This window comes from Saccoglossus kowalevskii, chromosome 8 (genome assembly GCF_978046115.1).
Source record: "Saccoglossus kowalevskii chromosome 8, keSacKowa6.1, whole genome shotgun sequence".
NCBI lineage: Eukaryota > Metazoa > Hemichordata > Enteropneusta > Harrimaniidae > Saccoglossus > Saccoglossus kowalevskii.
In genome coordinates this window covers 15,063,683-15,343,161 of record NC_140648.1, presented here as the reverse complement: position 1 = coordinate 15,343,161, position 279,479 = coordinate 15,063,683, and the positions used below count along the sequence as shown (strand labels likewise).

The following is a 279,479-nucleotide window of genomic DNA, read 5'->3' as shown; positions in this document are numbered from 1 at the left end:
TGAGTCTCTTATGGTATGCTACAATCGGAACTTTTTAGCGCCTAACAATATATGTAACCACTATATCAAAGTACATTATTATTATTATTATTATTATTAATTTCTCGAAACACAAACTATATAATCTCGCACCATAAACCTAATTTATCGCAACACATTTCCAGTTTCTCACAGTATTACTTTGATTTTTGACAAGTTTTAGAATCGTTGTTTTGATTGACAATATCTTACAGTATATCCAATACAGTAACTGTTTAATACCACAGAGATGTTCTTGAAGTACAGTAGTACAGCATATGTATAAACTCAGGGTTGGAAATGTACAACACTGTAACTGAGTACATTCAGGAAAAAAAAAACATCTTGAATAAAAATACTGACAAAATTGAAATCGAAATCATTAATCATTTTGTGAACCTCTATAATAATTGTAAATTTCATGTAACTTACAAACCTACACTGTTTTCAAGCATGATACGTGGATGTATATCATTTATACAAAACGTTTGATCTACATATTCAACAGACCGGGAAAATTGAGCAACGAATCGCGAAAAGCAAAATTGGATGTTCTAACGGTCAAATAGTAAACATTTACACAACTGAATTCCATTCAATACGGTATAATACACATGCAATCTTTTGATATGCCACTGTAGAGGCTTTTGTCAGCGTACATGCGTGTTTGCCAGACTGGAGTGAAGTGAAGGGAAAGTTATAGTAGTAGCAAAATGTCCGTTGTCCGTCGTCGTCATGTTGTCCGTTGTCCGTCGTCGTCACGTTGTTGTTGTCGTCGACTTTGTTAACTTTCCTTTTGTACGCGATAACAATAATATTTAGCCGATAATATATAGTTAATTTGTACACATAGATGACCTGTGTGGTTTTGGTATTATGATGATTTTTTTATTGTCTCTACATTATTAATAATATTTGCACTGGTACATTAGAGTTGGTACTGCAGGTTAATAGGTATCTGATTCCAATAGCTGGGTCACAGTGCATCACTGAGCTGAAATGTCAATTATTAAATATTTGCCATGCTGAACAATTATGTTTGTACAATTATAATCATCACCTCTCCATTAAAACAAACATTTTTATTTCAGCTTTTGTCAGTTTTCCCATATCCCTTGCAATAATTTTCCACAAAAAACCCAGAGTGGATCGAAACCGAAAAATATTGCTACCGCTAAAACAATAGAACACCGCGAATACTACATTTGATCATATGATAATGCTGTTCATTTACTTAGCACTGATTTACTGTGTTGTGGGGAAAACTAGGTCTTCTTGGTCACCTCGGTTATTGAGTACACATCAAAAATTAAAACTTGATTGTTTCTGAGGTGCTCTGTCTTGAACGTTTTGTTTTTTGCCAGGGCGCCCTTTCGGGCAACATTTAATCTATTCATGATGTGAACATTGATCTGATCTAAAAGATGATGCCCCAGCAACCAGTAAGCGACGATTTTCATAATTTTTAGTTGGATGTTCAACACACCTTGCATAAGACTATAGGAACATAAACTATCCTAGAAATGGGATACCTATCTGTTCCACACGATCTAATTACCAATTTTAAGTGGCTCAACCTAAGGAGAAGGTGTATGTTTATCGTTTCATTCTCAGAACATACCACCAACATTTATATAGTGTATATGATAAGGTTAGATTTAGAGACGCACCTATCTCTGCTTGACTCTCTAGTGCAGTCATTGCTCCCCTAGATAGAGATCTGCACAGCAATGCCAACATTGGAGTTACCATTTGGTATTCTTTCCAGTTTCAGGGGAAAAATCGAATGCTTCCCCTACTACTCAGCCTGGGGTAGACTATCTCGGGTTATTTAATGAGACTCATGAAATGATATAGCTGAGGAAATATAGGCTTTATGTCAATCTTAGATGCTTCCTCATCAGTAAACTACTCACTGTTGAATGGAAGAAAAAAAATACTGCCAATCCAACTAGAGCTTTACAAAATGATGGACGCGCCATTCTTGCGGGTTTTAGGAAAATTGCAGCCCAGAAAAAATGCCAAGAGTTAATGGTCTGTCAGTTTTGCTGCACAGTTGTATCTCATAACTCAGTAATCAAGCAATCTACCTGACTTAGTGATATTTCGCAGACAGCATCATATGTTTTAATTATCAGGGGCCCACTTGTTGCATCTTGATGAGATTTACTTTGTTGCAGCATTTGATTTTTGACAGTTGACCCAGCTACCTGGCTTATGGGAAATTGAGACGTGTTTCTCACTTGTTACATGATAGATGTTGAACATATTGCAGGTCTTTACCTACTAATTTACCCACTGATTTTGAAAGTCGAAATCTAGCACAATGTTTGGACCAATCTTGTCAAATTTGTAAGTTTGTTGAGGGGATGTAGAGTTTGTAGTGAAGTTTGTAGTTTGTAGTATGTACTGAATGTAGGGCTCCTACCAATAATTGAAACTCCATAGACTGCAATGTTAACATATGAGGAGATTGCTATATAAAAATGAAAACAAAGTTGCAAATATGGTTCAAAAATGGGAAATCAACATGCCAGTGATCAACCACATGAAAAAACTAACATGTTGGTCAGCTCAAACAAGACACACCTACTGTATTTGGATTGCACCTAGAGAAATCACTGGAAAAACATCCAAATACACACAGAATAAACTCACAGGTGCACAGCCGCTAAGTAATAAACAAATGACCACATGTTAGTCTCACTTTTGACCCAGATGCACGCTCTCAAAAAGGGCGCACCTGAGCAAAAATATTTTAAAAATGTTATTGGTTCTGCAAGACATTTAAATTGAACGGTGATTGGTTGATTAGTGGCATGGGACCTGTACTCCAGCTAAACAGAGAACTTATTGTCGCCCCAAGAGGTGTCAATGTCCATATCTGCTATCATCCCATATCTGTTATCATCCCATATCTGTTATCATCCCATATCTGCTACAATCAAATATCCCATTTCTGCTACAATCAAATATCCCATTTCTGCTACAATCCCGTATCCCATATCTGCTATCATCCCATATCTGCTACAATCCCATATATGCTACAATCCCATATTTGCTATCATCCCATATCTGCTACAATCCCATATCTGCTATCATCCCATATCTGCTATCATCCCATATCTGCTATCATCCCATGTCCCATATCTGCTATCATCCCATATCTGCTACAATCCAATATCCCATACCTGCTACAATCCCGTATCCCATATCTGCTATCATCCCATATCTGCTACAACCACATATCTGCTATCATCCCATATCCCATATCTGCTACAATCCCATATCCCATATCTGCTATCCTATCATCCCATATTCCATATCTGCTATCATCCCATATTCCATATCTGCTATCATCCCATATCCCATATCTGCTATCGTCCCATATTCCATATCTGCTATCATCCCAAATCCCATAATTGCTATAATCCCATATCCCATATCTGCTATCATCCCATACCCAATAAATGCTATCATCCCATATCTCATATCTGCTTGACGATATTAACTTCAAACTATAAGCTATCAGTTTCATTTGATGAAAATGCTAACTAATTGTATGCACACAAACTCAGTGTTCAGGGTCTGGAGTAAAGACTACTAGTATACCGTGATTTCTACTTTTATTGTTGTAAGTATTTGTATTTGTATTTATTTATTTACTTGTACAGGTTGTACAAAGAATTTAAAACATACGACAAGTAAGAGAGAGAGAGAGTACATTGCGATACAATAAATATTAAAAAAAATAATTTAAATAAAATGAGCAACTGATCCATGGCTGGGGTAACAGAAGATAGCAATCGTAATGCTAGACAAGTCTGTTCCCCTGTATACAATTATTTCAATGAGAAAAAATACAAGGGCGTAGTATTCACCTAACACAATTGATTATTACAAAAAATGTTACAAAGACCAGTTATAACAGAAAATAAATCATTTAACCAATCAAGCAATTAACCAGCCAACCGATTAACTAACCAATCAACCAACCAACCAACCAACTAATTAACTAGTCAACCAATTATCAAATCAATCAACCAATTAACCATCCAACCAATCAATCAATTACCCAACTAAGTAACCAACCACCCAACCAATTAATCAACTAATTAAGCAGCTAATCAACCAACCATTTAATCAATCAATCAATCAACCAATCAATTACCCAATATGCCAATCAACCAACCGACTAAAAAACAAATTGATCAATCAATCACTAACCAATTAATCAATCATTTAACCAACCAACAATTGCAAACTTATAATACATTTTGAGTTCATTTTTGAACTTTGCACGGCTGTTAATGAGTTTCAAATGACTGGGTAGAGCATTCCATAATTTTGAACTATTATAATCAATTGAATATTGACCTTTATTTGTTCTCTTTTTAGGAAGGGAAAAGTCAGAATTTGTTACACATGGAGTGGTATAGTTGTGGGAATGAAACGAAAAATAGTCTAAAAGATTACGAGGGAATTTTTGATGCCGAAGGTCATGAATAAAAGTGCATAGCTGATATTTGAATAAATCATAAATATTAAGAATTCCTAAAGAATAGAACAGAGGTTTGCTGTGAGTATATTGGTCTTTGAATAGAATAATGCGTGTTAATATCTTCTGTTGTTTATAAATTGGAGTAATTGTTGAGGGAAATGTATTTCCCCAGACTTCAAGGCCATATGAGAGATGCGGACGAATAAGGGCATTATACAACATAATGAGCACACATTTTGGGAGATAGTGACGAAGCTTGCTGATTAATCCGATGATAGGGGATATTTTGTTAACAACATGCTTAACATGTGGTTTCCAAGTGAGGTATCTATCCAGAACAACGCCAAGATACGTTGTTTCATCAACTTTGTTTAGAATGGTATCATTCATATGGATAGGCTGATTGTCATGATTTACTCTTTTATGTGACGAGGAAAAGAACATGTAACTAGTTTTGTTTGAGTTGACAGATAATTTGTTATGGAATGGAATGTGATGTTAGTGTGTGAAACAAGTTAGAGTCGTCAGCAATTAATTTAAATTGGAAGAAAGATGAGGATTTAGTAATATCATTTATATATAAAAGAAAAAGTATAGGACCTAAGACAGATCCTTGAGGAACTCCATAATTGATAGGTAGGGTCGAGGAATGATAACCATCTACATGGACATATTGTCAACGATTAGATAGATAATCTTTAAACCAATTTAGAGGAGTACCCTGGATGCCATAATTGAGTAACTTGGATAGTAAGATTTCATGATTGATTGTATCAAAGGCTTTAGTTAGATCGAGATATACACCAACAACTATGTTGCCGTCGTCAATTGTTCTAACAAGGTCAAAGATTATGTCAATTAGTGCAAGCTTGGTAATATATTTTTTTCGGAAGCCATACTGATATTTGTTAATGATTTTATGTTTGTCAAGAAATAAAATTAATTGCTTGTTAATAGTTTTTTCAATAATTTTGCTGATGATTGGCAATATAAAAATTGGTATATAGTTACTTACTAAATAGGGAGAACCTTTCTTGTAAATTGGTGAAACAGTAGCGAGTTTAAGTTGGTCTGGAAAGATACATGCAGTGAGAGAGAGATTGATAATGTGACATAATGGTTGTTTGATGTAGAGAGCAGCATCTTTTAGGAGGCGGGGAGAGAGGAGATCATGACCACTGGATTTATTTGGGTTCAAACTATTAAGCTCTAACTCTATATCATTTTCACAAACTGGGTGGAGGAAGAATGAATTTGGCTTGGGACAACTTGAATACTTCAAAGAATCATTGGTCTGATTAATCTTATTTGCAAGGTCTTTGCCAATATTAGCAAAAAAGGCATTAAGCTTGTCACTGATTTTCGTTGGGTCAGTAATTACCTCATTTGTCTCCGATTTTAATACCATGGGCTGCTTCTCACCTTTGCCAGTAACTTTTCCAGTAACATCATGTATAGTCTTCCAAAGTGTTGATAGATTATTTTTATGTTTGTTCACTTGCCCACAGAAATAATTCTTGCGTGCTTTACGGAGGATAGAAGTTAAAATATTTTTATAAAGTTTAAAATAGGAAAGTCGATTTGGGTCATAAGTTTGACAAATAGTTTGTGTTTGTTATTAATTGACTTAAGGATACCCCGGGTATCAAGTCAAAAACGTGGTACTATCAATTGTTAGCATTGTACGTCTTTCATTAAACAAATAACACACATGAATACATAATATGTACAAGTATACATTTAAAGTGAATGCAACAGATAACTACCTACTCTAGTAAGTTCGACGCAATTTTGCAGTTGCTGTGAAATGTTTATTTATACCAGAAGATTTTTCAATGTTACTGACCAAACATAAGCGTTTGTGCCAACATAAGATCTCCGAGAAAAAATGTGCGAGAGTACAAATGCCCAAACTCGAACTGTTATAGTTGTCTTACATGCCTATCGCCCGATAGACATATAGTTTACGAACCAAAACATTCACATACAACATGTAACGTCACCACCTTCGTCGAGTGTTTCCTGTATAATAACCGTCCGTGCGAGTGACAACGGCCGACACAAGCTTCAATGATTAGTAAATAAGCTAAAGCATATAGCCACGATATACGGGACAGAAAAGGTATACACAAGTAATTACATTTAATGAAAATTAATAAGAACACATTTTAATAAATATTTTTGTCGTTGTTGTTGAATAATATATTAACCAAACTAAATACGTTGATGAATGTTATTACTGAAAACTATGAAAATATCTTTCGGAAGGTCATTTCAGCCAGGGAAAACCAATATTGACATAGACATCAATTGAACATGTAGATATAAGGTGTAACATTAATTAAATTCTTTATTTCTATTTTAATATATTGATTGCTAATTAATTTTCATATCTTCTTTAAAATCTTCTCTAATTTGTTTCATGATGTCTTCCCCTTTATATAGAACCTCCAGCGCCGTATACGCCATGACCTTGGCGTTGGTCAATGTTGGTTCCTGGGCTTCAGGTGCACCTGTAACGAATATAAAATATGTAGCAATGTAGAGCGTGGGTTGCGTCAATATTTATTGGCGTCGTAATACGTATATGATTAGGTGTAGCATTTAAATCTCAGTTACCGGCAGCTTTCATGAATCCCTGCGAGTGATTAACACTATCAGTAGCCAGTCCATAAATTGGGTGAATACCTGGTACTTCATACGTCACATTTCCCATGTCGGTCGAAGCACCCGCATTTTCATCTGCTATATACTTAACCCCAAGTGATTCTCCGTGCGACTGAAATATTTTAGCCAGAGTCTTGTTTGAAATGGTGTTGTTGTACTGTGTATGGAAATTGTATTCTACCTTGAATGAGAAGCAAAACATAACAAATATACAAATGGCTGCCAAAATCTCGTTGACAAAAAACACAAAAGTTGTTCATTTTCTGTCTTTATCGCGCGTCCACTGACCCCCCTTGACTATTTAGTCGTGGCATTTGGAACGTGATGATGCGAGAGAATTACATACTATTTTAGGCCTGAAACAGGTCATGACAAACGTCGTTTCGATGAACTGCACTGCTCAGTATTGCACCATATCTGAATCGGGGTGTACACAAATCTATTATTTAGAATGGCATTGTGAAAGAATCATTTCAAATTTCATATAAATTTACAAATGTTGGGGAAAAAGACTCAACAGAGTTTTGCTGCCCGTGATGTTATATTACGTGACATGTTTAAAACACATATTTGTCTATTTCACATATTTGTCAATTTGATTCTATGCTACATTTGTGTTTGTAATCTATAGGCAGTGATATGTTATGTCATGTGACCTAATACATTGTTCAATTTTACATTTTCAAGTTAAAACCTAGTATATATATGAAAATCAATTGGCCGGTTAGCGGATAATAAAATTGGAGATGAATCACCTTGTCCGAAAGAAACTCAACGACCGACCAGTGCGAATGTGTTGTTATGCTATGGTCATTTGCCTGTATACTTACAATTGTCAAATGTCATGCAATTGATTTAACAAAAGCTATATACATTACATCCTGTTGACATTGCAGCCCCCTCAGCACATGCTTTGGCCTTCTCTCGTAATATTCGCAGCTCTGATGCCATTGGCGCTCGAAGACGGTATTCAACTTTTGACCTCTCTGTTATGATGCTTGGTTTGACATAACCGCATCTAATCACGCCTTTGAGAAATAAACATATTTGGCTAAACATGCATGTATTCAGTGTATAATTCGTAGACTATATGATAAAATAGTGGTCTAACACATTGAAATACACAAATTTTGACCACATTTATGAAAATAAACACAGGATGGTCTAATAGAGTCTACTCTCAAATTACCAACGAGTTTATGTTGAGAGAGCCACATGATTTGATTTCGCTTCTCATATAGTATTCATTTCCCTTAACCTATGTAACCATGGTAATTTGGAATTGTGTACGAGATTACAGAAGGAAAAGAGCTATTGTTTGAGGGCAAACAAGTGGCTTTTTCGTCTTCACAGAGCCTTAGACGGCCATTTGCAAATGAGGTTGAATTTATATTCTAAATGTGCTCCAAAGGAGTTACATATTTAGTTACACATGATTCTAAAAGTGTATTAGCTTATAGTCGAACTGAATCAATGTTTCAATATTAAATGATGTCGTATCACCATTTTCCACGTATCATGCTCCATATACTCCTAATAAAGAACACAAACTAGTATACTTCTCACCGTGAGTTCTCCATGTTGGTTTCATCTGTTGTCTCATGACAGCGGCATCCAGAGCGTTGATGCCTTGCCAGGGTGCATAGGCTGCGTGGGCAGCTTTACCGATAAAATCGACGTCAAATCTAAAAATCATAGTTGATGTCAATCATCCAGCGATATAATGTATACTGTACTCTTATTTATGAAGATACCATCACAAACACATCTGGTCGAACAACGATTCAAGTTTCTCAAATGTTTATGTTATGCAATGTGCCATAATTTTGCGGTATTTTACAGGCTATTTTCTGTCTACCATATTAGGAAATGTGAATTCCAAATTGGGAATGATTACGTGCGTAAGCGGCCCCTAATAATAAAAACAAACATGGCTGCCACCAGGGTTTGGCCGGACTCCACACAAATAAGTTTGCTGATTATACAGTACACTTTAGCATCCACTTCCGCTGCGCGTCGGTCGATACTTCCGCTGTACTGTCATCGTGCATACATTGAGGTATCCTCGTAATAACCTCATATTATTAATCTAAATATCTATTTTAGGGATTACTTTGAATGATCAAGCAGTATGTCAATTTCACAAGTGCTACTATACTATATCCTTTATACAGTCACAATCTCTAGCACATCCTGATGCCCTATTACCATCGTTTTGCACACAACACTCAATATATAAAGTGATATATATTTTAACTCAAATTTAGAGATACAGAGATACTGTTTTATTGTGTCAGAATTTGAACACTGTCAACACTGTACGCAGTGTATTTTTTGAAGTCCAATCTTAATAAAGGGAAAAATCAAATGATTACGTTTCTACATATTTTGCCAACATACTAGGAAATAAAATGTTAATACAGAAAACATACTTACGACACTGCAGACAAAGCGTTGGAATACACGGTATTTTTTCTGTTCGCAGGATGAACCATCATAGCAATGTCAATGTCATTAAACACGCCAGCTTCTATCAGCTTAATTTTACCGCCACCAGCTTCTTCACCGGTGTTCCCAATATAGTCAACTGTCAATGAAGTGCCGTTCTCTGTTAAACACTAACTGAGACTCAACACCAAATAACGAGAAGAGCATATTGCATTATTCATAATTAACAGATGCTTATGACGCGGATTTGTACGACCACTTGAATGCATAATCAAAGAATGAACAGTATTGGTAAGATATTATATATTATTATACATCTGTCACCATAATGCCATAATATTTGCGGTATTGCACCGGGTATTTTCATCCTACCGTAATTTCGGCGTTCCAATTAAGTATTCCTTGGAGGAAAAGATGTGTAATAATAAGTTTATGACGAGGATACTGCAAAGTATGCACTCAGACATTACGCGATCGCTATCTTTCGCATATTTTCCTAATTTTCTGACCCAACTATTACTCCTGACTTTATGCTCAATGAGAAATCTTCACCTTGTATCACACACAAGATCGTTCTGGAGAAGAGGATCAATTTAAAAACCACTTTCTTTCTAAATGTTCGGTAAAAGTATTTGGTCAAGTGACTTGCTATTATGATATGCTGTACTTCTAATTTATACATATGCATCTTCATCTTCATATGCAATATAAGGCTCATGTATGAAGGAATCAAGCAAGCCACAGGGTCAGTCACAAAAAAATCAGCTCCCCTCAAGGCCAAAGATGGACAGACAATCTCCGATCGCTCCAAGCATATGGAAAGATGGGTGGAGCACTACCTAGAGCTCTACTTAACCGAAAATAAAGTATCTGAAGACCCATCAACAGTATTCCCGAGCTCCCAAGTATGAGTCACCTCGATGCCGAACCCACCATGGAAGAACTTGAAAAAGCTATCAATGCATTAGCCAGTGGTAAAGCACCAGGAAATGATGCCATTCCCCTAGAGGTAATAAAAAAGGTAAATCAGGCCTACTGCCACATCTTCATGGGCTACTCTGTTTGTGTTGGAAAGAAGGTGAAGTGCCCCAGGATATGAGGAACTCAAAGACAGTGACTCTATACAAGAACAAAGGTGACCGCTCTGACTGCAACAACTACCGTGGAATATCCCTCCTCAGCATCGTAGGCATGGTGTTCGCGCATGTTATCCTTACAAGACTGCAGGCCTTTGCAGAATCACAATGAATCACAATGTGGTTTTACATCAGGTCGCTCCACCATAGACATGATCTTCTCCAGGAAAAGTGCAGGGAAATGTGACAACCTCTAAACTTGGCCTTCGTTGACCTTACCAAGGCCTTCGACCTGGTAAGCCGCAGTGGCTTATTCAGTCTTCTCCAGCGCATAAGCTGCCCTCCAAAGCTTCTAAGCCTCATCAAGTCTTTCCATACATGCATGAAAGGCACTGTCAGCTTCAACGGGGATTCATCTGAACCATTCGACATTTGCAGCAGTGTTAAGCAAGGATGCTTGCTCGCCCCACACACTTCGGCATCTTCTTTCTCTCTCCTTCTGTACTATGCCTTCAACTCTTCATCTGATGGTGTCTACATTCACACCAGGCATGACGGCAAACTCTTCAACTTGGCTCGGCTCTGGGCTAAGTCCAAGATCACACGTGTTCTTTTCAGAAAAATGTTGTTTGCTGACGATGCTGCTCTAGCGAGTCACACCCATCTTCAACGACTTATGGACCACTTCTCTAAAGCCTGCAAAGAGTTCGCTCTCACAATCAGCATTAAGAAGACGGAAGTAATGGCACATGACCCTCCAATACCACCCTCCATCACAATCGATGACTCACAGTTGGCTGTGGTCGACAACTTCAGATACTTGGGCTCAAACATCTCTCAGAAACTGTCCCTTGATGCAGAGATAAATGCTCGCATTGGAAAAGCCACAGGAGTGATGTCCAAGCTGACAAAGAGAGTCTGGGAGAACAAAAACCTGACTCTTAGCACAAAGTTGAAAGTCTAGCACGCATGTGTTTTCAGCACCCTTCTATACAGTAATGAAACATGGGCAACTTACACAAGTCAGGAGACTAAACTAAACGCCTACCACATGAGGTGCCTACGTCGACTATTAGGGATCACCTGGGAGGACAAGATCACCAATCATGAAGCTCTCAGCAAGGCCAAGACAACATCAATCTTCGCCATGCTGAGTCAAAGACGACTGCGCTGGCTGGGTCATATTAGCCGTATGGACAAGGGACGTCTTCCAAAGGACTGTAAAGCTGTACGATCAACTAGAGGAAGGAGCACGCCCAGTTGGTCGGCCACGCCTGAGGTTCTCTGACGTCTGTAAAAGAGACCTCAAGGCTACTCATATAGACACACAGTCATGGGAGATTACAGCTGATGACCGCTCAGCATGGAGACAAGCAGTCAGCAAAGGCATCCAGGGCGCAGAGGAGAACAGACATGAAAGACAGCGACAGAAGCGACTGTGGAGAAAAGCATCTACCAGCTCACTCGACAACTCAGTTTTCATCTGCGGGGACTGTGACATGGACTGTCACTCAAGGATTGGGCTCTACAGCCACCACAGATGCTGCTCAAGTTCAACTACATCATGGCGCAACCCATTGTCTTCCTAGACGAACGGAGGCCGACTTCTAATTTATACATATCAGTATACACAATTCGAGAAAAATAGGTTATTTTTATTTTGCGCTATGGCTGGAAAAATAGCAGAACTTGAACAATGGGCTGTCAGAAAGCTATACTTGCTGCACACCTAATAATAATCAGGACACAAGCAAAAGATATATGGGCGGCACAAGCATTGTGTATATAGAAATCTTCAACTAATCCCGCCACTGTATATTACTAAACACGCACCTATACAATAAATTGGAGAAAAGATACTGCTACATTTTGCAACTGCCTTTACATAAAGATGCACAGGGAATCATATATACAATGGTGAAACACTAATTGGTTCAATGTTGATGTGTACTTGCACTAAGTGTAACAGTTCTAAATAATATGACTTAAATTAGGATTGCGACTTTTTTCTTTAAACTAGAAGTAAACAAAACAGTTCGTTTTGTCTATTATGATCTCATTGTGATTTATTCAAACTGTGGAAAATTAAATTAAATGATATTAATGAAAAGATCTTATAACGTGTACGTATATACCTTTCCCATTGGTTTCCCAGCTGCTTCCATGGCTGCCTTGATTCCCAATCCAGCACCAGCTCCACATTCCGCTATTAAATTATGACCACATGCATGTCCAATTTCAGGTAATGCATCATATTCACATATCACGCATACATTCAAACCATCTTCATTACCATAAGTAGCTCAGAATGCTGTGTTCAGGTGATAATTTCTTTCCACATTAAAGCCATGATCCTCCAAGAAGTCAGTTAACACTTCATGCGCATGGTGCTCTTTAAAACTGATTTCTGGATTTTTCCAAATGTCTTGACTCAAATTATTGAGGTCATCAGCAGATTTATTAATAGTTTTCGACGCTATTTGTAATAAGACCTCAAATGTTGACATGCTTACTTACAAACTGACTGTGATCTGTATGAAGACAAATAATGAATGATCTAAAGTTAGTGAGTTACATTATGATTATATTATAATACATTAGATAATAGATGTATATCGTTCTTCACGGTGTTGAAATATTGACGCAAAAATATAATAAATGCATTCATGTTGTGCCATGTTTAAATTCATAATAACAGAAGCAGAAATGTATTATCATTTATAAAAACAGTATAATTTTTATTCTGGGAAACAATGAAAAACTAATACTACAAAAGACCTGCTAACAATTTCACTACGACCCATGTCTATGTTTAGTTTATCATGAGAGTTGTATTTTTAATTAATCCAAAATTTGTATATAAATTAAATAAAACGTACAACCGAACAAATTGCCCTCGTTGAATGTTTTGCCCACATAAATTACCATATCAGTTCAGCCTGATGCAACCAAATACGCCTATTATTGATAGCGGATCCATTTTAAGAGGCAATTGGCTTAGCAAATTAAGTTTACTTTAGTAAAATTAGGTTAATTTATTTAATTTGCTGGAGGTGTAAATGTAGGTTTGTGGACACTCAAAGAATCCGTGGCAAAAGACGGTCATTATCAATTCAACAACGACCTACCATACTACCTTTTTAAAAAGGTTTCAATTGCCAACAAGTGCAAACAATATACACTGCGATATCGTCCTTTGTCACTAAATACTGATTGAGACTAGATTTGCAAAAATTGTAATATTAATGTGAATGGGATTCTATTTATTGTATTCATAATTATCTACTCCTACAATGTGTCATATATCTTGTACCTTACCCTGAACCATACACTATTCTTATGACATACTGCTAACCAATAAAGAGAAGACCCGCCTTAAAAGGTATAGTACGACCTAATATGATCTGAACATTTCTGAAATGTGTCAAGTTCACTGATCCTAGCTAATAACCATTCCATTGAATGTCTCAAAGTTTAACTAAGTTATTATAAACAGTGAACCTAACTTGTATTACATTACATATGTTCTATAGCTGAACCTTTGTCCTAACCTGTTTATTGTGCTTTTGATTTCGCTCTTAGTGTGGCATCACTCCAATGTGTTAGCGCCATCAACGTAGGATGTGGTTTCAAAATATAAATATGAATCTTGGTATATTCATATTCATTTATATTTATAAACTCGAAAAGTTGATGGCCGTTAATCGCGATAATATTCCATAAACACTATTCTAACAGAATTTGTAGATAATTTGAAATATTGACATTGCTAACAAAGACAAAACATTGGTGAATACCTATTTTCAAATCTCTATTGATTTCTTGTAATTGTAACTATATTTTAATTTGGGTTTGACGGTTCTCAACTGTATTTTATTGTTTTATTGGTATTTAGGGAGGCTGTACAAAGTAATGACGTATAATTTAATAAACGTGTAATTAGTATAACATATATATTATACTATGAATTACTCTCGTCATTTATTTATCTTCACACAAAGAAAGCCAGATTTAGTTCATCTCTGATAAATTACTCTAATTTCTTAAAGAAATATAATTTGATATAATTTTTGAGATGTGAGTGCGTCTGCTTAAACCATGTGCTTTCTCGTGGTCGAGAGTTCGAATCTAATGCGATTTTATTGTAAGTGTTTTTTCAATTTGAAATGTAAATGTCGGATTTCATAATTTGGCAAGCCGTAAACATACCCACAAATATCTTGGCAGCGGCATTTTGCAACATATGTTAGATTTATAATTAACCGCGCACCGACGAATAACAATTGCCATAATATGTAACAGTTGCTGATGCTTGTGTTTGTGAAACGAATAAGCCTACCTTTTAACTATAGTAAGCGAACCAATTCAAGGTGATAAATACATTCAATTACTTGTGAAATGTTGAATATCAGTCCGACTTCAGAATAAATTCTCTTACAGGTCTATCGTGACGATGTGTTGAGTGGCATATGCGAATATTACAGTGTGATGTAAATACGCTTATTTCAATTTTAAGAAATCTAATCTCCAATATGAAATATGATAAAACTGATTAGCATGGTTTCTTTTAGACCCATTATGTTTATTCAATATTTAAAATATGATAAAAATCTCAAATGAAATCCAGTGCTCGATCATTAATAAATTCAATAAAATCAAAAGAATAGTATAGGAAACTTCATTTAACAGTAACTGAAATGAAATGATGGAATGGAGTATTTCATCGGGCAATGTGTATTTTCACCTACATACAGATATGCTTTCTGTATGAGTAAATCTTACAATAAAATAACGACATTTTAAAATGAATTATTCCATGATGGTATTACAGATTCGAATTCTGCAATAAAATTCATTTCATTTGAATGAGTGAAATAGTTATACATATATTACGTAATTTGGTATCAAATAACAAATACAGTATACAATCATATATCATTCGCCTCGAAATTATGATGAAACCAGCAAAATCTTTATCATGTGAAGAAATTAATTATTATTATTATTATACTAAGATATGCGAGGGAAATCATATTTTGTAACATTTAATGTTAATTGTATATAACATGAGAATGTACGTGTAAGACTCGATACGCCTACTTAGAGCTTTATAGTAATTTATCCTATCTCGATGACAACTAGACAGATCAAGAAATGTGTAAAGCTTCATACACAAGCATAGTTCACATATATATGTACCATAATATTGTTAGTACTGAAATGTCAAATTAATCTCATCCTTAAAGCTAGAAATCGTAATAATTTCATATTTAAGACCATATTTCGTTGCCATGCTTAAGAGCATGTCACCAACACTAGTTACTAGTTTTATGTACTAATGTTTTGCAAGTTTGTCATTTATTTAGCTTCCACAAAAGCATATGCATTAAGCATATTCGTAAGTTGGAGAATGGCGACACTTGTTGAGTATAGTATGTTCTTCATCTACTTGTTGTTCTTGCGGGATATTTAACGTAGGATTGCAGGCATATCCGCAGTCCACTACAATGTTTTGTTTTATATGAAACGTTTTCCCATCAGAAATAACGTAATGCTAGAGAATATTTTTGTATCAGGTAAAATGGTAGACCTCACCCACAGATCGCATAGGTAATTTAGAGTGAAACAAGTAATTGTCAGTCTAGTCATGTGGAGAGCGAGACCATATATATGCTTCACAGTTACAAGGCTTAGGTAGAGAGTTTAATGCCGACAAATGTTTAACATATAGATAGCAGTGTAGCAGATAGAGAAGTTAAAATGTCGCTGAACACCTCGGCAAATATGATGTTATTCATACATCTTCATATTTTTCATATCAGTTTCAAAATCTTGTTTGATCTGATTCATCACGTCTTGCCCTCCAAATAGAACGTCTAATGCTGTGTAGGCCAATGCATTAGCATTGATTAAAGTTGGTTCTTGAGCTTCAGCTGCACCTACATTGAAACAAATAGATGTTGTCATTCCCATGGTATCATCTTTCTATCCACAAAATCTAACAAAAAAAATCATCCTTATTTTCATGAATGCGTAACAATATCATTTTACCTGTAGCTTCAGTGAATCCCTGTGAGTGATTAACACTATCAGTAGCCAGTCCGTACATTGGATGAATACCTGGTACTTCGTATGTCACATTTCCCATGTCAGTTGATGCTGATGACATTTTTGATATTTCTTCTTCTGACGGGTATTTTAGTCCAAGGTTCTCCCCATTTGCACGAAATAGTTTGGTCAGGCTCTTGTTTGAGATAATATCCTTGTACAGCGTGTCAAATGTACACTCAACCTGAAGAAAATTAAACATGCATTTTGTTTGAACATCGCCCTTAATCTTATCCTTAGATATAGATCTTCCTTATCGCAAAAGTACTACACTATATATCAGTGAATGTAAGTTGTGTTCGGAATACGAATTTCACCAGAGCTATTAGTTTGATTGTCAAATACGTAGACTTACTATGATATTCAACAGCTCAATAGCACGAATCGATGGACATCCGTTTTTTCAATATTTAATATACAAATGGTAATCTCGAGGTGGTGTGTGCAGCATTGCGGGTGTCACATGTGGAGCAGGATATTTTCAAAATGCAACACACCTCCTGATTGTGTGGACATTTAGTCATTTTTCTCTCGGTTAAGATATATGTTTCTATGGCGTAATCTTAGTCATCCTCAAGCCTTTAAAACGTCTTATGCACATGCTAAGAATGCCAATGTGTAATCAAATGGTTACTTTCATACTAGCGAAATTAATGTGATCAAGATCAAACCTTGCAGCCTGTTGACTTGGCCGCCCCTTCTGCACAAGCTGCGGCTTTCTCTTTTAAAACATTCAATTCTTGGAGTGTCGGTGTTCGAAGGTTGTAAAGAACTTGTGACTTCTCAGGTATGATGTTAGGTTTAGCACCCCCATTAGAGATAACACCTGGATAACAAAATGGATTCCACGTTTCTGACTGCATTATACACCGATCAAATCTACAATAATGCAAAACAACTACAATGATGCATACCGTGAGTTCTCCATGACGGTTTTAATTGTTGTCTCATGACGGACATGTTCTGGTAGAACAAAACAGCGGCATCCAGGGCGTTGATGCCTTCCCAAGGTGCATAGGCTGCGTGGGCGGCTTTACCGATAAAATCGACTGTCATGCTGTAGTAAAATATGAAATATAGTGATTCAATTTCAAATCGACATAAAATTTAGATTCGAATTTAATGCAGCTGTAAATTTATAATAAAATCATCAATCAGTACCCAATACGAAATGTGTAACACGCACGTTTTAAATTGATATACAGTTACACATGAGTGATTTGGTTGCAAAATGCAATATAAACTCCACACTTACGTCACTCTGGCTAATGCTGGGAAGTAATGCATGTTGACCCGATTCACCGGATGGGCCATCATAGCAATGTCAATATCTTTAAACGCACCAGCCTCTATTAGCTCAATTTTACCGCCACCACCTTCTTCAGCTGGTGTCCCTAATACAGTCAACTGAATGACAAAAATACAATGCCACTTATTTTAAATAATTCTAAAACTCACAAAGACATGCGGATGATTGGATGGCCATCACATATAACAGAAACAGTTATTGACATACACGCCTGTTGTGTAATGTTAGTTATTGAAACAGTAAATTTGAATTTATATAATTGGCGAATCTCTGAAATATTCAAATTATATATTGAAATAAAAATATTTATGTGTTACCAATTCAGCTTAATCCATGCTGCGGGGAATTTACAGTAAACAGAGAAAGTTGGCATTAACAGTATAGCGCAATTTATTCTAAACAAACGAGAATAAGAAATCATATGGAAAACAACTTGCCTTTCCCACTGGTTTCCCAGCTGCTTCCATGGCTGCTTTGATTCCTAACCCAGCACCAGCTCCACATTCCGCTATTAAATTATGACCACATGCATGTCCAATTTCAGGTAATGCATCATATTCACATATCACGCATACATTCAAACCATCTTCATTACCATAAGTAGCTCGGAATGCGGTGTCCAGGTGATAATTTCTCTCCACATTAAAGCCGTGTCTTTCCAAGAAGTCAGTTAACACTTTGTGCGCATTATACTCTTGAAAATTGAGTTCTGGATTCTTCCAAATTGCTTGACTCAGATTATTGAGGTCAACAGAAGCCTTATCAATCATGTCAGACGCTGTCTGCTTTAATCTTTCCAAAGTTGACATTTTTGTTTATCTAAAGGTGTAGCAAAGTTTGACATGTATTTGGACATCGAAATAATGCATTCAAAAATGTACCTAGAATATGGTGGTAGGAGGAGTACATACTATCGTGACGACAGATTCACGTGCTTTGTACACACATATATATAGTAATTGTAAGCAGAATATGACAAATCTGGAGTTGCAAACCTCCAATTAGTGTTGGTCTAATGCAAAGCACTCGTCGCGAACGTCGCGAAGATTGCGAGACCCATACATAATGGCCGCCTTCTGTGCAAGAGATTACATGGGTCACTGAGACGGTGTACAGTGTAGCGAATATGTACAATCAAACGAATACACTGATCCGCTTTATTCAGGGGATCATTGTTATTAAGTCAAAAAGTCGATTATTGATACAAACCAACACCAACTTACCAAAGTGCGGAGAACACTTACTGTGTGTACGGCCTAGGTTCGGAAATTTATGTTCGTATGACGAGGAAAATGGCGTGAGTTCAAAAGGGTACTCTTATCTGAACCTTAGTATGTCAATACTTGGGGTCAAACTTTATGTAGATCAATTTGCTGTGCGAAAAAAAAAACGCTGTCTTCTACATGCACCATAAATGATTGCACATACTATTTATGTTCGCAGGGTAGCACTCTAAAACTAACACATAACACATAAAACTAATTACCATATAACACATAACACATAAAACTAACTACCATATAACACATAACATATAAAACTAACTACCATATAACAAGCAAGGTATCGAGTTGCTTATAAAAGATAATACCCTTTGTATTTGATTAGATTCCAGGGACACTTTGCCCAATAATTCATGCTTCGCATCGATTCAGATCCCATCGACACCAATTATAAATTATACCAATAATATCAGCAATAAACTCGTAGCGAAAATAGTTTACTTTGTTGCGCCTTTGAATATATAATGCAAATGAGCAAACGTTTAGTTGTTCATGTAGTATTCCGGGGTTATCATCTATTAGCAGTAACGTATATTAATGGTGTTAATCCACTGATTTGACTGGTCCAAACACAAAATTTGCATATGCAATCAATGGTATATTGGCTGATAAGGCACACTTACGCTAAACAAATTGGCCCTGGAACATGAATTGGCTACAGGTTTAATGCGGAAATTCATAAAACCGGTGCTATTTGATTTTTAGAGAAATATAGAGGTTGAATTTTGGAAAAATATTGGAAAAATTTCCGAATTAAAAACATCTGAAAAAAATTATATAACCATTATATTGCAAATTGTGAGCGTCGGCCGTTATGTGTCGGCGTTCGCCACACAAACCTAAACGAAGGCCAGAACGCTGTGTTTGCTGGTGTTTTCTAAGGTCTATGGTAAAACATGTCTTGTCCTCCGTTTTGTGACTTTGAATTTGTAAGTTTAACTGGTCACCAACTAGATGAGATTGAGGGGTTGAATGACAAAAAAATACGCAAGCAAACTAGGGGCGTTCGAATTCTACATGACAAAATTGCATCCGGGTAATTGCCATCTGTTTCAAAGACCACAGGATAACGCATAATTCAACGACGATATATGGTATTGTAATTCCCCACTAGGGGTAAATTAATTAGGGGAGATGACGGTAATTTCGAAAGCTGCAGATTTGAGTCCCGAGTGTACACCAACAACTGTATTTAATAGAGCCACAGCGTGCATAGTCCTTGATTCAGCCAGAGTGGGCAAGGCATATCATGAACGCGTCATGTCACAAAATCGAGGCGAGCATCCGATCTTACACCAGCAAACTTACCCCAGAACAACGGCAAAACTTGTCAGGCATACTGTCACAAAACCTTGGTTATTCAAAAGATGTATCCAGGTCAGATTTTGTGTCTGAGGTCGCCGTGCCGGTCATCGAACTCCGTGAACCGTAAAAGGGGGGGGGGGTATTTATCAGATAAACGAATGAAATACTCCACAACCACGAATGCATTTTTGCTGAATTAATTCAATATAACAGAAATTGAACACAGTCTACTAAACTGTGAATAAAAAGTCATTTAAACCAGTCGTTCATTTTACTATTAGATGAAGGTGTCCACGGTGAAAGAAACGCTGTCAGACATTGGTCACCATAAAAACAGCGCATAGATTGTGCTAAAAAAACATGCATGACTATTTATGTTTTAAAATAGAAAATATTCAAATCAGTTTACCTGGATATTTAAAAATGTAAAAGCGGACTAAATTTACATCAGAATGACATGTGTCAAATAATAGGCATGATCACAGGAAACAGCCACGTCATACAAGACATTGTTTTGAATATTCAGTTAGCAAAATCTGCCATATTCTAATGAATAAAACTGTGACATTTAAATGGTCAACATCCGGGCGTTTTATGAAGCCATTCGTAATATATAAGATTATATGCATTGGAAATTTATTCCGTGGGTCACTATTACTGTACAGTTACAGATCGCCGCAAATTTCCGTGCCTGGGAAGCAGTCTGGGATAACAACTGTGGTGTTAATGCGACAACAAAATCATGCCCTACAGATTGAGGCTTAAGAATACTTTTTTCTTGTTTTTACATTTGAGAGTTTTGTAAATTGTGTTGCAGAAAAGGCAGACGAACTCATATTTGGTACGAGACTTGGCGACTGAATTTGGCTATCGCTGCTCTAAAATATAATCAATTTCAATGCAATCGTCGAACGCTACAAAATCTTCACGAGATGACATTGCGGAAGAAGAAAGAAAGGTCTCATTATACCATTAAATGAAACTCCATAGACGACAATGTTAACACATGACACGATTGCTATATGAAAATGATAAACAAAGTTGAAAACATGGCTCAAAAATGGGAAATCAACATGCCAGTAATCAACCACATAAAAAAAAAAAAACTAAGATGTTGGCCAGCTCAAACTCTTGCAAATCTCAGCTAAAAAAGACATACCTATGTATTTGGATTGCACCTAGAGAAATCACTGAAAAAAAACCAAGATTAGAACATCCAAATACACACAGAATAAACCCACAGGTACACAGCCGCTAGGTAGTAAACAAAAGACCACATGTTGGTCTCACCTTTGATCCAGGTGATCACGCCCTCAAACAGGGAGCACCTGAGGAAAAAAAATATTTAACAAATTTTATTGGTTCTTGCAAGGCATTTAAATTGTCATTCGTTGATGTGACATTTACTTCCGTAAACATGGGACCGTAGAGGCTTGTGAGAAAATTTTTCATAATTTTTGCTTACTTCCTGTTCGCATCAATATATGCAAATTTATGTATTTGTGGTGACTACCGCATTATTCTAATCCGACGAGTAGATCGTCAGAGTTTCTTAGTTTTAGCTGTTTACCGAAACAAGAACACTAACAAAAAACTAGGGATCGTTTCTTAACAGTCAATTATAGTAACCATATTTTGACATACCTCTCTTCATTTTTTCAGACGCCCTCTATAGTTGATTTTAGCACAGACTCAGCACGTACGCGTCACTCTTCACACGTCTTCCCACTAATTCGTCAAAATGGAGTCTTTTCACCCGGCTTATTATATGCCTAGGACGTTTTATAACGCACCATACTCGTATACTTGGAACCAATATGTTGTATAGCATTCCCAGAAAAGGCAAGCATTTACCTTTATCTGATTTCATGGCGACGAGAAGGTGAAATGTATGTTGTGCGCTGTAAGATACCTGTAATATGATATTACTTTCATTTGGCACGATTAATTGTATACCATATGGAAATATTGTTCTCCACAACATGACGTTTGGGGTATAGTGAAAATGTTGAAACAGTATTCCCTGTTTCCGGCGCCATCAAAGGGGTCAATCGTAATAGGATCGCAATCCGATATTTATCATTTATACTTGACGTACCGCCTCCATTCGACAGCTGATTGCTTACTTGAACGCTCTCACCTCGCCAGTGGATTACATGATTTCTGGGTCAATAAACAGTGTTGTACTGGCGATTCTAACCGTAAAATGTAGTTCAGATTAATACTATTTATGTCCGGTAAAGAATGTCATTCTTGGTTGTATTGAATCAGCCTTTTTTACGTTAACTATTTACAATTGAACGGTGTACAAAATGGCGGCAACAACAACGGCCCATGAAACGTGCATTGAATATTAATTAATATACAAGAATCTGAACTTATAGCAAACATGGGTCTTTGCGATTTATTTCAATATGCTGAGTCTGACATGTCTTAGATACCACATTTTTTTTTCAGATGAACACTCTGAGCGGACCAAACGAAAAAGCGGATGTTTATTTTTGTCACCATGACAACCCGGGTGACCAACATCAAGTTGAGAGACTTACAGTACAGTTAGAGAAACGAGGTTTAAAATGTTTGCATTCCGCTAGAGATTTTCTTGGTGGTGTGCCGAAAGTCACAAACCACTTGAATTGCCATGAACAATCCAAATGGACGGTTCTCGTGTTATCTGAATCTTTTTGGAATTGCAAGCAATGTGAATTCAAAATGCACCAAGTAATATATAATGGTGGACAGAAGATTATTCCAGTGGTTTTGGATGATTGTGCCATTCCGATTGAAATCAGCCACATCACCCCTTTATATGTCAGACATGAAGAATTTCTTGATCGGTTTATCTTGACAATCTTTTCAGGTAATAAATAAATGTGCATTAGTTCGAATTGCTTGATATAACGATTCTTCGCATTTGAGATTTTGAAATCCAAATCAGTATGTTAAGAAACACTCTCTGTTATAAACTTATTCTAGTTATTTTCTTTTATATTTTTGTTTAACAATGTAATAACAACAGCATTCTTATTCATCTAGAATAGAATTCCGAGGATTCATAATTAAATCTATTTATTGTGAATTTTCTTCCAATTACGGCATTCTTTAGATTCGGGAGATAATGGCAAAACCGTTGTATCAAGGATTTGTAAAGATACCAGTGTGAAACATTCTAAAAGAAAGAAATTCAATTGTAAGTACATAGTTACTTTATATTTTTTAGTTACACCTGCATATTATATATCCACAATAGATAACATTACATTAAGATAACACTTCTATCACTTGTTATAGTATAATATTATGCCAAAGTTGCAGATACTAAACTTGTTGCAAAAGATCCATTTCATTCGAATATGTTAGGGGTTTACTAACATAAACCAACTGACATTGGTGATACACGACCTATGGCCTGACAAATCGTCCTATCACAAATCGTTACGTTCAGGTATTACGTTTACATGTGCTAACTTGTCATAAATTAGCCCAATTTCGTCATTTCATTCAGTAAATATTACTTAGTGTTATATCGAGATTGCATAAAGATAATTTTTATGAACTCAGAAACGTATTTTCTAATATCTCTGCGCTATGGCTATTCACACTGAATACAGAGACGTTTGCACTGACTAATTAATGCGAACTGTCACTGGTTCGCATTCAAGTGGTGTCATCAGTCATTGATATTCCATTGTTGTTTGCATTACTAGGTGTTCACAGTAGAAATATGCTTCATATGTGTGGCCACTCACTACAAGGTCCCGTTTTACAGCCAGCTGCCTTCACAAAGTTGACAGGTAAATATCTATTTATATGTTTGTTGATGTTTATTTATTTGATTATTTGGTTGTTTTTTATATATAATTTCACGACAATTAAATGATGGCGTATCATGTTTTCATGCAGGAATTTTGAAGACAGAGGAGGCCATTTCACAATTCCGTTTGTTAAATCATCTCACACAATTCGGTAAGGAAACAACACATCATATAGACTTAAATTTAAAAAATACATATTACTAAAGGTTTTAAACAAAAGAACTTGAAGAAGTCACAAACTTTATGTTAAAATCAATAGTGATATATTGCGTTTTTAAACCATCAGGAATGTGGTCCCAACTAAACGAAATGTACAAGGCGCTTTTTAAACAGAAAATTACTAAGTATACCGATGTTGTAATTGAGGAGATCGTGTTAGTAAGTAATCGCCTTATTTAAATAATGCACTACGTATATGCTATGTAATATGTTGGTATATTACAAACTTACAAAAACATGGTTCACAATACACAATATTTAAAAGCAAATTATCATGACGCTGAGTTGACAGTTTTAAAAAAGAAGAAAACATTCACAATTTTAATGCGACATGGTACGATCTATTAAGTACGTGTTTCATTTCAGCATGCTATTGCTGCATGTATGCGAATGGACTTTCGTATGGCCGAGAGACTACTATTACGGGGTCGATGTCTTCTGCCAAAGGCAGAGAATAGAGAACTGTTGGAAGCACGATTATATTACCTAGAAGCATACAAGTACAGAAAACAGAATGAACGTATCATTTCAATGGAATTGTTTAAAAAGGCATACAACGTAAGTAACATTCGACTTTTTTTAATATAACCTTAACATATGTTAAGGAAATGCATATGTTTTGGAAAGGGATGGAAATTTAATAATTGCATTTCTGTATGTTCATTCCAGATGATGATAACAACAGAGCCATGTATGATACTAGGCGTTTTAGTATTTCACATGGCAAGCCTTCGACATGAAATGTTCCTTAATGGCCAACTTGATAGTGCTGATAATGACTGTGATATCCAGGTATACATTTTATGTATGTATTTTATAATGTATTTGTATTAAGACGTATGCTACTTGTAATAGAATGGCCTCCTTTGACTACACCTATCTATCATCTCATATTGATACTTTGGTAATCTTTGTCCTGGGAATTGTTATCTTATCACTGCGATACCGGGAGTATTGACTATTGCTCTACAAAGCAATACAAGGTTACTGGATCTATGAGACGTAGCTCACTGTTAACAAAATAAAAAACTTACCATCATGAAACACTTACGTCTCAATTCGTGTTCATCGCGATGTCAATATGCTGCCTAAATTATAATCTGTCAAACTTTACAAATTTGAGAAAAAGCGTTCAAATCCTCTACCGTTAGTAGACAAATTATTCCCTTGTGTTATTAAATTATATAATGCGTTTATGCATCTGTGGCTTAAACTTGTTAAGGTATGTTTTGATGTTACCAGGTCGAGACATTTCTACTAATGTATAGGCGACATTGTCTTCCTTAATATCTGTATACCATTTTAGGACATTGCAGTTCAGTTCAACGATGCCATCGAGATCATGAAAAACGAAGATCCCAGACTCACACAGAATTTGAAAGAATGTGCAATTACACGACTTGCAAGTTTTGCAGTGGACTACAGCTATGCTTGCGATAAGAAGTTAAACACCCCAGAAGAGCAGGTTGATGAAGCCCACAACATACTCCAAAAATTGAAAGAATGTGGTCCACGTTCTGTTTCTAAATTTGCGGAATGTTGTCGTCTGCTTGTGGAAGCTAAATGCTATCACAAACTTGGTCAACATACAACCGATGTCCTTCTTGCAAAATACTATTACACGCAGTCAGTGTTAACTGCAAGTGATGCAATAAGCATGGCAAACAAATACGGGTTCAGATATAAAATGAGTATGATTACAGGTTTTATGTCTGATGTCAGCAAAAGTTTGAAAATGCTTGAGCTTAGAGTAGTGGCATAGTAAGGAACCACCTGCTTACAATATGGCAAGGTGTCTTAAAGCGCAGTGGTCGTCGCGCAGCGCGTGTTCGAATTTCATGTAAATAAACAATGTATTTTACACGCGTTGTACACGTCGCTATGAGTCCCATATCGAACAGGACGCGGCACGACGACTACCGCCCTTTAACCTTTTTGCTTATATGTTAATAATGTGTCTATACTTTATATGAAATACATCTTTAACTATTATCATTTATTTGTATTATGTTATTACTGTAAACATTGCAAAATGCTTGATTGATAATGTTTTTTGATACGATTACTTCATAAGCTAAATCGTCGTGGTATTGGCCAAAATATTTGTGTGTTTGTGTTTGAGTTTGTAATGGTTTTGAAATTTCATGATGCAACGCTACATCTTGAGTTTATTCCAGGATCTAATCTTAATCTTAATATCATCTGCGGGTCGCAGATGTTTGCCAGCCCTTTTCCTAAGGTTTTCCACTCCAACTATGATAAAAAAGAATGGACATTTATTCCTATTCATTGTATTATTGGAGGAAGGGTATTAAGGATGCGTTTGAAAATAGTTAATTATTGTATTATATTCATTTATTTTCAAGTAGTTGTACTATTTTTTGTTTTATTTTATAAACGTACCTGCAAGTGCTGTGCTGGCTTCCCAAACAACCGCTATGAAAACATTATTTTACTCCACATTTTCTGCAATATTTCAATAACTCTTCAGACGATTTGCGCCAATATTGATTTTAAATACTAATTTAATCCAAGCTATGACACTCGACCGTTCCAACTATAATTTGTGGTCAGAGCAGCAGTTGTGTGGAATCATCTGTATTTCGGAATGCTCCGATTGGATGGAAGTTTGAGCCTAGCAAGGTGTGATAAAATTTGATTCAAATAAGCATGAACCACTAATTTGACAGGGAAGTGATAATTATAATGCAGCAAGCTGTTTTAATTGCAGTTGTGATAGTTTTTATATTACCCTGTCAAATGCATTTATTGGTCCATTGAAAAACCAAAATAATGTTTCCCTGTAACTTACTCTTATTGATCAAGGCATTTTTAAAATCATGGATGTTAACTTCATTATTAAAATAAAGATGGCGGAATATAGCGTTGATTCATCTCGTTCTACTCTGGAGCAAATAAAGATCCTAGAAAGTTTGTATTTATAGACCTGTGTGTTGTTTTTTTCACTGTCTTTGACTTTTCCAATATGTTTGTTGCTACAATTCAGTCCTTTGCAATGCTTCAGTCAATGTTTTTTTTTTTTTTTTTGACTACCCATCTCCTCGTCTGGGCCTATGTGGCTGGTGTGGCATATTTAAGGTGGGTTTAATCTACCAAATAAGCACATGGAGTCGCATTTAGTACTCCAAGAAAATAATCTCTGTTCATGTGTAGTTATATATTACGTAGATACAGTTTCTTTTGCTTGAATCAAATTCAATGGCTTCGTACATACAGGTATACCGGTTCACCTGTTTTAATTGAAATTCAGCCAATCTTATTACCCAATTGGGGATCCATCAAACTAAACTACAGGTGTCAATATTACTAACAATATTGTACTTCAATTCATATATATCACTTCTGCTGGTAGTCAAAAAAATACTGTTCATCACTGTATATTGCAAATATCCTATCATATATTTCAAAACAATAGTCACTTCATCTCTCGACCCCATGTACTTTTCAACAGGATCTCATGGTTTGGAACCATCGGCTACGCTTTAAAACTTTACAGACAGCCCCATGGTTTAGCGTCACAGATTTATTTCAAGGTAACTCAACATTCATGGTGTTTTAAACATAATTATTAATTTTGACCGCACCCCGACTATCTGCAAAATTTGTTTCTTGAATTGTTTGCTTCTCGCATATCGTCAAATTCTTTATTTTTTCAGTGTCTTATCCCTTCATCGGAAAGTTTTGAAACCCTCATATTTTAGCCATATATTGTAGCAGGTTGAATTGAAGTTTAAAGCATAGATTATAGATAGATAATCAGATTTATATACATGCAATTGTATTTTAATGCCAGTTGGAGAGCGCCCTCTATGGCTGTCGTATTCTTGTTTAATTGTGCCTTAGAGGGGGCAGCAACATTGATCCACCTCTTTTGAACTGCATCGTCGACTTGCCGGCTTGCAGTTTGTTTCTTCTACAATTTTAGTCGTATTTTCGACAATTTTAAGGCAAGTTCTGGTTTACCTGGGGTTATAGTTCCGCCGTTGAGGTTTAAGTCATCATGAAGCCTAAAGTTTTAATTTTGGGTCATTCTTTTGTTGCACGATTGAGTACGTCCAAGTCAAGTGGACGCAACGCACGCGCTTTGCCGCTTTCGTTCAATTTGAGTAATTCGGCAGAAATGAAACTACATGGTGTCGGAGGGCGTACGGTGGAAAAGATACGGCGTTTCGATTTACACGTCGTTCAGGATTTCAACCCAGACGTGGTTATTTTACAGTCGGGTACAAATGATTTAGCATCACTTTCTGCATCTAATGTAGGGTCACGATTAATTAACTTGGTGCGTCATTTGCATGATCGCATGAACGTCAAGGTCATTATCGTGTGTCAGGTTTTCCCTCGCGTCACAGCAGCTCGAAGTAACTTGAACGAACATGTGGCACAGTTAAACAATATCTTAGAGGTGGAGTTAGAGGGCGTGGCTTACGGACACTTCTGGAAGCACAGGCGTGTTTTCAGCAACACGGCAACAATTTTCTGCCCCGATGGCATTCACTTTAACGGCATCGGTGAGGTCAGATATTATAGAAGCTTACGTGGTGCAATACTTAAATCCTTACAATTAATTTGATTATCCAAATATCTATATATATATGCAATTTGTTTGTTGTTTACGGATTATATGTAGTACTTCTGTCCATGCATATTTATTTTATTTACTTGACCCAGTGGTGGTTTTACTTTGAGTACAGCATGATTAGTGCAATATTCCTACTCGGTAACCGTGTTGGTGGCCATTTGCACTAGTGCTGTTTTTGTAGCCTTTCCCAATGACATACCTTGTTATGGCAGAGTGGTTTTACCAATTTTATTGGTTGTATGTACCTTCTGTTTGAAACTGGAAGGTTATTGTCTTTAGTTAGCATGCATTTTGTTTTGTTAAACATTTATTATTATTTAATTGTCTGTACAAAATTAATTCTGTTTATTCATAATTACGTGCATGTAAGTTTTATCGGTATCCTTTCACTTCTGTTGTTGCTATTACCATTGATATTATCATGCGATAGAACACTGATATTTAGGAGTTTATTTTCTGTCAATAATTTATTTTGTCAACAGTATGCCACCAAAGCGTTCAGCACCAGTCACCAGGGCAGCTACAGCAAAGCGTAAGGCAGCGACAACCACATTTTCTGATCCAGTGGAAATATCAAGTAATCCTTCTGCGGTGCTGCAAGTTCCCACTAGAATCAATCAAGGTGAACAGCGAGCTGCTGCAGTCACAACACTTAATAACGCTGCAGCGCAACACTTGGATCCAGAAGGGTTAGCGGCCTCTATCTCACGTGCAGTCGTTCAAGGTTTGAAGGATGCTGGTCTTTGCAACGTTGCAAGCCCAGCAGCAGCTACTGTATCACAAGTTGTCTAACCAGTTGTCAGTGACATTATGGGTAATAGACAGGGGTTTCAGGCTGCTAGACAGCTACTGGATCAGAGAAGTGATTTGTCTGTAATTCAGGTTACACAGCAACCTATAATTCAGGGTTTAGAGAAAGAGCTGCAGCCAACCACACTGTTCACTAGCCAGTCTGTACCTTTGGTAGCAAGGGTGTCAGATAAGGTTAAATCTAAAATCTGGGCAGGTGATTATATTGATTTCGCTACTCTGCTTAGTAATCCCTCCCTGCGGGATGATAGGTACACCGTTGCATTACTGCTAGTACTAAGAAAATTATGTCAATTGAGCAGTGGATTTCTGCATTTAACATCTTTGTAGCAGTGTATACTCTAAAGAAGCCTGAGGATATTTCAGGTCTTATAAAATATGGAGAGGTGGTGCGTGACCCGGCAGCCAAAACGGCTGGCTGGATGTTTTATGATGAGCAATTTCGCTTTCTGAAGCAGTCAACCCCACTACCCTGGGACCAGATACACTGGGAATTGTGGTTACAAGCATTACATTTGGGGGAAAATGTCAATGTTGGTCGAAGCTTTTCGACTTCTGACAAATCGGAGTTTGCTAATTCATTTCAGTCCTTTCCGAAAGGGTTCTGTTGGCGTTTTCATGAGGGAAAGTTCTTCCCTGGGTGCCGTTTCACCAAAAGTGCTTCACGTGTGGGGCAACTCATCCAATTTTCAAATGTGGTTCCCGCAGTTCTACTAGTCAAATCAATGGGGGATTGCCACAGCAAGCTAACACCAGAAAAAGAGAGAGCCCCACTATACTCCCCGGGGTCCTGTTGGCTCCAAACCCCCAACTGCTGCCTTTAGTGGTAACCCCAGTAAAAGTGCCCATTCTGAGTAGATTACTGACGGGTTTTGATGTGGGGAAGGCGTTGTATTTGTTGGATGGTTTTTCAAAAAGGTTTTCTTTAAAATATGTAGGACCGAGAGTTAGAGGGTCATCTCCTAATTTGAAATCTGCATTGAATAATCCAGACATTGTTTGGGATATGCTTCAAACTAAGTTTCGCCTAATCCACCACTTATCTTGTCCATCAGGTTAATCATTAAATGATGGTATTCCAGCCGAGTTGGCAATATTGATGATGCAGTTAAGATTATTAGGGATCTGGATCTAGGCTGTTTCTTGGCTAAAACTGACATCAAATCAGCATTTAGAATTATTCCAGTAGCTCCACATGACCATTGTTTGTTGGGTTTCAGGTGGGATGATCATTTCTTTTTCGATAGATGTCTTCCAATGGGGTGCTCAACATCATGCCGCATTTTTGACCATTTTAGTTCAGCTTTAGAGTGGATTTTGCTTAAAGTTGTGGGTGTTGAGGCAACTATCCACATTTTGGATGATTTCTTATTTCTGGCACGAACTAGGGAGCGCTGTTTTTTTGGATTTGCAGGCTTTTTTTGGATTTGTGTGCTGACTTTGGGGTTCCAATTGCACAGGAAAAGACTATGGGACCCAACACTTCCATGGTGTTTGCAAGTATTGAGTTAGACACAGTTCAAGGCGAGTGTCGACTGCCACAGGATAAACTGTTGCGTTGCCGCAGCTTGATTGATACTTTCTTAGTAAGGAAAAAGGTGATGCTCAAGGAAATTCAGTCTTTGGTGGGGACCTTACATTTTGCATGCATTGTGGTGGTTCCAAACCGGGCATTTTTGCGTAGGTTAATTGATTTGACAAAAAGGATAAAGAAACCAATTTTTTATATCCGGTTGACCAAAGAGGTTAAAGCAGACCTTCGTGTGTGGAAGCAGTTTTTGGATAGTTATAATGGGAAGACAATTTTTATTGATGCTATCTGGCATTCGTCCGAATCTCTTTGTTTGTTCACAGATGCAGCTGGGTTACTGGGGTATGGTTGTATTTTTAGTTCTAATTGTTTTTTTGGGTAGTGGCCAGCTGACTGGAAAGTTCTTAATATTGCAGTCTTGGAGTTATTTCCAATCATGCTGGCTCCTGAAGTGTGGGGGCATTATCTCAGTAACAAGCAGGTGTTGTTCATCGTACTGACAATGAGGCCCTGGTGTCAATCTTGAATAAGCAGTCGGCAAAGGATAAGGACCTGGTGGTTTTAGTTCGTCAGATCGTGCGCATTGGCCTTCAGTTTAACATTCGTTTCTGTCTATCAGAGCAAAACATATTCCAGGCAGGCATAACATTTTGGCCGACTGTCTTTCTCGTTTGCAGGTGGATCAGTTCAGATCAATGGATTATGGCATGGATTCCAATCCAACCCCAATTCCTTCACATTTGCTACCAGTCAATTGGAAATGGAAGTAGGCAGACTTTTACAGCAGGCTATTTGCAGCTCCTCTAGGACAACATATCAGCGTCCATGGCGGGTTTTTGCCCAATTTTTGTATAGCCAGTTGGGGTATATTGTCCATCATTACCACTTCCGGAAACAACCATTGCTTTGTTTATTGGCTACCTTTCTAGGCAGCACCTGGCACCATCCACTGTTTCAACTTACTTGTCAGCCATTAGCTATGTTCATAAAATTGCAGGTTTTTCAGACCCAACCAAGTCTTTTATGGTACACAAATTGGTGCAGTCATATCGAAAGTTAAAACTTCAACTGGATGACCGTCTTCCTATCACTCGTGATATTTTGCATTGTCTAGTTCAGGCTATTCCACACGTTGTTTCATCTGCTTATCAAGGGTGTTTATTTAGACCAATGTTTTTAACAGCATTCTATGGGTTCCTCATGATGTGGGTGGGGCCATTCTTTTCAATCAGTTTATTGGAACCATGGGTAAACCTCAGTCAATGACATTAACCTTATCCAAATTTAAGCTTTGCAAACCAGGCACAGCATTTGTTTTTTTTTTCATTTTGTAGGAGGGAGGTGACTGACCTTTGCCCTGTGTAGGCAATGTGTGATTTTTGCCAGTTACGGGGAGTAGATGCGGACCCACTTTTTTGCCTGCCTGGAGCATTGGACATTGGAAGGGGTGATCTCACAGCAATTTAGTTAGTGTTCACTTAAGTAATGTACTTTCATAAGGATTTACCTCTGCTTCTGGTCATTCTGGGTGGGGCGGCCACACACTAGTGTGGCTTGTGGCGTTTCTGGGGCCCACACCTTTGTGGGAGATTAATTTGTGCTTAATTTTCACTGATTTATTATTTTGAAAGTTTTCCTCGCCAGTTGACCTGTGACCTCCTTGAAGGTTTTTCTGTTGTAATCTTTCAGTTTGAGGAAACTGGCGAGGGACTTTTTAGGTTTACAAGCCTCTCATTTTTCAATAAATGTCAAGAATACTTGGCCTTTCATTCCATGTCATTTGTGTTATTGACGTCTATCTCCCACAAACAGAGCAACATGACTAGAAGTGGTTCAGTTTAAGTGCAGGGATATAAAATTAATTTATATGTTTTGGGCTATAAATCCGTTTCTTTGCTTAGGCTGTAAACTGAGTGTGTTATGGACAACATCCCTGATTATAACTACATACATTACTATGGGCATTCGAATTTGTTGATATAGCGCCCTCTATAATTCGTTGGGAAACATTTTTATTTGGGATTCTCTGATTGGATGGAAGTTTAACTCTAGCAAACTCTAGCATTGGTCTTTTCAAATTGGATTAAAAAAACACGAACTGCTTTAGTGTCAGGGGAGTAATACTGAGTTTTAAGTTATTCCTGTCAAATGTATTTATTGGTCCTCGGTGGAAAATCTAAATAATGTCACCTTGTAATTTATACTGTCTCGTATTTTTATTAAATTATTTGTATTAACTCCCCTCAAGTTATGACCTGTGTTCCCTCCATAAGATAATGGCTGCATCCAATTTTAAAATATAGCGTTGATCAGTGGGTGTTTTATGTCGCAACATTTATTTTTAAGTACCACACATAGGGGAACCAAGTCTGACATTGACTGAGACATAAGTATATATGGAAATTATCACTGTGGAAAGCACACTTGGTGGTCGAACAATAATACAAAATAAGAGCCTCTAGTCTCCCGCTCACCTCACCCAAGGCTATAAGGCAACTTTTGATAGTTTCATGCTTCTGATGAATCACAATTTTAACTTACCCACTAATAGGAAGTCTATCATACTCGAGCTCACTGATAAGTGTCAATTGTACTAAAATAAAATTGTACTTTTTTATCCCTCTTGTATTATGACAGATTCCCCCCCCCCCCAATCAATTGATAACAGCATCATTCGAATATGAAATATTATGGTTATTGAATAAATATCGTGAGTGAACAACGCTGTACTATTATGGTAACGTATTATGGTATTTCATATCTTTTTCAAAATCTTCTCTAATTTGTTTCATGATGTCTTCCCCTTTATATAGAACCTCTAGCGCCGTATATGCCATGATCTTGGCGTTGGTCAATGTTGGTTCTTGGGCTTCAGGTGCACCTGTATTTAACAAGTATGATAATTATTGTTGTGCGAGTGTCATTAGATGTATCGTACATTAAACTCTAGTTATTCTTTAAAGTTATTTTTAAAAGGGCTTTTACAATAAACTATTTTCGCGAGTAAGGTCCATGTCAAGATTATGATGTTCACTTTGTTTTCACAGATATCTGTGTAGTAGTAACGTGCAATCCGACTCACATATTTCGATCAATGAGTGAAGCAAATGATAAGACCATCAAAAACAAGAACTATAGCTGTTCAATATTTACACATGAGTTGCATTATATATATATATATATTTAGATTGAAGATATATAGATATACAAAATACATCGCGAATATACAGGTGTATATTTAAATTTTACCTGCAGCCTCTGTGAATCCGCGTGAGTGATTAACACTGTCAGTGGCCAGTCCATAAAATGGGTGAATACCAGGTACTTCATACGTCACATTTCCCATGTCGGTTGAACCACCTGTTTGCTCATTTGGCATATAGTTAACGCCCAGACCTTTACCATGTGATTGAAATATATTTTCCAGTGTTTTGTTTGAAATAACGTTCTTGTATTCTTTACCGAATCTGTATTGGATCTAGAACAAGAAATACATATACAATATTCCACTCCCATTACAAAGAAAAAATACATTCATAATTCTGCAGCAAATCCTAATTTGGTTTATTACCGCACACCCCGTCGCCGTTGCAGCCCCCTGAGCGCATGATTTGGTCTTTTCTTGTAATACTCGCAGCTCTAAACTTGTTGGCGCTCGAAGACTGTATACAACCCTTGACTTTTCCACTATCATGCCTGACTTGATACCACCATTTACAATCACGCCTATAAAAGTACAGTATGTAATATTAAACTATGATGTAAATGTGGTATACAAACTATATTAGTCTACAAAATATTAGTATTCAGAAACAGCAAAACGTGAGTAAAACTCCAGTAGAAACAACTACATTTATTTTCATCGAAGTCAAACAAGCTAAAAAGCTTCCCCGAACAACATCAAAAGCTATGACTATTGTTAACCGGGTATGTCAGTCATTCAAAAAAACATTCAAATTATCTTCCGAATAACTGTATGACAGGCATTTTTTTTATTTGAAATACCGCGTGATTCAGAAAAGTTTAATTCGTTTGGTTTGATTATGTTTGTTTGTACGAAGCAGTTATTATTATGCGACACGAGGCAGCTTTGAAAGAGCCACCGAGTTACTGACGTAATCGAACATAAATACAAGAACTCATCAAATGGTAGATTTTCACTCACGCGAGAGTGAAGAATGTCTGTTGAAACTTAAATATAATATTCATATGGCATATTCCTTATTTACATAATGCGTGTGATATGCAGATGGTATTTTCAACAACTAGCACTTCATCAAAAGTTTGTTTTTATAAAATAATAGTTCAACCTGGAAATATTTAAATTTAGATAATTTTCTGAAAATATTGAAACATACGACTCATTCGCCACCGAAAATCCTATTTATAGTGTTGGAGGCCTTACAGTTTGGTGTAAGTTGAGTTATAAACTTAATACTGAGACATACTACGGTGGTGCAATTGGCGATTAGAAATTTAAAACTATGTTAAATAATCAGAATTTTAAAATTTTTACAGCGTATTTACAGTTATTACATTAGCATGATTTAATGAACCGATCATTTGATGATATGTATGCATGTGATAACATAAACATAGCTCCACAATTAAGTGAAATATGTACCATTAGTTTCTGGGAACATGACATGTAATCCTAACCGTGGATTACGTCAGCAATAAAACACGTAAATTATCAAAAATATGACCAAACTGAGAAATATATACAGAAAAAAACAGGGATTTATTCCTAACTGTTCATGAAGCAATTGATAAATGCTACAGCGCAGAGCAGTTTTCTAAATATCATAGTAATTCAGGTAAAATATTGGGAATTGTCAACGACTTGATTGGTAAAGAGTATGTCACTCCAGACAAGCTAAAAGTTAACGTTGGTGGCATATATGGGGTTAATGTATAGGCTACAACGTGGAGCATAAGAAATACAACTACTACGAACGAGAAAGGCAGCACCAAACAATTATGAAACGTGAAACTAGTTTCTGCGATTTTCACTAAATCTGGGGTAACTGTTGCTGAAGAATCTCCATCCATGACGAAATGCGTTGATGAAGTAAGGTCAATTCGCATGTGCTATGGACACTGATACTTTGCTAGAACAACAGTTTCGTTACCAACTTAAACGATATCTCTTCCATCCCAACTTTGAATTGTACCAGTGAGATTTGAATGGCCCACCCATCTATTGCTGTGAACGCCAACCTAACATAACATATCACGTACACCATTGTCTACCTTGAATGGGTGTATTTTAGGTTTAAATTAACACTTGATTTGAATAAACCATTAATTGACAGTCACTTAAAATCGTTTGTTTGAAACCGGTCTTCTCAACAACTTTTATACTAAAATTACGCCGTAAATCAAGTAAGCTAATGTCACAGTCGTATTCTACAAATATGCATGGTTGTATGAAAGTAAAGTATGTTATGCATTTTGATTACCAACGATAACATGCAGAGAACACATATAGATCCTAATTCTCACCATGGGTTCTCCATGTTGGTTTCAATTGTTGTCTCATTACGGACATATTCTGATAAAACATCACAGCAGCATCAAGAGCGTTGATGCCTTCCCAGGGTACATAGGCTGCATGTGCAGCTTTTCCCAAAAAATTAACATAAAATCTAAGAACGAAAAAAAATATCATATGCAATAGCAATCCAGTTTATGAATATAAAATCCACAAAATTCTATTCTAGAGAATAGTGTAAATAACATTTCACTAATGAGTTAGGTGTGGTATTAAATTGGTATATTGTCATGGCCAATTTGGAATATAGAACACTTTATGCATTTTAATCCCGAGTGTAACTCGAAACAATCCGCAAGTACATCCCTTCATCAGAACTGAAAACTGTTGACTTAACAAGTCGTATGGCGACGAATAATGATTGAAAACATTCCTTTTATCATGGCAACAATATCCGACTTCTAAAATATTTCATGAACATTCACTATAAGCTACATCAAGCGAATAGCCGTTACATATCCGTTACTTCATTATATATTGTATTTCTCAAATATCGTACTTAAAAATGGTACTTACGGCACAGCACATGACGTTCGCTTTTGAATGATATTTTTTCTGTTCATGGGATGAACCATCATAGCAATGTCAACATCTTTAAACACACCAGCTTTTATGAGACCCAATTTACCGCCACCACCTTCTTCACCTGGAGTTCCCAGAACAGTCACCTGTGAATACGAGGCATTTTAGCGAACCACTTTTTCGGTTAAAACAGATATAACCCCCAACAAATAGGGTACTATATCAAACTACAATCACACTATTAGACGTTAGTGGGAGTAATATGTTCTTGATCAAATGCTGACAACTTTAAATTGTACATACTAACAAATGCCTGACCTCAATATCAATACAATTTGGTTATTTGCAGAGAAGTCGTCTTGATATATTCTACACTGCTATACTAGTAATATAAATCACGGTCGTGTGGTGATATGTAGACATCCAGTTATATTATTTAAAAAGAACATACCTTTCCCATTGGTTTCCCAGCTGCTTCCATGGCTGCTTTGATTCCTAATCCAGCACCAGCTCCGCATTCCGCTATTAAATTATGACCACATGCATGTCCAATTTCAGGTAATGCATCATATTCACATATCACGCATACATTCAAACCATCTTCATTACCATAAGTAGCTCGGAATGCGGTGTCCCGTGTATACTTTCTCTCCACTGTAAAGCCATGTTTTTCTAGGAAGTCAGTCAGTACCTTATGGGCATGGTGCTCCTTAAAACGGAGCTCGGGATTTTTCCAAATTTCTTGACTCAGATTATTGAGCTCGTCGGCTGCCTTGTCAATAGTATCGGATGCTGTTTGCTGTAAGCATTCTAAATTCGACATGGTTACTGATAACATTTACCTGTATAGATGAATCATATTATGACTATATTTCGACACTATTTTGCTTTGTACTTTGACTGTGGCTGGTAGAGTGTGGCAGAACGATTATGATTAAATGATCATAGATGGTAAACAAACTACAACGCATGAATTTGTGGTTAGTGGTTAGTTGCGCAAACAATGCTTTCAAAAAACCATGCATGGCACAGTCCATGTTAGTTATCAAATTTAAGATAAATAGTTTTGTCTATTAATATAGTTGATGCTTAATTTTTTTATCATTAAAATGTTTCTGATTCGTTAAACGAGTACATATTGAGAAATATTGTTCTGGAACAGCATTAATTAAAACAAATTGGTCATATGTCGGCCATTTTGAATCAATCAAATTTGATAGTCAAATCAATACATATGTATATATATATATATGACATGATGTATAGTAAATATATAAAATTTGAATATATTCAGTCAAAGCATGGCACTAGAACCGCATTCATTAAAACAAAATGGCCGCCTGTTGGTCATTTTGAATCCCATCTGAAAACACAACGTCGTGCATCAAGGTCTCATAATGCCCTATATATGTACCAAGTTTCAACAAAATCTATATGTAAATGCCGGAATGCCAGAAATGCTTGATTTTGATGATTTTTCAGCACAGGAATGGCTGCCATTCGGCCATTTTAAATCAGATTGTGATACAAATTGATGTGCATATTTATATTATTATGTATGTTGTTTGTATGAATTGTAATGTAATCAGTCCGGGCATGTCTAAGAAATAGGTTCGGACGCACGCACGGATGCACGGATCAATCAAAAAGTCCCCGTTTTCGGATTGCGTACAGACGGAGTTTAAACATGGCGATGATTAAACAATTGCGCCATGTTGTAATGGCACTGTACTACTGCACTGTTATCTATATTCTTCCATGGAACATTGTGTAAGGTGAAGAATCATTTGTTATAGTATAGCGCCACCAACGACTATAAGACACAGCATACTGAAAAGGACGTTAATGCAAGACTTGCGTTTCGAGCAGCCAGTCAAAGTGTTTTTATTTGCTGTCACCCATGCTAACTAGATGTTTTTTGACAAAAAAGTTTTCAGACTATAATTGTATTGTTCATTCACTGATATCTTGATTATTTTATGTATAATAGCCAGATTGATTTTGAACATGGGTTTCAATGTAGAGGCGGCCATTTTGACCGCTGCGGCATTTTAGTTATCAAGCATTTGAGTTTGAAAAACATTAATCCATGTGATCTAGATTATGATATGATATTTTATGATGGAAGAGTTTGATTATGAAATATCACTGTTAGATTTGCGTATTTGAGTGAATTGTTGACCTCATGCTGATTTGCACATGATCTCATGTATACGTAGTACACTGACGGTGGTCTGAATTAATAGTTTCATTTTGTTCTGAATTGTTATTAAGATTTCAACTAGGATTTTAAGTGGTCAGAAAATTATTGTTCCATGATGTGTATTTTGATTTTAATTGTTTATGTAGTGTATTTCTATTGTATGATTTTGCATTAAATAATGTCATTTATTATTTCGATACGACGATGTATATGAATGCTTTCTGAACTGTAACTGGCTAACCGGAATTGTGTTTATACACGGCAAAGTAGTAAATTTCATTTCAATTTCATATGTAGGATCCGATTTTGAGTGAAGTGTGTTTATAAATGAAAACTGTATTTATTAAGGAAGTAATTATTATGTAATTATTATTTAACTGAAGTTCATCGTCATTTGTATTTGTTATGAATTTGAAGTTTGTCTTTCAAGTCAGTCATGTACATGTATGTTTATGATTCTATATTTATTTGTCATTTTAGAATTGAATGAGACATAATAAATTCATCTCGAACTCAACCGTGGTATAACACTACCACCAACGTCTAATAATTCGAACTTTTAATGCATAATTAACACCAATTAACATCACAATCCACCAACCAGTTACGGGGTTTATGAAACCTACAAATTAATATGTTTATTTGCCTAAATAAAACAATGCCCTTAGGTCTCGCACACAATCCAGTACCAGAATGAACAAAATATACCACTACCTTCAACGGCTTCCAAAAAATTTTAAATTACGAAAGGGGAGAAAGCAAATAATTACTGTATCAATTTGTGTGCGACGAATGTTAATCCTGGTTCCTAAATTATTCCAAAAAAAAAATCAATATTCATTCATATACACAAAAGTTGCCACAATATATGTCTTATTTTTCAGGTTACTTATATAATTAGTTACAAATTAATAACTGTGACAACGTGCAAAATAGATACCTTATAGGCGCATCTGAATCTAGAGTATGCTTCTTCTTCAAAGGTCTGGTAGGCTATATTCGACGCCGCTAAATAATCCGTGTATTTTTATTGATCGTGCCAGTAGAAGTCAGAAAATGTGGGCATTCAACAGTAAACACAATCCCGGATGTGTGACCTCTTGTACACAATAAACGAATACATTTTATTTTTCTAATTCTGTATATTAGAAATATTATCGCTTTGAAGCACTATTTGATTCTTCTGGTCATATGAACTCTCACTAGGCTATGATTTATTTATTGGTATTTGTTATTAGTTGAACCCCGGGAATATATTATTTTTAGCAGACCGGTCACTGATAGCTTAGTGGTCGTCGCATCAGATTCGTGAATGGGTTAGCCAATTCTACAGGCCGAGATTAATTCACTAACGAATGCGACTTTCGGGGAACCTTGGTTAAGGTCTGCAGGTGCTACTGTTCGACCGAGTATGGTTGCCATTTGATATAGAGATGGCCGCACAGCTCAAACATGACTTCTGTGGCAAAATGTGTCAGCACTAGCACTTGCAATTTGCACATACCAAAAAAAAATCGGGAGAGACAACAGTGACAACTGTCGCCTGGCCCAAACAATTGCTTCACACGGTTCACAAGTGGAATTAATGCATTTTGCAATGCCTTGAAATGGTCAAGATGTGACACTATACCACTTTTATGTGTACCATCATATGCACCAGCCTGCACACCATCGCTGGATAGCAATCATACATTAGTACCAATTACATACAGTGGCTTGGTGAAGGCTACAATTGCAACCTCACTTTTTGTTTGGCTTCCCTAATCTCATTCAAAGGTTCGTCATTGGTGTGTGCCTCATACAACATAGTCAAACTCCCCCTTTTGACAAGGATCACCTGAGAAAAAACCTTGGTTCTGATGTACATACATCAGCACACTGTCCAATCATGTTCCCGTATATCGTTATCATAATATGCAGTTGGTGTACAGCTAGATAGCTCTAGGAGCCCACTAATGAGAGTGTACAATATAACTGATTTGCGGGTTGGTGTTTTAATTTCAGCAGGTAAAAGAAAATGTTTAGCAAAATAGACAGAAATCTGGAACTACAAATATCACAATATCTGGTAGTATTGCTCGAATAAATGTTCAACAATCTCTCAACACTAATTTCACCAACACTACATGATGTGGCAACACACAGTAAGCATTGTTGGTATAAGCTTCACAAATCGACTAATGGTTATAGCTATAGCGGAATTGTCCTGACACACGGATACACATACCGAGGTACCTGTGCTCAAACAAAGCTCTAACCAGTAGCAACAATGGCCATACACACACGGCAGAGTGCCCACAGACCATATTCCCTTGATTATAAAGACTATATCCACATAATTTCTATGGTTTTGCTTGGTTTCAATAATATATATATATATATATGTTATAACACCCAGATGCAATACACACTAGCAAGACAATAATTACAATACCACACTGGAAAGAATAACAGATGTCAGCTGAAATGCTTGGGATATATGAATAATTGAAGCCTGTTGATACTCACAGCAAAGTACTCACGGTCTATCAAAGTTCAATGAGACAGAGATTTATTCTTGGAGAGTGTTTCAGTATCAGTGTGTTCGTCAGGCACATAAACAATTCATTCGGAGAATTCCCTTGAACGCTACTCAGTCCGTATTTGGTCAGATGCGTGGAATTTTGCTGGTCCTTGTTGACGTGTTTCTCTTATCTGAATATATTTTCAGTCTTGTGCCTTAGTACTTTGATCTGGGATTATTATGCGAACCAATCACAGGGCGTACATTATGTCTTTTTGCAGCGGCCTGATACGCTTCCTTACTTTACCTTCAGCACGAGTTTCAACTCTCGTAATGTGAATATTTCTATATACTGTAGGTGCGACAACTACATTTAATTTTCAATTTCAAGCAAAAGAGTGTAGACTAAATCGTTGGTTCTTATCGTGTTTTGCATTTGTTTTTCCAAACATTGTGTTACTATAGTTTGGTAAATTAAATAAATTATGAAAAAACATTGCTATGTAACTTCACATGGGAATTATAAATATAGATATCATTTAATATATAATCAATTGTGTTTGTGTTCGGGAACAGTTATGGATGATTTTATTCTGTAAGTGGGTTCTTGTAATATTAGGCACACACGTTTGATGGGACAACATAAAATGAAACGACAGTAAATATGTCCGACGGGAGAATACCTCATGTTATGTTGAAAATGTACACAATGAAACAATGTGCGATGTAAAATGAACTGTTTCTATATTTAAAACTAATCCTCCGCATATTAGAACTAATCTAAGAACTAAAGTGTTATTTCCTGGGAATAATGTACATGTTCACTAATTATTGGCCTGATATAATACTCTGATATTGTCTGAATCATCATTTTGTTTCACTATTGTTTTAAATTGTTGATTTCCGTGATATTTGTTACCTGCATGTTGATCAATTGCATTGTTCATGTGTATAGAATTCATACATCATGTAAATAGTGATATTTATTATACTTGCTTATGACCACTCTTGTGAATCATTATTCAGGCCATACGTTTATTTTGGGTAATTCACCCTTTGAGTGCATATTATTGTATTCAATATTCTTTTTTTTTAACTATTGCCAAAGTGTACAAATGGTTGGGTCAGGTGAAGAGTTGTGATGGGTGCAGCGTTTGCAGAATTTTAGCTATTTTTGATTGCTAAATTATTAATGGTTAATTTAACTTTTTCTGTGAATTCATTGCATTCATTTAAGAACATAGTCAGGGTTGGTAAGAAAACGTTTTTCGAGTGTTAACAATATACACTTTGCGATATTTGTTTTCAAAATAAACTTTCAGTCAATATGAGATACTATCATTGAACACACACAATACTTTCAGTGTACACACACACTGATGACGTCCAAGTTTAGCGTAAAACATCAGTGACATTTTAAACTAAACGTCTCTAATGTGAATGTTATACACCGTGGTCGTATAATAGGACCAAGACCCAAGAGCAAACATTTTAACTGATAACTCATCATACATTTAATTATTATAAACAACGTTCATCATTAAGCACTTAATTATGTGATATATAAAGACCGTTTTCAAAGCAATATTGACTGAGCCTTCAGCACTATTGTGGCACCAATCAAACTGTACATATATTAACTTTGATAAAGACAATCGATATGTACAGTATATAAACTGTTATCGTCTATGTAGATATATATTCATTCTTTGTATATTTTCATATCTCCTTTAAAATCTTCTCTAATTTGTTTCATGATGTCTTCCCCTCTATATAGAACCTCTAGGGCCGTATACGCCATGATCTTTGCGTTGGTCAAGGTTGGTTCTTGGGCTTCAGGTGCACCTGTATCATGAAATAGAATTGATTGTGGTATAAACAAATATAGGTAATAATAACACATGCTATATTCAATAATCCCTCATTTAAGTCACAAATAAACGTAAACATGTGAATGGCCATGTTCTCAAAAACCAATAATTTTTGTAATGAGTTAAAAAAAATGTTTCATTCCAACACTATATATTTATAAAGACATTGGCAACATATTACATTAGACCAACTATTATTACATACATCGAATAACATATATTTCTTGCATACTGTAAAAACAAATATTTTTTTGGAAAATAATTCAGTTTGAAGATAAACATATATCATACATAACTTTGAGGGTGTTGTGAGTGTGGATTAAATGTAAGTTACCTGTAGCTTCTGTGAATCCCTGTGAATGATTAACATCATCAGTAGCCAGTCCGTACATTGGATGAATACCTGGTACTTCGTACGTCACATTTCCCATGTCGGTTGAACCAACTGCTATATTACCTGCAATATACTTCACCCCGAGAGCTTCACCATGTGATTGAAATATATTAGCCAGTGTCCTATTCGAGACGATGTTATTGTATTGTGTATGGAATTTGCATTCCACCTAGATCAGAGAGCAAAAATATTAATCTACTTATATCTTCCTTTTGCAATTAGGCAATTATTAGTAATTAAAATGTTTCACTTATAGTTGGAAATATGATTCGTATAATATATAACATTAAAAATATAAAATATAAAGAAGGATACTGATATGAAGACGATCGTGGAGCTGCGTACTCTGGAATTCAAATGTCATATAAGGTATATGCAGGAAAATATTACCGTGCATCCTGTTGACAGTGCAGCCCCCTCCGCACATCTTTTGGCTTTCCCTTGTAATACTTGCAGTTCAGACACAGTTGGTGTACGTAGATAGTATTCAACTCTTGTCTTCTCAGGTATGATGTTGGGCTTGACACCACCATTTGTAATCACCCCTACAATGATAACAGTTTATTTCTATTAATGTGTTATTATTTGATGTTGGAAGTAATTTCATGCAAAAGGGGTAATCAAAACGATGAATGATATCAATTGTTTCTGAGTGTGTTTTTATCAGTTTTATTATGGTGTTTAGATATTTACAGAATAAACGTGTAGAGGTTATACAAATTATATAATGTTCACGCATCATTAATTATACAATATTCACGTCAAAGTCTCGTTAATTCAGGCTAAATGTCCTATTATCACATAATTCCTTCGGAGTGTCACTGTTAAATATTAACCTGACTGATTGTATGTGTAAATTGCAAATGAAAGACCATATTCCATGTTTGAGACTAAATAACAGGGCTGTTATGGCTATCTTCCTATCAAAATTCCATTTAAAGCATTATACCGTTCGCTACCTGGCAGAGATCGATCACATTGAGACCTTAACCATGGTTTCAAAAAGTCGCATTCAATAGTAGTTTTGATACCCCCAACAAGTACTAGTATGTGGCAAACTTGGCCGGTTTTGGTGTTGAATTCCACCGATCACCAGTCTGATCCAACAACTGCTATTGCAACCGAGAGGTATTAACATGCTCCAGTAGAAGCCCACAATTCTCACCATGAGTTCTCCAAGTCGTTTTCATTTGTTGTCTCATGACTGACATGTTCTGGTAAAACAACACAGCGGCGTCCAAAGCATTGATGCCTTCCCATGGTGCGTACGCTGCATGGGCAGCTTTACCAATGAAATCCGCACTCATTCTGTCGCGAAACAAAAAACAAAACTAAATTATAGAAACTACTCCACCATAAATCTTTGATTTATTACAGTCTCATTCATGATAGGATCACATCTGCCTAACGGCGATCAACATTTTGCGCAATTTATCAATATTATTTTATAACAGTTCAATCTAAAAAGTCTAAACACACGCATGTAACACACTTTTATTCCTTAAATATGTATGTTACCCCACCCCACCTGTACATTAGCTACAATACTACCACCCGATTACATTGTGTCATGCACGCAAAATAAAAAGTGATAGAGGAAGGAAATGTTCAGCAAATGATTGCAAGTGAACTTTGCACTCGAAAAATGCACATTCATCATGACTACATGGTATTATGTTACAATGATGCAGAGGACTGTTTCTGTTACTATGTGCACCATTGTTAGAACTACAAATGTATTAAGATCGATATCAACTCATAGTAAGTGTGACGGGCATATATTTTGTCTTTGTATTAAATTTTAAATTGATTCATTCTAATGTGTAACCAATGCTAGACATCAGTGCTGTATATTTAGAAAATAAAATCATATACTTACTGTATTATTGACAACGCAATAGGGCGAACAGTATTTGTTCTGTTCACAGGATGAACCATCATGGCAATGTCAATATCTTTAAACACACCAGCTTCAATCAGATTAAGTTTACCGCCACCACCTTCTTCAGCCGGTGTTCCCAACACAGTCAACTGTGAATAAAAAAATGTTTTAGTTATTAAACAATTAATGGGTTTGTTTTTCACGATTGCAATAACGTATACAATATAAATTATATAAAAAACATAAAAGCATTCGAACAATGTGTAACTGCTTACCACTTTTTTTTAAAATGCAAATTATATTTCCAATATGTAAAAAATGAAGGATATCTTTTATCACAAATTGTGCATTATAATCCTTGATCCTGTACCCATACAAACTGCACGTGTTCAGAAATAAGGAAATAAAAATTGCTTCTTAGGTGAATCCATTTGTTAAAAATATAATAAGATTAAGTACATACCTTTCCCATTGGTTTCCCAGCAGCTTCCATGGCTGCCTTGATTCCTAATCCAGCACCAGCTCCACATTCTGCTATTAAATTATGACCACATGCATGTCCAATTTCAGGTAATGCATCATATTCGCATATCACGCATACATTCAAACCATCTTCATTACCATAAGTAGCTCGGAATGCAGTGTCCAGATGATAATGTCTTTCCACATTAAAGCCGTGTTTCTCTAAGAAGTCGCTCAATACTTGGTGAGCATGATATTCTTTGAAATTGAGTTCTGGTTTCTTCCAAATTTCTTGGCTCAGATTATTGAGCTCAGTAGCAGCTTTATCAATACTGTCAGACGCTGCCTGAGTTAAACTTTCTAAAGTAGACATACTTTGAGAGATGACGTCAAGGGTGTCCTGTGATAAGACAATAGCAACTAAATCACGGTATTATACTAAAATAATGCCACGACTCGTGATAATATTAAAATTAAAAACTCGTGATATAACGCGATATTTTCTAGTTGGGGCCGAATAACATGTATATACATGTTCACGGCTATAACAATAGAAATCAGCGGATAACACACTCGCATGTATGATTTCACACCCAATTACGGAACCGGTGGCGTGTTGAAGGAATATTTAATAATTTTAACCCAGGCGAACAAGATGAAGTAGTTCAAATAGTTCGTCGAATCGAGCATCAAGATTGCAGCTGATATGCACATGATAAATCTTGTCCTTTTCTCACAATCACCATTGAACAACAGCGAAAATCAGTGCAGTTCAGCAATGGGATAATGACATCGTTTGTATGTTTGATTAAATGAACAAATTTAAATGAAATAGTGTGTAGAGGCAAGGCAAAGTGACTAAATGATAGTCAGAGACAATGTACCGGATGATCACTACAAACATGCTTGAAGTAGATTACTCTAAATTAAATGCAATAAGACACACTAGTCGTCAGTGTACGCGCAACTAGTCTGCCTTGTTGTTCCGTTGTTGGAAATAGTTAATCATGTACGGATGTGACCGTATTGACACTTGCCTACGCTCATTCTGACTACAGTGTAAGGAAACAGTTGTTAAATTTTTAGATTAGTATGATAGAAAGCGTACGTGTACATATATGAAAGTATTCATAAGATATGTCTACGTCATAACCTCGGTAAAGGTCATTAGCATATTGTGTGTTCGCAGTGCGCATGCTTCGGCCCATTTTTCAGTATTCCACAACCAATGGGTCATCACAGTGAGATCAATTGCAATTGTAAGTGATGTTCAGCACCGTCAATGAGGTTTCTCGGTCAAACCTCATTGATGGTGCTGGCCGTTGTGTTTGTATTCCGTCGAAGCCCACACATGAGCGATGCTATCAAGCTAACAAGCCACGCCAACCCAGCGACTGCTTGCTCAGCAAAAGATTTGTACACACTCCATCCATGTCATACTCTGTAATATGCAATTACAATACTGGTTCCCCAATAATATGATTTATAACGTCTCCACGTTACCGGATCTCACCCAATCAACTTGGATATGAGAGACGACAAGATTAATTCTATTTCACCAACGTGTCACGCCTATAAATGCACGAATGTGATTGAACGAGAGGTAGTTTTAATTTATGCAAGCCGGTCTAAAAATACTACCTGATATACCAGGGCTTTCTAGTAGACCCAAGCATGAATAACGCACAATAAAGTTAAATTATTCAGTAAACTGAAATCGACAAAATACTATTTTCAACTATAGATACAGCTCTTGATGAAAAGTATTGCGACTATCGGGTATTTTGGGTTTCAGAAAAAAGAACGAGAATTTTTTTTACAGAATTACGCAAACGAGGTCTGCAGTGGATCGCTGTGAAGCCGGGGGTTCTATCGCTTCTCGCAGTCGGGTGTACGACGCTGACCGGCATCGATATCTGTATAATTATATATATTTTTAAATTATGTGGATTGCGACGTTTTTACAACTGATTTTAAATGTATAATCCCGCTAACAAACACAAATAGACCTCACAACGCCGAAATACGGGTGTGAATGTGGGTCACCGTTCGTGTATAGTGGTACTAGTATACTCGCCTCTGGGGGGTTATTACATTACCCACTGAGACTTGTTTAACCAACTACCGATATGTGATCGTAAATTATATTTTCTTGCGTATGTGTTTATTCTTTTGAGCGTTTCTTGCATGACCAAAATATTGGTTATGGTTCGTATTTCTTTTTCAATCACTGAATAATATTGAATAGTTCGGATACCCCGCCGTAAAATGAAAGCTGGGAATCCAAATAATTCAATTACATATAGTACAATGCTTATTGTTACTTTGTTTCGATTGTTCTACCCAAAAAATTATGAAACAAGTAATCCATGAAATCCATGCATGGCATCAGAAAATATAATTCACAACCGCACGAACTGTCGTGGGAGAATATTTTGAAAAAAAATCTCAGAGATGATATAATTACTAAACCCCACGACAGTCATGGATGGAAACATTAGTGATGACGTTATACTTCCACGACCGTGAAATCAATGCATGACATCGGATGATAAAAGCAGTCGCGGGAAAAAAAACAACAACAACAACAAAACTAGTGGTGACGTAAATTCAACTCAATCACAAATTAGTAAATCAACTTTTTTACAGTGTGTGTGACACTTTGCATAAAACAAAATATATTGCGCTGTATCCTCACTCTGCGCCTTATTTGGGTATAATTAGTTTAATTCACACTCATATATCTGGTATAGATGATAACAGTTTAGTACTTTTTAATACCGAACCAACTTCCGTCATGGTATATAATCAAATTACTAGAGGAGCCCCGGAAAAATGTTGCAATCCTTCTGAAACGCTATTTTCTGCATTCTGAGGGGCAAATTTTGCTGACACAAAGGGTTTCAGATTGATTTTTAAGAGGGCGACCCCCAAAAAACTGTTTTGAGGGGTCGACCTCCTGGTCCCCCCGTGCCACCGCTACTGAAAATGGCTGAAGATTGTTGTATATTCTCAATAAGATTGGACGTTCCTTAGCGCGAGTTAACTAGTTTCCACCCGTGCGTCACGTGTACGCAATTCGGTCTATCCGGTATTTCCACTATTAACAAGTGGTTAAATTGTGACAATAAATGTGTGGACAAATATTTGAGATTAATTTTGGTTTAGACAACTCGTTTAATTATTTTACACCATTACAAGTTGTTAAATTGAGAGAATAAGTGTGCAGACAAATATTTTAGACTTATTTTGGTGTAGACAGCTCTCGTTTGATTAATTCCCACAATTACAAGTTGTTAAATTGAGAGAATAAGTGTGCAGACAAATATTTTAGACTTATTTTGGTGTAGACAGCTCTCGTTTGATTAATTCCCACAATTACAAGTTGTTAAATTGAGAGAATGAATGTGCGGACAAATATTTAATACTTATTTTGGTGTAGACAGCTCTCGTTTAATTATTTTACACCATTACAAGTTGTTAAATTGAGAGAATAAGTGTGCGGACAAATATTTTAGACTTATTTTGGTGTAGACAGCTCTCGTTTGATTAATTCCCACAATTACAAGTTGTTAAATTGAGAGAATGAATGTGCGGACAAATATTTAATACTTATTTTGGTGTAGACAGCTCTCGTTTAATTATTTTACACCATTACAAGTTGTTAAATAGAGAGAATAAGTGTGCGGACAAATATTTAATACTTATTTTGGTGTAGACAGCTCTTGTTTGATTAATTCCCACAATTACAAGTTGTTAAATTGAGAGAATAAGTGTGCAGACAAATATTTTAGACTTATTTTGGTGTAGACAGCTCTCGTTTGATTAATTCCCACAATTACAAGTTGTTAAATTGAGAGAATGAATGTGCGGACAAATATTTAATACTTATTTTGGTGTAGACAGCTCTCGTTTAATTATTTTACACCATTACAAGTTGTTAAATTGAGAGAATAAATGTATGGACTAATATTTGAGTCTTATTTTGGTGTAAACAACTCGCGTTTGATTAATTCCCACAAATACAAGTTGTTAAATTGAGAGAATAAATGTGTGGACAAATATTTTAGACTTATTTTGGTGTAGACAGCTCTCGTTTAATTATTTTACACCATTACAAGTTGTTAAATTGAGAGAATAAGTGTGCGGACAAATATTTTAGACTTATTTTGGTGTAGACAGCTCTCGTTTGATTAATTCCCACAATTACAAGTTGTTAAATTGAGAGAATGAATGTGCGGACAAATATTTAATACTTATTTTGGTGTAGACAGCTCTCGTTTAATTATTTTACACCATTACAAGTTGTTAAATTGAGAGAATAAGTGTGCGGACAAATATTTTAGACTTATTTTGGTGTAGACAGCTCTCGTTTGATTAATTCCCACAATTACAAGTTGTTAAATTGAGAGAATGAATGTGCGGACAAATATTTAATACTTATTTTGGTGTAGACAGCTCTCGTTTAATTATTTTACACCATTACAAGTTGTTAAATAGAGAGAATAAGTGTGCGGACAAATATTTAATACTTATTTTGGTGTAGACAGCTCTTGTTTGATTAATTCCCACAATTACAAGTTGTTAAATTGAGAGAATAAGTGTGCGGACAAATATTTTAGACTTATTATGGTGTAGACAGCTCTCGTTTAATTATTTTACACCATTACAAGTTGTTAAATTGAGAGAATAAATGTGCGGACAAATATTTTAGACTTATTTTGGTGTAGACAGCTCTCGTTTAATTATTTTACACCATTACAAGTTGTTAAATTAAGAGAATAAATGTATGGACTAATATTTGAGTCTTATTTTGGTGTAAACAACTCGCGTTTGATTAATTCCCACAAACACAAGTTGTTAAATTGAGAGAATAAATGTGTGGACAAATATTTTAGACTTATTTTGGTGTAAACAACTCGCGTTTGATTAATTCCCACAAATACAAGTTGTTAAATTGAGAGAATAAATGTATGGACAAGCATTTGAAACTTATTTTGGTGTAGAGAATTCTCATTTGATTAATTCCAACAATTACAAGTTCTTAAATTGACAGAATGAATGTATGGACAAATATTGACCATTATATTTGTGAGTAAATACCTGTTGTTTAATTAATTTCCACCTCTACAAGGTTGTTAAATTGAGAGAATAAATGTGTGGATAAAAATTTGATGCTTATTTAGGTGTAAGAACTCGTGTTTGACCAACTTCCACCATTGCAAGTTGTTAAAATAATGAAATAAATATACTGGTATCATTGGATATTTGATTTAATTGTGAAACTTTCTAACAAAATGTTAACTGCTGGCTTCGAACCCTCAATCAACAATTCCGCAGACACAGTATAAATTCCACAACACCACAGAAGATATTCGTCTGTTGCCTGAATTGTTTTCGTAATATAGGGAACGCCATCGACACTTTAACAAAACTTACCTTGACTTGGGTCTTGTTTATCTCTTGTCACAATCTGGAAACTGTTGAACAAATTGCTCGTCGTCCAGTTTAAGACGTAAGTTATTTTATTATTCATTCAGTTTTGTATGGTGGAGTTTTGTGAGGTTTATTATTTTGTCGCGACGTTCTTTGCTTACTTGTTTACGGTTTGAGAGATTTCAGTTTATTTGATTTACGTTTTTACGGTAGCTCTGAGCGGGACTCGAACCCACTGTCTTTTTAAGCTAATTTTGTTTTATTTTGATGGCACGCTTGTGTACCACGCCACGACGTTGGTCGTTAAGTGGTGTTCATTTTTCTAACTACTCCAGTGTTCCGATGAGTTGAACGGAAAAGCCAAAACGATTGCTCGTTTCTGATTGCTTCGGTTCTGGTGAGTGTGTATCTCGTGTGATTCGAACCCATGTCGTTTGTATTGAACGTTTTTTTATTTCCCGTGTTGGCTACGCCGTAATATGCAACCACTTCCCCGTTTTATTGTGATTTTGAGAGTGTTTAATGATGTCTTCCTCGCCCGTCACGCCATGACCCAGTTTCAACCACACGGCCATTTTGCAACAAGTGCGTGACCCTCGGCGTCACCCGACTGACTATATGATTGTTCTGTTCAACTGTTAAGCTAGGATTTATTACCGTTATTATCATTATATTGTCACATGATTTGTTTTACCTTATGTGTAATGTCTTAAGTATCTTTATTGTAATTTGTATATACCAATTCGTATATACCGAGGAAACGACCCCGATTGAAGGTCATGTATTTTGTGGCGTCACCAATTTGTGTGTAGGTACGGCTTCTAGATCTGTGCCCTTCTCTGCGATTTACGCTCCGTAATTTTAAAGCGAAGTTTGCCCCCCCCCCCAATACATTTTGCTGGATCCGCCACTAACTACGCGCATGGTACACAACAATCACGACGTGTCAGGACAAGTACCATGTGTCATTCAAAATACTAGTAAATGTAGTGCGCCCATGTCCAAAGTAAATACATTCTAATTTACAAGCCAAACATTACATTCACTCACCAAGAAAACAGATCCTCCTGAAGCAGATCAGCTGACTACACCGTGACTAGTAACGTGACAGCTCTCGGGGCCCACTTCCTACTAGTAAATAACAATTATTTTATTAAATATCAGTAAAAGAATCTATTTCGATTTTCTGACTATCTGATCCGTAAAGAATGCTAAGCGAATTTATCTTAAAGATAGTGTAATCGCATTCCATACCGCTTTGCTCGGGACAGCGAGCAGAATTACAAAATTACAAGTGTCACACCCCCTTTCCTGTGCAACATTTGACCTCGATTGCGTGGTGACCCCTAGATTGAATGACTCTTCTTTCCAGCCCAGCTATTCACCAGTGACCTTCAAGAGCTGCGCATCTTGACAGACAACCCGTAGTTAACCTCTAACTCAACTTTGGTTAATTTTATCTTCTCATCTGTACACGGCGTGCAACATACATGGAACATAATCATTAAATTTTCGTGACCTCTGGCCATAATAAGAGCCCCCAGCTTATATGCGTGCTATAGATGACTTCAGGAAAAGCAATGACAAACCCTCAGACAAATAAAACATAGCTTTTGAATTTTACACGATGTATCTAATATGTTATATACTAATTTTGTTTCGAAATATTGTATACGGAAACACATAAAAACATGCGCATTTGGAAGCAAAACAAACTTTGGCATAAAAATATTGAGAAGCTTAGAGGGTCTTCCCGCCACACGCCAGCACTGTCCGGCTGCTGTCTAATAAGATTGGAAGTGCTAAAAAGGGCTACGTGTATTGGATCCAGCAGGGATGATCTCGTTTACGGTGAGCTACACGTGTCCAGTTTTGTGACGCAAATGATGTGTCAATCATGCACGCACCATATTATATCACATAGTTATTCACCAGTGTACCCATCGGGGTCACCCCTCCAAAATCAAGCTGAAACCTTTTGTGTCAGCAATATTTGCCCCTCAAAATGCAGTAAATAGCGTTTCAGAGGGTCTAGATTTCAAAATGTTTAAAGGGCGACATTTGTGTTGATAAACATTGATTTTCCCACAATTCAATGCACTCTTCTAATGGAAATCACAAGAATGAGGTTTGACCTGGGCGCGAGTTGCACAAATTACCGCCAGTGACTCCTCTGATACCCTCCAATCGCCTAAAAATACCTAATTAAAGCACGGTAATGTTTTAGTTTGTACTTATTGATCTGTGCAAAAGTCAAAGTTGCCATCTTTATTTATACGAGACCCATATATCTCGTGTATGCGTGGCGCGATGACTACGGCCCTTTAAGGGGGAGCTTCACCGGCCTCGAACCCCCTAGTAAGGTTGCGTGGTTGGTGAGCAGATCACGCCCCACCATGTAAAATCTCGTGCTGCCACCTCTGCCTTACTCTATCTCTAAACCCAACCCACACACCAGCTATGGCAGATAAAATTTCTGATTACATCCTCTATCACTATCAGGTCCCAGGATTGGTTTGGTGTGGAGGAGGCATTGAGGGATTGGTACATGTACATTAATGTCCTGTACATTAATGTACATGTCCTGTTCGGTATGGGACTCGTACCGAATACACATAGCGTGTACAATACATTGTTTATTTACATGAAATTCGAACACGCGCTGCACGACGACCACTGCGCTTTGATCAATAGTATCGTTTATATACTATATGTTTCTTTTGTCTTGCAGAAATGTATATATGTAATATACATATCTTTTTGATAATTAAATCTGGAGATGTTCATTGAGGAAACCGTCCTGTAAAATAAAATGGCCAATAGACTAAGACTGCTTCGATTTTTAAATAGGACTAATCAGCCAATCAGTAACCTACAAATCGCACATTGCCGAAATAGTGCGTTTTTGAGAAAAGTGCATACCATACGATCTGCTGCTTGTCACAGAAATCAACAGCCTCTTCCAGGAGCGTTTTCATTAAGGACATTGTTTCCATGGCAACACCAATCATCAGGTAATATTCAGCAGAAGAGGTGCTTCCTCACGGCCATCTCATCCACAGGATTTAATGATTACGAGCTTGGTCGAAAAGATTTTCGTTTGGATGTGCCAGAATATTTTAACTTTGCCAGTGACGTATTAGATGAGTGGGCTGAACGAGAGAAGGTATAGTTTTATTTCACTTATTATCTTTCAAGTTTTTTTTAAGTTTTTTTGTTATCATCTGATAAAAACTGATCTATTACATTCTACTGATCCTCTAAAAGGTGGTTGAAATCAGTCGCACACAAAATATTTCAATTTAATTGATTGCTCAATAACTAGTTTACAAGTTCTCATTTTTCTCTTGACCTTCAGAATGGAAAAAGACGAGGACGCCACCCAGCATTATGGTGGGTTGATGATGACGGCAACCAACTTAAATGGACGTTCCAAGATCTACAAAATAAATCTAAAAAGTAAGGCGAGAAACTAACCGATAAGTTTAAGCAAACTGAAACTGTTTCAGCTCCTATTCAACCTAAGGCCATGAAAAGAAAAAGAAATATGTTTCCAATAACCCAATATACACATATTTTCGGTGGAACTAAAACTTTTATTTGATGCAAATTACTCTATTTTTATTATTATTAACTCAGACATGTCCCACCCAAAGGAAAGATGACTAACTTGGTCTGTGTTAAATACATGATTCTGTGTCAAAGATAACTTTTAAAAGATAGTTCCTACCTGCCTACCCTATATATTACTGGTATTAGCCCGTTACTGGAAAAATGAAATTTGTTTTCCTCGGTCTAAATAACCATTGGCAGCCATGATTGATACACCTATGTGTTTGTATACACTCTGGAGCTAAGACTACAACTGTGTTTAAACTGTTGATGATTTTCTTGTGTTCTACTTATGTGTTATTCCTTGAATAATTGGATTTATAAGATGAGGATATGTAACTATGCTACTAATCATTAAAATCTGATGTAGGTATATTCTTTAATTTTTTTTGTATTTCAGACGAGATATGATCAAAAAAAAATAATAACGAGAGGTAAAACCAAAATAAATAGTTATAATTAAAAAAAAATTACAATCCAAAAAATTGCAAAAAAACACATTGGGACCTATACCTACAAGAAATTTTAATCAGATAAGTTCCGATGATAATTTGCACAAATTAAGGAAGTCACATGAATTGCTAATTACAAAATCACACAAAAAGACATAAATACCTAGAAATCAAAATACAAATGAGTGAATGTCTGCCAGCGTTCTTGGTAATTCATGTATTATGTGCATTTTCCATATAATAGGGAATTGATTCTGATTGTGCAATAATCTTGGTCATTTCTAAGTGTCTACCGCTTTCTGTGATGCATTAGGTAAATATGTTTCATTGATAAGCGCATGGAACTCATTAGATCTAGTCTTATAAATTCTTACAATAACCAATTAATATAACAAGTAACCTGTAGAATACTGTGTGGGTAATATTTTTTATATGATTTTTGTTGCATTTGCAGCAAATAGTTACCAAACAATGAGAAATCTATAGGGTTGAATATACCCCACAGCTGGCTTCACATGCATTGTTCATTGTTCATATGGTGCTTACACCAGGATTTAATTACAGCACCTAGGCGGTATGTGGTTACAGCTTAATGTTCGAGTAATCGCAAGAAATTGACATGACAATAGAAATTCATTAAAGACTGCCACTCCCATGCAATTAACAGCGAGTGAAATTCCTGGGATTGAAACATATATTTTGAAGTCACTGGTGTAGGCAACGAATAACTGCAAGTTGACATAAAGACGAGGTAGTTTATTTAATCAGTGGTCAACTAGAGGCTGAAATTATAATTAATTTGTTTATTTCAATTTCTCCTGACGTCAAATAGAATACACTGGTGAAACATGGTAGTAACTGTGGGTGAAAGGATGTTTTGGGGTGTAGTTTCCATTGTATATAGAGTGGTAGGGTCGGGTGTAATGTGTTCATTTCCAACTATTATGAAGTCACGTAGAATTTCACTTAATTTATTTTTTCTGACATGTTTTCAAGCATTACACGTGAATCCAATTTTCACTGCGCTGTGTCTCAATAGAGTATGAGGGAAATGGCATATTCACTGGAATTTATGTCAGGGGAAAAATGTTTTCAGTGATAATGAAGTATTATGACAGATACCCTCCCCGTGGCTTTCATTGCGTATGGAAGTTATTTTCACGAGTGATGCGGTGTATCCTGCTGCCGTACTTTCACGAGCGAAGCCACGGGGAGGGTGTGGGGTTCTGTTATTATACACATGTCCCATATTTGATTATTTCATATTAAAAAAAGAACGTGCAACAAACCGGGATAGAAATTTAGATCGGGGAACCCAATTGCCCATTAATATGCTCCAAGACAGTGCTGCGACCTAGCAACGCTTGTCAGTGTAGAACGCGTGTCGCTGTACGTGTGAAAATAAAATAATCAGACGTCTAATTTAAGTCATTGTCCGAATAAATAACTCGTGGATGTTTAAGCGCGGTGGTCGTAGCACAGCGCGTGTTCGAATTTCATGTAAATAAACAATGTATTTTACACGCGTTGTATACGTCGCTATGAGTCCCATATCGAACAGGACGCGACACGACGACTGTCGCCCTTTAGTTGGGACCACGACAGAACCAGAACTTAAACTGGGCGACTACGATACACGGTTGATGTTGAAGTTAAAAGTTCCTCCACAGATCTGTGCATTGGCAAACATGCCGTGCAACTGCAGTACTTCACTGACGGAATGACTTTCGTTGAAATCGGTCGTCGCTGACTCGTGAGCTGCACACTACAACCTCGTTTGTGATGTTGCTTGCTTGTCGTGGATGGACTGAGTCTTGGTTACCGGTTAAATTTTGCTAATTTGGCGTTGGTAATCTTTATTTGGAACTGAGTAACGCCGCAACGTCGCCAACAGAAACCTCATGGTATATCGATGTTGATGGTTGCGGCTCCATATTAATCGGAGATTTTACTGCGGGTCCAGGCAGCGGGTGGATTTTCCGAGAGCCCTTCAAGATTTATAAAACTCAGATTCCAGGTGGTCAACAAACATTAAGTTCTCCCAATCCTAGTATTCTATGTGATGTACATCTAACATGCCAAAAATGCTGGTGAACGATTTGAACCTGACAAAAATACTTGAAATAGATACCAGGAAGGGGAGAGGGGTAAAAGAAAAGTTATATAACATTTTATTATTCAATAATTTATTAAAATACATAAGTTTGTCCAACTCCCTGTGATACAACACCTCGGACATAGCTCATTGTACTCGGCTGGAGTGTGGGCAAAAAGTTACTATTTGAATTTTTGATATCTTTTTTCATTAATGAGAAAGTTGACCCCGAAGTTAGAGTAACTGTTCAGCAGGAATGGCTTTTTAACTCTTCTGTGATTTTTTTTGGCTTGGCTGATTTTGTCACGGTTCATACTTGACAGGCAGGTTGTACCATCACTAATTGGAAAAACAATCCTGACCCACCGCTACCATGGCAACAGCCAAAGTCTTGTAATAGCAGTGCCCAAATGATCATGCCTTTTATTGTGGCTACGTTGCGCACTGGTAAGAGATCACCGGCGCCGACATTGTTACCACTGTCAACGGAATCCCAACGCAGCTTTGAACTTTGAATAAAATGTAAATGCTGCCTCCAATCTAGAAAATACTATCGCAAAACGGTTGGAAATAATACATTTAACGGCTGAATACGTCCTAACAATAAAATAAAGTGACTTCTAATGACTGCCATGTTATTTTGCGAACCTCGTATAAGGTGCCCGGTTTTAGTTATAAACAGACGTTAGCTTCACGTTCATGTCCCTTCCATGATAACAGCCGAAAACATATTGCTTGTTTTTTACCGGTTTTCATTGGCAACCGAAGTATTTTTATTTTGTAAACAAATTTTCGTCTGCTATTTTTATTCAGTTCAAATCGTTCAGCAACATTTTTGGCATATTAGGTGTACATCACATGGAATACTACGATTGAGAGAACTTGATGTATGTTGACTGATTTTTATCATAGTACGAAGTACCAGGAAGTTACTCAGTTCCAAATAAAGATTACCAACGTCAAATGAGCAACATTTGACTGGTAATCAAGATTCATGTAATCCATGGCTAACAAGCAACATCACAAGCGAAGTTGTAGCATGCAGTACCAGTAAGTCATCCCGTCAGTGCAGTACTGCAGTAACACGGCATGTTTGCCATCAGCATTGTATTCAAACGAATCACGTGGTGTGCCGTTCTCGTTCAAACCCGGGATTCGATCAATGGGGGAGTCCCATTAAAAAAACACATTGCAAATCATGCAAGTTCAACATTTTCAAACCAATATACTAAAACAGAAATGCTCAGAGATGCAAATGAAGGATAGATATTACTTTTCACTATACACATCTCTGTTGATACTATCCCTCACATATTCTACTCCCAATTACTCCTGCGTAAAATGGACTAGCCTCTTCATGTTGACATTCAGACTAAAATCACGTGACAGGCTGTTAAAATTGGCTGTTGTATACTCTTTCGCCGGTCTGGAAAATGTGTTTAATTAACTCACATTCAAGCAACAATGCAGATTTCCCAGTGGGAGTGAGACTATTCGACTCTGCCACTAAAAAAATAGGGGTGTTTTCAGCAAAAAACGAATAACCCTGGAATACACACAATATACTGAATTTCGGAACAAATCGTGCATTACTTACAGCAGCAGAATACCACAGAAATATCAGACGAAACATGAAAACACTATATATTGTATTTCAGCTTGAACCCTCTATATTGCAATTCAAGGAATTAACCCCATATGTGCATCCATTTCCCACCTTGGTATCACCCACCCCTGAAAACAAACTCTTAATACCACGCTGAAGCGTTTGATAATAAAAAAAATAAAACTGGGAATTTATCTTCTACACATTTATCATTTATTTTTATTTTTGATTCAGAGTTGCCAATATCTTAACACACGGCTGTCAGCTCAAGAGACTACAGAGAGTAATTGTTATTTTACCCAGAGTTCCAGAGTGGTGGCTATTCAATATTGCATGTTTGCGAACCGGTAAGAAAATTATTTTTAGCTCCGCTGTCGACTTTGTCGAGCGGAGCTTATCATGTTAGTGATTGTCCATCGCTGTCGCCATCGCCTGTGTCAATGTTTTACTTTTTCGACTTCTTCTTGAAAACTACAAGCCTGAATGCTTTGATACTTCATGTATATGTACCTTGCGTAGGCCTCTCTTAGGTTTGTTCATTTCATCATGATATCTTCAATTCTCTAATTTTGGTGAATATTTTTGGTAAAAAGTGATATTTTCGACTTCTTGTTAAAAACTGCAAGTCCAATTGCTTTGATATTACATATATAATTACTACATGTGGACCTCTCTCAGATTTGTTCATTTTGTAATGATATCTTTAATTCTCTAATTTTGGTGAATATTTTTGTAATTTTTGGTAAAAAGTGATATTTTTGACTTCTTGTTAAAAACAGCAAGTCCAATTGCTTTTATGTTACATATGTAGGTACTACATGTGGACCTCTCTCAGATTTGTTCATTTTGTGATGATATCTTTAATTCTCTAATTTTGGTGAATATTTTAGTCATTTTTTGGTGAAAAGTGATATTTTTGAATTCTTGTTGAAAACAGCAAGTCCCATTGCTTTGATACCATACATATTGTTCATTTTCTAATGATATCTTCTGTTATTTTATTGAAATGTGCATTGCTAAAAGCGGAGCTATCTCGGCCGACAGGCTGCTTGTTTAATTTTTGTTTCATTAATAATAACCAAAATTTTTTCTAGTAGAAAATAGAAAAACCATTCTTATATAATCATATCAGTATGAATCATACTTATATCATAACCCTGAACCTTTAAAAGCTATAACTTTTCCCGGCAAAATTTTGGTGGAACATTTTCCACATTTCTTTTTCCATATTTTTTTTGTTATTTTGAAACAAATTGACCTTGAACTTCTATGGCTATGTGTTGCTCAAAATTTTGAAAAAAGATATGAAAATATCATACTAGTACCGTAAAATCTGTATTAGAAGCTGCATCCCTAATAGAAGCCGCACCCATTCTTTTTGAACAATTGAGAACCAAACATTCACCATTTCTCATATGTGTAGATGCTCTATTAAAAGCCACATCCCCTCTGTTGCATTGTACCATTTTAATAGAAGCCGCGGCTTTTAATACAGGTTTTACAGTACTTGATTTGTGTATCAAATAGTTAATCTCGTGCAAAAATCAAATCTGAAAGTTACAGTGTTCAGGAGTTGTACTGTTCGAAACCTGGCACATTGCACCATTTATCAATGGAGTTACTGTGAAATACTTTATTTTAGTTGTAATAAATTTTCGCTGATTTCTGACGAGTTGAATGCAAATTATAGGAAAAAAGTTATATTCGCTGGATTTTATTTTCACTGAATCATTCTTTCAGCGAAAATAACGAAAATTAATTCCAAGCGAAAATAACACAACTAACCTACACGTAAGAAGTACCGAGGTACATTATGTCCTATAATTTCCAAAGGGAGGGACCTAATGGCTGTAGAGGAAACAGATCAAAAGTATGGTATGCATCGCAGACTAGTCATGATAAAAATGTTTCATATAAAATACGTTTACAGCATTTATCATATATCTTTGATCTCTGAACATGACTCCCGTTGCGATTCAATGATATCCGTGGATGCTGTAAACTCAGTCAGGACTAAATCAACTAAGCTGCTCTGTAATGTTTGACGTTTACTAACAAATTTTGATGCTCATATCTCACAAAATACTGTAATTGTGCCATTTATTATATTATGCAGGTATAACTCCAAATTCGTCAAACAAAATTTAATTAAAAATTTAATTGCACAGAAACACATAGACTTGTAGATATAATGTGCATAGTAGCGGAATAATCAAGAGCGGTTACATTAATATTTTTGGGTTTATCACTTAGCTACCATCTTAAGTCCTGGCACAATCCAACTGACAGCTCAAGATATAAGAAAGCGATTACAGGCGTCTGATGCAGCATGTATTGTCACTGACGAAAGCTGTGCTGATTCCGTAGATCAGGTCAGTGTGTGTAAGAATGGGATCACAGAATTTGCAGGTTTCGTATCCATGTAATATTTTATTCAGCTAGATTGAAATTTGCATACAAGCAATCTGATTAAAATGTGATGTAGAGTGCAGATTCCATAGTACAATGTACTAGTATATTTATCTTATTGTTATTATAAAATAATCCAGACATTTATTGAGGCTCATCCTTTGGATCCCTATGTGAAACCTCCTCAATCATAGTCCACATCTGGTTTCATCTTAATCATCTGCTTGTCAACGTAGATGAGAATAATTATGGTGTTAGAATTTTAAGTCAGCAAAAAATTGGTACCACAAAATTAAAATATGTGTTTTCCTCAATATTCACAGGTCTCCAGTGATTGCCCAAAACTGAAAACAAAATTGCTTGTATCTCAGAATGGTAAAACAAGGTATATATATATATGAATATACATTTATACTGGATTCTGTTGTAAATTGGCTCATCCAAAAAATCGCCCTGGAAGATATCATGGCTGGTTAAAAATTTCAAAAAATAATCATCAGATATTTTTTGGGGGCTTCTATTTTAATTGAAAAATCCACCTATGCCGACTTTCAATGAAACTATTGCAGAAGCTAATCTAAATTTTTTTTCTTGCTGAATTAAAAAGTATACCACCTAAAATTTCATTACCCAGTGTCATCTTTCTCCAAAAAAAAAATCACATTAACAAAACTGATACGCCAAATACAATTATTTTTTTTAAAATTTTATTGGTAACAAAAGTATATTCTAAAAGAAGTTTCAAATGAAAATGAACATAACTGCATTGCTGAATAGCAAATGATCGTGGTAGCCCAATCCAGTCATGCTGCGTTTCACAAATGTTGATTATTACTTAGTAGTGATTATAATAACGTACAAAAAATAAATTCATTGAATTGTTATGAAATGCAAATAAATTTCAACTTTGTTTCATCGTAAGCGAATGATCCCGGTCGAATGGTTAAACACTCGATGCTGTAGAATATCCGCCATGTTTTGACCTGGGACGGTGTACTTTGACGTGGTAGGTCAAATCGCTAATTAATCAACCAAAATATGATGATGTCAACGTGTTCAAATTACCATAGCTCATTTAAATATTTTAATGTTATTGAATGCAACACGAAAAAGATTTGCCGATGTTGGCTTTTGGCTTGGATTTTGATGAGAAAATGGCATATATTTTTTTTAAATAAAAAAAAATAGTTGTTTTCAAAAGATAAACTGAGCATTTGAAAAATAATTTAACATTATTTACAGCGATAACAGCTCATTGTCGAAACGAAGCTTACCCATTATTGCTAATCACAATAAACATCATACTTTTGAATAGGTGACAATGACTACAGTAAAACTTAAGGTAGAAGCCTACTCACAATTTTTGAGAAAGTTGGTCGTAAATCGCATGTCAATGTTCATTGGTTTATTATGTAAAATCATGGAGCTATTGTCTCGTGGCAATATAAAATAACATTCTTGTGTGTGTAATATTGGCGTATTTTGAGAAACTCGCTATTTTTAGAGCAATTCCATAGAGCGCAACGTTAAATTGCATTTTTCAACACTTTTTAAAACCCAGATTTTTGAAAAAATTCAGAAGTACCCCATCATTAACAATATATTATTTTTTCAGCCTATGTCACCAGCCTACAATTTGAGATATGGCATAATATCTGTGCCATACAAACCTATGGTAAAAGCACTATAATACTGCCAAAATGGCCACTATCCACTAAAAAACAACCATGATTACATTTGTATCTCGAAAATTCACCTGGTGCCCCCCAACTTTTTTTAAGTCAATCATGAGGCGAGATGCCCGTTCAAACACTGTCGGTAACGGTACTGACATCCGCGGGAAAAAACCGCGTTTAGGGATTAACTGTACCAGACTGATCAGTTGAGCTATCACTTAAATAAACAGATGGTACTTAACCAATCATCCCAGTCCTCGCAAACAACTGTCAATCAAGGCGTACGACAAAGAACCACAATGTGTGCTTTCACATTCAACAATTCACACCTCAGGGTGAATGACAGCTAGTAGGTCTATACTGTTGAAGGAGAAAATACTCGCCCGGTTTTAATTTTGAATTTTTGGAGTCACCGCGAAACTACACAAAAATGTTTTGTTTCAAATGAGCTGGTATCACCGTAAATAATGTTAAATTATTCTTCAGATGCTCAGTTTAACTTTCGAAAACAACTAATTTCCTGATTTAAAAAGAATCATGCCGTTTTCACTCCAAAATCAAAGCCAACATTATCGTACTGGAACATCGGCAAATCTTTTCCGTGTTGCGTTCATTAACATTAACGTACATTTAAATGAGCTATTGTAATTTGTGCACGTTGGTATCGTACGGCAGTTTGATTAGCGATTTGACCTCGTCAATTCAGGAGTGAACTCGTCAGGAGAGAGAACATGGCGGATACCCTACATCATCGAGCGTTTGCACGCGGAAGGAAATATTCGCTTACAATGAAACTGAGTTGAATTTTACTTGCATTTCATAACAACTCATCCAATTTACGTATATACATTACTATAATATCTACTAAATAGTGATCAACAGTTGCAAACAGCAACATGACCGGATTGCGCTACCGTGACCGTGATCATTTGCTCTAAGCAACGTAATCGTGTTTTTTTCTTTATTTAAAACTATACCTCAGTTTCGTTATCATAAAATAAAAAAATAAATGCATATTACAATGCAATGGGTTTTTTGATCGTCATGTGTTATTATTATTTTTTTTTGATGAAGCACGAACCGATTTGTATAGTAAAACGTTATTGTTTATAAGGAAATTTTTCCTTTGACGATCGTACGGCAAGCTGTGAAAACACATAGGTTTTCTGATGAATATTTTCTATAACTTTCTAGACTGTCTGGAAACACGTCAGTGATTTACTATTTGAAATTAATTAAGACCAAGTGTCAGACTGTAATGAGCTGTAAATAGTTGTTGTGTATTAATTGTACGCGTGCGGGAAATGTCCGTTCTCAATGTCGGAAGTTGCACGTGTCGGAAATCAACAAGACATTGACTGACTGCTGTGACCCTTTGTTTTGCTTTCCGACAATCCACGAAATAAAATGTTTATACAGCACCTCAAAAAAAGATCACGTTTCTTGGAAATTAAATGAAAACTTAAAAAACAAAAAGAGAATAATAATGTATCTCAGTGTAGGTTATACGCTTTTCCAGAGAAAACTAAAACGGAGATGTAATATTAAAATAATTATATTGAACGAGGATGTTAGTGAAAAAAACATTTGCATACTTACAGGCGTTACATCATCAATTCGTCGCAACGTTGGAGCTACGTAACTATCCCCCAAATGTTGCCTGGACCAATCACAAACAAGAATGGACAATGATCTTTTCGGATTAACACCTCTGCCCCCACGCTGACCAACTTCCCCCAAGGTAACGAAAACAACTTTTGCCCTCTACTAACTTTTGCTCACGTCCGTCTTTGAGAATAGCGAGCGAAGGTTTTGTCCCATTCGAAGTAAAATTTAAAAAGTTTAATAGATTTTTAGCTTTATTTCGTATTCGTGACAAAAGGTATTTTCTCAATAATTTTCACATAATTCTTGATAGTAATATGTAACAGTTTGAACAACCATGTATTATTTCCACATAAAAAATATTCCTTCCACTGTCAGGTAAAACACCGTTATTTTACGTGACTTACAAAATCCGTATATTTTTACCCCATCTCAATCGAAAGGCAGGCTCCGCCCCTGACAGTCTGTGTTAATATTTGATGTTTGCTTGAGGTATTAAGTAACTTCTCCCCTTAAACGGCTTATAACAGAAGTGTAAACAGTAGTTGTCAGTTATCTAGTCTATGTAAATAAATTTCTACCTACAAGCTTTGAACCAGCATATCTTGGCATGATATTCTTATAACAATTTAAACATATCTTACAATCAAAAGATAAAGATACTATTATAGCCCTCTATGTGTACTTGAGTAACAGTAAATGAACAAACAAAAGAATACACTCAGTAACACTTATTTAACTTTTTATTTACTCAACTTTCGCCTACTTACTTTTTTGTTATTCATTATTAACTTTATTAGCTCCGCTGTCGACTTTGTCGAGCGGAGCTTATCATATGAGTGATTGTCCGTCGTCGTCGTCCGTCGTCGTCGTCCGTGTCAATGTTTTACTTTTTCGACTTCTTCTTGAAAACTACAAGCCTAAATGCTTTGATACTTGGTGTATATGTACCTTGGGTAGACCTCTCTTAGGTTTGTTCATTTCATGTTGATATCTTTAATTCTCTAATTTTGGTGAATATTTTTGTCATTTTTGGTAAAAACTGATATTTTCGACTTCTTGTTAAAAACCGCAAGTGCAATTGCTTTGATATTACATATATAGGTACTACATGTGGACCTCTCTCAGATTTGTTCATTTCGTGATGATATCTTCAATTCTCTAATTTTGGTGAATATTTTTGTCATTTTTGGTAAAAACTGATATTTTCGACTTCTTGTTAAAAACCGCAAGTGCAATTGCTTTGATATTACATATATAGGTACTACATGTGGACCTCTCTCAGATTTGTTCATTTTGTAATGATATCTTTAATTCTCTAATTTTGGTGAATATTTTTGTCATTTTTGGGTGAAAAGTGATATTTTCGACTTCTTGTTAAAAACCGCAAGTCCAATTGCTTTGATACTACATATATAGGTACTACATGTGGACCTCTCTCAGATTTGTTTATTTCGTGATGATATCTTCAATTCTCTAATTTTGGTGAATATTTTTGTCATTTTTGGTAAAAAGTGATATTTTCGACTTCTTGTTAAAAACCACAAGTGCAATTGCTTTGATATTACATATATAGGTACTACATGTGGACCTCTCTCAGATTTGTTCATTTTGTGATGATATCTTCAATTCTCTAATTTTGGTGAATATTTTTGTCATTTTTGGTAAAAAGTGATATTTTCGACTTCTTGTTGAAAACTGTAAGTCCGATTGCTTTGATATTACATATATAGGTACTACATGTGGACCTCTCTCAGATTTGTTCGTTTTGTGATGATGTCTTCAATTCTCTAATTAATTTATTTTGGTGAATATTTTTGTAATTTTTGGTAAAAAGTGATATTTTCGACTTCTTGTTAAAAACTGTAAGTCCGATTGCTTTGATACTATTCATATTGTTCATTTTCTAATGATGTCTTCAGTTCTTTAATTGAAATGTGCATTGCTAACAGCGGAGCTATCTCAGCCGATAGGCTGCTTGTTACATTTTAAACACCAAATTAGAAATGTAAAATTTTCTACACGGTTGTAATAAAGCTGTTATCTATCTATATTGCCCGGATCTACAATTTATTAGAAAATGAATAAATTCTGGGTATTTGAAATCATGAGTAGGCTTCTACCTTAAATTAGACTCTATTTTTCTATTTTAGGCGTCAGGAAAGATTGAAATGTCCGAAAAATGATGCCAAAATATTAAAAAAATGCATCTTAAAAAAATACTGAAAAATCGCCCTTGGTGATTGGTCCCATTTTATTTTTATTATTTATTTTTATAAACACCCAAACTGCTGTTTAACGGCCCAGGGCGAATTTACGGCAGAATCTGGTATTATTTTAATGTCATTATTTTACATTCATGTTTTTTAACAACTTCATTGCGCATAATAAGTGTTCATTGCAAAAAATGGATTTGCACAATTTGTGTAGTGTCACACAATATGTAAAAACTTTGATTTCTCTTTGTCATTATAGATCAGGATGGATGGATTTTAAGTCTTTGTATGAGAAAGCTTCAGAAAAACATGAGGTATTTATATATATATATATTCTGTAATGCTATGCTCCTAAATATACTATATTAGTGGAACATGCACTATTATAGAGTTGTATCTATGGTTTATGAATTGTAAATGCAAACAGACAAATATTACTACATGAAACATAGGATTCAAACTCACGATCACAGCAATCGCCTCACCACTGCAGGAAGACACCACACTCGCTGCTTTAAAAAACACAGTTCAAAATGACGTATAGTAAACCCCGCCCACAACAGCTAGATAGTAATGCACAAGTCCATCTCGGACTGTGGATGAATGCGTGTTCCACTATATATGTTTCATACTGCACATGTCAGATTGAATTTCATGTCCATGTGAAGTAGGAGAGTTGATGTAATTTTTGATGCGATCTTCTTCATATGTCACCATGCTTGATGTTGTACATTTTATTGTGGTTGTTTCCTTGTTCACAGTGTGTAAAGACACATAGTGATGAACCGATGACTGTATACTTCACCAGTGGTACAACAGATGAACCTAAGATGTGTGAACATACTCACGGTAGCTATGGACTGGCACACGTTATCACTGGAAAGTAAGTAGTCAATATTATTAACATAAAGTTTTTAAACTTTTATACTCACTTAACCAAAATCTTTGTTGCCGATATATACAGTATATTACAGTGAGTTACTATATCAGTTATCTGAATGGCAATTTTACTTATCTTAAGATATAGGACTGCCTTTGTGTCAAGCACTGAACATCAGTGAATGATAGAGCTGTTGACAGTAAAGTGTGCAGGTTGAATAATATGTTGCGAATCTCCACACAGGACATATTTACTCAATTGGACTCATGTTGCAATTGTAAATTTGTTGCAATTCAACTTGTTTGTAGCCAGTTGCCGGGCAACAAGCTACTGCAAAATGGGCACCGATGAGAGTCACCGATACAAAAATACAAGCTACCATGAAATCTCATTGGGTGCATGTGTTTAAGCATTGGTACATTAATTGGACCTATTTTTCTGTCCCAGGAAAAGGCAACAGGCTAATTATTACAGTAACTGTAATTAATTAAAAAAATAGGGAGGCTGAACTGCTGTGATGAGATGATGATTATACAAGCAAATAACGTTCTTTCTGTTTTCAAATGTTATAATTCACTACACATGCCAAAAATGTCACACAGCGTATGTTCAAATTTTAGGCTTACAGAAAAAAGGTTTTGCTTCTTGTCCCAGGAAAATGGATTTATTTTTGTTATTTTTAATATTTGCAATATCACAACAACAAAATTTCCATACATTCAACATTTATTGAATAATGATTTTCAAATAAATGCAATAAAGGTTGAGAAAACATTCTCTGAGACAGATAACTTGTATTTCCTCATTCTATCATAAATGGTGCATTTGTGAGGTGCAGGTTTCAAACTGATGAACATGACGATAACCAAAGCTATGTTTCCTTTTGCGTTTAATACAGTGCTGTATTGAACATGCAAACGGAAGACATATACATAGACATATACAGCAAATATAATGATGCAAGTTGGGTAGTTTGATGGAACAGCCATTATTAACATAAATGCTTACTGCATGCCCTTCCAGGTACTGGTTAGATCTTAACCCCACTGATGTGCATTGGAATATGTCTGACACTGGATGGGCTAAGTCAGCCTGGAGTAACTTTTTTGCCCCCTGGACCCAAGGTGCATGTGTATTTGTACATCATACACTTAGGTTTGACCCCGTCAAATCGTTACAGGTAGGCATATTTAAAATTTTTTTTTTTAGCATTCCAGTTCTGATGGCTCTCTCCATTTTTGTAATCTATGCAAATCTTTAGATATAGAGATGAGTACTGCTGGCAACCCAGAGATTCAAAGCATGCACACATTTTGCAAGTTGTATAATAGCAATATTTGTAATGAAAATCAATCTATCTTGGCAATCCATCTATTGACAATGAATTCTATGAACTGATTGAATATGGAAATAATAAATTATATACATAATAAATTAGCATTTCCAATTCCTAAATGTTATTTCTAGATACGATGGGGATATTTCTTCCTTCTCAGTTAAAGCAGAAATTGCATCATAATCTGCTAAGTACAAATGATATTTACATTGTCAACAAGCTGGGCAATTTTGTTAATGACATTTTAAATATTAACAAATTATAAATTTAGTATTATTATTCACTATCATGACCAAAAAACCTGATTTCCTCAATTTTGATAAATATTTATAAATTTCAGTGGCAGTTGAAACCATTCAGCCAAGTGCAGTGTGTAATGATGTCATTTGAAAATGTTATTTCATCAACCAATCAAAACCTTTTGTTACAATTGTGAAATTTGTAAACATGTACAGATGAAGGAATTGGGTTTGTGGTCATGATGGTTTAGGTCTATTTTTGCTGATGATATAGTACTTATTGCACCTAATGAAAGTCAACTAAGGACAATGCTAAGCATTACCAACAAATTTTGTAATTTATGGAAAATGACAGTTAATGAAGACATGTCTAATGTTATAATCACAAACAAAGGAGTTGACAAACATAGAGAGTGGTAAAAGAAGCTGCTGAGTACAATTATTTAGGCTACTGGTTTACACATAACCTTTCCGATCACATCCACTGTACAAAAATAATAAAAATATTTAATGCCTTATTTAATACTTTGTGGTCATGTAGTAGACTATGGTTTGTCACTATAAAACCAGGTATTAAGGCCTACTTTAGAGTATGCTGGGGAAATCCTGATACTTAGTGGGACAAATATGGAGAGATTAGAAAAAATACAGCTTATGGCAGTGAATTTATTCTGGGTGCATGCAGAAATACTGCAAATGAGGCTGTCCTTGGTGATTTGGGGTTGTTCACAATGAGATGTAGACTAGATATCATGAAACTAAAATATTATCTAACACTTTATTTTTAATGTTTTGAATGATCAAAATGGAACTGGTCAAAATGTATTCATGATATTATAAAAAGTGTAGATCTAGGTGAACATCAAATTGTACAGTCACCAGAAAATTGAAAAAGCTCTGAAAAAATGTGATGAAGATAAGTGGAGCAAAAACATGGCAAATAAATCAAGTCTGATCCAATACATGAAATTTAAAATTAAGATCAAGCATTGTGAAAAATAATTAAAGTCATAGTGATTGTACATGTCCATGCTGCAAAAAAGGTGATGAAACTCTAGAACACTTTGTTCTAGAGTGTGAAAGCTACAAAGAACATAGGGATATTATGATGAAAAATATTTGTCATATCCTATGTTAAAATGGTGAAACTAATCTTTACGAAGATATTACGAAGGGTAAAGCATTATTATGTTTCCTTTTAGGCGATAGCACCAAGTATTTCAATCATGAGATATGTGAAGAAATTGATATAGTTGTAAAAAGATTTCTTATTGATGCCGTGGATTATAGAAAAGATTATGTAGATTAGATTCATTTTTTGTATTTTCTTTAAGTTTTAATATTTCCAGTAATTTTATTGCAGCTCCTAATTACTTATTAGTGAGCCGCTGATGTAAAAGGGTAGCAACAAATAAATAAAATAGTATTTTTATATATTTGCATGTTTCAATATGATTGTGATTCTGTTAAGTAGATCATATAAAATGTGATTTCGGGTCAAATAAAATACTGGCATTAAAAAAGACAGTAGCCATTAACTACATGTATCTGATGTGATCAGATTATCTATTTCTTAAACATACACTTTTTTTTTTCTAGATACTGAATAATTACCCAATTACAACATTTTGTACAGCACCTACTGTGTATCGTCTGTTTGTACAAGAGGATCTGTCGTTGTATAACCTACAGTCATTACGTCATACTCTCAGTGCTGGTGAACCTCTGGTAGGATGTTTTTAAATTGATATGCTTAAAGGGCGGTGGTCATCGCGCAGGACGTGTTCGAATTTCATGTAAATAAACAACGCATTTTACATGCGTTGTATACCTCACTATGAGTCCTATATCGAACAGGACACGGCGCGACGACCACCGTCCTTAAATATTGGCTATACTAAGGTTAATTGATAGTTTCCTTGAAGTCTTTGAAAATTGGTGATACTTAGTGAATAGATTTCTATTAGATATATAAAATTATAGAAGAAAAATAACATGCCAGATTTTGGAGACAAGCTTGATATTATTTTATGTGGATAATAAAGTTAATATGTGGGACTCTATTGGAAAGAGTAAACAGTCACCTAGGGAAATTTCTGACCAATTTTATTGAAAATCAAAACAATGAAACAATGTGTTGGGGACATTTTTTTTTTAAATTAAAATTAAAAAAAAAGCATACGTGTATTTTTAACGATACCACATTTTCAGTAGTTTATACTATGATACACCACGAGGATAAAACTTATTGTGAGTCAATGCAAAGCTTTTTACAAAATTGTGATTGGTTACCCAACCCTAACACCTAACCTTTTAAACCAATCAGAAAGCAGCCTATTTGTTGACAGGTTTTTTCGTCTTATAAAATTCTATCTTGTATATATGCTTCAACTTGAAAACTTCAGTGTATCCACTTAAATCTTATATATGCTGTATTTGCTGTATTATAGTAGTGCATGTCCGTACATAATTGACTTTGGTGTGTTTATGGTTGAAATAAGTCTTTATTTTGAATGATCAAGTATACGATAAATTCAATTATTGATTTATATGCTCCACAATTAGAAATAAGATTCTAAGATGATCCCACTAAAACAAACTTTTGTTTGTTCCCATGGATGTGGTAGCATATTCAATATTAGAACAAATAGGGTACTTGTACAATTTAATTTATACAATTGAATGTACAGATAGCTCAACTCCCAGCTAATCAACACAAATACATACTTAACACACCATCTACGTGGACACTCACACACACACACACACACACACACACCCACACACACCTTTACGTCGTACGTCATGTGATGACACACATTGGATAAAATGCACAATTATATTATTATTAGTATAAATTAAACCATACTATGCAAGCTTGACTTTAATTCGATTAAATATTAATATAAATCATGAAAATAGTGAGGGTCGTCACAATGTTGGTCCAGTCTTCACAAGTCGATGTAAAGTTAAATTGAAGTCGTCACAACGTTGGTACCACACACGCACGCACACACACACACGCACACGCACACGCACACGCACACGCACGCACACACACACACACACACACACACACACACACACAGACACAGACACACTCGCACTATTATCTCCTGCTTCTCCAGCTATTAAAATAAATATAATTGTAGCAATTGCTGTTTGTCAACAATTGTTTTCATTTGTTTCTTATCATTGTAGAATCCAGAAGTTATTGATGAATGGAGAGAAGCTACAGGTCAGGTGATCAGAGAGGGATATGGACAGACAGAAACAGTATGTACACAAAACAAACTTTAACATTTTGAATGGCAATGTCACTTTTTGCCACCGTTCACAAAATAAACCTGTATAGTTGTTTCCATCTAGTTGCCAACAAATTTGGTTCAAACCTGTAGTCAATGGGAAATTATGTCTTATAAATATGGCATTCAATTATCTGGTACCCTCTAGAGGCCCTTCTCTTGTTTTTAATGTTTCGTCTCTTATGTGTAGTCCATGATGTACATTGCACACTGTTATCTCTGCGCATGATGAACAATTTTGGTTTCACTCACCCACGTCACAGCAGCACTTTTTCATGATTTATTAATAAAGCATGACCATGTATGCATCTTTAATTACTAAGTGTGTATATTTTGGGTTATTTTTATTAGTAAGTTAATTAATTACAGGTTCTTCTTTGTGGTTCATTTCGATGTTTACAACCAAGACCCGGATCCATGGGTAAACCAGCTCCTGGTTACGATGTTCGAATAACTGATGACGAAGGGAGTGAGGTGGAGGATGGAACTGAAGGCAATATTGCCATCAAAGTCAAACCAGTCAGACCTGTTGGATTATTTACTAGATACGTGGTGAGTGTTGTATTCATAGCTGCTAGTACTTATGACTACCCAGGATATTATGATAGAGCAATTTATTATGCCATAGTTACCAGACGAGCACCACCTATAGTTCCCCAAATTGGTTGTTTGTTACATCTACATGGGTCTCATTAGTATAGGAAAATTCTCTGCTTGTATACATTTCCTAAGATAATAATTATAGCAATCCATGACCACATATACCTTCCTCTCTCACCTCAAAAACATAGGTTTGTCATTGGTTGTCATCCTAGTAATCTAATAAACCAATTAGCACTTGTGTTACAGACTGCATGCCAAAGCTTCACAAATGAGAAGAGCTCATATATTCATAATTATTGACCTCTAGGATGATGACAATCTGACCAAGTCGGCTTTCAAAGGTGATTATTATTTTACTGGTGATCGCGCTGTAAAAGATGATGATGGATTTTTCTGGTTTGTTGGAAGGAATGATGATGTCATACTGTCAGCTGGGTAAGGAGATTCAAAGTGATACTCTGTGAAAAGATCACCAAGTTTTAAATTATAACCAGGGATTTTTTTAAACAAGGGAACAGGGGCGCAGCACCCTCATGCCATGGCCATGCGCCCCCTTACCCTGGGGAGCAGATCCTCTGGCAACCATAAAATTCTGAATGACCAGGGATCACATGTGGCCACAGTCTTCAACTGTGACCTGTCTGATAGTAATTTTGGCCCCAAGGAAGCCATAGAATGCTCCATTTTAACTTAGAATTATCAAAACCTCCACATCCTGGTAGGGAGAACCCTATCTCCCTCACTTGGTGGCGCCGCTGAATTGCAGTGCTCCCTCTTGCATTTTTTTTCTAGAAAAACCTGTGATAACCATCTGAATTTTGCAGATAGGGACAATTAATTATTAGTGTGTTAACTTTTTTAGAACCTAGACTGCTGGATACAGAGCCTAGTCTGTGCTAGAAACTTTTTACTTACCTTTGTGTCTGGCGCAAATTTATTTTAAAAATAAATGAGAAAATTTATTTTAAAACAGAAATGAATTTTCATCAATGATAACACTTGTACAGGACATGGCACGTACCCATCATTTCTCGCCTATATTCTTGGTTACAGCTTGGTAACTATATGGAGATGAAATGATGTGTTTGTATAGCCATACAGTACATGTATACATATCAAATTTCTTTTTGTGTCTTGCTTTCAATCAGCTATCGTATTGGTCCATTTGAAGTTGAGAGTGCATTGATAGAACATGATGCTGTAGCTGAATCTGCCGTTGTCAGTAGTCCCGACCAGATCAGGGGCGAGGTCTGTATACTGATATCAATTTGAAAACGATATATTAAAATAGAAATTTGCACAGTGTATACATTTCCCAGTCTGTAGATTAGAGTGTCCCTGTTACATATGCATTTCTGGATTCATTTATATATTGGTATAGTCATCTATTCAGAAATGCTTCTTTTTTGATAATCTGTGAGGTATTCCTCTATTAGAAAGTGCATCTCAAATGGAAGTGTACTTAAACCAAAAATTGTATTTCTTGTTTTCTGGATCATGAAAATATAGCTTAGTTTGTCAATGAAAACATCTCTGTTATTTCTGTAACTGCATAGTAATAAGAGTAAATATATGGAGATCTACTAATGGAAGTGCGAACATTCAAATATGTGTACATTGATGGTCAGGTCAAATAATGAAATATATAATGATTATTATCATTTTGTAGGTTGTGAAAGCATTTGTTGTGATTTCCAAAGACTATGAAGTGAAAGATGAAGACAATTTAATCAAAGAATTACAGAATCATGTGAAAAAGACTACAGCACCATACAAATACCCTAGAAAGGTGGGTTTCCTGGTCTAAGGTGCAAGGGTTATTAATTGTCTTGAAAGCTACCATTGCTTGTTGTTGTACGTTTCATTTCCGCGTTATAAAATGTGCAACTTACACATTTGTTATTTAAGCACCAACCCCCCATGACAAGTGTATACCAAGAGATATAATACAATTTATGTCATACATGCGTGAATCACAAATGAGGACACATATATAGTTAATTCTGTAATATTCGTATATGTTATTGTTATTATAGTATATCAACATTATTTGCCCATATTTTTTAGCCATGTAGTAGTAGTCCAGAGTTTTAAATCCGGTTTGGTCCCCGAAGACGAGGGTGGCCGGATTCACCTTAAACTCGTGGCAATTGCTCTTACCCCCTCCCTCCACTTTGCACGATTTAAAGCATCCCTCATCCTCATCCCAACCTTCCCACTCTACTCCTCCACTTGCATCTTCCACGTCTTCTTTGGCCTTCCCCTTTTCCTTGGACCGCTCACCTCTAAATCAAGGGCCCTTCTTAATACATACCCATCCTCCCTCCTCAGCACATGCCCATACCAACGTACCCCATTTGCCTTCGCCAACCGATCTACCGCTTCCTTCAAACCCAACATCTGCATCAAGTCCTTAGTTTTCTTTCTGTCCATCAACTTCACCCCACACATCACTCTCACCATCGCTCTCTCTGTCCTCCTTAAAATCCCCAACTCATTTTCACTCAAACACCATGTCTCGCTCTCATACAGCAATGCTGATCTCACACAACTCTTATAAACTATTCCTTTCATCTCCAAGGGAAATCTCTTCCCATATAGTAGCTCTCCACATTCCCTAAACTTCACCCAAGCAAACCTTGCTCTAGCTGTCACAGCCGCCTCACACCCACCACCCACACTTACCTTGTCCCCCAGGTATGTAAACTCCTTCACTGTCTCAACCTTATCACACAACTTTTCTTCCTGTTCCACCACCCTTTCAACTCCGTTCTTACATCTTCCACATGCAAATCTTGCCAATCTTTGGGTCACCCTCTTTATCTTTGCACATCTCCCATGTATCCACTTCCCACATTTCACACACCGCACTGAATTTACCTTTACCCTCTTTCCACACATGCCACATGGGTCAACCTTACTCACCAAAGCTTTCTCCTCCGTCCCACTCACCATCACTTTTGTCTTTCCCAGATTTACCTTCAAACCCTTACTCTCAAATGCTTTTTTCCATTTTACAAACTTCTCCCTCAATCCCTCCATTGTGTCATCCATCAAGACCAAGTCATCAGCATACAACATCTCTCTCATCAATCCTTCTCTTGCACTCTCTGTAACTACATCAATGACAACTGCAAATATCAATGGTGATAGTACCGCGCCTTGATGCACACCCACCTTCACCTCAAACTCCTCTGACAACTCCGATCCTACTCTAACTCTTGTCTTTGCTCCTTCATACAAACTCATCACTGCTCTTACCATTGCCTCTGGTATACCTCTTTTCCGCATTGCCCACTCCATCACCTTCCTCGGGACTCTATCAAAAGCCTTCTCCAAATCCACAAAACACATATACAGTTTCTTCCCTTTTGCACGATATTCCTCTTGCATCCTCCTCAGAATAAACACTGCATCAATTGTTCCTTTCCCTGGCATAAAACCAAACTGCATCTCATCCACTTCCACTAATTTCCGGATTCTATTCACTATCACCCTCTCCACAATTTTCATTGCATGCTCTAATAGTTTCACACCCCTATACGCACCACAACTCTTTGCATCCCCTTTTCCTTTAAAAATTGGTACTACCACACTCACCTCCCACTCCACAGGCATTCCTCTTCCATCTGACACTCCCTGGCATAACTCCATTATCACACCAATCCCTATGTCTCCACTTGCACAAATCATCTCCGCGCTCACTTCCGAGATGATTTGTGCAAGTGGAGACATAGGGATTGGTGTGATAATGGAGTTATGCCAGGGAGTGTCAGATGGAAGAGGAATGCCTGTGGAGTGGGAGGTGAGTGTGGTAGTACCAATTTTTAAGGGAAAAGGGGATGCAAAAAGTTGTGGTGCGTATAGGGGTGTGAAACTATTAGAGCATGCAATGAAAATTGAAATAACAATAAATTGATCAAAATAAGGAAACAAAATCAAACTTCAATAGTATGTTCTGAACACATCCATAGTATAATATAATGAAACTAAACTAGCATTTTATCATTTGATGTACACCGACTGGAAGCATAAATTCATGCTGCAATTAAAATTAAGTTCATTTCCAAATTGATTTTTGATAGATTTGATATCAACATAATAAACCTATTTTTTACTGAACAGAATCCAACATGCTTGGTTAGTTTGTTGATGCAGACTATTATACTGGTTTTGCGTACTGTTTTTTAATCTATTTCAATATCCAAAAAGACATTTGTGGTAAAATTTAAATCCACATTCAGGTAAAATATTTTTGGATATTCAAGCTACACAGCTATTCAACCAGTATCTATACAGCTTTTATTTTAAATATATCGGTATGCCATATCACATGCACACTTTCAGTACCACAAATTTTGTTCAAACATTACATGCTTTAAAAAAATGAATTCCCGTAAACTTTTTAGGCAGGGTTTTATCTTAAATTAATTTTAATAATTTTATTATTGTTGGCTCACACTGACTCTGTTCTGCAAATCATTCTGCCTAATATGTTATGTATTAATTTTCACTTATTTTTGTTTATTTTTTTTTTTTTACAGATTGAGTTTGTGGAGCAACTGCCAAAAACAGTGAGTGGTAAGATCAGGCGAGTGGAGCTGAGAAACAAAGAGTGGGTAAAACAGAATAGGTCGCAAAACTTGCAATAATACATCATTAATTATTTCAAAGAACAAAGTATGTACTTTAAAAATGAAAAAAAAAGTCTATGAATATATAAATTAGGACAATTTAATATATCACAGATACGTTGACAGTTCTCACAGATTTACAGTTAGTACCAGTAGTTTTATCAACAGCATATGTTTTAATATTGAATCATGATACCATATAAGCCTAAATTTTGTGATTGAAAGAATTATTAAAGCGGGGGAGTCGTCACCTGCGCATGGCGTCAGATGGCCTTAGCATGTCATTGTTTACAAACAAACGTCTACCCATGAGCCTTTGCGTTTTAGCGTGCGTTGTTAGCGTCGCTTGGGACTCAATTCCCGCACATGCACAGGGGATGACTCTCCTGCTTTAATTGTTATCAACAATTAACCCAAATATAAAAGATACATGAACATAACATTCCACCACATGTTACACATTTTTAATAACCCTGCAAATAAAGATATATCTTCCTATCTATTTTCAATGTTAGGTGTGTCAATTTACTTTGTAGTGTGCAAATGTCTATTGATGGTTTCTGGGTAATTTGAGTGGACTGAAATCTCTAGAAACACTAAATTTAGTCAACTAAAACCTTTAATCTTAAATTGATTTTAGTAAATATTTTTGTCATTTTAGGTGAAAATGCTATTTTTGACTTCTTCTTGGAAACCTTTACTCCAATTGCTTTTTGACTGTTTGCGAATAACACAATGGGAGTTTTTGCAGTTAGTGTGTCTCTTTGTATGTGTGTGTGTCTGTTCCACTGATATCTCAATGATATGAAACTTAATCCATAGATGCTCTGGGCTAAGGCTGCAGATTTGATTAGATTTTGGTAGAAATCCATGCATCCATGCACCTAATTTGATTCGATTAGTTTTGGGTACAAATCTGTGCATGTTAATTACTTAATTTGCATAACGATTACTAAATTTGTAGCTTTCCCACTGAAATATATCTCAAGTTCTAATCACATTTAAATGAAACTTGGTACATAGATGTTCTAGGAAAATGCACAGACCTGATTAGTTTTGGGTTATAATCTGTGCATATTAACTACCTAGTTCGCATAATCAACCAATTTTCAGCTTTCACACTGATATCCCAAGTACTAATTATTCCACTTCAATGAACAATGTACAGTCTTGATTAGTTTTGGGTAAAATTTGTTCATATTAATATCCTAATTAGCATAAGAATTGATATTTTGTTGGTTCTAATCACATTGAAAGTTGATACAAAGATGGTCTGTGACATTTCACAGACCTTATTAATTTTACACTCAAATCTGTGCATATTAATTACCTGATTTGCATAATTAGTCATTTTTCAGCTTTTCCATCAATATCTCAAGTACAAGTAATTTTGAATTAATTTTTAATGTGTTTCTAATACTCTCAGCACATAGTAGTTCTGCCTAAGCTTACTGTGATTGATACTTGATATATGTGTACCTTGGATGGACCTCTAATAAATTAGTTCACAGACATATTTCACTAATTCACAGACGTATCCTTTAACGGGAGTTGGTGAATCTACTGCTTTGGTACAAATAAATATCAGATGTGATGAGACACTTAAAATAGTATGTGAACAAAGCCAGGGTCATTTGTTTTCCTGATATGATGTTTATGTAACTATGCATGGCTTTATTATTGCATGGCACTGCTGAAAACGAGGAGCCATTTCGACCATTAAATCATTTGTTAGAGTAAACATGAAGGGAACAGTTAGTCTAACTCTCCTTACAGCATTGGCATGTACACATATATATGCTAGGCACATTTGAAATGAAATTTCTCAAACTGGTGCTTAACACTGCGGGTATGATGCAGTGAGGAGTGAGAAAATCACCAGCAGTGGTTGGTGGAATGACTGATTACTGATTTGGGACACGTCTGTAGAATGTTTGGAGATAGACTTCCAAAAGTATGTTTTCAATCAAGAGTGAGTGAATGAATGGTAATGGGGAATGGGAAGGTCAGCAACGAAGAGTCCGCACCCAGAGTGGGGATTATTTTCCCGCAAGAAGACGGTCAGGTTGCAATTAACAGATAAAAACATTGTGGAAGAAAGATATGTCCGAAAATGCCCGCTGTTAAGTAGTACTGGTATGCGTGTTAAATGTGAATTGTTGTTTTAGTCGTATTACAATGGGGGTATAAACGTTACTGTTCCGTGTGGCTGATAATGCTGTACTGAACTAAGGTGTTATCTTCCTTAAATTAAATTAAATGCCTAAATCGTTATCCATCTGATCTGCTGCTTTTGAATTATAGATGAAAAGCTCTCATTAATAAGGGGGTGTTGCATCAAGATAAATGTTGTACATGTACATTATTACGTAAAGTTATTTCAGATTTCCTGAATAGTCGGCGTCTTGTTTGTGGTTAATTTCAGTATGCACATCAATGCCCCCACGTTCTCTGCTAAGCATATTTTGAGTGGCAAACAGACCATGACAGTTCATTCCTCTTTGCGACTTTGCTCTTATCGAAAAGATAAATATATTACTTTTTCTTCCATGTCATCGAGCTCGTATGAACTCGTAATGATTCAAGCATGACGAACAATCTTGAATTAGGCCCCAAACTCCTTCATGAAATGACACGTAAAAGTCAAACTTGTGGAACCACGATTAATAATTTTTAGTAGCCGTGGTGAAGCTGTTTTTTTTTGTTTTTTTTTACAGTTTTCGTGTCACCTGACCATTCGTAAAACTGCATCAAATCTGACCCTTGCGTTTACGACGAGACTGTGAGTGAGCAGCGCCACCAACGCCCAGGTACTGTTTAAAAACGTTCTGTATTGCAATTCGAACATGTCGGCATATAGTAAATGTTGAGTCTTAGTCAAAATACCAGTATATTATATAGAAACAACATAATGACAATATTCTGAATGAAATTGGGTGATTACTTAAACAAAAATTCGCACATTTAAAAGGTACTATATCTATAACACCCGTAATTCAATAATTACACGAGTGTAACTGGTGAATTTCTACTGACCCAGTTTTCAATAGCACCATGATAATTGCAGTTACCATGGCATCGTGCATGAATTGATGTCTAACGAAATTGTAGCATGTAAGATATGCAAACAACTAATCGCCAACACTATCGCCATTAGAAAATAAATAAGAGTTGTTGAATTTGACCCTTGATCATAATTAACGAGGATGAATACATTCACGACAATAGACACGTTCACTCAACATACTTGTAGTTTACGTTCAAGGTGGGGAGTAGCTCATTGTATTGTGACACGACAAAGGCCATTGTCATGCTACTGGACTAACTCTAAAATTATATTGTCACATGTCGTTATTACAGTGGTGCAATAGACCAAGAATCATTGTTGTTCTAAATTAAGTCTAGGAACAGTATTCGAGTAAAACATCACTGCAAAACCAGACTCTCCGCGAATATTTATCTACAATCCACGCTATATCAATTTCTATGAATTCAGTCTTCATCCTTATAAATGACATCATTTGAATAAATAATTAATAGGTAAAAAAAATCAAACCGGTAGTACATGTACTTGCAATCAATGATGAGATGAGCGACTTCCATATTAATACTAAATCAGCACAGCTGAAAATGACGCGCAAGGAGTACGGTCTCACAATGACTAAATGGAATTTATAATACACAAGCTGAGCGTCAAACAATATTTAGTAAATAATTACATACATAAAGCCATGTATTCATGGTTCAATACGAATTGTCCTCTCTGAAAATACTACTCACCAGCGGTTAAATATAATTATTATATTAGAAATACTCTATGAAAGCGCTATTATAATAACTATATAATTCAGTGATAATAATGTATTCAATGTGTATTTTATTTATAAATACGGCATGTACTAATAGAATTGATGTCGAATCATCACTGGATATAGTGCGATGCGTGATAGGTAAATACAGCACGGACAGTGACTTTAATGATTTTATATTTACTGATTATAATTAAGAAATACAGTGGATCCAGGAATAGACTGAATAAAACTCGATTTCCTCTTCAAATGTTTGTCATCGCAAATACAATATTTGCCCGATCGACCATTTGCGCGGTTATTAAGCTGTTGAAATCACGTGCATGCAACGATATGTTGTATACTTGAATCTTGAAATAGTGTATGTTCGTGACCATGCATGTATTTTAAATACAGTCAATGCTGTGTTAAGATTCCTTGACCACCTGTCCAATGTACCAGTGATTGCCCTTTTATGTTTGATGAAATTAATTCGGGTAAAGGATGGAAGATATTTGTACTTGTCTTTAATTGACATTTTTAATTAACCAAGACAAATCAGAATATATATACACTTTTCATTGACACAAATTGTCTCCGACAAACGCTTGTCGTGATTTTATTCACAATTAGAAGTTTGACAAAATAAAACAGATGGAACATTAATTATATTTACAAGATTTTGCATTTTCATGTCACGCGTGCATGAACGATGACAACGCATGTATTTTTTATTTCCTTTGCACCCACGGCCAAAACATGACAGAGAGTGTAGCGTCCGTATTAGATGCAGTAATTTCGACTGTGAAGATGGACTCCGCATAACAATAAGTACGTGTAACTTATACAATTTAAAGGTTTATAGTAATATAACCGCATTTCGATAAACCCCATTTTCACATGAAAACTACTAAAGGAATAACACGTGCACTCAGTGTCTTCTGGCAACGCTGTACATATGTTGGACCATTTAACCACCTGTAACAATTACTAGCAGTATACTTGCATCCTCTTGTAATGTAGCATGGAGCTTCCTATGTGCATGAATACCGGTCTAAAGGACTTGTACATATACATCCAAGTCCTATAGTGTTGCGCCTGCCCTTTCAAGCTTTGACTGACTCTTAGGCCGTTTATTCGGCGATTAGTCTTACGTATGTTAACATTCATCTGATACAGAACGAAACTAGTGTTAGATTCCAGCACACCGTGTCGACAAGGTCACAATACTGCAACCACCAAACTCCAAGTCGACCATGCAACCCGCACATACTTCACGTAGTCATAAATCCAGGCGAACAATTCACACCTTAATCAGAATCCCATCCTATTGTCATCTACAAATGGTCTACAATGCCGGCGGACGCATCTTGCATGGCCTTGAGATTCGTTGTACACAGTAAAATGGGTACGTCCACATGGTGGTTTTAAGGTGCGTTTAGCCAAGTATATACGAATCTCCGTTTAATATCTCCAACTCAATAGAACCACGTACGAGATCATTTTATCGATACGTGTAACTCCACGAACACCTCGTTGTGAACTCTTGTGCCGATGTCACGGATACTGGTCAGGGGTTCTTTTCAATTTGTTTAAAAGTATTTATTGCGGTGTCGTAAATTTCAGTTCTGCGATTGTAGTCGCAATTTTCATCGCGTGTAAGACGAGAAACCATTTGAATATGAAATATACGACCTTAGTCCTTATTGATTTATTGTCTGTTTCGCGTTTTTTTTTCATTTTACATGTGCGTCGCTGAATGTTTTGCTAATATATTTCAGGTAACTGAATTGGATAAAAGTATGTACATATATACTATTATCAGATGTCGGTATTAGTGTGATATTTGGGTCGAGTGTGTACTTGCGCGCGATGTGGTCTGATTCACCGATACCCATCAGTTCGTTTCTTACCGACGACTTTCCTCTCATTCATTAAAAAATCACTATGTCTATTGATATGCATGCGATGCCTGAATGGACAGCGAAGCCCATTTAAAAGAAGTAGGCGTCCTATACGAATCACCGCCCGTTTGTGTGTACACACACAGGGCCAATAGAAACAACAAATACAGGTAGGTTCTCAGTAGTACGTCGGCGCTGGCCACTGAAGCTTGTAGTAACAGAGGGGGTCATAATGGCGATCGCCGCGTTAGTATTTACGGGGCTCCTCCTTTTTTTCCTTGCTTTTAATACGGACGACAGTTTTGCCTTTCCGACCGGTGCTCCACAATCAGCGTGCGTGAGCATGACACCGGGGCATATTGGAATATCGCCGCAGGATAGCAATCCACCGTTCACAATACACGTCTCACCAATCGAGTACTCGTCGAGTTCAATTGCATACGGTAAGTAACAAGTGCGATGACACACCTTGAAAAATGTACCCCAAACACTCAGGCTGTAGACTATTCCACGGACCAGCGATTCTATGAAGTTGTACAAACATAAATGCGCCCTAACATTACATTTGATTGCTCACAAATTATCCACGCGCACTTAATTCAACTTTCCGTTTTAGATTACGCTAGCTCCGCAATCAACTTCGAAACTTTTAGAAATCAGAGAAAGTGACATCCCCGGTCGCCCATGGCGTGACCGCAAGGTCAGCACAGCCTCACATGAACACATAGCTAAAGATCACTATAAGTACAAAACTTTTCAAATCGGAGTAACTGAGCTTAGACTGTTTTTCAACGTCTAATGTTATGTCACTATTGATGATTCCCGCCCAGCCTTATACCAAATGTATCCTTGACAGTTACGCAAACGATCATACGCGTTGCTCACTTGGCCTGTTACGCGAGTGCAATCCTAGCAATTAGCATGCTGTGAATTGCTAGGAAGACACTGCATTTGATGCAAAAAAAGCCGCTGATCACAATAGTCAGTGATTGATGTGCACAATTCGAACAGCTTTCACATACCAGTATATGTGCACAACTGTACAGTGTAAGCATATGGTTTTGCGATCAACAAGTTTCAATCGCTAGCTTGATGTTCACGTACACGAATTAAAGGCGTTTCATCTCGCGGTTAGTACTCATCGCGACGGAAACACAATCTGTTACGAACTGTCGCGATGTATTCGATCTTCTTGACCCGATTAATTATCGTTTCGCAGCATGTCAAAGGTAGTTAAAAAAAATAGTTCATGGTCTTTGACATGTTTTCTGACTGTCACTTACCAATTGTTGAGCAAAGAAAAGCGAATGATCACAATAAACTGAACCACCCTTCTTTTTAACTTCTATATTTTCGTTTTTGTTTCTGCATACACATGCGCTGTTTAACTTTTACCGTTCTCTTCGCCTGTGCACACTGCTCTTTTATACTTATTCAATGTCCACGACGCACTGAGGGTCAACGAGATATATCGCATTTTCAATTACTTCTCACTTGTATGCCCAGTGAATACCCTAATTCTTCAGATGCTTTTCTCTGATTGTGTTTGCTTACGTTTTTTTTTTCATAAAGACCGTTCTTCGTAAACACACAGAGACAGAACCACGATTCAATTACCACTTAATAGAGCACACCTTCTCCGTATAAAAAATGTTTAGTTTAGCTTTTGTTTGTTCCTCTTACCGAGTTCGGACATAATCATTCGTGTTGACTCGGTGAAAACCGACACCCGTTACCCGAGGGAGATTGACATGATCTTGACCTCACGCTATAGTATAGTGACCTCGGCACCGCGATATCTTACACAGTGATCCACAATTAGACTAGAAGTCTCTTACCTGGTTACCTTCCTCCTTCAGCGCAACCTTTAACGGCACAGGATTAAGTGTGTGGGTGGGGACGGGGGAGATGGTCAACATTATCTACACAGACGCCATTGACATAACCATAAGATTTACCACCAATCGATATGTGTGGAAATTGATTATCGCCGAGAAATATTCCTCGGAATCATACATACTTTACAATAATACAACGTGTAGTGTTGTGTTTCAGGTATCAAACCAGTAATACAAATATAATCTTTCTATATTATGGCAATATTAGCGGATTTATTTGATTACCCTTAGCTCTTGGTGATGTGTAGTAGGTGGAGTACGGGAGTATTTGTCGGGGGATATTTGTCGAATTCACAAAATTCGATAAATCGCAGACAACTAATGAATAATTATTAGTTTTCTGAGGGTAAATGTATTAGTTTGATACTTTGATAACGGTCTATGATCAGTGTCTTATTATGACTTATTTTTATTTCCTGTAGTAATGCAATTTACAGTTTCAAACAGACTCCACCATCGACAGATGGGCATTATCGCTAGACGAAAACAGTTTAATACAACAGCGAAATAACGAAATCAATTTCTAAGACCACTAACTGTGCTGGCATGTGTATTGTTTTCTTTGTTCAAAATTATACAAGAGAACGTCAAACGTAAAACGCAACGCATTCACATTAAGACGCGCTGTCTCCGATACATAGAAGAATATCAACTCAACTGGGTTCTTTCCTGCTGTTGTAGACTTTGTGCGACGTGCTTTAGTACGAGATAAAAAAGTTTGTTTTGAATCATATGATATATGGGTTTGATTTCCAGTAAGTCCTTTCCACAGATACGGGGAAAGTTTGCTGCTATTAAACAAACAAACATACACTTGTTACACTCATAAGTATACTAGTATTATGGAGCTTTTGTATTTATTCGAATTTCAGTATAAGTTCTTATTTTACAAAAGCCATATTCGAAATTGCGTTATCATTGTTGTGTAGCGAGTCCCAATGAGTTACTGAATTTACAATATATGATTTGTATTTTTTTACGCAATGGGATTTCTCCTTTAATATTGGGGTCCGGTAGGAATATAGGTTTAACACAACTATAGGGAAGAATTTCATGAGTACAAATGCTGTGGATATACGTAGACACATATATGCACCATACTGGACGTTCCAATGCACACGCACGAGGTGATGCATTCAACGTCCGATTACATATCATGAACCAATCGCCTCGCTAATTATTTGTGCGAAGTTCAGAAACATGCGTTACGCATTTTTCTACTTTTAATTTGTGATATAGGTTTTGCAAAACATGATTTCTTGTGTTGGAAAAACAACTGACAGTAGTGGCGTAACCGGTGGCCGATGCAACTTTTTTGGTTCATGGGTTTGGGATGGTATAGGGACCTGACCTGACATGACCTGACTATGCTATAGGAAAATACACAATACGTTAAGTTATGTTATTTTTTCTTTCTGTAAGTATGTTTAGTAGGCCGCGTGTTCGGTAGACGATCAACAGTTATACGTTTTTGAGAGACAGTAATAAATAAGATCTCTCGACGTCACTTTATAACAATTGTCTTGCCAATGCCTGCTGGCAGGTCCTATAATATAAAGTATATCTAAATATTATTTAAAGTATTTAAACAAAGATAATAACAGACGCGGGAGATTTTTTCTGGATATTAAATTTATCGCATCTATTCATCCTGTATATGCATATGTAATAAGACATGTAACACAGGTTCCTATACCGACCAATAAACTATTACAGCTAGGAAGTCTATTGTTATCGTATTTCACCACACCATGGTGTCAGTCTATACGCCGACACACCTCGATGTTATGTGACTCGAGATTACATTTTTATACACTGTATCTGAAATACTTTGAAACGTACAATTACCACCAAATGTTACGATGGGCACCTGTGTTCGGTTTATATTGGTACGATTTCACTGTGATCTCAGCGGTGACTTAGGCATTATAGTTTGGAATCTTGAGCGATGGAGTTCCATATAGTTTACTCATTTTACTATTAATTTGTTATTTGGAACCCGGGAAATAGTGACCGAAGACGAAATTTTGACATACTTGTACCACTATTAATTAAAATCTAAACTTATTTTCTGTTTTAACGAACCTTGCTTATAAACAATTGTTACCCGACCTAGTGATGTTACAGAATAATTGTAATGTCCATCCTCCAAATACTATTTAGAGCATACCTCTCAACGAAAAGCACCGTGACTGTGCCAATGAGAGAAACTAACTGACCTTCCAAAGATACCCGGGATTATTTCTTTGCTATATGTTGTCATCTCAGAACAACTCCCTGAATGTGAGCCACGTTACGTTAGAAAACATTCTTAAACAATGAGCAAATTTTTGAAGAAGAAAAAAAAATCGGTATAAATGTCTTCGCACGATAGACTCCCTCTTCCACACCCTCCAAAAGTGAAAACGCTTCACAGAGTTCATGTGGGCATGCGTCCTTAGCATTCCGGAGTCTTACCAACGTAACAGTGGACTAGTTTTACCTGACCTGTCGAATCTACGATGGAACAATAGCAAACACCTGACAATACAATGTAGGCGATGAAACAACAAAACGCTTTATATAAACGGCTAGCCTTCGGGGGTCAATTCCTGATCCCAATTAATCAAGGACATTTCAAGAATAAGTACAAGGATTCGCATTTATTGCGGGAAACGTAATAATAGTCCCACGAGAATGCTATATTTCACTTGCATACTTGTCAGTGATACGTCACCAACTATGTGGTCAGGTCGCTTCGCCGGGAATCATGTCCATCGACGACGTAATGCCGCACGGTATTTAGTTTAGCCACGCTCAATTTGATGTGTACTGACTTAACATAAATGGTAATTTCAATAGCCACAGCACGTCTGTCATACTGTCATGTCATTATCTTGTAATGGAAACATTGTCCACGTATGACGGCTAGTTGAAATGGCGAAATGTCTTTAGATTACGTATAAGAAACAGCTCAAATTGTCGGTATGTTGCTCAGTTAGCAAATGACCATCCCATTGTATTATGACGTGTACTCCCGTATGAAAGGGCATTTATGTACATATGGACTCCCATTATAGCAGCGTTGCAAGCTTGTTCCTCACACTAGTTTCATTCACTAAAACCGCAATGGCCTCCTAACCACGCAGTATGTTCGCAGTCGGTTTTGGAAGCGGGAGCATGTGAAAGCATAGACCATAGAAAGAGATCTTTCTAAGGTCTAGAGTTGAAGATGGACAGTCGGCTAGTAAGTTGTACTTAATAAACGTGACACAATAGAAAAAGGCAACTTGAATTTCTCCGAGTACGTAATATGTGACCACGACCGACATTATGGTGACATATTTTTCTTCCAAAGACGGAGAAAAACAAATATTTTCAGGATACACAGTGAAATTGATCTGGTCAAGATGAATACTGCAAATACATCAAGATGGGTGGAACGAATTTCTCAACAAACAAGACGATAGCTGAAATTATATTGGTTTTTCAAATATTTTGGTCAACCCTGTCCATATGAGGAGATTCTCAATTTGTATGCGTAGGTGAAAAGAAAATTCAACACTTATACAAAAACTTGAGTTCAAAGTTTATTTCCTACGACCAAAGACTGGGAAGACTTACATTTTCTTCCCATAATGCTCCATACCTTATTTTGTTCTATGAATAAAGGTTTAATACATGTAAAGGGGGCGTTATTTTTCGAAGATATTGTTCACATAAAATAGTAAGATAAAGCATACAAATAAGAATACCAATCACTAAACCGTTTTTGTCACGTTTGCCTTTAAGGGCGGTTCTGACATTTTGGCACACAAAACATTTTGGAAGTAAATGGGGGCCTACATTCCATAATATTCCATGTGTCAGTGCGCCAATCCTAAATTAAATTATTTCCTAAACACTAACATTTTAATCACGTGACACCTCAAGAATCTAATCATTCAGTGACATTATAACAATGAAGGTACTGGCTGACGTCAAATCATTCTTTACTATGTGTAAGTCACGTCGCAAACAATTATAGTTTTGAAAAAAACGGTTACCTCACATCATCAAGTGGTTTGAATGTTATTGCAAAGTGGCACAATTAATTTTAAAAAGATATTTGAAACTCGATGCAATGTGTATTTCATGTTCAATACCTGCAACACTACGCCCAGTTCGCAAAGATTTCGTAGGTTTCCGATGTTGTATTTCAAATTTGACTTGTGAATTTCTCAAAATATATAATGGCTGTTGGAAGAGTATCTCGGAGTCCTCTGTACTATATTGTGTTATTACTATTTGTGGCTTAAGGGTGTTGAAGTAGTATATCAAATGACAATTTAATTGAACAGCGTAGTCGAACACCATGAAGTATAATATTGTTTTGCTGTGAACGATTATCATTCTTGTCGAGTATTTTACTTTTAATCCAGAACGTTAATCTCCAAACCTTCCATCAGCACGTCGATTGGTGCTGACGTGTTGATGCATGTAATTCAATGTTTCGGTGTTCAGTCTTTACAATGAGCTCCGTTTCTAAGCTGACTTTGTTACGTGAAATTACCATCATAAATACAGTACGTCTACCGAGGCGCTCTCATTCTGTCTAAAACTTGATTGCAGCCATGATTGACTGCACAGGTCGTGATCCATCCTTTTCAACGCTTGAAAAGAAATACACGTGTTAACTTTGGGTAAACAACTTCGCCAGATCACGACTTGTGTTGGTCTTTTCACATTAATGACTGAGTACACTACGATGTTTTATTGACACGCGTGTTAAAAATACTACATATCACACATGCCTATTGGCGTGATTTCTACTAACACAAATACAGTTTATCAAACTAACTATATGATTCCCGTTACACATGATTGAACATTTTGCGAGTGTTGAGAGAGTAAGATAAGGTTCATATATGTTGTGTATTGCGATCTCGAAGACATATAGGAATAAAAGCACAATAAGGAGGACAAATAATGAATGGATGAATGGTGGATGTTGAATGAATCAATACGGATATATACGGATAGATGCATGGGTAGATGTGTGGATTAACCCCAATCACACCAGACCTTTGTGGATTGTAAGAATTAGTACGATTAGGGTTAATGGATGGATATATATTTGTGCATAAAAATTGGTGTGTTACTGAGTATAATACCGTGCGCTCTCTGTTCAAACGCTTGAGGTCAATGTACGAGTATACGAACAAGATTGTGAATCGTCAAAATTCAATGTTTCCCAGATTTGTAAGGGTAGTTTAAACAACAAACCCTACATTTATTTGTCCAGGTTAAGAAATTCTGAACATTTTCATCTGACAATTCAGTTACCTATGCGCATACAATTATGTTCAAATGGCGTTTGCTCGTGAACTGAAATATGTGTACGTACACGCGTCGACAACGCGCTATCCACACTGCATGGTTCTTTCTTCTCAAGATAACACAGCACGTAAATTCAATTTTTCGACAACCCTTCATTGTCAACATCCCCGTCCTTGCCCTGTTATCACGCATGCATCGTCCTCTATTTCTTTATTAAGTATAATGTGTTGGGTTGCATTGTATAGAGATATTCAAATAAATACCGATGTTTAGTTAATCTCGGAAATGTTTAACGTTGACACACAATGATATGAAATTCAACAATGGCAAACTAGTCCGTGAATTGCTTTCCAGACGTTGGCCCAGCGACCATGTCTAAAGAAGCAGAGAAAGTCAAAGTAACGGTAGTTCTGTCCAACACTCCCACCGAAAAAAACAACTTACTACATAGTGCATAATGCAAAATATATAAAATAACTGGACTTTAAAACCAATGCGATGTAGGCCGACCAATGAAGTCTTTTGCGTATTAGAAAAAACAGCGAATGCTGAATAAAAACTTGGAACCATGTAATATTCAATCTGGGTTTTGAAATGCCAAGACAATGCAGTAGTACCATGAGAAAGTTAACATGTATAAAATAAGTGTAACACTTTCAAAGCGGTACATTGAGCAGGCCACATATGGAAGGATGAAAACGTGTTTTGATTCAACTTGTCATTTTCTAAAATCGCTATGTTTAAGTGTAATTATTTTAAAATTTAAACTCAAGCGGATAATATGCGTCAAATCATACAATCACACCAATATTTTTAGAGCATTCGGAATCTTTGTATTATACAACACCATACATACAGCAGTACATTGTCGTAATATGTTATTCGTAAGACTGAGTTGGCAGTTATAGAAAATGAAAATTAGAACCCGATAGATGAACTAAAGAATTAAGGAATTATTGTTTTCACTTTGTTACAGTTACAATATCAAGTCCAGTTCCTTTTGCCGGTATTTTTTTGCAAGCACGCCAAGTCGGCGAAACGACACCAGTGGGCACATGGGCAGAAATCTCGGACACCTCTACAAAGATAATCACATGCACGAATCCCGATGACGCAATTACACATACAACGGGCTATCTGCCAATCAGGGAGCCGACGTATACGTGGATAGCGCCATCATCTCCAGTTGGTAATGTTGAATTTATGTGAGTATAATACATTCTTTGATGTGAACGTATTTAAGTGCAAACAAAATTAATATCGAAAAAAATAAAAAAAAAATAATGTATCATCGTGCAATCAGTTTACCGTTGTAGTTTTAATATTTATGTACATTTACATGAGTCTTATCTAAATAACAGAAAATAATGAAATCTGAAGTTGGTTGCGGAGCCGAAAATATTACATTTCTTAAATTGTGCGAAATAACCTTACAAGAGAAATCCTCAAAGAAATTAAATGACCAGTTTGCGACTTTTCCAGCATTGCTATATGCTTGTACTTGTGAAATCAATACTGTGATGTCATTGATCCATTGTGGAAAGATACATCAGTCACTATTCCACACCCAAACCTAGACAGCGACAGTGTTGACAGAACATTGTAAATATTGAACTACTGGAAAATAAAATCGTGTTGACCCCCAGTATAAATATTACATACTACAATGTGTATAATGACTTTCTCTCTGAGTACTCACTCGAGTGTCAGATGACAATTCAATCAATTGACGTGAAAAGGGGAGGTCTTATTCGGGGCACTACATGCCAAGTTGACATGGTTGAAGTAGGGGGAGGGCGTTGAATGATCCATGTGCACCTGAACAAATTGATCACGTGTACTCAACAATAAGAAATAAAAGAACAATGTTAATGATGGGATACACTGACCTACTTTGTTTGTACAAAAAGTTATGAATAACAATATTGGAAGCATAGTCTCGCTGAATTTGATATAAAATTCCACTGTTTTGTAGTATGGCTTATACTCAACTTAGTAGCAATACAATAAATGTGAATATTGCATATTAATTACATATCATTATCTTCACGAGTCTATGGCATTGTAAGACACAAGTATCTATTCGGAATTTGAGAATCCAATCATGCCATCTCACGAAGTTCTAGTATAATAACGCTGTCGTTACTTTCGCTTTATCAATACGTTCTCGAGCTTGACGTCCCATGTAATGTTCATTTTACACGTGTGTTACATACCATTTCTGGCATAATTCTAAAGAGAGGAATATTTGATGTACTAATACGGTATCCGTATAAACCCCCCCCCCCTTACGATCGCGAAAGATATGTAATATACTACACGCAATTCAAGTGTAACTCTATGACCGATATTCGCATTGAAAAGCTATTTTTTTTGGACATGAAACCAAGTTTAGTTTTACATCGAAATAAAAAATTACGTCATTTATTCAGAAAACGTCGAAAACTGAGTTTCAGATATTTAGTTTTGTACTTTGTTTCAAGGTAAATAATTTTATAAGATTTTCAAAAGTGAAGATTTGTCTATACTGGCATAAAACTGTATAAAACAGATAATTATCCATAACATAACAAAAGACGTACTGATATAGGCACTGCACTTTGGTACTAGATTCGTGATCGAACGCGGTGATATGCCAACTTTCTGACCTACTTCTGGTCTCAAGAGAAACTACATGTTGACATTCGTTGTAAGAGAAAATCAGTTGACATGTAATAAACACGAGCCCCTCCTACAACGACTGTAATTGCCGGGGATTAAAAATCAACCTTTTCAACAAAACGAACATCGACTACTTTTAAAGTGGATGTGGGATTAATGTTCCATTGGACAGTCTTAATTCTGTTATTTAGCTATCTCAATCACACAAAAGACTAGCCACTTATTTGTCTGTCATTCTGTTCCCGACTCCCTTTCCCCCATACATAAATAACTTGAGTACATTATGTTGTTATAGAATGTCAGTAGGCAGTAATTTAGTGATTATTTTGCTCCATGTTGCGTACGTAGGAACGTAGTTTACAGACAAAGCGAATGTACCGATTGGCCGATAGAAAGGTCACTCCAATTACAATGCCAACAAATTGCATGTTGGTAGTGATCGATTGGTGAGCAACCCTGGCATAGGCGGCAGTAGTGAGGAATTGGGTCCAGACAAATGTTTCCAGTCATCGCGCGCGTTGACGCTTTTTGGTCGAAATTCTAGGAAAAAGAAAAGAAAAAATCAATTGTCAGAAAAAATCTAAATAAAAGCATGAATTTATGGCAATATATGTGTTTAGATGTTTAAGAAAGGTGATCTTAACTTTGAATATTTTAAGATATTTGCACAATTAGATGAAAATGTTACACATTTTACATATCTACTGGATAAAAATCAAAATCTTACTAATATCGTTATGTGGTATATCAAATGAGAGATACTTTACAATGAAATGACTTACTACTTGTGATGTAATTGAACCATTTATTCTTAGAATAACTGTGATTTGAGCAAAACTGACTTGCATCCACGCAAACAAGTTTAAGTTTAATATATATCAAATGAAAGGTTTATTAAACAATTGGAAAAAACTAATGTTTAAAGGGAAGTAGAGGAATGGTGATCTCAACATTAAATATGTTGAGATATTCTACTCTTAAATTGCAAATTATATTAAGCAATTAGAAATATTTATCGTTTCTAATAAATATAGAATTTTGATCATACATAATTGTGACAATTAAAATCAATATCAGGAGATACAGTATTACATCTGACACGGAAAACAGTATAATTTCCCCGTGGGTTAAACGCCACACGAACGCGTTCGAATATGTTCCAGAAATTTAAGTTTCAGTGAAACATTAGGGTGCATGACAGTCTCAACCTTCAAACTCCACGGGCTATCAAACATGGTAGAATTGATTGCCATAACAACCACAATAGTTTTTGAGAAGCATGCATAGAAAGTTATTTTTCTCAAAATGATCAAAAATTAATACAACTTAATATCAAATTTAATTCCAGTTCTGAGTACGCAAAAAATTACCTTTCATTTGATACATACAATGTGTTGTCTTAATTTATGATTTTTCCGGTATTAAATAAAAGTGTTTTGAGAAAAATATTATTTCTAATTAAAATCATATTTAAAATATCATATGACCAATGTAAGATATGACTGCAAAGCCGCATTGTACTTGCATATAATATTCATTTGATATATATCCTACGATGATTGGGGAAAATTTGGATTTTACACTATAGATACGCAAATTGCGTAATATTTTATATATCTTATTATGCAAATTAGAAGTATGCTACAATATTCGATGTTAGCATCATTTTTCTTGGCTACGGACAATTACGCATATTAAAAGATGGAGGGAATGGTATATCTTTCTGCCTAATTATGCAAATTATTAAGGAAATCTTCCAAAATATTCAATATTAACATTATTTTTTGTGTTCATCACAACTATAATTGACCAATCATTTATTTGTTGAGAGAACTATGAGGGTACAGCATGATATGTCTACGTTGACATTTTAAGGAAAGAGCAGAAAATTGGTTGTCATGGCAACTCCGCTAAGCTACAACATGCCCACCAAAGTCAAATCATACTCTAGATGTTCTCAGCTTTCAAAAAAGTTATCATAATGGTCTGGCTTATAACGTTATACCCTGTTTTTTTGTATTTAAGACACCTTTTTTTATTGAAGCCTACTTTCAAAGTTTACATAAGATATACAGATGCCTGGTAATTACTACTAATAACATGACATTACAGTGGTCTTTTTGAAGGGATCTACATAATACATTTTAAGAATTTACCCTACTTCTTGATGTGGGAGTTCAACTTATTTCTCCTGGAGGCAATGTTGCATTTTCTATCTCTTGGAAGTATTGAACATACCTTTTATAAGAAATAAAATTTAATTTTTGTTTTCTATACCGACACTGACATATATATTTCTTTGGAAATCTATGTAGATTAAATTTATTTACCCATAACATAAAGAATGATTCTCAAAAATCTCTCACATCCATGCATTCATAAAAAATGTGTAACAAGGTTTCAGTATGAGATGAACAAAAAGTACATTTGTCTGATTCAACTATAGGAGGTGACATCTTAGTACATGGAGTTTCATTTATATACAAAATATTGTGTGTTATTTTAAACTGAAATTCTCTTAATCGGGTATCTATAGTAACACGACGTTATACCCTGTTTGATATCGAGGATTAGTTGTGCCAGTGTCTGTATAATTTCATTTGTTATCCCTATAACAGAGCCACCATTGCTTTAAATCACGACGTATTTTGGATCGGCATAAAATCAGACGTTGTAGTAGAACTGGGTGCGACGACTGTTTCTTCAGCGATAGCTACTAATAAGGCAGCGACTCCGGTACGATCGACACCCTCTCTAGATGTCACCACGATAGCTGCAGGAGAACATACTCTGCAGCCCACAACTCAGATACCGTCAACCAATGCAACAACAACGGGTAATTATTCTATTATATTAAAAGTTTCAGCCAGGAAATAATACGTTTATTGGCGTTTTTTATGGGAAATATTTGATCTTATGAATACGCGATAGTTGTTGCCCAAATCACTGCAGACACCGTAGGTCAAATTGTAACTGTAATACGCCTTTCCATATGAGCTGCAATTCATTGGTATCAGAGTCAGCAAGTTCCCTCCTACATTTCCCAGCCAATCACGTTGAACCTAGTAGCGACATCACACTGCAGATAGCTCATTCAGCCAATAACGTCTGAACGATGTTATTCTTGGCTAACAATGGAATTAAAATATACGATCTCGTGTAAACCTGAATATAGTGACCGTTTGATATTTCCCATTGTTCTGATGAGCGTTTCATTTGGCATAAGTCATTGACATCTTAAGAATCGCCTCTGGCTTACCTGTACGCATCGATCGATAGCTGTGCATATAGGTCTTCAATCTGTCCCTGGCTAGTGTCAGATTTACCCGAGCACAGATCCGTACTGTTAATGTGCGAATAATGATCCAATCACCATCACAACTCATAAACAATGTGGCACGTAATAGTCACGTGACATTTCTGTCGACAGTTTCTTGAGACAGGTGAAGGGTGGACAGGGGTGTCGAAAAACGGGGGTGTTCGTTTTCCTCATTTAAGAGTATAATCACGGCTCCTGATATGCATTTCATTTTTTATTTCCGATGACTGATCACAGGGGTAGCTGATCCGTGTTCTATCCAGCCGTGCATGAATGGTGGCCAATGTACCGTGGAGGGCGGTACATTCCTGTGTGCTTGTGAATTGGGATTCAAAGGTGAAACATGCAACGAAAGTAAGTAATCATTTAACGACGACGACGACGACTATAGACAACAACAACAACGGCAACGGTCACGTGGCCATCATCACAGTAATGACATTGACGGAGAAGTCGACTGAACCGACAATCGACTGCGTGGCGACAGCAACAAAAACCATCATTTCTGGTGATTACTTAATGATGTTATCACGATGGGCTGATGTTAGGTCATAAGATCAAATATCGTTTATGTAAGAACTTGTAAAACACGTTTGCCACTGAGGGCGAGCTGCTGAAGGGAAACATCAATCTACTAATACCAGTAGCTTTCTTGGCCTTTTTGGTTGTCCGATTGTTGTTGTGTTTTGGTTGTTTGTTTTCTTTTATCTTAACATGAATTTATGTATGTTTTCTTGCATTTGAAAATAGCGTTGTTGTACATTCAGCCCGGGGTTTCTACGCACAGATATAACAATCTTAAAATTATACTTTAATATGATATGAAATTCTACCATGCTTGTTGTCAATCATTACCATAGGAGTAACATGCGCAGACAATCCGTGTGACAATGGTGCTTCGTGCTTTTCATCATCCGACCTCGTCGTCACGTGTATTTGTCTACCTGGTTACTATGGCGATTTCTGCCAATTTTGTGAGTAAACTATAAATTATTTGAAGAGATTTTGATTTCACTGTTCACGTGTTATCAGACCACGCATGGTAATTTGACTTCTTCTACAATAACAGTGTTCAACACGTTGTTTGTTTGCAGCTTCTGACCCGTGTCGGAATCACCAATGCCAAAACGGTGCTGTATGCGAAGGCACCCCATCTGATGGATATACCTGTAGTTGCGCGGAGGGGTACATTGGAGAATTATGTGATGTGGGTAAGTAAAAATCGCGTAAAACTATTCAGAGGTTATTGAAAATATTGTCATAGCAATGACAATGATAATTGCAAATGGGGGCAGCATTTATTCGTACGTTTTACATCACAATTACACAATGTTAGCCAAGAATATATGAACTGAAAAGCGATAAAACTCATCATGTCGTGCTGCATGAATTCTAGTGAGAAGAGTTTTTCATCTGATCGATGGACTAAAACGACCAATGAGCATTTCCGAGACGCTTATATTGTATGTTACATTTGCATAAATCTGAATGGTAATAAGATAGTAATGCCGTTGTAGCTAGCTACATACCGTGCTTAAAGGGGAGGGATCGTCACCTGCGCATGCGCTGGAATTGAGCCCCACGCGACAATAACAACGCACGCTAAAAACGTAAAGGCTCATGGATAGACGCTTGTTTGTAAACAACGACACGCTATGGACGTTTGCCGCGCCGCCTGCGCGGCTGACGACTCCCGCGCTTTAAACCACCGTTAAATACGGAACTATGTAAACTCAGTCATAATCTCGCGAGACTACAAGTCAACGCATGCTTAGTGACAGTATCCCCACAAACGATGAACTCCAACATGCTACGAGACCCTGAAAAGGGTAATTCAGAAAATGGCCGTACCGTACACGGTGGCGTGATTTACAAGGAACACGACCGGTAGTAAATCCGCGCAACGCAAACAAAAGCTACATTTTACCCTACAAAGCATTTCATGTCGACACTCGTAAAAAAGACATACTCTTAAACAGCACAAAAAACAAAAGTAATAAAAATACATGTTAAACACATTTGACGTATTACCCTCATTTAGAATAGCGTTATCTGACAATAAACGAAATCTTCTGACGAGTGGCAGGTACAATTTGACGCTCTAACTGGTGGATATATGTTTAATTGGAGAATCTGTCATACCCAAAAACACACCAATCAAGTTAGGCCGGAAGACTATCAATCGCAAAGTTTTAAGCGCCACAGTAGCACTGCAGATTTGTTGTTGGTCAGCAATAATTTTACCTATAATAGTGCATTGCGGTTTTTCTTTTAAAAACAAAACGGCCGCAATAGGTAAGGAAAATGTCGAGGCAGTGATGAGGGGATTTGAGATTTGATATGAGCGAAATTGAAACAGAAATTTGACTTCAAGACGTCCGAACTAAATTCAGTTCTTGCCACTGTAAAAGTGTCTGTGGCCGACGAAAAGGGTGTGGGTTTCCGACAAACTTGGTCGCCAACATTATCAGAAACAATATTTGAGCTCCATCATTAGTGTTTAGATTCCTTTTTATGATTTGTTGTTTGCCAACTTAAAAATTATGCCAACTTAATAAAAATTGTGATAAAAAGAACTATTCCCTGATAAAAACGCATTTAATGCACCAAATGTTAATATTAATTAATATATATATAACAACATTACCAACGAACCGTGTCATCTGTTGAGTTTTAATAAGTGTTCATAACTTTGAATGTTATAATTTATTTTCATATGTGCATGTCTCTATATATATATGTACTTTATTACAGTTGATCAGTGTTTCCAACACGACTGTGAAAATGGTGCCACTTGTGTTGACACGGGAGTGGGCTATGAATGTAGATGCAGTGGTGGATTCATGGGACAATTGTGCGAGACGAGTGAGTTTTAAATTTTTCATTTATTTATTCAAAAATATTGGTTTGCAAGATAATTGAACTGTAATTTAAGTAATGTGATTATGAATAATTACTAAAATTCATTGTTACCATTTTACCATTTTCAGTTGATTACTGTTTTGAAAATGATTGCCAGCATGGTGCAACTTGTATGAATATTCGCGTGGACTATGTGTGCTCTTGCGCGGATGGGTATGTGGGAGGACTCTGTGAGAAGGGTAAGTCGGTTTGACTCTCAACATACCACTTAGTCTGCGAGAATAACTGTATTTTGAAACCGTGACGCTGAACTGTCGCGTCGTCGACTCACAGTAATTACATTCCTTGCCACAGGCAGCAGCTTATTTACGAGAATACGGGAATAGCTAGACTGGCAAAGTCGGGACTTCTTTTTTGCTAATTCTTCATTTAGTCCTTTTAGTGTAATCGCGAAAATTAACCTGACCGCTAAAGAAATCCCGACTGGCGGCATCTACGAGCATTTGACTGCTATTAATTATTCACGATGTCATTGATTATTCATGAGTGGGTGTGTGAAAGTAAACATGACATTCTAAAGATTGAAACGATTCGATAGCAGAGATTTATATTTTAACTGTCTAAGTGCAAAGACGATACTTTCATCCATGTTTACTGAAAACAAGTCGATTTAAAAGTCCAATGTGTAATCTTTCAAAATCGCTGGGACCTCAGAAGTGAAAAGTTGCGTACATTAACATAGATAAGATGTGACGTATACAGCTGCACTCTGATTCGTTGTCAATGCTAGTCAACAACTTTTTATTAGCATAATCACCGGAGTGATCATGATTCCGCTCCGGTTTTCATTCCAACGCAGGTGGTCGCCTGCAGATGCGTCCAGTCTGGATTTCTTTCGCAGTCACGCTAGTTTTCGCGATCACGTTAAAAAGGCTAAATTGACAATTATATTTTTTTTTTGTAAAACAAAAAAGAAGTCTCGACTTTTCCAGTCTAGGGAATAGCTTGCGATACGAATTCCCACCTCAAAAGAGTTACTAAAATATGGATCGTTGGTTCATCGTGTTGGTACGTCACGCTTTTGACGCATAATTAGTATGCAAAGAGCTGACTACGGTTATGAACAAAACATGTATATTGAATGAGTTGTTTAATCTTTTTTTGTCGGAAAAACTTCTTATCATGTGTATGATTTGCTTTCAGTTGATTACTGCTTAGATAGCCTGTGTCAGAATGGAGCTACCTGCGTAAACAACGATTCCGGTTACACGTGTGAGTGCGCGACAGGATTTACAGACCCCCTTTGTATGAAAGGTATATAGTCAGCTTTATAACCACAACGTGTACGCATGAATACATTCTAAGACTTGTGGACAGCGATTTAAAAAAAGACAGAGTAATATTAAACTGAACAGAAAACACGTTGTTTGATACGAATTTAATTTGTAATTGAACGTTTACGTTTACGCTTTGGAAAATCCAATGATCGGTCTTTTTTTGTCTTAAATACATTTTCAGAAATACTTGAAACGACAGCAGCTTCTGAGGTGAGTACAGCGTTACCTCCAGTCACAAGTGCAGTCATACCCGTCGTCAAAACAACCCCGGACAGACGGGGTGTCACAACACCGCTACCTGATGTCACAACGTTGTCTGACCACGGTGTCATCACTGCTGCAGCTAGAACAACGCCGATCGATACCACCACTGACGTTTTCAACGCACGGACAACTGTACCGGAGATTGTGACCACGAACGGAGCGCTCAAGACCACGCCATCTAGAGTTGAAACTACCGCGCGGTTCCTTTGTGAGTATCAGTCCGTAATATTTGCAATACATAGATACATAAGTTAAACAGATTACACAGAATGCCGAGTAACGACTTTGCGATTTAAACATATCATTCAATTCATACAAAAGTGCGCCGAACGAGCCTATTTTCAGGCCCCTAACCTTTCTTTTAATTGCCATATTGCGCAATATGACGTCCCTTGCCCCAAAAATACAGAATATACAGCTTTGACTTTGACTCTTATAAAGTGATCCTCTTGGCTAAACAAAATGAACGTCAATTTATTTAAAGTGAAACTTGCTATAACTTCGACAGGTTTCGAATATTGTTTGGGAAGTAACGTGTCCTATAATGCTGCGCTTAAGGGATCCTTTTGAATACGATGTACAACTCTGAAAATACTTCCGTATATTTAGCATAGACAATTTATTTTCCTGCGCGAAATTGACACAACCGAATGTATTTTAATATAAAAAATGATTGCAGCAACGGTGATTCAAAAGTTAATAATTTAAATATGACAATTTCAAATTTAATTTCCTGTTATATTTAAGAAGCCTCGCACCGTGACCGCAGCCAGTGCGATTGTTCATTGCACAGGCACCGAAAATTGTGATTACTGTGACAGAAACGCGGTTATACGAACAAATGCTTCTGATTGCTTTCAAATCAGTGGTCACCGTTTCGCCTTTGTGTTAAGTTAAGATATTGGGTCATTGTGGGGGACGCTTATAAGACTCCTGCTACTTACTCTTATCATTGTCGACTTAGCCGTGAAAAGATTCACAATGGTGTTTTTTTTTTAAAAGAAAAGTATCATTTGTCACGGGTTAATATGATGCAGATGTCACGGACTTCCATTTATGTAGTCAGTCCAAGAGTCGGTCGTATACTTCACTTCGTAGTTGCTTTGTCACGTTCTCTACTATTCCTTTGCTACGGATGGTTGAACGCACGATGGCTGCCACGATGGTGTGCACGCTGAGCTTGGTCTTCAGTGTATTGTATATATGATCACCGCTTTTTAGCTGAATATGGCGGTGATATGGGAGCCACCATGGAAGTGTACGTTGTTGCAAGAACGACAATTAACTGGTAACCCTAAATTTTAACTGCCATCCATGAGATTCGTCTGGTTATTAAAACAGTCATATTTACAGTTCGTGCTCGTGGAATTTCCAAAATATTGGCCTAATTGTGTCTGTCACTAACACTTGAAACAGCGCTACTCCTAATGCAAAGATTGTTTTGAAATGGGACATTTTAATAAAAATGGTATGTGGGCAGCCTAGTAAAGTACATCGGTTTCTCAAACCTTGTATAATACATGACGAACCTTGCATGTGATCGTTTTTTTAATTATAACCACTACCACCACCACCACCACCAGTTAAACTTATGCAAAGTGTGCACGTGACATAACGGCAGGTGGTTATCAGAATTGACTCACGTCGACGCGAAATATTTATATGAAAAATTAAATACGTGTCCGGTACGTATACCGTTACGTCGACGGTCAGTAGTAAATAATGATTCGAGCAACAACACTATCAGTATTCAAGGTGTCCAGTCGCGTTGAGGCCGTCTAAAGATTGAAATTGAAATCGCTTCCACTTATCCATGTAATCAATCATCATGCCTGATACTAAACATATTCTACCTAAGCTGAACGGTACAGGGCCATGACAGCTCCTTAACCCGAACTACTTTGCTTCGTCAGTTCGTGTCATCCTAACTTGGTGGTGTTATGACAACATCCTGCTGTCCAGCGCCGACGCATTTATTTTCATTACCCTGAACAAAAGAATTAGTTTGACTAATTAATTTATAATTGAATAGCATTATTGTGCTCAATTTTTTTTCAGTTGCACGATGCCATCTGAATTCACCGCAATTTCCATAGCCACTAATTAAAAAAAAAATAATAAAAAAAGCTGTGTGAAATGTCGAATAAAAATTACGGTCCACTACACACTATCATTTGGTCGCACACCGCTTCCGGTTCACGTGAACCGCTTCTGCCCATGACTGACTTCGTGAAAAGTATTTAATATATACCAGTTACATGACGTATAGAATCCTTTCTCTGTTGACATGGTGACCGTCAGCTGCGCGTGCTTCCCAGGGTGCATCGCTGCATATATGAATATCGCACGCCCTCATTTCCGCCGACCGTGTAGCCGACCTTATGATCCGCAGTGTTATTCAGTCAGCCTGCGAGTACGGACAGCTTTGTAGAGGATTACTGAAACGCATCAACGTCTAGTAAATGTACTCTTCGTCTTAAAATATATCAGTACTGATGGCGGATCATTATCACTAATCGAATCATTTTCCTCTGCTTTGTTTATGATTTCACCGTGACGCATCACCGATATAGTCCTCTCGGCGTACCGTCGCATCTACTACATTGATGACGAAATTGAAACATTGATCTCTTAGGGTTACGCGATCGTGTTTGTTGTGCTTCACCTAAAAATTTTAATTTCCGCCGTGCAATGATGGCGAGGACAGTGCTGTTCTTATTCCAACTGATGGGCTTGTTCATTTCAGCATCTGCCGGTAAGTGGTGTGCGAATGAGCGGTGTGGTTGCCTCTGGTTGTTGTTCTTCTTTCGATCGATGTATCGTTAGGCGTCACACACAATTCGTGACAGTTTACACTCCAGTTATCAGTTGTACATTTCGATTATAGTGCTTTTATCAACTTTTATTTCTGTCAACTAACGTCCTGTGACTGGGATACTGCGTTTATATCACCTCCATGTTTTGTAGGAATTGTGAGTAAACGAATCTGTTCGGCGTATTGTCCCGGCCCTTTTGTTCCCGAGTTTCCAAAGTACACAAATTGCAGCCCCCATCAATGGGTCAGTCTGGCTACAATGGGGGATGCTAATTTGATGGGATCGTGGATTACCGTATTACATTTTTAAATAATCCCAATACCATCCAAAATATACTCTTCTCTCATGCGACCAATTCATTACCTACGCGGAGGACGTATTTTTAAATAGACGTACTATATATTGCCAGCGTATTTTAGCTGGCGTGCGATCACACCTTTCCTCGTTATCGTGCGTAGTATCTGACACAACGCTGCCTTCTCAATCGTGGGTCAATTTCGCACACATGTTGCCTGCCATTACGCCTTGCCATATGGATCCCGATGTTGTTGTTTATTGTTCTCACTGTCCATTTCTGAAGCCATATACAGTAATTGACAAAGCATATACCTATACAGTTGAATAACCTACACCCGTATTCTTCTATTGACGGAGGTCGAGTATTGTCGTATTGGGGGGTTCATAGCTTGTATTCAACACATGCGAATGTTGCATGACCCACTACACCTCGCAGTTATTGTGAAATTGCGCTGTTATTAAATTGTAATCAGGAAGGTCACGTATCGCTCGAGTTATTTTCATATTACATGTATATCCGCCAGCCCTTTGTGTACATTCATTATAATATCAAAATGGCGTATGCCGTAAAAACACAAACGCGAATAGAGATATTAATATGCATTGATGGTCAGTTCTCCTAATACAAAAATGTAATTATTATATCAAACTGTTTTTTTTCCCTCAGAATTAATTCACCCGATCCTATGAGAAACAATTGTGTATACCTATTTGTCGATTTTGTAAATCCAATTAAATTCTTATTATTAATATATCGCGATGTTGTTTAACAGCGTGCTCCACGGTACAGTTACCACGTGAAATGTGTGTCGAGCAAGAGAGAAAGGTGTATTAATATTACCAATAACACTGTGAACATGAAAAATTGTTTTGATTAGCATCCTTCGTAACAACAACGATGTATCTCTGGGATTCTACGTATACCCGCATTCACTGACCATGCAGTATTAGTATCAATTACTGGAGGTTACGAAAATAAACACTATTTCTCCCCGTATTTGCGCATTTTTATTTCAGTGTCTGTCCCGTGGTGAAATCGCACCAAATGTGTATACAAACAATTTGATCGCACTCACGAAAGTATAAGAAACAAAGTGGTAACGCCTATGTATCATACCACAGCGTGTTGACTGGGGAAATGAGACTACACCCTGATAAACCGGTTATTTTAGCCACCACCATGGTAACAGCTACCTGTTCATATGGACCGTTTAATGGTACTGTCTGACACTGCCGCTCGGTACATGACGACTCGTATTTGATGTAATGGGGTTGCAACTTAAACTGAATCATAATAACCGAAATAATTAATGTTCTAGGCTGCCTTTTTCATTTCTGTAATTGTGGTCTTAGAAGCGATGGCTAAATAGATACCACTGCATACACCAAAACGTCAGGCCATACTCAATCACGCGTAGCCATTTTGCATTCACAAGGGAAATTGAAATCAGTTCAGCATGGTAAACGAACAGCGATCAATAGGTCGAGTAATCTCAAAGAGATCGGGTCAAACCTCGACTTGTGTCCTTGCTTTTTGCGGTGTTCCAACAACATAGGTGAATTTGCGGGGTAAGGGGGTGTCGTGCTTGTAGCGATCGTACTTGAATGCCAATTACGTTTACACATACCCCTATATTTGAATTTACAGTTTACATCAACAACAAATTTATGTTGTTCTTTAGTCTCCTCAATTGTAGTATTCCGGGTCACTCTCCTTGCATTCCCGTTTTACGAATACACTGTCAGTTACAGCTGGTACCAGGTTTAACGCATTATGTATTTAAATATGATGATGCACTCGTGTAAGTCTACAGGAAAACACACCATTCCACGTGTGCTCCACTGTGGACATATTCCAAATTGAATGAACTGGATGAAACTAGAACTGAAACGCGTAAATTGAAAATAAAACGACTAATAAGGATGTTTTTTTCATAATGGCAACGGGCTTCGTGTTTTGTACTTTTTCATATTTTTTTATGTAATACTGACTTAAATGATGTTTGACGTAGCATATGAATACTGATAAATTGTAAATCATATTTAATCATCACCTAGGCAGCTTGGTATCATATTTGCATTATCGTAAATATGTCTAATATCATATCTAACATCTTATTTGCGTGTAATTATCGTACTATTTTTAATACACGTCACCACACATTCAATTTTGACTCAATATTACAATGATTGAAAAATACTGTAAACAAAAAGATGCATCTCATGTCTAATTATAAAAGCTAACTTGAAAGTAGCCAGAGCACATTAGGGACTTTTTCTGTTCAAACGATGTTTCCATGGCAACACATTCCTGTTCCTGCTTTATTGACATACTGACTTGCACTTGTTGTATCGTCTATATATATCGAAATATAATACACAAAACTTGCTTATATCAACATTATTTAACAATGATATTGAATTAATCACTGCGAACAGAGCACACAATTAAACATGTCCACTTCATTTTGCTGAAAGGCGTCCTCGAAATCAGAGGAAGCCCCGTTTAGTGTGTTTAGATAGTTGATGTGCGTTATTCAATACTCAGTACCGATTTAACCAGAATGGCATCGGATTTACGCATTCTTGTTCCGCAATTACATTATGTTCAACGAGCAAACATTGATTTTCTACAATTCGATTTCAGTAACACCATATGGTACAATGTGTAATTAATAATTGAAAACATGTATTCACTTTATGTACATCGAAATCGTACATAAAACATAATGGGTAACCGTTGATTATGTTAAAACTTTGAATATATTACAAGCGACGTGTTTAATTAGGTCGTCCTTGTTTTGTTACTTATGCAAACGTAGAAATTGAACACTGAACCCAGTTACATACAATTAATATTGTATAATGAACGGTTTTTAGGATCATTTAGGATTCACATACTATGCATTTCATGCTATCGACACCACATGGATATAAATGTTTCATCTGGCCATTTTTTCTAATTCTATTCTAATTGTTTTAATTTTCTATTAAAGAATAATATTGATAATGTAACAATTGAATAACGTGGGAATTGCGTATATTGATATTATTGATTATAATCAAGTGGGTGTGGCTGACATCAGATGACCTTAGAATCAACCCACCTAAATATAGGGCGTTACTGTATTGTATCGTTTGAGTGTGTGCACAGCCTGCAATGACTAATTGGAGTAATTACATGAAATAGAAAGTTGCTGGAGCTGACACATGACTAATTAGTGACGGGAAGCACCACACCCTGTAATATCACCAGTCGGTTATAAATGCAAATGTGTGCCAAGGGTGGCGACGGTGGTATATATATTATTTTTGTTAAATTATTATTGTTGCTCGTTTTTGTAAACAGGGTTATTTTAACATAACAGTAACATATGCAAATATAAGAATAATCGACATTATTGCGTGGCATGATATTCAATTTATGTTGGTTCTAATTAATCTGAAATACCGCTTGAATACAGTGCAGTAAAGATGTATGTGGCCATACGAGTAAATTACGTGTAGCTGCATTTGTACTTAAACCATTGCCTGGTATATCATGCCCATGTGGCAGTTGTGTACATAAACAACGCATTTGATTATATTTTGACTTTTTATAATTATTTTAATTTATTGTTGTGACACTTGGAATCTATATAAAGATTATTGCTCGGGCGCTGAACCACGTGATCTTGATTGATATGGGGGCGTACGATTCTACATTTATTATTTTTTGTTTGGTTTGTTTTTCAATAAACAAATCTAGAAATACGTCGCGATATGAGGCGTATTGTGGGTTATATTTTGGTAACCAAAGCACGTCGAATAATAGCAGTGTCTGTCGATGACGTTTTCAAATTACACAAAAAGAGCAATATAATACAGGAGGTTTAAAATACGATGGGAAACAACAGTACAATGCAATGTTTGGCGTCGTATCTGTCTGTGTGTATCTCTTTGTATGGTATGTCACATGTTTCACACACAAAATTGAGACTGTCATTCCAAGGGAAATTGATTCTTTGGTTCTTTTCAAAATCAAGATGGCACGATAGTCGACAAAACCGCTGACATACCAGTTTATCAAGCACTGTAATCTTGCTGCTTTTTTACTTAAAAATGGAACATCTAAATGTTCAATGACACATACACCCATCCGGTGGCGACGATGATGTCATATATCAGGGTAGGACATTGATACTACCAGCATGCTTGCAATAACGAGGGGTTCCACGGAGTCACACTCGCATCGTTCTCGCAATTTGTATGATGTGGTATTCGCCGGGGTTATTTGAGTCTGTCAATTTGTTTTAATTTCAAATGAACCGAGTGGACAAGCGGATAGCTACAATTACACAAGCTACAAGCTATCAACAAATCACATGTCTACCATGCCTCACTTCAACAGTGCACGTGCCGTGAAAAATGTTTACTTCCAACACAAACGGTTGGCGTAGCACATACAACATTGCTTGTACGTCGAAGGGAACATGCGCAGAAATGTCACGTTACCCGGGCCGTGTGGGTCTGTTCAAGATGCAACAATTAGAAGTAGGGATAAAAAAAAAACATTACACAAAGAACATTTTAAAACAATATGAACAAAAATTACAAACAAATATTTAGTTATCAAAAAAAGACACATTTGACAACAGCATCTCGCAAAGTAATCTACTTCAAAAGTGCAGGAATACATTTTCAGTTTTTCTAATATCTTCTACGGAGTTCAAAATGGTCTAATCATCACTGTACAAAGTCATAGAAACGCTGTCAAAATACATATACTGAAATAATATACCAGAGTGTTCAGGGGCAACGTGAACTTAATTATTCATATATCAGTGGATATCATAATAGTAAATTTCTTACTTCTGAGTAGTGTTACGTGACTCGCGGCAAAATTGATTTTGATCTTATAAAACTGACAACTACTTGTTGATGAGTGAGAGTCTAGTTTTTGTGAAAAGATTTGTTGTTTAATTATTTATAAAGTGTCAATCTGAGGTTATATTTGTCCTTGCATGTTTTTTTCTCTGTTTAACTTATGGCGCGTTCAAAACTCATGTTTATTTTAACTTTAATTATTAATTATTCCATGGACGTTTTAGAGTACTCCGAGCGATACCATATTCCGAGCATGGAACATATAGAAGAACAGGTGTGAAGTATATCATATTTAAAGATTATTCATTGACAACATTTTTACATTTTTTTTTATTATTATTTTTATCTTTCAGATTGTTCATCGGGTCCCTGTCAAAACAACGCCGCCTGTGTCGAGTCAGTCGTTGAGCCGTTCTATATATGTCAGTGTCCCTTCCCATATCACGGACAAGACTGTGACAGAATGGGAAGTAAGTATGTTTCTGTTTACTAGTATGAAGACAGAAGTGGTCCATATCTTGGGTCGTAGAAAAGAAACTATTCGATATATAATGCATTGTGTATTATAATGCAAAGTTGTGACGCTCACGTATTTTATGATGATGAGCACTGTAACAAAGTTGACCCAGCATTTCAACTTAAAATTCTGTTGTTTAAGTTCTAGGCAGCCACATTTATTAATGCATGTCTGCCTCCATTCACAGAATCCTGGCGATTGTGTTTGCGTTGTTTGAGTGGCGCCTTCAGGCCCAAATTAGGAATGTACCATTAGCTCCGTCGTCGCGGGCGATGGCTAGCCTTCGAAGTTATATTTGCAAATCATATAATATACGAGGAAAAATAACCTTTATGGAGGCTGAAGGACACACGTTGGTTTAAGCAAAATAAATGCCAGCTTACTGATAAAAGAATACAATGAGCATGGAAATTGTAATCGAGACGCCCCTCGACATCTATGTAGTCCACCCTTTTTAACTGTGTGACCGTGGTTCATTATGAGTGAATAACATGGAAGCGCAGTGATCATCATTACGTAATCACTCGTGATAATAGAAATAGAAAATTTCGTATGTAGTTTTCGTAAAAATTCTCAACTGCGGTTATTTTATCATCGTTTGAGCATGCACAATTGAAGCGCCTACAGATGTCACACCACGTCCTGTTCGATACTGGAGCCCACAGAGACATATACAATGCGTGTAAAATACATTGTTTATTTACGTCGTATTCTAACACGCGCTGCGCGACGACTGTAGCGATTTAACTGAACTAAAACCTATGCGAGAACTCTGAAGTGAGACTTGGAATATAAGTAGAATTTCATAACTAAACAATATTACAAGTATACATGAATTTTATTCATTTATAATTGACCAGCAGAAGCCTAACGTTTATTTTGTTTTACTTGCAGCTGCCAATTGCGGGAACAATTACTACGAGCCGTCGGGAGAGATTACGTCACCAAATTTCCCGCAACTTTACAATAATCGGGATTACTGCCAGTACGTCATCAAGGTAGCAAACGCACATTCCATTTTCTTTTCATTTTCTAACTTCGAAGTAGAGGAGAATAAGGACACTTGTGAGATAGGTCCGGGACCACTGGCGGATTTCAGTATACCGGAAGTGCAGGCTTTTGACGGCGATATACTTCCGCCCGATATCGTCTACAGCAATGAGAACCAAGCTTTCATAATATGGACGACAGACAGGAATATATTGAAAACAGGATTCCGATTGGTCTACTCAACGGGTGAGTCATTATATCCAGCTGAATTGACGAATAGTAGTTCCTAGTCGTTGGTATTGTTAACGTGTTCGTCAAGTTTTTCCTCCGATCGAGAAGGAATTGCGCACTGTTTCTTTCATACCACGCATGCGTGTATGGCGCATTCCTATTGGTCTCTCGTCGTAGGTGGGTTTCCAATAGACAATAACGTGCAAATAGAATATCAGGCACATTTTAGGATTAAATTAAATTAGTTGTATAACTAAACAGTGAAATAGTTTTTTGTCAGATGTTCAAATGAAACAGCTTCATTGTCACTTATATTTGGCTACATTTAAAAGAAACCCATTTGAAAATTCAGCGATTCAGCCATTTCAAAACAAATGGTATCATATTTGAACATTTTCTAAACGTTTAATTTAAAATACATACTGAGACCCATTGGAACCAATTCATGAGAAAATAAAAGTTATCACATGACCTTGGCATGAATATGCTTACCCATTGTGATGTGAATTATATGTATGGTTTCATACTGACATGATTCCACATTACGACTCTCGCACAATAGGCGAGTGGCGGCATTGGATTTTCATTTAGAAAATGACAGTCTACTTTAAAACTATCGCTGATTCGATGTCTGCGGGTAGCCTATAAAAACGTTTATTTATGTAATAGTTTAGTCTTATTTGCGGACGTAGAGGGCAGTATCAATAATACTTTGCTGAAGACATCATAACTAATTTGATGCAACACAGCTCGGAAAATTACAGCTGCCTGTGCGGGCGTTTCATACAACCTTAGTTTTACCACCTCTTTGTCACTACCAACACCAGATAGATCAGTATTTCAGAATTGATCGAGTAGCTGATATGCCTCAACGCGGACGTTCAGTGTGCGTTTTCATTGATGTATATTGCGCTCTTCTGTCTCCAAAAGCACACCAACAGTTATCGTTATTTTCATCCACAGATGGCGATGAGTGTGCCAGTAATCCGTGTTTTCCGGGTTATCAATGTAATGATTTGATACAGAGATATGAATGTCAAGGTAGGCTCAAATATGACGTGTACTTCAAATATAACTGGCATTATGATATTACTAAGTCTGTTTCAAGAATTATACCGCATTCGGTCATGTGACCTCATCTGGCTGCAGCTCCTGTTATACCAATATTTGATCGTACCCATCGTTCTAAGCATTGTACTTAATACTGGCAGAGGACAGTTTTCTCCCAGCATTTTTTGTCAGCATTTACTCTGAGAATACTACTTTTTTGCAGCATGTACTAGGAAAGTATTCTATCTTTGTTACACAAGTGTGCTTGAGCTGCAGAAAAAATATATAAAAACGCGATTTAACTTCCAGCAAGGATTAAGTCCAATAAATAACAAAATATCCTTGCTTATTACCATAAAAACAATGTGAAGTCCCCAAAGGCGGCCATATTGAATTGAAAATATATTCATACAATTCATTATACAACCAAAGTTTAAAATATGATAGTGTTTTTGTTTTGTTTTTTCGGGCTTTTACACAGTCAGTCACACTGGGATTTTTCGAACATTGCAGCGCAGAACATTGCTGGGTTCAAGGTGTGCTTATCACTACACAACTACATCGTCCTGTGTGCTATCTGCAGTTGTAAATTCCGGCTAATAACGCATAATTAGTTAACGCGAGATTCAAATGTTTATACATATTTATAGTATATATACCACAACTTTCTAAGCGGCTCGATAAACTACTGGAATACAGTAAGTCATCTATTTATAACCAGCGATGTTTTTCTTTTGTGCTTCTAGAAATTGACGAATGTGCCAGCTTCCCGTGTCAACATGGCGGTACATGTATCGATCGCATCAACTACTACGAATGTGTATGTCCACCGTCTTATACTGGGCAGAATTGTCATATACGTAAGTAGATCAACTACTAGTAAACGTACATTACCTGCCCTAACTCGTAATTTGTTTTGATTTCACAATTGAAGAAACTCAGTATACTAAAAAAAATTGTTTTCAGTGCTAAATTACTAACTCATTATTCAAGACATATATTTTGTTTCAGTGTAGGATAAGTGACTCAGTTCTTACTCGTAGTATCATGTGTTGCAATAAGCTCGTGATATTAATTGCTAGGATATGTTACGTACTGCTAGAAAGTACTTGTTTTTTTATACAGTGACTGTACATGTACATGTGCACAAACAAGAGTAATATTGCTACCTGTGCTCAGTACTTAGTGCACGTGTAAAACGTTACATGTAAGCTAAAATAAAAAATTTGAACTGTTAATTAATAACAACGAGTTGATATATTCTATGGCAATTATTACTGAATATTGTCCGCTGAGGGCGCACCATGATGTCGCCAGAGCGATGTTCAGATTTGGACAAGTATATAGATAAGTTGCGGGTATAACTCCATTCAACCATTTTCAAATAATGGAACATACGTTGTTTGTTTTAACCTCATACAGAAGTTGATTTATGTGAAACTGGTCCCTGTGCTAACGGGGGTACATGCTCAAATAATAATAATGACGGCTTTGTATGTGCGTGTTTTCCTGGCTGGACTGGAGCGTACTGTCATATAGGTTGGACATTTAAAAAAAAACTCAGTGTGCTTAGTCCATAAATTAGTCACCTTCAGTTAGTTAGTATATTCTCACGAGGGTCGGCACTATGCACGAGGACGGGCACTACGTAAGATTTTCAGAATATTTTCGTAAGGTGGTAGAAATGTACCTCGATTTCTCAATATTCAATGGCCGCCGAGATATCGTTTGGAGCGAGAGTGTCGCGTGTCTCTTGGCTAGCTCGCGGCGACCATTTTCCTCTAAGGTATATTTATGAAGTTGGTATTCTTTAACTAGTATGATTATTCCAACCTGTAGAACGACACCGTGCAATTATTCGTCCTTGTGGGAATGTCTTCATTTAGTAGCAAACTATCATGTCGTATCATATCTGGATTAGACACCATTCGATAGTTACATGTCATATCTAAACAGCACCAGTTATCAGTTTGTCAAAACATGGCTATTCACTGACAATAAGAATAACTGTCAATATAGTATTTCATTGAATAATTAATTAGTGTAGTCACGTAAATCTAACATTATATATTATTCATAGTAACCACTTTAGTAGTTCAAGTTCATGTCAAAACTATTACATGTAGTTTGTTAAAGTACACAATACTCGCATTTCGTCTCAATCGTAGTTATGCTACATCATTTTGCGTTGTTTTTTTCTACTCTGTCATACATAGTTATAGACTTTTGTGCCAGCAACCCCTGTCTCAATGGCGCTACGTGTGTAGGAGTACTCAACGGTTACACTTGTACGTGCCAGCCTGGATGGACCGGGGTGCTCTGTGAACAAGGTTAGCACGCGTGAACGTAGTGACTGTAATATATAATATTAATATTGTAATGCAGGGGTGAATTTCCCAACTAACGTTGACGTCACTATTATTGAGCGCTAATCGATGATGTAACAATTCCAATTAACGATGATATCACATTTATCGTGCATTTGTAAATGACGTGAGATTTGAGGTTCCAACTAACGCTGGTGTCACATTTATTATTCATCAACATAGATTTTTGTGCCGGTAATCCGTGCTTAAACGGAGCGATGTGCACTAGTCTTGCAGACGGGTACGTGTGCACGTGTATTGCTGGATGGACTGGAACGAACTGTGATATAGGTTAGACAAATGAAACGATGTTCATAAAACAACTAATAATCACTAAATTAACCGACTTTCAAAACTTAAAATAAAGCACCATCATAACATCAATTCACGGTTTATGTATAAGTTGTCATCGTCCATATATCTACATACATATGCACAGACTACTATAATTCATAATGACGTAATATAGGAACTATATTCAGATAATATCATTTACAACATAATTGGTAAAACAAGAACTAGTAGCACTATAGTTGCGAACGTTTAATAATGTACAAACGTGTATCAAATGGGCATCTATAATACAATTTAAAGCACAATTTAAATCCACACAAAACATTAAAAAATTTAGGGTGCCTCATCGTATTTACTCTCTAACGAAACCAGTGTTTCATTATTTATTTTCGTAGCAGTTTCCAGACAATGTTTTAAAAAAAAATATGAAACTTAGCTACATGCGTGAATATCGCGTGCTTCTTAAATGTGTGTGATTTCAATTTGAGTTTTCGAAATATCTGAAAATAGTTCCGGTAGTGTTTACCCATGAGATAGTATCATGAATTGTTATATTTGATATATTTTCTTAGAACGTCTCACGAATGGCTAAACGATCTAAACTAACTGCACATCTATATTTGTATTGATCTTTGATCGCACATTGTTTCTTCAAATACTGCTAATATTGTGAAACTAGCCTTAAATACAGGCACTCGTGAATACATTACAGGTTGAAGAGTAGTAATATTCGAGGTGTGCAAAGTAAACTTGCACTGACGTAACCACATTAGATTGCGTAGATTTATAGTCGCTAATACAGTGTAGGGGAACTAGTCTCTGCGGCAATTCGCAATAATATCAATACTAATGCTTATCTCACGAATAACTCATACATATATCATATCAAAGGGTGGTTGTCGTTGCACAGCTCTTGCTTTAATTTCTTGTAAATAAACAAAATGTTTCACAAATCATGTCATGTATTCGTCGCTTGGGACCCGTATCTGACTGGGCGCAGAGCGACGACCCCCGCCCGGTAACAAGTTTTAACAACAAAATCCATACAATCTAATAATTAATAATCCTAATAACACTCATAATGTCATAATTACTGTATTTATTTGTGCTATATTTCATTTATGTTAATATATCGGCGATGTTTCCTACGACAGCCATAGATTATTGCGCCAACAATCCCTGCCAAAATGGCGCTTCTTGTTACAACGCCGGTGGCAGCTATTTTTGTCAATGTGCAGCTGGCTGGACTGGTGTAAACTGCGAAATAGGTTAGCACGTCTGTCAACAACAAAATATAGAATGATTCTATAAATAAGAAATTATTAAGTAGTTTAGAAAACTAATGAAAGCATATTACATATTTATACAATTATGTGATATTCGTGTGATTCGATTCTCATATTGACGGATTTCTTACAGTTATAGACTTCTGTGCCGACGCACCTTGCCTTAATGGTGCCACGTGCACGAGTACAAGCCTTGGATTCACGTGTAGCTGCGCAGCCGGCTGGATCGGAACTTTTTGTGGCATAGGTTAGCAAACTATCAGCAAAGAACCGACACATACTCATTTTAATATGTTAATTTCTGCAACTAATTGACGTTAAGTTGTAACTAACTTATCTATACAAGTATATGTGTTCGTAGTTTCTCTTTTTCCCAAGATACATTACGATCACGCGAGATGTTGACACTTCCGGTTGAGGTAATGCAATGCAATTTAGTTTCGAGTGAATTTTGAGTACTTTGATAATTGAAAAAAAAAAGCTATCTTGTTCTTAAATTATCCCAAACATTACATTAATGGTGGTACTTTTATGTAACTTTTCGCGCACAATATTCTTTCAAAAACCATTTTCAAGCAAAGAGCTAATCACCATTTTGTACATAATCGAGACAAGCCATGGGAGTAGCAGTAGCGACTGCTTGAGCTCAAGAACTCATTTCTCAATTCGTCCTTCTATTAGTCTTCATTTCAAATGTGTCAATGCGGGCGCATACACACATAAATTTAACCATTACATTGTTGACATTATCTTCAAGAAACTTGTCCTTGAAAATAAACCACGTGATAAATAATTAAAAAGACGCTTGTACCACGGAAGGTAGTAGGACTACCTTTCATGTTTTACCTAAACAAGTCGTTTGGTCTCACATCTCGCTAATTAATTTTATAGAAGTCTGATATATACAGTACAACATCGTGGATAACGTATATACAGTGTAGTAGTAAAGAACCTTGACTATTTGTGAACTTCTCTGACTAACACGTTGCTTCCTTACCAGTGCTTTCACGTTTAAACTTTATAATGTAATTCTCCACTCATTGATATGTAAATAGCCTTCCATCCGTTCTTATGTATAATCTATATAGTACTAATTGCAACATTTCTGAGTTTCCAGGGTCTACTAAAATATTGTTTCAAAAACACTTTCTGTTTATAAGCATCAACGAGCGTATTATTGCACATATTCGACTCGGTCGGGTATTCCCGGCGGCATGTGAGCTCTTAAATACAATTTTCCAAAACGTCATTGTCACGGACAAGATTCAAGTTCGATCGAGAAATGTTGCGAATGCTGTAATGTCCGAATCTCATTCAATGTGTAGAGCATTTCCATCGCCGAAATTGGCTTAGCTAGGGGATCTGCGCTCAAACACCGTTCGGTACTCAGCAGATCCCCTAGCCAAGTAAGAGTTTGAGAAATGTGTGTCAAGAAATGCCGTTTTTAGAGAGAACAAAAAAGACACCTGTACGCAAACTATTTACACCGAGAGATGCTTTTAGTAACCGCAGTATCCCATCATTAAGAGTCGATTTGTCTGTATGTATGCATGTTAATTGTTCTTTATACATTCTACTCAAACTTTCTACAGAAATCGACCCTTGCCTCAGCTCACCGTGCGTAAATGGTGGTACCTGTGTCCGCCATGGAAGTGGCTACACGTGCAGCTGTGAGATGCAGTTCTATGGAATCTACTGTGAATTAGGTTCAAAAATTACCTCGAATCACAATCTGACCAGCTAACCCAATTAACCACATTTGCACGTAGTCAACGTAATGACATATCATTTGTCGTGTCACAGGGTTGTTTTATCGTCCAACAAAGGACATTTACGTCATGTACTAAAAAATGCCAATTTTGATAAAACCCCGGCATTGAAATACTAATTCATAATTTTGATATCCAACGAAATAATTTATTTAGTCACGTTTTTTTTCTGACAATAAATGGAAATGTCATTATGTTTGTTTTAATTTGCAGTTATTACTATGTTAGCAATTAACCACTTTCTTCTTTCCGTAGCTTTGCTTTCACATCTAAATGACCTTACTATTTTACGAAATGGTTGATTGATTGTTGATTTCTATAAACTATTTATAACCCTTTCATATGCTGTTACTAACGTACACCATTTCCAGTGTTAAATGATCTACATCCCACGATGTTATTAAATAGCGTTATGCTGCACAGTGACTGAGTCTGCATTGTGATTGTCATGTAAATAGAAGACTCGAAAAGCTTTGAAGTTTAAAGAATTGCTCACTACTAACAGGAATACAATAATTGAAAAATCAACAGATTCCTGCAATGGATATTTGAACCTAAATTTTTAGTAACGCATTTTCTGGTTTGTTTATTTTTTCAACAGAAACCGATCCATGTCTTAGTGATCCGTGCTTAAATGGAGCAACTTGTAATAACTACAACTCGTATTACACCTGTTCATGTTTATCTGGATGGACCGGTTCGTTGTGTGAGCAAGGTACATTACAGTTAAATTTACATTGCCGTCTTTATGTTCTTGTAAATCGGGTCGTGAACTAAATGCAAAAACTATCGGCGTTTGTGAGTTACCCATGTCAGATCCAGATGTCGGACCCAAGCGAATGTTTGCTGATACCCTAACGCAAAACACGCTGTTTACAATACAGTACATATTGTTTGCAATAGGTGAACGAGTGTGCGCCACATATTCTACTGAATATGAATATAATATGAATATAACCTTAATCACGTATTCGTAGAGTGACCTCCTCTGGCAAAATCATCATAACCATATGCATTTTTCTATGGCAACTGAATTCTGATCGCTCCAAAACATCGATTGGTCCTCAAGGACAACTTCTAAAGATTAGATGAGAATTTTTTCACAATTTATTTTATTTATCTGGCAGTGGTGAAAAAGCCGTTTCGTAGTTCTTGTTTCCATGACAACCGTATTCAAATCTTCCCTGAATGTCAGTGATTGGTCATATCGAGGTTAACCCTGAAAAAAAAAGCCATGAAAATTCGTCTACAACTTTTTTTAGCTTGTCGATAAGCTGTGAACCAAACAAACGTCCGCTTAAAAACAAAAAAATGCCATTAATCACATTAAATATTGTGAACTTTCAGAAATCAACGAATGCTTGAGTACCCCGTGCTTTTACGGTGGTACATGCACGGACCTCATCAACGGGTTTATTTGTGAATGTACTTTTGGATACATGGGAGTTAATTGTCAAATAGGTGAGTTGTTGTACTATTGCTTCAATTTTCTTCACTATATGTGTTATTTCCACGATATACGTTTTGTATTAGTTCCCGGGTAGCCCTGTATATACCGTATAACGAATCTTTTCTTCTACAGAAATCAATCCATGTGAAAGTGGCCCATGTCGAAATGGAGGTGGTTGTGTCAACCTTGTCACTACATACCAGTGCCAATGTCCCATAGGATGGACGGGTCCTACGTGTCAAACAGGTGAGTGCACGTATAACAGTGAATGCATGGAGCTAATGCTAGGAATATAGTTTGTTACATACAATGTGCTGAGTAATATAATAATGTATGTTGTTATTATAGTAGCCCTTCATTAATGTATGGTTTGGATTATGTTTACTGACTATGTTACTGTACATGTATAATGTGTGGCAATGAAATGTAAATTACTTTGTTATTATATATGATTACGTTATTTCTTGTGAAATACACTTTCAATTTAACCACTTAATTATTATGTTTTTTATTTGAGCAGAGCTCAACGCCTGTGCTCCTACCAATCCTTGCTTGAATGGCGGAACGTGCAATAACTTTTTCACTTCCTACGCCTGTAACTGTGCGCCAGGCTGGCAAGGTGCTGACTGTGAACTTGGTAATTATTTACTTACTTGTCCTTTGGGTATTTGGGTGTAAGGCTTAGGGAGTCGTGGTGCGTTTCGTTAAGCCATGGTTCCGAAGATGTGTGTGCATAGTAAAACTCCTCATTGGGCTTGCTGCGTACCAAGACGTTTTAAAACATGTGCATACCAATAATTAATTAGTTGGCAGCACAGTGACTATTATTGAGCAAAACATAGAACAGAGATATTGATCTTGAATTCATATGTGACATAATGAGGGTATGACGGATGATAAAACATGTCGTAACGTGGTATATATTAAAGCTCGTTGCCGTCTACGATAGTGAGACTTTGACAAATGTGCGAATATCAGACTAGTGAACCAGTCTTGTTGGGGACTGTTCTTGCCTACGAGTCAGACTGCGAACGCATGTTCCCACGATTACACAGAAAACTGTGCCGACTACATGGTTACATGGATATTCATGAGATACTCAGATAAAATGACTGGATTCCAGGCTACACCATTTCATATAATTATAATTTGTATGTCACATGTTATTTTACTAACCGTTTAGTTCTTTTTTTGGACAAATAACAGAGATAGATATGTGTCTAAACGGACCATGTCTGAATGGTGGTACTTGTACAAACTTTCAGACGTACTTCGTTTGTGATTGCCCTACTGGGTGGATAGGAACTCAATGTCAAACAGGTAAACACCCAACCTTAATTTCGTTTTTTATCTCTCAATGTTATATTATTACATATTATACCAAATATTGACAACATAGTTAAGTTTGCAACTTGTTGTGAAATTGTTACACACAACTATACACTTCGTTCGAATTCGTTCAGTCATGTGAACAATTAGGTTCGTTACCGACTTGTATATTACTATACTTGTATATTATATTATATTATATTAACACTTGCCTCACATTTTGTCTTTCAGAAATCAATGCCTGCTCTCCAAACCCATGTCAAAACGGAGCGACGTGCACAAATTACTACAGTTATTACACATGCACGTGTCCCGCAGGATGGGAAGGAACTAACTGTGACATAGGTAAAGCCACGTGATTGTCTCGCGATATGAACTTAGGATTTATCTTCTCGACGATAGGAATAATGTTGTTTGTAATTACCAATGCCGTTACGACACTTAACATGATTGGAGTAATACCACTTATCTTAGAACACCAACAGCTCTTTAATCAAATCATTCCAGTCACTAATTAACATATGTTAATTGATGTTGACACATATATACGAATAATTACATTGTCACACGACTAACTACTGTAGACAGATTATTTTCTCATCAATTAACTTTTCAATCATACAATCGATCTTTGAATATACCAAATACCCACTTCCATCATCGTTGCGTTCTTTGTCATCATAAGTTTAACCTTCACCATTCTCCAACGCGTCGCGTATTCATTCGCCTAAACCTTATTACTGACCATCTCATCTTCTTTTTACATTACTTACATTTGTTTTCCCGACAACTATAGAGACGAATACATGCAGAAGTACACCATGTCAAAACGGTGGGACCTGTAGGAGCTCCCAAACGTTCTACACGTGTACCTGTCCCCTGGGCTGGCAGGGGACAAACTGCGAACAAGGTTGACCAACAATAACATTTTAACTAATGTTTCACGTTTAAATAGTTTTAAGGCTGCACCTTTCATTTCTGCACTGTGTATGTGTTATGTGTTCTGCCTGGCGTTGCATGCGCGCTTTAAGCGATGTGTCGTTAACGTTGTACGCTAAATTGCTAACATGTTGTGAAAAATATTGCATGAATTATGTAATGTAATGTTATGCTATGTTTATTTTATTTTTTTATTACTGATATTATAGGTGGTGTAAAAAATAATGTTTGTTCTTAGTTAAGTAATGTATTTGGGTTTAGATCGTATAAAGCAAATTCGGGAAATTATCCGAATAGCTCAGTGTCCAATATATATATATATATATATATATATATATATATATATATATATATATATATATATATATATATATATATTAATTAGATCGCTGAAAAATAAGCACGTCTCTAAATGAAAATCGGGATACAATTTGGTTCATATATACTAATGTCTCGGATTTGTTGTAAGAACCCATTTTCAAAGATACGTACAATACCCATCAAAGTTGAATTTGGGAAACGAATTAAATATAGTAGATGAACAATAATAATTTGAATCCTGTATATATTTTCTATGCGTAATTCTGGATTTCAGTAGCAAGGAAAAAAATAAGCAACATCATCACATAACGAAATCTTTTCTCACTTTGAAAGCAGATAATATTTGCAATGCCAAATGCACGCAATTCAGATTTTGTGACTGGTCACTCAAATGGAACTTATTTAATAGTTAAGCACTCCCGGGTTGTGTGAAAACACCCACATAATTTGGGTAGTAAATATACCATTTTTCGTTAGAATGGATTTTTACTTGTGTGAGCATTAGATAGTTACTTGTCATCAGCTACAAGGCTCCTGCAAGATTCGCTATTAATGTGATGTTAGCTTTGCTGATACTATATAATGCCATGTTATTCACTTAAATGCTATTTTGACGAGTGAACATATATTTCAGTAGATATTTAATGTGTTAAGGTACTGTCTATGGTTGTTCTCTGGGCAGGCTGTTGACGTGCGAATGCTACCATGTGATTTTGTTCACACCAACTGTTTTATCTTTTTGTACCAATTCAGAGATCGATGCATGCGATCCAAATCCATGCCAGAACAGCGCCACCTGTGTGAATATGCAGCCTAATTACGCGTGTATTTGTCCACCAACTCACGAAGGTCTTCAGTGTGAATTTGGTAACTATCATCCTAATTTCAACGTAATCTATCAATACTACTGTCTACAACTTTACCAATGCGAATTACTTAAAAATATATACATTATTACCTTTTTTTCATATACAGAAAAAAATGCGTGCTTTCCAAACTATTGCCAAAATGGAGCTACGTGTGTCAATCTCTTCACTGCGTATCGATGCACATGCAATGCCGGATGGAAGGGTACAAACTGTGAAACTGGTAAGTTGATTGTATATTTGTAATGTATTGTGTAACATTACCAACTAACCATTATCATCTCCATCAAAAAGTATAAATGAATACATAAACTGATAACATTTAATTGTATATGCCTCGGACGAAATTTGAAATTAAAACAGTGGCATGATAACAAATAAATTAACAAAACTCAATGATATGTAATAATATATAACTCATGTAATCTTTTTTTTTAGCTGTCGATCTTTGCAATCCTGTCAACCCCTGCATGAACGGTGGTTTATGTAACAATTTACAAACTTCATATATATGTTCGTGCCCAGTACGATACACTGGGACACATTGTGAGAATGGTAAGATTGGATATAAATTGTTATATTTGTTGGGAAATACTGATATTTTAGAAGTATTTGTACCATTCGCTAGTACATGTTGATTTGTATATTTATAATGGGTTATGGTACGCTGTGAACTGATCGCATATTGTGAAATGTACACGTATTTTTAATTACTAGTACGTACCATTAATTAACTACTTATTTACAAAAATATTACAATTTGAAATGTATTTGCATAATAACTAAGTGTTCACGCTTATAAAAAAACTTTATAATAAAATAAAAATAATTATAATTATAAAATATTATAATAATTTGTTTTTGTTTACCATAGAACTCAATGCTTGTTCCGATAATCCCTGTATACATGGTTATTGCAACAACCAATTTACCGGATATTTATGCATCTGTGATGTTGGATGGACAGGTCAAAACTGTGATTTCAGTAAGTATATTGCAAACCTATATTGACAGTCATGATTGCCGAAATAGATGTTGTTTTTATGGCTTTTTGTCTGATCGGGGGATTATATGTGCGACTATTTTAATATTAGACATGCGCACACGCTCGTATGTGTGGCTTCAGTATATGAGCGATTAATACATCGGACGCTTTCCTTGCAGATGTTGATGACTGCTACAACTCGCCCTGTCAAAACGGTGGCACGTGTGTCGATCAAGTGGGCGGCTATGGTTGCAACTGTGCACCTGGGTATTCCGGTACTAGCTGTGAAATAAGTAAGTGTGTGCCAACTATCCAAACCACGTAGATTAGTCACGTGCTTTTAAGAAGATGCAATACGAACAAAAATATGTATATTTTTAATATTGTTGTTCGGTATTATATGTTGTAGACCCGATCATATCATGATTTATCGTGAACTAAAAATGTTGCGTTTGCAGGACACACAGCAGTAGTCGTTAAATCACAAACCAAAACTGCCAATAAGCATGTACAGTGATTGTTATTTTACATACCAAAACAATCGGTGCGCATGCGTATTAGTGGTTTAATCCAACGAATACCCAGATATTTGCTACACGCATGATAAAGCATAGTCCAATGTACTAATCAATATACAGTGTCAAACAACGATTTTATAAATTACATTTTCTCGTCCACATTTCATCTTTAAACAATTCGTGTACATCATGATCCATGTAAACTAGTAAATAGAAACTGTATAGTTTACTGACACAATGATTTTGTTTGTTTTATTTTTCACACAGTCACGAATTTGTGTTCCCCGAATCCTTGTTTGAACCAAGGTATTTGTCAGAACTACCAGACGTCGTACGCGTGTGTTTGTCCACAGGGGTGGACCGGCCAGAACTGTGATACAGGTATATTATCCGTTTTTGTTTTTGTTTGCATCTTGATCGTTGTGCTGTTTGAGTTCTATAAAATGATTCCGTGCTCGCCGGTAAAAAGCATTTAATCGGCATTTCTGGACGCCGGAGCAACTTCTTGTATAATCTGTGGGAACTACATCCTGATACAACCAAAGCCGCTGCTTGCACGTTATTGTTAACACACCAATACAATGTATTCATCCGCGTTACAGCTATGGAGGCGTGCTTACCGGATCCGTGTCAGAACGGAGCAACGTGTAATAATTTTTATACCTACCACACGTGTACATGCTCACTGGGCTGGACGGGATACAACTGTGAAACTGGTAAGTCATCAATCATTACAAAAAATGTGTCGTCGTCCACTCGGACACCATTCATGTTTAAAATAATCGTGTGATTATTAAACTTCAAACTTAAAGAAATAATAATATATACTAGTACTGTTGATGTAGAAACTGAATCCAAACTAGGGAATCTATGACAGGACTGTGTAACCATCTTTCTCCGGCTATTCATCATACCATCGGGCCACAATTACAGTTTCGTACGTTATTTCTTTTCCTAAATCATGGAATACAGGTATAGTGCGTGAAATACCCCTCCCACCTACAGATTATTCACTCATTATATACCAATTGTTCGTTTTCAGCTATAAACACGTGTGAACCAAACCCCTGTTACTATGGCGGAGTTTGTACTAACTTACAAACTCATTACACGTGCGAATGTCAAGCAGGGTGGACTGGACAAAACTGTGAAACAGGTGACGTAAACACACACTTCAACTCATCTCATAAAAACAAATAAAAATTACTATGGTACAGTGTGACTGTGTTAGCCTTTTTTTTAACACGATAATCTACCAATATATGTACATTACCTTTTGGTTCTTTACTCGAAAACATGTTAATTACAATTGCATTTCTCTTCATCAGAAATCAATGCGTGCGCCAGTTTTCCTTGCCAGAATGACGGAGTCTGTCAGAACTATCAAGTCTCATACGTATGTCAGTGCCCAATTGAATGGACGGGGTTGAACTGTGAAACGTGTATGTTATTAATATGCATTTTTATTCTTATATATCAACACTAAAATTAATGATAGATTTGAATATTTGTGTAAAATATAATGACTCGTTTTCAACGTGGCTTCTTTATTCAGCTTTGAATGCATGCGGATCGAACCCATGTCAGAACGCAGCCACGTGTCTTAACTTTTACACATACTATCGATGCGAATGCTCAGCTGGCTGGACAGGAACTAACTGCAATGAGGGTATGTATGAATTACACATTTAGCTGCATTTTTATACATAAATGTATATCATGAATATCCAAACATCCACCCATTTTGTATATGTATTTTCAGCTATCAACTCGTGTGCCAATTACCCTTGCCAAAATGGTGGTACTTGCGTCAACTACCAGACATATTTCGGGTGTACTTGTCTCCCAGCATGGACAGGTTCAACTTGTGAATTAGGTGAGTACAGGGTACAACTATTTAGTTTTTAAATGAAACTTCGGTTTAAATTTATTTTTCTTGGTTCCAGGAACCTCTCGTTTTAGCCTTTTTTTCTCTCGACACACGCGAATGTAAACTTTCAATTCACTGACTTATGCATCTTGCTTTTAGCGGTGACTCCATGCGCCAGTGACCCCTGTTTGAATAATGGAATATGCCAGGATTATCTCTACGATTACCAATGCGCATGCACAGCAGCATATACCGGGCGAAACTGTGAAACAGGTAAGGTTCAGCAAATATCAATTGTATTACCTCGGAGATCACCCAGCGTAACGTCATTCTATATATTTAAGATTGAACTTACTAAATGCGTTGTCGTGTTTTGTTCCATTGTAGTTTTGGATGCCTGTGTACCAAACCGATGCATGAACGGCGCCACGTGTGAGAATCATTACAGCTATTTCGAGTGCAATTGCGCCCCGGGATGGAGAGGTGTAATATGCGATATCAGTGAGTATAAATACATCATCATTAATAGCCCAATAGCTGGCCAATACATGAGAAATTGCGTATGCTCAGTTGACATGAGAGCTTATCTTGTACGAGCGTACAATCTCTGTTCTTGTTTTTCTTCGCAGTGCAAGACATGTGTATAAGCGGCCCTTGTCGGAACGGTGCTGCGTGTTCTAACTACCAGACGTTCTACGAGTGTGCGTGTACAGCCGGATACACTGGCCCAAACTGTGAATTTGATTTAGATGAGTGCTCCAGTAACCCATGTCAAAATGGAGGGACTTGCACCGACTTACAAAATGGATATAGATGTTCGTGCTCCCTTGAATGGTCTGGAACTACTTGCACCGAAGGTTTGTTTCTTAAATACTATTTTACGACGTGGCCAGCTAGTCTTACTTAACTTTCACCACTAATCTTTTTCGCATCCAGATTATTCCCTCCCAAAATATTAATGAAATTACATATATGTTTTAATATTGTTATGAATTATAATCATATTCCGTGTTTGTGGGATGTACAGTTATTGTCATTACACGAAATAAGACAGGTGCGCATGCGTATTATAGAAATTCATTGTTTCATTGAACGAATGAATACTCGGACTTGTGCTACAAGGAGAGCGTTTCAGTTCATGCTAACTCATTGTTCTCTGTAGTTCTCAACCTACAATACTAAACATCAATATTAAAAGTATACATGTTCTTGTCCATATTGTATTTTTAATGGTGTAAACGTATACATGGAGGGAGTTTTTGCCTATACGCCTTGTCACCGATTTAAAAGTTGGATAGGTATACTTGGAATATCAACTTAATGTGACAGGGACACAGTACAACGTACGTACTGAATATTCATGAGAAACCGTATAGTATGTATGGTATACGAATATGAATTACTACGCATACAATCAATGTTAACATTTCAAAAAAATAGTACACAATATATGTATTTCACATTCCAGCTCGTAACCCGTGTTTGAGTAATCCATGCCGAAATGGGGGTCTGTGCGTAAACAAGTACACGTTCTATGAGTGTGACTGTACTGCGGGCTGGACCGGTCCCAGTTGCAATGTCGGTATGTACACGTGATCGGTTGAAATCCGATTCATTTTTTTTTAATTCTTGCATGTATTGGAGTGACTAACGCAAAGATGTTTCAATAGTCACGTGATTGTATTTTGACCAATGAAATTTACTGTTTGGAGGAAAATAGTGATAATCTCACTTTATATATTTTATTTGCAGATGTTAACGAGTGTGCCAGCTCCCCGTGTCTGAATGGCGGTATATGCAATAACCGCATCAATGAATATGTATGCTCCTGCCCTCAACAGTGGACAGGGGTAAACTGTCAGCTAGGTGAGAGCTTGATTGGAGAATATTATTAATCGTTATGTATAACACGTTACATAATATATATGAATCAGAAAATTACTTGTGTAGTGGAATATAGATTATTGAGCCGAATTGTTGTACATTAATATTCCACCTCCTGTTAACCATGAAATCATTGTATATTATTTTGTAGGTGTTAACCCATGCAGTAGTGACCCTTGTCATAACGAAGCTGCGTGTATCAACAGACTAACCTATTTCACGTGTAGTTGCATTCCTGGTTATACTGGCATTCTCTGCGAAACTGGTAAGCATATTATTATTAATAATCCGTGTAGGTTAGTGTGCCGTTTGCTTGGATTCGTACACTCTGGTGTCGCGTTCCGATACGACCCACAGCCAACCGTAATATCTGTGTGTTTATCGAATGCTCAGTTGTGTAAGTTCTGGACCCTGAATGAATAACAAAGTCTCTACACAAGCTTGTGCTTTTATCGTGTTGTCATGTGTTTTGTGCTTGCTATTTGCAGACATAAACGAATGTACCAGTAATCCTTGTTTGAACAGTGGGACTTGCGTTGATCTAGTCGATGGTTTCATGTGTAACTGTAAATCAGATTGGATGGGAACGTTCTGCGAAGAAGGTAAGTGTATCGCGCGCGCAGTCACTATGAGTTTCTGTAGATGCATCAGTAATATTCCCGTATTGTAAATTTAGTAAGTCACCCAGTGGGTTGCCACTGATTGGCTAAACGTACCGTTTCACCGGACAGGCAAGCCAATCATGGAACTCTTTCTCGTTGTTGACGTATGTGTATGTATGTTTCTTTCTTAACACAGCTGTTGGATGTATAGCAAATTTCACCGTGGAAGCCGGCGGTACTCTCGAACTTCATTCACCTAACTATCCGTCCAATTACCATGACAACGAATACTGCAAATGGATAGTTTCCACCGTTCCCGGTTATGTGTTACATATCCGATTCAATTATTTCTACACCGAGTTCCGCTACGACATCATCACCATCGGAAACCGCAACGATGTTAACGACGTTGGATCGAGGGTCCTGGAAACATCGGGAACGAGAGAACCGATTGACTTCAAATCATCGAGCAACGTAGCCTGGGTGACTTTCTCCAGTGACCACGAAAAAACAGAGAAAGGATTCTCACTGGATCTCCGATCAGATTCTATATTTGACGGTAAGATCTAAAAGCTATGAACTTGTTATTTTGTTTAAATGTAATGAATATTATTTAAAGATGAAATGTGGGATGTATTTATAATAGTATGTGAGGTGGATATATTAAGATGCATGGTACAACTAGAAGGAAATTTGCCGTAACACACTCTTTGCGTCACGCACAAGTAGTATCCACTGAGTGACTGGAACTATTGCTGTGTAACTGCGCAAGCGCTTTTTTATTGGCACCTATTATTCGTTCAACAGGCATAATCATCTGTGTATTTCGTTATTCCCTCGAACGGATACTATCTGCTTTGTCTGCTGCAAAACTGTTCTAGTTTTATTAAATTTATTATAGTTTACGCTATGTGTTTTTTTTCAGATATTGACGAATGTAACAGTTTCCCGTGTCAGAATGCTGGTACATGTGTCAATGGTCTGGGCATGTACGAGTGTTTTTGCTCTGCTTCTTATATGGGGATTAATTGCGAAACACCAACAGGTAGGAGAACTATTTTTCACAAATGCACACTGGCTTATGACAGATGATAATGAATGTGAGTCAGATGGTGGACTGGAATGAATACAGAGAGAAGCATGCTAGATGTGTAGTTTTTGTATTTTCTAATTTGTTATCTTCCCTTAAATAAATATCAGACGCCCTAAAGACTGAGGATATTCACATTGTTTGTAAACATAAATATTCCTAATTTTTATTATTAATTAAAACTTTTTTTCCTAGAAATCAACGAATGTGCAAGTTCACCTTGTCCGACCGATTATATTTGTCTTGATCTTCAAAATAGCTTTGTGTGTATCTGTCCTGAAGGAGTCACTGGTCCTCAATGTAACCTAGGTACGAATACGTTACTTAGCCTGTCATAACATATGATTTTTAGAATCAAATATAGTCTTTAGAACTAGCATTTATTAAATGTCCATGTGTTGCACAGTATATGTTGCCATTGAAGTCTGAAATGATGTTTTAATTTTTTGGCATTAATGCAATGCAGTTCACTGTCGTGGAAAATCAAATCAAAATATCAATTTGTTTTCATTCCAATAGGCAATTGTGGCGATTGTTATCTGATTTCGCAATTTTGATATCATGCAAAAACATAACGTACACAGACACGTTGTATAAGCTTACACTATACTGGCTGATGTGGATGTTTTAATGTTTTAAAATACAATTGTTTATATTACCTTCGTTGCAGAGTTCAAAGCCTGTGATACCAACCCATGTTACAATAGTGGAACATGCACGGATATACCGGGGATTGGTTATGAATGTGACTGTGCTTCTGGATGGACTGGATCAACCTGTGCCCTGGGTGTGTATTTTTATTGAAATATTTAGCGATCGCAATTTCTGATAATAAAATTACTGGGAGTTGCACATTGATAAAACTGTTATGCATATGCTGTCGTACAATTTCATGGACCCGTGTTCCGAGTCCTGGTTAATAGCTTTTTACTGACCAATACAATGTACTATGTTTTCAATGTATTCATGCACGCAACAGTGTCACCGAACAAGACGTTTAACGGTTTCTACATTTTCTTGGTTCCAGATATTGACGAGTGCTCCAGTAACCCGTGCCAAAATGGCGCCACTTGTGTGAATCAGAAAAACCGATACGTATGTTATTGTAGAGACAATTTCGACGGAGTGAACTGTCAAAACTGTGAGTATAACTTTCCTTCTGTTGATTGGTCGACTATTTCACATCCTCTTATCACATTTGTCGTCGTTTGATTAAATTATATAAGTAAGGTTCTTACTATTCTCAAAATATCCATACAGACAACGGACCCCCGGGATGTGCTTCGAGTCCATGCCGTTACGGAAGTGCATGTACGAATATTGGTGAAAATGCATTCAAGTGTGACTGCATAAGCGGGAAAACTGGAGAACTGTGTGACGAAGGTAGGCAAAACATTTCCGCACATACCCGGCGACACAAACATTAACAGATTTCTTTATAATTGGAGCAGTTCTTTATTATATAGATATAAATCAGGGCCACGTGATATACTTGTTCTTGTACGTCATCAAGTCGTCCATTTTATTCATTCTAATTTATAGATATAGATATTATAGAGTCTTACAATTACTCTTATCTGCCAACTATTTTTCCATGTAATTGTTTGATTTAATGTACCCAGAAAGCTTGCACATTTTATAGACGTTTTGCAAGTTCGTGTGTGCAAAGGTTCGGGACCAATATAATTCTGCCTTGAACGAGCCTGGTGACGTAATCGAATGAGAGCATGAAATTTTTTTCCCGGCATATCAAATGTCTTAGTCATTCAATGGGTGAGCAAATATTTCTGTGAGTGGCTAAATTTTGAGATAAATCACTGATTTATTTTAACGTGACGTAATTTTATTGAAACCAACAGATATCAACGAGTGTTCATCGAACCCATGCATGAATGGCGGAACGTGTCAAAACCGTGACAACAGCTTTACGTGTATATGTAGGGGATATTACTCCGGAAGTCGATGTGAGCTGGGTAAGTTTATTTTTATATTTCATTATCTGTCTGTGCAGAGTTGTTGGAGTGTGGTCTATGTATAATTCTACTTTGTCTCCCCCATCATCAAGAGAACAACTTGAACGTCGTGTTGGCAACGCAATTAACTCTTTCCCCTTGTGTTCTTTTGCAGCGGGCTGCCAGACCAATCCATGCAAAAATGGTGCTGCGTGCACGGAACAACCTGCTTTGGAAGTCGTGTTGTGCACATGCCCTGCAGAATATACGGGGACTTACTGCGAAAACCGAAAGCCAGAGATGTGTACGGCCATGCAAAATGACTGCAAGAATGATGCCATGTGTATTGTGATTAATCAAGAAGATATTATCTGTGGGTGTAAAGCCGGATTTACTGGAAGCAAGTGTGAGCTAGGTAAAGCTAACCACGTCATTTCATGTTTAAAACTGTAGACTCGATTTCCAGTCTCTGGCAATTGATGTATGCGCACGCTATATACCTCACGAATAGAACCTCACAGATACGACCTCACGAATAGGACTCAGGAAGTGACGTATTGATTGTTCAATGGCGTTGTGGCACATTATAATTTAACGTTGCCGGGCCCATTAGTATCAATATATTTGGTATTTCGTAAATAGAAACTGAGCTCGCGACGTGGACTCGGGTCGCACACAGTCGGACAGAGCAAGGGAGCAAGGGAGTGTTTGGTTATTGAATGACCCTTGGTTTGCGGTGCTACTATTCGATGACTCGCGATGTAACGGTCGGTACTGTGACTGATTCAAACGCCGTGTGCCGTTATATTCCTGGGCACAGAATGTGTTTTGAGGCCTTCGAGTTCCAGTTCATAATCTTCAACTTACCGGTAGTGATGTTTTCAACAATTAGATTTTTCGGTACTTTGTAGAAGTTGGTCATGGAGAGCGACACGTTTACTATAGAGTCCTGTAGGTCCTAGCGAAGTACTCTGATGACAACAAACAATGATGCTCGCAAGATAATTCTAAAATAAAACAGCGTTTGCTTATAATTATAAATGTGTGGGTTGAATAGAACTGCGGTGCTATCTAAATTTAGCTTTGAAAAACAGATTTCCAAATAATCTGGGTGACAGGAAACTCTCAATCTATTACATAAAATATACATGATTCGTCTTCATAGACTAAAAAAATATTTGACCCATTATTTGAATTGACCATCAGCACTAAGTTTCATGTTTTTATGCTGTAATGGAATTATTTACGTTCAACAAACTTATATAGAACTCACGGTTTCAGGTTTTGTCACAGTCCGTGCTATTACAGAGAATGGCATTTTCCAGTACACTAATAACGCTTTATAAATTCTCTCAGAGTGCAAATTTTATTTCAAATGACAGCAGTGTGATGATACCATTCAAGCGAATGTTTTATTTGCAAAATCAATGTCGAAATATGTAAGATGGTATGTTTTAATAGGTGTTCTAAACTCCACTTCTTATTTATATTAGAAAAGGTCTTAAAACTCAGGCTCCATTTTGGGTAAATTGTACTAAAATGGATATTCAAATTTCGACATTTTGATGAAGATGTGTTGTCATAATAAGACATAGTTCTACATTACACTGAAAAGAGGGCTTAAACAGTTTGAAATGAGAACTCCGTAGCGCAGAATGTACCTATACCTCTCCAACACAAGGAGCTTCAACTTGGCAGTGAACCCCTTCCATTCACGGTGAATCGTCATTTAAGGATGTAACCCTGCATATTGTCTGTCTTTCTGTTGTCTAATAAGTATATTAAATGAGATTGGGTAATGCCAAAGAAATATTATTTTCTATTGCTATTTTGACAAATTATTATACTCAGTTTAGGTGATGAATTCCACGTCTTTGTTTCACTCATTTAATGAAATATACATTGCACTTACTACTAAATCAGAAAATACAACAACAGCTACATACAAATTAAAACAATATAGAGTACTGAGGCCTTTCATAGAAATGTAGATGTTTTAAGAATTATCATATTTCTACCGTTAAATGCGATTTCAACATGTTCATTAGTACGGCTGCCAGTGAATGCAATTCATATTCACATAACTGACTTGCAGTTGATTGCCGAATGCACTGTGAATCAAAACACATTTAAAAGATGCGTAAACTAACCACTGAGCTTAATGTTTCATTTCACCACGGTTTCGAGAATATGGGCTACTGGCAATAAGCCCCTGCAAAATCGCCGATTGGCTTTAATACTAACCTCGGAGTATGCAATGTTATTTTTCTTTTAAGGGGCAGTTACACGTGATTCTTTGTGAACCCTGTGACAGACTCATCAAGGCGTAAAAGACAAAATATCCGACATGTACATATAATACACATATCCATGTGATACTAGTATATGACCCAACCATCCGACTACACTATACATATCCATGTGATACTAGTATATGACCCAACCATCCGACTACAACTACACATATCCATGTGATACTAGTATATCACCTCAACCATCCGACTACAACTACACATATCCACGTGATACTAGTATTTCACCTCAACCATCCGACTACAACTACACATATTCATGTGATACCAGTATATCACTCAACCATCCGACTACAACTACACATATCCACGTGATACTAGTATTTCACCTCAACCATCCGACTACAACTACACATATTCATGTGATACCAGTATATCACTCAACCATCCGACTACAACTACACATATCCACGTGATACTAGTATATGACCCAACCATCCGACTACACTATACATATCCATGTGATACCAGTATATCACCTTAACCATTCGACTACAACTACACATATCAATGTGATACTAGTATATCACCTCAACCATCTGACTACGACTACACATATCCATGTGATACTAGTATATCGTGTCAACCTTCCGACTACAACTACATATATCCATGTGATACTAGTATATGATCTCAACCATCTGACTACAACTACACATATCCATGTGATACTAGTATATCACCTCAACCATCTGACTACAACTACACATATCCATGTGATACTAGTATATAACCTCAACCATCTGACTATACTACACATATCCATGTGATACTAGTATATGATCTCAATCATCCAACTACAACTACACATATCCATGTGATACTAGTATATGATCTCAATCATCCAACTACAACTACACATATCCATGTGATACTAGTATATCACCCAACCATCCAACTACAACTACACATATCCATGTGATACTAGTAGATCACCTCAACCACCCAACTACAACTACACATATCCATGTGATACTAGTATATAACCTCAACCATCTGACTATACTACACATATCCATGTGATACTAGTATATCACCCAACCATCCAACTACAATTACACATATCCATGTGATACTAGTAGATCACCTCAACCACCCAACTACAACTACACATATCCATGTGATACTAGTATATAACCTCAACCATCTGACTACAACTACACATATCCATGTGATACTAGTATATCACCTCAACCATCTGACTATACTACACATATCCATGTGATACTAGTAGATCACCTCAACCACCCAACTACAACTACACATATACATGTGATACTAGTATATGATCTCAACCATCCGACTACAACTACACATATCCATGTGATACTAGTATATAACCTGACTATACTACACATATCCATGTGATACTAGTATATCACCTCAACCATCCAACTACAACTACGCATATCCATGTGATACTAGTAGATCACCTCAACCATCTGACTATACTACACATATACATGTGATACTAGTATATCACCTCAACCATCCAACTACAACTACACATATCCATGTGATACTAGTATATGATCTCAACCATCTGACTACAACTACACATATCCATGTGATACTAGTAGATCACCTCAACCATCCGACTACAACTACACATATCCATGTGATACTAGTAGATCACCTCAACCATCTGACTATACTACACATATCCATGTGATACTAGTAGATCACCTCAACCATCCGACTACAACTACACATATCCATGTGATACTAGTAGATCACCTCAACCATCTGACTATACTACACATATCCATGTGATACTAGTAGATCACCTCAACCATCCGACTATTTTATAAAGTTTATTCTTTACTCTGGGTTTTAAGTGTTCAGTCAAGAGAGCAAGTAAACATTATTCCTTGCAAAATCCGCTATTCTTATGATGATGCACAGTCCCTCTGATGATACAAGGGTTCTTCAGCTTTTTAAATAAATTTCAAATACGTACACAATTTTTTTAAAAACAACAACAACAACAAAAACATTCAATTAACAAAAACATCAAAAGCATACCCTATTGGCGTAATTTCAACACATCAATAAAAACGATTGCCCTGTTAGCATTTTGCCCATCTTTATTCTAAACACCGAATATACATGTTCCCGAATGAGGTTTGCACATCCAACATTAGCCGGCCAAAAAATGAAAATATACTTCTATGAAATCCAGAAATATCATTTTGAAAAAAATATAATTCATCATACCACCATCATGATATAATTCAGTGTTTGGCTGAACTATTCATTACAAATTAACTCACATCAAAATGTATCATACGCCTTAACGATTAGATCAACTAAGTTCTGTATTCAGGAAGGAAATTATACATATTTATGCAGTTAACACGCCAGTCTGTTCTTCGCGATTATTCAGGGGCGGGGGAATTCTGAACGTCACGTACTACTAAGTATACCTTACCGGAGATTCGCTGGTAGGTTCGCCGGAGAGATTCACAGAAGAAATTACAAAAATGTAAAACTTGAAGATTGATTAGTAACCTCTTTTCCGTTTATCTTATATGTCGGAAAAAATATACCCGTATTTTGTTTTCTCGATTTTAATAACCCTACCTACGTGTAGACATTACTTTCTATTGCATAACCACATTCACGGGCATGCACGCGGGGGGGGGGGGCAGTTGATACATAGCTGGGTAGGGAAGTGCCCCTGAGTGCTCAAAAGTGTGGCCAATTTTATAACTGGATAGTGGCAAAATCTATACCCATATTTATACCAAAGTACCATTTCTGTCCTCACTGTTTATTTCGAATAAAACAGTTACCTAGGGATATGAGGCCGGAATCTGAGGTGGAGATATTCGCTCATATACGGAACCATAAATACACCAAATTGGGAAAATACTACCGATATTCATACCTATCTTGATCAGAAATAAGACCGATACTTATTTCTAATATTCTAAAAACGAGAACCACTTCAGGGGCACGTAAAATATGCCGCCACTCGAAAATCAAGCTGAAACCTTTTGTGTCAGCACAATTTGCCCCTCAAAATGAAGGAAATAGCTTAGGTTGTAGAGGGTCTAGATTTCAAAATTCAAGGAAGTGTATGCCCCTGGGTCCTCCTAGTAAGCGAGGGGTGATGAGCAGATCTCGCCCCTCCATGGGATATTTCGTGCCGCCGCCTCTGTAAATCATAATAGCGACTGATTTGAAAATCTCGGCAAAATGTATCCTTGTTTATATTACTGTGACCCCCCCCCCCCAAATACGAGAACACAAAATCTTTGTGCGCGTGTGTTCTCTAGAAAAGTTTGTTCTAGATGATTGGATATAAATTGTATTATCTGATGAAATGTTGAAACCTGTCTACACAACGGAGCAAATGTAACTTCCAGCCATATGTGCTAATTGTTGTAATCTTTCATTTTCCTTCGCAGTGCTGCAAAACAGCACGAACAAGTAATATTAAAATTTACTGTTTTGTCTATTATGTTTCTTTAAGGTTTATGCACACTACAAATTGTTTCCATAAAATGTTAAGAAAATATTGTCGTAACTAATAAGTTTTTGTTGTGTGATAAGTAACTGCCATTTTCGACGGATCAACATGAAACCTCAACCGCAGCCTTTCAAATAGAGTCTGCAATGAACCTCAGACCAATGGTCTGACATTTACAGATAAATATCACAACTAGGACGAAACGAAACGTTGGCATGGCGACATCGATACGCATACTGTAAAATGACTAATTTTCACTTGGTTTAAATTTCGCTGATTTACCATTTCAGGTATATTAAGTGGGTTTTAAATTCACGGTTTTGTCATTTAGATAATGTATTCTATGCTAAATTGTACATATTCACTGGGTTTTAATTTAGCGCATTTTTCATTCAGCGAAATAAGCCAAATTAAAACCCGGTGAACAATTGATCCTTTTACAGTATATGGCGCATTACGTGTGAAATGCTAGAAAGTTGTAAATATGCACAATGCTTTCAAAACCTTATGCTTTCACAAAGCTTAGAAGACAGGATGCCCATGCACGATTATTTGTTCAAATACAAATCTGCAATATATGACCCTGATTTAGAGCTTGTGCTGCTGGGTGTAATCAGACCAGACGTCACAAACATGATTTATTGGTTGTCATCGTGGGTGGGAAAGTCCAATAACGTGTCGGCAGATGAACATTTGTAGACGGAGTACAGTTCATATAGCTGACGGCCGTACGTGGCTACATGGGGTCGAAAGTTTTTTTGATAGTGGTTTGTCATCAGCTAGGTCAGTTTACCAGCTACCCAAGTTACAGTTGGTTTTCCAGTTCTCATCATGAATAGCGGCTACTTTTGTTTGAAGTAGATATAAGACGCATAATAATAATAACTGTATTTAAATCTACAAATACAACACTATCAGATATTGACAATAATGAGCTAAAATCGTCACAAATGTCACGGATATACGATAAAATAAAAAATGTATTTATAAAGTATTGGATTAACTCAATTAATGATGATAACAGACAAAACACTAATACAAAAAACAAACTGAGGACTTACAAAAAATTTAAAACAAACTTCATTTTGGAAAACTACTTAATTAAGCTAAAAAATAAAGAACTGAAAAGTACCCTAACTAAATTCAGACTGAGCAATCAGTTTAGAAATTGAAAAAGAAAGACACAACAGAATCAAAAGTAGCGACAGAATCTGCAAATTGTGTAATAAAAATGATATTGAAGATGAACATCACTTCCTCATAATATGCCCAGTATATAGTAAAGAGAGGGTCGTTTTATACAATGAAGCTGAAAAGATTATTCCTGACTTTACTAATCTCACACCTGAAAATAAATTCATAAAAATAATGTCAAATAATAACTTAGCAATTCCTCTGGCACAATATCTGAAATACAGCTTTGCTATTAGACAGCAGCACCTACCCCTGGTACTTAGTCATTGACTTTTTCTTTTATTTTTTTTTACACCTATTCATTGGGTTTTTGTTTTTATATTCAGTTTATAGTTTTTTTTTGTGTTTTATTTTACTTTATTATATATTTCCGTTACTAACTTTTATTCTGTTTTTAGTCTGTTTTTGGTTGTCTTTAAACTATTAGCCATTGTAATTTGATTAATTTTTTTTCTGTAATTTTTGTTGTTGTTGTAACCTTTAACCTCCTTCAGTAGGTTGTTACGAGTTAATAAATTGTACTGTATTGCATCTTTAGAAATACGCAATTTTCTATCAGTACCGGTATATAGCAATAACTCCAAATGTATTAGAACAGTGTACAGAACAGTGTTGGGTGCTTCCGCAGTAAGCTATTTTGGGGGTTATGTATTGCATGGAGCTTCATGTGTAGCCAGCTGACAATGAATGTTTGTTAGTTCATGGTATTATCAGCACTTTTAATATGAAAAACATTTAAATATCATCTGAAACAATTTCTTTTCATTGTAATGTTTCAGTGTCACTTTATTTAACCCATCGAGGAAAGGGAATTATTTCCTGGACTCGAGACTCAAGTTAACAAATGAAAATAGCTTATAAGATGATTATCAAAAAAATATTTTCATTATAAACTGAAATAATCTGGCAAAATGTCTGTCCTGACGTTGCACCCACATCTAAACAATGTTGATAATTCCAGGTTAGCCAGCATTAATTTATATTATATCCAGTATACAGTGCAGTAATGTTGGTTTCCATACAGCTTGTTCTAAAGAATATAAAGGAAAAAATATGGCATTCTTTATCAGCATCCTCAGTTATATTATATAGGTTCTCTAATAAAACACAATTTGTTTTATAATAATTGTAAATGGTTGCAGTGTTATTCCATACTAAATAAACTTGGTTCTGAATGTCCATATGATTTGTGTGACATTTTAGGCGCAAAACTGACAATTGAGATTTGTGTCCACAAAATATAAATAACTGTACATCCACAATTATGAGCAACTAATTTAAAGGGCCAGTGAAAATTTGCACCACAAATTTCATCAAGTATCTTAAGTAGGTAAAGATAATTTTCCAAAAAAATTGAAAACTGTAAATGTGCTGCCTTCTAGATGACTAATATGGCAAGTGTCAGTTCTGCAGTAGCAATAATTAGCTATTTAAATTTGAACTGACATCAATGAAAATCAGTTGTCACTAATATCCTCATAATTGTATTAAAGTTGCCTACAGTGCATGTAAGTAATATACTGGAATGTGGTGGATACTTATGTCATCGTCATCTCAACATTTTATTACAAACTATGGAATTATAAACTTGTTAAATAGGTTAATCAGGTCTAGTGTGCAATGTCTTCATTATAACACTGTGTGACTATCTCTATATGCACTAATGCTCTTGACAGGACTCTGTACGAACCTGTGAAAATAGGGCATCAAGGGACACCAAATACTTTCTGCATTTTCCTATACTAATGTAACATACAAACTAGAAAAGCATGCACTCAGAATGTCAAACACACATGATATATACAAGGATGATTTATCTGTGGTTCCACAGAATTTCTGTTTTCTTAGCCATGTTTTTTAAGATTTATATATAGTTAAAGCTCAACAAAACAAAATAATGTTTCAGATCACCTTCACATCACTCAAAGATTACATGTCAAATGTTTTTTTTTGTAGTTGGCCATGGTAGTAAAGAAATGCATCAATTTTGAAAAAATAATTTGGCCAGAAACATTGTTTTTGGGCAAAGAGTGTACAATGTCACCTTTGACTTATTGTGGTACAATTAAACTGCTATAAATAGATAAAACCCAAGTTTTACTGTATTGCCTGCCCAAAAATACTATTAACAAGTTATACAGTCCTCATTGGTTATGAAGTTTAAGTCATTGCATAAAAAACAAAATCCATCCAAGATGGGGCCTTCTGCAGTCATCTTAATAATATTTATTAGATGCATAAAATCCTCAGGGAAGAATAAAAAGGGTCTTACAAAAAGAAATTTAAAAACTAGAATTTAAAAAAAAACAAAAAAGAAAACACACTATTCTAAAAATAAAAAACAAATCAAAAACAAATATGAATAAAAAATATGCATCCCGAGTTGTGTGCATGTTTAAAGTTTCAGGTTAACTATCCAATTACTTTCAAGATATGGAACCAGAATTATATTTGTTAAATCAAAAGGAAAGGACGCGCATCAAGGTTCAATATTAGTTCAGAAAGGCCAATTTAAATAAGTTTAATGCATTTTTAGTACTAAATCTTGAATCAAGTAGTAGCACATGTTGTATGGTGTTTGTATAAAGTTTGAACTTGACCATTCCAGTGTTTCCAATATAGAGACCTGGAACTGTATTTGGTAAAACAAAATGGCCACCAGTAAGCCATTTTTAATTATATCTGCATGTCTTGTGCATCAAGGTCCTATTCGTTTTCATTGTACCAAGTTTGAATGTAATCAGTCTATGCATTACCAAGATCTGTTTCTGAAATGGCCAAAACAGGGAATTTTGATGTATTTTTAGCACTAAAATTGCCACTGTTTGTCCATGTTAAATAAGTCTGTATCACAAATGGATGTTCATATGTAAGTCATATGTACAAGCCTATATAACAATTTTGTAAAAGTCTGGAAAACAACCAAATTTGAGGTAAAATCAGTGAATAAATTCATTTGCACAGAAATTAAGGGTGACCAATACATTTTCAAGACTGTATTCAGAAATGGCTAAATAAAATGTTTCATTACTATACACCCTTTTTCAGTTTACATGGTGGTCTATGGGGAAAACTGCAAACATTTAATGTGATGGTCAATTTTGTAAAAAAAAAATTACCAGTTTTCTTTATACTCCAAAAAAATTAGAGAAAAGAAATAGAGAACAACAATTTTAATGCACCAATAGAGAAAAACTCTATTGATTGTATATTTTAATATCAGTAACATTTTCCATCAACTGTAAATTCTGCAGTACTGGTAGTAGCATTGGAAATGATGGGAAATGTTCTTAAGAAATATGTTGCTAACATAAACACTGTATTTGCTGTTTAATCTGTTTATGAAAATGATTGGTCAAACTACTACTTGTCCTAATCAATATGGAACTCATGACATACACAATACGTGTAAAATACACATTTGTTTACAGGGAATGCGCAGCAATGCTTTAATGACCATGAATACATTAAATACAATTATTTAATTGTAAATATGGCACTGCCAAACTGTGGTTATATTTATTCCCACTTTTAAGAAACTTTGTGCATGCAAATTTATGGGATCTTCGTTGATTTTATTATCAGGAACAACATAATATAATTTTTAAGATCAAAAGGTAAAATAATAAAGAAACATAATTCAACGAGCATGCAACACAAGCTATTATATAGTATTCCCTATTTTGAGTGACGTATCACTAGGAGTCCACAAACTTCAGATCTTCTGTGCAAATCAAAGACTCAGATTCCTATATTTCACATGGATGTTACCCTAATACTCAGAACTTGTAATGGTTGTCGTTTATAGATTGCATATGTGATTTGATAGCATACCATGTACACAGTGATGATTTGTGCTGTGAAATAAATCATTAATCTACTGAAAACCAAGCGACCTGACGGTCGAAATAGGTCCGCTGTCTTCATTATCATGGAACAAGAATCAGTGAAGTGGCGTTGTGGTTGTAATATTCATAGTCAGTCATTTAGAAAACATTGCAGTTACAGTTTCTTGCAGTTGCAATTATGAACTTTTATAGTGTTCATAAGGATAGTGCATTTCATTGGACAAACATCATTGAGGCTAAACTTAAGAAATCATGGATGTGCAAAAACCTGAGAAATGGTCGAGAAAAAAAAAATATGTTTTTGTTTGAAAATTGTGGTCATGTTTTTGAAATGTTATCTTTCCTGATACGTTGTACATATATGTAATTGTTTTGTTACACCCAAGAACAAATGTTCAATAAATCTGTGCAGTAATAATCTTATGATCAGGTATAAAAGAGTCAATTACAAATGTACTCCAGTTTTACATAAGACATTGCTGAATGCAAGATCAATTGTTGTGCCATATATGTGGTGGCTTCTGAAATAAGCTGAGAAGATCTAAAAGTTGTTTCTAATGACTGTATCAATGTTCTATTTATAATGACCGTCCAAATTATTATGTGTGCAATTTAAGGGACCTGATATAAGCAGAATAATCATCGCATTTTTCATCAAAAATACCAGTTACTTAACTCACTTGTGCTATTACATATTCAAAGTATACTTTAAAGCTGTATTATGTTTTATATTTAGTTGAAAGCTCTCTGTAAATAGGGCTTACGGTTTTGAACCAGTTGTCAAAAATAACATTTTTTATCAAAAATGAGAAAAATGTGCACTAAAAATCCAAATTTGCTTATTTTGACACCAGTTTAACAAATTTGACCATCCAACGTATCATTGCTGGAAATATGAAAGCATTTGGACTTATGGTTTCGAACTAGTTGTCGAAAATAACATTTTTTACCAAAAATGACAAAAATATTCACTTAAAATCTAAATTTCCATATTTTTACACGAATTTAACAAATCTGACAGATATATATATATAACAATTTTTTTTTAGATGGTGCCGAGCATTTTTTAGTGGAACTCTGTTAAATCCAATAGCAATGTAAATCAGCATATATTTTTACTTAACTATAAAATATACAAATTAGCAATTGTCTCTTATAAACTTTACGCTTTGACCTTTTGTTTTGAAATTTTCACAAATGATTGACAATGTGTTTATCTTCAAAACGCCGTAGGGGCATTGTTTTTGGTTGAACAGTGTTACAACAATCGTACAGACAACTAGCCTGGGTGTTAATTTATGCATAAACTTGAATTAGTGAAATTTGAGCTGCTGCCCAGGTAGACAGTTTTCAAGACGAAACTTTCTTCATAGTAAACAGATGTACCCGTAAACCAATTTTGACAGGAAACAGAGACATGGTTTAAAGGCGAATTTGTTTTAAATCACTTTTGACCAAAAAAAAAACATTTTTGTGCATATTTCAAACTACAATGTCCATAAAAAAAATACTTACAAAATTTTAAAATTCATACAATAAGCTTTCTAAAAATATATAGTTATGTGGACAAGGGAGGTCATCTTGGTTGCCTAATTAACTAATTAAAATACCTGTCTGGTAAACTGCATCTCTACCTTAAATATCAATTGGCCCAAACCTAATAATCCCCTTATATAGCTACAATGGTATGTTAATGATTTGTAAACACAATCACTTTTCTATTTCAAAACAATATTCCTTCCATGAGAAATCTCAACCCAGGCATTTGGGATGTGGGATTCAATTAGTCTCAAAAATTGAATAATGCTGCCTAGCACAAAGGGATGGCTGGACAAATGTGAACAATAAGATACAGTATTGTATTTATATATGCAATATTATGCAATATTCAAATGCTGCACCTTTCACAATATGAATGATTAAAATATTAAATAAATGAATTTTCAGGACAGCTGATTCCAAAACTATGGTGCACACAATATATTAAGGCATGCCTGAAAAATGATATTCTTCACTTCATGATTTTAAATGGTAGAATTTGAACAAGGTGGAACTACATTTAAAATTATCAGACATTAATCTTTCTTGAACTTCTAAAAAACTAACAATTGCTATGTAATCTTCAATTTCAATTACTGGGGGTAGTTCACATTATTTTGTATCTTTCTCCAAGCAACCCATAGAGGGCACTGTGTATTTAAAAAACATTCACTGGTTTGAATTCCAGCGGATACTAAATAGAAATATTCATTAGATTAAAAATTCACTTGTTTGAGAAAGGTAACTATACATTCTACTGTTAAATCATGGACCATTTTATTAGGTTCATACTGTCTATCAGCCATCCAAATCAGCTACTGGTAATAATTTAATCTGATTTATGTACATGCAGCGGTAAATTTGATAAAAATCATTAGCCACATTTTATTTATTATAAGTAATAGAGATGACATCTATTAGTAAAATAATTTGATTTTCAATAAACACAAATTAGAAACATACATTGATCATTATTGAGAAAAAAATTGTAGCACCTGATGGTTACCAAAAGAAAGTTGTTGTAAAATACATTGCAGTAATTAGCCTGTAGTAAGCACACCAATCACTGTCTTCCTTTTATTTTAAGGAACTATTCAACATCATGAAAGATGTTTATTCCAATCACAGTTTTGAAATATAGGTTCTGTCTTGTGTATAGGAATGGGATTGAATGTTTTGATCACTGAAGCAATATAAGACCAAACATGCTAAAACAGAAACATGTTATGTTCTAAGATATCAAATTTATACTGCTCCTTATACCGGGGTATAAACCACTACTATACCAAGATAATAATGTTTAAAAATTACAAAGGTATGAAGTATTGTTTTAACGACAACAATAATACACAGTCACCTGAGTTAGCCAGTGAAATTTGTTTACGTCTAATGTGGAAAGAATATTACCCAGTTCTTTAATGCTGTGTTCCCCAATCTTAGAAAAAAAATTTACCCAAAAACACTCAGGTCTAGAACAAGTAATATCAGGATAACCTTACATTTATTGAAACATGTCAAATTCCTGGAGAGGAATTAAACTGGTTTTATACAATTGTACCAGTTAAATGCTACAAGCTAACATACTAGATGTTAAATAGTACATTGGAACAGTACATGCTTCAATGCCCCCAGACATCACTACCTCAAACAAGGATTAGCTGAATTAAAAAATAAATTAATTTGTCAAATAATTTATTTATTCAACACTAAAACGAACTACAGTGAGTTGTTCTATGGTCATATAACAATAAAAATAGATAAGATAAAATAAAATAAACTACACTAAGATACAGTAATGTTAATCAACTACACAGAATGCTAAATAAAGCTAAATAATATTACAAACACGCAAAAGATCATAATAAACTTATACGGTACAATACAATACACTAGCTAATATTATTAAGAGGTAACAAAATCACATTAAAATCACATTAGTCATAATTATGGTGGAAAGAATATTTTTAATTTTGGTGGAGCTGCTCACATCTCATTTGCATACATTTTTGTATGTATTGTGCAGTTCTTATTCCTGAACAATATTTCATGATTGCATTGAATTTTTCTAGTTCATTTAACTTCCTAAAATTTTGTATAATTTCCTTACAGTACTTGAATAATTCAATTCTGTGTGTATTGTACAGACTGCAGTCCATAAGGAAATGTATCTCATCTTCAATCTGCTTTTTAGCACAGTGTTTACAGACCCTTTCATTCCTTGGAGTTCTGCAATGCCTGCCAGTTTCAATATGAAGTTTGTGATCAGAGATTCTGAACTGGCATAGGGAGTGTCTCAGTTTAATATTACTCATTGTTATTAAACATTTTTCCATTTTAAACTGTGTTTTGAATGTTCTATAATTTTCCAATTTGTTTGTTCCACCATTTGCTCTGTTGTCATCAAATAGAGCTTCTTTCCATTTTATTTTATAATTTTCTTTCAGTAAAGCAGAGATAGTCTTGGTTTGGTGTGGTTTCTTTTTTTTTATTTGTTGTTTTATTGCCTTATCAAGATTGTTGTCACTGATTATTTTGTCGACATTTCTTGTCCACCTAGTTTTTACTGTATTGACCTCATCAAAGGTGCTTTTTATTAACTTGGGCGTCTATGGAAGTTTTGATCTGAGCCAGAATTTAATTATTTGTGTGATAATTTTTATGGCAAGAGGGTATCTTCCCAATTCCCCTAAGATTGCAAGCTTAGTAGCATTCTTTTTAACCCTCAGGAGTAATCAGAAGAAAGAATAGTTAACAGTTTCAATAATATCGCTATTTTTAGTGACTTCCTCTCCCCATACTTCACACCCATAGCTAATGATGGGTGCTATCAATTTATCAAATAGGTTTAGAGCTATGCTTATTTTGAGGTTTGAGACAGAATTGAGTGTTTGTTTTAGTACGAACTTGTACTAGTGTACGTTTGTTTCAGTAATAAGCCTTCTTCCCTATACCCCCTCTAGATAACTATAGGCGTCCTTAGAAGGGACATACGCAATTAAATTGGGCTAGGAGTGGTATGGGGTGGTGGTTTTGGTAAAAGGAGCCCCCCCCCCCCCGTGTTGGAGCACAGGAACTATGATCAAATTTGAAATTTTAAACAGCAACCAATATTCTTCAAGCTGGTATTTTTTTTTTAGATTTTATTTTTTCATTCCGTTTGACTGTTTTTTCGAGTTTAAAAAATATGAGCTGGCTGGAGCCTTCATCCCTTATTTCTTAAACTAGATACCAGCCGATAACCCCCCCCCCCCCGCTCATAGGGATTGCGTACAGTTGATCAAAGTTCCTGGGCTCCGACTGGTTGGAGGGTCACAAGTGTTCATAGCAAAAATGTCTGGAGAGCATTTATAAAATAAAAACGATTAAATAATGTTGGGCTTAAGTTACAGCTCTGTTTTACTCCTGAAGAGTATGGAAATCTATTTGTTATTCTTCCGTTTAACAAGCTGTCGAAGATTCGGGTCAACGCAACGAGTCCGATGCCAATAAATATTCCAATAAATCCTACGTTCATAAACATGAATAAACATGCAAACTGAATCGCTATCTCGCGAGGCGATATTGGTTCAAATACTGCGTCAGGAAAACGTACGATTACTGGTAAACGCAAAACATCGAGTACACACTGCGAAGAAACCGAAAAAAACTAACAACTAACCTACCAGCCATTTTGTATAATGCAATATGGGTAATATGTAAAGTAGGTCGTATTCGTGAGGTCCTATTTGAGAGCTCCCAGATACGACCCAATGTGGCGTGCGCATAACCCTTCTCGTCTCTGGTGTATATTATACTGCCCTCAACGGTATATTTTATTATATACAGGGACACAAAAAGCGGCTAGTTGGGCGCCGAGGCCATGTCACAGTAGCATAGCAACAGGGAACTGAAAACGAGTCTATTTACTATGTAGTTGAGGCACATAAATACAATTGTTGCAATACTAGTCTATAGTGTTTGTGAATGCAATACAGATGTATGCAAATTAGATGATAAATATTGCCAAGTTTGTCACATTTCAACAGATTTGGATGATTGTGGTAATCAATGTAAAAACGGAGGAACATGCGTGGATAAACCAAATGGTTTTGAATGCACGTGCAGACCTGGATATACGGGAGATTACTGTGAAAGCGGTAAGACACTTTATTACATTATTTATAAATCATTCGATCGCATATAAAATATATGTAATTCTCAATATGGTTTCAAATAGTGAGCTCTAATTATGACCTATGACCTGTGTAGGTAATCCGCTGTATATTTACGTAACTGTAAACCGACCACACTTTTAATGTAAATTGCTACAGTTGTATTCACATGCAAGAACATAATCGCTGTAATAATGTAATACCATTTATTTTCATTGTCATATTGTCATTTCCCTATTTTGATGTTTTGAATATATTCACTGTGTTTTAATTTAATGAATTTGTCAAGGAAAGAATGAGTTTTATTGTTATTTACATGTTCACGTATATTTCATTTAGAGGATTTTACTTGTTAACGAAAATAGCGAAATTAAAACCCAGTGAATAATTAATTACAGTACTAGTAATTCGTAAACTCGACAGACATTGGTCGTTAATAAAGCCGGCTTTATTTCCCATTGTCTACAGCAAAGCGAAACATGGTTCACTCACGAGGCCAGCGTATTTTTTTACAATCACAAAGGATTCAGTAGCCATCTGGTAGCAGCAGAAACACGCCCAACTTCCACATATTGTGTAATTAATTACTAGTCATTGTATTGTTTAGTTCATAACCTCGATCGAGTCCAGTAAAAACGAGGTTCTGTGATGCTTCACACTTTTGAATGTTTTTTTTTTATTATTACCCTCAGACTTCAACGAGTGTTACAGTAATCCATGCCAGCATGGGGTGTGCAGAGATCAAATCAACGAATACGAGTGTGAATGCAATGCGGGATATACAGGCGATAATTGTGAGACTAGTAAGTATAACCCAGGGTATATGTAACTTTTGACGTGAATCATAAATACGCGATGATTCGCATCAAATACTACGTGTTTTGTTCGGGCATGTTGTTTATTAAGTTCTTGTAAGTTATAATAAACATCGCGCTTATTGTGATGTTTAATGGAAACAATTTGTATATTGAACAAATTCTACCATTGCCCGAAATTTACCTCCCCCCCCCCCTCCCAATAAAACATCGCGTACGTCTAGTCGTTGCACCGCAATCGTCGTGGAGAACGCGTTCACATTTTGATGTTTACTTGCGTTGTATACGTCGAATGGGTGAAGTAACGAAAGTGCCACTTTACGCAATGTATAAATATTAATATATGTTTTGTTATTTTTTTATTACAGAGGTTGTAGCGCAATTAGAAGCGGAATCGGATTTACTCTTGGAGCCAATGTGGATAGCAATTATAGTAATTTTAGCGTGTTTAATTATAGTATTTGGAATAATATTAATATGTACATATGCGAGGAAGGAATACAAAAAATAGTTAATTTTATCATTTTATTCAAAGCTAAAACCTAATCTATGCAATATTACTTATGTTTCATCAACTGAAAAAATGTTGATAATTATGAAAAAAAAAATCGATTCAGCATTTGTAAAAAGGAAATATCCAAATAAATCCTCGGAACATTTTCATCATGTAAATCTATGACCACCAAGAAGACAGATGAGTAAAAAGCATTCTCCTCATTGCCGATGAGAGAATCTCTAACACTCCTCAAATACTGACGTTGAGGGCAGCGCATCCTATTGAACTAAAATTCCAATCTTTGTTTTTTTTGATTTCCAGAATATAATATTGCCCATAATAACTTGAAACTCCAAGTGTTTTTTTTACACTAAATTCAACACAAAATATATTGGATACAAAAAGCTAGCCCATCACAGAGATACTATTTCTTCCACGTTTACAATAAAGACAGTCAACATCGCCCCAATTGTTGGATATGTAGAGTCAGAAAAAGATACGAGATTTGATTTGTAATCTATTTAAGAGTTCTTCTCAGTAATATTTTTAGACCGTGGTACGATTTTTTTTACTAATATATATCGTGCACATGCCACTGTCATCCATGTGACAGCAAGTCCCACTTCTAGAAATCATTTTTAGTTTCCAGAAATCGGTTTAATGTGAAGGATAATCATTTCAGTTGCCCGTTTTGTGTTTTTTGTTTGTTGTTTTTATAAAAAACTGACACCTTGAGCTCGAATGAATGTTAAATTATCAATTTTAAAGCAGTTAAAACGTCACCATGTACTAACGATTGCGTAGCTACTCATTCACGTTACCGCTTAATAATTATGCAAACCTTTGCACATGCGTGATTAACAAATTAATACGCGACACACATTTTTAGTGATAAATCATTTTTTTTGAGGAATTCTGTTAAATATTATTGTACATGGATTATTTAATATTGTTGTATGTTATCATATTCGTATTTTTTACAATAATAAACTTTCACGCCAGAAGTAACGTTTAGCATCACTATATTATTTATCTTTAGAACCCATCTATACAAGAACAAAATGTAAATGCACTAATTAAGTGCCAGAACCGAGATGCCAGGACCCAGCTGTAGACTGGTATTCATAATACAAACTTTGAATGAAACAACAATTTTTTATGAAGCAAAATGAAACATATCGAACTGCTTGCGTCAAAACAGACTAAAACTAAAACTCTGCCATGAATAATACTCAGAGTAGTAACGTACATTTAATTTGTATTTGTACTTTTGTATTTAGGCAATGTTTGTCCCAGAGCGAAATATATTAGATACACAACATGGATGCACACGATTTCATCTATCCAATGTTCTATTTAATTTGAAAGTCAAAAGAACAGTACTGTTGTCTGGTGCAGCATCGATATAACACTGTTTCTTTATAACGTGTGGTATTTAAACCTCAAATATGGGGACAAATGGGGATTTTTACCATTCTAAGGGCTTTTGAAATCGAGGAAGTAGCTCTGTAAAAGCGAGACAAACTCTGCGTCCACACAACTGATAAATTATGCTGTTGGAGTTGTCCCCACCTGTCAGTTAATGATAAGTAGGAACGATTTATGAAAACAATACAATTACCATATCAGGCAGTTTACGCAGAATATTGTTTCACCATAGAATGTGTGAAAATGCGATACGCGACACGGCAATTTGAATATAAATGACAATACTATGATAAATGTATACTGTCTATATAAATAGCGTTTTAATAGAGAACATAACAATTGTGCGTTGCACAAGATAACGTTTTTCGATCGACGTTTCTAAAACCGCCATCCAACGCCACTGTAACATAGTACTTAATACAGCTCGGTGTTTGTCATAGACCGTCACTCGTATATACCATCATTTATCAGTTTCTATTTTTAATACAATAATTTGAGTGACAATTCAGTCACGTGATAGACATATAATTGATAATTAGGGGCTATTTTAATCACGTACACCAGCTAAAGTCACATTCAGTGTACAACTTCGTCGCAGACCACTACCACTGCAGAATTGAATATTTTATCACTATGGCTTTTTCAAAAACTATCTTGTTCATCTTTTTCGCAGTTACGATGATATTGGTTCAAGGTAATGTACAATTTATACTGTTTTCATATTGTAGTTCACCATAAATGGTGCAACGCGTCGAGAGTGCCTTTACCCGTGACAATGACAGGTTTATTATATACAAAAAATACAGTAATACTCAGCACAAATTGCAACTGCTAATATTTAAAACATTAGCCTTTGAACTCATTTTCTTAAATTCAATATTGAATTGAATATTATTTTATTGTGAGTAGGCGAGTACTGTCGACATATCTTTAGACATATAAATATTGAACAATACATTTCTTTTGAACAGGAATGCCGAGGCTGTCGAGAGGGGCCAGTACGGACGACTCGTGTGACAACTTTGTCTGTGAAAATGGAGGCACTTGCTTGTCACTGTTCGACTATGGATTGACGGGTGTCGTTTGTTTATGCCCCCAAGGTTACGAAGGAACTCACTGCGAGACAGGTGAGAAAAGTGACACAAAGTACTAATACGCCTTTTCCCCCATCTATTGACATAACTCTTATGTCGTAATAACAAAACCAGTTTAAAACGTCGATTTTTAATCTGCAGTAGTCTATGAAAATTAAGTTTTTGAGAGATTTTACTATGATCTACGTATAAACAACGAAAGACTGCACAAACACATTGCCTTCACCCATATACATCATTCTGATACCATAGAAACGCGATACCATAGAAACCCTTTACCACTAACACCGTTAGGGAGAAAGGCCTGCACAGAACGTAAAAAAATGATAATTATTGCTGAAAGGATTTGTGGGTTGAATGTTTTATTGTGATGCATCTGCTCCGGATTGTTCAAAACTATGATGGGACTAAACTGCCCCTATTATTGTGATGAATACCTGCAAAAACTAAAGAATGACGTTATTTATATGAATTTATGAAAGAAGTTCAGCACAAAGAATCGTGTTATACATTGTTATGCATGCACTCACTGTCATGCCGAGACTAATAGATTTTCTTCGAGAGGCATTTTGAGAATGCTTCGTCATTATTCCCAGAAAAAAAACTGCGAATTTTTTTGAAATCATTTTGTTTGTTTCGAAGTACGCTTTGTAGTTACAATCTATAATACTGCATACAACAACTCTATGGGTACATTATTAACCATCGACTTATGTTTTTTTTTCTATTACAGAGTCACAAGATTGATGTGATCTGATAACCCATAAACTTGATTTAACTCTTAGTGAACAATAAATGATGTAGTTAATGATTTAATGTGGATGAGTTTGTTGTTTTCTGTATTTGAAGTTCAGTACGGTACATGCAGTCCAATCTGTTAGTCAGAATTTCACAAGATACACATTTTAAGTTGTATATTAGATGAAAAAAGGAAATCATTCTAAGAATAGGGATTATTCAAAGATTTCTCAAACAGTATGTGGTATTCGTATATGTAAAATCCCACATTCGTCGTATTCAATTTCATGAAAACAAACCAGGTATTTGACAAGCGCTTTACATCGGGTAGGACCCGCATACATAAATGACAACCATTGTTTATAATACGTTTTTGCTTCTGTTCTTCAGAAAAAAAAATCCACAAGCCAGAGAGATTACGTTTGCCACAAAATGTACCAATCGCGTGTCTCATTTTAGTATTACCGCTAAATTATGAATACGTTAAGTTTATAACGAATACAACAATACTCATCAATCATTGGTATCACTGTCTACATTATCTAGAAGAGAATTAAGTTAAATATCTTACGAGACACAGGAGAGGTTGTCATTTTTGATTTGAAAATATGCACACGACTCTCATTAACCAACTTTAGTACGAACGACAATAACACAGCAGACAGATAACAAATTATGTATATTCTTTTTATTCAGAAATGATTTTAATAGTTCCTGCACACTAATGCATTTAACGGTCCGATTGATGATAATTGTATACATGGTTGTACATATAGCTATATTTTTATCAATAGCATCAATCGATCGGCACAAAGGTGGCCACGATATTCCAATATACATGAACCAATACGGTATTACTGGTAACTGACATGTTGTGCATAGTGTACGCATTTCTTAATATTGGATAACTATAGCGTAGTTTAAGTAAATATGCCATCTTCAGTATCAATGCTGATTGGAAAATCACTTCGTGTATGGTGTCAACACATAAATTGACTTGTGCACACGTCATTTCAGGTTTGCTGCATGCTACAGAATAAACTTGCAACAATGCAAATGGCCAGTTTGATTTGTACACAGAAATCAGTTGATATGAAGAATACGACTCCCACTCATCGCTCAATATAAATAACTAAACAATTTCCAATTATTTAACCAATATTTGCAGTGTCAGTGTTCATAAAATTATGATTTAAATCTAAGTATTCGTGCAACTCATTTGCAATCAATTTCTGCCATCATTATTTAGTCCGAGAATCTAGGAATGTCCAACATATTCAATACTATATATGTGTCTATAGAGGGCGCTTCATAACTCTAAGTGGCCAAAGTCAAAATGTACAAGGTGAAATAGCACTAAATTGTATGGTACATGTATATACTTTAATATTTTTTGTATTGCAAATTATGATAATTGTTTTCAAATATTGATGCATTCTTTTGATGAAATACTGAAACAAATACTGCTATGTTTGCTACCAAAACTGATATTTTTTTTTCGCAAGAAAAAACGTAAACAAGCTCACGGGCTCATTATTCGTATTACTTCAACCTTTCCTATACACGAAATGTACATTTATTTGCTCCTTGGCCCTTTGGGTATCATTATCTTACTTCTTCATAGGAAAGAACTTCCTAAAATTCGAAGGTTGTCTGTAGCAATATTTACAATAGAAAGCATATAATTTAAAAATGAAAAATTAAGTGTTAAATTTACCATCGAAATCATTATCAAATGCAAGTTCTATAGAAAATGACGTTTGGTTCCAAAACCTCCACGTCTTGTATAATCATAGGTGATAATTGTTTAATAGTTACACCAACATGCATAATACATCCGTTCAGTTTCAACCACGTACATTAGCTGGATAATCTTAGATTCGCCCTTAAAAGTAACATATTTACGCCCCCTAAATAGCTATATACTCTATCATTGTAAAGGCGTTGATATGCATGTTGCTACACCTCACGGGCAGCTTTCTCTTAAATGGCATCAGTTGACAACTTATTCATTTACAAATGTTCACCTTTCCGCTGCTCGGTATCATCTCGTTCACCGTGTTTGGATGCTATAATTAGCATAACAATATATATGAGAGTTGTGGTGAGCGACAGGGTTAAAATAACGTACATTAACGTAGACATACTGTATGCCGTAATCAGATAGCCTATCAACCAGGGAAACGTCATTTCGGAGCCCGCAGCTGCAATGACAAATACAGACGTTGTTTTACCAGTCAGATCAATGCAACGCCTAGACCAAACTATCCCTAACGGGAACATACCCCATTGATATACCCAGTAGAGCCCTAGCGCCCCACAATACACCAATATTTCGGTACCCAAATACAGCCAAGAGCGAACTAGCAATACACAGTCCGCATAGATCTGAAATTAACATTGCCCTCGGAGTCATGCATGCACTTAGCCAACCCAATGGGCATACCACGTGACAGTGCGAAACTTCCCCAAAACGCAGAGTTGAGAAAACTCGCAACGTGGGCGGTGAAACCAAGATTAGACTTCATAGCAAATGTATAAACGAATCCACCATATGCACTCTGGCATGGCGTGGCACCAATGTAGTAGCATATAAAAACGTTAGGGCAGCTAAAAAATTGAATATTGCTATGATAATGTAAAGAATTAATAAAGAGTTTCTTCCCATGTTATCATTCTTTTATAATCAGTCTGAGTGTTATTATGGTCAATATTTAGATCGGAGAATGCACTGTCATTAGTACCAATGTCAGTTCTAGTTATTCTTGCTACTGTAGATGTTGTAAGATGTATCATGCTCTCTTCATCATCTCCCATAGTCATTTTGTTAACAGAAATGTCCTCCATTCTTCCCACTTGGATATTTTGAGTGAATACCTGCGCATTTCCATCTATATTCATCAATTTAGTTGAGTCGTTCTTAGAAGTGAATATTGAGTGGTAAGGGGATCCATACATTGAATGGGTTGACATCTCATCAACGAACCGCTGTGTATAACCAGGTTCTAATGTATCGACAGTAAATGTCACTAGCGTTGTCGCCATTTCTGTTACATTACTTTCCATTGGTCAGCATTTCAGCCTGCGATGGTGAAGTGAGAAATGGGGCTGCTATCAACGGAGCCACAGTGGATCCAAGTGCGTAGAATGAAATGCATTGCCTGCATCCAAGAAGCTGAATCTTTTCCCCAGAGATTAACACATACCATATTGCCTCCTAAATAAAATAAAATTATCATTTTAATTGGCTTTGGGAATTCGGGTTAAAAATTTATAATCTTAGAAAATGTTCTTTGTTAGTGTAATTTGAAACATGTGGTATTTGCACTGGCTGATTGAATGTCATGGTTCGACGAGTCAATATCCATCTACCCTTATTCAATATCAATTAAACATTATGATAGATGTATTTATAGAAATAATAAATCAACATTTTATATATAATATATTTACCCAACGCTGGGAATCCGCACCAAAATCCCTATACTATTAATACTACAGTCAAAAGAGCCATGGAACTACAGAAAGATACGAACACACATGTGACTGCAGTACACATCGTACACAATCCAAGTAGGAGTTGGTTTTCAAAACGATCAAAGCATATCCTTCCAATAACAGACCCAACAGTGTGGCCTGCACTGCGAGCAACGAATATATACAATATTTTCTGTAGAGTTATGTTAACCTGGTTCCTGAGATCCAAAAGACTTGGTCCAATGACAGCTATGCTAAGCCCCTGTAGATTAAAAAAAAGTGTGGTAAATAGTTTACCTGTCAAGGAAGTGACTGATTAAATGATCATACTAAGTCAAAATCGCCCGGCCAATCTATAAGAGTGTCTTATGCAAGTGGTTAAGGATATACAAATGTCATTTTTGAACGGTACCATTGTACAGAAATACATGGGATATACAAGATTGTATATTTTCAACATAGTCTTGTTGTTATTCTAACTACTATCTACACGTACAAAACATATGATATTATCGCATGTGTGCTGTTCTATTCATAATTTAGCAAATATGGTAATACTGAGGTTCAAATAAGTTCCATCTTTTCCCGAGTGGAAAATTATAACATGCTGTTATTGCAAGTTTGAAAGTGAAATTAGCTAGTATACATCTCTTTATACTTAAAATGTTTTCCGATTGTGTATATATATACAAATATGGGTTTGGCTGCCGCATAGTTATTTAATCGTGAATAAACTGTACTGCAGTCTCCTGATAAGAAAAAAAACAGTATTATTGAACAGAAATATAAGTAACTCACCAAACCAAACCACGCAATGAATAGCTGAATTGTTTTGATTCGACGATATTTTGTATAAACTTCTTCTGGATCCTTTCTTTTCTTGAGCAAAACTTGCTCTATCAGTGGATCCATCTTGGTTGTATGATTTTCATTGTTGTTTTCATTTGGTAAATCATCCATTGTCAATGGGTAAGGATCTTTTATTTGTTAGGACTATTTGTTAATATCAATCCTGTGTACACTGAACTGTATTCCAATGTGCACTTGCAATTGATTAACGTAGGGATCTTTATAACTTATTCTTAACATATGTACGATATATCGCCCACATGCATGTTTTCATTTAGCGCCAGCCTTGTATGGATATGCATGCAGAATGCGGAGCTTAATTAATTATGTATCCATCTGCACATGCTTGGTATTAAATTCTTAGAACAATACAGATTGTAGTCATTAATATTAAAATAGTCCATATATGCTAACGATTTAAAGGTTGTATAGTATATGAGTAAATACACATTATACATCTGTCAACGTAAGTTACAGCGTGCCGTAATTTTGCGGTATTTTACGGGGCATTTACATCCTACCGTACAAGAAAATGCTAATTCCAAATATGGAATGATTACGCGCGTAAGCGACCACCAATAATAAAAACAAACATAGCTGCCACCTGAGTTTTATACCTCCATGGTTTGACCGGATTCCACACAAAGAAGTTCGCTGATTCTGTTCTAAACTTTTTGGATTCCAGCATTCCCATGATGTATCCTTGGAAGGAAAATATGTATAATAGGTTATTACTAAGATACCGTAACGTATGTACTCAGACAGTACTCATTATCAAAGATTTCTGTGGAAAAGTCTACGTTAGAAAGGCAGAAGCTACACCTCATACTATAATCAAGAGCGAGTATGACCTTTCAAAAATAGTTTATATTACATATATCCATGGAAGATGATAATGATCACCAATTATTCAATATTCACTGTTCGTCATATACCATTCCCAGTTCAATACTGAATTCTCCAATGCACTTGACACATTCTCTATATCTCATATTAATATTCGATCCCTTTGAATTAACTATGGCAATTTTAATTTATTTTATGAAAATTATATAAAACATATATTCAGTATCGTTGCACTTTAACAGTTTAACATCTTACTCTTTTGAAACAAATTGCAGAGATGATGGTAGAAGAGGTGTAGGGGTAGAAATTTACATTCAAAACAATCAACAGTATTCTGTTTTGAACTCGTATTAACGGATGCAGAGTCTTTTTTTGTTTTGCTTTGTTTTGTTTTCTATTGGCAAACACAAATACATCGTTGGAGTATTGTATAGACCCCCAGCTACACAAATTGACAGTTTAGTAATCGTGAGATTACACTGAATGAGATCAAAATAGTTGTATTTTAGTTGAAGATTTCAATCTTGACCTGAAAAACAATTCTAACCCAAAAGTAAATTCCCTTCTCAATACACTCTCATGTTTTCACTTAGAACAGTTAATCAAAACCCCAATAACAAAAACAAGCCAAACAATTATTCATCACGTATGATGTATGCAAAACAAATTTCTTCAGGTACTATTATCTCAGATCCTGCCAGTTTTTGCATTTTTCCCTCTACTGCCAATTCATAAAGATAACAATTATATGTATTCCCGAGATTTCTCCAAATTCCAAGTAGATTCATTTAGATCTGATTTGAGAACAGAAACATGGGTTGAAGTGTTGGATTGTCAGGATGTTAATGTGGCGACCGCTTTAAAATTTTTTTTAAAATATGTCATAAACATGTACCTATGAAATTAAAGTCAGCAAAAAACGGAGCAAAAATAAACCTTGGATAACTTCGGCAATTAGGAATTATATTAGAACAAAACATCGTTTATTTGGCAATATGATTAAAAGTAATTACGATGAACAAAAGGTACAAACTTATAATATATACATAAACATTCTGACAAAGTTACTACGGAAAGCCCTACAACAATATTACACATATTTATTGACTCTAATAAAGGAAGTCTGAACAAAAACTGGGAAGTAATCATTGAACTCATTGGCAGTTACCATCACTCAGTACTCCGACCACCACACCTTAGCTAGGTTGTCTCAATGCAATAATTAATTAAAAAGTTGCATTCACGGCAGAAATATCCTGCCTAATATTTGCACGTAAAATGAGCTTTTACCCCATCACAATAATTGCATTCTGTTGTGACTGATTATTTTCAGTGGATTGACCTGTAAATACATTAATATACATGTATCAACTCCTCCAATCAATAGTCATCAAATTTATATTACTCGCGTGTTAATTACAACACAATGAGTTTCACACGACGTACCTTGGTTTCAATTGATAACTTGTCTTGATAACAATTGCACATGACCATGATAACAAAATAGTACACTTTCCGCACACAATATTTCAGTCTACTCATCACTGGTTCCCTTGCAAGTGACGGGCCAAACGTATGTGCAGCTCATCACAGTGTACGCACCCAGGTGGCTAATGCTTAGCCAATCATATTACATGTACATTTTATATTATTACTCCACCAGATGCTATTCAACCAAGTATAAACTGCCACTGTGCATTTTACTGCAACATCCTAGATATGTATCTTAAGGCTAGCAACACAAACATGGCCCTAGGACTAGGGATAGTATACCTTATCATGTTATATGGTTGACATTTCCGAGAAATTATGATGCGAATAATAAACAGTTGTTTCATTTTTAGTTGAATCGGTATCCCCCCGTGCATTTTCTCGTGGTTTTGTTGCGATTGGAGCAGTTAATGAATATTTACATATATAATGTGCTAGAGATACAAGTTCTTATACTTACACCGTGTGTACACGCCTACAGTACACCCACTTCATTACCTACACTTCTAATAAATCTATACCTACTTATCATAATTGACACCGTACTGAAATACTCCTGGTCAAGTTAGAGGGAATATGGACAAATGACTCTTTTAAAACTTTTTATGTGAACATAGTGTAAGTATTTTATATGACGCACAATTGAAATATTCTTTGGACCTTTGATGTTTGTATCTAAAACATATAAACGAAAGATTGGAAGGTTGGCCAACCTAACAAATCAAGTATTAAACGGCGGCGGTGGTCACGCCGCGCATGAGCAACATCTGTGTTGATAAACATTGATTTCCCACAATCCAATGCGCTCTCTAATGGAAATCACGAGTAGGTGTTTTGACTAAGGCGCAATGTACACTAATTAACGCCGGTACCTTCCAATCAACAAAGAAATTACATAGTTACAGCTTAGTAACGTCTCAGTTTGCACTCATTGTGGTCTGCGCCATAGTCGAAGTGGCCATCTTTGTCCATATAAGTCTCATATCTCGCACATGCGTGGCGCGACGACCACTACCATTTGTAACAACAAAAAGTAAGTGTAGTCGATTGTGTTTTCGTAGAATCAGTGCTTCAGGGTACTGGCATCACTACAGCATTGACTGTTAGTCTGTGATATTCATGGGAACCTAAAACAGGGATAAGTTGCTTCGATATGCCTGAGGCTTAGGCCAGTGGATTAGTGTGTCAAGGGGTTTGTGAAAATAGAGAAATCATTGAAATTCGTTTTAAAATAGAATAGGGAGTGATATGATAGGGAGTGATCACCCTTTTCATAAGGTGGAATTTGTGTTTTTTATGAGATAGTATGAAATGTATACTAATTTGCATTAATTTGGATTTTCCTGTCTTAGTGAGGAACTGTGATGCCTCATTGTGGCCTGATGTGCAAAGAGTCAACGTGCTATAAGAAAATTGTTGTATTGTGTATTTGCTGTCAAATATTTTGAAACATTTTTAGCCACTCACCATATTCATGGTCGCGTTTTGAAAGGTCCCACTCCCGTGAAACACCGGAGACGGCCGTATTTAAAGGGCGGTAGTCGTCACGCCGCGTCCTGTTCGATATGGACGTATACAACGCGGGTAAAATACATTGTTTATTTACATTCAATTCGAACAAGCGCTGCGCGACGACCACCGCGCTTTAACAAACGCTATGCTTTGGAAGCCATGTTGAGTAACATTTGTGGACAGTGTAAGGACTGTAGACAAAATGTGGAAAAGATGCTTGTCGCAAATTACGTGAAATTCGGGATCTCACATAATGTGGGATAACGACCCCCCCCCCTTAAGCCAAAATAATTTGAATAAAGCATATTGTATTTCCGTGAACACGGCAACGTCAAAACTTCATTCTCAAGTGGCAATGGTATAATTCTTGGATTTGAAGCGCGGGGGATTCTCTCAACATTATGGATTGATTGCGTTGTGGATTGTTCAATTCTCGAACAGTACATATTCACTAGTACATATTCAGACTAGAGAGTGTTACGCTTTCGCAAAGGAAAAAAATCATAAGGGTGTAAATCTGAATCGGCATGACTGACGTATAAGACTCAGCTCAGTTATATTACATGCCAGTAAAATTAGACTCACTAATTAAGCAAGGTATGTAAAATCACACAAAACTACACACACTCATGCATTCACTCACTCAAATATATATTACAGATATTTTGAAGAAGTATGTTTATTTAAAAAAAAACAATTATAATATCAGTTTACGTTACTGTCATGAATTTGTTTTCGCGTATCTGTTGACCGACTTAATTAGCTGATTATTAGCTGAATTGCTGTGTTATGTCTGTCATCGTGTAGGCCTATTTGAAGTTTTGGACGGAACTTGGCTTAGTGATTTGGAACTAATTACGAGATATCCGTCGCGATTCTGACAGTTGGTATTCCACAGTTATTAATGTAGTGAACGATTAATCAAAAGATATGACGTATTCAGTACTTAGTGTGATTGGCTTTATGATTGAAGTTTACGCCTTAGAGTCTTTTTACTGTTTTGTAATTGGTTAGAGTTTTGAAAATGAATAAAGAGAGTTTGAGTTGGTCTTGGCGAATACTCCACGACAGACGCAGTCTGAGTCCGAGAGAGTCTTGGGGCGAGCCTTGACGCAGTCCAGTCTTCGGCGAGTCTTGGGGATTTTTTCCCCAGGGCGCCGTGTCTTATAGAGTGCTCGATTGACCGACTAAGACGAGAGCTGAAACGTATTTCGTTGTGTGTGTCTTATTTGACTGTAAAGCTTAAGTGACTTTCCCGATCCCGTACCTCAAGGGGACGAGATAGAGAGACGAGACGAGTTTCCCCGCTGACAGTGTGGAGAACCCCAGAGAAAGAGAATTTCCCCCTGATATTACTATATACATGTATATTATTATTGCACAAATTACATTTGTGTGCAGAATTCAACAGAAACTATCCCCATGGCATCGCTATACTGGAGATGTCTAATACACCAGTGCAAATAAACTCATATCTCCCATTGAGACCCAATCGATATGTAATTTTAAATGTGCGTTTTGACCCGGTCAATCTCGTTTGTGTAATTATAGCGATCAAACTGAGTACGTTGGTGTTACTAAACAATCATTCTCCATTCCATACATCATATTCTATATCACTTCTATACTGCAATGTGAAAACAGTGTATGCAACAATGCAACAATCACAGTGGTGATATCAAACATTGAGTTGTTTTTATTAACGATAACATCAATAATTTTTATCGAATGTAAATAGCGCTCTCAAGTGTTGACAATTCTTGGTGCTTTTGTTTGAATTCGCTCCATCTCCAAACACTACATGCCGAACTTTAGAATTGTTTTTATAGAAAAGTATTTGTACTAAATACAGGTCACAATATAACCAGTCAGGTATTCAATCATAACGTCATAACCAGTCAGGTATTAGATCATAACGTCATAACCAGTCGGGTATTAGATCATAACGTCATAACCAGTAAGGTATTAGATCATAACGTCATAACCAGTCAGGTATTAGATTACAACGTCATAACCAGTCAGGTATTAGATCATAACGTCATAACCAGTCAGGTATTAGATCATAACGTCATAACCAGTAAGGTATTAGATCATAACGTCATAACCAGTCAGGTATTAAATCATAACGTCATAACCAGTCAGGTATTAGATCATAACGTCATAACCAGTCGCGAATTAGATCATAACGTCATAACCAGCCAGGTATTAGATTATAACGTCATAACCAGTAAGGTATTAGATTATAACGTCATAACCAGTAAGGTATTATATCATAACGTCATAACCAGTCAGGTATTAGATCATAACGTCATAACCAGTCGCGTATTAGATCATAACGTCATAACCAGTCAGGTATTAGATCATAACGTCATAACCAGTCAGGTATTATATTATAACGTCATAACCAGTAAGGTATTAGATCATAACGTCATAACCAGTAAGGTATTAGATCATAACGTCATAAGCAGTCAGGTATTAGATCATAACGTCATAACCAGTCAGGTATTATATCATAACGTCATAACCAGTCAGGTATTAGATCATAACGTCATAACCAGACAGGTTCAGATCATAACGTCATAACCAGTCAGGTATTTGATCGTTACGTCATAACCAGTCAGGTATTTGATCGTTACGTCATAACCAGTCAGGTATTTACCAGTCAGGAAGTTGATTGTAACGTCGTAACCAGTCAGGTATTTGATCGTTACGTCATAACCAATCAGGTATTTACCAGTCAGGTATATGATTGTAAATATTTTTTCTGTGTACGACGACACGATCTACGACTAGTTTGAAGAATCGTTTTGACCGAGAAGCAATTCTGGTAAGAATTGGTTTCGAACCTTAAACTGCCTTTGGTTACCTTTCGCTACTAAGTACTCGCTACAAAGTACGTACGTGCTTTGTCGACGTTTATTTCAAATTGGTGTGCGTCCGTGGAATTGGAATTTTGGTTTCACTATCTATTGGGCTACAGCTCAGTGGCATATGCCTCTACAATCTATCGACCCACGCTCTTAATATCCAACATGTCTTACGGCCGAGTTGCACAGCCCTACCTCTTCCATTGGCCAATCAACCTTGTTTACCAGGTCATTGGTCGATTGTTCTTCTATGCAAGAGGTGACATGTAACACACGTACACAGTTGAGGCGAAGCATGTTCTTTACGTCGAAAACACTGCCTGATGACAATTAGGTGTTAGGTTTGGGTAGCCAATCATATACAATAGCTTGGTATTGGCTCCACGTACGTTTTGAGAACATACAGCTCTGAAGTTCGTACTTTAAAGCGAGGCAGCCGTCGCGCTGCGCATGTGCGCCATTTGTGTTGATAAACATTGATTTTCCCACAATTCAATGCGCTCTTCTAATTGAAATAACAAGTACAAGGTTTGAGCTGGGTGAGAATTGCACTAACCTAAAATTACCTAATTAAAGCTTGGTGACGTCTCAGTGTGTACTCATTTGTATGCGCAACAACAAAGTCGCCATCTTTGTTTATATGAGACCCATATATCTTGCGCATGCGTGGCGCGACGACTACCGCCCTTTAAGTATAGTTGTTGCACTAGTTGGGGTGAAGGCCGAATGTATTGTATTGTAAACGCATGTCAAGAATTGAAGAAGAAAAAGCAGCGACTAAAGCTGCTCGCTCCGAGCCAAGGTGCAAGGTCTGATTTACAATAGCGATTTACAAAATATGCCACAGTTACGTGGCTAATACAATGCTGGTTTACATACGATGCCACAATTACGTAGCCAAGACAATGTCGGTTTACAAAATATGTTATTACTATCTGTAGCTATTACACTTAGCATATAAATGAAATGTAGAAATTACACTCTCCATATGAATAAAAGTGTGGCTAGTTTACAATTAGCATAACGACCAAGAGACGTGTGTGGATTTACTAAAATAAACCAACGACCAGAACAATTGGTCGCAAGACCATGAGTGGTTTCGTGTTCAAAAAATTCGGTAGATTACCAGCGTTGGCAACTGTGCCGTCACATGCGGTGTGGTTATGTACAAGGATCGTACTGATGATTTATTTATATAGTGAAGATAAATACTAGTAAAATATATGTAATATCGCTCGTTCCGACCTTGATTCAATCTCAAAGTAGGGTAAATTAAGGAATGGCCAATATACTTTTATGTCTGGGTGGGCTCGTTTTTTTAAAGGCTTTTGAGTAGTATATACCTACCTACGTACTATGGCACGTGATGACTGTTTGGTTCTACCGAGCTACATAATCTGATTGTACATTTTGTTTTATCGTTGATATCATTTTCTAATCCTCCACGATCATAAACTCTGAGCTGTCCCTACGAAATGACTTCGTCGGCATAATACAGGTTTACTGGTTTGGTTTATTGAAACACTTAACATTCCTCAGAAGAAATTGAAATGGTTACACTAACTGCTAAAGCACATAATATAAAACATACAAATTTTACAAGAATTACTGTCTAAAGCACGACAATGGTTTTAAAAAAAAAAGCAAAAAAACAACAAACTACAGTTACAAACAAACTACTAGTATTGATATATGTAGGTAATAATATTGAAAAAAAAATAGATGAAATAATAATAAAAAAATAAGCAATAAACAGTAAATCAAAGAAAGATGGAAATGAGAAAAAAATGTATTAAAGGAGAGAAGTATTTATGTTAATTTGCCAGAAGATATTGCTGTCTAAGGTTCGTGTTATTTTGATAAATTGGGCAACTAGTATTTGTACATTCAGGTTTGTATCACTCATTAGATTTAAAAATTTGTTGTAGTCATTCATATTCGTGAAGTTTATGATGTGCTTAGTAGTCTCTTCAATTATAGTGCTTTACGCGATTTTTCGTAAAAGGGGCATTCAATCATGAAATGGTACTCATCTTCTACTTTGTTATTTGAACACAGTTCGCAGATTCTTTTTCCTATTTCGGTTTTTGGTTTGGTGTACCTCCCTGTTTCAATTTTTAGTTTATGATTGCTCAGACGGAACTTACTTAATATAATATAGTAGAGCATAATATAATATAGCAATAAACCATGACAAACTGATGTGTTTATACACTTGATGATATATGTGTGTACTCAATCGGTTTCTACCAATCACAGCGTTTACATATATCAGTTACAATCGCCCGGTTGTATAAGAGGTCACATCAACTAATACTGTGCCATTTACATTCACAACGCCGCGACTATTGAACCTACAATGCTGACACCGATGTTTCATATCGTAATTCTGGCAGCGATGCTCTCCTGTGGACATGGGAATATTATGGAACATGTGTTCAACGCACTGGCAGAAGTCGCCATACGAGCATATAACTCCATTGTGTTTGAACCAAACAATACAATTTATGAACGACTTCTTGGTTCCTTCTAGTCAGGGACCAGTCTATGCTCGTCAAAGTGAGTAGGATACCCTATGTACTCTATACCATATCTATAAGATTTGAAGCAGGGAGGAGGGTCGTCACCTGCGCACGCGCGGGAATTGAGTCCCAAGCGACGATAACAACATACACTAAAAACGCAAAGCCTCATGGGTATACGCTTGCTTGTAAACAATGACACGCTATGACCATCTTATACAAGCGCAGGTGACGACTCCCCGCTTTAATATATAGGTACAATATTTCTGTTGGTTTGTGTAGATTATTTGTCGTGTTTGCATAGTTAATTAGGTCTGCTAAGAAATACACATTGTCTCTAAATACCGTGACGATGTACAGAAAGAATTTAAGTGCCGTTACGATATGCTGAACATGACAATCAAATTACGGAGATCTGCGACACGGTGATTTAACCTCAAAACCCATCTCAATTTGTCACCAAATTTTAAAATCCGTATTAACATTCTGAGGAACACATGGGTCGGCACTTAATTACTAACTATTAAATTATTTAATTATTGTATATCAATTGGCCCTGTCAAAATGCAAACTAGATTCTCATAACTGCCCTTTTTCCTTCCTGTACTTTTATTATTGTTGTAAATTTGCAAAATTTATGCATGGTTTATGAAAAAAGAAACCAGGTCACTTAGTATCATAATACTACCATCGCATGGGTACAATGAGACTATATTTGCATATATGCGCGCCATCGTATGTAATACAAATTGTTAAGTAATCAATCTTGGTAGATCTTATTCATATACTGCCATACAAGTAACAACTATCTAAAAGAAAGCTATACTAAGTTCACCGTTGAGAAGCACTGACAGGCTGACTGACTGGCTGACTGACTGACTGACTAGTGTACTGACAAACATACATATCCTTGCACAAGCTAATAGAATGAGAAGGTCTGGTAGTCGATAAATACAATATAGAATATACGCACAACAAATCACTGATTTGAAACTGCCAAATGTTTTTTATGAAGTAGCCCTTAATATATCATGTATATTTGAATTACGGTTGTCGTAGGCCTGTGTATATAGGTCGAAAGGTGTGTTATTTGTCTAGCACAAGTGCCAGTGTGTCATCTCAGCCTGCAATGGCATACAACTGGTAATTTTTGGGGTGCTATATCTTTCCCGTTATTTGTTTTCAGATTAAAATTCTATCAGCTTAGCGTTTTTTTGTTATGTGTCTCAACTTGCAGACTAAACATTTTCGTTGAAATTACCGCCAAACATGAAATCTATTTTTTTCACTAAACTCACCCTTGACGCTAGTGGGTAGTATACACACACGTGACAGGAAAAATGTCGTCTACGCCAGGTATTAATTGTATTGACTCCCTCAGCAAAAGTGTCCAAAATTGGAGAAGCATGTCAAGCTCTATGCGATGGAAATTTGTTGTTTCAGCGACCGATGCTGAAACAGTGTCACGATCGCCGCTGTCGGTTGAAACCAATCCCGGTAAGAATGTTCAAGTTGGTTCAAATCCCGGGTTTAAATGGGAGCTCCTCGTCGCGTCCGGTAACTTAGGCACATACACTCTCCGCACGGACGAATTGAGTAGGTGTTTCCGTTCGGGAAAAAACAGGAGTCGCCGTGGGAATCGTGGGGGCAATATGCCAGCAATTTCTCGACCGACATGGCCTCATGCTTGCATAGCATCGGCTCGGGGGGGGGGGGGGGTCAGTTGATACATACCTGGCAAGGGCCAACAGTTGCATTGTATATTGGAATATGTATTTTGACCATAGAAACACCCTCTGTCACTTACATAAGAGCATATTATTAACACAGTTATTTGTAGCAAATAAATGTCACCGATAATTATACCTATCTTGGCCAGTAATAAGACCGATAGTTATACCTAAAATAAAAAAACGGGACCAATTTCAGGGGTACGTAAATTAGGCAAGTTCTGTGTATTGCCCCCCCCCCCACCCGGAGCATTGGCCACCACAGGAAACATTGGCCATCGAAGAAATAACAAACATAATTAATCAGTGAAAATGGGGTTTTTACGCACAATATTTACAAATTATTTGCCATAAATAATAGTATTTAATACGTTTATGGTTTTTTTTGCTAATTACAGATAACCAAAAATCTGTAATAAGCGAAACAAGGGTCTTATACGTACAATATTTACAATTGTCGAACGAAACTTGACGAGCTGCAGTACATTCCCTTTTCCGTCGTATATATAACGACATAAACCATTTGTCGAAAATAACAATTTGTAATCTGTAACTGGTTCGTTTTGCTAATTACAGATAATAAAAAATCTGTAGTCAGCGAAACAAGGGTTTTACACATACAATATTTACAACTGTCGGACGAAAGAGTTTAAGTTTATGTTGTATTAGTACACTGGGATATAAATTCAAGATACTAGTATATTTATGTCACAAACGCGTATATAGTTTAAAATCACCTACGCATGCACTCGCGCCTACGCTAATCTAGGGAGTTTGCTCACCATGCATAAATTATCATAATTAGACAGATAGACATGTCAAATAATGCTAACATAATGAGACAGACCATAATGATAAAATATAAAAATGTGAACATAATGATGACATAATGTAAAAATCTTAACAAAATGAAAAAACAATGTGAACATAATTATAAAATATTATAAAAATGTGAATATAATGATGAAATAAAGAAAAAATGAAAACATAATTTTAACAACGACAAAAATGTGAACATAGTGATAAAACAATATAAAAATGTGAACACAGTGATGAAATAAAAATATGCTAACACAATAAAAAATTTAACATAGCGATCGCGGCAGGACTCCAGAAGACGTACCTACACTTTATGCATTTTTTTTTAATTATGCTAATTTATTTTTGACGTAGCAGTTTCTGTGCTCATGCATATTTATTATTAGTGGGTCAATACATTCTAAAAGGGGCGACATATTATTTCGGGGAGAAGAGTTAGAAATGGGGAATTAGAAATCTTTTTTAGACCTATTTAGAGAGCAGCAATGATCCTAGTGTCTGGCAAAGGAATTGAACTCAGATCTTCTTGATCACTAAAAATGCAACATATTTCTATTATTGAGTTACAATTGTCAAAAAATTGCCAATTTTGTGTTTTTACTTGTGTAAACTATATGCATACCATAACCCGTTAGAGTACATCTTGCGAATTGGATGTGTGTCATTTGCGTTGCCCATACCTGACCCAACCCTAACCCTAATGCCAAGACACGTTCCTGTTAATAATTATGTTGCCCATACCTGACCCGACCCTAACCCTAATGCCAAGACACGCACGTTCCTGTTAATAATTCCGTTGTCCATACCAGACCCGACCCTAACCCTAATGCCAAGACACGTTCCTGTTAATAATTATGTTGCCCATACCTGACCCGACCCTAACCCTAATGCCAAAACACGTTCATGTTAATAATTATGTTGCCCATACCTGACCCGACCCTAACCCTAATGCCAAGACACTTTCCTGTTAATAATTGCTCAATAATGATACTCTGTTGTGCACTGTCTGCAGGTAAGTTGCATTGATGTCAACTGATTAAACAAGTCGCGTTTAAGTAATTTCCACTATTAACAAGTGGTTAAATTGTGACAATAAATGTGTGGACATGTATATTTGAGACTTATTTTGGTGCAGACAACTTTCGTTTAATAATTTTACACCATTACAAGTTGTTAAATTGAGAGAATAAATGTATGGACAAATATTTGAGACTTATTTTGGTGTAGACAAGTCGCGTTTAATTAATTCCCACAAGTTGTTAAATTGAGAGAATAAATGTGTCGGCATATATTTGATACTTAATTAGGTGTAAGAACTCGTGTTTGATCAACTTCCACTGTTGCAAGTTGTTAAAATAATGAAATAAATATACTGGTATCTTTGGATATTTAATTTAATTGTGAAACTTTCTAAGAAAATATTAACTGCTGACTTTGAACCCTCAATCAACAATTCCGCAGACACAACAGAAAATGTTCGTCTGTTGCCTGAATTGTTTTTGTAATATAGGGAAGGCCATCGACAAAACTTACCTTGACTTGGGTCTTCTGTTTATCTCTTGTCACAATCTGGAAACTGTTGAACAAATTGAGCGTCGTCCATTTTAAATTTTACTTTTTATTTTTTCGCGACGTTCTTTGTTTACTTGTTACGGTTTGAGGGATTTCAGTTTATTTGTCTTACGTTTTTATAGTAGCTCTCAGCGGGACTCGAACTCACTGCCCTTTCAAGCTAATTTTGTTTTATCGCTACGCCGTAATATGCAACCACTTCCCCGTTTTATTGTGATTTTGTGAGTGTTTAATGATGTTTTTTCCTCACCCGTCACGCCATGATCCAATTTCAACCACACGGCCATTTTGCAACGAATTGCGTGACCCTTGGCGTGACCCGACTGACTACCAGTGTATGATCGTTCTGTTCAACTGTTAAGCTAGGATTTATTACCGTTATTATGATTATATTGTCACGTGATTTGTTTTACCTTATGTGTAATGTATTAAGTATCTTTATTATAATTTGTATATACCAATTCGTATATGCCGAGGAAACGACCCCGATTGAAGGTCATTTATTTTGTGACGTCACCAATTCGTGTGTAGGTACGGCTTCGAGAACCGGGCCGCGATGGCCATTGGAAATTTTCCTTTCCTCAAACCAAGGGAAGTAGGCAAAAGGGCCTGGGTTAATACAATAATAATAATACATGAATATTTTTCTTCTTGGATAAAATAAGTTATTAGTAACATTCCAGAAACGATAAAACAGTACTACGAGTATTACCGTCATTGGTAACATGTTGTGACTCGAACTCGTACATGTATTGGTTTTGCGTCTTGTCTAGACTGGCGCAGTCGGGCGATTAATTTGTTTTTGTAGTTTAAATAAAATTAAATAAATTGCGAAATGGGGGTGTTAGCGCAAAATCCCTTGTAGCTGCGAAATCACCCCGACTGGTTTATTCTGCATGGCCCTCTATCGACACTGCAGGAACCCGTCGTTTTTTCAACGGCTAATTATGTTAATGAGTGTTCTAATTGACAATCATCTGAGCCAATCACAGCGTCTCTACAACTGACCTCTAACCGAAAAGACGTCGGCTGATTGTAGCAGTCGATATTTTTTTAATTCTAGGACTAGTACGAGTTACTTTTTTACACATTGTGATGAATTAGAAACGACGACTACGACAAACTCGAATATCAACATGCCGCCATGTTGGGTCTGCAGTGTGACCTTTACCATGTTGACCTCATTATGCACGTATTTCCGCGCCCACCTCATTATAATATGTGCATCATGAATATTTAATAGCAATGAATTTCCTGCAGAATAAACCAGTCGGGGTGATTTCGCGCTAACACCTCCATTTCGCGATTTTTTTTTAAATTTTATTTAAACTACAAAAACAAATTAATCGCCCCGACTGCGCCAGTCTACGTCTTGTCGTACGTCTAGCGCGTACAAGACATGGCCGCGCGCTTTTTGAAAACGTTCAAATGTAGGACGCTTTCACCCCCGCTTTTCATAATAGTAGACGGGGTATGACAAGACTCAAGCTGGCCAATAGGTGTTCGCCATATAGAACACGTGACCTGCAATTTTTCATCCATTGTTCGTACCATTGTTTACGTGTACCATGCTCTTCTTCGCATTATTATGCATGTATGCCTTTTATAAAACAAGGTATACACCATGTTCAATCATTAAAAAAACACAATTCACTAATCTGGGCTCAATGTCGAATGTTTGCTGTGAAATGCAGAAACTTTAAGAATTGCTGTTGTGCGGTCACTTGTGATGCATCGCTGTCACTAGATGCATAGCTGCCGTTCTGTGCATATTTAAAATTAGTTCGATGACGGGCGAAATAATCTTACCGGCACTAAAACAACGATATACCCTCACAATACTGCATCTACCGATGCGTTGTTAACAATCAACTTCCCGGGTGACTCTGATTTTGAACAATATTTGTACAGTCGGCGTCAGTGTGCGATAACTCAAAAAATAGACTCGATCAAGCAAAAGTTTTCAATATGTTCATGAAAAATCTGGTTTATTTCTGTATTCATAAACAATTTCAAAACCATCACATAAAAATTACCTGCTATTTTACGCTTAAATAATGATGATGTGGTTATTTGGGACTCGACCGTCAACTACGAACACCATAAATAATGTTCGCGAACGAGAAGTCTGGTACGCGGTGTGTCCGAAAATGAAACACCCCGTCTATATTACAGTTTCGCTAAATATTTTATGGCCGGAAAGGAAACGAGAAATGTGCACGCTCGCGTGACATTTGCAAAAACGAAACAATGACCGCTGGTGGCGCTGTTCAATACTTCTTATGCCGCTAATTCATAACTTACTGCTCGAAGGATACAAAGCGTTTCATATTGAATGTGGAATTAAATAATATAAGCGAATGGTACAGCCAGAATTGTGTACATATATAAGATACATTTAGACATAGTTATTCAAAGTAATTGTATTTTATTGTCATTATTCAAATAAATCGTCAACATTTAAAAATTGTCATGATTAATCCTGGCTTATCTTACATTTTTGCCTACCGCCCTTGCTCAAACCTTTAAAAATATACTCTGTATGACACAGTTTTTCACGATCTCCGGTGAAATGGACCTTGCGAAGTTAGACGGACAGGTTGAAATGAACCGTAATAGTTAATACACAACGGTTATTCGCAGTTGTACTCAAGACACATACTTTAATATTATTGTAATAATGATACAAATATCAACTGACATGTCATGACAGTTGAACGATTAATTTGTATTGCAATTTAATTCCAGTGTACCAATCAGCGGGAGGTTTACCACCTGATATAGAATTCAGCTGGAACGCGAAAGACTGGGGTAACTTTGATCTTTGCCGTGACGTCAAGCCTGAAGTGAATGTCACCGAATTCGGTGGTCTTTATTGTTTAACTAACACTGATTCTAACATATTGGTAAATACAAAACGTACATATATATAGGGGGTTCACACGAGTGTTCCTACATTGTCACATTTAGCTGGTGATTTTCAATTCTTAACTACATTCGTTTTTACAAATCTGATATTGTAGGGTCACTATCGTGTCAATTTCACATACTCGTATTAAATACTCACAAACAAGTAACCATTTGTACGGTGTGCGGAAAAGTTGAGGTTGTGAGAAATAGAAAATCTGTCCACATATATAATGATGTCTTACAATATCAACAAAAATCAAATTGAAATAATCCCAAGCAACCTATCGAGAGATATAGTGAAAAACCACTAACATAGTATCGATGTTGGCAGTTTTAGAGATTTTTTGTCATTGTCGCAACTCATTCCTGTTGCATTGACCAATCAGATTACCCTTTTTACATATTATGGAGATATGGTAAATTGGTACACGGCACTGTACACTGAGCTGCCTTGAAATTATCGATAGTTAAAAATAACAAAAAAATACAGTCCGTGTTCATATAAAACAAAAAAGTGAAAAGGATTAGCAAATTATTTGTCCAAAACATGCTGTTGATGCAAATATGACATATTAAGTTGTTTATATATATATATATATATATATATATTGTATTTTATTCAGACATCGACTATTGTAGAGCTTGGCGTTTGTTTTCCAGATTCTTGCACAGATAAGGACGTCGAAACGTTCGTCGTCGAAGGTGAGAATCTACAGGTGTTATACAAATAGCACGATACTTTTATGAAGTGCTATCCGCAATAATTAGCAACAATGTGTGCTGTATATGTAGAACCGTGCTTTGCAATGACTGAACAGATAGCAAAGGACTATTCACGTATTCATACACTAAATGTTGCGTTAAGTATCTGAAAGAATATTACGTTTCACTTTTCTAGGCTTTCGCTGGCTATTGCCATGGCCTGCAGATGTTACTAGACCATTTACATCGTGTGCCCGAGGCTATTCCCTGGGGGCTGGGGACATTGTAGCCATGTAAGTAACCAATATTCATATGCGTATCAATTTCAAACGATGATCAATATATCGTTTGAATCAATTCACTGTAGGCGTATTTGTTCCCAACACAATGCCAACGTCTGGTAAGTTAGTCATATTTGAAACTAATGTTCGAATCTAAGACTGTGTGTCCGAGGGCAAGAAAGATAAATGTAAATTCAATCATTATTATTGTAAACAAACTAACTAAAGCATGTATATGTGTTTATCAATTACGCTGCAGAACTATATGTGCGACTCTTTTATGTGTCATCATTGCTGGAACTGTGTACGATATGGTGAGAATGAGGCGAGAGAAGTCGTCGTCTGCGCAGCCTGTGATACCATCAAAGACCAGAACTGAAGACAGTCAAGAACTGGACAACCACTTAGATACCAACACCTCTACCACCAATTTGGACATAGAAATCGACTTCAACGAGTCAACCAAATGTGACTTATGCGCTACTAAGTGTCAAGGTATCAAATATGATCTTGTAATAATTAACAACATTTCTAGATTAAAATAAAGGAAACGCGCATTGACCACTATTTTGTGAGAACAGGGCAAGTACGGGAATATGTGCAATAATGGGCGAGGCCCAATCGTATTCATTATTTAAGCTAGCACTCCCGTCCGAGCCCTGTTATCCCGTAATGATGGACAGTGTTGAGTCTTTTATTTAAACTACAATGGTCTGTTGAAAATTTGTATATGTGTGGAGTGGTAGCCCGAGGAGAGAGAAATCGTCAATGTGGTTAGAGCGTCGGGGACGCCTATATTTCAGTTCACGGGCAAACGAACATACACATTAGTAAATTTTCAGATGAAAATGTCCAGGATTTCATATACCTGAACAAATAATATAGGGTTTGTTGTTTAAAATATTCATACAAATGTGGGGAGATTTTGTGTTGACGAGTCTCACACACACACCATCTTGTCCTGATAACAGGGTTGTTCCTGGCACCGATCGAGCAATTAGAATACGGCGTTTCAATAATGTTATGGTAAATATTCATGTCGTTTTCACTGCAGATATAATAATTGGTTGTCTCATGTCATTCTCCGTCATCGCCGTGGGTAGAAAAATGATGAGCACGACTCAAGCAAAAGGTGCCATCGGTTGTCTAAACGGAATACGTGTTATCAGTATGTTTTGGATTATATTATTTCATGTGGTTCTGTATCTGGCTACACGTCCTTCAGTTCTCGGTGAGTACATATAAATATTACATAATTTCTTCAAGAGAGTGAATTTCCCATGACGAGATGTGTCTGTACAATGCCGTTTCTCTTACTTTTAGATAACCGATAAGCTAATATGTTTTGGGTTTTCCACACATTTTTTTTGGTATTTGTTTTGTTGCTTTATTTGTATATGCAGCGTTTTGAGATTAAACGTCAATAATGTCTAGATAAGTGTATTGAGGTATTTGGAGTAAAAACCGTCACATTAGCATCACATTATTGAAGCTGGGGTCTTTGTCATTATATTCGAACTTTTTAAAAACGGTCAAATCGAGTTACTGGCGATAACATAAGTAAAATATTTTTTCGTAAACAGGTAATATTGGTTATGTTGATAAAGTGACCGAATCGTGGTCAACGATTATACCTAGGAAGGGTGATCTTGCTGTCGAAGCATTTCTTGTTCTTAGGTGAGTTTTTGTTATTAACAACTCATATATCCAAAAGAAAATGTCATCATAATAATAGTGCAATACTCTAGCATAAACAAATTTTACCCTGGGATATTCTTTTCTTGGTAGCACTGATATTTACAGGCGAGTAATATTACATTGCGCCGTGTTGTTGGTTGATTTGTCCGCCATTAATATGTATGACATACCTCTGATTACCTGTACTTATACTATGCCATCCTCTGTTAGGAATCTCATTTGTTTAATTTAATAATGTTCTTAAATCTGTAGTGGTTTGTTGGTAACTTATCTAACAATGAGACAATTCAAAAGATGTGGTGGCCCAAGACATCATAACTGGTTCTTGTTCTACTTCCATCGATTCTGGAGACTGACTCCGGTGTACATGTTTGTGTTGATGTTGTACACTACTCTGGTGATATTCGTGTCCGATGGACCACTGTGGAATAAATGGATACCCATTCAGGCAGAGTGTGAGGAGACATGGTGGGAACATTTACTATATATCAATAACTTGTACCCCTTGCCCGGAACTACTGACGGGGTAGGTATATAGGTGACAACCATTGTTCATTCATTATTTGGTTCACATGAACGTAAGAATTTGTCATGATCATAAGCCCTTGGATTACATTACATTACGCTACATTACATTACATTACATTACATTACATTACATTACATTACATTACATTACATTACATTTATTTGGTTCACACAAACGTGAAATGTTTGCATGGTCATAAGCCATTACATTATATTACATTACATTACATTTTTAATTCCGATTTGCATTACTTTATAGTGTTTTGGATGGTCTTGGTACCTTGCGTTGGATATGCAGTTATACATTATTAGCCCAATATTCATCATCACTTTCTACAAGTAAGTCACTTATATGACAACGCAACATATATTATAATCACTACTACATAATATCAGAATACCTCGCACTCACTGTGAAATTACATGCTACGTATACTTAAGTCTATGTATAAGAAATGAACCTGAGCGATATCATTATACAATAATGCATCCTTATATATATATACAGGTCTCGTGTGGGCGGCGTTGTTTTGACAGCAATTACCTGCTGTGCCTGCTTTGGTGTATCTGCTTATTTTGCTGTTGTTCAAGGCATGCCCTTTGGATTTGACTCTGAGTAAGTGTGTAATTCTTTATCTTTAAACAAAACAACAGTACGATATGTCAATACATTATAATCATTATTGGCGTAATGCATACATGTGTAATAAAATGTACGCTGACATGTCTACGAATATGTTTACAGTTTTATGAGGTATTATCCCTGAATATTAATGTCATTCTCCTGTACTTGTAACCTGATACATGTTTTCCTTATCAAGAATAACATCCGGGTGTTTATGTATTATAACGTGGAGTAAGGTAGGCGCTACGTGTCCCAATGATTGACAACGTGATCATGTCTTATAGCATCGCGTGGCGTTCTCGTTTTTGCTACGTATATAAAGTATTGTATTATTTCTGTAGATATTACAAAAAGCCGAAATACGAAGGTGGAGATGTATTGTACACAAAACCCTGGTATCGTTTACCAAACTATCTTGTCGGTGTTGTCTTGGGGTACCTATTCTTCTGTTTGAATGGTAAAAAGGTCAAAATAAATAAGGTTTGTAAATCAATATTTGTACAGTGGATGTTTATGACTTATTGGCGTGATGTAGTGCATGTGTCGAACACGTGCTCTAATATATTGACCTCGTCTGGGGCCGATAACAGCCAATTGGGGTCGCTAATTCTTTACACTGACCGACGCTATAGACAATAACTGTTTTATTATCCCGGAAGTGAATAACAAGACAGTAAGCGAGGTAAAGCTATGAGCTAAAAACAATTATCAGAAACAAAATTAGCCATCAACAGAAACGTATCCAAAAGTATTATCCATTCTACTAATCGTCAACAACAATCTAAGTGTCGCGGATGTCATGACACCAGGGGCGAGTAACACATAAATGACGTCAGAAGCAAAACATACGACGGGAAAGACCAATATCAATATTGATCAAACGAGTCTATGTCCGTGTTTGATCGATAACATTGACCAATATTTAATTTAATAATAATCCGTTATATATCATATTTTGAATGTCGTGTTCTGGTCATTACATTACTGCACAATATCACGATGTACATAGAGTATAATTGTTATTGACATCATTTTACAAACAAGACACACGATTGTTTAATAATGCGAGTTTTGTTTATCTTTTCTTGAACAGATATTAAATCTGTTCACGTGGGCGTGTGCTATTGCCGTTGGATTGGCTGTTGTGTTAGGAGTCTACACTTCGATGACAGATCACCGTATGGACCAATGGGTAGCTGTGTTGTACGAAACAACACACAGATTTGCATTCTCTGTGGCAATTGGTTGGGTCATATTCGCTTGTAATACTGGTAATGGCGGTAAGAGTTTTTTTTATTTACTTCCACAGAGTTTGCTCTATTGATATGATGCGACCCCACATTTATCATTTGAAATATATTTATATTGGCCCAAAAAAGTACGCTGTGTATTATTCATTAGATACAAACATTCGAATTTATTAAACGTTGCCATGATTACATTATATACACAACAGATTAATGTATTTACTCTATGCACTCAAATAAATAGTTAAACTGTCAAAGTGTTATTTCTATAGGACCTGTAAATACACTGTTGTCATGGAGTGCCTGGTTACCACTGGCTCGAATGAACTACTGTGCCTATCTGATACATTTATTTATTCTCGTGATATACGATTTGAGTTTGAAACAGTTGTTCTACTATTCAAATATGAATACAGTAAGCATATTTATTTGTTCACACTACGCACCTTCTAATCATATTACTATGGTAACGCTCAAACATATTGAGTACCATATCAGAGACTTTTTTATTCACACTACGCACCTTCCAATTATATTACTGCGCGGTGACGTTCAAACATATTGAGTACCGTATCACAGAGTGCTCTGTTCACACTACGCACCTTCTAATCATATTACTGCGCGGTGACGCTCAAACATATTGACTACCGTATCACAGAGAGTTTTGTTCATACTACGCACCTTTTAATCATATTACTGCGCGGTGACGCTCAAACATTTTGAGTACCCTATAACAGAGTGTTCTGTTCACACTATGCACCTTCTAATCATATTACTGCGCGGTGACGCCCAAACATATTGAGTACCGTATCACAGAGTGTTCTGTTCACACTATGCACATTCTAATCATATTACTGCGCGGTGACGCTCAAATATATTGAGTACCGAATCACAGAGTGTTCTGTTTACACTACGCATCTTCTAATCATATTACTGCGCGGTGACGCTCAAACATATTGAGTACCGTATCACAGAGTGTTCTGTTTACACTACGAACCTTCTAATCATATTACTGCGCGGTGACGCTCAAACATATTGAGTACCGTATCACAGAGTGTTCTATTTACACTACGCACCTTCTAATCATATTACTGCGCGGTGACACTCAAACATATTGAGTACCGTATCACAGAGTGTTCTGTTTACACTACGCACCTTCTAATCATATTACTGCGCGGTGACGCTCAAACATATTGAGTACCGTATCACAGAGTGTTCTGTTTACACTACGCACCTTCTAATCATATTACTGCGCGGTGACGCTCAAACATATTGAGTACCGTATCACAGAGTGTTCTGTTTACACTACGCACCTTCTAATCATATTACTGCGCGGTGACGCTCAAACATATTGAGTACCGTATCACAGAGTGTTCTGTTTACACTACGCACCTTCTAATCATATTACTGCGTGGTGACGCTCAAATATATTGAGTACCGTATCACAGAGTGTTCTGTTTACACTACGCACCTTCTAATCATATTACTGCGCGGTGGCCCTCAAACATATTGAGTATCGTATCACAGAGTGTTCTGTTCACACTATGCACCTTCTAATCATATTACTGCGTGGTGACGCTCAAATATATTGAGTACCGTATCACAGAGTGTTCTGTTTACACTACGCACCTTCTAATCATATTACTGCGCGGTGGCCCTCAAACATATTGAGTACCGTATCACAGAGTGTTCTGTTTACACTACGCACCTTCTAATCATATTACTGCGCGGTGACGCTCAAACATATTGAGTACCGTATCACAGAGTGTTCTGTTTACACTACGCACCTTCTAATCATATTACTGCGTGGTGACGCTCAAATATATTGAGTACCGTATCACAGAGTGTTCTGTTTACACTACGCACCTTCTAATCATATTACTGCGCGGTGGCCCTCAAACATATTGAGTACCGTATCACAGAGTGTTCTGTTCACACTATGCACCTTCTAATCATATTACTGCGTGGTGACGCTCAAATATATTGAGTACCGTATCACAGAGTGTTCTGTTTACACTACGCACCTTCTAATCATATTACTGCGCGGTGGCCCTCAAACATATTGAGTACCGTATCACAGAGTGTTCTGTTTACACTACGCACCTTCTAATCATATTACTGCGCGGTGGCCCTCAAACATATTGAGTACCGTATCACAGAGTGTTCTGTTTACACTACGCACCTTCTAATCATATTACTGCGCGGTGACGCTCAAACATATTGAGTACCGTATCACAGAGTGTTCTGTTTACACTACGCACCTTCTAATCATATTACTTTGTCTGTTTCATTTTTATAACTGTACTATTTGCTCGTAATTAAGACAAGTTCTCTAGTCTCCCTGTGTTGTCCACTAAAAAGTAGCACCATTGTTTATAAACGCATCTTGGAAATAGTTATAATAGGACGAGTGACGAGACTCGAAATGTACAACAGTCATGTTTGAAATGGGGAAGGTTGACATGCAAATTAGAAACGTTTTTGTTCTAAAGCGACATTGTTTTTTTCCTTTCCCTAGGCGTTTGCGTATATTGGTATTCTGGTAGTGACATATATGGCGGCTTTTGTCATTGCAATGGCAGTAGAACTTCCGATGATTGAAGTAGAAAAAGTCATATTACCATGTAAAAGGAAAACACCATGAAACTTCCTTCGTTTTTAACGTCGTTTGATTGATCCTGTTTATTCATGTATTATAATAAGCCCATTATGTCATTTTTATGTATATATGTATATGTATAAACAAACATTGTGTACAATTGTATGATATTAGATAAAATCTATATAACTTTCAAGATTTAATTTTGTTTATTTCGCTTTATTGTATGAATTGCTAACGCTCAACGATTATGTTTAGTGACGTCTTATACATAATATTTGCATAATGTAATAGTATGCGTTGGTCAATAGCTGGTAATAAACTTATGTTTTTATTACTTTCGAATATCTTGTATATGTATACTCAACCAAAAAACAAATTTGTCTTTGTTTGTCTTTGTAAAGTTACAATTATGTAATAAGATTTTGTTTATACCGCTAAAAAAAAATTCCGAGATTCACATGGTCTTATAATTGTCTTACTGGTTATTATAAATGTTGAACAGCCGACACAAACTCAAATACTTTTCGTTTTAACTACCTATAATTATATGCACGCAATCTGACCCTTTGACTTCGATTTGGCTTGGATTGAATATTTTATTTTAAACAACATTCTGACGTGAAATACAAAATGTATTTCAACACAAGTACGACATGGTTGTCTGAGTTTTCTTGCCCGATTATTGAGTCTTCGCAATGTGTTTACGGTTTGTATAATTATTGTTGTTTTCCTCAAGGCGAAGACAAGCTGAAGGACCATGAAGCTAAATGGCAATTCCATGCATGGGCTGAGTGAAAGAAAATATTTAATCTAAGCCTAAAATAAAACCTAATATTACACTTCTTTGTGTATTTGTTAATTTTACATGTTTGTCATGACAGTACATCTAGAAAATCTCCTCTTTCGTTGATAATTTCCAGTGTTTGGAATGTCTGTCGACCGTGCCCCAATAATTTGTTCGGGAAATCGATCCCCGTTGGTTTCTCCATACTGAGTTTAGGACGGACGTCGGTCCCGACGTCCGGCATTCATCACAAGCAGCCGAGACAAAACATTGACCGTTATTCATGGGGATCATGTCCCATAATTTGTGGGCTGAAAACCCAAATAATTAAACAAGTATTATTATATATATTTCATTTTACATCGCGAAACTACAACAGAGCTTGGTTGTTCGCGGTGAAACAGCCGCCTTGAAGTCGATACAACTTCAACTAGCCATTTTTTACCTTGGAATAAAAAAAATAAAGATTCCAAGAGCATCGGGGAATATATTAATAACCATTTTTAGCAATCGCTAGATTTATTTTATCCGAATACATGAAATGCACGAGATTTTCGACATTTATTGGCAACTTCCGCGCTGAAAATGGTTGAAAATGTGGGTGTGGTTCTCTCGCAAAATACTGTTGATAATACGGACAAATATGGTTCTGTGACCCAGGTCGTGCTCCGATCAGGTGACTTTCAGCAAATCAATGATGTTGTAACAAAGCATATTTGACGCTAATTGAAGGGTCGTCGTACCGTCCAATCTCCGGCTTCGATTCACATAGTTTTTTTTGTTCTGTGACAGGCTTCAAAATTATTCACTGAAAAACATCGGTATATTTTGATTAACGGAGGGGATTTGACCTCAGTTCAGAAAGAAGAAAAACTAAGCTGAGTCCACGGTGAATCAGTTTTCTTTGCTAGTCGTGGAATAAGGTAACCCAGAGTAGGGTCGATGATTTTCAGCCCTGAAGGACTTCCGCGTGAATCCTGATTTTCGAATTGTTCATTGTCTGGCCACCAAATATTTATGGCTATAACTAAATTTGACACGTTTTTTTTTTTCTGAATTATTCATTTATGTCAAGCTCTGTTCTATTTTTTCAGAGCACATGTGGCCGTTTTAGTCAAAATATTTTTTGTGGGAACACTTTTACGGTACACATATAGATCGAGCTCATTCACTGATCGTGACTTAATTTTGAAAATTGAATGAAAATTATACCAGACCGACTGCTGTGGACCGACGTGGTTTTGGTATCGTTATTTTTGGAATTATTCATTAACATTTTCCTCGTTTCTCTGCTCTGTCGAAAGAAGTTACCTATGCCCTTTTCACGTAACTGTCTCATTAAAATAAAATATTACATTTAGAACAAGCATCGAAAACACGTAACAAGAGGTCCCAGTTAAGTTGCTTTGACCATGGACGTACTAGTACGTCCATGCTTTGACGATTGAGTGTCATGCAACTATTAGATTTGAAAAACCACCATTTCGACTACTCATGTGTGATAAGTGTTTTGGCGAGCAGTCAATGTTTTCAATGAGCGAGCGAAAAAAAAGAGCGATTAAAATGCTGTCGGTTTCCGGTCGGACAAGACCGCGCGGTCGAAAATCAAGCAATAAGCTGTGGGTGTAAAAGCGGAAGGCTGGGCGAAATTAGTACCGTAATTACATAAACTTTGTAGTATTGATATGCAAATCGGATTTTTCATAAAGTGTCAATTAGGATTACTTTCATGCGAGTGTTGTGCTTATGTTGGTGGTGTTTATAAACAATCACACGTGGCAATGTTTTGAAATAGAAAAAACGTCGAAATATGCCTTATAAAATGGAGTTTTTGTTTAGACTAAAAGCACAGTCATAGATACTGTCATGACCATCAATAATTTAAAATAAAAACAAATATTGAAAAAAAAACACATTAAACGTATGCTAACCCCTTAAGTTCATTTCAGCGATGACACCGTATCAAGTCAAGGGTGGCTCTTGTATTGTAGAATATGAATATGAACTCAATAATTATCACATACAAACATGATACTACGCAGACAAATTCATATACGTTGTGACTCAGCCAATGTAATCGTGCAATAGAATGTTATGTTTCAAATTGTTAGATGTATTTAACGAGGTTCCTACATATGTGGTTTAGACCATTTGTTGTACGGGTGCGATTATGAGTAGAACACAAACTATTTTATTTAGTTTGACAAAATTCTTGTTCAAAAAATCATTCTGTATTGACGTCACACTGACACCTTATCACTAGCCATACAATTAAGATAAATGGTTCATTGCCCTTTTTAAGTAGGATATGAGATTGGACCCAATTTTTATTTGAGCAAGTGAGATATTTTATATTAATGCTTTTACTTTTAAGTTCTTTCTTTTGTAATGCTCTAGAAATATTTAATTAAATTAGATTATAAACCAACTGCCGCCAGTCCTGTTATGAAGCAACTATTTCGCACAGAGTTCTGGGTAAATCAAGGAAATACTCGCTGTTACGGCACGCCTGATTGGCTAAAAATGAGTATGCGCACTTGATTTACCCAGAACTCTGTGCGAATCCCCCTTGATTCTGGCTGCTGGCCATTTTCGTTCATGAAATCGTTGGATATCATCAGAAAACGCGGGATTTGTGCAGTTTTGAATAAAACCAAGTTAGCGATTATGACAGAACAATGGTTATTAACGTATCACCTGGTCCCCTCTAAAATTGTTGTTTCGCATTTTAAGGTAAGAAATCGAAATTTGAAACCAAAAGGGTGTCGATTTACTAGGTTTCACAACTTGTTTATTTATATACGTATAGCGGATGATTTTTTTTTTAAATTAGTATTTATTGATTTTCAGCCCCCAAGTGACTGTGATCATATCAAAGATATACTAGTAGATTTTCCAAATTGTGGCTATAGGCGAATGGCCGGGTTCCTTCTTCAAAAACAGTTGCGCGTTCAACAGAAAGTGATACGAGTGATAGACGTCCATGGTGTGTTGACCCCATCGTCCGAATCGCACAGTTTCGCTAAAGCCGGCCATTCAGTTCCGGCCCACGAACCCGTGCGTGATCGCGTTAGGAAAATGTTCTGTTTACACTACGAACCTTCTAATCATATTACTGCGCGGTGACGCTCAAACATATTGAGTACCGTATCACAGAATGTTCTGTTTACACTACGAACCTTATAATCATATTACTGCGCGGTGACGCTCAAACATATCAAGTACCGTATCACAGAGTGTTCTGTTCACACTACGCAGTTTCTAATCATATTACTGCGCGGTGACGCTCAAACATATTGAGTACCGTATCACAGAGTGCTCTGTTCACACTACGCACCTTCTAATCATATTACTTTGTCTATTTAATTTTTATAACTCAGATATTATTGAGTGTAATAATTCAATAACTAACCGTACCTAATACACATCATGTTATGCTTTCGGAAGCAATGTACTATCTGCTCGTAATTAAGACAAGTTCTCTAGTCTCCTTGTGTTGTCCACTAAAAAGTAGCACCATTGTTTATAAACGCATCTTGGAAATAGTTATAATAGGACGAGTGACGAGACTCGAAATGTACAACAGTCATGTTTGAAATGGGGAAGGTTGACATGCAAATTAGAAACGTTGTTGTACTAAAGCGACATTGTTTTTTTTCCTTTCTCTAGGCGTTTGCGTATATTGGTATTCTGGTAGTGACATATATGGCGGCTTTTGTCATTGCAATGGCAGTGGAACTTCCGATGATTGAACTAGAAAAAGTCATATTACCATGTAAAAGGAAAACATCATGAATCTTTCTTCGTTTTAAATGTCGTTTGATTGATCCTGTTTACTCATGTATTATAATAAGCCCATTATGTCAGTTTTATATATATATGTATATGTATAAACAAAGAATGTGTACAATTGTATGATATTAGGTCAAATCTATATAACTTTTAAGACTTCATTTTGTTTATTGCGCTTTATTGTATGAAATGCTAACGCTCAACGATTATGTTTAGTGACGTCTTATACATAATATTTGCATAATGTAATAGTATGCGTTGGTCAATAGCTAGTAATTAACTTATGTTTTAGCACTTTCGCTTATCTTGTACATGTATACTCAACCAAAAACAAACTTTGTCTTTGTTTGTCTTTGTAAAATTACAATTATGTAATAAGATTGTATACAATAAAGTTTATTTCAGTGATGACACCATATCAAATGAAGGACGGTACTACTATTGTAGAATATGACTATGAACTAATTATCGCATACAAACATGATTATCCGCAGACAAATTCATATACGTTGTGACTAAGCCAATGTAATGATTTATCGTGCAATAAAATGTTATGTTTCAAATTGTTAGAGATATTTAACGAGTTTCCTTCATATGTGGTTTACGCCATTTGATGTACGGGTGCGATTATGAGTAGAACACAAATTGTTTTATTTAGTTTGACTAAAATTCTTGTTCGAAAAATGTAATAATTACATTTTTATAAGGTCAAATACAAAGCTTTTGACAAATTTTATAACACAATATTCTGATTACATATCGCATTTAAAAAGTTGATGTAACAACTCATTGGTTAATCATGTCGAGTTTTGTGACTGTTTTTTTAAACCTTTTAACCAGTTACTGCCATCGCAATCAAGTAATGGATGGTACACATTGGTTGTGAAAAGTTTAAGTCATTCATAAACTTTATTGTGAGCATTCAAATACAGTAAATGTAAATTCTCATATCATGAGTTGTCTTCCGACACGAGTGCTTTGAAACGTATTGCATACATTGTTGTTGGCAACAACATTTGTAACATTGTCGTCGCCACTGTAAGCTGAGTAAATACTAGCGTATTGATGTACGTGTCACAATACTTGTTGCTGCGATTATCTCGTAGAACAGAGTGACCTCGATATTGGAAAATCATTCTGTATTGACGTCACACTGATACATTATCACTATACATACAATTAAGATAAATGGTTCATTGCCCTTTTTTAAGTAGGATATGAGATTGGACCCAATTTTTATTTGAGCAAGTGAGATATTTTATATTATTTTTTTTACTTTTAAGTTCTTTCTTTTGTAATGCTCTAGAGATATTTAAGTAAATTAGATTATAAACCAACTGTCGCCAGTCATGTTATGAGGCAACTATTTCTTATACGATAAACTTATTCAACATGGTACGTTCATACTTATCAGTCTGATGTGAATGTCGCATTGTCATACAAATCACTCCACAACCCCGACACGGGTTCCACGTGATGTATATTCTGACTCATCGTCAGTCATATATTATATCTAATTATGAGTAGAACATCGACTTCCTGACGTCATTTCGTGACTTATGACGTATACTGAGGTGCGTCTAATTTATAACTCCATTGAAAATCGGTCAACCCTCTATTGATTATGGAAGCCCTCATAAACAGTCACATTGGATTCCGAATCAGGATGTGGAGCAGCTGTAACGTTATCGATGGGATGTTAGTATGATTGTATGTGTGAATGCAACCAGTCAGTGCGTGTTGCATCCATTTTGAAAGGATCTTATACGGTTCCTATAGACTTATATAGATTCCTATAGAAATCTAATAATGGTTTTCAATAGTTTAAATTGATCTTATAATTTTTTGAGCAGTGGTAGACTGACGACAGTCCTCGGGCCTAATGTAATTGTGTATCCTAGATATTCAAACGCCGACGGTACTGGATAGGTATAGTCGTACCATGCTAACTAACAGCACTCCATACTTCCTGTCCCGGCGTTGGCAATTTATTAACGCCTATTACGTTTATACACAATATTTATTAATAATAACAGATTAATATTAGGTACGACCGACTGTCGACAGTCTATACTGCTGTATCAATACAACACTGTTTCTTTATACCGTTTAGTATTTAAATCTCAAATATGGGGAAAAAGTGGGACCTTTACCATTCTAAAAGCTTCTGAAGTCGAGTAGATATCTCTGTACAGGCGAGACAAACTCTGCGTTCAAACAACTGATAAATTATGCTGTTTGTGTTGTCTCTACTTGTCATTTATTGATGTGTCAGGAAGATTTGTGAAAACAGTACAATTACCAAATCAGGCAGTTTACGCAGAATATTGTTTCACGATAGAATATGCATGTGAATATTTGACACGTGAGACGTCATAACCAGACAGGTGATTGTAACGTCACAACTAATCACTCAGGTATTTGATTGTAACGTCATAACCAGTAGGTATTTAATTGTAACGTCATAGCCAGACAGGTGTTTGATTGTAACGTCATAACTAATCAGTCAGGTATTTGATTGTTACGTCATAACCAGTAGGTATTTAATTGTAACGTAATAACCAGTAGGTGTTTGATTGTAACGTCATAACCACTAGGTATTTAATTGTAACGTAATAACCAGTAGGTATTTGATTGTTACGTCATAACCAGTAGGTATTTAATTGTAACGTAATAACCAGTAGGTGTTTGATTGTAACGTCATAACTAATCAGTCAGGTATTTGATTGTTACGTCATAACCAGTAGATATTTAATTATAACGTCATAACCAGTAGGTGTTTGATTGTAACGTCATAACTAATCAGACAGGTGTTTGATTGTAACGTCATAACCAGTAGGTATTTAAATATAACCTCGTAACCAGTCAGGTATTTGATTGTAACGTCATAACCAGTCAGGTATTTGATTGTAACGTCATAAGAAACTGCCGAAGCCTTGGATGGATCAACCAAGATCACAGAACAAATGTATGATGCTATTAGTCAATTGTAGACGCAAATTGCAATGTAGAGTAGCAAGATGAGTTTAAAGATATACTGTAAACAGCGCCACCTTCTGGCCAGCTATTCTATGCCTAATTCTGAAAGAGTATACTTGGCAGGAAGTGCTAAAAATAGCTATGATGCACTTGTGTTTGGGCTCTTCGACGGAGACAATGGCAGAGTATGGTGCATTTACTTTAGTTGTACGTTTCAGTGATTCTCTCCACATCTATAATAAATATCAAAAAAGAATATGTTTAACTCATACCATCTGAAAAAAACCCAATTGAAACAGTTCTGAATTAATCTTTTCAAAATTATCTCAATATACCAGTGTCCGAACCACACTGGTTTGCTATAACCGGCTACAGCAGAATGAATGGTCCTTGGCTGCCAAAGATGTCAATATACATGTACTAAAATTAAACTAAAGTTGTATGACAGAATAGGGAAATGTTTGTTTATATTGTCAGTAGGTTTTGGATACAAATCAACTTTTAATCCATGCATTAGATAGCATTAATTTAAAATGAATACGTATCTTGTTTTGTACTAAATAATCTTAATACAAAAAAATAATTAAAAACGAAAAATTATAACCGCGGCATCACATCATTTTTCAATTTACCTTAGTAGAAATACAATTTTTGGTGGGAGTGGGGCTAAAAATGCCAGAATTTTGTGGCTTCAATTCTATAAATATTGGCCATATAAAAGAAATACTTTATTTTCCCATACAATCAACTTGCTAATAATCTAGACCTGATGAAGCAGTTATTGTCAGTCATCAATCAGCTTTAACAATGGTTTTCTTTTGAGTCGTTTGAATAAATCCAATGCAAATAAATAAATAAGAATATTAATATTAAATTCAATCCCATGAAATGAGCTTACATGTATAACATAATATGGAACTACAATTACCTTCTGTACAAGTCAGTTTAACATGTTGATCCAGGACAGCTTTTCCTAGATTCCAAATCCATTGAAACTGATCCTCTGTTGTCCAAATACCCATCAGAGTTTGGTATACCACATTGATAATCCATACCAAGAAACTAGCAATGACTATATATACAATATTTCATGACAGTCTATTTTTGTTTAAATCTAGGTCACACTATACTTTCATGAAATATTGTATATATAGTCATTGCTAGTTTCTGGCATTTTTAGCCCCACTCCCACCAAAAATTGTATTTCTACTAAGGTAAATTGAAAAATGATGTGATGCCGTGGTTATAATTTTTCGTTTTTAATTATTTTTTTGTATTAAGATTATTTAGTACAAAACAAGATACGTATTCATTTTAAATTAATGCTATCTAATGCATGGATTAAAAGTTGATTTGTATCCAAAACCTACTGACAATATAAACAAACATTTCCCTATTCTGTCATACAACTTTAGTTTAATTTTAGTACATGTATATTGACATCTTTGGCAGCCAAGGACCATTCATTCTGCTGTAGCCGGTTATAGCAAACCAGTGTGGTTCGGACACTGGTATATTGAGATAATTTTGAAAAGATTAATTCAGAACTGTTTCAATTGGGTTTTTTTCAGATGGTATGAGTTAAACATATTCTTTTTTGATATTTATTATAGATGTGGAGAGAATCACTGAAACGTACAACTAAAGTAAATGCACCATACTCTGCCATTGTCTCCGTCGAAGAGCCCAAACACAAGTGCATCATAGCTATTTTTAGCACTTCCTGCCAAGTATACTCTTTCAGAATTAGGCATAGAATAGCTGGCCAGAAGGTGGCGCTGTTTACAGTATATCTTTAAACTCATCTTGCTACTCTACATTGCAATTTGCGTCTACAATTGACTAATAGCATCATACATTTGTTCTGTGATCTTGGTTGATCCATCCAAGGCTTCGGCAGTTTCTTATGACGTTACAATCAAATACCTGACTGGTTATGACGTTACAATCAAATACCTGACTGGTTACGAGGTTATATTTAAATACCTACTGGTTATGACGTTACAATCAAACACCTGTCTGATTAGTTATGACGTTACAATCAAACACCTACTGGTTATGACGCTATAATTAAATATATACTGGTTATGACGTAACAATCAAATACCTGACTGATTAGTTATGACGTTACAATCAAACACCTACTGGTTATTACGTTACAATTAAATACCTACTGGTTATGACGTAACAATCAAATACCTACTGGTTATTACGTTACAATTAAATACCTAGTGGTTATGACGTTACAATCAAACACCTACTGGTTATTACGTTACAATTAAATACCTACTGGTTATGACGTAACAATCAAATACCTGACTGATTAGTTATGACGTTACAATCAAACACCTGTCTGGCTATGACGTTACAATTAAATACCTACTGGTTATGACGTTACAATCAAATACCTGAGTGATTAGTTGTGACGTTACAATCACCTGTCTGGTTATGACGTCTCACGTGTCAAATATTCACATGCATATTCTATCGTGAAACAATATTCTGCGTAAACTGCCTGATTTGGTAATTGTACTGTTTTCACAAATCTTCCTGACACATCAATAAATGACAAGTAGAGACAACACAAACAGCATAATTTATCAGTTGTTTGAACGCAGAGTTTGTCTCCCTGTACAGAGTTATCTACTCGACTTCAGAAGCTTTTAGAATGGTAAAGGTCCCACTTTTTCCCCATATTTGAGATTTAAATACTAAACGGTATAAAGAAACAGTGTTGTATTGATACAGCAGTATAGACTGTCGACAGTCGGTCGTACCTAATATTAATCTGTTATTATTAATAAATATTGTGTATAAACGTAATAGGCGTTAATAAATTGCCAACGCCGGGACAGGAAGTATGGAGTGCTGTTAGTTAGCATGGTACGACTATACCTATCCAGTACCGTCGGCGTTTGAATATCTAGGATACACAATTACATTAGGCCCGAGGACTGTCGTCAGTCTACCACTGCTCAAAAAATTATAAGATCAATTTAAACTATTGAAAACCATTATTAGATTTCTATAGGAATCTATATAAGTCTATAGGAACCGTATAAGATCCTTTCAAAATGGATGCAACACGCACTGACTGGTTGCATTCACACATACAATCATACTAACATCCCATCGATAACGTTACAGCTGCTCCACATCCTGATTCGGAATCCAATGTGACTGTTTATGAGGGCTTCCATAATCAATAGAGGGTTGACCGATTTTCAATGGAGTTATAAATTAGACGCACCTCAGTATACGTCATAAGTCACGAAATGACGTCAGGAAGTCGATGTTCTACTCATAATTAGATATAATATATGACTGACGATGAGTCAGAATATACATCACGTGGAACCCGTGTCGGGGTTGTGGAGTGATTTGTATGACAATGCGACATTCACATCAGACTGATAAGTATGAACGTACCATGTTGAATAAGTTTATCGTATAAGAAATAGTTGTCTCATAACATGACTGGCGACAGTTGGTTTATAATCTAATTTACTTAAATATCTCTAGAGCATTACAAAAGAAAGAACTTAAAAGTAAAAAAAATAATATAAAATATCTCACTTGCTCAAATAAAAATTGGGTCCAATCTCATATCCTACTTAAAAAAGGGCAATGAACCATTTATCTTAATTGTATGTATAGTGATAATGTATCAGTGTGACGTCAATACAGAATGATTTTCCAATATCGAGGTCACTCTGTTCTACGAGATAATCGCAGCAACAAGTATTGTGACACGTACATCAATACGCTAGTATTTACTCAGCTTACAGTGGCGACGACAATGTTACAAATGTTGTTGCCAACAACAATGTATGCAATACGTTTCAAAGCACTCGTGTCGGAAGACAACTCATGATATGAGAATTTACATTTACTGTATTTGAATGCTCACAATAAAGTTTATGAATGACTTAAACTTTTCACAACCAATGTGTACCATCCATTACTTGATTGCGATGGCAGTAACTGGTTAAAAGGTTTAAAAAAACAGTCACAAAACTCGACATGATTAACCAATGAGTTGTTACATCAACTTTTTAAATGCGATATGTAATCAGAATATTGTGTTATAAAATTTGTCAAAAGCTTTGTATTTGACCTTATAAAAATGTAATTATTACATTTTTCGAACAAGAATTTTAGTCAAACTAAATAAAACAATTTGTGTTCTACTCATAATCGCACCCGTACATCAAATGGCGTAAACCACATATGAAGGAAACTCGTTAAATATCTCTAACAATTTGAAACATAACATTTTATTGAACGATAAATCATTACATTGGCTTAGTCACAACGTATATGAATTTGTCTGCGGATAATCATGTTTGTATGCGATAATTAGTTCATAGTCATATTCTACAATAGTAGTACCGTCCTTCATTTGATATGGTGTCATCACTGAAATAAACTTTATTGTATACAATCTTATTACATAATTGTAATTTTACAAAGACAAACAAAGACAAAGTTTGTTTTTGGTTGAGTATACATGTACAAGATAAGCGAAAGTGCTAAAACATAAGTTAATTACTAGCTATTGACCAACGCATACTATTACATTATGCAAATATTATGTATAAGACGTCACTAAACATAATCGTTGAGCGTTAGCATTTCATACAATAAAGCGCAATAAACAAAATGAAGTCTTAAAAGTTATATAGATTTGACCTAATATCATACAATTGTACACATTCTTTGTTTATACATATACATATATATATATAAAACTGACATAATGGGCTTATTATAATACATGAGTAAACAGGATCAATCAAACGACATTTAAAACGAAGAAAGATTCATGATGTTTTCCTTTTACATGGTAATATGACTTTTTCTAGTTCAATCATCGGAAGTTCCACTGCCATTGCAATGACAAAAGCCGCCATATATGTCACTACCAGAATACCAATATACGCAAACGCCTAGAGAAAGGAAAAAAACAATGTCGCTTTAGTACAACAACGTTTCTAATTTGCATGTCAACCTTCCCCATTTCAAACATGACTGTTGTACATTTCGAGTCTCGTCACTCGTCCTATTATAACTATTTCCAAGATGCGTTTATAAACAATGGTACTACTTTTTAGTGGACAACACAAGGAGACTAGAGAACTTGTCTTAATTACGAGCAAATAGTACATTGCTTCCGAAAGCATAACATGATGTGTATTAGGTACGGTTAGTTATTGAATTATTACACTCAATAATATCTGAGTTATAAAAATTAAATAGACAAAGTAATATGATTAGAAGGTGCGTAGTGTGAACAGAGCACTCTGTGATACGGTACTCAATATGTTTGAGCGTCACCGCGCAGTAATATGATTAGAAACTGCGTAGTGTGAACAGAACACTCTGTGATACGGTACTTGATATGTTTGAGCGTCACCACGCAGTAATATGATTAGAAGGTTCGTAGTGTAAACAGAACACTCTGTGATACGGTACTCAATATGTTTGAGCGTCACCGCGCAGTAATATGATTAGAAGGTTCGTAGTGTAAACAGAACACTCTGTGATACGGTACTCAATATGTTTGAGCGTCACCGCGCAGTAATATGATTAGAAACTGCGTAGTGTGAACAGAACACTCTGTGATACGGTACTTGATATGTTTGAGCGTCACCGCGCAGTAATATGATTATAAGGTTCGTAGTGTAAACAGAACACTCTGTGATACGGTACTCAATATGTTTGAGCGTCACCGCGCAGTAATATGATTAGAAGGTTCGTAGTGTAAACAGAACACTCTGTGATACGGTACTTGATATGTTTGAGCGTCACCGCGCAGTAATATGATTATAAGGTTCGTAGTGTAAACAGAACACTCTGTGATACGGTACTCAATATGTTTGAGCGTCACCGCGCAGTAATATGATTAGAAGGTTCGTAGTGTAAACAGAACACTCTGTGATACGGTACTCAATATGTTTGAGCATCACCGCGCAGTAATATGATTAGAAGGTGTGTAGTGTGAACAGAACACTCTGTGATACGGTACTCAATATGTTTGAGTGTCACCGCGCAGTAATATGATTAGAAGGTTCGTAGTGTAAACAGAACACTCTGTGATACGGTACTTGATATGTTTGAGCGTTACCGCGCAGTAATATAATTAGAAGGTGCGTAGTGTGAACAAATAAATATACTTACTGTATTCATATCTGAATAATAGAACAACTGTTTCAAACTGAAATCGTATATCAAGAGAATAACGAAATGTATCAGATAGGCACAGTAGTTCATTCGAGCCAGTGGTAACCAGGCACTCCATGACAACAGTGTATTTACAGGTCCTATAGGAATAACACTTTGACAGTTTAATAATTTATTTGAGTGCATAGAGTAAATACATTAATTTGTTGTGTATATAATGCAATCATGGCAACGTTTGATAAATTCGAATGTTGAATAATACACAGCGTACGTTTTGAGGGCAATAAAAGTTATTTTAATGACAAATGTGTGGTTGCACAATACTATTAGAGCAAACTTAACACTGTGGAAGTAAATAAAAAAACTCTTACCGCCATTACCAGTATTACAAGCGAATATAACCCAACCAATTGCCACAGAGAATGCAAATCTGTGTGTTGTTTCGTACAACACAGCTACCCATTGGTCCACACGGTGATCTGTCATCGAAGTGTAGACTCCTAACACAACAGCCAATCCAACGGCAATAGCACACGCCCACGTGAACAGATTTAATATCTGTTCAAGAAAAGATAAACAAAACTCGTATTATTAAATAATCGGAGGCCTTGTTTGTGTTAATCGGGATGTGTCCATTTTGAATCAACTAAAATGACGTCAATAACAATGATTTAAATGTAAATCATGTTATTGTGCTGCAACGCGACATCAAACACTATATGAAACAGCGACCACATTATTAAGCCTAAAGTATGAATCAATGTTATTGGTCAACATCGGACACAGGCTCGTTTGTTCTGACGTCATTTCATGCATCTGATGTCATAACATCCGTGATTGTTGTTGACGATTAACAGGATGGGTAATACTCTCGAATGCATTTCTCTACTGATGGCTATTTTTGATTTTGACTTTGAAATTTTTGACTTTGAAAGTCTGCTTTTGACTCACAGTTTTGCCCAGCTTACTGTCTAGTTGTTCACTTTCGGAATAATAAAACAGCTATGTCCTTGGTCAAAGTAAGGATTATTGTCCCCCAAGTAGCTGTTATTGGCCGATGCATTCGATTCAGGCAATAGCAGTCACTTGGGGGCGGACATTCTTGATATCGGCCTGTATATTGGTGCACGTGTTCGACACACGCAGTACATTACGCCCATAATCGTATCACTATTTATGAAGAGCCTACGACAAGAAATTTATCGGGAATTGGTGAACACACAACACAATAAGGGAATAGACTTACAACGAAAGTACTGAATTGGTAATATCTTTTATACACAATCAAATACACTGCAACCATTATTGTTAGTGTAAAATATTGAAATTAATGTACGCATACTCCCATCTATTAAATGCCCCATGTCGCCTCTTTCGAAGTATGCATACTCACAGGAACAATACGATTGACTAAATGTCTAACGTGGAATGTAGTGAATATACATAAATTGTCATCCCTAACCTGATATGACGATACATTATTTCATTTACAAACCTTATTTATTTTGACCTTTTTACCATTCAAACAAAAGAATAGGTACCCCAAGACGACACCAACAAGATAGTTTGGTAAACGATACCAGGGTTTTGTGTACAACACATCTCCACCTTCGTATTTCGGCTCTTTGTAATATCTATGAAAATAATAATACAATAATTTATATACGTAGCAAAAACGTGAACGCCATGCGGCGCTATAAGACATGATCACGTTGTCAATCATTCGGACGCGTAGCGCCTATCTTACTCGACGTTTTTTAATAATACATAAACAATCCTATGGTATTCTTGATAAGGAATATAAGTACAGCCGAAAAACGTTAATACCTTTTATTTAGTTACACAAATACTAATCTCATTAAACTGTAAACATATTCGTACAAATGTCAGTGATTTTTTTTTACAAATTACGTACAATTGTGTACTGTTGTTTTGTATGAAGATAAAAAAATCACACTTACTCAGTGTCAAATCCAAAGGGTCTGCCTTGAACAACAGAAAAATAAGCAGATACACCAAAGCAGGCACAACAGGTAATTGCTGTCAAAACAACGCCGCCCACACGAGACCTGTATGTATGTAAGGATGCATTATTGTATAATGATATCGCTCAGGCCCATTTCTTATACATAGACTTAAGTATACGTAGCATGTAATTTCACAGTGAGTGCGAGGTATTCTGATATTATGTAGTAGTGATTATAATATATGTTGCGTTGTCATATAAGTGACTTACTTGTAGAAAGTTATGATGAATATTGGGCTAATAATGTATAACTGCATATCCAACGCAAGGTACCAAGACCATCCAAAACACTATAAAGTAATGCAAATCGGAATTAAAAATGTAATGTAATGTAATGTGTTATGACCATGAAACATGTTTACGTTTGTGTGAACCAAATAAATGTAATGTAATTTAATCGAATGACTTATGACCATGACAAATTATTACATTTGAGTAAAACAAATAATAAATGTAATGTAATGTAATATAATATAACGTAACGTAATGTAATGTAATGACTTATGACCATGACAAATGTTTACATTTGTGTGAATCAAATAATGAATGAACAATGGTTGTCACCTAGATACCTACCCCGCCAGTACCTCCGGGCAAGGGATACAAGTTATTGATGTACAGTAAATGTTCCCACCATGTCTCCTCACACTCTGCCTGAGTGGGTATCCATTGATTCCACAATGGTCCATCGGACACGTATATCACCAGAGTAGTGTACAACATCAACACAAACATGTACACAGGAGTCAGTCTCCAGAATCGATGGAAGTAGAACAAGAACCAGTTATGATGTCTGGGACCACCACAACGTTTGAATTGTCTCATTGTTAGATAAGTTACCAACAAACCACTACAGGTGTAAAATAAACATTGTTAAATTGCCCAATGAATGGGATTCCTAAATGAGGATTGCATAGTATTAAGCACAGGCAACCAGAGGTATGACATGCATCTTACTGGTGAACATATCATGGCGCAATGATATATTAGTCGCCTGTAAACATCAGTCACACGTGCTACCGAGAAAACAATATCCCAGGGTAAAATTTGTTGCTAGAGTTATGCTAGAGTATTGCACTATTATTATGACGACATTTTCTTTGGATATATGAGTTGTTAATAAAAAAAAACTCACCTAAGAACAAGAAATGCTTCGACAGCAAGATCACCCTTCCTAGGTATAATCGTTGACCACGATTCGCCTACTTTATCAACATAACCAATATTACCTGATTACAAAAAATAAACATATGTTATCGCTAGTAACTCGACTAAGAAGTTCGAATATAATGACAAAGAACACAGAAGTCCTTAGTTTCAATAATTTGATGCTAATTTGATCTAGTTTTACTAAAAATGCCCCAGTACATCGATATAAACATTAATGACGTTTAATTTCAAAACGCTGTATATAAAAAAACAAATACAAAACAAAAGTATGGGGAACAATCAAAACATATTAGCTTATCTAAAAAAAATAAGAGAAACGGCATTGTACAGACACATCTCGTCATGGGAAATTCACCCTGTTAAAGAAATCAAGTAATATTTATATGTACTCACCGAGAAGTGGAGGAAATGTAGCCAGATACAGAACCACATGAAATAATATAATCCAAAACATACTGATAACACGTATTCCGTTTAGACAACCGATGGCACCCTTTGCTTGAGTCGTACTCATCATTTTCCTACCCACGGCGATGACAGAGAATGACATGAGACACCCAATTATTATATCTGCAATGAACACGACATGAATATTACCATAACGTATTATATTCCCGTGCGCAGCCCGTTATTGTATCCTCATTGGTCGATCGGTGCCACGAACAAACTTGTTATCAGAACAAGATGGCGTGTGTGTGTGTGACTCGTCAATACATTATCTCCCCACATTTGTATGAATATTTTAAACAACAAACCGTATATTATTTGTTTAGGTTTATGAAATCCTGGACATTTTCATCTGAAAATTTACCAATGTGCGTATGCGTTTGCCCGTGAACTAAAATACAGGCTTTCCCGACGCTCTAACCACATTGACGATTTCTCTTTTCTCAGGCTACCACTGCACACATATACATATTTTCAACAGACCAGTTTAAATAAAAGACTCCCCACTGCCCATCATTGCGGGATAACAGGGCTCGGACGGGAGTGCTAGCACATTATTGTACACGTTCCCGTACTTGCCCTGTTCTCACGAAATAATGGTCAATGCGTGTTTCCTTTATTTCAAACTAGAAATGTTGTTAATTATTTTAAGATCATATTTGATACCTTGACACTTAGTAGCGCATACGTCACATTTGGTTGATTCGTTGTAGTCGATTTCTACGTCCAAATTGGTGGTAGAGTTGTTGGTATCTAAGTGGGTGTCCAGTTCCTGACTGTCTTCAGTTCTGGTCTTCGATGGCATCACAGGCTGCACAGACGACTTCTCCCGCCTCATTCTCACCATATCGTACACAGTTCCAGCAATGATGACACATAATAGAATCGCACATATGGTTCTGCAGCGTAATTGACAGACAGTTTGTTTAAAATAATAATGATTGAATTTACATTTCTCTTTCTTGCCCTTGGGCACACTGTATTAGATTCGAACATTAGATTCGAATATGGCTAACTCACCAGACATTGGCATTGTGTTGGGTACAAATACATCCTATAATGAGTTGACTCAAACAATATATTGTACTTTGTACAACAACTAAATGATCATCGTTTAAATTCGATACACATATGAACATTGGTTACTTACATGGCTACAATGTCCCCAGCCCCCAGGGAATAGCCTCGGGCACACGATGTCGATGTTGTAGGAACAGGCCAGGGCAATAGCCAGCGAAAGCCTAGAAAAGTGAAACGTAAAATTCTTTCAAATACTTAACGCAACATTTTGAGTTTGAATACGTGAATAGTCCTTGGATATCTGTTCAGTCATTGCAAAGCACGGTTCGATATATACGGCACACATTGCTGCTAATTGTCACACACATATCGTGCTATTTGTATAACACCTGTAGATTCTCACCTTCGACGACGAACGTTTCGACGTCTTTATCTGTGCAAGAATCTGGAAAACAAACGCCAAGATCTACAACAGTCGATGTCTGAATAAAATACAAAAAAAAATTATATATATATATATAAAACAACTACAAAACAACAAAGATTATAAACATGTCATATTTGCATGTTTTGGGAAAACAATTTGCTAATCCATTTCATTTTTTGTTTTATATTTTCATGGGCAAATTGCTTTTTCTTACCCAGACAGTCTTGGCTAGATAGTGTTAATATTTTGGAATGCTGGAACATACTTAAAAATCGATTTGCTATATATAGGGAACCGAGGCTCGCGTATGTGATTAAAAGTCCCGAAAGTTTATTTACGTTGCTCTTTGATTGACAGGTCACTGTTGATATATGCAAATGAGTTACTGGTCTCAGTTACGGACAGTAATTTTATTATTTAATTATCGCTAATTTCAGTGTAATATTGCAGTGTACAAATTTACCATATCTCATTAATATGTAAAAAGGTTAATCTGATTGGTCAATGCAACAGGAATGAATTGCGAAAATAACAAAGAATCTCTGAAAATGCCAACATCGATAGTATGTTGGTGGTTTTTCACACAAATGTTCTCTATAGGTTGGTTGGAATTATTTTAATTTGATTGTTGTTGATACTGTAAGACATCATTAAATATGTGAGCAGCTTTTCTAATTCTCACAACCTCAACTTTTCCGCACACCGTACAAATAGTTAATTGTTTGTGAGTATTTAATGCTCCGATACGAGTATGTGAAATTGACACGAAAATGACCCTACAATATCAAATTTGTAAAAACAAAATTAGAATCTCCAGCTAAATTTGACAATCTAGGGACACTCGTGTGAACCCCCTATATATATATATATATATATATATATATATATATATATATATATATATATATATATATATATATATATATATATATATATATATATATATATATATATATATATATATATATATATATATGTACGTTTTGTATTTACCAATATGTTAGAATCAGTGTTCGTTAAACAATAAAGACCACCAAAATCGGTGACATTCACTTCAGGCTTGACGTCACGGCAAAGATCAAAGTTACCCCAGTCCTTAGCGTTCCAGCTGAATTCTATATCGGGTGGTAAACCTCCCGCTGATTGGTACACTGGAATTAAATTGCAATACACATTAATCGTTTAACTGTCATGACATGCCAGTTGATAATTGTATCATTATTACAATAATGTTAATGAGGTATAAATACGAAGAAAGTATGTGTCATTTTTTAAACCTAGAAATGGATGTAAAAATTGTTGTAGTTTGGTTTTCATTTTAATGGAGTTGTAAAACTGACGTTATGCTAACTATACCATTTTGATCCACACTAAGCAATGCGAGAGGTCTGACGACAGAAAATGATATGTGACGTCAGAAGTGCTACGTTATCATAGTGATGACACACAATGCTATATTGACATACCCAGGTTGTATACATCTCATCATAACAACATATAAGTTAGTTAGTCTGGATAAGATATGAAAAACATGGAAAGATGTAACATATACATTTTTAGGATTTACTTGGAGTTTTGAAAGTTTGTACATGAATGCAGTAAATATTATTGTACAGAGAAGTGACAATTATATCTGAGCCATATTTTTATTCTCTCACTGATAAATTGCATTCTTCAATTCACATCTATGTTTGAATGTTATCGTATTACTGGGTTGGGCTCGGTGTCGTGACAACTTCGCAATGTCAAGTGAGAATCTATCGAAACAAACTAGATTTAATGTTTGTCGGTAATTTCAACGAAAATGTTTAGTCTGCAAGTTGAGACACATAACAAAAAATGCTTAGTTGATACAGTTTTAATCTGAAAACAAATAACGGGAAAGATATGGCACCCCAAAAATTACCAGTTGTTTGCCATTGCAGGCCGAGATGACACATTTGTGCTAGACAAATACCACACCTTTAGACCTACATACACAGGCCTACGACAACCCGTAATACAAATAAACATGATATATTAAGGGCTACTTCATAAAAAACATTTGGCAGCTTCAAATCAGTGATTTGTTGTGCGTATATTGTGTTTATCGATTACCAGACCTTCTCATTCTATTCTCCTTTAAGCTTGTGCAAGGATATGTCTGTTTGTCAGTACACTAGTCAGTCAGTCAGTCTGTCAGTGCTTCTCTACGGTGAACTTAGTATAGCTTTCTTTTAGATAGTTGTTACTTGTATGACAGTATATGAATAAGATCTACCAAGATTGATTATTTAACAATTTGTATTACATACGATGGCGCGCATATGTGCAAATTTAGTCTCATTGTACTCAGTCGCCATATGCGTAAACCTTGCATAAATTATGCAAAATCTACAATAATAATAAAAGAATGAAAAAAGGGCAGTTCTGAGAATCTAGTTGGCATTTTGAAAGGGCCAATTGATATACAATAATTAAATAATTTATTTATTGAATAAGTGCCGATCCATGTGTTCCTCAATATGTTAATACGGTTTTGAAAATTTTACGACAAATTTAGATGGGTTTTGAGGTTATATCACCGTGTCGCAGATCTCCGTAATTTGATTGTCATGTTTAGCATATTGTAACGGCACTTAAACTCTTTCTGTACATCGTCACGGTATTTAGAGACAATGTATATTTCTTGGCAGCCTAATTAATTATGCAAACACGCCAAATAATCTACACAAACCAACAGAAATATTGTACCCATATATTCAAAGCGGGGAGTCGTCACCTGCGCTTGTGTCAGATGGTCATAGCGTGTCATTGTTTACAAGCTAGCGTATACTCATGAGCCTTTGCGTTTTTAGTGTGTGTTGTTATCGTCGCTCGGGACTCAATTCGCGCGCCTGCGCAGGTGACGACCCTCCCGCTTTAAATCTTATAGATATATATATGGTATGGAGTACATGGGGTATCCTACTCACTTTGACGAGCATAGACTGGTCCCTGACTAGAAGGAACTAAGAAGTCGTTCATAAATTGTATTGTTTGGTTCAGACACAATGGAGTTATATCCTCGTACGGCGACTTGTCTTCTGCCAGTGCGTTGAACACATGTTCCATAATATTCCCATGTCCACAGGAGAGAATCGCTGCCAGAATTACGATATGAAACATCGGTGTCAGCATTGTAGGTTCAATAATCGCGGCGTTGTTGATGCAAATGACACAGTATTAGTTGATGCGACCTCTTGTAGAAACGGGTGATTGTGACTGATATCTGTAAACGCTATGATTGGTAGAAAGCGATTGAGTACACACAAATATCATCTACGTGTATAAACACATCAGTGTGACATGGTTTATTGATATATTCTATTATGCCGACAGGTTATATCCCACGAAGAGCACCTGATCGTTGGTCATTAAGTTGTAGGGACATCTCAGGGTTTATGATCGGGGAGGATTAGGAAATGATATGAACGTCAGAAAAAAATACAATCAGACTATGTAGCTTGGTAGAACCAAACAGTCATCACGGGGCATAGTACGTATGTACTACTTAAAAACTTTAGAAACCCGCCCACCCCAGACATAAAAATATTGAATGAAGGTCGGAACGAGCGATATTACCCAGTGAAATATCATCTATAATTTACAATCATATTTTGCAATATTTGCACAGTTTTCATTCAAGCCAATTCGTATCATGCTCTCGTCGCGTCGTTTGTACTATAGATCTACATCAACCCAACCTTGTAATTTGAATTGTTTGTTTAAACAACATTAGAGCACGCACTTGACCTAATGAAGCCCATAGACACAAAGCTTTCATTACCACCAATAATAATTATAATATACAAGAGTATATATATATGTTACTGGTATTTAGCTTCACTATATAAATAAATCATTGCCATGGAATTCATGTCATAACTAAGATATGGGTCATGAGTGTATGACTCATCCTCAGTACGATCTCTGGGTTTTGTGTACATAACCACACCGCACGTGACGGTACAGTTGCCAACGCTGGGAGTCTACCGAATTTTTCGAACACGCAACCACTCGTGGTTTTCTAAGCAATTGTTCTGGTCGTTGGTTTATTTTAGTTAATCCATACACGTCTCTTTGTCGTTATGCTAATTGTAAACCAGCCACACTTGTATTAATATGTGTAATTTCTACATTTCATTTATATGCTAAGTATAATTGCTATAGAAAATTATGACATATTTTGTAAACCGACATTGCCTTGGTTACGTAATTGTGGCAGCTTGTGTAAACCAGCATTGTCTTAGCTACGTAATTGTGGCATATTTTGTAAACCGCTATTGTAAATCAGACCTTGCACATTAGCTAGGAGTGAGCAGCTTTAGTCACAGTGTAGTGTCTGGCGTTGACGAGCAGATATACTTCTTCTTCTTCTTCAATTATTGACATGCGTTTACAACTGTAAATGCCATAGTAAATACACTCGGCCTTCATCCCAACTCGTGCGATTAACTATACTTAAAGTACGAGTGTTTCATCGGGTTTTCTGCAGTCCCACCATAGGCTGTATGTTCTCAAAACGTACGGCAATACGAAGTTACTTATAAGGTTGTAGCTGATTGGCTACCCAAACCTAACACCTAATTGTCAGGCCGTTTTTTCGACGTAATGAACATGCTTCGCCTCAACTGCGTACGTGTGTTACATGTCACCTCTTGCATAGAAGAACAATCGACCAATGACCTGGTCAACGAGGTTCATCGGCCAGTAGACGAGGTAGGGCCGTGCAACTCGGCCATAGGACATGTTGGATATTAATAAGAGCCTGGGTCGATAGATTGTAGAGGCATATGCCACTGAGCTGTAGCCCAATAGATAGTGATACCAAAATTCCAATTCCACGGACGCACACCAATTTGAAATAAACGTCGATAAAGCACGTACGTACTTTGTAGCGAGTACTTAGTAGCAAAAGGTAACCAAAGGCAGTTTAAGGTTCGAAACCAATTCATACCAGAATTGCTTCTCGGTCAAAACTATTCTTCAAACTAGTCGTAGATCGTGTCATCGTACACAGAAGAAATATAAGGGACTTTTTATGACGTTACAATCAAATACGTGGCTGGGTAAGATGTTAAAATCAAATCCCTGACTGGTTATGACGTAACGATCAAATACATGACTGGGTAAGACGTTACAATCAAATACCTGACTGGTAAATACCTGATTGATTATGACGTAACGATCAAATACCTGACTGGTTACGACGTTACAATCAAATACCTGACTGGTAAATACCTGATTGGTTATGACGTAATGATCAAATACCTGACTGGTTACGACGTTACAATCAAACACCTGTCTGGTTATGACGTAACGATAAAATACCTGGCTGGTATTTAGTACAAACACTTTTCTATAAATAAAATTCAAAAGTTCGGCATGTAGTGTTTGTAGATGAAGCGAATTCAAACTAAAGCACCAAGAATTGTCAACACTTGAGAGCACTATTTACATTCGATATGGATTATTGATGTCATCGTTAATAAAAACAACTCAATGTTTGTCTGTACAGCACGTCTTTGATTGTACCAATAATGTTCACGTTGGCGTATGTAAAGACACTTTCGAACTTGACAATATTCACTTTCAGACCACTAACCAAATAGATGGAAATACCAGTTACATCACTCATGAAGATTGATGATTCTAATTCTGGTCGGGTGTTCATTTCTATGTAATTGCGATTCTCAATTACTATGTGTAAAATCATATCACAGTGTGGACGGCGACAGATTGTTTTGGTTCTGTGGCTCTCTGACGTTTTCAAGGTCGTATTTTGTATATACCATTCAGACACTGATAAGAAACTAAAGAGTCCGTAGGGCATTGTAAACATGCGACTCTGAATAACAGGTAGGACCTGAAGATGGCGTCATCCTGCAGCATGAAATTCACATTACAATATTATGTTTCCGAATAATCAGATATTTATGCTTTAGAACACAGTATACAAGGACTGGAAACTGTCAAAAACACAGTGTAGTCAGATCAGTAAGCAAACGTTACTATAGTATACATAAAAGTGTAAAAAAAAAAACTGTAGCCCCCATTGTACAAGTTGACAATCCCTAATATTGCTAAACCGCCAATTGTGAGTTTTAAATCTCATTTATCAGGATTTCCACATGTTATCATTATAATAAGGAAAAATAATGACTTTTTTGTCCAGGTTATAAAATAAATTCTTTAATTATCATTTCATGGGTATTTTTGTTAATGACATAAAAACCCCAATTCCCAACTCTGATGAAAATACCAGTTACTGCGACAAAACCCTACTCACTGCGAAAGCTAATCACTACGAAAGACACGAAAGACTTATCGCAAAGCTACTAGTATTACAAGATAAATGATTATTGTCATTGAACACATACAACTATGCATACTCCCGATGGGATCAGTGACCTTTGAATGTGTATCACCAGTGATCAGTAGTAGAAATAGTCAAAATATTTCATCGGAGCATATAGAATTTGGCTTGAATGAAAACTGTGCAAATATTGCAAAATATGATTGTAAATTATAGATGATATTTCACTGGGTAATATCGCTCGTTCCGACCTTTATTCAGTCTCAAAGTAGGGCAAACTAAGGGATAGCTAATATTTGTATGTCTGGGGTGGGCACGTTTTTAAAGTTTTTGAGTAGTATATATTACCTACGTACTATGGCACGTGATGACTGTTTGGTTCTACCAAGCTACATAATCTGATTGTACATTTTGTTTTATCGTTGATATCGTTTTTTAATCCTCTCCGATCATAGATATTGAGCTCTCCCCACGAAATGACCAACGATCAGGTGCTCTTCCTGTCGGCATAATAGAATATAGTAATAACTCTTTTTACAATGACATGTTTATACACGTAGAAATGTGCGTACTCAGTCGGTTTCTACCAATCACAGCGTTTACAGATATCAGTTAAAATCACCCTGTTGTATAAGAGGCCGTACCAACTAATACTGTGCCATTTACATTCACAACGCCGCGACTATTGAACCTACAATGCTCACACCGATGTTTCAAATCGTAATTCTGGCAGCGATTCTCTCCTGTTGTCATGGGAATATTATGGAACATGTGTTCAACGCACTGGCAGAAGACAAGTCGCCATACAAGGATGTGACTCCATTGTGTCTGAACCAAACAATACAATTTATGAACGACTTCTTGGTTCCTTCTAGTCAGGGACCAGTCTATGCTCGTCAAAGTGAGTAGGATACCCCATGTACTCCATACCATATATATATATCTATAAGATTTGAATATATGAGTACACTATTTCTATTGATTTGTATTAACAAAGTGATTATGTAGATTATGTGTTGTGTTTGCATAATTAATGAGGTATGCTATGAAATAAACATATTTGCTTGTCTCTAAATACTGCAACAGTGTACACAAATATCACTATTACGAAAAGCTGAATATGACAGAAAATTGGCGAATTATGGGAAAATCATATTGCAGAGGTCTGCGGCATGGTGTTTTAACCCCAAATTTGTCACCTAATTTTAAAATCTTCAACATATTGAGGAACACATGGGTCGGCAATAATATGCATGGTTTACGAAAAATGAGACCAGGTCGCTTAGTATCATGATACCACGATCGCATGGTACTACATTTGCATATATACACGCCATCGTATAAAATACGAATTTAAGATAATCAGATTTACATACTTGGTTCACCGTAGAGAAGCACTGACAGACTGACAGACAGACAGATCCTTGCACGAGATTTAGGGTGAGTAGAATGAGAAGGATTGATAGTCGATAAACACAATGCAGAATATACGCACAACAAATCACTGATTTGAAACTGTCAAATGTTGTTTATGAAATACTAGTAGTTCAAAATATATCATGTATATTTGTATTACGGGTTAAGGTAGGCTTGGTGTGTGTATATAGGTTGCAAGGTGTGGTATTTGTCTAGAAAAAATGTGTCATCTCAACCCACAATGGCAAACAACTTGACAACGCAGCGAATTCTTGTAGTCCCATGTCTTTCCCTTAAGTTTGTTTGCAGATTAAAACTATCAGTTCAGCATTTTTAATCCGAAAACGGAATGGATTTTGTTCAAACTTATTACATACGTTGGACACTATGGTATCTTGATGCACGTTATTTTGTTTTTCAGATGGGATTTAAAATGGCCGATTGTCGACTATTTTGTTTTAATGAATGCAGTTCTAGTCCCATATCTCTGATATGCTTTGATGATTATCTTCAAATTTTATATATTCATTATACCTCAAGCTGTAGATATACAGATGTATTTAAAATAGCCAACTGGTGGTTGGTGTTTTCTTTATTGCTGTTTCAGAGCAATATCTCTCATTATGGGCAAGTACTCGTTTGACGACTAGATACAAGATGTCAATCAGTTTAATGTTTAAAAAATCACCATAATTAAGGTAGCGGGACTATTATTTGCATACTTGTTTTCATCTTCTAATTGTGACTAAATGACTACAAATAGACCCGGGAAAGTATATATTTTTAGAATCGCCAGACTTCAAGCTTTGCACAAGTGTATTTTGCATGCCCGTATCTGCATTCTACGACGCGTTACTCAATCAAAGGTGAAAAATTACTTTTTCTGTAAAAAAAAATAATTACGCATTTATGCTGGCGATAAGAAGTATTTTTTTTCACTTTTCCTAGTTGTCCAATAGTCTGGTAAATTGAATGTGTCTGGTCAATTTTATTCAAGCAACGCGTTTTAAAAAATAGTGTTCTGAATTTCAATTACTGTTTTAGTCGCATTGCCCCCAACTCAAACCACAACTCGTTGGTAAATAATCGATGAAATAGTTTGTCTGGACACATTCAAGTTCCTCTCATTGTCACCTTAAAGCTGTGAAAATTTGGTGTTAATCCGACAACAATAAGTATGCGTTATTTTTTGTTAAAGACCTTGTATTTTGAAAAACATAAACTCCTAGAAAACGTCCATGAAGTAACAGCAAAGATTTTCAAGCTTGTTTATCGGCACAATCAATTTGTTTTCCCATCAAGGTCTGTTTTACCATGTGTAGGGACATCCAAATGTGTAAGGCTATTGGAAACCAAAAAAATAAAGGAATGGGATAGCTATAATTGGATAAATTCGGCATATGAAAACACCAAAATCAATGATTTTTTTCAGTGGCTGTGTGACCTTGCGTCTGACACATTCATATGCAAATGACTAATCTGTGTAACAAACAGGGGCGGAGACAAACCACTCAAATGTTTGGAAACACTCATTGTGTGTCAGATAGCTACTGATAACACATCCTAACATTGCTTTGTCTTGAATTTATCTTTGAAACTTATAGGCACACAGATTAAACCTGTGTTGTTGATTTTGGAAAACACTACTGAGGCTGCCTTGCTTCCCTTCAGAAAATCTACATTTTAACCAACTTACATGACATTCTATGTTATATTGACTTTATCATATGTAAGCTTATGGTGCATTTCATCAATTAATAAATAAATGTGAAAATCGTAATTTTCAACACAAATAATAGTCTCGCTACCTTAAGCATCAGCTTCTGGATCCATATCTCCGACATGTTTATGTTCCAATTGTATTACTATAAACAAAACCATATATTTTAAATTTGATAACTAACAGGGACTGTGTCATGCATGGCTGGTTTAATGTGTGTCTCAACTCGCAGACTAAACATTTTCGTTAATATTCCCGCCAAACATTTAATCTAGTTTGATTTTTTTAAACTCGTTAAACTTGTCTCGAGGTCAACCCAGTAATATGATTACATTCATACATAGATGACGAATACAGTGTGTCAGTGCGAGAATAGAGTATGGAATTAATTGTCACTTCTCTGCCCAATGATATGTACTGAATTCCTGTGCAAACGTATACACCTTTCAATGTCCTTCATATCTTAGCCAAACCATAGACCCTTGAGGGTCTATGGCCAAACTAACTAACTAATCTGTTGCTATGATGAGAGTTATAACAACTGGGTGTGTCAATATGGCATTGACGCTTCATCACTATGACAACTTGGCACTTCTGATGTCACAAATCAGTTACAGGCGTCAGACCTTCCGCATTACTTAGTGGGATCAAAATACTTTGGTTAGCCAACAATCTCAATTGAAACGTTGTATGATTTCATTGATTATGTTTTGCATAATTAAACAGGAATATTGATCTGCAATGTGTGTCTGTGTATGCTCTTACGAATAGTGCATCTCGTATCATCAACACTTTGACAGGCATTCCGAGGAATCTAGCATTTGATTCAAATTGTTATAAAACATAGTATACTACTGTGATGCCAGTCTTAAAACATAGCAAAATCTGGTGACTTTGCCCTTTGTTATATAATATTATTCCCATTGTTTATTTCAATATCAATATGCATTGTCATCATTATTTTTGAATACGAACAAGTTTTAGGAGTGAAACAGCAGTGGGAAAGCAGTCTAACCGAATGTCTTTGATTGATGTAAATATCTTACAAAAACATTGGTGCCTAATTTGTTTAATTATTTTAAGGGACATAATTTCCAGCTTTATTCAATGTAATTCAGATATTTTAGTATAAAAACAAATGCCTCATCTCAGAAAAAAGTGCCACATTTAGAGGTGAATAGATTCGTAAAACATGCAAGATAACCGAAAATCTTAGCGAGCTTTTGTCCAAGTATTCTGTATAGGTATCTGTCACAAATTTAATAATTTACTGAGACAAATATGAACTGCCTTATTACATTGTGTGACTACTGTATTATTTGAAAAAAAAGGAAAAACGCCCTCTGTGAATAACTATCATATTCCAAGCTCTGATTTGTATGCAAATCAACTCAAGTAGTTAGTTGGTGTCCAATGGAGAGAGAAGTCAACAGTACTGTTGCCTCCTGGGAGTCAACATCTTCAAACACTGCAATTTTTGTTTTTGAAGTATGTTTTTAAATTTGCATTATAAAAGCTCTATAAATCTGTTCTTATAGTTGGAACAATGTCCTGTGAAGACTTTCAAAATTTATATACTTCAACAAGGAAATGTTATTATTCATAGGAGTGCTTATATCGATTATCTTACATCTTGCTTTCTGTTTAGATTGTATTAGTATGTTTGCAAATGTTTATTAGACTATATAACAACTCTCTTCTTGAGCTGGCATTGAAACCCACTCTAGTATTTGGGAAATACATTACCAATGATATTATTACAAGATAAATGATTCACTTCACTGAACACATACAACAATGCATATTCCCACTTGAACTGGCCTTTGAATGTGTATAAACAGTCAAAATATTTTATCAGATGTACTCAATTTTTGCCTGATATTTTCATACATATATGTCGTTCATACTAAGGGAAGACTATATACTGGTGAATAAGGTGACCAAGTTTGATAAAGTTTGGAAAAGAATTGGTGAAGTTACTGTGCACATATTAACAATTATTAACAAGGAAGACGATAGACATTTTTTCCCTCAATATACCTTATATAATTTCTACGTATGTATACGTCATTAACATTTAATTTACAGTAATAGCGATTCAAATATCAACTCATTATCATCATGTCATGACAGTTAAACGATTAATGTGTATTGCAATTTAATTCCAGTGTACCAATCAGCGGGAGGTTTACCACCTGATATAGAATTCAGCTGGAACGCTAAGGACTGGGGTAACTTTGATCTTTGCCGTGACGTCAAGCCTGAAGTGAATGTCACCGACTTTGGTGGTCTTTATTGTTTAACGTACACTGATTCTAACATATTGGTAAGCAAAAAAACGTCTACATAGTTTTTCTTTTCATCCTTTTCATTGTTAACTACATCCTGTATCGTGAGGTCATTAATTTGAAACCATGTTAATTCTACATACCCGAACTATTGTGGACAAGTAACCATTCGTACGGTGCACGGAAAAGTTGAGGTTGGGAGATTTAAAAGTGTTGCTCAGGTATTTGCGCCTTTATAACATAAACACATATTTATACATAAACAATCCATCGAGAAATATAGTGAAAAGTCACCAATATGCTATTGATGTTGTCATTTTAAAGTTCTCTGTCATGATATCAACATTCCTGTTTCATTGACCAGGTAGGTCAGGATTAGATATCGGACACTGTTAAACTACATCATTACCCTAAGACGCCGTGATATAATTCATAATTAATAAAAAAAATACCGTTGCATTCATGTTTAAATTAGAAAACAAATGACTTGTCATGTTGTTAATATAAATATGATATGCGCATAATCTTAAGTTTTATATATTTTTTTTTATTTTTTTATTTTTTTTGTATTATATTCAGACATCGACTGTTGTACAGCTTGGCGTTTGTTTTCCAGATTCATGCACAGATAAGGACGTCGGAACGTTCGTCGTCGAAGGTGAGAATTGGCAAGTGTTACACAAATAATGGAGTACGTGTATGAAATCATATCGGCAACAATTAGCGAGTGTGTGACTTTTATAACAAACCATATTGAACTGATAGCCAATGACTATTCACGTATTCAAACACTGAATATTACGTTTCACTTTTCTAGGCTTTCGCTGGCTATTGCCCTGGCCTGCAGATGTTACTAGACCATTTACATCGTGTGCCCGAGGCTATTCCCTGGGGGCTGGGGACATCGTGGCTATGTAAGGAACCAATATTCATATGTGTATCGATTTTAAACGATGATCATATATTGTTTGAATCAATTCATTGTAGTTTTTCTCATACAATGCCAACGTCAGATAAGTCATATTCAGAATGTGAATTAATTATTATTATTTTATATATTAACTGACTGATGTGTCAATTACGCTACAGAACCATATGTGCGATTCTTTTATGTGTTATCATTGCTGGAACTGTGTATGATATGGTGAGAATGAGGCGAGAGAAGTCGTCGTCTGCGCAGCCTGTGATGCCATCAAAGACCAAAACTCAAGACAGTCAAGAACTTGACAACCACTTAGATACCAACAACTCTACCACCAATTTGGACATAGAAATCGACTTCAACGAATCAACCAAATGCGACGTATGCGCTACTAAGTGTCAAGGTATCAAACATAGTTTTGTAATAATTAACAGCATGTCTGTTATTTAAACTACAATACTACAATTGTATATGTGTGCAGTGGTAGCCTGAGGAAAGAGAAATCGTCAATGTGGTTAGTGCGTCGTGGACGCCTGTATTTCAGTTCACGGCAAACGCCATATGAACATACGCACATTGGTAAATTTTCAGATGAAAGTGTCCAGGATGTCATCAACCTGAACAAACAATGTAGAATTTGTTGTTTAAAGTATTCATGAAAATTCGGGCAAACATTGACGAGTTGACGAGTCACACACACACACACAATTTTGTTCTGAAAACAGAGTTGTACTTTGTACCGATCGACCAATGAGAATGCGACGTTTCAATAACGGTCTGCGCACGGTATTATAATATTCATGTTGTGTTCATTGCAGATATAATAATTGGGTGTCTCATGTCATTCTCCGTCATCGCTGTGGGTAGAAAAATGATGAGTACGACTCAAGCAAAGGGTGCCATCGGTTGTCTAAACGGAATACGTGTTATCAGTATGTTTTGGATTATACTATATCATGTGGTTCTGTTTCTGGCGACATATTATCCAGTTCTCGGTGAGTACATATAAATATTACTTAATTTCATCAACTGTGTGAGTTTTCCCATGAAAATGTACAATGCCGTTTATCTATTTTAGATACCCGATAAACTAATATGTGAAATAATATGTAATAAATTAAAAAATAATAAAATATAGCATCACATTATTGAAGCTGGGGGTTTCTGTGATTTTTGTCATTATATTCGAACTTCTTAGAAACGGTCAAATCGAGTTACTGGCGATAACATATATATTTTTTTTTTTTTGTTATCAGGTAATATTGGTTATGTTAATAAAGTGGCCGAATCGTGGTCATCGATTATACCTAGGAAGGGTGATCTTGCTGTCGAAGCATTTCTTGTTCTTAGGTGAGTGTTGTTGTGTGTTTTTATCAACGCATATATCCAAAGGAAATACCATCATAATAATAATCCAATACTTTAGCATAAATATCAACAATATGGGATATTCTTTACTCGGTGCATGTGTGACTGATGTTTTTACAGGCGAGTAATATAACATTGCGCCGTGTTGTTAGGTGATTTGTCATTCAGTAATATGTATGACATACCTCTGATTTCCTGTGCTTATACTATGCCATCCTCTGTTAGGAATCCCATTTGTTTAATTTAATAATGTTTTTTACATCTGTAGTGGTTTGTTGGTAACTTATCTAACAATGAGACAATTCAAACGTTGTGGTGGTCCCAGACATCATAACTGGTTCTTGTTCTACTTCCATCGATTCTGGAGACTGACTCCTGTGTACATGTTTGTGTTGATGTTGTACACTACTCTGGTGATATTCGTGTCCGATGGACCACTGTGGAATCAATGGATACCCACTCAGGCAGAGTGTGAAGAGACATGGTGGGAACATTTACTATATATCAATAACTTGTACCCCTTGCCCGGAACTACTGACGGGGTAGGTATATAGGTGACAACCATTGTTCATTCATTATTTGGTTCACATGAACGTAAGAATTTGTCATGGTCATAAGCCCTTGGATTAAATTACATTACATTACATTACATTACGTTACATTACATTACATTACATTACATTTATTATTTGATTCACACAAACGTAAACATGTGTCATGGTCATAAGTCATTCGATTACATTACATTACATTTATTTGATTCACGCAAACGTAAAATGTTTTCATGGTCTGACCATAAGCCATTACATTATATTACATTACATTACATTTTTAATTTCGATTTGCATTACTTTATAGTGTTTTGGGTGGTCTTGGTACCTGGCTTTGGATATGCAGTTATACATTATTAGCCCAATATTCATCATAACTTTCTACAAGTAAGTCACTTATATGACAACGAGCAACATACATTATAATCACTACTACATAATATCAGAATACCTCGCACTCACTGTGAAATTACATGCTACGTATACTTAAGTCTATGTATAAGAAATGAACCTGAGCGATATCATTATACAATAATGCATCCTTATATACATACAGGTCTCGTGTGGGCGGCGTTATTTTGACAGCAATTACCTGTTGTGCCTGCTTTGGTGTATCTGCTTATTTTTCTGTTGTTCAAGGCAGACCCTTTGGATTTGACACTGAGTAAGTGTGAAATTCTGTATCTTTAACGTTGAGTAAGGTAGGCGCTACGTGTCCCAATGATTGACAACGTGATCACGTCTTATAGCGTCGCGTGGCGTTCACGTTTTTGCTTTGTATATAAAGTATTGTATTATTTCTGTAGATATTATAAAGAGCCGAAATACGAAGGTGGAGATGTGTTGTACACAAAACCCTGGTATCGTTTACCAAACTATCTTGTCGGTGTAGTCTTGGGGTACCTATTCTTCTGTTTGAATGGTAAAAAGTTCAAAATAAATAAGGTTTGTAAATCAATATTTGTACAGTGGATCTGTATGACTTATTGGCGTAATGTACTGCATGTGTCGAACACGTGCTCCAATATATTGACCTCGTCTGGGGCCGATAACAGCCACTTGGGGTCGCTAATTCTTTACACAGACCGAAGACATAGACAATAACTGTTTTATTATCCCGAAAGTTAACAACACAGTAAGCGAGGTAAATCTATGAGCTAAAAGCAATTATCAGATTCAAAAATAGCCATCGGTAGCATAAAGAAACGCATTCGAAAGTATTATCCATCCTACTAATCGTGTCACGGATGTCATGACACCAGGGGCCAGTAACACATAAAATGACGTCAGAGGCAAAAAATACGACGGGAAGGACAATATCAATATGGTTCAAACGAGTCTGTGTCCGTGTTTGATCAATAACATTGACCAATATTTTATTTAATAATAATACGTTATATATCATATTGAATGTGGTCGCTGTTTCATATAATGTTTGATGTCGTGTTCTGGTCATTACATTGCTGCACAATATCACGATGTACATAGAGTATCATTGTTATTGACATCATTTTACAAACAAGACACACGATTATTTAATAATGCGAGTTTTGTTTATCTTTTCTTGAACAGATATTAAATCTGTTCACGTGGGCGTGTGCTATTGCCGTTGGATTGGCTGTTGTGTTAGGAGTCTACACTTCGATGACAGATCACCGTGTGGACCAATGGGTAGCTGTGTTGTACGAAACAACACACAGATTTGCATTCTCTGTAGCAATCGGTTGGGTAATATTTGCTTGTAATACTGGTAATGGCGGTAAGAGTTTTTTTATTTACTTCCACAGTATTATCTTTACTCTAACAGTATTGTGCGACCACACATTTGTCATTAAAATAACTTTATATTGCCCTCAAAAAGTACGCTGTGTATTATTCATTAGATACAAACATTCGAATTTATTAAACGTTGCCATGATTACATTATATACACAACAGATTAATGTATTTACTCTATGCACTCAAATAAATAGTTAAACTGTCAGTGTGTTATTTCTATAGGACCTGTAAATACACTGTTGTCATGGAGTGCCTGGTTACCACTGGCTCGAATGAACTACTGTGCATATCTGATACATTTCGTCATTGTCTTGATATACGATTATAGTTTAAGACAGTTGTTCTATTATTCAGATATGAATACAGTAAGTATATTTATTTGTTCACACTATGTAGCTTCTAATCATAATACTGCGCGGAGACGCTCAAACATATCGAGTACCATATCGCAGACTTTTAGTTCACACTACCCACTCTTATAATAGAACGAGTGACGAGACTCGAAATGTACAACATTCATGTTCGAAATGGGGAAGGTTTACATGCAAAACCAATTAGGAACGTTTTTGTACTAAAGCGACATTGTTTTTTTTTTCTTTCACTAGACGTTTGCGTTTATTGGCATTCTGGTAGTGACATATATGGCGGCTTTTGTCATTGCAATGGCAGTAGAACTTCCGATGATTGAACTAGAAAAAGTCATATTACCATGTAAAAGGAAAACATCATGAATCTTTCTTCGTTTTAAACGTCGTTTGACTGACTCTGTGTATTCATGTATTATAATAAGCCATATGTCAGTTTTATGTATATATGCATATGTATAGACAAACAATGCATATAATTGTATGATATTAGGTCAAATCTCTCTATATATATAACTTTTAAGATTTCATGTTGTTTATATCGCTTTATTGTATGAAATGCTAACGCTCGACGATTATGACGCCGTATAACATAATATTTGCATAATGTAATAGTATTTGTTGGTCAATGACTAGTAATTAACTTAGGTTTTAGAACTTTCGCTTATCTTGTACATGTATACTCAACCAAAAAACACCTTGTCTTTGTAAAATTACAATTATGTAATAAGATTTTATACAATAAAGAGAAATGTTTTTATACCGCTAAACAAATATTAAGTTCATTTCAGTGATGACACCATATCAAGTGAAGGACGGTACTACTATTGTAGAATATGACTATGAACTCATTAATTATCACACACAAACATGATTTATACGCAGACAAATTCATATACGTTGTGACTAAGCCAATGTAATCGTGCAATAAAATGTTATGTTTCAAATTGTTAGAGGTATTTAACGAGGTTCCTACATATGTGGTTTTATTTAGTTTGACTAAAATTCTTGTTCGAAAAATGTAATAATTACATTTTTATAAGGTCAAATACAAAGCTTTTGACAACATTTGTATCACAATATTCTGATTTCATATCGCATTTAATAAGTTGATATAAATGACTCACGTCATCCTCGGTTAATCATGTCGAGTTTTGTTACCTTTTAACCAGTTACTGCCATCGCAATCAAGTAATGGATGGAACACATTGGTTGTGAAAAGTTTAAGACATTCATCTACAATTTTATTGTGTGTCTAAAGCAGTAAATGTAAATTCTCATATGATGACTTCCTACACAAGTTGCTTTGAAAATGTATTTCATAAATTGTTGCCAGCAATAAAATTTGTAACATTGACCTCGCCACTGTAAGTTAACTACAGGCGTATTGATGTACGGGCCACAGTACTGGTTGTTGTTATCAACTCATAGAACAGAGTGACCTCGATCGTTTCCTACCAACGCTCAAGAAAATCATTCTGTATTGACGTCACACTGACACCTTATCACTAGCCATACAATTAAGATAAATGGTGCAATGCCCTTTTTAAGTAGGATATGAGATTGGACCCAATTTTTATTTGAGCAAGTGGGACATTTTATATTATTTTTGTTAGTTTTAAGTTCTTTCTTTTAATGCTCTAGATATATTTAAGTAAATTAGATTATAAGCCAACTGTCGCCAGTCATGTTATGAGGCAACTATTTTTTATAGGATAAACTTATTCAACATGGTACGTTCATACTTATCAGTCTGATGTGAATGTCGCATTGTCATACAAATCACTCCACAACCCCGACACGGGTTCCACGTGATGTATATTCTGACTCATCGTCAGTCATATATTATATCTAATTATGAGTAGACGGCTTACTGGCGTCATTTCGTGACTTCTGACGTATACTGAGGTGCGTCTAATTTATAACTCCATTGAAAATCGGTCAACCCTCTATTGATTATGGAAGCCCTCATAAACAGTCACATTAGATTCCGAATCAGGATGTGGAGCAGCTGTAACGTTATCGATGGGATGTTAGTATGATTGTATTTGTGAATGCAACCAGTCAGTGCGTGTTGCATCCATTTTGAAAGGATCTTATACGGTTCTTATAGTAGACTTATATAGATTCATATAGAAATCTAATAATGGTTTTCAATAGTTTTGAAATTGATCTTATAATTTTTGAGAAGTAGTTACAATTATCTGTAACTGCTATACACAAGTTTCGTCTAAGTTTTTTATAGACTTTTTTAATGTGGTTAAAATATTATGTTGACTATTACTTTATTTATAAATATTTCTATAGACTTGTAATCAATTTCAATTGCGATAAACTGATTTAAATATATAATACTTTTAGTATTTAGAAATTTACAATAATTATCACTGCTTCACTCATATAAGTATATCGCTAAAATGAATATAGCATTTCCATGTATATGTCTATTACATTTTATTGTGAACTATATAATGTAACTTAATTTGTAATTGGCAAATTGGAAGAAAATACTCAGTGTGTTGTTCCAGTTCGTGTTCTGTGGTTTAATACAGTACACACATCGACATTCCACTTGACATCTGTGGGGCTTGCACTCAACTACTAGGGGAACTAACTACTAGTGTTTCTGCTTGAACTAAACTGGGACATAGATATGATCTATACTTTAAAATGCGGTTGTTTGTCTGCAAGAATGTCGCCACATGATGATTTGTCATTTATTGTGTTTGTGTTAGAGTATCATAATTTTAGCAATTAGTTCTTGTTATATTGATATTAAGGCTATAACTTGACATTTTTTGTGTGTGATTGGTTCATCAGTATATTTCGTTGTGGTCTGAGGTTCTTGCATCAATCCAGATCAGTTAACTTTAAGGCACATGAACTGATTTGTATTTGCATGTTTTTATATAATTAAGTAGAGTTCGATAACTGTTACGTCATCTGATGTTTCTCATAAGATACTTCACGTATCACGTAACATCCGTATCTGAGTTATGACGTTTAAGTGTTTGACGATTATTTACAAACACTGAGTATAGGTAACATCACGGACAGATGGGATGTGTGTGGGCGTTGAGACTGGCCACTCAGAATCCATGGGCACACCTACTTTACAACTCCACTGCTTCAAATAATTCTAAAATTCTACTAGTAATTCTATAGTAGTGGAAGACTTAAAAAATATCCGGGTCTTATCCATTGTTGGTATTTTAATATATGATTAGTTTGAGTCCAAATATTTTTTTCAATTTACCCAATTTTAAGTTTTGAATGCAATAATACCGTACGTTTGAGTTATTTTATGAGTGTTGCCATCAGTACAATTGACCTCGCATATATGTGACAAACATTTACATGTGTAAATATTTACATGCGAGTAGATGTGTAAATATGACAGTGTAAATACTAAAAAATCAATAAAAAAATCAACGTTTTATACAAATTTATCAGAACTGACCTCATTAGTTAAATTGCCGCCATTTGTGTATGAGAAGGTGTTATTCGATCTGATCTGGATTAAATAAGGACAAACTAAGAAATGGTTCAAAATCTGGGGGGTCATGATTTCACTCATAAGTTGAAGAGATTGTCTTATTTTGTTTGTAGTTTTCGCACCAGTAAAAAATAATCCTAGATAAAAGTCAGGGTCAAGTGGCTTATAATTTTTCTTTATCAGAAAGAGATGTCTTTTAGTGCGTTTAGTCTACGTCTCTGATTCATCATCTACAGTTCTACACAGCACGAATACGATAATCTTATTTCAATATATAAAAATTACACAGTTGGGTCAAAATCACATCGAAGCAGTAGTTTATTTCCGTAGTTGGTGCAAGCATGCATCAATGTGCGATAAAGTTCATCAAGACTGACGCACAAGAGTGCAAGATATCTTTTCAATGGTGAGTTTCGTGCTACTATTTTGAAGGATGCAGTGTAATTTTCAAAATTCAAGCCAAGTAATCAGATTACCGGGTATATGGGTATTTTTCTGACATAAATTACTTTCGTTCAACTCCATCGAGGCAATCGTGGACTCGTTCAACGCCGGAGACACAAATTAATAAACAGTTGTCAAACGATTCAACACATCCGCGTAAAAATATCGACCTCAAAGCGTCGTTTTTACACAATGTAAAGTTACAATTGAAAGGGCACTTCCAGTTAAGCCTAATCTCACAACAAATTTACTTTCTGGATTAAAATTACAATGGATAACAAAAGATAGATTAACTTTGTAAACAACATAAACAATAGTGTCCCATGATTCTTTGGTGCAATCCATGGGATTGAGCGGTTCCCAGAAATATACTTGCCGTCGATTACAATAGCACTACTTTAAAAGCATACGTGTGGTTTGTTGATTCTGGCTGTTTCCAAAGTGAGAAGTTCAATTTTGAGTTTCCTAGCACAAACTGAGTGGTAATGGGACAAGTTAACCGTCATTTTTTTTATACTTTTTAGTCGCACAATCGGCGATAAAATTATTATTTTTTTGTAAATTATAACAATTTTACCCTTTTATCATCTAGTATAAAATATTTTAAAGTTCATTTACCAGTAAGAAGAAATCAACACGAGAGCACTCTAATAACAAGAAACACGCCAAGAATACAAAATGGCGGGTGTGATGACAGAGATACTCTCGGTGTTCCATGTTTGGTGTAGTAATGTATACATCTTCTTTTGTTTGTAACTACAATGGTAATTATTACTAATATATTGATGTTGACATTGCTTGAGATTGTCTACTATGATGTCATAATGTCAATCTCATTGCATTGACCAATACATAGTATGCATATATTAAGATTTGTTACAATTATTTATTACATTGAACCGCCACGATACAGTAAATAAATAAATAAATAAATAAATAAATAAATAAATAAATAAATAAATAAATAAATAAATAAATAAATAAATAAATAAATAAATAAATAAATAAATAAATAAATAAATAAATAAATAAATAAATAAATAAATAAATAAATAAATAAATAAATATGCGATGATATATATACCGGGTGTTATCACAATCTACCAGTCAGCGGCCTCAATACAGAATTGCAGTGCCAGATGCACATGCTCGTAGGTATCATCACAGTCACTCTACTTTTAGTAGAGTGACTGTGGTATCATCCAATCAGTAGCCTTCAACAGTGTATATAAGCGTGTTCATTTAATCAGGTTTTCGCTGATTATTGTCATGGCAATTTCCGAACACATTGGCATCGTGTGCCCGAGGCTATTTCCTGGGGACATCAATAAAGAATGTGAACAATTTTAGCTTACCTCTGGTATATTTTGAATACAATGCTTATCTGGCGCTTATCCGATGCCAATACGATGTCAATCCGATTCTGATGCTAACTCCATGCTGCTTTTTATGCAAATTCCCACTAAGCTGGGGAGTCAAATACAACATGGCGTCTTATTTATGTGGGATCATGGCTTCTTGATGTTGTGACAGGTTTTTGGTCATTTTTTCTAACATTATGAACGATCGACAAGAACTGTGCGGATGCAAAGGAATCAGGACTTGTCTGGTATGTGAAAAATCCAAGATAGACCTATCGTGTCGCAGTGGCCGGTTCGAAAAGCCTGACGCATCGTACAGTTTTTGTTGGTTGTGCAATATAGCTTGGCTGGAGTCGAACACCGAACAACATCCTTCACACCAGGGAAAGTTCATCAGATTTCCAGGAGTCACTTTGATCGAAAATGTAGTATCAGAGGAAGAAGAAGAAGCCATCATACAAGCAGTGGATGCCACACCGTGGAAAGTTTCACAGTCAGGCCGGCGAAAACAAGATTATGGACCGAAAGTCAACTTCAAGAAACGCAAGGTCAACTCAAAATGTTTCTCGGGACTCCCTGCTTTCATCCGACCACTTACCGAGCGATTGGTGCAGATGGATGGGTTGGCCGACTTCCAGGTCGTCGAGCAATGCAACTTGGAGTACGTGCCTGATAGAGGCTCAAGTATCGACCCACACTTTGACGATGTGTGGCTATGGGGCGAGAGACTTGTCACTTTAAACTTGAATTCTGAAACGACCCTGACCATGACACAGAAAGAAAAAGATATTTGCGTTAGTATACCGCTACCGAAGAGATCAGTCATCGTACTGTATGGTCCCGCCAGGTACGAATGGATGCATGCAATTCACCGCGAGGATATTATTAACAGACGCATCGCTGTTACCTTCAGGGAGCTATCTGCAGAGTTTCTTGACGGAGGAGTAAACGAGGATACCGGTTCACGACTTTTAGAAATTGCTAGGACCTATGAAGGAAAAGCTGTTCAATAATATGCGGTGGATGGGTACAAATATCCATCACGTTGTACAGAGTATGTAACCTCAACTTCTATACACTGTGAATTGCTTGAACACGTTTTGAGTACTAGTAAACAAATCTAATATTATAAATAATAAATCTGCGTTTTACGTACAATTTACCACAAATGAGAAGTCATGTTTTCATGCAGCAGTTGAATTACCAATTTGTATATAGCGTTTAATTAAAATTACTAATAACTACTGTAACAATGAGGAAAAATAAACAAATATTATATTTTGCTATCAGTGCATTCAGGAGTACTTTTTTTTTATCTGTGCCCATCGCTGACAATAACATGCATGGGTGTGTGTATGGAGCACTGTTACAGGGTATATTTATCAGACAGATAACCATTTTAGAATTAAGAAAAAATAAAATTTAACGATAATTCGTTTTAGGTTATAATGCTTTCTTGATATTGGTGAGTCTCTAAGTAGCTTGGATAAGGTTGTTTTATTTCCAAAAAATATACTATATCACTAAATAAATTCATATTTCTCCAGTAAAATGTATTGTTCATGTAAATAAAGAATCAATATTGTCAAAAGTTACAATTAATACAGATGTACATCGATTTCTACGTCTTATAAAGTGGACAGATACTCGATGTATCATCTTTCCTTAATGGTAGGGCAAATATACAGTAAAATCTATCAAAAATCTCACCTGGAATTACTTGTACTATTTTAGTATCCACAGTAATACTCATTACATTTTGTAGCTGTGACAAACAATGAAAGAAAAGCTAGAATGACGTATAAAATAAACTTGGAAAACTGAAAAAATCACTTGCACTTTGTTTTAAACCTTGTTTTTATGAAACTTTGAATGAGTAATTTGTTTAAGAAGCGGGAATTGAGTTCCAGGCGACGATAACAACACACGCTAAAAACGGAAAGGCTCATGGGTAGACGCTTGTTTGTAAACAATGACGCGCTATGGTCATCTGACGCATGCACAGGTGTCGACCCTCCCGCTTTAGCATAATTTTGAATTTATTGATGTTTAACAAAGTTTGAGGACTGAAAAATTTGGGTTGTTGAAACCTGAATAGCGTTTTCCTTTCAAGGTTGTACAATCTGCAGACGGTAAAGAAAATTTTACTTACTTAAGGTAATGCATTGATTTTTTTTCTTTACCAGGTGGTATTTTAGGAGATTTATGTCTATGAATTCAATTTCGAACCAAAAGTATATATGTCGCCCTCTACGTCAATTTCGCTTCTTTCAAATATTAATAATTGTGAAGCTAGGGAGTCCGAAGAAAATTCGTTGTTCGTCGAAATACATGTAATGTCAATGTGGAATCATGTTCCCAAGCATACAAGACGTTACAAAAGAAATATATAGTAAGTTGTTCGCTTGGTTTGTGATACTGAAGCAATCTCGAAATAATCAATTTGACCTTTGAACTTTGACACAGCTCCCTGTAGATGGCGTGTGTTATACCAGTTGGGACAACAACGTGAGTTTTTTTTATATATATAGGATACTTCAATAATTGCTGTGAGTATATTGTGTTTCTTATTTTTTGTAGCAAGGCGCGAGAAGAAAGTGCAGATTGAAATGTCCCACTTAACATGATTGAGACAGTACAACGAACAACTAAACCGCCTGTTGATGACATTTTCTCAGAAATCTCGTTTATTTCAGATCAGTCTCGTTTATTTCAGATCAGTCTCGTTTATTTCAGATCAGACGTTTCTAAACAATGTCTGTGTTTATATAATAAAATTAGATTAGCGTTTTTTTGTACTTAACAACCATTATTTCTGTTTATATCTATCACTAAGTAGCGAATTATTCTGTTGCGTAACTTTTTTAATTCCCATATTTATTGATTACTTCCACTGATCTACATCTACATTTTCGACTTGGCCAGAAACTATTTCTAACATATAGCGCCCTCTATCAACAGGGATGTTTTCACTTCTATACAAAGTGTTTCTTTTTCAGGCTTGAAGTCCTATTGTTAATGTTAAGATATATTTTTTTTTCGTCAGCTTGCTTGAGAAAACTACTGAACAGAAAGATAAACACATTTTCTGTACTGATAGGACTTAATGTGAACTGGTGCACCTGACTTTCAGGATGTTGATTGGTCAATTGGCACAGCAGCCTTGTTGGATGAAACTGAAAGTAGTCAATTTCAACCATTTTTGATAATTAGAAATATTGGTATACGGCCTATCTATTTCAGGAATAAAAACCTGTGATGTGAAAAAATGGCAAACAATTAAAACTGCAACATAATAATGTATGTAATATCAAGATTTCATTTTGATTTATTCACAGAATTGGCATCATGAAAAAAAAGTGTGAAGTTCATGCTAGAAACATACTGAATTCATTGCGTGAACTATGGAAGGAGAATGATCTCACTGACTTACAACTTGTTGTTGATGGTCGACAAATCAATGTTCACCGGGTAGTACTAGCAGCTGCCAGTAACCAATTGTGTGAAATCATACATGGCTTAGACGGTCCTGACATTCCAGATGCTAGTACAGGCAGAAAATGGATCGTTCCAGAGAGGTTCTCATCTGTTGTGGATGATGTGTTGAAATTCCTGTATTCTGGTTCATTCAAAGGTGGGTTTACTTTTTACCCGTTAAACTCATTCATTAGACTACCATATGAGATTAGCATGACACTGTGTTGTGTGCATCGCATTTTTGCTGAATCTCCTGATGCTAGATCAAATTATGGCAAATGTTATGGTATCTGTTTCAATCGAAAATTAAATTACGGTAACCACAGTATTTTTTATTGCTTTCTGATCTAAATTCTCAATATATGTGATTTTGGGATTATCAGTGTGACAACTATTGGCAAGTGACAAGATCATGATAGTACATCACAGATAAGCTTATACACATGTATCCTCATTTAATGTTAATTTCTAAATACTAACTTTCCTTTTTTTCTTTACAGAAATCCATGAAGAAAATCAAGTAATGGTGTATGAGTTTGCATTGCAGTATGAAATCAGATCTCTTTTGCAATGCTTTAACAATAAAGAGGAAAAAGATGGTGGTACAGACCTGTGTCTACAGTGTGATTATGAAAAAGAACAACTGAAAGGATGGAAGAAATTCCAGGAAAATAATCTATTCTGTGATGTGAATTTATTTGTGTGTGACACAGTCTATGCAGCTCATCGGAGTCTGCTGGCAGCTAGCAGTGATTATTTCAAAGCCATGTTCAAGTCTAAAATGAAAGAAAGCAGAGAAAAGAATATAAAAATCAATGCTGTCACCAAGGAGGGATTCAAAACATATTTTGACTTCTTGTACTGTGGAGAACTAGATATCCACTCAGAGAATGCACAGGATTTTATTTCTACTGCAACGTTTTTTCAAAGCCAAGCTATTTTGGCATATGCTACTTCATGTTTGGAATCAGACCTGTCCGTTCAAAACTGCATTCTTTATTTCCAAATTGCCCAGTTGTACCACCTCGCTGCTTTGCATAAGTCTGCTAGGGATGCTGTCTTGAAATGGTTTGATGAGATATTGAACAACACCGTTAAGGAACTTAGTTATGAGCAGTTGTCAGATGTACTGCAAGATGAAACTATTTGGATTCCTGATGAGATTAAACTCTTCTACGGTTTAGCTAAGTGGTTTCATTCCAACGAGGAAATGCATAAAGAATACATTGGCAAGTTATTGCAGTTTGTCAGATTGTCGTTGATTTCTGAAAAATTGCTGAAAAAACTTTTTGATGAAGAAATCAGCATGATGAGTCTGTGTCCAGAACTGGTGAACGAGGCGATGAAGTACCATCAAAAAATGTTCTCTCAGCCAATACTCCAAACACCAAGGACACAACTACGACTGTGTAACGCGCAAGATAAACTAGTCATAACAGACTTCCATTCTTATCCTTCAATTTGCACTTGCAACGTACCTTCCGTGAAAAGTAGTTTTGGTTTCAAAACACTTACACATAAACCAAATTTGTTGATGTATTCTTCCGCCACAGTCTTTAACAATTTTATGTTTATTGCCGGGGGTTACTGTAACACGGATAACATTTGTTCAGCAGCAGCGTATCGCTACAATCCTCGTTCAAACTCATGGTTACAACTTCCATCGATGAAAACGGCCCGTTGTCATTTTTATTTGGGTGCATACAACAATAAACTGTATGCAGTGTGTGGAATAGTTAAGAAATCAAATGAAGAGAAACACAATATTCTAACAAAATCTGTTGAGTGTTACGATCCTACTACAAATGTGTGGACATACGTCGCTTCCTACTGTATGCCTTTGTATGGTTTATCAGGATCTGTGTGCAATAATAAACTTTACATCACTGGCGGACGCTACATGACAAACTACCACAACACTGTGTCATGGTATGATGATAAAACCGACAGATGGAAATGCAGGATGCATAACAAGACATATAGCTGGTGTGACCATACTACAGTCACTGTTGATAATAAACTCTATAGACTCGGTGGTAGTGTTAGGCCATTCCAAGAAGCGGTTAACACAACACTAATATATTATTATGTTCCAGACATGGACAAATGGGAATTTGTTGCAAGTATTCCCAACTCAAATAACCTTAGACAACCTGCTGTGGCCTTCGAGGGTTGTATTTATATTCTATATAAGGGTAACAATTTTGGTCATAAATATCTTTGGATAGTGTATAACACAGTGAAACATACATGTACTATCCTATCCTTTAAATGTGTCGGTTTTCCAGTAGGTCAGGTGTCTGTGATGAAGTGTTGATTTTGTGATTAATTTGACTTTAATTACAACTTTCTCTATGTTACTCGTCTCTAAAAAAAAATGTGTTTACCAGTACCATATGTGGGGAATATCACGTCTCTATGGGGGAAAATAAAATTGCAAAATCATCATTGATTTCTCAAATAAAATTCTAATAAAGGAACAAAAATGTTCACACATTTTATTACAATTAATTGCTTTATTTATTATTAGTCCTTGTTATGAACATTGGAAATGAGGACTCATAGTTCAGTCTCTGTGCAAGTGTGTGTTAGACTGGCTCAGTTGGGGCGATTAATTTGTTTTTGTAGTTTAAATAAAATAAACAAATTCGCGCAATGGAGGTGTTAACACGAAATCCCCTGTAACTGCAAAATCACCCTGACTGGTTTATTCTGCATGGCCCTCTATCGACACTGCAGGAACCCGTTGATTTTTCAAAGGGTAATTATGTTAAGTGTTCTAATTGACAATCATCTAAGCCAATCACATCTCTTCAACTGACCTCTGACCAAGAACACTTTGGCAGTGTGACCTTCATCATGTTGACCCCATTATGCACGTATTTCCATGCCCACCTCATTATATTATGTGCATTCATGAATATTTAATAGCAATGAATTTATTGCAGAATAAACCAGTCGGGGTGATTTCGCGCTAACACCTCCATATTTTGTAGTTTATGCACATCACTGTGCTTTGTAAATTAGTCCCAAGATGGCCGACTGGTGGTCATTTTCTATTCCAGACATACATGTATATTTCATATACTGTAAAATACTTCATTTTAGCTGGAATTAATTTTCGCTGAAAAGACTTTTTTGGTGTTTCGTATGGAATTTATTTTCACTGATTTTTGACGAGTTAAATGTAAAATATTGAAAAAAAATATTATTTGCTGGATTTTATTTTCACTGAATCATTCCTTCAGCGAAAATTAGTTTCAAGTGAAAATAAAGTATTTTACAGTACTAAGTATGCTTTGAGCAATTCACTTCAAACATTATACATAGACAGTACATGATGGCATACATACAAGAATTATGTCTTCTGATCAAAGATGGCCAACTGCTGACTGTTTTAGCTGTAAAAACAACACTGTATTTTGACATGTCCACAACCAGACCTTGTGGTTTAATTTTCTTCAAATTTGGTGGATGAAGTAACCATTACTGGAGGTTGATGCTCATCACTTTGATTTGTAAAGGATGGCTGACTTGATCCATCAATCAGGTCACTCAAGTACTTACATCATCATGCACTTTTTGCATATGTAAAAAATGTTCACTATGCACAACAGGACTGGGAGCTAAATTATTCTTAAATGTGTATAGTTTTGATATTGAACACAAATAAACTATGTGATTTGGTTATTTTTCAGTCACAATGGACATGAATACTGGTAGTATATTAATAATTTGTACTACTGTAAAGTACTTTATTTTAGCTGGAATTAATTTTCGCTGAAAAGATTTTTTAGGTGTTTTGTATTGATTTTATTTTCACTGAATCATTCCTTCAGCGAAAATTAATTCCAAGCAAAAACAAAGTATTTTACAGTATGCTGTTGACATTTCTTGCTATCATTCATTGTCACATGCATAACATATCTCCATAGTGAAAAATACCACTATTGTTATATCTTATGTCACATACAAAGTTCCTCACGTCATAACAAACAGAATCCTATATGCTTTTGATCTTTATACAAGTACCATACACAATGGGGACTGTGCATTACAAAATGCTTGTTTATGTAGCATCTAAATTTACAGTATAATACTGATTAAGATCTGTGGTAAACAGTAAAGATCTTCGTTGTTCAATGCCAATATCTGATAAGACACACTCGGGTTATTGTAGTAAATGTTAAGTAGATGAAAGCTTTGTTGCAAATTAGTACACTGCAGCAAGACAAAGTGCAAGTGATTGGTGCAGATATTGGCAGAAGGTGTCGCTCTTTGAGTCTCATAGATGGTTAATGTTCTGTAAATGCTTAACACTCGGGATAACCAACAGCACCCTCACTCGCTTTTCACCATGGGTGGAATGAACACTGGATCCCATACAGAGGCTTACAACCAGGAAAACAAGCACTTGTTGAATACTGAGGCAGAACTGGTTTTGGGAGTTGGGAGAGAGAACACAGGCATGACCCACCACTAGATTGTCTTGGACAACTGAATGGCTATTGCCAACCCCCAGGGAAAGAACAAAAAGTCACTGCAAATTAGGAGACTCAGATGGTGGCTACACATTAGAATTCTGCAAATTTAGGTACATTAGGGCATGGACACTCAGGAGTACTGGCTGATACAAAGTTAAGTTACAGTCGTACTTCAGATACTGATGGAGTTAATCCTTGTTAGAGAAAAGATTATGGTCTGACCATGGAAGGTATTCGTTAGTACCTTCCATGGTCTGACACACACACACACACACCCCAAAACACAGGTCCCCGATTCGAATAATACCTGACAAGGACTATAAAAATACATCCATTCACAAGTTTTGTTAAATAAGAAATTTAATATATAATAAACTATGGCACAACAAATAAGCTGGGAAGTATTTCAGTTTGTTGAAGTTGTGAGGTTCATATATATAGTACCCGGTATGGCAAATATGTTATAAAAATTCAGATTCTGCAGAAATGAAATTTATGACAATGCACCAAGAGTTTTCAAATGAAATGAGGTAAATAAATTCAAAATCAATAAGTTGACTCTGTTTTGGTCATACTGTAAAATACTTTATTTTAGTTGGAATTAATTTTTGCTGATTAGACTTTTTGGGTTTTTTGTATGGAATTTATTTTCACTGATTTTTGATGAGTTGAATGTAAAATATAGGAAATATTCACTGGATTTTATTTTAACTGAATCATTCCTTCAGCGAAAATAAGTTGCAAGCGAAAATAAAGTATTTTACAGTATACAGAATTTTGGCAGTCACAGCCTGTTCAAAAAAGCAGTACAAGTAGTTTCACATTCTTCAACTGTACCTGTTATGCCTATTTAATAAATAAATTGACGAACACTGGTTTCAACATGAATAAAAGTTACCACACCCATGATTTTGACCAAAAAGTAGTCCTTGTCAAAACAACTGCTGACATATTAACAAAAACCACACCACTAAGAGAGCATTGTGGGAGTGATGGTGTACATGAACTTGAACATGCGAGATACTAAAATGGTACTAATCTGTGAAACACATTAAGTGGCAAACATCAGTTGAGTTAAATATTAAATTCTATATCAATCCATGTACCATACAGAACTAAATTTATCTTTGTCGTACAAAATGAGTAAAGACATAATGATATCAAGTAACAGGACTTATACCAGTACATGTATTTGTTACTTGTCACGAGCAAAAAAGTTAAAATATTGTATTTCAGTTTTGTCTCAGTAAAAATAATTTAAATTATGTAAATACTGTTCACTGTCAACTGTAAATAAACTTCAATGTTTTTTTAAATGTTTACACCAAATAAATTATGTAATATTTGTCTTGCTGGAAATGTGGTTTAGGAGTAATAGTTATTCATTTAATCTTAAAAGGCATCCTGAGGTCGTCTGAATTCTGCAAATAAAATTAAAAACTTAGGATTAGATACATTCGATGAGTCACTTATTTTTTAATTTATTTTTTCACAATGTGACAATATCTGCTGCATATTGTGGATTTTTCTCATACGCATTGAGCGGCATTTTTTATATATACTGCCCAATTCCGCAAGCAAGCATTTGATTGCTCAGGATTACTTCATAGTTGATTTTGTGCTGTTTCCTTGACTCTTTTCACCGGCCATTCGACCGGCGTTCCACAGCAGCTAGCGCATGGCCCATAGAAATACATGGTACAGTGGTGCACGTCTTAGTAACGTGAAACATTCTGTGATGTAGCTCCGCCCCAAGGATAGCTGTATGCAAATAATCAGAATGGACTTAGAATGAACAAAATAACAATACTCACTTTTTTACAAGTTCCGCACCAATAATATCCAAAATGTGAAAATTCATACCCAGTTTTTTTACTGCTGCTAATTTTTTTTCCTCCAAATTCTATCAAATAAAAGAAACATTAACAAATCAGTTATCCTAATTTAGAGATAATGCAACGCAATTTGTTTCTTATTTCTAGTAAAACAATGTAAAGCAAGACAAACATACAATTACAGTAAAACCTGTCTAAACTGAGCTCCACTAGAAAATTACAAGTCATATAAAGAAGAGGCTGGAAAAGTGTTCAGTTTAGATAGGTTTTAAAATATTATTTCACTACTGGTCATGATATTTACAGTTCAGAATATAAAATTATTTCTGTATATGCAAGTTGCGGTCATTAATTTGCACTCGCAATATGGTACAAACTTGTACTGTGGTGAACAGAATAAAATTGAATGAAAGATTCAGTAAGAACATTCTTTGCACAATGTACAAACTCCAAACTTGAAATCACAAGTGTGGCAAATTCACAAGGTTCATCAGGGGTGGATCTACCATCCAAGACTTAAACATTTGTGATACTATTTGATTTCTGCAGAATTCTTACTGTTAATTTCTAATTGGTAATTTCTGGCAAAAACTCTTACAATTTTTGGTATGATCATAGATACACGTATGCCTTGATCAATCCCTGCTTATTGTGAAAAGTGTGATATTTGCAAGTATCTTTGAGAAATGTGAAGTAGTTACCGGTACCTGCACACACATGAGAAGAGAAGTGTGGATTTGAAGGGCAACAGCCTCACAGTGTGTGATTTAATTTCAGGTAAACAAACAAAATATTTTACATGCATAATAAAAGTTGCAATGGGTCCCATATCAAACATGACATGACAACCACTGCCTTTCAATAAACAATGACTGAAGAATGGGTCACATGACTAACAGTGCGCAAAGTGTCTGATACCATCAATGAGGCCTTACAAACCAATGAAACCAACGTATAATCAGACACATATAGTGCTACTGAAAATAATATTGAATGGAAAATTTTAAAAAGATATGAAACATACCTTTTGGAGTATTTCTTGATATTTGCATTTTCTAATGGTTCTTAAAAGCGACTGTCTTCCTATTGTAGACAGAATAATTGAGCATTAGACAACCTTATAAACAAGTATTTGCATGTAACGGTAGTATAACAGTATAGCTTTGTACTCACTAATTACTATTGAATACAAGATTATGAAAACATGAAATTGAGATAAAAACACTGTATTAAAAAACAATTACAATTTGCAAGCCAAATATAAGATGTCAGTAGCAATAAGACTAGGAAATCTATACAGATGTGGAGATTACTCGGTGTATATACTGTAAAGGGGTAATTATTCAATGGGTTTTAATTTAGCTTATTTCGCTGACTGGAAAATGCGCTAAATTAAAACCCAGTGAATATGTAAAATTTAGCATAGAACACATTATCTAAATGACGAAACCGTGAACTTAAAACCCACTGAATATGCCTGAAATGGTAAATCAGTGAAATATAAACCCAGTGAAAATTAGTCATTTTACAGTATACATTTTGTAGATGTTCGTCTACTCAGGAGTGTCATAATTTGAGTTGCCAGCACTGTATTTACAATTCAAGCTGTTGCACATTGATGACATTCAACCCAGATTCTACATCTTCTGTTGTATATTAGTATTTAATCATTTAAAATTTAATCAAGTTGTAAAGTGGCAATTATATATTGCATCCATGTAACATAGCAATTAGTACCTTTAACAAATGTTTTCATGAATATTCCAGCACCAGGTATTGCTAGCCACCAACTGCCAACATCACGTACTGTAAGAAGACCAGCACTGACAAGGTGACTGAAAAGATAAATGGTAAGCAGATATATTCTTAGATTCAAATTTATTTTTTGTAAGTTAGTCATTAAATATCATAAAATAACAATGCACGAGAATATCATGAATCATGTTTCACTTGCAATCATATATTTATATCAAAAACTTGACAATAACTCAATAATTGCAAGCTTGTATGTCAGCTATAATTTTTCTGTAAAGTCACAAATATTTATTTATTTATTTATTTATTTATTTATTTATTTATTTATTTATTTATTTATTTATTTATTTATTTATTTATTTATTTATTTATTTATTTATTTATTTATTTATTTATTTATTTATTTATTTATTTATTTATTCACCCTTCCATTCATTCATTCATTTATTTATTTCAGGAAGAGCGAGTCTGTGATATACTTTTGTTTCATGACAGACATGTTTTAGTAAATTGTTTGAATCAGAGAAAATTAGTATTGCAACACATGAGACCTTACTGGGGTCATTATGACAGGTAGTCATTGATAGTATAATGGTTATTGCATCCGGGTTTCGATCGGTAGACCACAGTTCAAAGTCAAGTCCAGTAGATGTATAAAATATATGCAATGTTTGGTGCATGTGAACTTCTATTAGAAATGCACTTCAACTTATAATTTAAGAAAATACAATACCAGTGATAATCAAATGCTGTTAAAGATATACAGATGTTAATAAGTTCAACTTACGTAATTTCCTCATCAGTAAAACAAAACTCGTTGATCATAGTGGATTTAGTCAGACTGACATCTGGACATCTATCCACAACAGTGTCAAGGAATTTATCAATCGTTTTATTATCAGGTTCTTGTCTCTTAACATGTTGTTTATAGTCATCTGTGAACACTATACAGAATTCATCAACTGCAATCCCAAGTTTAAACATCTTGATTACTTTCTTCTCTTTTAATTCTTCCTACAGAAACAGGACATTACGACAATGTTAAAGGTCAATTTTTCAATGAAAGAATTAAAGATATCATCATCATGCCATGAAATGAACAAATCTACCTACGATAAATCTAAGTGAGGTTTGCCCAAGTATCAAAGCAATCAGGCTTGTAGTTTTCAAGAAGAAGTTGAAAAAGTAAAGAATTGACGCAGTGGACGATGGACAATGACACATATGATGAGCTCTGTTCGACAAAGTCATCAATGGAGCCTACAAAAAATTGATTATCCATCTGTGTAATTACTACTGTAAAAACATTAATTTTCTCCAATATTTTATTTCATTGACTATTTGCATTTGCAGTTAGCTAACAGATATTTTTTTAGGTGAAGTACCAGTCAATATTGTTATGAGCTAGTATCATTGTCCTATTTAAGAAATTGTAATTTGTTGTTATCCACACTGAAATTATTGTATCTCTGCACTATTTGTTTTTTCGGGATTTTGAACGTACACAGGTAAAATGATGTTGTTCAACATGAATATTGCGATGTTTACCGTACCATGTCAGGTAAAGATATTTCACACTAAACGTCACAACTGTTAATGTTAACTTAGCACCATGTGAAAAAATAAAATGTATACTAGGCAGAAGATGATGACCCTGAAAATGTTTAGAAGTTATAAAATAAATTGTACTTACAAGCTGTCTGTCAACTGTGGTTTTATTATGTACAATACTATAGATCTGATGTTTGAAGATAATTGTTGGAATGCGGAACTCAAATACCTCAACATGAAGCAATGATTTGACATAATCCAAGGCAACTTTAGTGTCATTAGGCAAAGCTGTGGAGCAAACACAAGTTATTTATCACTGAAAAGTGGCTAGATAAGTATAAGTAAAATGGGTAAGCAAAGTAAAGTAAAATAAAACAGAAGCTGCATGTCTATGTAGATTTTTAAGAGTTAGCAAACAAAACTATAGTGAAATTTCAGTGATAATTTCGGGTAATGTTCTGCAATGTTTTACCATTAAATCAACTTCCAACTAATTTTTTTTCAATTATAAAATTAAACTTTGGAGGATACATGTATGATGTATCCTGAACATGGCTGTGGGGGAATACTGCAACTAAATTTGAGTTGCAATTCAATCTCATTTTGTGAATATTTTGCACTGTTAATTATTTTGCATGCAAAACATAGACAAATATTTTGGACAGATTTATTCTATAGCAGGACTGTATGGAGGCACCCAAGCAACAACAACTATGCCTTAAAAGTGGGTGACCTAGCTTTCAACTCCTATATTCAAACCCTGCTGTAACACAATAATAAAACACCCAAACTGCATTATTTACAACTGGCAGTAAAAAAAAAAGTGTTCAAAAGTGTGAATACATTTGTATTTTTTCTTATCTGGAAAATGTGTCATTTGTTTACAACATTCAACATTTCTTTTGTTTACATCAACCACAGCAACAATGTTGCTTGTGAATGAAATAGAATCAAGTTAGGGACGACGTCAAAAGATCGATGTCGGATAAAAAACTTATTTCCTTTAGTTTGGGGGTGGGGGGTTTTGATCTCAAAAAGTTTCCATCCTACAAAAACGATTTTATTTTTTAATGAAGGCAAACAAATCTTGGAGTATTTGTAGTTCGTTTTTTTTCTATCCAATCATGGACAGAAATAACCGAAAAGAGAAAAAACAGAAATATGGTTTGGTTCGAGTGTAAATCTATGCATTAAATGAGGTGCATTTGTAAAATCTTTTTACAGCCACCCGACAACCAACTGCTATGCAATACTACTGTCCGATTATCAATTTGTATTTAATGGTGAATGTAGTCTGACGCCATGACCAATATTTATCAATTAAGTTTCAGTGGGGGGTAGGGGGGTTTGGAAAAAAAATAAAGGAATTAATTTTTTTATCCAACATCGATCTTTTGACGTCGTCCCTTAATGAACACAAATGATAGCACAACCATATTCCGCTGGTATTTCTGGCAGGGAGGTGTTATACCCCACTAAACTAAAGGTCTGCAAGTGTGAAAGCAGGAAAGATGTATAATAATAATAGGGTTATTATAACCTCATAGTACATGTATATGATTGAGTACATCAAATAGTAGCATATATATACAATACATTACCTAGATTTGATAAGATGGAATCCTGATCACATCCCCAGTCAGACTGAAGACCTGCTGAGACAACCACTTTCCTTTTCTTTTTGAACACATCAGGTACAATGCGCTTTGATCGCTTCATAGTTTCCTATTACACAAAATCAAAGAAAATATTATTCATTGAACATGAAAAATAACCACACAAAACACATTATCAGCAGACCTTGCCTTTTAAAAATGGCTGGAGATGAAAAACACCTCTCCTGTGTTATGGGAGTTATTTTAATTTGTAAAATTGAAACAAAAATTGAGAAAATGTATTTAGTAAAATTACTTCGGAAATATTGGAATTGTCGTTACCAGTACGAAATTTACTCACCAGTTTCACAGTTACGTATTTTTTGTAGACTGATCAATAGTTTATAGTATGATTGTATACTTTCTAGAAAGCAACAGCTGTGGTTGGCTGGTGAAAGTGCCTATGGCAGGGCTCCAGAAGGAGTACCTACATGTTATGCAAATTTGTTTTAAATTATGCTAATTTATTCATGACGTAGCAGTTTCTGTGCTCATGAATATTCATTAACTTGTGGATCAATACATTTTAAAAGGGGCGATATATTATTTTGGGGGGAAGAGTTAGAAAGGGGGATTAGCAATCCTTAGGGGGTCAATTCAAAAGAAGGGACCCATTTGGAGAGCAGCATTGATTCTTGTGTCTGTTGTTGCACGTGACCTGCAGCTGTCTATCATATCATGTCTTGTAGGAGTGTCCTGTCCGTGATTCGAACTTGCAATCTTTGAGTTCCCAGCGCACTGTCTTTTCCACTGTACCACGAGTGTCTTCACACAAATGATAGGATTTAAGTCCTACTTATAGGATCAATGTTTTCACTAGCATTCAAAAATCGTACTAACCGTACTGGATTCGAACCAGCGATCTCTCACATTGCCTACATTGTACATATCCACTGAACCATATGGATAGTCAAGCAAATGAATGATTTGTTTTCATATTTAGCTTTATTGCAAATTAGTGTTTGTGAAAAAAGACTGGCAGGCATGGGAATTGAACCCAGGTCCTCCTGATGACTGTGTAGACAACTGAACCACAAGACCACAATTGATTGACTGGATGTGTTTGCATTTGATAAGACTATATAGTGTGTATATATATAGAAATACAACATATTTCTATTATTGAGTTACAATTGTCCAAAAAATTGCCAATTTTGTGTTTTTACTTGTGTAAACTATCCGCATGCCATAACCCATTAGTGTACATCTTGCCAATTGGGTGTTTGCCATTTGCATTGCCCATACCTGACCCGACACTAACCCTAATGCCAAGACACATTCCTGTTAATAATTCCATTGCCCATACCTGACCCGACCCTAACCCTAATGCCAAGACACAATCCTGTTTATAATTGCTCAATAATGATACTCTGTTGTGCACTGTCTGCAGGTAAGTTGCATTGATGTCGCGTTTAAGTAATTTCCACTGTTAACAAGTGGTTAAATTGTGACAATAAATGTGTAGACAAATATTTGAGATTAATTTTGGTGTAGACAACTCTCGTTTAATTATTTTACACCATTACAAGTTGTTAAATTGAGAGAATAAATGTATGGACAAATATTTTAGACTTATTTTGGTGTAGACAGCTCTCGTTTAATTATTTTACACCATTACAAGTTGTTAAATTGAGAGAATAAGTGTGCGGACAAATATTTTAGACTTATTTTGGTGTAGACAGCTCTCGTTTGATTAATTCCCACAATTACAAGTTGATAAATTGAGAGAATAAGTGTGTGGACAAATATTCTAGACTTATTTTGGTGTAGACAGCTCTCGTTTAATTATTTTACACCATTACAAGTTGTTAAATTGAGAGAATAAATGTATGGACTAATATTTGAGACTTATTTTGGTGTAAACAACTTGCGTTTGATTAATTCCCACAATTACAAGTTGTTAAATTGAGAGACTAAATGTGCGGACAAATGTTTTAGACTTATTTTGGTGTAGACAGCTCTCGTTTAATAATTTTACACCATTACAAGTTGTTAAATTGAGAGAATAAATATATGGACAAGTATTTGAAACTTATTTTGGTGTAGACAACTCTCATTTGATTAATTCCAACAATTACAAGTTCTTAAATTGACAGAATGAATGTATGGACAAATATTGACCATTATATTTGTGAGTAAATACCTGTTGTTTAATTAATTTCCACCTCTACAAGGTTGTTAAATTGAGAGAATAAATGTGTCGACAAATATTTGATACTTGTTTAGGTGTAAGAACTCGTGTTTGACCAACTTCCAGCATTGCAAGTTGTTAAAATAATGAAATAAATATACTGGTATCATTGGATATTTGATTTAATTGTGAAACTTTCTAACAAAATGTTAACTGCTGGCTTCGAACCCTCAATCAACAATTCCGCAGACACAGTATAAATTCCACAACACCACAGAAGATATTCGTCTGTTGCCTGAATTGTTTTCGTAATATAGGGAACGCCATCGACACTTTAACAAAACTTACCTTGACTTGGGTCTTGTTTATCTCTTGTCACAATCTGGAAACTGTTGAACAAATTGCGTGTCGTCCAGTTTAAGACGCAAGTTATTTTAATATTTATTCATTCAGTTTTGTATGGTGGAGTTTTGTGAGGTTTATTATTTTTTCGCGACGTTCTTTGTTTACTTGTTTACAGTTTGAGAGATTTCAGTTTATTTGATTTACGTTTTTACGGTAGCTCTGAGGGGGACTCGAACTCACTGTCTTTTCAAGCTAATTTGGTTTTATTTTGATGGCACGCTTGTGTACCACGCCACAATGTTGGTCGTTAAGTGGTGTTCATTTTTCTAACTACTCCAGTGTTCCGATGAGTTGAAAGGGAAAAGCCAAAACGATTGCTGGTTTCTGATTGCTTCGGTTCTGGTGAGTGTGTATCTAGTGTGATTCGAACCCATGTCGTATGTATTGGGCGTTTTTTTTTATTTCCCATGTTGGCTACGCCGTAATATGCAACCACTTCCCCGTTTTATTGTGATTTTGAGAGTGTTCAATGATGTCTTCCTCACCCGTCACGCCATGACCCAGTTTCAACCACACGGCCATTTTGCAACACAGTGCGCGACCCTCGGCGTCACCCGACTGATTATATGAGCGTTCTGTTCAACTGTTAAGCTAGGATTTCTTACCGTTATTATCATTATATTGTCGCGTGATTTGTTTTACCTTATGTGTAATGTTTTAAGTATCTTTATTGTAATTTGTATATACCAATTCGTATATACCGAGGAAACCCCGCCGATTGAAAGTCATATATTTTGTGACGTCACCAATTCGTGCGTAGGTACGGCTTCTAGATCCGTGCCGTGCCTATTAGCACCTAAAACAAAAACTGTTTCTAGACCGGAGACAAAGGGACTGTGGCTGAGGTTTATCTTTTCGTTGCCTTTCGGCTTGTAATATAAATTTAGAAGGCTTTCCTAGAGCAAATTAAAGACCGATTACACATGGTTCACATACTTTCAAACAAATCGAAAGCGGTCACGCAATATCCAATCGAAATCCGAAATATATTTTCTAAATAGATGCCATAAATTAAAAATGTTCTATTTACTATCGACACAACAGACAACAAATTCTCTTATTTTTTTTATAAATGTTTATAGATTTCACGATTCAAACTGAAACGAGAGGTTTTACACCAAAGACTAATGAACCAAATCCACACGTTACTTACTTACTTACTTACTTATACACCAGTTTTCCTATTTTTTCAGAGGATGTACTATGTGACCAGCTATGCGTGGAATGAGACAGCTGTTTTGTGAAACCAGTAAACCTTCCTGTCGTCAGCGCAATTTACCGCAATGCCATTGACTAACGAGATTGAATTTGAATGAAGTTAATCGAATTATACTCATCGGTGTTACCAATTTGTAAAACAGTCTCCCTGAAACTCATGGACGGTAGAATTCTTGTCGGACGATAATACACATTACACAGCGATGTTTTCATCAAAAGTGTTCTTAGTGCTATACATGACCCTCGACCTTACTTTTCTTACGATGGTTATTTTTGATTGGCTGCGAGCAACTTTTACCCAGAATGCAAAAATAAATCAGCTGTTTCCGACGAGGATTGTAGCCAGAGGATAAACACGTGTTTTTGTTTTTCAAGTGGATTTTACTGTTGGTTATATTGATGAAGCGTCGCACAGATGATACGGATGCAACATCCAAGAGACAAAAAGTTAACCGCGAACCTGTATCGTACTCACCGAAAACACTCCAATCTAACCCGGCACTCTACGATGGTAACTTTCCTTATTTTCGACAGCCAAGAGAAATCGGTTGTTTTTCTTTGGACATTGACAGGGAATTTCATAATGACGCTCGACAGCTGAGATACTACTTCCCACCAGACGATACAAAAAGGGTCAAGTTTGATTTGACTAAGGGATACGAGAAATACATCAAAAGAGACGACGATGTTAAAGAGCGTCTGGACATTTTATTAAAATGGGTGTTGGCGAACAGAGAGAAATTTAATTTACACAAGAAACCAGAAACAAAAGAAGAAATCCATACACAGAAAGATGGAAAGTAAGTACAATAATGTATCCATGTACCTTAGAAAAAGAGTCATGCATCCGGGCCCTCTATTCTGCGCAAGACACAAAGTCAACATAGCAAATAATCTACACATTGCATTATATAACGGTGCCATTCCAACATAGGTATACTTCTTTGTGATTTTACTATCCTATCTCCAAATCTAAAAACATTTTTACTACCACAGTAGTAATCTAAACTAACTCTTGAAAACACAAACATTGACGCTTGACTTCTATGATTGCCCATGTCTGCAAGATTTATTATTATTATCTTAATTGTTAAACCATCTAATAAAAATTAATTAAATTAACCATGGCTGAGCTAGTCTATTCGATCCTCAGCATACTGTGCTGTAATGCACAGTGAAAATGTGTGACACAAGCATGATAAAAAGGCGATGAATGTGCAAGAGAAGGCATTAAATGTGTGACACAATTGAGGTAAATGTGTGCAACTACCGGGTATTTCATACAGGTTCTGTTTATCATAGTCTTGTGTATATACTCACAATTTAAGACTCAATACTAGGTATTAAGGGTGTCTAATTCAGCAGTTCAGCATTGTTGTAATCAGAGGTAAGGTACGTGTGTTAAATAAATGAAAAAAAATAATTTCATTTCAGCCTCCATACAGATTTCATCACATGGAGAGGACATCTGACAAAAATTCTCTGCACTCCGTATGAAAACCGAGAAGACTGGAAAATGGCTGTCAGTTTATTCAATGGAACATATTATATAAGTGAAGTGGAAACTGAAGAATCTAGAGACAGGAGGAAAAATATGACATCTGCACATAAAGAAATGACATATTGGGGTTATAAATTCGAGCAATATGTTGTGAGTGGTGAGTACACGTTCACTCTTGAAGTGTTTGCGTGTCCTGACCTATTGTCACAGGACAGGCTCTATCAGCATAGACCTGTGTAATATGACACACTACTAGCCAGCTTTGGCTGAAATATGGCCTCAACGCTCTTCTACACTACCATAGTGTTTATGCATAGAACTTCATACTATGAGGTTAGACAGTAATGGCAGTTATATAAAGTGGCGCATAGCAGAAGTCGATGAAACCCTCACTGCCTGTGTGCATCACTTTGCAATATCCTTGTGATAACTTTATAATTATACTTATCTTTTTCCTCCTTGAAGTTATAATTTGATGAGAGATTATAGCTCGAAATAGTAACGAAAAATGTTCAGTATTGTGCAAAGTTTTAATGTGTCACACCTCTTAAAAATCCCCACAAACAAAAAATGTTTGTTTTTTATGTTATTTGGTTTTTGATAGTTTTAAAATTAAATTATTTATTGTTTTTACTGTTTATTATTATTTATTCATTGTGTCTGAATTATCCACCATGTCTTTACACGTCTGTATTAAAAGTAACTAAAAAATTTCTCTGTACATTCAGAAGTTACACATTGGCCCTCATAATGGTTATCTAATATTTTCCATGAATAAATAATTATGGTTCACTTCTATTGCCTGAATAGTGTGGTATCAGAAAAGAGTAGAATAACTTTGAGTTGAATTCAAATGTTGCACTACTGCACAAATATGCAATGCATTATCAAAGAGAACCTTTCATATATAATGCAAAACTAATATAACTGTGGAAACTTGCTTCATTATATGTCAGTATTTTGAAACGTTTCAAATTATAAGTATTCATATCGATAATAATATATGACTTTTTCATCCCATGTCATCAAGCCAAATTTTGAGTTATGAAAAAATAATCTTTCCATAGAAACCAATATGAGAGGAATTATTGTGTGTGATTTTTCTTGCTAATTACTATATTTTGTGTTAGGCCATATAACTACTCCTTGCAGTGAGATGCTTAAATATTAAATAAATAAACAAACTTCTGAATCAACAAAACTTAGTTACAAAGTTACAAACATATTGTGTGTGTTAAAATTCTTCTTTGAGGGCGCGCTGCATGGACCACTAATGATGTCAATTTCCAAAATCTCTCGTTATATAGCTGATGGTCACACACCTCCAAGTACTGAAGACACTGTGAATAACATTGAGGGATACTGTACCGTGGTAAGAACGAGACTCAATGAAAATTCCTTAGTGTTTTCCGGAGAAGTAGACTGTTGCCGTGGGGATAACACCAAACCATCAAAAAATTATGTTGAGTTGAAAACAAGTCGAGAAATATACACAGACAGGCAGTACAGGAATTTTAAGAGGTATTTTGATAATAAAGAAACTAGTAACCTTATGCATTTGAGGCAATAGTGTGAACCTTTGCATTCATTATTCAGTAGTATGGCCTTTGACCTGGAACTTTCAGGTGGTAATTTCTACATACATTTGCCTTGACATAACATGTGTGTATTAAGTTCAAAGCCTACATGTGGAAATGAAAATATCTTAAATTTATCTGCTTTACACTATTTTGTATTCTAAGGTCAATATGATGATGTTCATGTGAAACAAGCTTCAATGATGTATGTGATCATAAAATTGAGTCATTTCAAATTTTCCCAATCTCAACTTTCCCATGCACAGAAATTTGTTTCCCCAAATTTCTAGTACTGATAGCGATCATTTGAATTGACTACAATGTGAGTAATTATTTTACCAATGCATCCCTGCAACCGTAAATATAGTAATGGCTCCAAAAATAAATATTTCTTAATAGCAAAAATGATAATAATTTACGTGGATTTGAATATCGTGACAAATATTTAAGTCCCTACAAAATCTGATTTATTAAATTTGTGTAGTAATTTTTTCTGATATTGTAGCCAATTGCTCGAAAGAATAAAAAATTACTATGCTACTAATTAGCTAGAAGATGCACTTTGGTCTTGTAGGATCAGCAACCATTCAGAACTTGTGTTACAGCTTGCCTTCTAGTGAAGTGTATTCTAATTGGTTGTCAGAAAAGAGCATTTTGCATATTCACTTGGTCACATGTACATTTGTAATTAAAGTTAAAGTACATTGATGGTCAAATTTTAATCAGATTTAGTAAGTTTAGTTCAGAAAATTAAGACTGTCAAAAATTATTCTCCCACACTGGTCTGTCATTAACAAATAACAATTCAGGCATATCATATACATAGAGATCCTTTAATTTAATTTATCTGTTCTTTCAGATTTAAACTAATCAAATGGTGGGCACAGTCATTTCTTCCTGGTCTTCCTACCATTGTTGCTGGCTTTAGAGATGATGATGGTGTAGTTACAAAACTAGAGACATATGAAACCATGAAAATCCCAGATCTAGTTAAGGTAGATGCCTACTCATGATTTCAAAAACCAAGTATTTATTCATTTTTTAATATATTGTACTTGCAGGCAATATAAGAATATTGACTTTGAAAAAAATGGGGGGCACCAGGTTAATTTTCGAGAAAATCATGGTTGTATTTTAGTGAATAGCGGCCATTTTGGTAGTATTATAGTGCTTTTACCATAGGTTCTTTTGGCAGAGATATTATGCCATATCTCAAATTGTAGACTGGTGAAATAGGCTGCAAAAATAATATATTGTTCATAATGGCCTTCTTTTTGTTTTCCAGAATTTTTTCAAATATCTGGGTTTTAAAAAGTGTTAAAAATGCAATTTTTGTTTAACATTGCGCTCTATGGAATTGTTCTAAAAATAGCTATTTTTGAAAAAAATTAGGACAAGTTTCTCAAAATACGTCACTGTAACACACAATAGAATGCTATTTTATGGTGCCATGGGACAATAGCTCCATGATTTTACATAATAAACCAATGAACATTGTCATGTGATTTATGACCAAATTTCTCAAAAAGTATGAGTGGGGTTCTACCTTAAGGTGAGTGCATGGTTATATGTTTGAGTCATGTTAACCTTGTATAATCAAATTATTTTAGACAGTGTATATTGTAATAGAATTATTAACTATCATAATACATCTGTCACAGTAACGCCATGAGTTACAAGTGCCGTAATTTTGCGGTATTTTACAGGGTATTTTCATCCTACCATATAAGGAAATGCAAATTTCAAATATAGAATGATTATGTGCATAAGCGCCCTCTAATAATAAAAACAAATATGGCTGCCACCAAGGTTTGATCGGACACCACACAAAGAAGTTCGCTGATTCTGTTCAAAACTTTTTTGGATTTTGGCATTCCCATGATGTATCCTTGGTAGGAAAAGATGTATAATAATAAGTTTATTACGAAGATACCTCAAAGTATGCACTTAGACAGTATGCCGCTGCATCAACCCTCAATGAGTGTCTGTTGATAATCCAGCTGTACTGTCTTCGTGCATACTTTGAGGTATCCTCGTAATAACCTCATAGTCCTGTTATTTCTCACTTTCTAAAACCCATTGTAAGCTGGATGAGAATCAGTAATGTACTGTATGGTACATGGAATAGTCATTGTAGTCTCTCATCACATGTATCAAACACTCCAATGGACAAGCGATCATCACATAGAATGTTTCTATCTGATGACATATGCCAGTACAATTAGTCTCCTAACAACATGTACATCATTTTTTTCCCAGATTTGATTACCGACAATACTCTAGTTTAGGCGTCACTCTAATTCAGGCGAGTGGTTCTGAAATAGGCATCACGAAATGTTGAAATATTACAGTCAATACAAAAAATATGTTCACATGATGACAAAAATAATATTTGTGGTCCTTCAGTCATAGTTCAAAATGGGAAAGTTAATAAATAAATTCACCTTTGTACGTCTGGTACACAAACTGTACACAAACATCATACATAGGCATACTTCATTCAAATTTGGTACCATGCTGTGTGTCACCCCCCCCCCCCCAGATTAGGTTCCAAATGACCAATTAATGGTCAAATTTTATTGAATGGAGCTCCAGCGAACTATCTCTGATGTGGCTGACCAATTACATTCAAACTTCACACATACATTATGCACATTCACTTGTTTGATGATTGAATTCAAGATGGCCAAGCTTTTCTACTATTCTGGAACTACCGATAGATTTTGCCTGTGCGTTGACATATTTCAAGTTTCATACATACATTGAACGTAGTGGAACCATGATACATACCAGAGTATCATTTTTTTTCCTAGATCGGATTCAAAATAGCTGATTGATATCAAATCTGGCTTTAGTTTGTATCATGTGTCATATCAGTGTCATTATCAGTGTTCCCTCTAAGCCTTATTTTCGCTCAATTTTCTCATATTCAATTGTAGTTTCTCAGTGAAATTTTTGTCTTTTGAGAAACTTTCCATACATTTTGTATGCAGAAATAACATTTCAAAGGGGAAAATGAGCTAATTTTCACAGTATTTTCAAGATTCAAAAAAATTAAAGGGAACAGTGCTCATAATGAATAAAAAAAAATATAAACTTCTTGCATCTACCATCATACTACCAGCAAGCATTGTAACAACACTCTAATAATGTGATCTTCAATCATACTAACCACACAAGATTCAATTGAAACATTTAAATAAATTGTTTTTATTCACATATAATCCATGCTTTTTGTTGAGATGCCTGGTTTAGCTCGAGAGATCACTTTTAAAAAGTATCAATCGGGACTCTGTCATTTTCACTGATTTCATGTTTAATAGGTTTTGTGAAATACTGTGAAGTACTTTATTTTAGCTGGAATCAATTTTTGCTGAAAAGACTTTTTGGGTGTTTTTCTATGGAATTTATTTCCACTGATTTTTTGATGAGTTGAATGTGAAATATATGAGCAACAGTATATTCACTGGATTTTATTATCATTGAATTCTTTCAGCGAAAAATAGCGAAAATTAATTTCCAGTGAAAATAAAGTATTCTACAGTACATAATTCAACATATGACTAACAATTAACCATTTAACTAAATTATTTTTATTTGCCACCAGGATGATCCGTATATGTGGAATCCCTCTGTATGTGTTAATTTTTGTGACAAGTTCCTGTGTTTTGTTAAACAAGTTGTTCAAAAAGATGACCCAAGGTGAGTTGTTGTAAATCATGTGACCCATTGTTCTAGCTAGTGGTGTATTTTCCTGAATTCACACATATGTAGAGTGTAATTTCTACATTTGAATTCATAATCTAAGTGTCATTGCTACAGATGACTAGCATATTTTGTAAACTGCTATTGTAAATCAGACCTTCCACCTTAGCTAGGAGTGAGCATCTTTAGTTGCAGTGCAACGATAGACTTCTTCCTCAATTATTGACAAAAAAAATTGTCAAGAAAGAGGTTCAAACCCACAACATCACCCACAGCAGTTAGAGCCTCCAACGACTGAGCTATTCGATTTTCGATGTAGGTTTCTGGGAAAAAATCTTGTAATAGATAGGTCATGTCCATGTCAAATGTTATGCATTTAATTATTCATGAGAAAATTACAAACTACCATAGCATGCAATACAACTTTTGACAAGTTGAAAGTGAAGTATAAAATAAAGGTATTTTCACTGATTTATCTATTCAGTAAAAATAAAGTACTTTACAATAGTGGGTTACAGTTTTATTTTGACTTTTACAACACAGTTTGGAAAAGATTTGCCTGATTACGGTATGTTCATTATTGTTTAATTCCAGATGTGTTTATCTATTTGAATGGAATCCATCATCAAAAAGGATAATATACACTGTACATGAAGATGATCAACAAACATTCCTACCAGATTGGTTCCTTGAAGAAATGCAGAAATAACAAGTCTTTAGAAATGAAATGGTCTCCATCCATCAACATTAGTGTATTTAACATTTGAAATCGTATTCAAATATCAACGAAGGAATGGTCCAAAAGATTTCCTTAAAACTTGAGCAATATGCATAATGAAAACCAATTCTTGCTTTTAAATTTTAACCAAGCATGTATGTGTGGGATAATCACGCAATGAATTGAAGTTGGTCCAGGAAATTGGTTGAGGGCATGTTGACATTTTTGGTCTCTGTTTTTTGGGGGGGAGGGGGGGGGGGTGACTTCCCAGTCTGTTAAATGATGTTCTTAGGCAAACCATTAATCTAAATAAATGATAATATGAATAAAAAAAATCACAAAACTAAACAAGGTGAATGAGTAACCCACCATTTGTGACATTCATTCAACAGATTTGAAAGAAACCTGTCCAAGCATGTCTGAAAAACAATGAATACTGTAGAATACTTTATTTTCGCTTGGAATTTATTTTCGCTATTTTCGCTTAAGGGATGATTCCGTGAAAATAAAATCCAACGAATATACATTAAACTCATCAAAAATCAGTGAAAATAAATACCATACAAAACGCCTAAAAAGCCTTTTCAGCGAAAATTAATTCCAGCTAAAATAAAGTATTCCACAGTAATTGTCAGTTGGTCAAAATTGTAATGAATCCACAAATAATTGATGTGCATATATCTTGCCAACCTCAAAACTAAATCAGTCGATCCAAGCTGTAGGACGAGTAACAAAATGCACAAGACCATAAATAGATTTCCTATAAACTACTTTTATTCAGTAATTTTTATTAGTGGATTTTCGCACATTGTTTTTTGACTTTCCACATAACTTTTGCACACTTCTAAATTATATTCCTACATGTTTTTTTTTTTAATTCCAAAAAACTAAGCACTTTATCAACCTGTACAGAGCAATTTATAATTGCATAAAGTTCAACATAATCGTGCAATTATTGATTTTTTCACATGTTCATTGTTTTATTTCTATGTGTAAACGTAGAATGTACAGAAAATATCAAATACTATATTATGCAAAATAATATTGGTACAATATTACCATCTTTCTTTATAACCCGTTTACATTAGTTAATATAAAAATATGTGAATATTAATTATTCACTTCGTGCATAATTTCTGGTTATATATAAAAAAAAGTTTAAGTCAGCGAAACTTGTGTAATAATCATTTAGCGAGTTGTAAGCTAGTTTACCTTGCTAGTTTACATTGTGTTCAGAAATATATCTTGTATTAGTAACATAGGTGAATACTAAAAAAGAATAATTACTACCAGTAATGACAATGCTACTCACTTTGAAAATTGTAAGTTTTTAAGAAGAGTTAAACTTGGAAGTCAAAGGGCAGTGGTCATCATGCTGTTTGATATGAGACTTATAGCGACGTACACAACGCACTGCATGAAATGCCTTATTTGTTTACATGAAATTTGAAAACACTCTGCATGATGACCATCGCCGTTCAAGTTCATGCTCAGACTGTACTTTATAGTGACTGCATATATCATATATACTGTGGAATACTTTATTTTCGCTGGAATAAATTTTTGCTGAAAAGGCTTTTTGGGCGTTTTGTATGGAATTTATTTTCGCTGATTTTTGATGAGTTTAATGTGAAATATAGGAAAAAAAGTATATTTGCTGAATTTTATTTTCACAGAAACATCCCTTCAGCGAAAATAGCGAAAATAAATTACAAGCGAAAATAAAGTATTCTACAGTATATATATATATATACCGGTATATATACAAATACTTAAATTCAGAATTTCTAGTATGTATAGAATGAAATGTTGCTATGAGCGTAAAATAATAATAATTGCCCCCACCTTATACCCGGTATATCAACTACATACAGAAATAATGACTGTTGGAACTCAATCAGTTGAGAATTTTCTCATTGAGTATTCACTCCAAGATCCATCATACAACGACACGTCATCTTTGCCACCCAATTTAGCGGCCAATATCAAACAACATGCAGTAATACCAGCTCTACATGTCACAGTTATAGGCTGGTCCAGTTGTATGCCCTTGTCTTGAAAAAGCTGCTTCAGTTCTTTCACACTTTTTACTTCTCCAGTGTTCTCATCTATGATAGATGGAAAGGGAATATTCACAGCTCCTGGGATGTCGCCAGATGGTGTATCTGAAATTGTGCAGAAAATACAAAATAATGTAATTTTCTGCTCTCATGAAATTTTGTGAAAGCCCCATCTGTCGCAAAAATTTAAAGGGCGATAGTCGCCGTGCCGCGTCCTGTTTGATATGGGACTCATAGCGACGTATACAACGCGTGTAAAATACATTGTTTATTTACATGAAATTTGAACACGCGCTGCGCGACGGCCACCACGCTTTAATTTTGAATTTGAGATTTCTTTTTTAGCTCCGCTGTCGACTTTGTCGAGCGGAGCTTATCATATGAGTGATTGTCCGTCGTCGTCGTCGTCCGTCGTCGTCGTCCGTGTCAATGTTTTACTTTTTCGACTTCTTCTTGAAAACTACAAGCCTGAATGCTTTGATACTTGGTGTATATGTACCTTGGGTAGACCTCTCTCAGATTTGTTCATTTCATGATGATATCTTCAATTCTCTAATTTTGGTGAATATTTTTGTCATTTTTAGTAAAAAGTGATATTTTCGACTTCTTGTTGAAAACCGCAAGTGCAATTGCTTTGATATTACATATATAGGTACTACATTTGGACCTCTCTCAGATTTGTTCATTTTGTAATGATATCTTTAATTCTCTAATTTTGGTGAATATTTTTGTCATTTTTGGTAAAAAGTGATATTTTCGACTTCTTGTTGAAAACCGCAAGTCCAATTGCTTTGATATTTACATATATAGGTACTACATGTCGACCTCTCTCAGATTTGTTCATTTTGTAATGATATCTTCAATTCTCTAATTTTGGTGAATATTTTTGTAATTTTTGGTAAAAAGTGATATTTTCGACCTCTTGTTGAAAACCGCAAGTCCAATTGCTTTGATATTACATATATAGGTACTACATGTGGACCTCTCTCAGATTTGTTCATTTTGTAATGATATCTTTAATTCTCTAATTTTGGTGAATATTTTTGTAATTTTTGGTAAAAAGTGATATTTTCGACTTCTTGTTGAAAACCGCAAGTCCAATTGCTTTGATATTACATATATAGGTACTACATGCGGACCTCTCTCAGATTTGTTCATTTTGTAATGATATCTTTAATTCTCTAATTTCGGTGAATATTTTTGTAATTTTTGGTAAAAAGTGATATTTTCAACTTCTTGTTGAAAACCGCAAGTCCAATTGCTTTGATATTACATATATAGGTACTACATGTGGACCTCTCTCAGATTTGTTCATTTCATGATGATATCTTTAATTCTCTAATTTTGATGAATATTTTTGTAATTTTTGGTAAAAAGTGATATTTTCGACTTCTTGTTGAAAACCGCAAGTCCAATTGCTTTGATATATTATACATATAGGTACTACATGTGGACCTCTCTCAAATTTGTTCATTTTCTAATGATATCTTCTGTTCTTTAATTGCCATGTGCATTGCTAACAGCGGAGCTATCTCAGCCGACAGGCTGCTTGTTTTTATAGAGGTCAATATTGATTTTTGAAGTCGGAAATATTGCGTTAAGATTGACCATCATCAAATGTGTATAGAACATTATTAAGCTGGAAATATCTCAGAATACTTCGTCAATTCCCACACAATGTTTTAACGTCATTACGATGCTATGTATGACCTGTGTTTTTCTATGTTCATTTCATTTGATCTTGCAGATCAGACCAACACAACACACATTATTGCACAAAACAAAATTTGTTTTCACAAAATCTAAAATCTGTATGTACCTATAGTAAACCATTCAGGATTCACCCTTATAGCAAACAATTCAGGATTCACCCTTATATTAAACACATTCAGGATCTGTATGTACCTATAGCAAACCATTCAGGATTCACCTTTATAGCAAACTCATTCAGGATCTGTATGTACGTAGCTATAACAAACAATTCAGGATTTACCCTTATAGCAAACACATTCAGGATCTGTATGTACCAATATCAAAAAATTCAGGATTTACCCTTATAGCAAACACAATCAGGATCCGTGTGTACCTATAGCAAACAATTCAGCATTCACCCTTATATCAAACGCATTCAGGATATGTATGTATCTGTAGCAAACCATGCAGGATTAACCCATATAGCAAACACATTTAGAATCTGTATGCATCTATAGCAAACCATTCAGGATTCACGCTTATAGCAAACACATTCAGGATCTGTATGTACCTATAGCAAACAATTCAGGATTCACCTATTAGCAAACACATTCAGGATCTGTATGTACCAATATCAAAAAATTCAGGATTCACGCTTATAGCAATCAATTCAGGATTCTCTCTTATATCAAACACATTCAGGATCTGTATGTACCTGGAGCAAGCCATACAGGATTAACCCGTATAGCAAACACATTCAGAATCTGTATGGACCTATAGCAAACCATTCAGGATTCACGCTTATAGCAAACACATTCAGGATCTGTATGTACCTATAGCAAACAATTCAGGATTCACCTATTAGCAAACACATTCAGGATCTGTATGTACCAATATCAAAAAATTCAGGATTTACCCTTATAGCAAACACAATCAGGATCCGTGTGTACCTATAGCAAACAATTCAGCATTCACCCTTATATCAAACGCATTCAGGATCTGTATGTATCTGTAGCAAACCATGCAGGATTAACCCATATAGCAAACACATTCAGAATCTGTATGCATCTATAGCAAACACTTCAGGATTCACCTTTATAGAAAGCACATTCAGGATGTGTATGTACCTATAGCAAACAATTCATGATTCACCCTTGTAGCAAACACATTCAGGATCTGTATGTACCTGTAGCAAACAAATCAGGATTCACCCTTGTAGCAAACGCATTCGGGATCAGTATGTACCTATAGCAAACAATTCAGGATTCACCCTTATAGCAAACACATTAAGGATTTGTATGTACCTGTAGCAAACCATTCAGGATTAACCCGTATAGCAAACACATTCAGGATCTGTATGTACCTATAGCAAACACATTCAGGATCTGTATGTACCTATAGCAAACAATTCAGGATTCACCCTTATAGAAAGCACATCCAGGAGGTGTATGTAGCTATAGCAAACCATTCAGGATTCACCCTTGTAGCAAACGCATTCAGGCTATGTATGTACCTATAGAAAACAATTCAGGATTCACCTTATAGCAATCACATTGAGAATCTCCATGTACCTATAACAAACAATTCAGGATTCACCCTTATACAAAACACATTCACGATTTGTATGTACCTATAGCAAACAATTCAGGATTCACCCGCATAGCAAACACATTCAGGATCTGTATGTACCAATATCAAACAATTCAGGATTCACCCTTATAGCAAATGCATTCAGAATCTGCATGTACCTATAGCAAACAATTCAGGATTCACCCGTATAGCAAACACATTCAGGATCTGTATGTACCAATATCAAACAATTCAGGATTCACCCGTATAGCAAATACATTCAGAATCTGCATGTACCTATAGCAAACAATTCAGGATTCACCCGTATAGCAAACACATTCAGGATCTGTATGTACCTGTAGCAAACCATTCAAGATTCACCCTTATAGAAAGCACATTCAGGATGTGTATGTACCTGTAGCAAGCCATACAGGATTAACCCGTATAGCGGACACATTCAGAATCTGTATGTACCTATAGCACACAATTCAGGATTCATTCTTACAGAAAGCACATTCAGGATGTGTAAGTACCTATATCGAACCATTCAGGATTCACCCTTGTAGCGAACGCATTCGTGATCTGTATGTACCAATATCAAACAATTCAGGATTCACCCTTATTTCAAACACATTGAGGATCTGTATATACCTCTAGCAAACAATTCAAAATTCACTCTTATAGCAAATACATTCTGAATCTGCATGTACCTATAGCAAACAATTCAGGATTAACCCGTATAGCAAACACATTCAGGATCTGTCTATACCTCTAGCAAACAATTCAAAATTCACTCTTATAGCAAATACATTCAGAATCTGCATGTACCTATAGCAAACAATTCAGGATTCATTCTTATATCAAACACATTCAGGATTTGTATGTATCTATAGCAAACCATTCAGGATTCACCCTTGTACCGAACGCATTCAGAATCTGTATGTACCTACAGCAAACAATTCAGGATTCACCCTTATAGAAAGCACATTCAGGATGTGTATGTACCAATATCAAACAATTCAGGATTCACCCTTATAGCAAATACATTCAGAATCTACATGTACCTATAGCAAACAATTCAGGATTCACCCGTATAGAAAGCACATTCAGGATGTGTATGTACCTATAGCAAACAATTCAGGATTCACCTTATAGCAATCACATTCATGATCTGTATGTACCAATATCAAACAATTCAGGATTCACTCTTGTTGCGAACGCATTCAGGATCTGTATGTATCTATAGCAAACAATTCAGGATTCACATTATAGCAATCACATTCATGATATGTATGTACCAATATCAAACAATTCAGGATTCACCCTTATTTCAAACACATTGAGGATCTGTATGTACCTGCAGCAAACCATTCAGGATTAACCCGTATAGCAAACACATTCAGGATCTGTATATACCTCTAGCAAACAATTCAAAATTCACTCTTATAGCAAATACATTCAGAATCTGCATGTACCTATAGAAAACGATTTAGGATTCGCCCTTATATCAAACACATTCTGGATTTGTATGTACCTGTAGCAAACCATTCAGGATTAACTCGTATAGCAAACACATCCAGGATCTGTATGGACCTATAGCAAACCATTCAGGATTCACCCTTATAGCAAACAATTCAGGATTCACCCTTATATTAAACACATTCAGGATCTGTATGTACCTATAGCAAACCATTCAGGATTCACCCTTGTAGCGAACACATTCAGGATCTGTATGTACCTATAGCAAACCATTCAGGATTCACCCTTATAGCAACCAATTCAGGATTCACCCTTATATTAAACATATTCAGGATCTGTATGTACTTATAGCAAACCATTTAGAATTCACCCTTGTAGCGAACGCATTCAGGATCTGTATGTATCTGTAGCAAACAATTCAGGATTCACCCTTATAGAAAGCATATCCAGGATCCGTGTGTACCTACAGTAAACCATTCAGAATTCACCCTTATATCAAACGCATTCAGGATCTGTATGTATCTGTAGCAAACCATGCAGGATTAACCCATATAGCAAACACATTTAGAATCTGTATGCATCTATAGCAAACCATTCAGGATTCACGCTTATAGCAATCAATTCAGGATTCTCTCTTATATCAAACACATTCAGGATCTGTATGTACCTGTAGCAAGCCATACAGGATTAACCCGTATAGCAAACACATTCAGAATCTGTATGGACCTGTAGCAAACAATTCAGAATTCACCCTTATATCAAACACATTCGGGATTTGTATGTACCTGTAGCAAACCATTCAGGATTCACCCTTATAGAAAGCACATTCAGGATGTGTATGTACCTGTAGCAAGCCATACAGGATTAACCCGTATAGCAAACACATTCAGAATCTGTATGTACCTATAGCACACAATTCAGGATTCATCCTTACAGAAAGCACATTCAGGATGTGTAAGTACCTATATCAAACCATTCAGGATTCACCCTTGTAGGGAACACATTCAGGATCTGTATGTACCAATATCAAACAATTCAGGATTCACCCTTATTTCAAACACATTCAGGATCTGTATGTATCTGTAGCAAACCATTCAGGATAACTCGTATAGCAAACACATTCAGGATCTGTATATACCTCTAGCAAGCAATTCAGGATACACCCTGATAGCAAACACATTCAGAATCTGTATATACCTATAGCAAACAATTCAGGATTCACCCTTATATCAAACACATTCAGGATCTGTATGTACCTGCAGCAAACCATTCAGGATTAACTCGTATAGCAAACACATAGAGGATCAGTATGGACCTATAGCAAACCATTCAGGATTCACCCTTGTAGCGAACGCATTCAAGATCTGTATGTACCTATAGCAAACCATTCAGGATTCACCCTTATAGCAAACAATTCAGGATTCAACCTTATATTAAACATATTCAGGATCTTTATGTACCTATAGCAAACCATTCAGGATTCACCTTTGTAGCGAATGCATTCAGGATCTGTATGTACCTATAGCAAACCATTCAGGATTCACCCTTATAGCAACCAATTCAGGATTCACCCTTATATTAAACATATTCAGGATCTGTATGTACTTATAGCAAACCATTTAGGATACACCCTTGTAGCGAACGCATTCAGGATCTGTATGTATCTGTAGCAAACAATTCAGGATTCACCCTTATAGAAAGCATATCCAGGATCCGTGTGTACCTACAGTAAACCATTCAGAATTCACCCTTATATCAAACACATTCAGGATTTGTATGTACCTGTAGCAAACTATTCAGGATTAACCCGTATAGCAAACACATTCAGAATCTGTATGGACCTATAGCAAACCATTCAGGATTCACGCTTATAGCAATCAATTCAGGATTCTCTCTTATATCAAACACATTCAGGATCTGTATGTACCTGTAGCAAGCCATACAGGATTAACCCGTATAGCAAACACATTCAGAATCTGTATGTACCTACAGCAAACAATTCAGGATTCACCCTTATAGAAAGCACATTCAGGATATGTATGTACCTATAGCAAACAATTCAGGATTCACCTTATAGCAATCACATTCATGATCTGTATGTACCAATATCAAACAATTCAGGATTCACCCTTAAAGCAAACACATTCATGATCTGTATGTACCAATATCAAACAATTCAGGATTCACCCTTATTTCAAACACATTGAGGATCTGTATGTACCTGTAGCAAACCATTCAGGATTAACCCGTATAGCAAACACATTCAGGATCTGTATATACCTCTAGCAAAGAATTCAGGATCTGTATTTACCTCTAGCAAACAATTCAAAATTCACTCTTATAGCAAATACATTCAGAATCTGCATGTACCTATAGCAAACAATTCAGGATTCATCCTTATATCAAACACATTCAGGATTTGTATGTATCTATAGCAAACCATTCAGGATTCACCCTTGTACCGAACGCATTCAGGATCTGTATGTACCTGTAGCAAACCATTCAGGATTAACCAGTATAGTAAATACATTCAGGATCTGTATATACCTCTAGCAAACAATTCAGGATTAACCTGTTTAGCAAACACATTCAGGAACTGTATATACCTATAGCAAACAATTCAGGATTCACCCTTGTAGCAAACACATTCAGGATCTGTATATACCTCTAGCAAACAATTCAAAATTCACTCTTATAGCAAATACATTCAGAATCTGCATGTACCTACAGCAAACAATTCAGGATTCACCCTTATATCAAACACATTCAGGATTTGTATGGACCTATAGCAAACCATTCAGGATTCACCCTTATAGCAAACAATTCAGGATTCACCCTTATATTAAACACATTCAGAATCTGTATGTACCTATAGCAAACCATTCAGGATTCACCCTTGTAGCGAACACATTCAGAATCTGTATGTACCTACAGCAAACAATTCAGGATTCACCCTTATAGAAAGCACATTCAGGATGTGTATGTACCAATAGCAAACCATTCAGGATTCACCCTTGTAGCAAACGCATTCAGGATATGTATGTACCTATAGCAAACAATTCAAGATTCACCTTATAGCAATCACATTCATGATCTGTATGTACCAATATCAAACAATTCAGGATTCACCCTTAAAGCAAACACATTCATGATCTGTATGTACCAATATCAAACAATTCAGGATTCACCCTTATTTCAAACACATTGAGGATCTGTATGTACCTGTAGCAAACCATTCAGGATTAACCCGTATAGCAAACACATTCAGGATCTGTATATACCTCTAGCAAACAATTCAGGATCTGTATATACCTCTAGCAAACAATTCAAAATTCACTCTTATAGCAAATACATTCAGAATCTGCATGTACCTATAGCAAACAATTCAGGATTCATCCTTATATCAAACACATTCAGGATTTGTATGTATCTATAGCAAACCATTCAGGATTCACCCTTGTACCGAACGCATTCAGGATCTGTATGTACCTGTAGCAAACCATTCAGGATTAACCAGTATAGCAAATACATTCAGGATCTGTATATACCTCTAGCAAACAATTCGGGATTAACCTGTATAGCAAACACATTCAGGATCTGTATATACCTGTAGCAAACAATTCAGGATTCACCCTTGTAGCAAACACATTCAGGATCTGTATATACCTCTAGCAAACAATTCAAAATTCACTCTTATAGCAAATACATTCAGAATCTGCGTGTACCTATAGCAAACAATTCAGGATTCACCCTTATATCAAACACATTCAGGATTTGTATGTACCTGTAGCAAACCATTCAGGATTAACTCGTATAGCAAACACATTCAGAATCTGTATGTACCTACAGCAAACAATTCAATATTCACCCTTATAGAAAGCACATTCAGGATGTGTATGGACCTATAGCAAACCATTCAGGATTCACCCTTATAGCAAACAATTCAGGATTCACCCTTATATTAAACACATTCAGGATCTGTATGTACCTATAGCAAACCATTCAGGATTCACCCTTGTAGCGAACACATTCAGAATCTGTATGTACCTACAGCAAACAATTCAATATTCACCCTTATAGAAAGCACATTCAGGATGTGTATGTACCTATAGCAAACCATTCAGGATTCACCCTTGTAGCAAACGCATTCAGGATATGTATGTACCTATAGCAAACAATTTAGGATTCACCTTATAGCAATCACATTCATGATCTGTATGTACCAATATCAAACAATTCAGGATTCACCCTTAAAGCAAACACATTCATGATCTGTATGTACCAATATCAAACAATTCAGGATTCACCCTTATTTCAAACACATTGAGGATCTGTATGTACCTGTAGCAAACCATTCAGGATTAACCCGTATAGCAAACAATTCAGGATCTGTATATACCTCTAGCAAACAATTCAGGATCTGTATATACCTCTAGCAAACAATTCAGGATCTGTATATACCTCTAGCAAACAATTCAAAATTCACTCTTATAGCAAATACATTCAGAATCTGCATGTACCTATATCAAACAATTCAGGATTCATCCTTATATCAAACACATTCAGGATTTGTATGTATCTATAGCAAACCATTCAGGATTCACCCTTGTACCGAACGCATTCAGGATCTGTATGTACCTGTAGCAAACCATTCAGGATTAACCAGTATAGCAAATACATTCAGGATCTGTATATACCTCTAGCAAACAATTCAGGATTAACCTGTATAGCAAACACATTCAGGATCTGTATATACCTCTAGCAAACAATTCAGGATTCACCCTTGTAGCAAACACATTCAGGATCTGTATATACCTCTAGCAAACAATTCAAAATTCACTCTTATAGCAAATACATTCAGAATCTGCATGTACCTATAGCAAACAATTCAGGATTCACCTTTATATCAAACACATTCAGGATTTGTATGTACCTGTAGCAAACCATTCAGGATTAACTTGTATAGCAAACACATCCAGGATCTGTATGGACCTATAGCAAACCATTCAGGATTCACCCTTATAGCAAACAATTCAGGATTCACCCTTATATTAAACACATTCAGGATCTGTATGTACCTATAGCAAACCATTCAGGATTCACCCTTATAGCGAACGCATTCAAGATCTGTATGTACCTATAGCAAACCATTCAGGATTCACCCTTATAGCAACCAATTCAGGATTCACCCTTATATTAAACACATTCAGGATCTGTATGTACTTATCGCAAACCATTCAGGATTCACCCTTATAGCGAACGCATTCAAGATCTGTATGTACCTATAGCAAACCATTCAGGATTCACCCTTATAGCAACCAATTCAGGATTCACCCTTATATTAAACACATTCAGGATCTGTATGTACTTATCGCAAACCATTCAGGATTCACACTTGTAGCGAACGCATTCAGGATCTGTATGTATCTGTAGCAAACAATTCAGGATTCACCCTTATAGAAAGCACATCCAGGATCCGTGTGTACCTACAGTAAACCATTCAGAATTCACCCTTATGTCAAACACATTCAGGATTTGTATGTACCTGTAGCAAACCATTCAGGATTAACCCGTATAGCAAACACATTCAGAATCTGTATGGACCTATAGCAAACCATTCAGGATTCACGCTTATAGCAAACACATTCAGGATCTGTATGTACCTATAGCAAACAATTCAGGATTCACCTATTAGCAATCACATTCATGATCTGTATGTACCAATATCAAACAATTCAGGATTCACCCTTATTTCAAACACATTGAGGATCTGTATGTACCTGTAGCAAACCGTTCAGGATTAACCCGTATAGCAAACACATTCAGGACCTGTATGGACCTATAACAAACCCTTCAGGATTCACGCTTATAGCAAACAATTCAGGATTCACTCTTATATCAAACACATTCAGGATCTGTATGTACCTGTAGCAAGCCATACAGGATTAACCCGTATAGCAAACACATTCAGAATCTGTATGTACCTACAGCAAACAATTCAGGATTCACCCTTATAGAAAGCACATTCAGGATGTGTATGTACCAATAGCAAACCATTCAGGATTCACCCTTGTAGCAAACGCATTCAGGATATGTATGTACCTATAGCAAACAATTCAGGATTCACCTTATAGCAATCACATTCATGATCTGTATGTACCAATATCAAACAATTCAGGATTCACCCTTAAAGCAAACACATTCATGATCTGTATGTACCAATATCAAACAATTCAGGATTCACCCTTATTTCAAACACATTGAGGATCTGTATGTACCTATAGCAAACAATTCAGGATTCACTCTTATATCAAACACATTCAGGATCTGTATGTACCTGTAGCAAGCCATACAGGATTAACCCGTATAGCAAACACATTCAGAATCTGTATGTACCTACAGCAAACAATTCAGGATTCACCCTTGTAGCAAACGCATTCAGGATATGTATGTACCTATAGCAAACAATTCAGGATTCACCCTTGTAGCAAACGCATTCAGGATATGTATGTACCTATAGCAAACAATTCAGGATTCACCTTATAGCAATCACATTCATGATCTGTATGTACCAATATCAAACAATTCAGGATTCACCCTTATTTCAAACACATTGAGGATCTGTATGTAACTGCAGCAAACCATTCAGGATTAACCAGTATATCAAACACATCCAGGATCTGTATATACCTCTAGCAAACAATTCAGGTTTCATCCTTATAGCAAACACATTCAGGATCTGTATATACCTCTAGCAAACAATTCAAAATTCACTCTTATAGCGAATACATTCAGAATCTGCATGTACCTATAGCAAACAATTCAGGATTCACCCTTGTAGCAAACGCATTCAGGATATGTATGTACCTATAGCAAACAATTCAGGATTCACCCTTGTAGCAAACGCATTCAGGATATGTATGTACCTATAGCAAACAATTCAGGATTCACCTTATAGCAATCACATTCATGATCTGTATGTACCAATATCAAACAATTCAGGATTCACCCTTATTTCAAACACATTGAGGATCTGTATGTAACTGCAGCAAACCATTCAGGATTAACCAGTATATCAAACACATCCAGGATCTGTATATACCTCTAGCAAACAATTCAGGTTTCATCCTTATAGCAAACACATTCAGGATCTGTATATACCTCTAGCAAACAATTCAAAATTCACTCTTATAGCGAATACATTCAGAATCTGCATGTACCTATAGCAAACAATTCAGGATTCACCCTTGTAGCGAACACATTCAGAATCTGTATGTACCTACAGCAAACAATTCAGGATTAACTCATATAGCAAACACATCCGGGATCTGTATGAACCTATAGCAAACCATTCAGGATTCACCCTTATAGCAAACAATTCAGGATTCACCCTTATATTAAACACATTCAGGATCTGTATGTACCTATAGCAAACAATTCAGGATTTACCCTTATAGCAATCACATTCAGAATCCGTATGTATGTAGCCTTCGCCACCTAATTGCATAATGGAATACCTCTCCTATTATTACCAAACGCTTCAGCGTGGTATTAAGAGTTTGTTTTCAGGGGTGGATGATACCAAGGTGGGAAATGGATGCACATATGGGGTTAATTCCTTGAATTGCAATATAGAGGGTTCAGGCTGAAATACAATATATAGTGTTTTCATGTTTCGTCTGATATTTCTGTGGTATTCTGCTGCTGTAAGTAATGCACGATTTGTTCCGAAATTCAGTATATTGTGTGTATTCCAGGGTTATTCGTTTTTTGCTGAAAACACCCCCATTTTTTAGTGGCAGAGTTTGAATAGTCTCACTCCCACTGGGAAATCTGCATTGTTGCTTGAATGTGAGTTAATTAAACACATTTTCCAGACCGGCGAAAGAGTATGCAACAGCCAATTTTAACAGCCTGTCACGTGATTTTAGTCTGAATGTCAACAAGAAGAGGCTAGTCCATTTTACGCAGGAGTAATTGGGAGTAGAATATGTGAGGGATAGTATCAACAGAGATGTGTATAGTGAAAAGTAATATCTATCCTTCATTTACATCTCTGAGCATTTCTGTTTTAGTATATTGGTTTGAAAATGTTGAACTTGCATGATTTGCAATGTGTTTTTTTAATGGGACTCTCCTATTGATCGAATCCCGGGTTTGAACGAGAACGGCACACCACGTGATTTGTTTGAATACAATGCTGATGGCAAACATGCCGTGTTACTGCGGTACTCCACTGACGGGATGACTTACTGCATGCTACAACTTCGCTTGTGATGTTTCTTGTTAGCCATGGATTACATGAATCTTGATTACCAGTCAAATGTTGCTCATTTGACGTTGGTAATCTTTATTTGGAACTGAGTAACTTCCTGGTACTTCGTACTATGATAAAAATCAGTCAACATACATCAAGTTCTCTCAATTGTAGTATTCCATGTGATGTACACCTAATATGCCAAAAATGTTGCTGAACGATTTGAACTGAATAAAAATAGCAGACGAAAATTTGTTTACAAAATAAAAATACTTCGGTTGCCAATGAAAACCGGTAAAAAACAAGCAATATGTTTTCGGCTGTTATCATGGAAGGAACATGAACGTGAAGCTAACGTCTGTTTATAACTAAAACCGGGCACCTTATACGAGGTTTGCAAAATAACATGGCAGTCATTATAAGTCACTTTATTTTATTGTTAGGACGTATTCAGCCGTTAAATGTATAATTTCCAATCGTTTTGCGATAGTATTTTCTAGATTGGAAGCAGCATTTACATTTTATTCAAAGTTCAAAGCTGCGTTGGGATTCCGTTGACAGTGGTAACAATGTCGGCGCCGGTGATCTCTTACCAGTGCGCAACGTAGCCAAAATAAAAGGCATGATCATTTGGGCACTGCTATTACAAGACTTTGGCTGTTGCCATGGTAGCGGTGGGTCAGGATTGTTTTTACCAAACGCTTCAGCGTGGTATTAAGAGTTTGTTTTCAGGGGTGGGTGATACCAAGGTGGGAAATGGATGCACATAAGGGGTTAATTCCTTGAATTGCAATATAGAGGGTTCAGGCCGAAATACAATATATAGTGTTTTCATGTTTCGTCTGATATTTCTGTGGTATTCTGCTGCTGTAAGTAATGCACGATTTGTTCCGAAATTCAGTATTTTGTGTGCATTCCAGGGTTATTCGTTGTTTGCTGAAAACACCCCTATTTTTTAATGGCAGAGTCGAATAGTCTCATTCCCACTGGGAAATCTGCATTGTTGCTTGAATGAGAGCTAATTAAACACATTTCCCAGATCGGCGAAAGAGTATGCAACAGCCAATTTTAACAGCCTGTCACATGATTTTAGTCTGAATGTCAACATGAAAAGGCTAGTCCATTATACGCAGGAGTAATTGGGAGTAGAATATGTGAGGGATAGTATTAACAGAGATGTGTATACTGGAAAGTAATAACTATCATACTTTTACACTCTGAGCATTCCTGTTTTAGTATATTGGTTTGAAAATGTTGAACTTGCATGATTTGCAATGTGTTTTTTTTACTGAAACTCCCCTATTGATCGAATTCCGGGTTTGAACGAGAACGACACACCACGTGATTCATTTGAATACAATGCTGAAGGCAAGCATGCCGTGCTACTGTGGTACTCCACTGACGGGATGACTTACTAGTACTGCATGCTACAACTTCGCTTCTGATGTTGCTTGCTAGCCGTGGATTGAATGAATCTTGATTACCGGTTAAAATGTTGCTCATTTGGCGTTGGTAATCTTTATTTGGAACTGGGTAACGCCGCAACGTCGCCAGCAGAAACCTCCTGGTACTTCGTACTATGATAAAACTCAGTCAACATACATCAAGTTCTCTCAATCGTAGTATTCCATGTGATGTACACTTAATATGCAAAAAATTTTGCTAAACTGGATAAAAATAGCAGACGAACATTTATTTACAAAATAAAAATACTTCGGTTTCCAATGAAAGCAAGCCGGTAAAAACAAGCAATATGTTTTCGGCTGTTACCATGGTAGGACATAAACGTGAAGCTAACGTCGGTTTATAACTAAAACCAGGCACCTTATACGAGGTTCGCAAAATAACATTCAGTCTTTAGAAGTCACTTTATTTTATTGCTAGGACGTATTCTGCCGTTAAATGTATTATTTCCAACCGTTTTGCGATAGTATTTTCTAGATTGGAGGCAGCATTTAGATGTTATTCAAAGTTCAATTGGGATTACGTTGACAGTGTAACAATGTCGGCGCCAGTGATCTCTTACCAGTGCGCAACGTAGACAGAATAAAAGGCATGATCATTTGGCCACTGCTATTACAAGACTGGTAGGAGGTAATACATTTGGGGCGAAAGTATTCAAAAAACAGATTTTGGCTGTTGCCATGGTAGCGGTGGGTCAGGATTGTTTTTCCAATTAGTGATGGTACGATCTGCCTATCAAGTTTGAACAAAATCAGCCAAGCCAAAAAAAATCACAGAAGAGTTAAAAAGCCATTCCTGGTGAACAGTTACTCTAACTTTGGGGTCAAATTAATGAAAAAAAGATATAAAAAATTCAAATAGTAACTTTGTACCCACACTCAAACCGAGTACAATGAGCTATGTCAGAGGTGTTGTATCACAGGGAGTTGGACAAACTTATGTATTTTAATAAATTATTGAATAATAAAATGTTATATAACTTTTCTTTCACCCCCCCTCCCTTTCCTGGTATCTAAATCAAGTAATCACTATTTTTATTTTGTAAACACATTTCCGTCTGCTACTTTTGTCAGATTCAAATCGTTCACCAATCGTTCATTTTGGGCATGTTAGATGTACATCACATAGAATACTAGGATTGGGAGAACTTAATGTATGTTGACCACCTGGAAACTGAGTTTTATCAATCTTTAAGGGCTCTCTGAACATCCCCCCGCAGCCTGGACCCGCAGTAAAATCAACCTTTTCACTTTGGCGCGTAGATGTTTTGACTTGACAAGTTGTTTGACAGCTAGCAAAAAGATTGTGCGACGCGCATCGTCGGCGGCGTCTTTTTTATGACGTTTTGAACACTTAGTCAATTTGAGCAGTATTTATTCGGACAATGACTCAAGTTTAGACGTCTGATTATTTTATTTTCACACGTACAGTGACACGCGTTCTACACTGACACGCGTTGCTAGGTCGCAGCACTGTCTTGGAGCATATTAATGGGCAATTGGGTTCCCCGACCTAAATTTCTATCCCGATTTGTTGCACGTTCTTTCGAATATGAAATAACCAAATATGGGACATATGTAATAATAACAGAACCCCATACCCTCCCAGTGGCCTCGCTCGTGAAAGTACGGCAGCAGGATACACCGTATCACTCGTGAAAATAACTTCCATACGCAATGAAAGCCACGGGGAGGGTATGGGGTTCTGTCATAATACTTCATTATCACTGAAAACATTTTCCCCCTGAAATAAATTCCAGTGAAAATGCCATTTCCCTCACACTCTATTGAGACACAGCACAGTGAAAATTGGATTCACATGTAATGCTTGAAAACATGTCAGCAAAAATTAATTAAGTGAAATTTTACGTGACTTCATAAGAGTTGGAAATGAACAAATTACACCCGACCCTACCACTCCATACACAATGTAAACTACACCCCAAAACACCCTTTCGCCCATGGGTACTATCGTGTTTCACCAGTATATTCTATTTGACTTCAGGAGAAATTGAAATAAACAAATTAATTATAATTTCAGCCTCTAGTTGAGCACTGATTAAATCATAAACTACCTCGTCTTTATGTCAACTTTAAGTTATTCATTGCCTACATCAGTGACTTCAAAATATATGTTTCAATCCTAAGAATTTAACTCGCTGTTAATTGCATGGGAGTGCCAGTCTTTCATGAATTTCTATTGTCATGTCAATTTCTTGCGATTACTGGGAACATGAAGCTGTAACTAAATCCTGGTATAAGCACCGGTTAGGCAGGCTTGAACTATGCATGTGGAGCCAGCCGAGAGGTATATTCAATCCAATAGATTTCTCATTGTTTGGTAACTATTTGCTGCAAATGCAACAAAAATCAATATAAAAATATTACCCACACAGCATTCTACAGGTTACTTGTAATGATATGAGGTTATTATGCCGTATATAAATAAGCATGCTTTCACTGTGTAATAACAAACAATTCAGAATTTACCTATAGCATACAATTCAGGGCTGCGTGAATCAACCAACTGAAAGCCACCATCTTTTATATTCTGAACAATGTCTTCAAACGTTTTAACATCAGATACGTTCGAGGGTGAAGCCCGAAACTTTTTCGGCTCAACTACTGTGACCTCGTCTGTCAGTGGATACCCTTCGTTTCTCCACTTCTGTAATCCCCCATTCAGAACAGAGACATTGTCGTGTCCGAAATGTTGGAACATCCACCACGCCCTCGCTGCCGAAAATATTCCGCATTTATGGGTGTCATAGACGACAACATGTGTGTCGTTACTGATTCCCAAATTCCCAACACAGTCAGCAAAGTGCTGGGCGCTTGGTAACATATTTAAATACTTCGATGTAACATCTGAGCATGCTGCTATGTCGAAGAACAGAGCTCCCTTGATGTGCTCTTTCTGGTATTCAGCCCGTGGATTCCTGTTTTTGTACGGATACCTTGACGAGTCAAGAACTCGTAGATTTTTGTTTGTAGTAGACGTAATTTTCTCAGCCAACCATCTCACATTCACTAGAGTCGATGCTTTCGTCATTATTGCTTCAAGCTTGTTAGTGTTTAGACGATCGCTGTTTCAATAACGCCAGTTCACGCTGAGTAAGGGTGGGTTAATCTGAGATGGTGGACCATGGAACGTATGTCATCGACAATGTTAAAGCATAGTGTGTCACTCGACTTTGATATAACTGTTTTCCCAGAGCTCCTTGCGACCAAAACTAGAACTCTACGCCTAGGTATTCAGGTTCTCTGCCCTAATTTTAACCTGAGTGTGAAGATAACATACTATTCTATTCACGTACGATGTGCACCCCATTGAAATAACATATAATTCACGTATAAATAAATTGTTCTACAATGCGAATGCCAGTTCTCTGACGCATTTGCGTACGCACGGAAAAGGTTCAAAGTGCAATGAATGCGAATAAAAAATATCGCCACGGAATCGTCTTTGTTTTTGGGCTTCACCTTTGTTTTTTAGCACTGAGTGGAGATAATTTACAGACTATTTTGTGTACATATATTTGAGGTTTTTTTAATCATGTTCATGTGTTTATGTAACTGTGTTATGCTTGTTTTTGCGGTTTTTTTGGACCATGTGAAATTAGACGTGAGCAAGATTTTCAAAATTGTAAATATAACAACGCATATATTCGTACACATAATGCACAGTAAAGGGAACTGTGAACTATTCATAACCTTAATTTCTTAAAAAAAATATCAAGGTGGTCCCTAATCCGTCTACACAATAGTATTGTTACATTAGCTCGAATTGCTATATACATTGTATCAAAATTGGTGTCAGTACATTAGTACCCAAGTCTCCATAGTTGGTGTTACCAAAATACATAATTAAAGTAATTGTTATACCAAGAGACTTTTGATGTCGCACACTTGTAGTATTTAAGTGTTTGTTAAAAATCAAAATAGTACACGTATTGTTATTCGTATTATATGATAAATTTTATTCTTGTCATTCTATATGTTCTGTAATTGAAAAAAAATCGTGTGAGCCCCATGTATCATACCTATTCATATTAGCGGGTCTTCTCAAACCTGTTCACCAAGCAATGCCTACGTATTATACAAATCTAAATGCATTTCGTGAAATTATGTTTTCCCTCGATTCACAACCAATACAAATATTTAATTCATAATAGAAATTAGTACAGAAAAATATACAAGCATATACAGACAGTACAATATCGATGTGCCCCACTCAGGTGTTGCCAGTAGTGACGGGAAATATTTTTACTGACGTCAATGGATAGTAGTATTCCATCCAAATAAATTTGTCACTAGAGACGATACCACCACAACAAAAGTTGCTAAATTGTACGGCTGTTATTGTAAGTACAATTTATCCCGGCAATTTGTACAACTGAACACTGTCATTTGAAAAATTGCATTCTGAAGTTCGTGGTCATTATGAAAACGTTACTTGTTAGGGAACCACACTTTGGTGTCCTTCAATCGCAAGTGCTCAGCTTTATTCATTATTCACCAAATTGAATACAAAACAATGTATAAATACAGTTCAAAAGCACGCCGCCACGTTTTATTTATGTGAGAACAATTTTGATCTAATATATTTTGACAAATCTGATCTTCAATCTGTCTAGATGTTGGCAAGTCCCGTTAACACATGTAAAACTGTACAGGCACAACATGGCGTACAAATGAAGACATTTCAAAGGCACACTACTACGTCGTGTTTTATGAACAAGCATGAGTATGAGAATTTTGAATGATGTAGTTTGAACGATGTGGATCTTCAATCTGTCTAGATGTCAGCAAGCTTGTCATTTGAATAGGACTAATGTAAATCTCGTCCAAGCACAAAGCCGACACGTTGGTACGGGGCCGACCATTACGTAAATGCGGGAGGGGGGGGGGTAAGAAAAACAAAATTTGCGTGGATTTGCTCAGAAAAAATGTTTCTGAACAGTCATCAATGTAAAAAAATGTAATGAAGGCAGAACAAATATAAAAAAAAAACACTTAGGATACTAGTATTCATATATGAATACATATTCATATAGGAAATATTGCATGCCAAGTTTGATTGATATCTGCCGCAAAATGAGAAAATGTAGGTAACATACAGCCACACATACTGACGAAGCCCAAATTATAGGCCCTTTTTTTCAAACTGCGCCTAAATAGGGACTAATTAACATCCACTTTAGTGTCATAAGAAACAGAAATTTTGATGTGATGGAGTTTTTTTTTTATATTACGTAACAAGAATATTGCCGAACCTTCAAACCACCCGTGACCATTATTTTGTGACAAAGCTCGAACTTTTCTCTGTTTTTTTTTTTTTAATAAAGTCGACGTTAAAACTGTGTGAATGCAAGTTTGAGCGATATACTGTATTGAAAGTGCACTCGGTTTTCAGGAAGAATAAAACGATAACATTACTTATTCAAAGTCAAAATCGTACTTGAACCGGGGGAGGGATTTGATAAAAATGTTCTTCAGAGAAAGGTTCCTCTCTATTCGACGATACACTATACCGTAGCAGTTTGCAAGCCCCCCAAAAATGAACCCACCAATCTGATTTCTATTAAATTGACAACACTCAATGTGGTTCACGTGTTCACGCAATACTGTTGAACATATGATTTTATTTTCTAATTTATTGACTGAAAATACATCTTAAACTAGGAAATGTTAAATGTTCTCAGCTTTCTTAATTTAAAAAGACTCTGTAAAGTGCTGTGTAAATTTCGTGAAAAAAAATAGAATTGGCCTATAAGAATAGGATGGAATAACCCGATAATTGTGCTATAAAACGTTCTCAAAATAAACCTGACATCATCTCACTGACACCAGTTTGTTTTTTGACGAAGCAAACGCGTGAATTATCTCGAGTTAGAAAACTTTTTTTCATTGTCAATATGACTGCGCTATTATACAGAGTCCAACAATGGCAAGGTTGTAGACGATGTTTTTTTACATCAGACTGGTGTGGCACTAAATATCTTTTTTGGAAAAAAGATACTACTTGGTGTGAATCGAATACACAAGAATTACAGTTGCTCATATTAGAATGTGTTGTATTTTCACAGACTTTGCCTGTAAACATATGGCCACAGGATATACAGCATCACTCATGAACATATTACACTAGGGTCAGTGGCAGGTCAAGATGGTATGACACAGTTATTGTATGAACGTCCTATGTATAAAATATATAGCTCAAGTCAACTAGTATTTGACAGGTGAAAAGTCTGCTGTATTTCTCATTCTCAAATGATCAATGGTGGGTGAAAAACTACAATTATGTTTATCCATTGAACCATTATTCGCAATAAATGCTTAACGATCACCAAATGTATCACCAGTGACAGCATTGGCACCTAAAAATAATTGAGGTACACGTTCATGGATGGCAAGTTTTTGAATATTAGATAGAAAATTTTACTTTGTCGCCAATTCATGTTTCCCTTGTGCATTAGTATATTTCCACCAATGAGGATAACACTTAGAATTTAGTGAACATACTGGCATTACTATAATACAAGTTACAGATACCGTACTCTCACCAATGAACAAAACAATAATAACTTCATTTTGAAACTGTCCGATTTAATGACCTAGCAATAGCACCAATATAACATAGGAGTACTATACTGTTAATGAAAAGACATATTCGTGAATTTGTCAAAAATAGATGAAACCCTTGGAGAAATTAGGCAAAATATGGTGAATTGTTGTATATTACAATTCAATGTTGGAAGAGTATTCAGAATGATATCATGCTACCCCCTGAGTAAAACAACTTGAACGAAATCGCTCAAAGTATGTTAAGACAAACATGGTCATGCCATTATGAATCAACTTACAATACAACATGCATCAATACCATCATTTTTAAGAATAATTTGAAAAAGCAAACTTTTCATCAAACAAACAACCCTGTTAACCTTGATTGCCATTTCGGCTTTGGGCGTTGGAAAAAGTGCTTGACGGGAGTGAAGTCCCACAGATGTAATACTTTGTATTCGATATACCGAGTATGTCTCATAAACAAAATGAAGCAACAAAAATGAGGAATGTAAAATATACATTGATTTCGACTTGGATGACAGTAGTACAAGTGGTTGTTCAAATACCAATTGACAAGAAATTGACCCTTTTGTGCTTCACACATGCAAGTCAACTAATTGGTGGCATACACGACAAAAGAAATTAATGAAGCCAAAAAATCTTAAAATTCTACAAAGCAAAACTCCATGCAATGGATAATAAAAAGTATGACAGAAAGAACTGCTTTATGCCTTTCCCCTCCCATTTCCTCCTACAGGGTTTATTCTCTTTGAATATTCACTCCAAGATCCATCATACAAACATGCATCATCTTTGCCGCATAACTTAGCGGCTAATAATAAACAACATGCAGTCACACCAGTATTACAAACTGCAGTCAGTGGCCGGTCTAGTTGAATATTCTTTTCTTGAAAAAGCTTTTTCAATAATTCTGTACTTTTTACTTCTCCAGTCTCTGCATCCATTATGTTTTGAAAATGTATGTTGATGGATCTTGGAATATGGCTTTTAGGATCTGTAAATATAGATATAAAGAATATTCATTAATATTATGAATATTCATTAATATTATTATACATCTGTCTAGTAACACCATAAGTTACAGCGTGCCGTAATTTGCATTATTTTACACGGTATTTTCATCCTACCATATTAGGAAATGCCAATTCCAAATATGGAACGATTGCATGCATAAGTGTGAACTAATAATAAAAACAAACATGATGGCTGCCACCAGGGTTAGACCGGACTCTACACAGAGAAGTTCGCTGATTCTTTTCTAAAATTTTTGGATTTCGGCATTCGCATGATGTATCCTTGGAAGGAAAAGATGTATAATATTAAGGTTATTACGAGGATACCTCAAAGTATGCACTCAGACAGTACGCCATCACATAGACCTCCGCTGCGCGTCGGTTGATACTTGCATTGTATTGTCTTCATGCAAACTTTGAGGTATCCTCGTAATACCCTCATATTATTATGAACAGACTACAGTGTTGGTGCAAACAGCAATATTTTGGGGACTAGATCTTACAATCTGTTACTTTGCAAATCTGTGTGGTGCCACCCTCTGACTAATATATACACCATCTAATGTTGAGATTGTGGATGGGTATTTAAAATTAACTGCAGATTAGGAATTTATGCGATATTCCGAATATAAACACTCATTGAGGTAGGTATGTTTGTCTAAAGGATAAGACTCAAAATTACAAAAATACACTCAAAATTGAATGATTGGGAAAAGAGGGTTGGATATCTAATTTTAATTTATCATACTTTTTACACATTCTATGTTTCATACAAAGTGCATGCAACTTTAAAATTCATTTGACCGCAAATACTGTTGAAAACTTTATTTCCGCTTGGAATTAATTGCTACTCTCACTGATTCAGAGAAAATAAAATCCAGCGAATATACCATTTTTCCTATATTTTATATTCAACTCATCAGAAATCAGTGAAAATAAATTCCATACAAAACACCCATTTCAGCAAAAATTAATTCCAGCTAAAATAAAGTATTTTATAGTGTTTAATTACCTTCTTCTGATTCAAAGGCAGTGGGAGATCGTGCATCCATCATCTGGAAACGACCATCTTTTATATTCTGAACAATATCTTCAAACGTTTTAACCTCAGACATGTTGGAGACTGAAGCTTGAAATTTCTCTGGTTCAACTACTGTGGGTTCGTCAGTCAATGGATAGCCTTCTTTTATCCACCTTTGTAGTCCTCCATTCAGAACAGAGACGTTAGGGTGTCCGAAATGTTGGAACATCCACCATGCTCTCGCAGCCGAAAAGATACCACATTCGTGGGTATCGTAAGTGACAACGTGTGTGTCGTTACTGATTCCTAAATTACCAACATAATCGGCAAAAAACTGGGCATTTGGCAACATGTTTGAGTACGGTGACGTCACATCTGAGCATGCTCCGATGTCAAAGAACAGAGCCCCTCTGATGTGCTCTTTTTTGTATTCAGCTAAAGCATCCCTCGTTTCTGATGAATACCTTGAGGAATCCAGAACTCGTAAATTTTTAGTTGTACCAGATACAATTTTATCAGCCAGCCATCTTACATTTACAAGGGATGATGCTCTATTCATTTTTTTAGTAGATGAATCACCACACACATGAAATAGGAAGTTGGATTGATAGTACAATAACACCTAACCTGCAAATATAAATATAAAATCACTATGAAAAATCAATGTAAAAATTATGCAGTATCAAAGATGATGGAAATAAATAATCACCGAAGAAATTCTCTTCAGGACAAATTTCAATTACCGATTCTCATTAGAATATAAAGTGGGGGCACTGTTATAAATCAAAATGAATGTTAGAATTGGTATTGTAACCTTTCTTTCTAATTAATGAGTGGGTTTATTATTTTCAACAAGTGCCTTATTTTGAATAAGTGGACAGTTACAATTGCTATGTGAAGGTATGTGCACACTTTATGGACATAGACAATGTTTAGCTCTTTAGTCAATCACTATTTAAATATTTGAATTTGAATGATAGCTGACGATTGGTATTTGCACAATTTTATGTTTATAAGCAAGGCCCTAACTTTGCGTCCTTCCTTGTAGATTACATGTTTTTTGAGAAGTGAATGTAGGCAGGGCCAAAGTACCAATACACTGAATATAGGGCAGTGCACTGAATTCAGGCCATTCTATAGCCCTGGGTACATGGAAGTTGTGAAATCTACAAAAGTCTCGTGTGTCGACCTGGGGTGTCGACCAGGTCTCAATGAAAACTGTGCACCCTACATTCTCAGATGTATACAGAATTAGCCACTGCACTGAAAGAAGGCCATTGCACTGAATGCAGGCCATTGCACTGAATGCAGGCCAATACATATAATCCATCTAACACAGGCCATGCGCTGAATACAAACCAAGCACAGAATCCTCCCAGTGCAGGCCAATGCACTTTGCAATGTACTATGTAAATATAGTAAACTTAAATAATATTCAAATATACATGTACACTTATGCTTAATCTTGTACATATTCGCCATCATGCATGTATCAAAGTTCTACGTGAAATGTGCACCCGATACTGTGACTAGCCCTGGATTCAGGTCGTTGCTAGAGTGGGAGCTATTTACATTCGGACGTCGGCTGACTACGATGCTTAACGGGCAGTCGGTGACCGAACGTGATAACGCCTTAAATTCAGGGCTATGAACAAATACTACAACATGACCCAAGTTTAAAGTACAAAGCTGCCCAGGCTGTATCGAAATTCGAATGAGTTTCACAGAATAGAGTCACGCGTTTATATGACAATGAGAGAACTTATAGAAATGAAGAGACTATGGACATACCGAATTATATACAGCTGTCACCCGGCTCTGAGCACACTGAGCAGTCCAACAACAATTCCCCGTTAGACAACCCGATTCGGATGACCTGGAGATTAAGTTGAAGGACACCAGTCGAGAGGGCGCACAAAAAGACAAAAGTAGATCTACATGAGGGCGCTCTTTGTAACAAGCCGGGTTTACCATTCATATCACGCATGGATTGACCAAAATACCAAAGAAGGAAAACAGATAAGAAATGCTGTAGCTAAGCTCTAACAGCGCACACAGCGGACCACGACGTGTTATATTTTCCGTGACTTGTTGTATATGCCGTAACCATCATGTTACCATGAATAAACTAGTACAAAAACCATGACTTGTAATATATGACGTAACCATCATGTAACCATGAATAAACTAGTACAAAAACCATGACTTGTAATATATGACGTAACCATCATGTAACCATGAATAAACTAGTACCTAAACCATGACTTGTTGTATATGCCGTAACCATCATGTAACTATGAAATAACTAATGCCTAAACCATGACTTGTTGTATATACCATAACCATCATGTAACTATGAATAAACTAATACCTAAACCATGACTTGTTGTATATACCATAACCATCATGTAACTATGAATAAACTAATACCTAAACCATGACTTGTTGTATATACCATAACCATCATGTAACTATGAATAAACTAATACCTAAACCATGACTTGTTGTATATGACGTAACCATCATGTAACTATGAATAAACTAATGCCTAAACCATGACTTGTTGTATATACCATAACCATCATGTAACTATGAATAAACTAATACCTAAACAATGACTTGTAATATATGACGTAACTATGAATAAACTAATGCCTAAACCATGACTTGTTGTATATACCATAACCATCATGTAACTATGAATAAACTAATACCTAAACCATGACTTGTTGTATATACCATAACCATCATGTAACTATGAATAAACTAATACCTAAACCATGACTTGTAATATATGACGTAACTATGAATAAACTAATGCCTAAACCATGACTTGTTGTATATACCATAACCATCATGTAACTATGAATAAACTAATACCTAAACCATGACTTGTTGTATATGACGTAACCATCATGTAACTATGAATAAACTAATGCCTAAACCATGACTTGTTGTATATACCATAACCATCATGTAACTATGAATAAACTAATACCTAAACAATGACTTGTAATATATGACGTAACCATCATGTAACTATGAATAAACTAATACCTAAACCATGACTTGTTGTATATGACGTAACCATGAGTAAACTAATGCCTAAACAATGACTTGTTGTATATGCCGTAACCATCATGTAACTATGAATAAGCTAATACCTAAACCATGACTTGTTGTATATGCCGTAACCATGAGTAAACTAATGCCTAAACCATGACTTGTTGTATATGCCGTAACCATCATGTAACTATGAATAAACTAATGCCTAAACCATGACTGGTTGTATATACCATAACCATCATGTAACTATGAATAAACTAATACCTAAACCATGACTTGTTGTATATACCATAACCAACATTTAACTATGAATAAACTAATGCCTAAACCATGACTTGTTGTATATACCATAACCATCATGTAACTATGAATAAACTAATACCTAAACCATGACTTGTTGTATATGACGTAACCATCATGTAACTATGAATAAACTAATGCCTAAACCATGACTTGTTGTATATACCATAACCATCATGTAACTATGAATAAACTAATACCTAAACCATGACTTGTTGTATATGACGTAACCATGAGTAAACTAATGCCTAAACCATGACTTGTTGTATATACCATAACCAACATGTAACTATGAATAAACTAATACCTAAACAATGACTTGTTGTATATGCCGTAACCATCATGTAACTATGAATAAACTAATACCTAAACCATGACTTGTTGTATATGACGTAACCATGAGTAAACTAATGCCTAAACCATGACTTGTTGTATATACCATAACCATCATGTAACTATGAATAAACTAATACCTAAACCATGACTTGTTGTATATGCCGTAACCATCATGTAACTATGAATAAACTAATACCTAAACCATGACTTGTTGTATATGTCGTAACCATGAGTAAACTAATGCCTAAACCATGACTTGTTGTATATACCATAACCATCATGTAACTATGAATAAACTAATACCTAAACAATGACTTGTTGTATATGCCGTAACCATCATGTAACCATGAGTTAACTAGTACCTAAACCATGACTTGTTGTATATACCATAACCATCATGTAACTATGAATAAACTAATACCTAAACAATGACTTGTTGTATATGCCGTAACCATCATGTAACCATGAGTTAACTAGTACCTAAACCATGACTTGTTGTATATACCATAACCATCATGTAACCATGAGTTAACTAGTACCTAAACCATGACTAGTTGTATATGCCGTAACCATCATGTAACCATGAGTTAACTTGTACCTAAACCATGACTTGTTGTATATGCCGTAACCATCATGTAACCATGAGTTAACTAGTACCTAAACCATGGCTTGTTGTATATGCCGTAACCATCATGTAACCATGAGTTAACTAGTACCTAAACCATGACTTGTTGTATATACCATAACCATCATGTAACTATGAATAAACTAATGCCTGAACCATGACTTGTTGTATATGCCGTAACCATCATGTAACCACAAGTTAACTAGTACCTAAACCATGACTTGTTGTATACTATAATAATAAAACCCTGACCACGTTCATAGCAAACATTCTAACAATTGAGTTTCCTCACTGAATCACTTGTGCAACGACCATCTATTTTTTTTCAAAATAATGTCATGCGTTCGAATCGCTAGTAACCAATGTATGTTCATAGTAACCATGCATACAAAATAAAAAAAATGTTGTTGGCAACCATGACTACGCTCATAACAACCGCTTAAAAACATTGAATTTCCCTAAGGTGGCGAAAAGATAAAACGAGTTAAAATTGTTCTGTGTTTCAGACATTCTCTCAAAGTTACTAACCACTATGTTGAAGGCTAGCTGATCGCGTCTCGAGTTCTTTCGTTATCTGCCTTTGTTTTCTAGCTACGATCAAATAACAGTTACTATAGACATGTTACTGACAATGGATTATAATATTGGCTTCACTTGCGTGATTTGTAATCAGTCTCAGTAGACTAGAATGACAGCGAGGCTGTCGAACAAGCTCGAATGTAGATAGCAGCCTGTTTTACAACGAGACTGAATATCAATTGTTTTCTATGTCCGGTATTAACATCTCATCTTATGTAACTGGCACATGACGTGGATCACAGAATATGTTGTGCACAAGTTGTTTTTTGCTAATTTAAACTAATACACACTGACTTGATGGTAACACGGTAATCGAAGGCGCAAAGTAATCATAATAACATTAAACACAAAAAATAAAAATGACCG

General features: G+C 35.9%; 18 protein-coding genes and 2 pseudogenes across 27 annotated transcripts; 11 read left to right on the top strand and 9 right to left on the bottom strand.

Annotated features, from left to right (window-relative positions):
- Window positions 1-6,882: 6,882 nt before the first annotated feature.
- Window positions 6,883-13,217, bottom strand: LOC144357847 (peptidase M20 domain-containing protein 2-like; annotated as a pseudogene).
- A 3,182-nt stretch (window positions 13,218-16,399) lies between these two features.
- LOC144357853 (xaa-Arg dipeptidase-like) lies at window positions 16,400-18,936 on the bottom strand. The gene is made up of 6 exons (XM_078011885.2): window positions 18,565-18,936; window positions 18,074-18,225; window positions 17,733-17,875; window positions 17,490-17,644; window positions 16,762-17,002; window positions 16,400-16,649 (listed from the first exon to the last, which is right to left on the bottom strand). Exons 1-6 carry the CDS (start codon window positions 18,934-18,936, stop codon window positions 16,501-16,503), a joined length of 1,212 nt encoding a protein of 403 aa, XP_077868011.2. The 3' UTR covers window positions 16,400-16,500.
- A 3,472-nt stretch (window positions 18,937-22,408) lies between these two features.
- LOC144357844 (uncharacterized) lies at window positions 22,409-27,693 on the top strand. Its single transcript, XM_085502918.1, has 9 exons — window positions 22,409-22,557; window positions 23,173-23,575; window positions 23,822-23,905; window positions 24,423-24,509; window positions 24,619-24,681; window positions 24,817-24,908; window positions 25,116-25,307; window positions 25,419-25,541; window positions 26,056-27,693. Exons 2-9 carry the CDS (start codon window positions 23,173-23,175, stop codon window positions 26,509-26,511), a joined length of 1,500 nt encoding a protein of 499 aa, XP_085359044.1. The 5' UTR covers window positions 22,409-22,557; the 3' UTR covers window positions 26,512-27,693.
- A 1,077-nt stretch (window positions 27,694-28,770) lies between these two features.
- LOC146739337 (uncharacterized) lies at window positions 28,771-29,343 on the top strand. Its single transcript, XM_085502713.1, has one exon. It carries the CDS (start codon window positions 28,771-28,773, stop codon window positions 29,341-29,343), a length of 573 nt encoding a protein of 190 aa, XP_085358839.1.
- Window positions 29,344-33,890: 4,547 nt separating this feature from the next.
- On the bottom strand, window positions 33,891-40,966 carry LOC144357854 (xaa-Arg dipeptidase-like). Its single transcript, XM_078011886.2, has 7 exons — window positions 40,913-40,966; window positions 38,221-38,611; window positions 37,764-37,915; window positions 37,199-37,341; window positions 35,265-35,419; window positions 34,943-35,171; window positions 33,891-34,574 (listed from the first exon to the last, which is right to left on the bottom strand). The coding sequence occupies exons 2-7, from the start codon at window positions 38,605-38,607 to the stop codon at window positions 34,426-34,428; spliced, it is 1,215 nt and encodes a 404-aa protein (XP_077868012.2). The 5' UTR covers window positions 38,608-38,611; window positions 40,913-40,966; the 3' UTR covers window positions 33,891-34,425.
- Window positions 40,967-43,964: 2,998 nt separating this feature from the next.
- LOC100378280 (peptidase M20 domain-containing protein 2-like) lies at window positions 43,965-53,644 on the bottom strand. Its single transcript, XM_085502917.1, has 7 exons — window positions 53,571-53,644; window positions 47,086-47,484; window positions 46,620-46,771; window positions 45,906-46,048; window positions 45,131-45,285; window positions 44,681-44,909; window positions 43,965-44,320 (listed from the first exon to the last, which is right to left on the bottom strand). The coding sequence occupies exons 2-7, from the start codon at window positions 47,455-47,457 to the stop codon at window positions 44,178-44,180; spliced, it is 1,194 nt and encodes a 397-aa protein (XP_085359043.1). The 5' UTR covers window positions 47,458-47,484; window positions 53,571-53,644; the 3' UTR covers window positions 43,965-44,177.
- A 597-nt stretch (window positions 53,645-54,241) lies between these two features.
- LOC102808922 (acyl-coenzyme A synthetase ACSM3, mitochondrial-like) lies at window positions 54,242-79,690 on the top strand. The gene is made up of 16 exons (XM_085502250.1): window positions 54,242-54,371; window positions 55,252-55,686; window positions 55,879-55,979; window positions 60,520-60,632; window positions 62,539-62,657; window positions 63,018-63,079; window positions 68,451-68,505; window positions 68,953-69,074; window positions 70,095-70,251; window positions 72,246-72,374; window positions 73,848-73,922; window positions 74,321-74,503; window positions 74,862-74,989; window positions 75,703-75,802; window positions 76,224-76,343; window positions 79,099-79,690. The coding sequence occupies exons 2-16, from the start codon at window positions 55,333-55,335 to the stop codon at window positions 79,204-79,206; spliced, it is 1,926 nt and encodes a 641-aa protein (XP_085358376.1). The 5' UTR covers window positions 54,242-54,371; window positions 55,252-55,332; the 3' UTR covers window positions 79,207-79,690.
- A 5,399-nt stretch (window positions 79,691-85,089) lies between these two features.
- LOC146739336 (putative defense protein 3) lies at window positions 85,090-93,340 on the top strand. The gene is made up of 2 exons (XM_085502249.1): window positions 85,090-85,323; window positions 93,053-93,340. The coding sequence occupies exons 1-2, from the start codon at window positions 85,113-85,115 to the stop codon at window positions 93,283-93,285; spliced, it is 444 nt and encodes a 147-aa protein (XP_085358375.1). The 5' UTR covers window positions 85,090-85,112; the 3' UTR covers window positions 93,286-93,340.
- An 11,538-nt stretch (window positions 93,341-104,878) lies between these two features.
- Window positions 104,879-151,645, top strand: LOC100377532 (uncharacterized). 4 transcript variants are annotated; one of them, XM_085502245.1, is made up of 45 exons: window positions 104,879-105,274; window positions 110,852-110,968; window positions 111,910-112,251; window positions 113,200-113,277; window positions 114,033-114,146; window positions 115,503-115,616; window positions 115,836-115,943; window positions 117,366-117,479; window positions 118,825-118,938; window positions 119,603-119,716; window positions 120,349-120,462; window positions 120,584-120,697; window positions 120,972-121,088; window positions 121,658-121,771; window positions 122,012-122,125; window positions 122,577-122,690; window positions 123,794-123,907; window positions 124,016-124,129; window positions 124,345-124,461; window positions 124,781-124,891; window positions 125,071-125,184; window positions 125,677-125,790; window positions 126,012-126,125; window positions 126,452-126,565; window positions 126,738-126,851; window positions 126,965-127,078; window positions 127,172-127,285; window positions 127,439-127,552; window positions 127,667-127,780; window positions 127,909-128,136; window positions 128,748-128,861; window positions 129,032-129,145; window positions 129,315-129,428; window positions 129,652-129,765; window positions 129,962-130,324; window positions 130,691-130,810; window positions 131,051-131,164; window positions 131,526-131,642; window positions 131,883-131,996; window positions 132,116-132,238; window positions 132,715-132,828; window positions 132,983-133,222; window positions 149,201-149,311; window positions 150,019-150,129; window positions 150,510-151,645. In XM_085502245.1, exons 1-45 carry the CDS (start codon window positions 105,211-105,213, stop codon window positions 150,650-150,652), a joined length of 5,802 nt encoding a protein of 1,933 aa, XP_085358371.1. In that variant the 5' UTR covers window positions 104,879-105,210; the 3' UTR covers window positions 150,653-151,645. The 4 variants fall into 4 exon arrangements, with proteins under 4 accessions (XP_085358371.1, XP_085358370.1, XP_085358372.1 ...); XM_085502244.1 differs by having other exon boundaries at window positions 149,183-149,311; XM_085502246.1 differs by lacking the exon at window positions 122,577-122,690 and having other exon boundaries at window positions 149,183-149,311.
- A 961-nt stretch (window positions 151,646-152,606) lies between these two features.
- LOC102806913 (lactadherin-like) lies at window positions 152,607-153,975 on the top strand. The gene is made up of 3 exons (XM_006820237.3): window positions 152,607-152,759; window positions 153,037-153,192; window positions 153,893-153,975. Exons 1-3 carry the CDS (start codon window positions 152,699-152,701, stop codon window positions 153,904-153,906), a joined length of 231 nt encoding a protein of 76 aa, XP_006820300.1. The 5' UTR covers window positions 152,607-152,698; the 3' UTR covers window positions 153,907-153,975.
- Window positions 153,976-155,910: 1,935 nt separating this feature from the next.
- On the bottom strand, window positions 155,911-158,334 carry LOC144357848 (solute carrier family 60 member 1-like; annotated as a pseudogene).
- A 10,467-nt stretch (window positions 158,335-168,801) lies between these two features.
- Window positions 168,802-182,217, top strand: LOC144357849 (nose resistant to fluoxetine protein 6-like). The gene is made up of 14 exons (XM_085502712.1): window positions 168,802-168,958; window positions 174,331-174,488; window positions 175,116-175,194; window positions 175,391-175,487; window positions 175,735-175,970; window positions 176,530-176,706; window positions 177,059-177,152; window positions 177,426-177,699; window positions 177,961-178,040; window positions 178,210-178,317; window positions 178,668-178,806; window positions 179,420-179,606; window positions 179,846-179,988; window positions 182,092-182,217. Exons 1-14 carry the CDS (start codon window positions 168,802-168,804, stop codon window positions 182,215-182,217), a joined length of 2,055 nt encoding a protein of 684 aa, XP_085358838.1.
- A 12,336-nt stretch (window positions 182,218-194,553) lies between these two features.
- Window positions 194,554-204,162, bottom strand: LOC102809308 (nose resistant to fluoxetine protein 6-like). The gene is made up of 14 exons (XM_006820248.3): window positions 203,958-204,162; window positions 201,997-202,154; window positions 200,980-201,058; window positions 200,707-200,797; window positions 200,223-200,455; window positions 199,503-199,679; window positions 199,075-199,168; window positions 198,516-198,789; window positions 198,150-198,229; window positions 197,875-197,982; window positions 197,409-197,547; window positions 196,285-196,471; window positions 195,911-196,053; window positions 194,554-194,679 (listed from the first exon to the last, which is right to left on the bottom strand). Exons 1-14 carry the CDS (start codon window positions 204,160-204,162, stop codon window positions 194,554-194,556), a joined length of 2,094 nt encoding a protein of 697 aa, XP_006820311.3.
- A 3,874-nt stretch (window positions 204,163-208,036) lies between these two features.
- On the top strand, window positions 208,037-218,523 carry LOC102803911 (O-acyltransferase like protein-like). Its single transcript, XM_078005386.2, has 14 exons — window positions 208,037-208,241; window positions 212,645-212,802; window positions 213,344-213,422; window positions 213,582-213,678; window positions 213,854-214,089; window positions 214,505-214,681; window positions 214,943-215,036; window positions 215,323-215,596; window positions 215,913-215,992; window positions 216,162-216,269; window positions 216,412-216,550; window positions 217,178-217,364; window positions 217,607-217,749; window positions 217,990-218,523. The coding sequence occupies exons 1-14, from the start codon at window positions 208,037-208,039 to the stop codon at window positions 218,113-218,115; spliced, it is 2,103 nt and encodes a 700-aa protein (XP_077861512.2). The 3' UTR covers window positions 218,116-218,523.
- A 4,634-nt stretch (window positions 218,524-223,157) lies between these two features.
- On the top strand, window positions 223,158-224,602 carry LOC100367945 (alpha-ketoglutarate-dependent dioxygenase alkB homolog 4-like). Its single transcript, XM_006824344.3, has one exon. The coding sequence runs from the start codon at window positions 223,248-223,250 to the stop codon at window positions 224,061-224,063; it is 816 nt and encodes a 271-aa protein (XP_006824407.1). The 5' UTR covers window positions 223,158-223,247; the 3' UTR covers window positions 224,064-224,602.
- A 742-nt stretch (window positions 224,603-225,344) lies between these two features.
- LOC102809418 (kelch-like protein 36) lies at window positions 225,345-229,034 on the top strand. Of its 3 annotated transcripts, none has more exons than XM_085502915.1 (3): window positions 225,345-225,442; window positions 226,389-226,684; window positions 227,028-229,034. In XM_085502915.1, the coding sequence occupies exons 2-3, from the start codon at window positions 226,399-226,401 to the stop codon at window positions 228,842-228,844; spliced, it is 2,103 nt and encodes a 700-aa protein (XP_085359041.1). In that variant the 5' UTR covers window positions 225,345-225,442; window positions 226,389-226,398; the 3' UTR covers window positions 228,845-229,034. The 3 variants fall into 3 exon arrangements, with proteins under 3 accessions (XP_085359041.1, XP_085359039.1, XP_085359040.1); XM_085502913.1 differs by lacking the exon at window positions 225,345-225,442 and adding an exon at window positions 225,498-225,558; XM_085502914.1 differs by lacking the exon at window positions 225,345-225,442 and adding an exon at window positions 225,508-225,599.
- A 2,319-nt stretch (window positions 229,035-231,353) lies between these two features.
- On the bottom strand, window positions 231,354-241,818 carry LOC102809531 (winged helix repair factor 1-like). Of its 5 annotated transcripts, none has more exons than XM_085502240.1 (8): window positions 240,287-241,818; window positions 237,754-237,877; window positions 236,295-236,440; window positions 235,389-235,615; window positions 234,584-234,681; window positions 233,871-233,929; window positions 232,826-232,914; window positions 231,354-232,432 (listed from the first exon to the last, which is right to left on the bottom strand). In XM_085502240.1, exons 2-8 carry the CDS (start codon window positions 237,869-237,871, stop codon window positions 232,390-232,392), a joined length of 780 nt encoding a protein of 259 aa, XP_085358366.1. In that variant the 5' UTR covers window positions 237,872-237,877; window positions 240,287-241,818; the 3' UTR covers window positions 231,354-232,389. The 5 variants fall into 5 exon arrangements, with proteins under 5 accessions (XP_085358366.1, XP_085358368.1, XP_006820313.1 ...); XM_085502242.1 differs by having other exon boundaries at window positions 241,497-241,818; XM_006820250.3 differs by having other exon boundaries at window positions 241,501-241,818.
- Window positions 241,819-241,880: 62 nt separating this feature from the next.
- LOC102809648 (decapping and exoribonuclease protein-like) lies at window positions 241,881-249,413 on the top strand. The gene is made up of 6 exons (XM_006820251.3): window positions 241,881-242,361; window positions 242,996-243,219; window positions 244,370-244,583; window positions 245,499-245,634; window positions 248,247-248,341; window positions 248,939-249,413. Exons 1-6 carry the CDS (start codon window positions 241,961-241,963, stop codon window positions 249,051-249,053), a joined length of 1,185 nt encoding a protein of 394 aa, XP_006820314.1. The 5' UTR covers window positions 241,881-241,960; the 3' UTR covers window positions 249,054-249,413.
- Window positions 249,414-249,814: 401 nt separating this feature from the next.
- On the bottom strand, window positions 249,815-268,866 carry LOC100378431 (thiosulfate sulfurtransferase-like). The gene is made up of 2 exons (XM_002737820.4): window positions 268,073-268,866; window positions 249,815-251,227 (listed from the first exon to the last, which is right to left on the bottom strand). Exons 1-2 carry the CDS (start codon window positions 268,632-268,634, stop codon window positions 250,956-250,958), a joined length of 834 nt encoding a protein of 277 aa, XP_002737866.1. The 5' UTR covers window positions 268,635-268,866; the 3' UTR covers window positions 249,815-250,955.
- Window positions 268,867-271,190: 2,324 nt separating this feature from the next.
- On the bottom strand, window positions 271,191-276,123 carry LOC100378582 (thiosulfate sulfurtransferase-like). The gene is made up of 3 exons (XM_002737821.4): window positions 275,999-276,123; window positions 274,199-274,834; window positions 271,191-273,167 (listed from the first exon to the last, which is right to left on the bottom strand). The coding sequence occupies exons 2-3, from the start codon at window positions 274,764-274,766 to the stop codon at window positions 272,878-272,880; spliced, it is 858 nt and encodes a 285-aa protein (XP_002737867.1). The 5' UTR covers window positions 274,767-274,834; window positions 275,999-276,123; the 3' UTR covers window positions 271,191-272,877.
- Between the last annotated feature and the right edge of the window lie 3,356 nt (window positions 276,124-279,479).

Excerpts from the sequence above, each read along its gene's own strand:
- LOC144357853 (XM_078011885.2), bottom strand. The coding sequence starts at position 18,936 with ATGTCAACTTTGGAAAGATTAAAGCAGACAGCGTCTGACATGATTGAT. Across the intron at positions 17,003-17,489 it reads CCAAGTCAACAGGCTGCAAG|GTTGAGTGTACATTTGACAC; the intron begins GTTTGATCTTGA and ends AATTTTCTTCAG. Across the intron at positions 16,650-16,761 it reads GGGATTCACTGAAGCTACAG|GTGCAGCTGAAGCTCAAGAA; the intron begins GTAAAATGATAT and ends GTTTCAATGTAG.
- LOC144357844 (XM_085502918.1), top strand. The coding sequence starts at position 23,173 with ATGAACACTCTGAGCGGACCAAACGAAAAAGCGGATGTTTATTTTTGT. Across the intron at positions 23,906-24,422 it reads TAAAAGAAAGAAATTCAATT|GTGTTCACAGTAGAAATATG; the intron begins GTAAGTACATAG and ends TTGCATTACTAG. Across the intron at positions 24,682-24,816 it reads AAATCATCTCACACAATTCG|GAATGTGGTCCCAACTAAAC; the intron begins GTAAGGAAACAA and ends TTAAACCATCAG.
- LOC146739337 (XM_085502713.1), top strand. The coding sequence starts at position 28,771 with ATGAAGCCTAAAGTTTTAATTTTGGGTCATTCTTTTGTTGCACGATTG.
- LOC144357854 (XM_078011886.2), bottom strand. The coding sequence starts at position 38,607 with ATGTTATCAGTAACCATGTCGAATTTAGAATGCTTACAGCAAACAGCA. Across the intron at positions 35,420-37,198 it reads ACCAACATGGAGAACCCATG|GCGTGATTGTAAATGGTGGT; the intron begins GTGAGAATTAGG and ends GTACTTTTATAG. Across the intron at positions 35,172-35,264 it reads CAACGGCGACGGGGTGTGCG|ATCCAATACAGATTCGGTAA; the intron begins GTAATAAACCAA and ends TTCTTGTTCTAG.
- LOC100378280 (XM_085502917.1), bottom strand. The coding sequence starts at position 47,457 with ATGTCTACTTTAGAAAGTTTAACTCAGGCAGCGTCTGACAGTATTGAT. Across the intron at positions 46,772-47,085 it reads CTGGGAAACCAATGGGAAAG|TTGACTGTGTTGGGAACACC; the intron begins GTATGTACTTAA and ends TTTTATTCACAG. Across the intron at positions 45,286-45,905 it reads AACGACTTGGAGAACTCATG|GGGTGATTACAAATGGTGGT; the intron begins GTGAGAATTGTG and ends TTATCATTGTAG.
- LOC102808922 (XM_085502250.1), top strand. The coding sequence starts at position 55,333 with ATGGCCAATAGACTAAGACTGCTTCGATTTTTAAATAGGACTAATCAG. Across the intron at positions 62,658-63,017 it reads GTGCTGATTCCGTAGATCAG|GTCTCCAGTGATTGCCCAAA; the intron begins GTCAGTGTGTGT and ends CAATATTCACAG. Across the intron at positions 76,344-79,098 it reads CATACAAATACCCTAGAAAG|ATTGAGTTTGTGGAGCAACT; the intron begins GTGGGTTTCCTG and ends TTTTTTTTACAG.
- LOC146739336 (XM_085502249.1), top strand. The coding sequence starts at position 85,113 with ATGGCGATCGCCGCGTTAGTATTTACGGGGCTCCTCCTTTTTTTCCTT. Across the intron at positions 85,324-93,052 it reads GTCGAGTTCAATTGCATACG|TTACAATATCAAGTCCAGTT; the intron begins GTAAGTAACAAG and ends ACTTTGTTACAG.
- LOC100377532 (XM_085502244.1), top strand. The coding sequence starts at position 105,211 with ATGATGGCGAGGACAGTGCTGTTCTTATTCCAACTGATGGGCTTGTTC. Across the intron at positions 122,691-123,793 it reads GGGGACAAACTGCGAACAAG|AGATCGATGCATGCGATCCA; the intron begins GTTGACCAACAA and ends GTACCAATTCAG. Across the intron at positions 131,165-131,525 it reads TGGTCCTCAATGTAACCTAG|AGTTCAAAGCCTGTGATACC; the intron begins GTACGAATACGT and ends CCTTCGTTGCAG.
- LOC102806913 (XM_006820237.3), top strand. The coding sequence starts at position 152,699 with ATGGCTTTTTCAAAAACTATCTTGTTCATCTTTTTCGCAGTTACGATG. Across the intron at positions 152,760-153,036 it reads TACGATGATATTGGTTCAAG|GAATGCCGAGGCTGTCGAGA; the intron begins GTAATGTACAAT and ends TCTTTTGAACAG.
- LOC144357849 (XM_085502712.1), top strand. The coding sequence starts at position 168,802 with ATGTCGTCTACGCCAGGTATTAATTGTATTGACTCCCTCAGCAAAAGT. Across the intron at positions 175,195-175,390 it reads CGAAACGTTCGTCGTCGAAG|GCTTTCGCTGGCTATTGCCA; the intron begins GTGAGAATCTAC and ends TCACTTTTCTAG. Across the intron at positions 178,807-179,419 it reads AAAAGGTCAAAATAAATAAG|ATATTAAATCTGTTCACGTG; the intron begins GTTTGTAAATCA and ends TTTCTTGAACAG.
- LOC102809308 (XM_006820248.3), bottom strand. The coding sequence starts at position 204,162 with ATGCTGACACCGATGTTTCATATCGTAATTCTGGCAGCGATTCTCTCC. Across the intron at positions 200,798-200,979 it reads CGAAACGTTCGTCGTCGAAG|GCTTTCGCTGGCTATTGCCC; the intron begins GTGAGAATCTAC and ends TCACTTTTCTAG. Across the intron at positions 196,472-197,408 it reads AAAAGGTCAAAATAAATAAG|ATATTAAATCTGTTCACGTG; the intron begins GTTTGTAAATGA and ends TTTCTTGAACAG.
- LOC102803911 (XM_078005386.2), top strand. The coding sequence starts at position 208,037 with ATGCTCACACCGATGTTTCAAATCGTAATTCTGGCAGCGATTCTCTCC. Across the intron at positions 214,682-214,942 it reads GACATATTATCCAGTTCTCG|GTAATATTGGTTATGTTAAT; the intron begins GTGAGTACATAT and ends TTTTGTTATCAG. Across the intron at positions 216,270-216,411 it reads CCCTTTGGATTTGACACTGA|ATATTATAAAGAGCCGAAAT; the intron begins GTAAGTGTGAAA and ends TTATTTCTGTAG.
- LOC100367945 (XM_006824344.3), top strand. The coding sequence starts at position 223,248 with ATGAACGATCGACAAGAACTGTGCGGATGCAAAGGAATCAGGACTTGT.
- LOC102809418 (XM_085502913.1), top strand. The coding sequence starts at position 225,527 with ATGGCGTGTGTTATACCAGTTGGGACAACAAC. Across the intron at positions 225,559-226,388 it reads ATACCAGTTGGGACAACAAC|AATTGGCATCATGAAAAAAA; the intron begins GTGAGTTTTTTT and ends ATTTATTCACAG. Across the intron at positions 226,685-227,027 it reads GTATTCTGGTTCATTCAAAG|AAATCCATGAAGAAAATCAA; the intron begins GTGGGTTTACTT and ends TTTTCTTTACAG.
- LOC102809531 (XM_085502240.1), bottom strand. The coding sequence starts at position 237,871 with ATGAAGCGATCAAAGCGCATTGTACCTGATGTGTTCAAAAAGAAAAGG. Across the intron at positions 235,616-236,294 it reads CCACAGTTGACAGACAGCTT|GAAGAATTAAAAGAGAAGAA; the intron begins GTAAGTACAATT and ends CTGTTTCTGTAG. Across the intron at positions 234,682-235,388 it reads TTTACTGATGAGGAAATTAC|TCACCTTGTCAGTGCTGGTC; the intron begins GTAAGTTGAACT and ends TTATCTTTTCAG.
- LOC102809648 (XM_006820251.3), top strand. The coding sequence starts at position 241,961 with ATGAAGCGTCGCACAGATGATACGGATGCAACATCCAAGAGACAAAAA. Across the intron at positions 242,362-242,995 it reads CATACACAGAAAGATGGAAA|CCTCCATACAGATTTCATCA; the intron begins GTAAGTACAATA and ends ATTTCATTTCAG. Across the intron at positions 248,342-248,938 it reads GTTCAAAAAGATGACCCAAG|ATGTGTTTATCTATTTGAAT; the intron begins GTGAGTTGTTGT and ends GTTTAATTCCAG.
- LOC100378431 (XM_002737820.4), bottom strand. The coding sequence starts at position 268,634 with ATGACGAAAGCATCGACTCTAGTGAATGTGAGATGGTTGGCTGAGAAA. Across the intron at positions 251,228-268,072 it reads CCCTGAATTGTATGCTATAG|ATACACCATCTGGCGACATC; the intron begins GTAAATTCTGAA and ends GCACAATTTCAG.
- LOC100378582 (XM_002737821.4), bottom strand. The coding sequence starts at position 274,766 with ATGAATAGAGCATCATCCCTTGTAAATGTAAGATGGCTGGCTGATAAA. Across the intron at positions 273,168-274,198 it reads TGCCTTTGAATCAGAAGAAG|ATCCTAAAAGCCATATTCCA; the intron begins GTAATTAAACAC and ends CTATATTTACAG.